Source organism: Athene cunicularia, assembly GCF_003259725.1.
Source record: "Athene cunicularia isolate RWA chromosome 2 unlocalized genomic scaffold, athCun1 chr2_part1, whole genome shotgun sequence".
NCBI lineage: Eukaryota > Metazoa > Chordata > Aves > Strigiformes > Strigidae > Athene > Athene cunicularia.
In genome coordinates this window covers 129460577-129748934 of record NW_020799095.1, presented here as the reverse complement: position 1 = coordinate 129748934, position 288358 = coordinate 129460577, and the positions used below count along the sequence as shown (strand labels likewise).

The window sequence follows — 288358 nt, the reverse complement described above, 5'->3', positions numbered from 1 at the left end:
TCCATGTTGCCAACAAAGATGTTAAACAGCGCTGGTCCCAGTACCGACCCCTGAGGAACGCCACTCATCACTGCTCTCCACTTGGACATTGAGCCCTTGTCTTAACTCTTTGAGTGTGACCATCCAGCCAATTCCTTATCCACTGAGTGGTCTGTCTGTCAAATCCATGTATCTCCCAATTTAGAGACAAGGCTGTGTGGGATGGTGTCAGATGCTTTGAACAAGTGCAGGTAGATTACGTCACTTGCTCTTCCCTTGTCCACCAAAGCTGTAACCCTGTCATAGAAGGCCACCAAATTAGTCAGGCACAATTTTCCCTTAGTTGAAGCCATGTTGGCTGTCACCAATCACCTCCTCATTTTCTTTCTCAAATACTGCATTTCTTGCTGTAGCATTCAAACAGTAGTGAAAAGAGGAGATTTCTAAAATAGCCAACAGATGGTTCATATATTCACAGGGCATAAATGACATACTGTGTGCTCCAGAGTAGACATTAGGTGTTTTTCCCTTCCTGTTGGCCCTGATTCTTTTACTGCCATTTCTGCAATCTCATCTACTTGTCCTCTGACTTATCTTCCTACTAGTCCTTCCTGTTCTCCTGGATCCTGCCACCTTTTTCATTCCAGATGAATCCTTGCCCTTTCCTAATTGCATAGTCCCTGTAACTCATTTTCTGATTTTGTTTTAATCATTAAGCATATGCAACTGTAATATATAACATAACTGAACAAGAAACAATATATAGTTAAAAAGTTTGCTAGCCTTTACTTCAGTTACTCCATGTGTATGTTACATCATGCTTTTATCCTGTCTGTGTTATGGTGCAAAGTGTTCAGGGCAAGACAATACCTTTTTTTGAGGCTCGGGTACACTGGCATCCCCTTCATGATGTGCCTTGGGGCACCTCTGCAACATTGCTTTTTGAGACAGGGAGTCTAAACAATCTTAGATTGTTGGTGCAAGGCCTGCGCAAAAACAAGGGGAGGCGTATGGGACTGTTCGAAAAGACATACCAAGTACTGATAATGTTGCTAGGCGATTAACTCCTAGCCCAAAGAGAAGTCCCCCCCCAGTCTTTGAAGAACAAACTACCCCAAAACATTGGCTTGGAAGAAAGCCAGAGAACAACTGAGGCTGCGCAGAACGACAGGATGAAAAGTTCATCAGCGAAGAAGAAGAGGAGACCTGATTACCATGAGAAGCGAGGGGAGGCGGGGGTAGACTATGTATATGTATAGGCGTTTTATGAATATGCACTATTTTGTAACATATAAGCCGGACGGGAGCTGCAAACGATGCGCATGCTTGTGGTGGAGCGATCCCCCATGCGCCCAGCGCTGAATAAACATACCCACTTTATAACCCCAAAAGTTATAGAGTGATTTCTCCGCAAAACACTTTTAGTTACTGCTGTAAGGACCCAAATGAATGGATCAGTCTGCCTGGGAAAAGTATGAAAGAGGCTCCATCTGCTATATGTGTTAGAGAATAACATATCCTGAAATAAAGAGAATTTGACTTAGTGTACTCCATTTTTGGCTCTCACTTAGAGATCTTGTATCTGTCTTGGCTGCTAGGGTGCAGCTGGCACATTTCCAGCCTGGTTAAATTGTCTGTCAAGGCTGATAGCTATCCAAGCCTCCAAAAAATTACAGCAGAAATCAAATCAGCTTTTGGAACTGTCTTTTCCTAAAGAAGAGGGGAACTAGAGTAATTTAATTCTCAGGAGAGAGGAGAAGATGCTATGGTGCTGGAGAAGGGCAGATCAGGAGAATGAAGGGTAGTCAGAAACTTACAGTGTCAGGAAATGGTCTGGGATGACTTAAAAAGAAATCTTTCATCTGGTCCCCTGTGCTCCCTACATCAACCATGGTATCAACTGCTTGCAATATACTAGGGTACAAGGGAAAAGTGAGAGCTGCATTAATAGTAATAATGACACTAAAAATGCCTTATTTTCTTCTATTATCAGGATTCCTAATCAGTTATGTGACATTTTAACAAGAAGTCTCTGACTAGGAACACTGGATGTAGTTGTTAAGATGCTGCAATAAAGCATTAGAAAACAGAATTTCCAAACTTCCACTCATTGAATTAATTTTCTCTGCTCTAAGACTGTCAGCAGCTTTATCCAGCACTGAAAAAAATGATGCAGATCACCCAGAAAAATGCCTAGACCAAAATGTTGGACAAGCCTAGTTCTCCATGCCTACCTTGCACTAATCTACTCAGCCAGAAGCCACCAAAAAGAATACCAGGACTTCACAATACTTCCTGCTTTCTGAGGAGCGTGCTGATCATGTTTGTGCTTTTACTCAGTCTTAACAATTCTGATAGTGTTGAAAACATGTAGTCTTTTTGGTTCAGCTTGTCTTTAGATAAAATTCATGTTAGACTTGCACATTTTGAACATTAGGTGTTCAAACATTAGGCTGAACACTCCTTGCAGGTGCAGAAGTTAAAAAGGAACAAAGAGTGGGCTATGATTTAACTGCTTAAATGATACTTGGATAGTCCAATATTTTCACCTACTTATTATTTGTATTGTGCAGTGAGTTCCCTTGAGGAAGCCACTGCAATGTGTAGTGTACATACAGAACAAAAAGACAATTCCTGTCCCTGAGAACTTACTTTATGACGAATCTTGGTAGGTATCTCCTATCCCTTCTACTCGGTTCAAAAGTATTTATTGAATGTACAATCCTTAGTCATGTTATCCTTGCACAGCATGCAGAAAGCTTGAATCCTATGCACATGCAGTCAGTCCTCCACACAGGTGCTCAGTGCCTTCTTCCAGAAGTGTTTGCCATGCCCTTATCCCTTTTGTGCCTCTGTCCCAACTTTAGCAGTTCTGTAGCTTTAGGAATTTGTCCTTATGATAACAAGTGGGAGGAGTTTAAAACAAAGATGAACTACCCAGAGACCAGGGAATTGAAACGCTTCTTAATGGTGAGGTGTAAAGACTTGCCAAGACCATGAAATCACGTCAAGAAGAAAAGTGTCACAAACGATCCCCCTGAGCTCAATATGGGGCTTTGTGTTGACATGTGCTTGTGAATTGAAGCTCAAACATCCAGAAACTGGGCTACAGAGAGGCAGCAGCAAGTTCCAAGTGAGTCTCAAAAGACTTTTTTTTAGCTCTGTCTCAGTGTTGCCAGCTAAGAGGGGGAGGGAGAAATTTTGTGCATGGGGAATAAAAATACATCACCCCACATTTGAACTGTGTTTACATGATTTAGATTCTGTCTTCCTGACACCAGCCCAGGAGAGTGAAATAGGTTTTTGATACTAAAAAAAATATATATATATTTTCAAGATGTATTTTTTTTTTCTTTCTGATTTTTTTCCTCCTAACACTAATTAGCTGCAGCACGTAAGACAGAGCTGCTGTTGCAGAGCACAGCTTTTTCTGGGCACTAGGCAGCAATACCACAGCAATACCACACTCTCTTTGCACTCACATGAACTCAAGACAGGAACAGGCAGGAGTGGACTGAGAAAGATGAAAGAAAATAGCTTAGAATTTAGAGGAGGTTGAAAAAACTGGTTTTGACCACTCAGGAAAGGTTTGGTGCCTGGGAACCTTTGCCACCAGAGAGCAATGGAAGCCTTTAAGTACACACATCACCCACTTAGTTTAAAAGACTTCCTTGTCTGTCACTGAATAACATGGGTTGTTCTTTCATATTTGTTCTAAATCCAGACTAAAGAGACTAAAGATCTCTTGTGGAAGTTTTAGTAAGATGGTCTTAAAATTTTACTCCAGATACACATGAAGTATTTTAAATATTTCAATCCTTTTCCTCTATTTTTTTTTGCTAGTTAGCAAAACACACATTTTTACGGGATGTTAGAGATTTTATATGCAGTTTTTCAGGGAGCAGTGAGTCAGTACCCATTCTAAACCTACTACTCATCAATAATGTTATACACATAGCTAAGTTTCTTCTCGTCTCATATGTATTTTACATTTCCTCTTGTTCTCATGGAAATGGGCATTTTCATTACAGTTTTCAGTGGATAGGGACAAGGCTTCTGCTTGTCTCTGCATTACTTCCTCCCCGTGCAGTTGCACGAGAAAATGGCATCCTGTTTATTGCTGAAGTCACAAAATGACTTTTATTCTAACCATGATTATGAAAATCCAAAAATAATGGATTACTAATTGTAGAGTGCCCCTGAAACCAATGTGGTCTTCAAAAATTATGAACAAAATGGTAGGGAATTCTTGAGATTAGGTTTCTTAGTAAAATAATTGTATGGCTAGGGCCACAATGGGATCTTCATGTGACCTGGTGCAAGAAATGTAGCAACTTCCAGGCAACTGTTGGTACTACTGCCAGCTGCCCACAGCTCTGCCCACGCATCTTGGCCTCTCCAGGCTGTGGTTCTTGATGTGCTGACTCTCTAAACATGAGCTTATGCTTTTCATCTCTCTTCATACCAGAATAAACATGTAAATACCTGAGGTTTATTTTTAAAGCAGAATGCAAGAATGAGGGAGGCACCTCTACAGTAGGTTGAGGTGGTAGATCACTGTGTCTCCTCCTTTATACCTCCCTCCCACTCTGAAGAAAAGGTAACCTAAGACAAACGCATGCATACACACACATGCACAACCTTTCTGAGGAAAATGATAAAACTAAGTAAAAACATACTGTCTTTGACAGGTGGTGTGTTTATTGAAATGAAAGACTTCAGCCACCTCTGTTCACAGCACATCTTGGCCAGCTAATAACAAGGTTTCCTTCACTACTCTAAGTAGTAAATGCAGCGTCAGAGCAGATCATTGAATGAACCATGAGGAAAAGACAGTTTTTTATTACATCATTTGGGGATGTTTGCCTACAGTCCATGCCTCAGACATAGTCCACTGAGACAGATGTCCCATATTGTTCAAAGAGTCTTAAAATAAATGATGACTGAGAATACTCAGTCTGACAGAGTTCTTAAGCCAGTACTAATCTCTGATCCAAATAAATCTCAGCTCTAGTCTCACCCTGTCTCCTTGACTGACACTTTACATTCCTCAGCTCGCTTCTCCATGCTTTCCTTAGCCATACTGTTTCTTCTCTCCTAGCTCCTCATCTAGTCTTTCTTCCTCAGCTTTCCCATTCACAATGATTTCCAATCTCTTCCTTTAAATTTGTCATCTGATCTCAGCTTCTTGTTTTAGTGTCTTTTCCTAGACATTTCTGACCATTTCCACCATACCTAATTACTAATTAAGCCCATCTCCCTTTCATACCTCCTTCCTACCAACCTATTTTGTCACTCTTAGACTCCTCTAGGTCTTAATCTCAATACCATCTCAAACTGGATCCTAAGCTACCCACCCCAGTCTTTTCTCTCCTCCTGTTTATTCCATCCCACTATTCTCAGCACCTTGGCAGCCTATTCCAGCTTTCCTCTCTCGTGCTGCAGCTTCCACCCCATGCCACCCCACCCCACTTCACCCCACTCTATCCCACCCTCCCACACACACTTAATACAGAATTCCTGTCCTGACCAGCTCCCCTTTTCTCTGTTCCATACCACCAAGACCCAGTGTTGCGACTGCTGAAAGTGCATCCTTGCTCTCAGATCACATGTCTGGACTCCATCAAGCAGCGACAACAGCTCGAAGCCAGAAATGTGGGGAAAGTCATGTGCAACCTGAGGCTGAAGCCTGCTTGGGTGAATGGACTCTGGGAGACTTTAATTCAAAACTGGGGTCTCTACTGAAAACATCTGTTATGCACAGGCTCCAGGGTCTATAACGTGGCCAAACTGGTGAAATTTCATGAGGACACCAAGAAGTTCATCTTTGATAAATAGGCCACCCAGCTTGCAAACAGCAAGTCCCCGTACCAAAGGATGAATGTACTAAAGCTATTTAAAGAAAACCCTGCCAGCATTTTTTAACATGGTCAAAACAATGTATTTTCTTTCTTAGCTGTGTTTTCAGAAACAGCTGAAAAATTTTGACTGAATTTTTCTAGAAAATTATCTGGAGGCAATTATCCAGCATGGAAAATTCCAGACTGAGCAGTTCATGTGTGGCAAAATTCCATGCAGTGGATAACAGGGCTGTGGGTTCATAAGTGATGGATAATTGTTATAATAACGCTAGCAGTCCAACTACAACACACTAATGTATTATCCAAATCAGGTGACATACTGTTGCTCACCAAAGAGTAGCAAAAACAGTGTGCAATTTCTTTTAGTTCAGAGGTGATTATAACATTTCACTCCATTCATTCACATCACGGAAAGATGAATTTGGACCCTAATGGAATACTTTCAAAAGCATTATGAAGCACAGCCAAATAAGTGTTCTGTCAAAACCCCAAAGATATTTAATGTGAAAATCTATCTGTATGCAGCATATATGTGTGTAACAGTAGCCATCTATATCAATAATACTAATACAGAAACACTAGGTTTGATTCCCCTTTTAAAATGTTTTAACATCAAGATTAACTTAAATGCTTTACTTCTCACGTAAAATAAGAAGAGAAGACTGAGAACCTTTTCTGTTTGAAAGTGCAGTATAGCTGTATTCTATGTTTGTTTCTGGCAAATAGTTGCAGAGTGGATAAAAGAAGATTGTTCTGTTGAAATGCTATGACTACAAAAAAGTTTTTAGTGGGGTTTACAAGCTAAAATGGGAGCAGTGTGGGATACTGTACAGAAAAGTGAATTAGGACTCAGATCAAGTCTCTAGTCCTTTTCCATTAGGTTGCTCTGTAAATAATTTCTCTTTTGTGACTTATTTCTCCACTGGTAAACAGCATGTGAAGGTCTTTATTACACTGAAGAATAAGTTTCAATTTCCCAGCTTCTTCTAGAATGCTATTAGTTCAGTTTTCCTGTATTTGGCCACTTAACCAAATAGTGTCAGCTTCATCAGTGCTCAAAAATATCCTTCCAGCAGATGGCAGATATTGCTTATCCAATGTAATCCTGTCATCCAGATCAGTAGGGCCACTGTAAGACCCGGAGCATCAATAAAATCAGGAACTAAAACCTGAATAACTAATCCTCAAGATACACATTTCAAAAAGATGTTGGGTAGTATGATTACAGTTTGCCTTATTTCTTATGTATTTAGTTAGTACAGAATTCCTAGATGTATGCTTCTCTTCTGTTATGCTTTCTTTACTAAAGTATTTTTGGAAAAATATTGAAGTGAAGTAATGATCTAGCTGTTTAAATAAGGGAAACTGTTCTTATTTGGACATGTGTTTATGGTGTTTGAGTACTAATATTTCCTGCTAATGCATTACATGAATTGCCACTGATCATGTGAATTAATTAGTCAGAATTCTTTCAGACTTGAAGTTAATTCAGCATTTTGTAACAGGATCAACTCATACAAGTCTGCCCAATATATAGCAGATTTAAAGCCTCAATATACTTCAAGGTAAATCTTGATATCGGCTCTATTTTTACTGCCATTCATCCCACTGTACTCATTAGTTCCCTGTATCCTTTATATAAGTTCAGAGAGTTAGAGAAGTTACAGTAAAGTGCACCTCATGGTGTAAGAAGCATAAAATACACTAGCTGATGAAGAGCTCTAATTTCACTACTATGTGCTTCATTCGATTATTATTTGTCTACTGCTTAAGAAAAACGTTCCCACCGGGGAAAGACAAGGCAAAGGAAATAGCTTGATATTTGCAAACAGTCACAATTCAGTGACCTCTCTTGCAGACCCTGAATTATTTTCCAGATCTGAGCTGCGATATGAAAGACCATCTTCTATATGAATTATATCGTTTGCTTTCCATACTGATTTTTCTTCAGCACTTTCTGAATCAAAGCTCCCAATTCCCAAATGGGAGATGTTGTAGCATCTAGGCTTTTATTAATTAGCTGTTCAGCTGAGAAGACCAAAACTATTCTTCCTTGCTACCCTAAAAATGCTATGCAAAGGAAACTAATGAGTTTTGTAACTTTTTTTGCTTGGGAGTTGGGTCTCTTTTTTTCCAGCTGGCTGGGTTATTTTGATTGTATGGTGCTCCAGGAGGCCATTTCTTTTCAATGTTTTACTTTAGATTTTCTTCAATCCTTTTTCTGATCTTTTCTTCAGCGAAACACTTTTTAGAGAATGATCAGCTTGTGCCGGGACAGGGATCATTCCCTGGCAGCATCTTCACTCAATGGGAAATGCTACATAGCTGCTTAGTATGGTTTTGTGAATATAAATTTAAATGGTCCATGAACCTCTAGAAATAAACAGGTCTTTAATATCTTTATTATGATAGCAAGTCTCTTGGAAAAACTAGATAATGCCAGATGACTCTTTATTGATACTATTACTATGTGGGTAGGAGTTTACCCACACTTAATGTTGAAGCCATTACATACAACAGAAGAGACTGTGAGACCATTTTTCCATTGGGTATCCAGCATAAACTTGAGTGACACACCAACAATTTATGTTGAAGCCGGTTTAATCTGTATAAGTTTCAGATTTTTTTTCTGAATTAAGGGAATTTCCTGTGAGGTGTATGGCAAAGGTTAAGTGTTGAATTTGTCCAGTAGCAAATCTCGTTGTCTCCTGCTTCATAACTAACAGGGGTAAGTATGTCCATGAGAAAATGTAACACGTCGCAAAGTCTAGCTTTCATGTCAGTGTGAAATACAGCATGAAGTGTTTAGTAGCACCTACATCAGTATCTAACGTTGGACTGTTAGACTTCAAACATGAATAAGAAGAATTTAGTATTTATAATTCAGACTTCAGTTTCTAAAATATCTGTGCAGTCAGATGGGGGACCTAAGTGACAGTGATTGCATTGTAGGTCTTCTTGCATGACACAATTTCTATCAAGAATAGGAAGCAAATGACACTTGGTCAATAAATAGCTGTCTCAGGAGCATGTAGATTTATTTGCAAAATATTATCATTCATTCTTCTAAACCTACTGTGCTGCTGTGTCATTACCCTGATAAGGATCAGGAGACTTGCCTGGGTTTTCGTCTGGTTTGTTAAGAGCTAATCATTGCTTGCTCTTTCCCTTTCATGCATCTGGAAGGAAAAAGACAAAAATGGGGAAAAAGATAAAGCTGACTGACCAAACGTGCCACAACAACCCCCAGAAGCGCCACAGGCTTGGGGAGGAGTGGCTGGAGAGCTGCCAGTCAGAGAGGGACCTGGGGGTGCTGATTGACAGCCGGCTGAACAGGAGCCAGCAGTGTGCCCAGGGGGCCAAGAAGGCCAATGGCATCCTGGCTTGTGTCAGCAATAGCGTGGCCAGCAGGGACAGGGAAGGGATCTGACCCCTGTACTCGGCACTGGTGAGGCCGCCCCTCGATTCCTGTGTTCAGTTTTGGGCCCCTCACTACAAAAAGGACATTGAATGACTCGAGCGTGTCCAGAGAAGGGCAACAAAGCTGGTGCAGGGTCTGGAGCACAGGTCGTACGGGGAGTGGCTGAGGGAACTGGGGGTGTTTAGTCTGGAGAAGAGGAGGCTGAGGGGAGACCTCATCGCCCTCTACAGCTCCCTGAAAGGAGGGTGCAGAGAGCTGGGGATGAGTCTCTTTAACCAAGTAACAAGTGATAGGACAAGAGGGAATGGCCTCAAGTTGCACCAGGGAAGGTTTAGACTAGACATTCATTAGGAAGCATTTCTTTCCAGAACGGGTTGTTAGGTGTTAGAATGGGCTGCCCAGGGAGGTGGTGGAGTCCCCATCCCTGGAGGTGTTTAAGAGTTGGGTCAACATAGCGCTGAGAAAAATGGTGTAATGGAAACTGTCAGTGTTAGGTTAGTGGTTGGACTTGGATGATCTACAAGGTCTTTTCCAACCTAGATGATTCTGTGTTTCTGTGAAAAAGACAAAAATGGGGAAAAAGATAAAGCTGACTGTCTAAATTTTTCTGTTTATCTTTCCTTCTGCCCTGTTCATAGCTATAGGTGCTGGGAGGCTGAAACATAAATGTTTTTTATGCATCAAGTGAAACAACAATTCTCTCCTTAGAAGATGTAATTTTTCTTTTTTCTTGAAGCAAAACATATAAGCCAGATGTGACATAAATAGTGCTGTATCTAGCACATGTATCATTTCACCTCCATTACACCTATACAGATCAAAACATGATGGAATATAGCAGTAAAATAGCAGTAAGTAAGAAGAACTATTGAAGTGTAATCTGGTTTATCAGTGATGTCAGTTTCACTGTGGGATCATAATCAACATTATTTTATACTATTTAAATTTTATATCTAATTTAATAAACTTTATACCCTCTATTTTATATCTAAATTTTATACTAACTAAATTATACTATTTTATTATTTATACTATCTGATATATAAAATTAAGTTGGAATTTGGTCATGTCCTGGACAGTTTATTTAGGCATGAGATCTCCAAAGCATGAAGTTTCTATAACCCCACACTGCTGGAACTTAAAATACAATATTTACCAGGTTGGCTGTACATGGAAGCAAGGAAGGATGGAGAAAGGACAGTCTGAGCCCTCTTATGACTCAACACATAGTATGAACAAGGCAATTTGAATCCAGTTGAGTGCTCACAGGAATAATGCCACTCTTGTTAGAATGCCTGAGGGTGCAAAGAGGCAGACTCAACTTTCTCAGCCGTGCTGCAAAGCACTTTGATGTCAGAAACCCACATTCCCTTTCATTGGAAGCTCCCGTGGGAGATAGGTACCTCAAAACTTTAAAGGTCTATCTACCAGCAACTTGGTTTCTCACGGTACTGAGGATAACAGCATTTTCTTAATTAATGGGGCTGTGAGTATAACTGTGAAACACTGAATTCACAGTACAGAAGGTTATTTAAAGACTATGGATACTTCTCATTCATCATGGCTTTTTTTTTTTTTTTTTTATAAATCAAAACAGAACAGTTGGAACCAAACTATGCAAATGAATTTGTACTACAACTGCTATAACTGAAATAAATGCTTAAATCAGTCCTAAATATAAATGCAGAACATGAAAACAGATTTGTAAAACTTGTTCTTGTTGAGTTTCACTGCATGTAAATTTTCTGTGAAAGCACTTCATAACTGAGTTTCTTTTAACACTGCTCTTCCTTCAGCCATCCCCTCTGCCATGGCTGCCTGTTTGCTGTGTGCTCCTTAGACATACCCCTTTATCTTTTCTGAATTGATTTGCAAGAAACTACTCTTCTCTTTTACATGTTCTTTGAAGGAGGATCTCAGATATGAAACCTGTGGGACAGCTGGGGATGAATCAAATCTGCAGAGTCATGGAACTGCATGAAACACTATTTGTCTCCAATCAATCTTTCCCAGACCTTGTACAAACCTTTATAAAGTATTTCTTCTTAATGTTTAATCTTATTTGAATCTTGGAGACTTTAGATACTTGTAGTTGATATATAAATATTTGCTCTTATTATTTGTTTTTTCCATCTTCCTTTCCATTTGGTCTTCTCCCCTATTGGGTTATGAGACCTTAGGGCAGGGGCAGCATCTAGCTGTGTTTCTGCAGGGTCTGCTACAAACAGCTTCATAAGTTTCTATAGCAGCAATATACATGACTCAAGACTTCAGTGTCTGGGCCTAAAACATTCACCTCTGGTGAGCTGTTGCTGTCATCACACTTTCACTCTGCAAAACCTCATAACAAAGAGTCATCACAGCACCCTATGCAGTGAAGAGAGAGATCCTTCAGAAGGATCCTGGATCACAAGCACAACAGCAGCATTACTCGGGATGGTTCAACTCAGCCTATCATAGTGTGAAAAGCTTGTGCAGTGAGCCAAAATGTCCATTTTTTGTCCTGAGCCTTTGTAAAGGTGGCTTTCATCTTTACTTGACTCATCAAAGCTCCACATTTCTGTAAAAGCAGAGAAACCTGACACTGCTGCTGGACAGTCCTTCCTGACCCTGCCAGATTTTCTGCGAGAGAACTAAGGCCTCTTCCTTTTTCCACATCCTTTTGTATCTTGGAAACTGAGATATTTTCTTTTACTGCCTGAAAAACACAAACAGAGGAGGGAGAAGGACTGGAAACAAGAACTAAGAAAACCTGCAGAAGGGCTACGCAACTGCACAGCACTCAAAAATCTGTAACTCTATAGCATCCTGATAAGGGTTTCTGGTGTGGACTGAGGACACTCCAGGGCATCCAGTGTAGGAGGAGTTGGTGGATATGAGCTACCCTGAGTCACCTTACAGTTCTGTTCAGTTTTCTCTAGATTGGAGCTAGTTCTCCTGCCCTTGAGATGTGCTGGTGGATGCACTGGTCTGTATGCAGAGGGAGAGGCTGGAGAAGCAGGGTCCCAGAGTGCTGCAGATTTCTGTATAGCCTGGTGGCCTGGGGTCATCCCAAGGGATGCAGAGGCTCAGCACCACTGAAGTGGGATGTCCCTTACCATCTCAGAGGGAATGGGAACAGGAGGCAAATTTAGCAGAAAACCAGCACTGGAAAATGCAAATAGCTGGGTGTTGCTTTAGCTACCCAACCTGGTTTGTTATGGTGTTGCAGAGAGTGTCAATGCAGTGCCAGTGCTAGGCAATAGAAGGTATGAAAAACACAGCTCCAGATATCTGGGAGGTATGAGTGGAGGGTGTTCTTGCCCTGTTTGACATCAGCTGGCCACATGTGCTGCACGGATACTGAGCCTGTGGAGAAGCTACAACATGGTCTGCCACCCTCCAGGGGAGCCCATTTGTCCTGTACACAGGGATCTTAACTCCCCAGCCTTCTTCTCAAACTGCACAGCACAAATGCTTCCTTCCAGTGCATACCATATAGACAACACACAGCTTTAATCTCAGATGCAACACATCTTGACAAAAATAGATACCAACTGCATTCTCTTGCATCTTCTGTACATAGATCGAAGAATCCCTTGCTGTTAGTGTTTGTCTTTGTCACAGGATCGGAGTCAGCTAAAACTGGCATTTGAACTCCTCTTCTAGGTGGGAAAGACATGCAAGTAGCTGTAGCTGATGGGGTGGTGGTGACTAATACTTGAAGTTATGGCTATGTTTTGTGGCTGAAACACTAGTAGTTATGGCCAGATCTTCAACCTTCAAACAATAAACATTACAGAAATGGGCATCTCCAGAAATCCATGTGGGAAGTGCAGGCTGCCTAAAGTAAGCTGAGGAAAGACGAAACAATTTGTGCATGAAGAATCACAGCATGAAGAAACCTGAATAAACCCCAAATCCACTGAAACCATTCCCCAACTTGGACTTTTTATGATGAATACGGAGTCACTTGGAGCCCCAGGGTCCTCTCCATTTCTGAACAACCAGCATCTGGAGGACTTTCTAAAGTCCCAGGTCTCTGGAGCTGGTGCCCTCTCATGGTCTCTGACAGCAGCCTGCCTGCACCTTTGGTACCAGATGCTGCACTCTTGATGCCTGCAGTTCTGTTTGGATTACTGAGGAATACACAGAACTGTATGTGATATTCAGCATTTCTGTATTAAGTTGCCCAGATGGCCACAAAACCATACATCTATTCTATTATTGCTTCACTTTCTTCACCTACTGATTATACTCATTCCCTCATTTGTTTCCAAGATCTTCCCACTACAACTCCTGTGTCATCATCTTGTCCCTCTCTTTCACTTTCTTGATCTCAATACTCCAGCTTTTTCTTATATAATTGAGGACAAAGTAATAAAATTAAGATATTTGTTTTTATGTAAACTCTAATCTAAAGATAATATTAACTGCATTAGTGCAAGAAAAACTTTAATACTGTAAACTGTTAAACCTTTTTAAATACTTCAATGCTTAACGTTGAGTCCCCCTTCATTTAAACTTAGGATATATGTAGGGCAGAGGAAGTGGGAAGTGTGTTCTGGTACACAGCATTCATAATGTAAACAAAGAGAAGCCAACACCAGCAGGACTAGCACAAACCACATTACAGTCCAAAACAACTCCACTTTATACTCCATTTTGTAATCTCTAACATTTTATCTTTCATCTTGCTTCTGTGTTCACTTGTTTGATCTGCAAGCACTTACACTTTTCATAGCTTTCCACATGGAAGACATTCCACAGGATTCCGTGATCTTAAATACAGTAGGATTGCTCTATGTTTAAGAGGCCCTGGGCCTTTGAGATGTTATACACACGTAGTAAGCACTGGGTATTGCAAGAGGTCCCCATGATCTACGAGAAGTGCAAACTTTTACAGGATCGTGGTTGTAAAATATAAGAGCTTCAGAACAGGGCACATGTGTTCCATTTGTTTTGAAAATGCTATGGTGTTGTGCAGCTAAATAGATGTGATCTATGATAGTGGTCATAGCATTGCTATTCATGAAGTAATCACAATCATGTTTTCCTTATAAAGCTATATTTGACAAATATCACTCATTAAATTATGCTATAATTTCTGATTATGTTTTGAAAATCTTACTCCACGTAAGAAGCATTCAGTGCTCATTCCTTACAAAGTGGCAGTGAATTTGGGAAACAGACTAAAGGGTGGAACTGATATCTAGAAAGTGTCAGAAAGCCCAGTGCTACCTACATAAACAAGCTGCTACATGAAGGCCTGGGTTGTCTTTGTTCTGCAAGTCATGAGCTCATACGTCAACATGGGAAAACAGATGTTTAGATGAAAAAAGTAACAAAAAGGCAGAATGAAGAACATGTCCAAGTTCCTTTGGCTCTTGTTCAGGTGTTCCATGGACTGAGCTAATGGGGATCATGTGGAGTGGCTGATTATCATTGGAATCAGATGGTCTTTTTGTAACTGTAAAAAGGAAAGAAGCAATTTTACTCTGTATACACACGTCTTTGATTTACTGCTGGGCTTAGTTAAAATAGTCTTTCACTGCTTACTATGTGAAGGGTAGAAGTTAATTGACAGAATGCACTTAATCTTCTTCTGTGGAAGAAAAAATTTGTATCATGACAGTAGTAGAGCATCATCAGATCTCTTCTGTTCCTGTCTGTAACTATTGAGATGAAAGACCTGACTGTCTCAGCCTTTGCTCCTCAGGTAGTCATCTGCAAAAAGACAGCACTTTTTGCACATTTTAATATGGACATAAGATTCTGCTCAATGTGCAAAACTCTGGAAAATAATTTCCTATATTGTCCATTCATTAATTCCTTCAGGCCCAGTTCTTACTTAGCCTTAACTGAAGTGCTGCCATGCTCTTTTGCTTCAAGAAATGTCCCCCCTGTCTTTTTTTGCCTTCATTTCTTCCGTTATGATGCTGTGGGCTGGCTAGTTACTTCATGACCTGTGATGTGATTTGCCATGTCTCTGGATAGGAAACCCGTGTACTCCTGAAGAGTAATTTATTAATAGGGATGCTATTTTCTTCTTCCTGTGAACTATTTTTCTTTGCTTTTCTATTAGTTGCCTCATGCTGCTCTCTTGCAGGATGATTCACATACTTGCTTTCTTTGACCAGAGTGTAAAAAGACCCACCTGTTCCAATTGGTGAGATACCAAATACTATTTTTCTTCTCTTGCTCTCAGCTTCAAAGAGTAAACAGAACTTCCTATCGCAGGGAATCATTTTTATAATGACTTTGGGACCCCATTTTTTTCAGTTGCCATAGATTCTTGAATCCTGATCCTTCTACACCTCTCCCAAACAACCACTTTCAGATGCTATCTCAGGGCGCAGTGTTCCATGGAACATTCTGCTACAAAATGATATTAAAGCAATCAGTTTTGTCACAGCCTTTAGACTGGAGAGTTTAATGCAACAAACCTTGCTGAGTTTTTTTGAAAGATATGAATCCACAGCCTACAAGGGATTGCCGAGTGCCTGCACTATCAGAAAGTTTATGCTGAGGAATGGCTTAGGCATATTTATAAAAAGTAATTATAGAATAATCTGATCTAAGGTCTCTCTTGCCGGACCAGTTGCCAAAAGATGTGTTTATACTATTACTTTAACATTCTTTTATTAATTTCATTATTAAGTCATTTTTGCCCAAGAGAATTCATATTGACCTTAAAATGAAATGGAAACAAGTGGTGCCAGAAGTAAAAGTCAGCAAGGGAAGGATGATATCTGGCTGTCAACCATTTATCCAGAGGAAGAAGATTAAGGACTAGGTTGTCAGCTGCGCTAAGGCAGTACTCGGCCCAGCTGGGAGGGTGAGGGAGGATGGCTGTGAGCTGCCTCGATTGTTCTTGTTTCTGGGAAAAAGTGGTTCCCAGATTAGCTGAGGTTTATCACCTATTAGACCAGCCCTGCACCTCCCCACACCACCATGCTGCTTTCTTGGCCTCTGGGGATCATATTCTTCTGCTCAAATCGGTTTCAGCAGAAGGGGAGAACAGTCTCTCCATTTCTTACCTGAAGTTTGCAGATTTTCCATCTCTTGCGCCTCTCTCTGCTGGACTAACTTGGTTGACTTGCTACTCTTCTGAAATTTCTTCTTTCTAGTTCCTGTTTTTTATCCCCAGTTCAAAAGCATCCCTTTCACTTTTGCCACCACCTCCAGGCCCCAGCTGGTCCCAGCTCCTGGCAGTTGTCAGTGTCAGGACAATATGTCTCCATGGGGGGTAGAAGGCCAGAAGCCAGCAAAGATGTACTTGGTCTTAAATGAGTATAATAATATCTGATTTGTCACCAACTACACCCAAAATGTCTTCAGGCCCATCTCCACATGTTCTCTTTATTTCTCTGACTGCCCGAAGTCTCCTAGCATGGTTGGCTCCAGACAGTATATAACTGTTTTAAAACTCAGTACTTGTTTCCTTGAGTATTTAATGCTTGCCAGTCAGCATTCATGATAAATAGCCCAATGCCACCACCCAGAAAGCAGCTGAAGCCACATTTGGAGAGGTGGCAGCATTAGAAACCCAGCCAGTGATTGACAGTCTGGCTAGTCTTGGGATGTGCACTGGGGGGAAGTTTACCTTTCAGTTCAAAACCAGAGCGTAGTTGCCTAAGGGGATAGGGAATGGCAGACCTATCAGAGGCCAAAGCTGCAAGAAACCTTTGCTTTACCTTCCTACCAGGGATTAAGACCAGCCGACAGGGTACTCCAGCCTGCCAGGAGAGTTCTTCTCCCACTGCTAGGGATAATCCAGCACACAAAACTGTGTATTGAGGATGGGATTAGATTTTAAATGCTCAAATATGTAAAGCACTGAAAAGCTACTCAAATGCCAGTGTTAAAGGATTTATATTCCCAGATGGTAGAGAATGAGTACATAAAGTGCTAGTCATTGTCTAAGGATGAAATCCATTTTATATCAAGAAGAAAAAGTAAAGATCTTTGGTGGCGGAAACTTCTAAGATTAAACCTTTCCCTTCCTACCTGAAGGGTAGTTGTGTACTGATTTACAGCATAGTCAGAGAACATGCTTATAGAAGATGCCTTCACGTGTCATGGCTATAGGATTCAGAAGGAAGCGGTGGATTTCTCTATGCTACCTTGCTGTTCTTCAACTCTTCCCTCTCCAAAGTGAAATCGTACCATTTCTGCTACTCCTGGAGACTCTCTGGCCACAGGATAACTGTGGGTTGTGTTTCAATCTAAATGATCTCATATAATAAACTACTAAAAGCTGGTTTTAATAAAGGAATTAGAGAGAATGAGACTGCTGACAGACAACTTGATGAGCCTTCTGAAATTCCTTCTACAGTATTGATTTGATTCCTGTTTCTCATTTGTAGCATTTGCTTGTTGTATACATAAACTATTTCTACAACAGTTGAAGTTGTCCAGTGAGCTATGCACAATCCAAATGTAAATTCCAGAGCTCTGCTTTCAGCAAGACCATTGTCTTGGATAGAAACCCCAGTGATGTCAGAGATTTAATATGTCAAAGCAGGAACAGCACACAGACATAAAACTAGAAGAACTTTGGAGAGACTTTGTTTAGTAATACCACCAAAGCAGTCAGCCCTGCACAGTCAATGATTACTGCTATTGGCACTAAATTATTTGCACTAGGATTATACATCACCTGTGAGTATAAATATAAAGAACTGGTTAGTCCAAAAATAGGCATCCTGTCCCTCATAGATGGAGAAGTTCTTTAAAGGACATACAGAAAGTAAAAGCACAAGATATGTTTTTTTCTTGGTAGGGAGGTTATTTTCCTTCCAAGCTTTGGCAGTCAAGATTTAAATGAACTGAAATGTAAATGGCAAAGGCACCTGAGGGAATCTCTCTAACAGGTGTGGATACCACTAAAGGAGCATGTGGCTGTTCTTTCTAGGGAACATTGAATACTGAGATTTGGGGGTGAAAAATAGAGAAAATACAAATTAATTTCATCTTTCAAGGGCAATATTTATTTTAAATTAACAAATAGTCTTTCTTAAATATCTGGTAATGGAATTCTGATTGATAAAAAAATTGGAATAATATTCCATTTTTATATTGACTGGAAAATGTGAAAGGCATCTGTGCACAGACCAGTTTGTAGCTAGAACTTAATTATGATGGGACTTTTTGTGATAATCTTCTTGTGTTATACCTTAGTGCTAAAAGAAACTATTATTTCACAAACATGGGAGTTAAAGATGTATCTTAACGAACATTTCAAATAGGGTAATAGAGAGCTGAAAATGAAATTAGCAATGTTCCTACGTAACTACATTCAGTGATAAAGACTTAAAGGAAGACTCATGGAGACTGTTTCATTATTTATGTGTTAATTAACCTTTTATTTTCTTTAAAAAACTAAATGAAAAACATTTTCTTAAGGCAAAAGATCAAATTAACTACTCCTCTGAGAAAGAATTTTTTCCTTAAGAAACTTTATTAAGCCTAGAGATAAAGGCATTTTTGACAAATTAATGACAAAAAAGACACTCACAGACAGTTCCTAAGGCACAGGAGCTTGGAGACCTGACATGCTTGAGGACACTGTGGTATTGTATTGGTATCAACAGTATTTTAATCTGACAGATTCACTAATATTAAAAATTAATAACAGGACTTTTTTTTTTTTTTTTTTTTTTTTTTTCATCGTGCAAAGATATTATCTCTCTCTTCTAGAAAATACTTCAGGATCTTAATCAAATTATAGAGAAAATTTAAAGGTATTAAGATCTGGAAACCAAGTACTGAGCTACTAACTGCTGTGCATTAAGTAGATTGATCAAAATAAGTCTTTTCAAAAGAAGTTTCTTCAAAAGAAGTTAAGAGCTCCCCATGCTGTACAGTCTAAAGATATTGCAGCATGTATGTTTCTTTAGATGGCAGTAGCAGCAGTTAACTAACAAACTATCATCATTGCTGAAGTATTTCTGCAGAAACAACAGCCATTCATTTCAAGGATTTTACAACATGCTATCAGCCAACTTCATTTTACATAAATCTACTGGGGTTCCACCAGGAATGGAACTTGGCCTTGTGTTTTTCACTTCTTCTGTTGGCTGCAGAGCAGCAGGTAGCGGCCAGACCCTGCAGAATAGACCCTTTTGTAATGCATGAGTCCTGGGGCCCATCCAACAGTCAGTGCACATGCAGCTCTCCCACAGTTACTAGACACCTGATCCGAGTAAGGAATGGAGGACTGTGTTATTGCACAACTAAACCTCTCCCATCTACATAAGAGGAATTTAACTTTAAATCATCTTGGAAAGAAGAAAAAAAATCCAACCTAAGAAGAGTAGAAAATGAAAATGAGGAACAGTTGCTGGAAAAGAGGCATCACATGTCCGTAAGACACCAAGTAACATGTTGTATCTCTGTAGCATAGCACAAAGCCATGTAAAGATAGTTTTTGGCTGCTGAAAGCAGGGAAGACATGTCAGTGTGCCATTACACTTGTTGATACAACTACCGTGCTTCTGGCTCCAAGCTAGGTCACTGCCATTGGCCCATGGCATCACACTCCATGGACCAGAGTGGACATAAACCTGACAGCACCAGAAATCTAACCAGCAGAACCATGGTCAGATTTTCAAGAGGTGTCTCAAAGACTCATAAAGCCTCTGCTGCTCCATGTAGAAAAAAAGCAAATGAAGAGGGCATCAGTATAGTGAACTGATAAAAACAAAATGCAGCTTCACATTTTGGGTTTCTTTTGAGCCCTATATTTTTTCCTTGGTTTAATACATCAATTAGATGAGGGTTAGGAGGTTCTTACTGGAACTGCTGTTACAGCTCTGGAAAAGTTCCTTGGCTGTTTGCCACTCTTTCCAGTACAATGTTATGGTGTGACAGATGGATTCAATAACAGTGGCTAGCAATCAAGAGATGTGAACCACAGGATGTGGGGGGAGTTAACTGTCACCATGACTTGTGAAAGACTCTGTTGTCCAACATATCAATACCTGTTATCATGGGGAAGGAAGTGGTCACCTGGTTAAAGAGGTGCACCACTGTGTTTTCTCTGGCCTCACTTCTCTTCGGAGTAACTTGTTTTTTTAATGCCCTTAATTGCTGGAGTATGGTAATAGGTTCACAGCTACTCTAGGGTATCATCTCCTTGTCACTGCTAATCTCAGCATGTGGAGAGGACAGAAAGGTGGGATGCAGCTTTCTGCTGCTGGAGGGGCCCCATCCACTCTGCAAGTTGAATTTGCCTAATGTTCTCCCTAACTATCGTTGTTGTCTGTCATTCTGGTCTGACCTCCTACCTGTGCTTCTGGCTGCATTTAAGCTCTTGTCTTCTCTGACTGGAAGCATGTATCTGTGTGGTGGTCTGTCAGCCCATGCATGCTCTCCTGTTGTTCTGGGTGCCAGTGCAATATACTCAGGATCTTCTGCTCCAGCCTGAACTGCAAGGGAAGTCAGCATTTTCATAGCACTGTGGGACAGATTGCTCTGTGTGGCTGCAGTGGTAAAACACCAGTGAGGCAAGAGAAAAGCAAAGGGTCTCCAGCTGGCCTTCATTCCGTGCTTCTGAGTCACTGCAGACCCAAATTGAGAGGCTGTTTTTAAGCCGTTTGCCCCTAAAAATCAAGTTATGGTTTTAATAAACCAGGATCAATTTACTGAACTATTATGTACTTTCTGTGCAGGACATGATCAAGAAATGTATTTTCATCTGTTATCTATCTTTTCTTACCGGAGAGGGCATTTTAATTCTTCAGCTTCATTCAGTGTCACCTAAACAAGCTGTTACCACCTCCACAGTGTACAGCCCCCAGGAGAAGAACTAAAATAACATTTATTTTCTTTAGAAAGAAAGTAGCTGCTGAGGCTACTTTAAAGAAAATAGTCTCTGAAGTTGTGGAAGCAAAAGGTCAACATCTAATTTATAAGGGCTTGTGATGTATATAGAAGCCTGTCTCTGTTCCATGGTCTTTTATATTAGGCCAAATTTGATGCAGTTACATGGACTCTGGAAAAACACTCTTGTGATTTGTTGTTGTTGAGACGTTCCTTGTGAGTTTGAGGTGAACAAGCAAATATTTCAGCTAGCACAGCAAACCCTCTGTGTAGGGCTGATCTGCCCTGTGTTGTGCTGCTGCATGTTATGGGATGTGATTACTATAAAACTGCAGGACCACTGAGAACCAATTCAGTGTAATCTTGGAGTAATAAAAGTGTTCTTAGAGCCTTATAGCAAAGGCACAAAGACATTCTAGGATTTGCTAATCAATTCCTCCTACTCCACTATAGAGGCAGACTAAGCTAGAGGATAGCATACCTTTAGCAATCAGTTCTCTCTTTTAAGTGAACTGTCTATATAGTTATCTATATCTATAGATGCCAAGGGTACAGGTACCTTGGCTGGCTCCTTGCCACGTGACACCATAGGGGTAGTTAGGGTGACAGCAGGTATCTCACATGTTTGCTCTTGTGAACACTGGTGAGTGTGCTACAGACACTGAAGCCAGCTCAGGCTGAGCAGCCTGGACTCAGAATGAGCTGTGCTGGAGCCAGCAATGCCCAGAGCCACCCAGGTGACTCTGCACCAGGCTTCTGCTCACGGCAGGTTCCAGGAAGACTTACCATCTCAGAGGCAGTGCTGGACCCTGGCTGGCTTCTTGCATTCATGTGACATTGCATCCTGCATCCTGGCATGTTCAGGGAAGGAGTTAGGATCGACAGCAACATTTCTCACATTTTCTGAGGTTTTCTGTTGTAAAAAGCATACCAGTCCCTCATCATGCAACATCAATGGGAAGTGAAGCTGTAAGTTTCTGAGATGTCTCTTTGACTAGCCCTTTGGTTTCAGGCCATTTTCATAATCTGTAGCCAACCTTCAGCTTCTCAAATGCCAAAGAAGTCTGCTCCTGCAAACTGCTCATCAGCCTTGCAAGCTAAACCTTGGACTACAGTGAGAATAGAGTATGTCGGCATATGTCATAGTTTAACCCCAGCCAGCAACTAAGAAACACACAGCTGCTTGCTCACCCCCCACACTGGTGGGATGCATGTACCTCGCTAGCGGAGCAGTGTGAGAAGCAGAAGAGGCCTTGACTCTGTGCAAGCACTGCTCAGCAATAACAAAAACATCTCTGTGTTATCAATGCTGTTTTCAGCACAAATTCAAAGCATAGCCCTATACCAGCTACTATGAGGAAAATTAACTATGTCCCAGCCAAAACCAGCACATCATGAAAAAGAGACCCTGCTGGCTTTGATGGACGTACAGATCAAAAGCAGAGTGTGTCTGTAGATGTGACATTTATGGCCTAGGAGGTAGTCTTGTAGGTTCCTGCTATAAAACAATAGTATTTACTTTTTTCCTCATCTTTTGGTGTTTGATCTTCACAACAGAAATTAATATTTCTCTTTCACAGGAATGCGAGAAAAAAATGATGATGTTAGTATCAACTCTTACATACCCATATTCTTTAGAGGAGATGAAAGATTTGTACTATTTGGAAGGAGGCTAAACTGAATATCAGCTCAGTGTAGCTGCCCAACACATGTTGAATATCAAGCACTGAAAGAATCCAAAGACTCAAAGTACACGTGTCCATAGAAAATATATGTGTCTCCAGAAGCAAGCAAATAGCTTCTGAAAAAAACAAAAGAGGTCGAGTCATATAAGGAGGACTCAGGCCTACTTTCCCAATTTAACCTGGTCACTTGTGCTTGGAGAAGACATGAAAGGTGAATGAGCTATGCTGCTACACTAAATGGGACTTTCCAAAGCTAGGACTGTATTTTTAAGTGAGAAACTTTGGGGCTCCATTTACTAGAGGAACACATTAAAGTCACCATTTCCTCAACTTTCCTGCCCATGGCTCTTTCCTGAAAGCAGCGCCACCTTTACTCATTAGTTGGCTCAGCAAGGATGGTGTAGCTGTAGCTGTCTGGTTGCTTCTTTCCATTGCCACAACCTCTTTTCCTGTGCCAGTGAAGCCTGAATTTACCCTAGAAGAAACTGGCAAAAAGCTAGCATCAATTTAAATTTGTATTCCTTGAATTGCAGTGAAAACAACCCACAACAAATTAAAAGCACTTTCAAATAAGCTGTAACAATATCAGCTGCTAGCATTCCAGAGCCCTTCACTTCTGGAGTCAAAGGTGTCTGCTTAAATTGCTAATTAGCTTTCTCTTGTTATAATTTTTCTGACTTAAATACTGTGCTTGAAAGCATTTTTCATACCTGCTCTAGTTGCCATAGCATCCATAACTACACAGTTTGGTTGCTCTTCTGCCCCTGTTTCATTAACAACTATAACGATAATTTCTTGAGAAAAAAAAATGTATTTTAAACAAAATGTAGAATACAAAGTAAGAAGGCCCTAATAAAGGCTCAGATAAATTCCTTATCTGTCAACATACTGAAAATATCTTGATTCCTGGCACAGCAAATATACTGTGGAGTTCACTCTTCATTAAAAAGCACAGGCAACCACAGTACCAGGATGTGGGTAGTCTTAAAGACTAACGCGTACATTTATGCAGATACAGTCTTCTGGGAACCAGCTTGTTTTAATCATAAAAGAACCCTTCAAGTAAATTTAATGAGGAGTTAGTTGAGGAATTTATTCTGAAACTTTAAACTATGTGTAAATTCCTGAGGATCAAATTAAGTTGAAGGTAAATAATGTTCAGAATGGTGTTTCAGTCAAGGCTGCTTAAAAGCTGGAGACACAAAGATCCTGCTTAGAGAACATTTATTTTCCAGCTAGAGACTTCTTTAAGGAGCCCAGACAGATGCCATATGTTGATGATAAAACAACATCTTTCACAATATGACATTTGGATCCTGCTCAAAATATCAGTCATTTTTGTCTTTTCTAAGATTGCCACCTTTAAAATAAATGCCAAACAGTTGTGAACTGGAAAAAGAGTAATTGTCAATGGTTATAGGCATCATCAGTGATGAAGCATCCATAAGCAGATGTTTTGCTTTATATACAGGGAAGTTCTGGGTAAAAGAAACACTGTGACAAGGACAGCTGTGTCAAGGGTGCTTTAAAAAAACCCCACAGATTGTCATAATTTGTCCTCTTAAAGACAGGAAAACATTGCTTTGAGTTCTTCCTCTCTCAGTGACAAGATTGGTCTATGTTCTTCATACGCTCAAAAAGAAAAAAAGGTGTACTTGAAGATATTTTATTTAATGATTTACCTTTTGATGTTCTGAAATCAGTCAGAGGTACAGTGATGGACAAACACAGACACATACATGCACATGAACACAACGCCCTCTGTTTCCCCTCTCATTTTTATAGAATAGAAACATAAAATGGTTTGGGTTGGAAGGGACCTTTAAAGGTCATCTAGTCCAATCCCACTGCAATGAGCAGGGACATCTTCAACTAGGTCAGGTTGCTCAGAGACCCACCTAACCTTTCCAGGGATGGGACCTCTACCACCTCTCTGGGCAACCTGTTCCAGTGTTTCACCACCTCCATCATAAGAAATTTTTTCTATGTGTCTAGTCTGAACTAGCCTATGTGTCTGTGTCTACCCTCCTTTAGTTTAAAATCATTACTCCTCATCCTATCACTACAGGCCCTATTAAAAAGTCTGTCTCCATCTTTTCTATAAGCCCCCTTTAAGTATTGAAAGGGGGCCATAAGGTCTCCTCAGAGACTTCTCCAGGCTGAACAAGCCCAACCCTCTCAGCCTGTCCTCACAGGAAATTTTTCCTGAATGTGGTTGATCATCCACTGGATGGTGTTAGCAATATACATTTTCTGTTTTTACCCAGCTGGACATTGTCATTTAATGGACAATTCTTAAACAAAGAAGTCTTTTCTATTAGTGTCAGATATGCAGATGAAGCAAAGAAAGCACCTAAAGGCTAAGCAAGTTGGCTTCATAAGGTGCAGCTTGATCATATAAGGACTCACCACAGATCTGCCATTTCATTTTAAATTTCTCCAGTATTAATGTGGAATAAATAAGATCTTATTTTGCCTTCCTGGGCAGCACTGTAGGGTGGAAATTCTCAGTGAGACCAAGAGAATGAAGAAACAGATGCATTCAAAAATTATTGCTTATGCATATCCTTAATATGTTTTCCTCTAGAACATAGAGAGTTTATGCACATGTAGTTAGAAAATACGTGGAGCTTCTATGGTCTGTGTCCTGGACTTGTCTATTTGTCAATATTTTTACAGTGTTCAGAAACTTCTCAAGCATATTAGAGGACGAAAAAGGAAAGGTCTCTCCAAGCTGATGAAAGTGTATCCCTTGCCCTGCAGATGCAGTGGAATAACTCACATGAGAAGTCCCACAGGACTCATAAGCCAACCTGCATGGGGAGAAAGCCTACATCAAGCCTTCAAAGTAGGTGTAATGAGGTGGTGGCAGATGGAGAGGGAAGAAACATGGAAGGAGAAAGAGTCAGCTGAAGCAGATGGTCATATTGTGGCTCTGCTGCAAATAATTTGAATATTTACTTCCTTTATTTAGGCCAGAATCTTGCAAAATCTTATACAGGTGAGCATCTTTATACATGAGTGGTCCCATTCAATTCAAGATACAAACTCAGTGTTACCAAATGAGAAATACAGACATGTCTACGAGATTACAGACTTAAACTGAGAGTGAGCTTGTTTCTGGTTTGTACACCACTTTACATACTGGTGAATGTTAATAAATATCCATGAAGAAAAAACATGAGGAAAATGCACCATTTGATTTAGGAGAGCAAAGTAATCCAGGAGGCACCGTTCTAATAGGAGGGAAAGCCTTGCAGACGTGTACAGCTGAAAGGGATGATGAGGCAGTACTGGCTTGCAAAAAGCAAAAAAGTGGGATTCAGAGGGTAACAAATGTTTGAGCTACATAAAAGGTTCTTGTTATGGAAGTTTCTGATATGGATCTCAGCACTGGAATGAGAACAACAGCATCACAGTGCTGAGAACTCCTATAGTAAAAAAGCAGTCAAAGGGAAGATAATTTAAAGTGCAACAGAAATACTTATGGGACAAAAGGATTTAAAGAATATACTACATTTTCAGAGAAGGCAGGCATCAGATAGTCAAATCTGGTTATAAAATGCAGAGAACTTGCCCCACAGAGAGCTTTTTGTAAAAAAATCAAATAGCCTGGATAAAAAGGCTTACAGCTGAATGTTACTGCTTCTCCAGCAGAAATAATGGGTTTTTTTAAAAAAGAAAAGGTTCCATCTTCCAAATGTTTTAACTTGGTTGAAACACCACTTTCTTGTAGGAAGAATATTTAATCAGCCTCAGGAATAGCTGAAACCCACGGGAAGTGCAGGTGACAACCATGTCAGAAAAATCAGATCCTAAATGACTACAGTATGTTACATGATTACCAAAAGCTTTAATTCACAAACGAGTAGTGCAGAGCTTGGTGTGGAGATGATGAGGTTCCTGTTTCCAATTGGCATCCTACTGCAAGCGCAGGGAAGACTGAGGCTCTGATGGTTAGCTAACAAGAATAACTTCCCAAGCAAAGACACCCCTCAACAAGGAGCACTAAGATGGCAGACAATAATTTTCCCTAGTATTTATTCCCACCCAGTGAATGATAATGCCAGCTATGAAAGCCTGGCTTACAGAGTTTGCTTTGCAACAAGGGTGACTGCCTTTGAGGCGGGTATCTATGGTGGTGCTGTCCCCAGCTACCTGTCCCACCTCATTCCCTGAATGAATCTTCCAGCTCTTGTAATAGTTTCTGGATTGCTACTACTGCTAACCTGAGACATTAAGTAAAATAAAAATTTAATGTCAGTTTATATTGGCACATTATATTTTAAACAACTGGAGTTCATCTGTTGCTTCACCAAGAGCTAGCCTTTCCCTACATCAGAGATGAGAGTCCCTAAGAACTGGGCTGAGCCACCACAGCATCTCTAGGCAAAGCATCCCCACTCAGTAATCTGAGCTCATAGTCCTGATTCCCATAGTGGATAGCTTTTAAAACTTACAGGGACTCTTTCCATGATAATTTCTCTTTCACAAGGTACCTTCAGAATTAGTTATTAATAGAAGTGCAATGTTCAGGATGTGTTATTGTTTAAGTTTTTGTGGTAATTCAGACCTTGTCTATACTGGAATTTTTTCAGTGGAATTGTATTTGTGATAGTGGTTTTGTGGCATGGAAGCCTGTTTACTACAGCTTGGATTGGGACCAATAGAAACAATGAATACTTGAGCAAAAATGCAGTTGGGGAAAGTCTCACTCTTTTTTTTTTTTTTTTTTTTAATGTAGGTATTTCTAGAACAGCTTGTTTGCTTGCCTGTTTCCTGGCAGACAGAAATCCGTCTCTCCATACCACCATTAGTCATGCTTGGAGTGGTAAGAAGCAGCTGCAGTCCTGTGAGATCCTTAGAACTGGAATATCCTCTTTTCCTTTGCCACAGCCTCTGGAGAGAGCCCTAACAGCCCAACACAGGACCATCACTGAAGGACCTTGTAGACCCACAGGCTATGAAGATCACACTGGTTTGTGGACTGCATCCCCGGCATGGGGGTAGAATGCCTCCATGGACCCACATCTTGAGGGTGAATTTCATCTCTGTGTAGGGAGCCTCCACAAAGCTTATAAACTACCTAACTGCTACAGTGAGGTCTTCTTAATATTCAGATCTTTTCATAATAAATAACTACTGAATATGAATGAAGGCAATTAACTCTATAGTTGCAATGCAGGGGACTTTCTAATGTTGACTTAAGCTATGTTGGAGGCAGTATGAATATTCTGCAGTAACCCTACAAGCTAGGAGATAGACAATTGACTTGCAACGTTTTCTAAATGCTCTGTTTCCTCCTAAATGAGCTCCATTAACACTGAGACACAGAGATCAGTTAATTGTGGTTGTTGAGATGTTTCAAATGATCTTTCCTATGGTTGCTTTAATTAAAACACCTGCTTTCTAGTTTGTCATGTCAATATTGCACCTGTTTAGTCCATGCAAATACAAAGTAATTGTTATGAAAGAAAACTCTTTCTTTGAATGATTCCAAGTCAGCAAGATTAAACTGCAAAACCATATCTGGAGTTTCTGTGTCTGCATATCTGTTCATTAACATGTGTGTGCCTAGAATATCCAAATTCTGTTGTAAGATGTGCCTTTTTGCAGCTAGATAAGAAAAGATTTCCTACAGCTAAGCAATTCTTTGATACCATCAGATTTTACCAAATCTATCTGATTTTAAAAGCAAACAAAGGGGACGGGGGTTGTTGCTTCTTTAGATTCAAACTTTTCAAACATCAGCTTTACTATTTAGTCTATAATAATGCGTTCTACTACATAGCTTAAGTTTTACATGCCTTCTAGACAGAATTTCTTTCACAGTATGCTTTGGATTATGCTTCTATGATGTAAAGAAATTATTTTTCTTGGCTCAGCACCAGTTTCTTTCAGTTTTTCTCAATATTGCTTTCCAGAAGTACCTCTAAGAGACTTCTTATGACTGCCTTGCAAGCTCTGTAATCAATGACACCAGAGGGATTTCCAATTTTTGTTGATTTGGGGTAACTTACAGGTTTTGTGCTAGTCCGTGATTAGAGATATCCTTGAGTCATAGAGTATCCATCAGCATTTCTGACTTGTATAATGATCACTGGTTTCTTCCTCCCCACAGCTTGGCACTTGGCAGTGCAGTCTGGCAAAAAGCACTCAGTTCCACCTCTCTCCTTAGAATTTCTCAGGATATGGGTTAGTGAGACTGCATATGCACAGTTCTTTGGGTCTGCTGCCTCTGGGGAGATGGTGTGGGTTTTTTTCATTCATCTCACTGTCAGCACGAGACAAGCTCAATAGTAAGCTTATAAAATATACAATTTTATACTATATATTTGATACTTTATACTATAAAATAGTAAGCTTATCAAAGATAAGCTGTGTTAGCTAGACCTAAAATCAGATTTTACATTGGAAACAAAGGTTGCAGATGCAGAAAACATCACTTAATTATATCCAATACTATTTACTCATCATCTCTTACCTAGAATCCCAAGATTTTGGCCCACTCTCATGTGTAGGTAGACCTTCAGCCTTGAGAGCAACATCTGCATACCCTTAGAGTTACCCTTGATTTTAAATGTAAACCTTGGTATCCTGTCCACCAGGATCAGGCCATGCCTTCCTAGGAAGCACCACCACCTTCTGAATCCTGTTTTCTTTGCTGTCCTTGTTCTTGATACATTTAGAGTCAGGTTTTGGTATTCAAGTATAAATGTTTCTGCTGATTTAATCCAGAGCCACTGTGAAAACTTAAGGAAACTCTTTTACTCTTGCTTACCCTGGTTGTAGGAGACTTTTTGGAGGTACTGTTGGCTCCTTCTTAAGGCAGACACAAAAATTACTTCATAATACTACTTCCTAGAAGCTCACAACCCTTTGGCAGTAGTAATGCACTCACATTAAATATATAAATAATTGATTGTATACACATTCTACAAAACATCTGGCATGTTACATGTTTAGACAGCATACAAAGACATTATTAATGTAGACATCAAGCTTGGGAAGTATTTACTTGTATGGATATATCCATGAGTACAGGTCTCTGTATACACTTTGCTATGAGTTGAATTTCTTTAGATTTGGGCTATGGAGATTTTGAGCAATAAATACTTACTTTATTCTCAGCTTCACACTGACCACATAAGACAACAATGATTCAGAAATGCTTGAAGTAGCTGGTGTGTATTAGTTGCTAACAGAGAGTGGGCTGCTCTTTAGTCAGTCTGTGAGGACACCAGGCTTGGGTGGGATAGCCACTAGACTACAGATTTATAATGAGCCATGAAAGTATGGATTTATTTTCCTATGTTAGGTTGCAGATCCTTAGCCTTTAACTTGCAGTGTGAGATGCAGTTCTCTGTGAAAGATGTCACAGCTCCTTATCCGAGTGAGAAGTGAAGGTGGAGGTCCCAAATAGCCACAACTCCAATAGCTTTGATTGACCAGCTGGAGGATCTGAGGAAAACCTCAGCCAGAATTAACTACTACATCCCATTCAGAAAAGAAAGGAAGGATGATTATACTTAGATACTCATGAAAATCTGGACACATAATCACTATAGGCTTGACTGTATAGACACTATCTGTCAGTTAGTGGAGAACATTTTACCTCTGCAAAAGTGTCTAACTCACCATCCCACAAGTTTTGCATACACCTCTCTTTCCACCTATAATCTTTGAACACTTTTTAGATTTTTTAAAAAATTTATTTTGTCACACTGTTCTAAAGCTATTTTAATTGAATTTGCTGTATTCACTCACAGTTGTTATATTTGGACTTTCTCAAACTCATTCAGGTTTGTTTCCATAGTAGTGACTAGAAGTCAAGAAGAGCTTTTCTACAATCCTAGACCAAAAAAAAATCCATTAATTTCAGCAATCCAGTATTCTACTTCTGGTCTGCTGTTTTTTCCTACTATGCCTTTAACAACTTTAATTGCTGCTTGAATTTCAGGCTCTATGGACTATGATTTAGAAACACTGTCCTTGATGTCACTTTCTGGGAAGCTGACAAGTGTGTCTTTTCCCATTTCATTGTTTATTAGCTGCTCACTCTGAGTCAGTGTCAGTCTTGGAAATGAATGTCTCATGTCTCTTGGAAGAAGAGATTTTAATATTGGAAGAACCTCTTGAGAACTACTTGTTTCTTTAATATATATATATATTTCTGGTTTACTTGCTTATTTTCCTTTTTTTTTTTTTTTTTCCAAGTAAGGGTTGATGAAGACAGTTTTCAAAGAAAAGAAAGTATCTCCTGTTGTACTCAAATCCTCTCCACATCCTCAAAGCAGTAACATTTTATTCCCAATTGAACTGGATTGGATACAAGCAGTTTAGACAAAGGAAGGTATTTTTTGTGTTATGTGTTCAAGCAGTCAAGTGGAAGAAGACAAACAACAATTTTCAAAGCCGCTCTAAACAGCTTTCTTCTTTCTTGGCCCTTGTTTCTTGTCATAGAATCACAGAATGGTTTGGATCAGAAGGAACCTCTTAAAGGTCATCTAGTCTAACCCCCTTGCAATGAGCAGGGACATTTTCCACTAGGTCAGGTTGCTCAGAGACCAGTCCAACCTGACCTTGAATGTTTCCAGGGACGGGACATCTACCACCCCTCCAGGCAACCTGTTCCAGTGTTTCACCACCATCATCATAAGAAATTTCTTCTATATATCTAGTCTGAAACTATCCTCCTTTAGTTTAAAATCATTACCCCTTGTCTTACTGATGCATGCCCTCTTAAAATGTCTGTCCCCATCTTATTTATAAGCCCCCTTTAAGTACTGAAAGGTGGCAGTAAGGTCTCCCCAGAGCCTTCTCTTCTCCAGGCTAAACAACCCCAACTCTCTCAGCCTGTCCTCACAGGAGAGGTGTTACATCCCTCCGAACATTTTTGTGGTCCTCTCTGGACCTGCTCCAACAGGTCCATGTCTTTCTTGTACTGAGGACTCCAGAGCTGGACACAGCACTCCAGGTAGGGGCTCACGAGAGCAGAGTAGAGGGGCAGAATCACCTCCCTCGACCTGCTGGTCATACTTCTTTTGATGTAGTCTAGGGTATGGTTGGTTTGCCGGGCTGTGGGCACACATTGATGGCTCTTCATGTATTTTTCCTCAAGAGTTGAGTTACTTAACCCCACTCGTCCTTTTCTCTACTTTGTGGTGATTGCATAAATGGAAAGGTCATGGAATGGATACATAATTTGCTAAAACACAGGAGATGGAAGGAAGCAATAAATGGCCAACTCTTGTGACAGAGGGAAGTCACCAGTGGAGAGGTCTATAATGGAATCTGTGCTGTTCAGCTTGTTCATACATGATTTGGAAAAGGGTATTAACAGCAAAATGACAACGTTACTGATGATTTACAGTTATTTAAGATATTAAGGACAAGCACAGCCTGGTGAGCTTCAGAAAGACTAGAGAACTGGTCAATAAAATGCCAGATGAAACTCAACATGCATATGTGTATTGTGATTTCTGTGGAGAAGAAAAGGGAATTTTGCACTATTTCCCATTCTCCCAGGACAAATTGTCTGAAGCCACAGTGCTGCCAATTCAGGTACAGGATCATGAGCTAATTCGTCCTTTTACATCATCTTAAAGAAAGAATCAAGCTAAAGTCATTGTACTTGTGTCAAGAAAAAGTGACTGCTTTTCATTTCATGAGGTATTTATTTTGGTGTTTCATCCAACTTTTCAGCTCTGAGGTTTCCTTTGTTAATATTCTGTTATGTATAGCCAGGTATGTTAAAGTGGGATGAAACTGCCTGAATCAGCAGCCATTCCCTCCATTGATTTCTGATTCATTAAATGGAAAACTAGATAGTTACACATTTTTTATTTATTGTCAATTAAATACTCTGACATCAGTGGTAAGAGAAAACATTCAAAACCTTTTTTGGATCACCTTGTGTTGTGTATATTCTGCTAAGAATATTGCCTCAGTGATACTGCTGGCTTCCACAAGCTTTACTCTTGCTTTCTCAGTTAGCTCTTATTGTCAGTGGTCTTTTGCTTTTCCTCTTATTTCTATTAAACATGAAACACCATCCGTTATAATCATAGAATCATAGAAAGGTTTGGGTTGGAAGGGACCTTTAAAGCTCATCTCCTTCCCACCCCCCTGCCATGGGCAGGGACACCTTCCACTAGCCCAGGTTGCTCAAAGCCCCGTCCAACCTGGCCTGGAACACTGCCAGGGAGGGGGCAGCCACAGCTTCTCTGGGCAACCTCTGCCAGTGCCTCACCACCCTCACTGTAAAAAGTTTCTTCCTTATGTCCAGTCTAAATCTACCCTCTTTCACTTTAAAAGTGATGCCTCTAACTTTAGAGATGTTACTAGATATTTCCATTAAAAAGATTAGGATTTTGAAGCACAGATATGCAAGGAAAATAGAGCAAGTACATAGCATTTTATACCTAAACACACAGTGTGTAGTTATGCTATTACTATTACCCATCACAATCGTGAAAATCCTCCACCTTAAGATATATAATTAATATATAATCTAATAGCCATTTAATCTAACAACCATTTAATTTCTGCAGTACTCTACTGAATGAATCAGTGCAGTACTGAGCTAACATCAGTGTGGCATTTACAGTAGATTTTCTGATTACCAGCTGAAAATATTCCCTGAGGAAGAATTGTGATTTGGGTTATCGATGAGTGTTAACAGCTCTAATGCCCATTTCTTCTTTTGTTCTGGCAGCAGGCAAGCTGCTTAAAGACCTGGGTTTATCTATATAAATTACCAGGTTCCAACCAAACTTCATACTAATAATTTTCTTCTCCTGTAAGTCTGTAAAACACTGTTGTTTATAAATGTCAGTTGGAGGCTTCTTATGTGAGATCTTAATTCACCAAGCTGCAGCACCACTGTTCAAAATATGAGAAGGTAGCCACATCATGGCTGTAGCGTGAAATCTCTCCACAAGGTTTTATCACTGAGAATGCAAGGAAATTTCATGCCCAGAGGACACACTGGGGAAATACCTCTTACAATCCCTCTTTAATCAACACACCAAATATTTCCCAAAGACTTCAATAACCATCAATTCGTAAAATTACTTTTAATCTATAAATCAATATGAGTGGTACCAGGCACCAGAAACAAAAAAAAAGCTAATGCAGCCTCAAGTCTCTGAATGTTGTTATAATACTTGTTCCCAATCTACCTCATAAACACGAATAAACTGGGGCATCGCTGTTTCTGACATAACCTTGGATACCCACCATTGGCTGGTTGCTGCTGCACTGCACATCTGGCCCCTCTGAGCTGATGGAGGCAGAGGAGAGGGTGCCTGGCACCCTCTGCCCCAGCAACACAGTCACCAGCCCTCGAGGGCAAAGGAAAACTTGCCAGCTATTAACAGGGCAGAGAGCATTAACAGGGCAGACACGTAATCGAGTGTGCCTGCTTCTAACAAAAAGGAACTTGGTATCTCTAGCTAGCCTAGCAACCGTGTTCATTAAACTGTTATTTTCCTCATTTTAAGGATAAAAGCCAAGAACTGCCATTGATTTCAATGGCAACTAAATAACCTGGTGCTCTTGAAAGTCTTTAGGTGCCAGAAAGCCTTTAAATGTCTGTCTCTAAAGCTCAGACCTTTAAGTGTATTTAAACACCAAGTTCTCAGACAATAGTTACCTAAATGCATTTTAAAATGTATTCCTAGAAGACTTGCTTGTAGAAAGTCTGGGGAAGGGGAGAGATGAGAGCCATGGGTTGTGACATGCCCAGAAGACTTTCCCACCTCCATGTGTGTTACTGCGGTGGCTGGCACGTCACAGCATTTGCTGATTATTAGGATAGTCCTTACTGGTTATGAGCAATCTTCTCCTACTGCTTCTGTAAATATATATTTCCCATAGGATTTTTTGACTATACAGTTATTTTTCTCTTGGTCTTTTTATTTCCTCTAGTTTTTTCTCCTCTCCTTTTCCTATTGTCCTGCGAGTGCTTTGTAGAAGCCCTGCAGTTCCTCCTGCTGTGCTCCCATTGCACCATGGTGGAGACTTATCCCAGGATTTCCACTACTGCTTCTTTTTTTTTTGTACAGCAATTACTAAGATAGCAGAAAAGCTGCTTGTGTTCCTAAGAGGCCACATTGTAAAGTCCATAGGATGCACTCTGGCCAGCTTTCCTGCCATAACAGACATAGATCAGACACAAAACAGCCACAAGCTTTTCCCCTACAAGGCAATCCACTGTCTCACACAATGTTGAACTCAGCACCAAGAATGAGATGAAGGCGTTGTTACAGGAAGAATGTACACTATCCCATAGGTCTCCATACCACAGCAATAAACCACCAAATGTCCACAGTTGATGCAACATCAGTCTTGGATCCCTATGGGCTTTTCAGTGAGGTAATTGGAGTTTATTCTTTGTTTGGTGTTAAAGTGAAAAACAGAAACGACCATGAAAGGCCATTGTGGTCATGGCTTATTTTAACATCTGCATCACTGTCATACTTGAACTGTATAAAAGTGATTATTCTGTTGTCCTGTGACCACTTTACATCAGACAATTTGGCCTAAAATCATAGAGTAAGGCTGAAAATTGGGTTCCTGAACTCTGTTTCTGCCTATGCCAACTGTGGCTCTTGGCCAATTTAAAGACTTAGCATGTATCAAGAGCTTTGGGATTTGGAGCTGAAAAATCCTCCAGAATAATGAGTAGACTGAGTAAAAATAGGTCAATAAATAAATAGAAAAGAAAACACTATAGAATAAAGAAAAATCTGCTCAATACTTTTTTTTTAAGTGCCAGTGAATGAGGGAGTCGGTCATTGAACAGGAGGGCATGAGCTAGATCGAGCCATGGGACAAACAGATCTGGTGCTGAGCAAACAGGCAAAACCAACCCACTTTGAAAGATTTCCAGTTACAGACTAAGCTAATAGCATTAGTCCCCTGTTCAATTGTTCGTATATATGAAGGCATCTTCTGAAGTTACAAATCTCGTGTGAGATTAGAAGAATATTTTTCCATAAAAATTTTAAATTTATCTTATAGCAGGGGTAGAAAATGAAGGCTTGCACTTGAAATGTTGAATTAAAGAAATGGAAATAGTTACCTTTTTTTTCTACATTGCCAGTTCAAGGAAGTCAGATCAGTCCAAATTTAAAATAGTCAAAGTTTGTTGAGGTTTTTTAATGTGAACAAAGAAGTTAAAAATGTCCGTTCAGATGGAATGAAATATTTTATTCACTATGATTGAGAATGTTTTCTTTCAATTACATATTTTATAAGCAAAAATAAAATGGTTTGGTGTTTCAAAACAAAAGTTAATTTCCAAATGAGAGGCTGAAATAACTATTCTGCCAGGACTTTTTCCATTCTTGGCCATCCCATAGATTGAAAAATTTGATAAAACCAGAATGAATTTGCAAAGCATTTTAAGGTTACAAGTAGCTCTTCTTTTTTTCTTTTTTTTTTTTTTTTCATAAAAAAATGTGGGCAAAGCTTCATCTAGCCTTAGTACTGAGAAGCCCAAACTAATCTATGAATTTATAGCAGTGTGGCACTTAACAGAAACATAATTTTTTTCTTTCAGGTCTTAACTTTAGTTACAAAAATAGAAAGGTCCTCAGTGTTGTTGCAATCCCAGTGACTGACAACATGTCAGAGAGGAAATATGACCTCTGGAATGAGTTCCTTTTGAATTAGGACAAGGAAATCTCTTGTAATATTAGTGTCTGGAAAATGAGACCTGATGATTCAGCTACTAGAGGAAATGTGCCTTAGAACAGTGTGAATTTTATTTCTGCCTTTCATGTCAATCTTCCTTTGCTATAACACTGTCAATCAGTCAGATCACTCTCATACTTCATTATGTTGCCATAGTGATCCTTTCCTCCAAAGTTAAAAATAATCCTGTTCTGATCTTGAAACTTATCAAGAAGAAGACCATATGTGATTGCCTGTCTGCATTTATTTGCCTCTTCTATGTGGATGTAAGTACCCCAAAAGGATGTCCACTCACTTTTTTCTGATTTTTGCAGTTGAGATAGTACAATAGCAACTGGACTAATCCCCTTTCTCCAGTTATTTTCAGTAAATCAAGTCATGCTGTATCAGTGAGGTTTTAAGCTGTTCCAAAATTTACTACATGTTCAAAATTATCCTAATAAGCAATCCCAAAGCAACATAGAATCACAGAATCATCTAAGTTGGAAAAGACCTTGAAGATCATCCAGTCCAACAATTAACCTAACACTGACCATTCCCAACTACACCAGATCCCTCAGTGCTATGTCAACTCTACCACTAAACACCTCCAGGGATGGGGACTCCACCACCTCCCTGGGCAGCCCATTCCAACGCCTAACAACCCGTTCTGGAAAGAAATGCTTCCTAATATCTAGTCTAAACCTTCCCTGGTGCAACCCGAGGCCATTACCTCATGTCCTATCGCTTATTACTTGGTTAAAGAGACTCATCCCCAGCTCTCTGCACCCTCCTTTCAGGGAGCTGTAGAGGGCGATGAGGTCTCCCCTCAGCCTCCTCTTCTCCAGACTAAACACCCCCAGTTCCCTCAGCCGCTCCCCGTACGACCTCTGCTCCAGACCCTGCACCAGCTCCGTTGCCCTTCTCTGGACACGCTCGAGTCATTCAATGTCCTTTTTGTAGTGAGGGGCCCAAAACTGAACACAGGAATCGAGGGGCGGCCTCACCAGTGCCGAGTACAGGGGTCAGATCCCTTCCCTGTCCCTGCTGGCCACGCTATTGCTGACACAAGCCAGGATGCCATTGGCCTTCTTGGCCCCCTGGGCACACTGCTGGCTCCTGTTCAGCCGGCTGTCAATCAACCCCCCCAGGTCCCTCTCTGACTGGCAGCTCTCCAGCCACTCCTCCCCAAGCCTGTAGCGCTGCTGGGGGTTGTTGTGGCCCAAGGGCAGCCCCCGGCATTTGCCCTTAGTGAAACTCCTCCAGTTGGGCTCAGCCCATGGCTCCAGCCTGTCCAGGTCTCTCTGCAGAGCCTCCCTACCCTCGAGCAGATCAACACTCCCACCCAACTGGGTGTCATCTGCAAACTGACTGAGGGTGCACTGGATCCCCTCGTCTAGATCACCAATAAAGATGTTAAACAGGAGTGGCCCCAACACCGAGCCCTGGGCGACACCACTCGTGACTGGCCACCAACTGGATTTAACTCCATTCCCCACAACTCTCTGGGCCCAGCCATCCAGACAGTGTTTTACCCAACAAAACGTGTGCCCATCCAAGCCTTGAGCAGCCAGTTTCGCCAGGAGAATGCTGTGGGAAACAGTCTTACTAAAGTCAAGGTATACATGCTAACACTTATACATATGTACTCAATAGCAATTTCTATTCTTAATGTTTTCTTGCTTTTATGCTTGCAACTTTTCAGAGAAAAAGAGCAATATTAACTGATGGATTGACTTCACTGATGCAGGGTGGTATTTGTAACAATTAGATGTTTACCTTGGCAAGCATGTAGAGAAAGAGAATGTTTTGTACCGATGACCTTTTGGGAAATCAAGGCAACAGGCATGACAAATCTGTAAAAATACTCACTTATCTGCACTCCTTGGTTTTCTTCTTAACTTGCTACTGCAGCCTCTAGTTCCAAGGTGCATAGTTCTCACTTTGATTTCACATAACAGAGACTTGTAACCATGCTCATTTATCAAGTGCCAAATCATGAGAAGCTTTAGTAAAATGCAGTCTAATATTCCTTAGGATTCTAATGCATATTTCTTAAAATGCAGAATAATTTTACGCTGGTTTTATCATTACAGCTCCTGGTATTTTATACTGGATATCCAAAAATGAGTACCACACAATCCTTAAACCCATAAATAGAGAGCTGCAGCAGGGAGAGGTACAGAACCCAGTTCTCCAAGGCAGTATTCAACTTTAGGCACCCTACAGCAGCCACTTCTCCTGGAGCTCCCTTGGGTCAGTCACTGCCTGATGACTTCTGCAAAGAGTGGGGATTCTACAAATAAGAGTCTGCTTCTCTGCACAGCTCTGCTCAGCCCACTGCACCCTGTCCTCCCTGTGCACTGAATCATGCAAAAGTTGCATTAAAAAAAAAAAAAAAAGCAGTCTTCCACTTGCTACTATTTCCTTTCTTCCTGTTTTTCATTCACCTTCCATTCTTCCCCCTGGGAAGCTGGTCTGGATGGCAATCTTTCCTCTTCGATAGTACCTTGATTACTTCTGAGCTCTGAGGATACAGGAGAGAGTCTCCTTGATCAGTGACCTCAAGTGCTACTGACAAATAGCATGGTGAAAATAGCTGTCAAAGTTTAGCATGGCTACCATGCCCATGCTAATGGACTTTGTTCCAGAAGTTCATAATTTGGCTTTATTTAGCCATCTTTTTCTAACAGAACAGCAAAATGGTTTCTTGGCAGTAGGGCTGCTTTCAGTAAACTTCAAATACCTGTGCTGGAGTACAACTTTACACCAAGAGGATTGCTGATTTTTATTTACTTTTTTTTTTTTTTTTTTTTTTTTTTTTTTTAAAAATATAATGCAAAAAGATGGACTGGATGGTTTAAATTTGTTCATGTTAAAGGAATTAAAGTCAGGATCTTAAAACAGGATTCATCAAGTGAGCTAAATTATATATGGCACTTTCAACTTTTCCTGGCATGAAATAGCATGCCTGACTAAGAATTAAAGGGTCTGGCCCTTTGGAAGCCAGTGAGGCTGTTCCTGCTCCCACCTTACTCAGAGGAAAAATAAAATTCTTTCTGGCTATAGCAGGATTAGTTTCTTATATAGTGCGTAGGTTTAATTCTCTGTATTCACAGAAAGAAAGCATAGCAATCGTTCACTTATCCAGAAGAACATGTAGCAGGCTCTGACATTTATTCATAAAGGATTAAAAATATTTCTGAAAGCACAGCTGTGATTCTAATAACTCACAATTAAAAATTGCTGTTAAAGTTTTTATTATTTTTTTTTTACCTCCAAACTCTCAGTAGAAACTTTAGCATTACTGTCAAAAAAAATGTGGGAAGAGTCAAGGTTGTGCTTTCCTGACAGGGAACAGAAGACTCTAAAAAAGAGTCCATGTCCCTGTTGTTGTGTTTACTTCTTTCTGATCCAAGACAATAGCTCTGTGCTCACATAATTTGCAGGCAAGAAGACATCTTATTAGGTCCACTTGACAGAGATTCACAGACACAAAAAAATGTGTCTATAGAGGAAACAGTTTAGCTACTGTATGAAGTAACTGACATGTTGATAGTTCTCACCTCTTCAGGTTGACACCAGCTAATGGTATTTTATTTTCAAGTGATTTCATTACAGTGAAAGAGAAACACTTTTCTTTTTCCTGATGACATACAAGTGGAAGAGACAGCAAAATGATTCTAAACAAAATGAACGAAATGAGAAGCCTCAGCTGAACATAAAAAGGGGCAGAAACACAGCACGTAAGCTCCTACCCACCCTGTACACCTTCAGGGGGAAGAACTAGGCAGTAGCGGTTGATCTTGCTGTATGTTTGCTCTGAGTCAAGGACTGCTTTGTTCCAGGCTATGGAAACACATAATAAGTGCAAGCCACTTTCCTGAAGAATTTACAATCCAAAAGAACAAGGCAAACATAGAATAATAACAATCTGAGTTGTCATCGCCAGTCCCTAAAGGGTGCAAGGTTGTACCACTGTCTGTTGTATAATAAGAGACTGCTGGGTCCTGCCACAGCCACGATCAGGAGTGGGATCTGAACTGGTGCTGAGCACGTCAGCTCTCAGCGATGCAGACTTAACAGGCTGTATACCACTGCCAGCATAAGGCAGGACATCCACAGTTGTCTATTCTATACAGTGAGAAAAAGTGACTTTCAATAGTAGGCTGAGATTCTCACCTTCATCCTTTTCACTCAGAAGAATAGAGAAAGGTATATTAATAACTCCACAAAATCATTTTGTCTAACTTTTCACTTCTCAACTTCCCAGCTGGCTACCCCAGCAGAGCTCTTTGTAGGGCTTTTTATTTTTCAGAAACTGGCTTCATAGATGCTTCTCCTTCCCTTTTACTTCTTGTGACCTTCAGCCTCAGTGCAATAATATATCTTTATTGGAAGACATAACATCAGTCACAGTTTCACCATGTTCATTCCTCATTCTTTTCCAGCATCCAAAAGGTAAATGCATCCAAAATGGAATTGAGATTTCTTTCCCAGTTGGATCTTACAACAGTAATAAATGAGTTACCATCTGCATTTCTAATTAAAAATCCAATTGGTATAATGTAATGAGGTTTCTGGATGCAATTAGCAACTGCTGGGGGTCTCTTTATAGAACCAGCACTACAATTATGAGGCAAATAGACTCTATCATATGTAATGAAGAGCTTTTTCAAAGTTTTTCTGTCCTTAGCTGGATGGATTCACAACAGGGAGCTAGGCACTTTTAGATACTGTAATCTACTGAAATGCACAATTCAGGTTAGCACTTGGGTTTTCTGTACAGTTCAGGGCAGAATTAAATGCCTACTATGATCCATTGAGCCTTCAAAATCATGCCTAACTTCTGGAGTTTTATATTTACTGCAGAATCTAAGTCCATGTGTTTTTGTTTGGATCACAAGTACTGCATTAAGAATAAATAGTGGAGCCATTTACTTTTTCTTAGAAGTAGAGCTAATAAAAATGGTGAAACTTTCTGGTGATTTTTCAAGGAATGAAAAAGGTTTTACTTGGTTTTTAATGGGCAGTAAAAATTTCAAAGCCACAATTTAGTCCTGAAGATATTCATGGATCACTTTCTCTAGATCAAAATTTCATAACTTTTTTATAGCAATGCCTTAGAGTTCAACAATCCCTTACAAATTAGGCTTTATAAAGAGTGAGAAAAACAGAGAATATATTTAAAAGCCTCTTTCTCTGCCTCCCCTATCTCCATGTGTATATACACATATAGCAATATTCAAAGGCTTGTATAGAAGTCTTGCAGAGTATTGCCATGTGTCTGAGCATTTCTGTTTTTCAGACTTGTATAGTGATATTTATAAAAGAAAGACACTCAGCAGGCAATGCCACTCTTAGCTTAGCTAAATCATCAGCAGCACTGTCTTATTCACCAGCTTTGGTATAGTTAAAGAAAACAAAGATCATCAGTATGACGCAAAGTCCCAGGTTGCCTGGATTTCAGGTTTCCTGGGGGCAGGCTTGAGAGATGTTCTCAGGTTCTTTCAGCCCGTGTAATGACCTGTCTGAGCATGTGGCAGCATCTCCTGCCCTCTTTTCAGGGCCACCACATCATCAGGATCTTGCAAAGCAGGAGAGTGCCTGCGTGGGATGGGCCTGCACCCAGACCTGTAGGCCCATATCAGCACTTCCTAATTCCCATTTGATCCTTAGAGAAAAGAGAAGCTAAAGGATACAAATGCCTTAAAGAACATGTAAGATGCTGTTGCTTCCTCACAATGAAATCAGAATGATGCTAGCTCTAATGGTACACTAACAGAAGCAACAGAGCCAACTTTACAAAATGCATTTTTTAATGCAAATTTCTGTGTATTCTTTGTCAGAAAACATAGAACATTTGATAAAACTGTTTCTGGCTCATTAAAGCATGAAAATAGGCATACCAGTTGATTCACGGAAAAAAAGACTCTACAACTCGAATAGAGTTATACATCAGGTATGTTTACTCCGGCGCCAGGGTGCAAGGTTTTCTCCACAAAGCTTGCACACCCACCACACATTTTACCAATATAGAGTGTGGATATCCATATTCATTGGGTTACATAACATGAACATACATCTGCATGAGTAAGGCTGGGTTAGGTAGAAAGGCTGATGTCAACAGTTTATGTCATCTTTGCACCTGCGCATTGCCTCCTGGTGGGTGTCTTCGGGGGGCTTTAGAAAGAAGGCTCGTAGTTTTTCTCACTTTTTTTTCCCCAGAGCATGCACAGATTCTCTTGGCCAATTTCTTGAATAACAAGAGTGTTTTTCGGACAGTTTACTTTCTATCTTATCTAAGAGAACCAGTAGAACTTCTACCATTCGTAATATGGCTATCTTTACTCATTAGCAAAATTCCAACTAGTTAGAGCCACCTGTTACTCAAGGACGAAAGTATAATATTTTGCTGAACATTGTGATCCTTGGTAGATTTTCACGGTGAACTGCTTTGTTTTGATGAACACAGTAGTCCTTGGTAAAATTCCACAGAACAATCTGGGCAAGCAGGATTCTTAGCAATATTTTTAAAATTAGTATAACTTGCTATAAGTAAGTAAATAAGTTGCTAAGCAGTTTTCTATAAGTAAATAAATCTCAAAACAAGAAATAATTTCTCTGTATCACAGTAAAAAAAGAGCATTCTATTTGGTTTGTACTCAACTTTTTCCTAGTCAAGAAACCCTGCTAGCTGGTGCAAAGAGATTCGTTCCAAAATCAGATTAGACCACAGATACATTGCCTTTACGAGAGATCTTAGCAGTAGCAAAGGGATGAGGCTGCAAACTGAGACAGTCTGAACATACACATATTTTGCCTCCAGCTCATGACTGCTGTTAATAAAATGCTATTGCCAAAGCTAATGTTTGTCCTGTGATGAAGCTCTTGACTTAATATTAATTACTTAAATAATTTTATATGATTTGTAATACACAGCTGCCATTGAGACTGTCTGAATCATGCAGCTGGTGAATTTAGAAAGCAAAGAATGAGTGAGAAAGAGCAGTAGTACAATGGGCAGAGCAACATCGTTTGACCTGCTTCGCCACAATTTCATAAGAAGGGTATTGTGTCTTCCTTGTAGGTCAATTACAATCAATTAAGCTTACACTTGTAGTTCAAGGAATTTCTCTGGAGTTCAGCAGTGAAATGAAAAGAAAGGGTTCCTGGAAGCATCATTTTGTATCTCCTCTGCACCAAAAGAATTGCAATGCATACAGTGGTTTAACAAGATAAGAGCTAGGCTTCCTTTTGAGAACAGGGGTTGTGAGCTGCCCAGCCTGCATAATCACACAGTGAGCCCACACCTGGACCAACAAGCTGGTGGGGCCACAGGCTACACGATGCCTCTTCACTGAGGCTGGAGCCACTTCTTGCTTCAGCAGTCCAGCTCTTGAAGGGGACACTGGGAGGAGGAAGGTGGTATGAATCTCCAGGTAGTGGTTTTTTGCTTTATTTTTGCTACTCTGTTTCTAAACATATTTACCTTGACTTTGATAGACTATGTGAAGCTTTCTACTCATCTACTATCTTTCTCTGCTAACCAGAACAACCTCTGCAGTCGCTGACACATCTAAATCACTCCTGATGCCACAAATCATACTGCTGCAATACCTCCCAGTCAGCACTACTTGCAGAAGTATCTTAAGACATGGGCAAACTACTGTGAGGGAGGGTTTGGAGAGTGGGGATAAGTTTCCTATGGCAGGAGGGGCCATCGGAGCTACCACCCATGAAACCAGATGTTAGCTGGCCCAGCTGTCTGCACAGTGATGAATAATAGTCCTACAAAACCAAATCGCACATTGGCAGGTAATGACCAAGGTGACAAGAGCAGTTACAGCGAACACGCCTGAAGAAGTTCCTTCACTTGTTTTCTTCAAGTCTCAGCAGAAAAAAATAAGCAAGATAATAATCAGGAGATTAATATCTCCACTATCTTGATAGGCTGCTTTGCTTTATAGGGCCAGAGGTGTCCTAGTGCAATAGTATGGTAATTTTTTGGTTTTGGTTTTGGAAAGAAGCCTAGATATACATGTCAAAGACTGCCAAGAAAAAAAGAAGTAAAAAACAGAGGGAAAAGAAAATTAAGTTTTTCTAACCTTTAGGGAATATGCACCAGTACAGTTAAGTCATCATGCAGAGTTTGCTGTTAATTTTTAAAAGATTGCACTAAGTTACCATTATTGAAATTCAGATGACTCGATGCTTTTCTGCCTAATCTTGCACTCTTGATTCTACTTTGATTCAATTCACTGAGGGGAAGTTTGGTCTCTTGGTCACTAACACGAAGTCAGATACAATATATCGGTTCAATTTTTTTTTCTTTTGCCCATTCTTCTTGAGTTAAGAACTCTGATAATGTAAAGCTGACATTTGGGGAAAATCTAGAAAATGAATTCCTTTTTATCTCCAGGCTAAGCTGCACCAGTGAATAGAGTACTATAATAAAACCTATTTATATGCCTGTCATACAAAGACAAACCTTTTCCAAAGGAAATGGATTTGAGTATTTGCAAGAAATGATAAACAGTCAGACAAAAAGGTACTGAATTTCACTTTGAGATGCATGGGAGAAGTAGGTTTTAGCTTCCCTTGTCAGGGAGGAGGAACGTGTATGAAAGCCATGTCAGCTGAGAGTCTCAGAAATGAGATCTTATCCAGATCTTTGTGGAAAGAAGTGACTTGGAAATATCTTGAAGAGAGGGGTTTAGAGTTATGAACAAAATGTTAGCCTGCGTTTTTATCAGAATAAATCAAAAGAGGCTTATGCAGTTCTCATAAAAAGAATCACTCTCATTTCATTTGTGCAAAATCCTTGTGCAAACCTGTGTTAAAATCTAGTCCTCTCCCTGATGCGTTTGACTGAATTATAGTGAATAGGCACTTATACAAGACAGGGTGCTGAAATCAAGCCTAATTCCAAACTGCTACCACTCTCCTGAGTCTCCCATGAAGCCAAAGGATATATTTTACTGACAAAACAGCTAAACAGCCAGAGCTGGGGGGCTCCTGGCCACCTCCAGCTGCCTGGGTGACACACAGCCCTGCATCCCTGCTGTCCAGGTGACACACAGCTCTGCATCCCTGCTGTCCAGATGATACACAGCCCTGCAGCCCCACTGTCCAAGTGACACACAGCCCTGCATCCCTGCTGTCCAGGTGACACACAGCCCTGCATCCCCACTGTCCGGGTGACACACAGCCCTGCAACCCCGCTGTCCAAGTGACACACAGCCCTGCAGCCCTGCTGTCCAGGTGACACACAGCCCTGCATCCCCACTGTCCGGGTGACACACAGCCCTGCATCCCCACTGTCCGGGTGACACACAGCCCTGCAGCCCCACTGCCTGGGTGACACACAGCCCTGCATCCCCTGCAACCTGTGTGATGCACAGCCCTGCATCCCCGCTGTCCGGGTGACACACAGTCCTGCGGCCCCACATCTGGAGTGAATCACAGCCCTGCAGCATTCACTGCCTGGGTGACACACAGCCCTGGAGCCTTGCTGCCATGCCCTCTCTAACAAGCGTGGCAAGCTGCTTTCTGTTGTCTTGCTTCTGGGATAAAACCACCACAAATAATGTGGCTGGTGGCACCAGTCTGCCATGGAAGCTGAAGCATCTCACCATAATTTTAAGGTATTTTTGAAGTGTCTCAGAGCAGCCTTTTCCACAGGGAGTTGCTGAATTTATTGTTGTAAGCAATCAGGTAACATCTGAGCCCCTTGAAAAGGCATGTCCTGCTCTAAGGAAAGGCAGGTAGAGGCATGTGAAGGCAGATGTGTGCAGTTAGCTGGGGACTTTGGGCCTGTGTTATGCAGAGGAGATGAGGGAGTTCAGCAGTTGCATATTTGTTCAGTGATTTTGCTATATTCAGGTCTTTTAGGGATTTCAACCGATCACTGTAATTCCAGATGTAATTAATATTTTTTCCAAAATGATTTAATTATTGGCTAAATATAATTGAAGGATACTGTCATGTTTAAGTCTAGAATAGAGTAGTTATGGCAAGTACTGTCTGAAAAATGTCACGGGGGTTAATGCATGATGATGATAATTATACTAAATGGAGAATGTCCGAGTACTTACCAAGCTTAATTAAACTTTGCAAGCACTCCTAAGACAGAAATATTGTTATGGTAATTTTAACAGGTAGGTAAATTGCTCATCCTGGCACATGAATGTTGGGTAATTTACTCAAGGTCACACATCAAGCCTGCAATGTAGCCAAAGTAGAGCCTATTGCCTTGACTCCCAAGATGACTTCCACCTGCAGTCTTCAAATAATTCCCTTTCTCCTAACGTTTTAGCTTTTTTTCTGAAATAGAAACTGGCTTTCATTCATAGACCTGATTGTTGATAAATTCCTCTATCCTCAAAGGACGTATATCTCCAGTCTTTCCCCAGTAATTCATGCCAATGTGGCAATTTGCTAGAAAGTGAAAGATGTGAGGGCAAAGAAGAGGACAACATAAAGAAAGAAATAGAGGCAAAAGCTAATAAAAGCAGAATGAAAGGAACTAGAGTTAGAAGAAAATCATGGCATACAAGTGAAAGACAAAAGAGTCAAAGGGGAATGAAGTGTCAAAGAAAAGTGAAAGAAATAGGAGAAAATAGTGAAATGGGAAAGGACATCATCAAGAATTAGCAAACAGGAAATTGTGAGTGAAATCAAAATACTCTAAGAATTGAGATGCATTTAGTGGAAATGTACTAAAAGTAAAAATCTAGAGTCTCCACTACAGTATTCTGTTTACATGCCAGGAAATTCCTTACATCCTCAATCTATTAAGTGGTACTGTACGTAGAGACAGAAAAAACTGCTGCCTCTGAGTAAAGATGAAAAACAAAGCAAAACTCCTGCAGAGTAACCCTAAAATGGTAACACAAGCAGACTGTGGAAGGAATCCCTACTGAGATCTTTCGATTAACCTTGCTATGATGTAAGTGGGGATCCTAGATTAAACCAGCTATTTCTTCCTTTTTTGATTCTCCTTTTATGTTACAGTAATGCAAATAACTAGTAGAAATACATATATGAAGGTGGTTGGTTTTTCTTTTAATTCTCAGTTTGCTTCCTTAACTTGGCAAGTATTTTTTTTTGTTTTTCTATTGAAAGCAAGAGTAGTTCAAGATGCTGTTAAAAAAGAGTAGATGGGAAATTCAAAGACAAAACCCCCACATCTTAGCTGACAGATGTGGCCTTCCTAACCCAATTAGGAAATCAAAGCACTGAATGTGTAGAAGGAGCAGGAGCAGAGCAACAGCTTTTGATCCCAAACTGTTTCTCTTAACATATACAGTGTGTTGGTGACTAGACCCAGGATAGAATGCTCTCTCCATCCCAGTGCTCTCGGTCATTCTTATGCATTGCTCAGCTAGTGTGCAAACAATACCAAGGTGGTCTGAACGTAAGCCCCCATTTAGGTTAATGTTTTAATGTATAAGAACAATCATGTACTAATCTCTGTGCTTCGTTCCATGCAGACTACTTCTTCCCAGAGATGCTGAGAAGCATCTTCCCCTCTCTGTATTCAAATCTTTTAAGAAGCTTGGTCCCACTAGGATTTCTATCAGAAATAACTGACTACCAGCAAAACATAAGGTTGTTTCTATTCTGTCATCAGCAGCATCTCCTGCTGCTTCATTGGTCGTCTTGCTCAGACTTCCCAGCATGGTTTGCCCATGGAGGTCATGTGCATGGCACAGTAGTGATACAGTATAGTTAGGACTGGTTTGCTGAGCACTGTTTCCAGACAGACAAACTCTCTGTAACTTGTCATACACAAAATTTACTAAAGTTTCCACATATCATATCTGTTGATTATTTTTCACCAAATCTTTGATCAGATAGAATGATACCTTTACAAAGATGATTGCTTGTTGTCTATGTGACCACATTTATTTTCAAGTTTACTATTTGTGTTAAGTGTCCCTAAAATGCAGTGACTAGAGTACACATGTGAGTGGGAGGAATTGGCAGAATTGCAGCCACAGTGAATTTACTTCTTATCTGAATTCTGCTTTTATCTGAGCTTTCTGAATTAATATTTCCCAAACACAACCAGCCTTCATGATTTAGCTCATCAGCTGTTAATGGCTTGTGGTTAAGAACAGGTTTCTTTTCTTAACCTCCTGACTGCATGTCCTGGCCACTAAAGAATGTATAGACGCAATCACATGGCACAGGGTTTGATTTAAAAGTTCTCCAAAGAAATTTAATAATGTACTACTCATTGACCCATTTTGTATTTGCTACAGTTTTCACTTGGGAATGTGAAATCTCTGGGTGCTAACGCTGTTTTGTGAACTGCCTAATTCTGACACAGTTAGGTAATCAGAAATGTCATTGCCAGTGGCTATTCACCACATTTTCTAACTTTTGATTAAATATATCTCATTATTTTTACTCAATATTAGTTATTATTTCCATGACTTTGAAATGAGAACTGCAAATGTTTTGATAATGGGATTAAAAGTCTGTAACTCGAGGAAAGGGATTCTTGCAGAATCCGGTTTTGTAGTTTTATTTTGCTGTGGCTACTGAATCTCATTAGTTATTGTCTTTTCAACAGCAATGTCAATGACTGGTGCAGGAAATACATGTAGATAATTTAGGTCCAACTCAAGCCAGGCTGTTCTAGTGGCCAATTGGAAAACAAAGTGCGCTGAATTTATCCAGCTTCTGGAACCCAGGATCAGAGTATCCATTCCTTCACAGCATCTCCCTCTATGGTCCACACACCTGAAACAGAGAAGACAAGCCCTGGATTTGACACCTTCATGGCCAGACAATACAGCTGACTAGCAACAGCCTAGGCACATGCTATAGCCCTCGAAAGATGACTGATTTGATCAACCCCTGTGCCAGTGTTTGGACAAGAAAATCCTTCCAAATTTCCTGGCACAGCTCATTTTTGCTACTCAGAAAAGAGGTCTGGGTTAAGTGTTACACCTCAGTCTGTAGACAAACATCCTGGCCTATAAAATCAAGCAAATTTAATACTTGTGGAAATTCTTTACTCTTCGTGGCCAAATGCTCTCAGTTCTCATGGAGGAAGCTGGAATCTGTATGTGTTGCCTGAAGAAAACCTGCTCACTGCAGTCAGGCTCGTATGATACTTTCCTCAAGGTGCTGTAAAGCCAGTTGAACGTCTCTCATGCCAAAATCTCTGAATCTGTCACATAATCCCTCTCTGCACCATGATACACCATGATCACAAAGAGACAGAGCCAAATTAGTTGTGGACCAGAGGCATAACATTAACCATTTTATGTACTGTCATAGACAAGAGTAAGGACATTTGGGGGAAAGAAGAGAGGGTGGGTATTGTCTTTTAGAATTGTTTGTTAAGGGAATATTTTGATTCAAATGGAGATACCCACATTTAATAGGAAACTTGGCCAGAATGAAAAAACTTTATTCCAAATCAGGAAAAAATGTCTTGAGAAATTTCTAAATTCCCAGTGGAACAAGTGTTTCAGATGCTCATTGTTCTGTAAACATTTGGTCTATGTTTCTTTAAGAAAACTGAGATGTCTTCCTCCTAAGGATTTCTGGTCTGCATCCCCATTTCCAAGGGCTCTCCTGTTGTTCCGCAGGAGTTGGGGTCAGTTGAGGGAGCCCCATCCAATCCAGGTCAGTGACTGACAGCTTGAGCTTGTTCTCCCAGAGCTTTTTGGACTGCTGATTGCTTGCCACAAGGATCACTAAATACCACACAAAGAGTGCAATGGTTTCTGTGGCTCCCTGCTGTCTTGGGTAGATCATTAGATCTTTTTGCCATTGCAAGTACTATGGCTTCCAGAGATTTTGCCATCGTGGCTTCACGCTTTAGAGGCTAGAAAATATGTCTCTACTTTTTGAGAAAGTCAGTGATGCTGAGATATCCTGCAGTTATAGCTCCTGGATGATGTAAGGTTTCCAGACAGTTTACCTGGTCTGGAAAGGATCACAGTAAGGTGGAAGTAGGGGGACCCAGAGGCCAGTGGGTGTGGGTGTCCCAAGGTCTCATAGAAGAAATGCAGGGACAACCTGAGGCAACAGATAACGAAAGACCACACACCACAACAGTCTATACCTGCCATTCTTCTGACAAACTTCACTGAAAATGGGACATTTTCAGAGATGAAGTAGCATTTTCCTGACCTCAAAATATAGCATAATTTTTTCTGGTGTGATTTTAGTAAGTCTTGTAAGTAAGTCTCATCATTACATTATCTTCAGCCCCACCATGATGCATGAATTAAATCAGTCTTAACAGTTTTATAAAGCACAGAACAAACAAACATGACAGAACTTGATTCAAAGTATTTCCTCTGAAAAACATTTTAGATTAAAAAATAAAGACCTGTAAAAGTAAAAGCTTGAATCTGGTTTCAGCATATATCTGTAAATCCAGAATAAGCACACCAAAGACAATGGAGTTATTCAGGTTTTTTTACCACTAATGATTAGCATTATACAGTATTTCTATTATCTCACCAGATCCCTCTCAAATCTAGGGAGACTTTTTAAGGCAGCTACTTTAATATTCTGACGGCAAAAGTTTTTGTATAAATCCACACTCACTTGAATGTTTACAACATTTTTTCTTTTTATGAGCATTCTGGTAAATACAAGTGTTTGTGGAATGCAGCTGAGTGGCTTAATGAATAGCAATAAAGCCAGTCTTCAGGTTTTATTCAAAGGAATAGTCTTCTTATATTCTCGTTAAAATATTCTTGAACATTGGTTACTGCGTTCAACAACTTTTGGTGATGACTGAATTAGAAATAGAACTTGTTTATTTTTCAAGCATATAAAAAATGCTTTTCAAACATCTATGTGAAAGATCAAAAATTTCAGCATTTCAGCTGCTTATTAGCAAAATAGCAGCAAAAACTCTGGGTACCTTTGGTGAAAATCTGAAGCTGCAGATTGGTGTATATCCAACTGCTACAGTTACACCTCCCCTTGTATAAGCAAAAGAGAAAATCATGCCCTACCCCACGTAACTGCTTTAAAGTGCCAAACTCCATACTGCAGTGCTGTCATGAGTGATCCCTGTAGGACAAGGGAGCAGGCACATCACTGGGTAATGGGTGACACTGTGTAAGGACCTGGCACTCCTTGCTGGGGTAGCTGTGATGTTAAACATTCTGTGTGTGTAAATGAAACAGGTCAGCAAAGGCACCCACAGGAGGACTTGCATTTGCAGTGTCTCCTAATTAGCAGGCTCTTCTTGTACTGTAATGCCCGCCTGATGTTTGTGGAGGAGGAAGAGCTGTATGGCAAAAGGGGTCCTATACCACAGGTGATATATTTTAAAGGGACCATTTGTGGTCTTCATATTGGGCCATAGGTCTGCCTGAAGGAGCGCCATCCAGTATCTTCTGTGGGAGTGGAGCATCCACAGGCACCTGGGAACAACTGAAGCTGTTGCTTTGTCTGCTTAGAAAGGTAAGGAAAGCAAGTTCTGCAGGAGAGAGCTGAGGATATACCCTTACAGACCTATCTATAAACACCTTGGACAGGAGAGGCTCTGCCATGAGCTTACGTGGGTCAGGTATTGCAAGCTGTGGCTGCTTTGCATGACCATCTCCAAATAGCACAGCAGAGGTTCTTCATGGACGGGTGTAGTTTGTGAATGGGAAAGGTCTGCTTTAGCCATGTCCATGGGAATCACCCCCTCCCTGCCCTCTTTCCACACACAGAGATGTGTGACTCATGTCGCAGCCGTCGGCCTGTTCCAATGTGGTGTCATTCATGATTTGGACTGAGGCTCCTGGGAACTTCACTGAGCACTGAAGTGGCCCCAAAGATGCCATGAAAATCAAAGTACAGATTTGGTAGTAAACAGACATTCCTGAATCCCCGAGGAAGTTGCATCTCCTGCTTACTGGAGCTTGCACAGCCTTTAAGCTTGGGTCACTGAGCTCCCTGAGACAGAATTATTTTCTGGAATAAATACTTCAAAATGAAAACTATGAAATAGTCACACACAAATGCAATGTGGACTTCTAAGAATGAGTGTTCACACCAGAAACCAGGCTCTATGAGACTTTCATCCCGAAAATAGAAATAGCTTTTGTATAAAATTAAAATGAATGAAACCAACTTGACTCTTAAATACTGAGCAGTCACAGTAAGTCACTTGTCCATAGCCTGATGTATTTACTAAAAGCACATTGAAGAGAAACAGGAGCTACTCAGAAGCAATTTACAAACAGGAAAACAGAGGAAATTGGCTGGGTAATTTATTCTCCAGGAAGTGTTTGCATGGTTGTATAAGCAAGGCACCCAGCAGAAAGGCACTATCGTGTTGTACCTGTTCATGACTTAAACATCAATGTTTTTCAGCATGTTTCTTGTGCTAGTGTCAGGTGCTAGCTAATGCAACTTAAAAAGTGAAGTTTTAAGTGCCAAGTGAAGATTTAATTTTAAGATATTTTTTTTCCTCATGAAAGAAGACTGAAAACCCCTTAAAGCCCAAACAACTACTATTTTGCTTCCTGGCAACTGAAACTTCATACACAAGCACAAACACATATGTAGGGCTGAGTAACTTAGTGTAGCATGTGGAACGTTGGGACACCAAGACCAGATACAAAGTTTTCATCTTCATGTAAGTGTCCAAACCTTATCTCTCTTTACACTCCTGTTTCTCTCTACCATTCAGTGCTTGCTCTCTGAAAAGCTGCTAAGCCCAAGGCTGTTTTGTTCTTTGCTCTCTTCTTTTGCCAAACTCTTCTTCTTAACACTATCCCTGTTCATTTAAATGGCAATTAGTCAGAAGGAAGCATCTCTCTTTCCCATCCAGTAGCAACCCACACTAACCTGTTCCTGCAGCACTTAAAAACGTGAAGTAGGAGATAAAGCAGAACTGAAAGGTTTTGGGGCAAAGATTATCCTCTGGATTTCCCACCTTTCAGGTGTACTCTTTTCTGCATCTTTATCACTCACAACAGGAAGAGAGATTGACTGAAACTGTGATCTGGGGTGGTCATGTCCCTGTTTAGAGCCAGGTCTCTGGGTTTTCCTCTCTCCAGGACAAACACAGGCACAAAGTATATAGTGAGCAGAAACTCATCTAGTGAGCAGAAACCCCAGCTGGATTTGATCCTTTGACTTTATGCTTTTAATAACAATCTATTTACCAGTAACCAATGACTCTGTCCTGGTTGCCCAAGAAGTGGAGACTTGCTCCAGCTGAAGGAGAAGGGTCAAGGAAGGGAATAGAAATCATTTCATCCAGTGAGATGCTTTCTGCTCCAGCTACTCAACAAGACTCTTGTTACATGTTAGCCTTAAAACATAACTAGAAGTAATTGTTCAGCACTGCAGAAGAATGTCTGTGTACTCCACCATTAATGATTAGCTTAATTTTGCATGAATTAGTTGACTTCCTGCAATTACTTCTGCTCTTCCCCACCAGGCAACTGTGGTGTTCTGCTTTCCAAAGGCAGTGAGTCGACAGCTTGCTGACCCTGAATGCCTGTGAGCTACAAGGTGCTCATTCCATTTTCTGCACCAGTCACTAGGTTGAGACATCCAAATTCCAGCAGACACAGGATGGTTTATGGTTTGCTGTCTGCACAAGATGCTTAGCAGGAGGGAAAAAGCAAAGGGAGAGTGTGGAAGAGAGGAATGTGTTCACCTTGCCAAACTGACAGTCACCCCTTTATGATGAGTCTGTGTGGTTGTAGTCAGAAAATTGACCCTGTTAAGAAAAACAACTTGGTGCTTTGTATTTATTCCCCTTCCATATTCTCTACCTCCAGAGTAGACCAAAGTGCTTTGCTAAAAGCCAATTCATACCTGTATCTCGAAAATTAAATAAAGCACTCTTTGCTTTGCATTTCATTGATAAAATTGAAGCATCTACAGCTGAAGCTTGCCTGATGTTTTTGTTGATACACGAGGCAGAGCTGAACACAGTGTGCTGTGCTGCAGCCATTCTGCCTCTGCTGGCTTGACCCCTGTGAGTGCTTTCTGTTTCCATTTAAGCAGAGTGCTGTGACTCAGACGGCGGGCAGGAAAAATGTGAAAGCAGCAAGGTACCGTGTCCATAGCCGTGGCTGTGTTTTGTGTTTCTGTCCAGCATGCTGCAACTTTGCAGTTTAATCTGCAGCCGTCAGGACTGACTATTGTAGAGCAAGCATTTTGCACTCGAGCACAGCTGAAACTTCAGTCTGACATTGCAAAATAAGGAACATGAGCACTCTGGAATAAAGGTTTGGACTTATCAAGGCCCACCTGTTCCAGCTCTGGCATGGTCAGCAGTGCCAGTTCACACCTCAGAGCTGCGAGGCGAGGGACAGAAATACCCCAAAAGCACACACAGGCTTGCTACTTTCACAGAAAATGCCATGTCAGGAGAATACACCCAAAGCTGATACATGGAAAGTGAGTGCTAGACCAGGAAAGGAAAGGTGCCTGCAGGAATACTGGGAACCTGCCGAAGGGAGACTACCAGGGATTGACGTGTTCATGGAAGAAAATCAAAAAGGTGAATAACTGCACAGGGAGGAGCCATTACAGAAAACTGTGATCCTCTCTAAGGTGCAGAACTGCACTTTTGACTCTGGACCTGGTCCCAAGGAGAGGGGAAAGGAGGATCATTCATGTGTCCATTTCTTCAAGGGAGGGGTTTTCTGTGACATTTTCCTACAGCATATTAACACACTGAACATGGGGTTCCAGATGCTCATGATTATGCACCTCATCAGACTCAGCAGCTCTTTGGTAACATAGCTTTCTGTCTCCGGCTTCCACTTTATGGATTAAAGTGATGGCATGCCATACTCCATGTGCTGAAGAGCACAGCCATCATAGACACACCTGGCAAGGGACTTTGGAAACAGAGCAGTGCTACTCCTTATGGTCTTTGCACTCCTAAGGTGAGCTCCTGAAGAGCCATGGCAGCTGTCTGACAGAGCAGGAGCCTCCAGAGAGAGTATATATTTGCAGTTAAGTTGCTTGTGCTGGCACAGGTTGCTTGATTCTCCACACTGCTGTTCATATTATCAGTTCTGCATCCTTTTCTGCACTGTTTGTACTGAAGTGAGCTTTCTGTCGTAGGAAGAATCAGGAGAGTGCACAGGGGCTGCAAATCCCAGAGAACAAAAAAAAAAGCCACCCTGAAACACATCCTGCCCTCTCCAGGCTCTTCAGACCACCTTCAGAAAGGCCTCAGTAGGTGCTTGCCTGCCTCTGTCATCTGAGACACCTGGGGCTGATCCACATGCATCAGCTTTTAGTGGCCCTCGCTGACTGCTGCTGTGAACACACAGATAGCTTTGCAAGCTGAATACAATAAAATAACATGGTAAAGCCGGATTTTTGATGGCTCTGACTGAGAAGCTGAAAGGAGGAAGGCTCAAAAAGATAGGTGGAAAGAGAAGAGGAATGCACTTCTACTTATTCAGGCCTATCTACAAGCATAACCTCACAGAACCCTAATGCTGCACCAACCAAACCTTGAATGGACATGATGCACACTGAAGCATGAGACTATGAAGAAAATGCAATTTTGGCTCTCCAGAACAGTATAGCTGTATATTAAGCACTGAACCTGAAATAATAGACTCTGTCCCTCAGATCTGGTATAGTGCTGGGGTCCCAGCAATTTGGAGTATCATGGTCTGTCACCAGGCAAAGGCAAGCACTGAAATCCATAGGCCCAGATTCAAGAGCTTCACTTGATGACTTAACTGATTTTAGAGTCGAGGTCTGGAGGCTGCTTCTGCAGCTAGACAATGACATTGAACCCTGAGGTGTGCAGGACCTCCCGCTGCTCTGCTCTTGGCAGCGACAGCCCAAGGATCTCAGATCCTAAGTGAGATCCACCAGCAGAACAGGTAGTAGTGAAAGTGCAGGGGAGTTTTAGGAGTCATTAGAGCAGTTTCTGTGAAGTGAGTGTGCTCAAAAACTTTGTTAATGCGGGTCCTTTTGTAGTATTTCTACAAGTAAGTCATCTTCTGCTGTCACTGGGGAAAAATCCTTCTGCTGTTAAAATAAATGTCTACACAAACAAAAGGACTATTAATGAAAACTCCATGATAATAGTGAAAACTCCCAGGTTAAGTTATCAAGAAAACTTGCTGAGTTAGCAAAAAATGCACTCTGTTGGAGGCTGTGCTGTTGTTGACGCTGGAGACTCATCCCTTGTGCTTACCCCCACTGATACCTCCTGTTCTGGCCCCTTTGGCAGAGACGCAGATCAGAGAGGCTGAGGAGAACCTTTCACCTGCCCCAGCCTTGTGTTAGCATTGCCAGGCCCTGACCCCAGAATTTGCCAATGTCCAGCCAGCCAGTGACACCTCAAAGCCCTCTAAAGAGAAAAGTATGCTGCTCCTCTGCTTCTTGCCTTCTCTCCATCAGCAAATGCTCTCAAGATTTATGAGCTGACAACTGAAAAAAAATGTTGCTGTAAATAACTCTGAAGCTCAACATACCTTTGAGTGTGCAGTATTTCCTACATATGTTGCCCAATTTTATATGCACGTATAACTGTACTATTACATTTGCATTTTGGTATGTACATGGAAGAAATGGATTTCAAAGGCCCATCTAAGAATATACACCAAATACGAAATCTCTCAAAAAAATCTTCATGCAGAAATATTTACATACTTACATTAGCAGGAAAGAGGATCAGTACAATATGATTTATCTGACTTTGTTCGAAAATTCAAAATATTGAGCATACAGAGAACGTAGCAGTCCATTTATAGAATTAAAACTTGAGAAAGGAACACACTGAATGCTTCAAGACATTGAACAAATTTTGGAAAATGAAATCCTATTAACAGAAATATTGTGTTCATTAGAGATAATTATGCAATTACTGAGCTCTCACAATTAACAATTATTTTAAAGATATATAATACACATAACAAATAGAAATCCATCTTTAATTCAGTTATACTGGATGTATGGTTCAGAAAAGATATCAGATCCTTACATACGTTACTATAGCTAGTCTTAAAAATATAGAACTATAGGAATATTGAACTTAGCTCATCCTCAACACTGCAGAGCTTTACAACACTGTTTTTCATTTGAGGCCATTCATCTGGTTGTAATGCAGTTCACAATCTGACTCTTTTCATTATGAACCACTGCCTATTTCTGACAATCCCATAAACATCAAATCCTACTTAAAGCAGCTCTTCAATTTATTGGTTCCCCTGTGCATCTTCACAGTCACACTTATGAAAAATTTCACAGAGAAAATATCTACTTCCATCTTTCCTTCTTAATTTTTCTTTGCTGTGGCATCAGAACAAGGGAATGTGATAGGTATAAAGGAGCTTTGGGTTAAAAAACTCAGTTACTGTCTATTTAACACAACCCATTTGTAGTGCAGTTAGCCTCCTTTAAGACACTAAGCTCTGTAAATTGAAAGAAATATACAAATACCTTGTAGTCACATGCATATATAAAATAATATCCATGCCTATCTTAATTCCTTGGGTTTTGTGACTTCATACATGCCAACAGCAGTTGATGCTGCATTACATTATTGAGGAAACGATGTGGGTCTCTGCTCCAAGTTGCATCTCTGTGAGCAGAACTGCCAAGACCCTGTTGTACTGGGACAGTGTCTGGCGGCACTGTGATGCCTAATCCCACCCTGCAAGATTGCCACGATTGCTCACAGGCAGCAGGGCTGTGTACCAGCACTCCACAGCCAGGACCTCCCCACAAGCCAGGCAGCTCCGTCCCTCACAGCACTGTCACCAAAGTGCTTGCAGAGAAAGGGTCTCTCTTGATGAGGCTGTTGAGTGCAGGTAACAGAGGCATGTGACGGATTAGCCCCGGCTGTAGAAATCAGACCCTGTTCTCTGCGTGTGCATCCCTCTGTGCCATATACATTGCCTCAGCCCTGATGTCAGCAGAAGTAACATGAGCACAGTAATGTACTCTGGAGTCTGGAGGAACAGAGAGATGCAGGACACAGATATTAAACCCCTACTTTCCTCTTTGTAGAAGAGTAAAGAACAGAGTGGAGTGACAGCTCTTAGATAAGTGGGTCTCCTTGCTGAATTCATCACCAGGAGAGGTGTCAGATACCACAGTGCAAAGGACCCTCGGAGGGAAATAGCTGGCAGAGAGCAGCATGAAGGACCAGCCATTTGCTTCAGGACTTAATGGGCAAAATTTAGTATGAAAAAGAGAAGCATGAGGGGAGCTTGCTAATAGTATGTAGATACAAAAAGTTGATTTGAAGAGTGAGAGAATTAGTGGGAGTGGAAAGGGACAGTGTGACTGAGTTACCACAGAGGTGACTTAGGAAAATCAGCATTGCAGTAAGCCAGTTACGAAATCTCCATCCCTGGCCTTCCTTACAAAGGGTTTAAAAAATAATATAGATAAAAGTGATTCTGCTTTGGGAAGAAATCAACTTCATTACCTCCAAGGGTCCTTCCCAGGCCTATGCTTTTCTGCCCATTTTTAATTACTTGGGAGTTTTGCTCTAACTCTTACTTGCTAAGTAAGGCTGAACATTGTGCAGCTGAACTCTGGTGGAAGGGGGCTGTTTTAAATACCTGGGTCTGCAAAAGTCCTTGGAGCTTCATGGCTAGTTGTGGAAGTGAGTCTTAATGGCTGTTCATTGAAACAATTAGTGACAAAATGCTGTTAGTTATCTTTTTCATAACTAATAAGATTGCTTTTATTTGATCCTCCAGAGCCTGATGTTTTATCTAAAAAATATATATCCAAAGCATGGAGCTACCACTATTTCTTATCTTCATTGAGAAAACAATGTTCTCCATTCATCCTCTTCTGCAACTGTTAACAAGCATCAGAAATAATTAACCTATTTTACCCAGCAGCAAAACATTAAATATTCTTTGAAAAATATGCTTAATTGAAAAGAACATTTTCATTTCCCTCCTTTTATGCCAAAGCCTTGTTTTCTCTGCTTCATGATGTAACATTCTTGCACTTCTGTAGTATGTTTTCTGTATGTTTTGCTGGCTGTCTCAGTTTTGGAAGGCTTCGGTCTTCCAAGTAGAATCATAAGGAAAAAAAATGGGTTCAGTAGAAAATATATATAAAATATGCTTTTAATTCTCGTATGCCTGGAAAACTGAGAGCATAACATAAGTGGATTAGGTGACTCAAGCTGCTTGCAGGGGTGTTCTACCCCGAGGGTTATAGATGAATTCCTGAAAAAAAATCTGCAATATATTAGGCTCTTTCTTGACAGCAGCATGGCTGAGGATCAGGAAGAGTCTCTCATCTTCACTCCCTGACAGCTCATTTCTCCCCCCTATTCTCTGAAAATGCTCTGTTATTCTGCTTTTTCTAATAGCGGTCAGAAATGAAGTGAGCCTTATAAAATATATATTGCAGTTGACACTCAAAATAGACATCAGGAAAATTAAGTAAACAGCATGATAATAATCATTTTCATCTAGTCAACAGAGAAGCTCAATATACCTTAATGGCAATCACTAACCAGGAATGGTCATGGGGGCGAGTTAGGCTTACAAGTCACTCTCTTTTCCATGTTATTTATTAGGATGGAGAGAGCAACAGGCATGAATGACACAGAACGATGAGCACAAAGCCAGCCTTATGATCGAAAAGCCTCAAGCAAAAATAAAATCTTATCTCCTACTGCAGGAGGAAGAAATCCTACTGTAGCAACAAATCCAAAGGAACAGGACCAGGCTCTTAGTTACATCCTTTGATTCAGCTGTAAGATGAGAGCAAGCAGCCTGTGCAGAGGGAGAAGACCAAAAGTTGAATCAGACGGGCTTTTTGGTTTTATCTAATATAGGCACAGCCTCTTCTTCTACAAATACCCTCCTGCCCAGGTGATTCCAATTCTGTACTGAGGGTCTTTGAAGCCTTGTCTGCTTTGCAGTGCATGACCTGAAACCATTGCTCCCACCATTATTATGATTTACTATTTGTACTCCTGCATGGACCCTGCAATTACAGTTGGCTGTCCTAAGTTTTCCCAAAACAGTGATGTTTTGTGTTGTTTTTTCTAAAATAATAGTTTCCAGAGGCCATTCCCCACCACACAATAAGCATTTGAAAGCAGCATTGTGTTTGGAGGCAACCTAATTCCCCTGTGGCTCTTTCCAAGCCCCAGCACTGCTGTGTTACTGAAGATGCTTTCTCCCTCCTCCCATCCTTGAAATGCCAAATATATCCTGACTACAGATGTTGCAGATGATATAATGACATTGGATTGTAATTCAGATGATGATTTTACTGCCAAGTAAAATCTTAGCAGTGACTACAAACCTAGCAATGTTCTCCAGTGAGAAAACAATATTTACAGTAGGATTTCAGCCACAGCAGCACTATGGTGCATTCAAGCATCTGCTTACAAAAAGTTCAAAGAGGCTGAATTGGCTACTGCAGAAAGTGACCAATATAACACTTTATTATGACTTACCTCCGTACATAGTACTCCCAAATATTTTCTCCACTCAAATATTAGAATAAATTTTACAGATATAAACACAGAAATAGCTTTTTTACCTTTGAAGTTGTGACACAAACTTTCATGGTAGAAAGAAACACAGAGGGGAAACCCACTGTTGCATGACCATCTTTGACGTAGCCAGGGGTGTGCTCTGCATTGTGCTGAGCAACCAAGACCTAAACTGAGATGGAGGCTTTATCACTGGCCTAACTTTTAACTTCCTGACACATGCTGATATGTATCACAGCCTTCATGTTTTTTAAACAGAGCTATTCTTGTATGTTTAATATGGAAGCTGCTATTTGCTGTGGAGTTTCCAAAATTTATGTGCCTGCAGGATATTTAAAAATATTTCCAAGTCAGCCTATCAAGGCAGGTTTTTCTTCTGTCAAGAGTGTTTATGTAATAAAAACAAAGATCTCAACAAATGCCTCCCTTGTAACCTTGCCTGTATACAGAGCATGAGGTCTGTATAAAGCAGGTGTCAGTTATATTGCGTGTTTCCCTGCACTACTAAACCTCTACTCTGCTCTCTAAATTACTAGCTCCATAGGCAAACATAGCAGGTTTGCAGAAATATACACCGCAACTGACCACGTTCAGATTTAATCTACCAAAAAACAAGGTTGCAAAACTACAGGGTAATATATCTCTTTAATATTATCCACTTCAGGACTACTACAACAGTAGGATAGGTGGACCCTACTAAGAGAAAGGGATGCCTTTTGGCAGCATGGGTTTTATGGTGATTTTGTTTTTTCATGAAGCACCTGAGGCGCAGAAGCCACAAGGAAGAAAATATTTAATGCTCCCAACAGCGCTGTGCAACACTGTGTACAGCCGTGGTTTGATGGACAGGAGGTTTGGCAGCAGAAGAGGATGGAGCAGCTGCTGAGCCCTGTCCCCATTGCTCCCAGGCAGAACTAGTCCTACAGTACCTAACTCTATCACTGCCTGACACCAGCCAGGAGACAAAGTACACATTTTAGTGCAGGTGCACTCCCTGCTTTGAGGTCACCCAGTAGCAATCCCTCAATCAGAAGTTGTGAGTGGATGGCACGCAGCAGCACCCCTCAGAAATGCATCGCAAGCCATGTGAGGGTGCTGGTGGCATGACCAGCCCCATCACTTGGCTTGACCCAGCAATGCCCAGTGACACCCCTTCCCTGCATGGATGGTGAAGTCAATGTTGGGTCTCTTTCCCAGTCACAAAAGGAGGCAGTGGGTGCCCCTGTTCCCCACCCTGCTCTGTGAGAGATGAAAAACCAGGCCTGCGAGAAGCACAGACTGAGAAAAACAGCCTGAGGAAGAGATAAATTTGAGACCGTCCAAACTAAGGAATGCCTCAAACACTTGCAAGACAAAACTATAGTCACAGGGTGGATGGAGTGGAGGTCAAAGCTTATAAGGCTGCCCAAATAACACAGGGTGCAGCTGGAGCAGGGGGACTTGTGGAGACAGGACAGCTCTGCTCTGGTGCATCTGGCCAAATTTCAAGGGCTGTCTGTCCAATGATAGACCTTTGCTTCATTATCCATGAAATGCATATTAAAGTTAACATGCCTCGGTATGTTGATGAAGACTAACATGATCATGCTAATTACATCATCCCATGAAACACCTTACCCCTCCTCATACATGGGATATGTAGATATGTGGGTTGACCTAGGGAATGGACCCAAGGAAAGTGTGCATAAATCGAGATGGAGGGAAAGAGGTGGGGGAGCCCAGAGAGTGCCGTGAACTGAAGAAGATGAATGTCTCCTGGAACACTCGCTGGCGGGATCAACGCAGGAACCCAGACCTTATTCCCTCTGTCTTCCTCCTCTCCTTTTTCCCCTTTTTCCTTCACTACAGTTAAGAAATGCAAGGCATACTGTATTGCTTGCCACAACTCATTATATACTTAGCTAATTATTGTGTGTTCAATTATTACATTGTGGGTAGTTAATAAATATTTGGACTTAGAGACTTGTCTCACCATTGTCTGCTTCGTTGGGGATTTGCAAATCTGAGTGACCTGTCTCCCTCATCTGAGCAGGATGTGAATGCTCCCAAGCTCCAGGCCCTCTCCTCCCACACCTCAGGGGTCCTTCAGCCACTTCTGGGGTGTTTCTAGATATCTGACATTTTGCTGCCATTCTGTGCTCCCCTTAGCGCTTCTTAATGCAATATTCAGTGAAGTTACTCATTCCTTCCTGCTGGCATTTTAGCCTTTTTTGGTCTTCTACGGCTGCTTTCCATAGCAGATGTTCTCCAGCTGCAGCCTGAGATAATCCCATCCTGTTGTGGGGGGTTTATAAAGCCCGCGGCCACCACTGTGCTGCCCCTGCTCTGGAGGTCTCTTCTCCTGCAATTGCTTAGGTTGCCCTGCTTTCCTCCAGTGACACAGCCAAGAGCCCATTGCCCCACCACAATGGTGCAAAGGGTCTTGACATGAAAGAGAAGCATACTCACATTTTCCTAACTAAACCCAGCTTGTCTGCATGCACAGAGGAACAAAAAAATCATACCGATATTATCCAGTAACTCAATAACTTTTTGGGATGGACAAAAACACAAGGCAAGACAAAGAAAATAAATAATTACGAGTATGGGCAGCTTTAGAAAAATATGCTCACATTAAATTTTCTTCCTTACTGGGGAAAGTTAGAAAAAAAACATGCTCTCTGAAGAAACTGTGGTAGTTCCCTTCAGGAAGCTCTATTTCAGGATAACATAAACTATATACTGGTTGGATTAATATTTAACATGGCTGAAAATCAATATTGCCCTATTATAAGTTCCTCCCAAAAATGGGCACAAGCCAAATTCTGTTCTAAAGTAATACCTATAGAAACATAAGCACCTCATAGGAGGCAGATACTATCATAAGTCAAATAAACGTTTAGATGTTATGTTTATATGAAGAAAATATAACTAATAAGTTAATGACAAGAAAAAATACAGATATGTGCATCTTGATATTTTGTTGAATCACTTTTATTTATGTGGTTAATAAATCATCTGTTGATTCAGAATTGTAAAAAATGGGGATTTTTTTTCCCAGATCTGGAATTTGCTTGGGAAAAGATGTACAGTAATTCATGCCAAACTACACAGACACACACGTGTATTTTAAAAGCACTTTATTAGGATAGAATCAAGATCTTTTTTCACTAGTGTTTAGAATTTTTCTAGGAAGAATGAAGTATTTTTCAACTGTCTTTATTAACATATCTGTTTTTTCTAGATAGCACAAGTTCTCTCTTACTACCTGTGACAGTGAAATACCAGCCCTTTGGAGTCTGGTTCAAAGAGGTCCTACATCTTCCTTTTCTATTAGTTCTGAATGTTTTCTGTGGCTAAGATTCATGACTGTACAGATGGTCTATTCATCATGTTAGGCTCAATTACCTCTCAAAATATATGGGGGAAAACATGTTTCCACTGAAGTCCACGTTAAAATTCCTATTAATGCAATGAGGCTATGGTTTCATTCACAGGGTTTAAGTGGCACCCTGACCTTTGGTGGGAGGTCCTCTGGGTGGGAGTAAAATTCATACAGTACGTGTATTGCTATGTGTGATAGCAATGTTTCTAGAATATACTGTTTCTGTAGCATATCTTATTGCAAAAAGTAGTCATTGCCATTTGCCAAAGCGATTTTTCAAAGCTGAATTTGTTCAATGTTTTTTTATAATTAATGGCATTATGGAGACTCTTAATTTAATTATTCAACAGTGTATTCTCTCTTTTGATGAATGTAATTGGTTATTAATCTTCTTGCTTCTTTTTCAGTTAGCCTAGATAGATTTTTACCCTTACTGGTTAACCCTTAACATGCACCCAACAGAGAGGGTGTAGCCCTAAACTGACACATGGCATGAGGCAAGGATATACATGTTGCACTCTGTCAGCAGTGCTAGTGCTCACACACACAGTTTATGGTGACTTAATGACCTAGAAATTTCTTTGTTAGCTTCTTATTTTTCCTCCTCTAAAAATGGGTTAGAATCAGATCTAAAATTCTAATATTTTGTGTTTGTGTCATTCTATCCTGAATTCAAACCATGTAACAAAATGCCTTATCTCTTATTTATTAAATATACTTATTGCAGAACTTCAAAACAGCTTAGTAAACTCCAGTCCTGCCTTAGTATGTATCCAGGATTTCAAAACAAACCCTTTTCAAAGCAGAATTACTGAAAGAGTACTCTATATGTTTTGTCAAAGAAAATTACTCTTTTAAACACTCCAGCTTTCTCCTGTGTAAAGACTCGAGGACTAGGAGCCTTTGTGGTGAGTAAGTGCATGAAGAATGTCCTGATTTTTAAATTACACTTATAAAACAAAACTATTAATAACAGGTCAAGGCCTTAAAAGGATAGAGCAATTTACTGCTTATATAATAAAAATACATGTGGCAAAAAGGTGTAGAAAGTTTTGAATAGTAAAATTAGTTGCAGATAGAAAAGCCGTAAGTGAGTATACAAATCATGACAATGAGAACTGTATCAGGACAATTAATTCAAAGGCAAAGTGCAGGCAAGAAGTATAAAAGACTATGTAAAAAGACTACTAAAACGGTTGCCTACTTTTTTGTTCAGGAAGAGTGAAAGTTCCCTGAACACCATCTTACCTGACAGATGTTTCCTCACGCTTACTGCCAAGAAAACACCTGTGAGAGCCGCAGAAGAAATCATATTAATGCACTTTTCGCTGTCTCCTTCCTCCCTGAATCTGCATTTTTGGTGTCTAGTATCCTAACCGTGTGTCTCGGGGGAACACATTTTGTGTCCCGTGATGAGGGCTCAGCTGACGTGTGCGGGTGCAGTGATGGCTGGGTGGGTGCTGCACACTGGCATGTAGGGGCTGCCTCTCTGCGAGCAGCCTCAGGGCAACCATGCAGATCATAGATAAGGAAAGGAGAACATGTGGTTCCCACTGTGACCAGAGCAACTCAGATCTTTTCACAAAGGACATCTTCGCTTTCCCAGCAGTCATGTTTTGCTGTCCCATCACCTTGTCCTGAGATCTAGATGGGTCAGTGGTTGATACTTTTTAATGTACTTGATCATGGCTAAAAACTGAAAGATATTCTCCAAGTCTTCATTTCTGTTGGAGAAAACCTTCCCCTGGTTCACATTTCCTTTGAGGACCTTCTCCCTGAGGAGCCCAACATGGCACTCTTGGCACTCCCGAGGAGATAAACCATGCAGCACAGCCCAAGAAAAGATTGACACAAACTACTGAAAGCAAATTCAGCCTCCCCTTTTCAATCAGGTAAGTTACCTATTTGTAGCGTCAGCAGGGCCAGACCTCAAACATCACATAACAGAGAAAATAACACTAATCTTGGAGGACAAATGTCAGGAATCTGGCTGCCCTTTGTCTGTTCTTGTGCTGTCTTTCATCGAGAAGAGGTGACATGAGACCTGCATGTTGAAAGGAAAGCCATGGCAGAGTGATTTCCAGCTGGTGTATAAAGCTTGGGAGATTTGAACTGTGCCCTTCTAAATTCCCACACAGGAGAGAAGAAACATGACCTGAATGTCCCAAAGCCTCAGAGAGCCTCCACCTGGCATGACCTCTGGGAGCATGCAAATCTGACTGTCATTTCGAGAAACCCAGAGATTTCTCTAAAATGTGCCAAACCTCAGCATTAGCTCAAGGAATATGCAGATATTAAGATGATTTAAAGAAAGATGTTTTGTCCATCCCATCAGGTATTCTGAACTTGCAGTTGAGGCTCTTGCCTGCAGAATTCCAAATCAGGGCAGTCAACCCCTGTTCAGTGATTTATACCACTAAGGCAGCATACGTGCGATTAATGAAAACACCTTATTTACCTTTCATCTGAGCTACTGAGCTGCTGTAAAGCACCTCTTTTACTAGATGCAGCAATCGTCTTAGACTTCTTATCTCTCTTCTCCAGTTTATGGGAAAATGTGGATTATGGGTGACTTTCTTTTTTACAGAGAGCTAAATGCTGGAGAAAAATCTGTATGGTTGCTGTAAGTGTGGAGAGAAAAGAAACACTTTTCTTTCTTTCAAACTTTAACCCAGATCTCCCCTTTGGAGACCTCACTTCTTGTTCCATCTGGAAGCAATGTGAGGGCTACGTACTTAGGAGGTCATAAGGAATTTATTTCTCACAGGGTACAGCTTCTGGTACCATCCGGAAAGGAAATGTAATCACTATTTTTAGGAAGTCTAGTTAAAGATACTTCATAAGAACTATGGCATGAGAAGAAGCATCACAAGAACATGTGATATAGAATAAAACCCCACCAGTCTCATTTAAGAGATCTTGATGCTAGAGTATCAAACTACTTGTTTAACAGTCTTGCTAGTATTTACTCCTTCCTTTTCTGTCTTAAAAACATTTACCATTTATTTTCCAAGCTCCCTGTCCTTTAACAGTCCAATTTTTTCCTGTTTGCTTTTCTTCTGTTTACAAGCAGTTCTAATAAGAGTGAATGTATTTATATAGTATGTCATATGATGCATGAGAAAAAAATATTGTTCCTTTGGTTCACTTCTAACTCTGTGAAAAAACTTGCCTTCCCTCCTACCAGGAACTGGCCAGGCTATAACAGAAACTCACCAGAACCATTATTTATTTTATGCATTCGTTCTTGGTGAAGCTAAGTAAATGTTATATCCCCACTGGCAAATGTTATATCCCCATTGATGAACAAAGCTTGAAAGGGTGGAATGTCTAGTTGGGTAAACACTAGAGCATTTATCATTTGTCCAATATTAAACTACCAGAAAGCAAAAAAAATTAAGCATCTAAAGGCATCACGCCTGTCCTTCCCCTGCTAGTCACAGGCTTCACCACTAAGACTGCCATAGAGCACATGCCCCTTTTCCTCTGGCCTTTGGAGCTCTGCTAGGGGGAGGGCTTTGCAGCGTCGGGGGATCTGTTTAGGACTCAGGGCTGGACTTAGACATGCTTGTCAGCAGCTCCGAAACCACACAGCCTTGAGTACCCTCTGCTGCCTTGCCTTGCCAAGGTTTGCAAGGAAGGGGCAGGGAGCTTGGCAGAGAACAGGTCTAGGGACCTCTTGTGCTGCTAATGAGTAGACTGCAGAGGAGAAACTCCTGGAAGCTCCTATTTGTCCCGATTTCACATTTTTTTCTCTTAAATCATTCTCTCTGTGTTACAGCTCTCCAGGTAAAATTCTATATACTCCTCTCATTCTGCACCATGGGACCCTGACAGGTGTGCTGAAGCTCAGCTTCACCAAAAACCGGTATGTATGATGCCTTTTCTCTTGCCTCCATGCAGGGAGTCAGCTGTGGGAATGGGTCCCGCTCAGGAAATACCTGAGAGAGAAGATCTGCTTTGAGCTAGATCAGCTCTGGATGTGCAGACCCTAGCTAGGGCAGGCAGAGGTGAGGAGGTGGAAACAAGTGGCTTGCTGTAGAGGACCAGGCAATATTACTCACTTCTTTGGATAGCAGCTCACATTAAAGTAATCGAGAAACTGCAGCCACATTTCGACCAGACTCTGTGTGTAGTGTAGGGGATGTGTCTACATCTGAAATCATGCATATGACCCCTTCTATGCTGCATATTCAAAGAAAAAAAAAGTTCAATCATTTGATACTTCTCTTCACAACGGCTGTTTTTATAGAAGCTATTTCTTTTTATAGCTGAACTATTCTTTTTCAAACTTGGCTTCTTTGCACACATGAAATGTTTTTGATCAGCCTATATTTATGGTGACAGCAAATGCTAATTTAATAACTGTCACAAGATCTTGCAAGATTTCCCATGAGGTCTCATGATGGTGTATCAGCATGTAATTAAATAAGAGGGCCAAGTCAGTCTCTGGTGTAAGTCCTGGGAAGGCAGTGATATTACATTGAGGAGGTGTTTTATCTGACTGCAGTCAATTCTAGCTTGCTTGACATCTTGTTGTTTTTTTAAATTTCTTTGGCTTTCTTTTCTTTTTTTGCCCCCTCTTTTTCCCACCAGTTCTCATTCATTTGCACTTCAATTCTACCTTACGATTTCTTCTTCCCATTTTCAGTCATCCACGTGAAAGTGTGTCACTTGTCACAGGTTCCTTTGATATGCATGTTGGTTTCACTTTGTTTTATTCATGTACTGGTTATCTGCTTATTCATAATTTCTTCCCCAAACAGCTTGATGCCTACTGCTCTCTGATTTGAACAGCAAGAGGCTTGCAGTAGTATAACACATGTGTCATGTCATGTGTCATGGTAATGCCTAGATTTTTAGTTAGGATTCATTAGTTTTCATACATTTCCTGGAACTTTTCCACACGTGTGCTTATTCATTCACAAAGAGAGGTTTCTGTTTTCAGCCATTCTCTGTTACAGCTGTCTACCCTATTAAGCTACACCTGGGCCCTGCTGAGCCCATCACATGTGCTCTGGTGCTGCATGTCACCCCTGGCATCTTCTCCATCAATGTCCCTGGCAGTTGTGACCACCCCCGCTGGCAGCTGGACACAGACACCTAGAGTAATGCTGGACTCTGCAGCAACTCTGCAACTCTGCACACTTTTATCTTCAGGCAGGGGACATCTGCGGGGCCCAGTGCGGCACTGTGCAGAGATATGTGCACTGCAAGCCAGCTACAGGCACTACAAGTACATTATAGATGAGCCTCTGCCCAGGCTGATCAGCTCTGCAGAGAGGTGGGATGCTGGAGCCAAGGCAAAGGTGCTGTTTAAAATGGCAGAATTCTTTCAAGGGCCTCTGCAAGATGGCTTAAGGCTTGTTCAGGTTTCTCTGCATGCTGATACATGATGCTGTGTGGACAGGCATAAAGTGCTGGAGTGATTCCTTCTTCTGCTGGAGTACATTGGTATGTCATGAGCAGGTTTCTGCCCATGCTGGAGCCCTAGAGACAGCCACAGGAAGAAGGCATTCAGCTGGCATGTGGTGTGGCCACAGATTTCTAGAGTGACTATAGCTACAATACAAGAGCTGTAGGAAGAAGGGGTTACTATGTTTTATTCCATTGAAAATTTTGGGCCAGAAGTGATTGGAAGAGTGAGTATGATCTTGAAAAGCAAGATTCCAGATCTGCTGAAAAAAAGACACCTGTGGTCAAACCAGAGTTTTCTCTGTAAAAATATGCCAGTGGATGCTGGATCCTCTCACCAAGTCATTTAGCCTGTCCTGTGCTTCAGTTACTTCTCAGGAAAATGGACAGACTTCTCTACCTCCCAGGAAAGACCTGTAGCCATAGCCTCCAAACACGTTTCACACCCCAGGCTCCTGGGACTCCTCTTGGGTCTTCTTTGCTTCTGCACCCATCTCTATGCTGGCAGTCCCCAGAGCTCTTCCTGCCCCATCCCTCCCTCTACGTGCTGGGTTTGTGTGGCAGGATTTCTGGTAACAGGAGAGGGGGCTACAGCAGTGGCCTCCTGTGAGAAGCTTCTCAAAAGCTCTCCCAGCTCCAAGTTGGACCCACCTCTGAACCAAGGCTGAACCAATTAGTGATGGTGGCTGTGCCTCTGGGGTAACGTGTTTAAGAAGGGGAACCTGAGAGGGGGTTGGGAACTTGTGAGCAGAAGTTATGAGGAGGACATCTCTGCGAACAATGAACGCTAAGGTCAGGGGAGGCAAGGAGGAGGAAGGGGGGGGACGTGTGCCGGAGCAGAGAAGCCCCCCTGTATCCCATGGTGAGAGGGCAGGGCCGTCCCCCTGCCACCCATGGAGGTCACCCGTGGAGCTGAGATTCATCTGTGCCTGTGGAGGGCCCCGCGCTGGAACGGACGGCTGTGCTAGACCAGGACTCTGTGGGAAGAAGCAACCCCCACAGTTGTAGTTCGGCACTGGGAGGACCGCAACTTGTAGAGGGTGACCCAGGCCTGGGCAGCCGGGAACTGCTGCAGCCATAGGAAGGATTCATGCCAGAGAAAGTCCATGGAAGACTGTCTCCTGTGAGAGGGACACCATGTGGGGCAGGGGAAGAATGCAGAAAAGTGCTTTCCCTCTCTTGGAGGAAGAAGCAGTGAACTCCCCCCACGCCCCTGGGGGGAGGAGGTAGTTTTTTTAACATGTGTTAATATTTCGTATTGTCCCATTCTGTCTGTTAAGTGTTGTTTTATTTAGTGCTTGAATTAAAGCGATGTTCTTTTTTTTTCCCCTAACAAGTATGTCTTTTTGCCTGTGACCATAATGGGTGAGCAACCCCCACCCTGTCTTTATCTAGATTCCAGAGCCTTTTGCTTCATGTCTCCTTCCCAGAGCTTGGGGGGAAGGGGTGAGTGAATGGCTGCATGGTGCTCAGTTGCCCCCTGGGCTCAAGCCATGAGACTCTGCCCCCAAAGCCAGACGTCCTCCAGCTGTCTACCTTACCCACCTCTCCTTACCCAGTTCTTATCTCTCCTTACCCAGTTCTTAACTCTCCTTTCCCAATTCACTTCCCTGTCTCTGCAAAGCCAAATTTTGCTCATCCCACCCTTAGTAATGTTGGTTGCTTCATACAATCCCACCTTTGTCCGGTGTGAGTGCTTTCCTTTTATACTAGACTTGCTTTAATACAAATTTCACTATAACACGTCCAGTTGCTGACTGCCAAAGTCAGTTCCTATAGCGCAGACCTTTCCAACCAGCAGTCTGGCTGTCCTCCAGGCTGTCTGCAGGGCAGATATTTGAGGGAGAAGCTGAGGGAAGGAAGGTCTGGCACAGGATCTAGGTTCTTCTCCTTTAAATAAAGCTGCAGAAAGCAGCAGTAATAAGTCTGATGTTCGGGATCCCCACAGACATTGTTAATGGGAAGAGAACTGGAAGCATCTGTTGAAAAGTTTGAGAGGACTGTTACAGAAATTAAGAGCAAGTCAGTGATTTGCATGGTATATTTATTTTCTAAAATGGAAATTAAGGTTCTAATTGAGCATTTTATGTAATTAAAATCTTTTACGTGGAAAAATGAAGTCTCTGCTACAGAGGTAATAGGAAGTACAAAAATACTTTGGACGTGCTAAAGATAGTGCAGGTAATTAAATGTTCTCCATGCTTCGGTTCTCTCTCCAACCAGATCAGGTAATTAATGTTTGCTTGTGCCAGATGCTGGATTACTCCCGGATCCTGCTGTGCACAATATGATTCTCCCACAAATTCCCATTTCTGATGAGGTGAGCCGAGATAACCTCACTGCTGTTCTGAGTCTCTGTACTTTTTATTCAGCAAGATGTGTCCCTTGAAGAGATTGGGAGTCCGACTGTGCTGGGTGCTGCACAGATGAAGAGCAGGTACCTGCTTGAGAGCTTTCCTCAGCAAAACACTTTATAACCTGTTGAATATTTGGGGAGTGGGGATGAGAAAAGAGAGGGACAGAGCCCGCTTATTCTAGTGCTGATAATTGTGCCTAGTGTGAAAGAACCAAGTCTTCCAGACAAAATGGAGAGCAGAAAAAGATGCCTTTCCAGCAGGATGTTTTTCCTGGTGCTAGTCAGTGAGAAAACACTGTGAGGTGAGAGATAACAGGAGAACCTCAGAAAGAGTTTCCAGGTATTGTTTCCATTTTGTTCAGCAATTCAGGCCTGCTCTAGATTCAAACATGAACATGCCTATTAACTGCAGCTTTGTATTTCCAGCATGCTCCTGGTTTCCCAGCTCTGTGTGGGTTCTCTGGAAGCAGGAGGGACTTGCACCTGTGTGAGAAACAAAAACCTTACCTGCTCATAGGAGTATTTTATTCTGGGATGTAAAATTTCTCTCTTCCCCCTATGTTTCTTGAGCACATAGCAAACCAGCTACTATCAGCCAAGTAAAAGTGAAAAAAATTTCTTTGAGAAGCAACGTTCAGTGCCCTCACTTTTAGCATATACAGTTTCAGTTATATTTATTCTTTGTGTGTTTAAACATCCCTGTGTAATTTCCATTTCTTTACACTATAATCTTCTTTATTTCGCATGTGCAAATGCCCATGACCATCGCAGAGGCAATGGACGAACAAGGCGATCCTTACTCAGTTGGAATCTCCATTGATTTCAATAAACAGTTTGATTAAGTGGAGACTGTAGGATTTGAGTCAGCCAATTTCCCTCAGATTAAGGGGAAAACATGCCTGAAATTGATTGATACAGAAACTGCAAGCCTATGTCCATTGGGCGCTCACAGCCTGTAGGCATCATGCACGTTATATCTACACTAATACCAATTCAATAAGAGTACATAGTCAGGAAGGAGATTTGTCTCTGATAGATGTGCAAGGCAAGTTCTGCCTCAGAGAGCATCGCAATCTTTCTTGTCAGAGGGATGCAGGCTCAACCAGGTAATCGATACCATGCTTCACCCAGCTCACTGCTGGGTTAGGATACCCCTAAATAAACAGCCCTTCAATGACGTCTTCCCTTTCATCAGCTCACAAACTTCATGCTGCTTCTGTCAATAGCACTATCACAAATTTGAATGTTATAGAGAAAAGCAGGACCTATGAAGGTAAGACACCTCCTAAATTAGAGTTCAATCCCATTTTGTTGAAGGCATTGTGCCAGCTAATCCTGTTCATAAATGTATCAAAATCTGTTTTATAATATACAGCATAGAACAGCTCTATGCAGCTGCCTTCCTCTTTGAAAGCTGATTCAAAGGAGAAGTCCTAATATGATGCTAACACATAATCTTCCTTTGAAGCCTATGGAGCCAACCACCTCCTTACAGTCGTGCTTCTGTGCTCTTGCTTACTTTAATATCTGCTGTCAACAGGGCACTGAAGCCTTGGTGATTGCTGATTTGTATTCCTCTTGCATAGGGTCTCTGTGGAATACACCTCACACATCATGTCTAACCTCCTGGCTGGAGTTGTAGCATGGGCTGCTACACTATGTAGCTCAGGAGCATCTTCCCCATAAATCGTCTCCCTCACCCTCGCACTTGGAACAATGAGTGAGCACTGCAACTGCTCCCTTTAAAACAAGCCCACAGACAAGCAGCTGAATGAAATGGTTGTCCCTGGCTTATGTTGTAAAGGCTTTATGGAGAGGGAGAGAAAGATTTCAATGAAAAATCCTCTCAGTTGGAAAAGGCAGTTCTTATCTACACTCCAGCGATTTCCAGCAAAATTTATGGTTTCTTTTATGTAGTAAATCCTCTGTAAAAATGATTATATATACAAACATTGAAAATTTCCAGGTCCCAGAAAACATAATATTATTTGCCACTTATAAAGCCCTTTTCATCTTCAAAGCACTCCACAAGGACTAGCTAATGACTCCTCAAGTTATTCCTCTGAGGTTAAGCGATGTGCTCAAGGTCAAAGCTTGAATCAGTCTCAGAGTTATGTGTAGATATAAGCAGATTTTTTCCTCTGCATTCCCTACTTAACACATGACCTTCATACAGCAATCACTTGCTATACTTTACCGAAGTTCAGATACAGAAGCATAACAAATTCTTTAAGGGAAAAAAAAATTGATGTTTCAGAAGTAATTTCTCACATTTCCTCCGAATTATAACTACCCTCTGTGCCTTAAAAAAAAGCAGCCTGCTGTGTTCTGCAGTTTGGCAAGAATACTTGACCACCTGATTTGCAAGATGAGTTGCTTTGTTTCTTAACAGCCTCTGCCTTTTTTTTCAGTCAAGTCATCCCCAGGCCTACTTTCAGATGACAACCCAGTCACCTTCCTAGCCAGATGCCAGCCTTATTCCAGCATTATCCCCTGCACTGCTCTGATTTCCCCAGCATTAAGCGGGTTCACTTGCCCCCCCAGCTAGATGTAAAGAAGAAAGTCTTATCAGAGACATCCAAGCACAATATAATTATATCACCGAGCACGTTTTGTTTGGGTCACGCAGAGAGTTAATTCAGAAATCAGTGCAATGTACTTATCAGTACAAAATTAACAGGCTACTTTCTTATCTGTACAAATCTTGTTAAGATGGACTTGTTTTTTTAGCATTAAATAAAGGGAGGTGTAAATCAGTGTAAACCTTAGAGAGGTTTAACTCTCTCAATACCTGGGACTCATGGCAAAATAGATTCAGTTGCACACTGATCTTTAAGGATGTGGGTTTGCAGAGATTACGCCGTGCAATTTGAATTACAGAAAGACCTTAGGAAATCCAGAGCTGGCACGACTGAGGTGTTGCCTCCCTGAGGCTGCCCATCGGTAGGGTGTCTCTGGGACCTCTGGTCCTGCCTGGACAGCCCTGCAGACCTGCACACAGCCCCTCCTGCCTTCCTCCAGCTGCCTCCAGCTCTGCTTCAGATGCACAGTGCATGCAAACCCAGCACCCGTAGGAAAATCTATCCCAACAGCTCAGCAGTGCATGACTCAGCCTAAATGAAAAACAAGATGGTTTTTCATCATAGCCAGTTTGGAGTCACTCTGATAACACGTGATTGTAATTTAGGTGGGTGGGGAGTGGGAGGGGTAGAAGGGGACATCTTGCAGACAGCTTGAAATGTCCTAAAAGTTTCTGAAATCAAGCCTGCAGTCTCTCTTTGGCTCTTGTATATGTTAGTCAGAGCCCAGCATGTATTTATGACCTGAGGCTTACATTGCCCAGTTAACTCATGTCTTCCAAATAGTCAGTGACAGTTACCTCACAGTCTTCCCGTGGTGCCCTCCACTGGCAGCTTCAAGCTGCTCAATAGATAATGAAATCAGCATTTTTCGAAAACTTCTAAATCTGATAAAAGTCTTTTATCAGCCATGGTAGAAGTGTCCCAGAATAAAAGTAAAATTTTTGTAATCATCACTGCTCGTCAGTAACACTAAAAAGACTGTGACACAGAAGACAACAACAATACTGGAAAGAGCAACCAGGTATTGGGGTTTTCCCTGTCTGCCCACCTAGTAGGAGGTATTCATGGAACTTCTCACTTTTTCTCTGATTTAGTGAGTCTAAAGGGCCCTTCTGCATGATCAACCTCCTTCAAGAAAAGGGATTCACCCTTTCCTGGCACATGGGACATTCAGATTTCTCTCCCACCCAGCAGAAAAACATCACAGTCCTTCACATCCCATGATATTATTATAAAAGAACTATATCGAAGATGGTACAGACCAGGACTAGCACTACCTCTCGCATAATTTTAAAGTTAAGTGGCAGCTGCTACTGTATTTTGTGTGGAACCTGGTGCTTGCATTAGGCATACTTCAAAATGGTTTTTGCATCAGGTCCCTGGGGGACACCGGCTCAAATCTGGACTGGGGTGGGAGGCGGCACCATGCTGCTGGGACCAACATAGCTCCAGAGGACACGGAGATCCTGTTCTAGGTCTCAGCATGCTTGGCACTATGTAACCCAGGTGCTTCCAGCATCCGCAGTAGTCAGTTGGGACTTTTTGGATGTATTTCTGGATTTAAGCAGTTAAAAGTCCTCCTAAGTCCTTTTTTAGATACTAAGTCTTTTACTGGATCTAACCCAAAGCATATAAGTAGGAAAAATGTGAAGTTTCTGCTCTCTCCATAAAGATGTCTAGCTGTCTTTTAAATTCATTCCTGTTATTTGCTTCAATAGCTTCACCTAGCAATAATTTATTCCACATGCTTATTACTTTTTGATTGAAATAGCTGTGCCTGAATTCCCCTTTCACTCTTAATTTCCTAGTTTTTAGACTGAGTCTCTTGTTTTTCAAGATTTCTCATCAGACTGAAGAGTTTATCTCATTCCAGTTGATCAAACCTTTTTACAACTTTAATATTTCTTCAGGTCTTCTTTTCTCTGATTTTTCTGACAAGAATAAATGCTTTCCTTTTGAACAAATGTAGATTAAGTCTGCTTATGCTTCCAACTCCAGAAAGGCAGGAAGCTATGTGAGAAAGTAACCATGTCAAAAGCCTGTATTTCAATTTTATGAGTACCCTATTCAGTAATAGCAACAGTTTTTTAGGGGTGAGAAATCAAATGTCCTATATGCCAATTCCCATCTTCCATCACTTTGACAGCTTTGGACTTTTCAAGCTGCCAGAGCAAGGTGTAGCTTCTTCCATGGCTGAAAATGTACAAATAATCTCATGAATGACAGGGAATGACTTGGGAATAGTTTTTTACTCATTATATTTTTTTTTTCATATTTATCTCACAATGATGCAAAAAAACTCTGCATACAGCAAAAAAAACGCAAAGTTGTACGTGGGCATGCGTGCAGGAGTGTGTGTTTCAGTGATTGCAGAAAAGCCAGCTGTAGTAGCCATAGCTTTTAATTACTTAGTTATGAAGACGTGTGATCAGCTCAGAACAACAACTCATTGAATTTCTTTTGTTATATTAGGTTTTGCCTTTCACTGTGTTTTCATTTTTCAGCAAGATATTATTGCAATCTCAATGAAGGTTTTGGGCTAATGTTCCCTGACACTTACAGAGAAGTTCCTAAGTCTTGAAGTCATTGTTTTAGCATCCTTGTAGAGTGTGGCACAGTGCATTTTCCGAAGGTCTTTTCTTGCAAGTCAGAATGGTCCAAGGCATTGTTTGGGATGGGTAGCTTGGTTTGGGGAACACACACCTTGAAAAGGAGAAGATTCCCCAGTGAACTGCAAAGCTGTGGATGGAAATGTGACTCCTGCCTGGCAATCATTGAACAGCTGAGCTCTACCTAGCCCTTGGGCTGAGGAACAAGAAAAGCAGTAGGGAAACAAAACTGCATTTCAAACTGGTTTTGAGTGTGATAGTTTTTCCCTTTGGTGACTCAAATCTCTGCTTGTAAGCCTGAACTGAACCTGCTCTGGAGAGAGTGAAATCTGTTACCATCAAATTTGTGCTAGATAAGTATTGTAGGCCTCCTGTCCTCCCCCCATAGTCTGACCATGGTGTCCAGCACAGCCAGCAGGACTCTGGGCAGTGCCTGGCCCCACAATGGTGTCAAACACCACCACTGATACCCAGGAGACAAACAAGAGGAGAGGAAAGATAGGGCAATTGTGCATATGTAAAGATTGCCCTGCTGCAGGCCAAAGGATAGTAAATTGGTAATTTTGTTCAGTTGGACTGTCTCAGGGAGGTATTGCACACACACTGCCTTCTTCAGATGTTCACAGGCAACCTAATAAATTACATAATGATACATCTTCACATGTCTACTTGTCCTTACAAAAAGTGGCAGAGCTGTTGGAATGAGAAGCAAGCTGTCGAAGAAAGAGGTAGCCAAAATGGGTAACAAGGAAAGGAGGGTGGAAACACGTGCAACCGCCCTCCACCATAGTGTCAGTCTTTGCAAATGGAGAAGAAGAAGGTGGTCAGAGGGAAACACACAGAAAGTTTGACCTTGTGGCTCCAAAAGTTTGTCTGTTTTAGAGGGCCAGGCTGAAACTGTCCTTGAATAGTTTTCAGATATATTCCTGCTTCTAGCAGTGCCCCTACAACATATTATATTGTATTTATTTCTATGGTGTCCAAAGGTAAATATATTAATAGTAGCAAAAGAGAGAAAAATGAGCATGATTTTCAATAAATATTTTATTCATTGTTTTCCATTAGTAATACTGAACATGATAAGACAGAGCAGTGTTTCTTTAAACATCCAACATCCTCTTCAGTGATACAGGAAGACCAGCGAAAGGTTCAGAGTATTGAGCTATTTTAATTAAATTTTCAGGGCTTGAGGATACAGATAAATTAAAAGGGGAGAAAAGATTTAAGTAAGGAGTGGTTTGGGATCCAAAACAGTGTAGTTTTTGTCAGGGAATGACTCTCCAGAATATAATTCTGTTTATCTTGACTATTTATCAGTGTATCAGGGAAAGGAAAATAAGGTATTGTCACTGCCAGATATGGAAATGAGAGCCTGGTGACTGAGTTTGCATCTCAACACATTGCTAGTTTGTCCTTCAAAAGGGGAGCTACAACACAGAGAATTAAGTACATCCTGAAAGGACAATAACTTTGGAAACTCTTTTTGTAAGATGCTTTTCCAGGAGCACAGAAATCCTTGAAAAATGTCAGACATATTAGAATATATATATATATATATATATATATATATATATATATGGGCTTAGCAAGAGAGAAAATCTTCTCCTTTTTTCTTGGCTTTTTCTAGTTCCTTCTTTATTTTTATAAAAAATTACTCTTCTTCTGTTGGAAGGAATCCTGTAGCCTCCAGAAATATTTTCTTAACTGCTCTGACATCAGTGGATTGCAAAATAAGTGAAACACCAACATATGACTGCATAGGAAAGTCCATTCCAGTTCAGATATGAATATCTGACTACAAATACCCAGAAGATCAAAAGGATTTTTTTTTTTTTTAAGAAGAAAGTAAGGCAAGCATGGACGAATAAGCATTAAAAAGAAGACAGTTAAGACACAGTAAATAAAATAAAATGCCCAGAGAGAAGTATTCCCTTTGAAAAGGAACATCAGAAGAAATGGAATTAGTGTTCAAAACATGCCTGACATTACACCGGTGACAGCAGTGAGGTGATGATGGAGAGTTGCTTGGTGCACCAGCAGCCAGTTACCACTTAAAACAGAGTTTCATTCCTGTGCAGAACAGGCGAGATGTAGGAGCAGATTTTTCTGTTCCTTAGTGGCAGTGGTTTTGTCTAGTATTTCCATTTGTTTTGATTAGTACTCTGGGAAATGTTCACAAAAAGCAGTGCTAATCACAAAAAGCAGTACACTGAATACTTTGTGGGAAAACATCATGGGCTCAGTGCAAGATTTCAGCACTGGAAGAAAGGTGTCTAACACCTACCAAGGAATTAATACTAGCAGATGCAGAAAAAAAAACTGAAAGGAAAAGACTCTCTATACCAAGATGCTTGCTACAGGGATGCTAGATGTATATCAGAGATGCTACATATATATCAGAGATAATATATAAAAAAAATTAATAGTGAATATATCAAAATTTTGGGTCAAGTTAGTTTGGTGAAAGTTTTTTAAGACAAAAAGTCTTGAGGAGGGAATAAAGCTGTCAATGCAGAACTACTCTGACATTAAGTGTTTACTTTTGGAATTGCTATAATGTTTCATACAGCTGTTTTCTTAATTAAACTTTTAATTTTGTATTATGAAATATGAAAAGAAACTAACCTAAGTTAAAAGATTAAGCAAAATTAGAAAATTTGGTAACATCAACAAGTATTGCAATTAGTTTTATCAGTCCACCCCCAAAATATTGTTTTGATTCAACTCAAGTACAATATTTGTCATATTTTCTTTTTCTTATTTCAAGCACGACACTAAAAAAAAAAAAATTATATAGCTTCATCTGAACATTCCTACTAGGTTTTAAAATATGTAACCTGAAGAAAAAGAACCAGTGAATATAATCTCTAAGAACAGCATGCCTGTGAAATTGCTAGTTCACGGAGAAGCTGGATCATTATCATAAAACCATTCAGTACCAGGGTCAGGCTGTCAACAGGGGGGAAAATGTACATCAAAAATGACAAAAGAGAAGGTGAAAATTAAATATAATAGACTAATAGAACATGCAGGTGCAGATACATCACTGTGAATTTACATGCAATGATAGTAAAAGGCTTTGTGTTGATCCAAGACACTCCCAAATGTCTAATACTAGAAAAAAGAACATGAGAGCAGCAAGAGAAAAGATTAATCCTAAAACCAGAAATTAATTACCCAACTGAGGAAACTCATGTACTACTATCCTGACCTACACAACCTTGCAAGACTTTACAAGAAGCTAACAGATCCTGTCTGGGAAATGTACAAACTCAAAAAAGGCCCTGGTAGAGCTGAAGACCATCACACAGCCAGCGATGAGCTTTCCTACCACACAGGCATGGGATGAGAAAGCAACTAACACTGGCACTCAGCATATGCCAATGAATAGGGGACTGTAGATGAGAATAATACAGTCACATAATGTACTCAAAACCTGGCAAGGACAACCATTTCATCTGGCCAAGAGACTGTCGAGTCAACCTCTGGGGACAGACATGGTCCCAGTTGTTCAAATGTGCCAGAGATGGATTGACATGACCTGTCAAAATGCGAAAATTGCCCCAAAGCCGTCAGCCTAAAATGCTTGATGCTTCTGACAGGCACTCTGATTTTGCAAGTCTGCATTTTTGCAGGATGCTTTCAGGCTGGAAGTACCAGCCATGTCTTGCACTGGCCAGGGGTTGCTCTCAGCGACAATCCCAGCCCTCTGCTGACCCCTCTTTCAAGCTCTTCAGCCACCTGCCTGTTCAGAGGCTATGTGCTCCCTCCAAAGCCAAGTTCAGGGATGGAGAGGGCTTTGTGCTGACAATCTTGAGACTATTGGAGGGAAACAAGTCTCAGGAAAACTTGAGGTTTGTTATACAGAATTAGGTTGTCCATGTTTCACATAGCCCAAGTCCTAACCTATCTATCCTATTAAAAACACCCACTCAAAACACTACACTTAAAAAGAAAAGTGGCACTTTAAAAGACTGTTCAGCCAGCATTATTATACTGGACTTTGTAAATAAACAAAGCAGAATTCTAGAGAAATTTAGAAATAGGGACCTCTCCCTTTTTAATGAAAACAATCAGTGTATCAGTAAGTCATCTTTAACAGATTAAACTGAAAGCGCAATGAAATGCTTGACATAACATTTTCCATCATGTACTAATTCTAAAGCCACATCATCCTTAAAAAGCAACAAATGGGCTGCAACAACAACAAGAAAAGCCCAAACAAACAAACAAGCATACAAAGCCAGATGTGCTAAAGGCATATTTTCAAATAAGCACAAGTAAATTCAGACTGAGAGGCATTGGCCCATTGCTTGGTGACTTCAGCTTTTTGTTCTTCTTCAATAGTTTAACTGCAAACTCTGCTCCAAAACCCAAGTGTTCATTAGAAAGCCATAGTTCAGCTTATGAAATGAATGCAGACCCGTGCAATGTGGACCACCTCTGTAAAGTCAGGATCTGGAAGAAGCATTACCAATGTAAAACCAGCCCTGAAATTTCTAGATGGTTCTGAGCTGAACTCAAGCACTATCAAAGTAATGGATTTTTTGTGTTTGGGCTTTTATTCATTTGTTTACACATAGCTGTACTAAGTAAAACTATTTTTACTGCCTTTGTGTGAGGATTCACAGAGGAAAAACAATCATGTCTGTTAATGTCTAAGAGTAGTTTATACAAAAAATATTTAGGATTTGACTGAAGAATTAGTTCTACTCCCTAAAATAAACTGCTTGGAAAATAAAAACCATTCTTGGCTTTTGTCATGATAGACTGAATCGCACTGAGATCTTTGCCAAGTTGCCTGCATAGATAATGGTCAGGGTTAGGACCCTTCTGCACAGAGCAGGTACCCCAGTGCTGCAAGGAGCACATCGTGTACAACATCTCTGCAGGCTTTTGCAACCATGGGCATTCCTAGCACTTGTCAGCCTCATGCATTCTCCATTCAGCTCTGAAGGACACCTGGCACTCACTGCAACAACATGCTCCCTTCCACCATGACTTTGCTCCTGCTGCTGCCTGTCCCCTGGCTCCCACAGTGTCCCCTGGCTCCACAGTGCCCATCACCGAGCCAGTCTCCTCCTCTGGGCTGTGATGAGGACATCTGGTAGGCTGATGTTCCCAGTCTAGAGGCTGCAGGACCTGTAGGACAAGAAATGCCTGATGTCTTTGGCACTGAACCAGGACACAGCATGGACAGGCTTCTCTTCTCTGAGAGCAAAGCTTGGGCCCAGCAGACCAGCAGCTGAGCAACTGGCAAGTGACTGCACGTGTTCACATTCACTCACACTGGTTCAAGGTGCAACCTGCCATTCAGGGCCAGCATGCTGCCTTCTGGGCACCTCTACCCACCAAGACGGAGGTTTTTCATGACCCTTTCAATTCATCAGCCCGTAATCATTTTCGACAAATGATTTGCTATGGAGCAGTAGACAGTGATGCCATCTTGCAGGTCACCTGCACAGCTGTCACACTAAACCTTGAGGGGATCAGAGAGGCAATTCCCTTGCTCGACAGTGGTGTCACTGAGAGGATTCACATCCCCACATTGTGTCTACATGGCCTTTTTGACTGTATCTCCTTCATCATCTTACAGACCCTTCTTGACCTTGGTAAAGCATTCATGGATAGGATGACCAGCCTAGTGGTCACATACACTGCTCAGATTTTCTGTAATGTCTGACTTTTCTTCCAGAGCTTCCACGAAGTACTAGTCCCAGCATGATACTACACATGCCCTGTTACTCTGGGTCATATGGCTAGACTCCTAACATGTGCTTCAGCTTTGCCATGTCTATCTACAGGAACAGGGCAGTGTGAGCATGCAGACAGCTGACTACATAAGTGGGAACTTTAAAAGGCAGACTAAAAGCCATCAGCTCCGCCATGGCCCATCGTGGTTTGCAGTGCCATGCTCAATCTGCAATGCCTAGCACAACTGCAGAGAACCATGCCTTCCATGTCAGGCATGCCCAGTGTTGCACTGCTCCTACCAGCCATAGGAGGGAAGGGCCCAGTGGTAGGCTCCCTTCACTTTCGTTTTATTGTTTATGAAGTCTGTCCTGTACACATTACTGTGCATCCTCTGCTTGCCAGCCTGGTCCACCTCCTCCTCACTTGGCTGTGGGTCATCAACTCCCTCCCCATTTCTCCTAGTTTAAACCACTCCTCACTGGGTTGGCCAGCCTGTTGATGGAGCCTCCAAGTCCCTGATTCTCAAAGACCCTGTAGGAGACAAATCCATGTTGTCAACACCAGGTGTGCAACCAGCTGTTGACCCACAGGATCTGTCTGCTCCTCCTCAACACAGCTCCCAGATCCTCTCTTACCAGGGACTGAGCTACTCTGTAGCTGCAGACCTATACACGAGCATCCTCCTGGTGCTGGGAGTCAGAGTAGCTCTCTTTCAGTGAATCTTGAGTAATGAAAAGCTTACACCATTTGTGATGGGGAATTTAGGTTTGGGAGAATAATGTGGGACTCTATGAGAGTTATCAAGCAAAACCGTTTATTTTTCCAGTAGTACATACTTATGCTCTCACCAAAGCTCTTACTTCATAATTAACAAATCAGCAATTAGACAGCTATCAACCTTTTCTCCTGTCAGCATAAGACCACTCTAACACGCGATGTGCAGACCAGTCAACTTCTTGTTCATGTGCTGTTCACGCAGAGGTAACTTCTCACAGTTCAGGACTTTTCCACAGTTCAGTGTTGCAGCTGTCCGTTGTTTTCCCTTCCACCTTGGCACAACTCAGCAGTTTCTTATATTTCTTCCAAGGCCTATTTCTCATCAAAGCCTAGCTGCTTCTCAGGGTCTGCGCAGAGCTGACAGGCTGATGTGAACTTGCCTCTCTCCCACACGTAGGAAGGGCCTAGTCCCTCTGAAGAGAATCCATAAAAACCATGGTGCTGAGTCAATAGAAACCATGATGCTGCAGTAAGATCAAATGTACATAGATAGCCCTGCAAGAGACATCTTCTCCACTCTGGACTTTCCCTCCGCATGTTCTCCTGAGGATGGGTACCCCAGACCTTTCTTTGAGAAAGTGAGCTTTGAGAAAGGCTCACGTTTAAAACAGTTCTAGGGAAGGGGGACCTGAGTGGTTGGGAAGCCAGGACTTGCCTCCAGCCTTCTGTGGGATATTTTGTTTTGTCTGGATTAACACAGCTTCAGAAATTCCTGCAGATTTATTTTATGGTATGTATTTCCTGCATTGCCCAGGCCATACCATTTCTTTCAGTTAATTCTTAATAACACAACTGCACTCAATAACCTGATGTATAACCCAGTGTGTCTGTAGAGCAGCTGATGTCCTATTCTTCAACAAATTACTATAGTAAAAGATGTAACTGCTGCAGGCACCGTTAGTAATACACAGATGAAGCACAGAACACCCTGCAGCAGGGCAAGCAAACGCTCTTCATTTGCTGACATGGGCTGCTCAACACCGTTTGCTTGATCAAACTCTGACTGTCCCAGAATATCATGCTCTTAGCCTCAGGCTTTAGGTTTCTTCTCTATGCGCACAACCGAACACTTGCCTTCAGCCTAACCTGAATTAAGGTAATAAGGGCAAATGGCTAAATAAGGGATAAATGAGGGCACAGCAGAAATGCACATAGGGGTGTATACAAACGGGCTGCCTCAGTGGCTGGCACGACAGTCTGAGTGGGAAGGGAAACTCCTTGGAGACAGAAGAATTGGTTTGGTCATCCTCAGGTAGAAGGTAAGACCACACTTGGCTTTTCCTGGCTCTGGAGCAGTCTGTCACTCCTATGCTCCATGTAAGGGACAGAGACACCAAACATGGGTCTCTTCACAACCCTATGTCTGTGGTGTAGGAAGCTTTCAGAGACAGACAGGTTCTTCTGCCCAAAAAATTTTAAGGATTTTGCCAACATATCCTATTTCTTAACCGTAAAATGGAAACAGACTGTTGTTAGGGTAAATAAAATAATTGCTAGGAAATACTCAGGCATCCCTATGAGGCATGCAGAAAATGAAATGGCATCTGTCCTGGTACAATAAAAGGCTTCTTAAACATACATGACTACAGTATAGCATCTGTAGCATCACCTACCTCCACCACAGATCAGCCCTATTTTATTATACATAGGTGACAGACCCATAGCTGCCCAAGGGGGTATATGTTGATCTAGAAATCTGGGTTTGCTCCATTACTACATTTTCCATTTATGCAACGACAAATCCAAATTAATGTGTACCAGGGAAAGGAAGTCTGGCAAACAAGAAGGGAAAAAAGTAAGTAAAAAATGTTTTCTCCTCTGATGTGCAATGAACCTATCGCAGAAGCACAGCTGCTGCATTGTCTTTGCACAGAGGATACCTGGTGCTTCAGCTTGCCTGGCTCTGAGCTGCAATCAATGGTTAACTCATCTAGGAAAAACAGGATCATTCAGAACTATTAAAGAGTTACTGCAGTCTGGAAGGAGAGATGCTGTCTGAGCATGGGGACTGTGGCAATGTCTGGCACTCCATCGGTAGCTCTACACTAGGACTGGTGCCCATATGAAAAGTAGGAGCTTTTCTGCATGATATGTGCCTCCCTTGGAGCAATGTTTAAAATCATTGCTCACAGTCATTTCACTGTCTGAGGGTTTTGTTGCTTTCGCTTGTTTTATTTTTTTAAATGTGGGGATCCTACAGAAAAAAAAAAAAAAAACCAAAAAAAACCCCCAACAATTCCAAAGATACAATTTCATTCTATTTTGGGTTCCTTCTTGCCTCCCCTGTCCTGATTTTACCTTGCTGAAACTCTTGCCTGCCCTCGGTGGAAGCAGCACATAGTTTTGGCTCAGAGCGTGGGTGGGAGCAGCCCCCTCCATAGCTGCTGCTGATTCACCCTCCTGAATCATCTACCGGGGGTGCTGCTCCTCCGGCTGCAGGAGTGATGCAATGAGCATGGCTGCCTCTGCTTCGGTCTCCTTCCACTGTGAGCTTCTGGGGCCGGCACACCCTGAGTGACACAGGCTGCTCTAGGGCCTGGGAAACTGCGGCGGTTCTCATCAGCGTGGCTCCAGAAGGGCAGTCGCATCACTCTACCACCAGCATCCTCCCACCAGCTCGCCTGTGAATTCAAATAGCTGGGATGTTACCAAACACATCCAAGAAAGCCAGACAGTGAGGAGTCAAGCCTCCCACCCTGTGCTGCCTTTATGTTGCTTGAGGTCAATTATTATAAACTATCAATTTTTTAGGAATGCCATTAATTTAACTGCTGTGTAAACTGAGTTTCTGTTTCTCAGCAATTATAGTGCACAAGATCTCAAGCAGTAGTAATTCCTGAATTTTTGCCTCCTTTTTCTTTCTTTCTTTTTTTTTTTTTTTTTTTCCCTTCCAGAGTTAACAGTTTCCAGCTGTGTATTCTTTGGATGTGTTTCCACACCAGCTTTTTCCATAATATAGAGCCGGCCCATTTCCAAATCCCAGATGTGCTATTTATTTACTCTGAAGCATCTGGGCCCCGACATGGTCTTGTCACTGCAACGTGGCAAACTTGTGAAAAATCAGAGTGGCAACCAGTTAACAAGCTGTACTACACTAGCAAGCGGTGAGAACAGTTCAAAGGAGAGAGGAAGAGGGGAGTGGTGGAGTGGAAATGAAAAAAGAGAAAATTTCATGTTTGGCTACACTGTGCTTTCTAAGGTTACAAATGACTAGTGGCATTCAAACTGGAAACTGTTGGTTGTTTTGTTGTTTTTTTTCTCTTTTGTAAACAGCCATAAAGACACTGAAGCCCAACAAAAGCCGTCCTGGGTGGATGTGAGATGTTAAACACCCTCTCCCCAGGTGGATTCTCTGAAGAGCTTTAAGCTCAGGCAGGATGCTTGAAGTCTTATGCAAGCTCATGCATCCTCCTAAAGACCCTCAAAATGACCAAAGACCGAAGAATAAGATGAGAAAGGTATTTTAAATTTGCCTCTGGATTTCCCTGGTCAGGAAGGGGCCAGCAGGAGTTTTTTTTATGCCTGAGAAAAATATCCCTATCACTATCATGTTGGAAGAGCAAACCTCTGTTTTTGTTTTAAAATGTGGAGTTTAAGGGGAAAAGCAAGCATGTTCTGAAATGGAAGATGCAGGACTGCAGTGCAATAGAAATATGGCAAGCTGAACTGCAGAACCTCAGTTATGTCTGGGGTCTTTGGCTTATGTTTAACACTTCCTTTGAGCCAAGCATCTGAAATTGCTTTAGAGTTACTGAGTTTTCAGTCTTTACGTGGCCCAAGAGATACCGTTGTAGAAGCAGGTGTCAGTATTTGTTTTAAGAAATAGAGTCAGAGTCACATGTGAAAAGCTGAAGAGTCCAAAGGCTGTTAAAGGCAGCAAGGGAGAAACAAAGTACTCTGTGAAAGCAGTATGTTACCTAGTTTGAGTTTAATCATACAAATGTTTGATAATCCAGAAAGAGAAGGGTTTCTCTACCACTGTAGCTTGGCTGCTCTGTTTTATACCAATTATTTACAGTTTAGAGTAGTAGGATATATATGCTCTCCCTTTAAAACTGAGGTAGGACACCAGGTAGGGAAGATGAAAAAAAAAAATAATTTAAGACTCTTGGATGGAAACAGAAGGGATGAATGCAGGAAAAGGGGTTGGCAGCACTGTTTTCTCTAAGATAATGATGTTCCTTGCTGTGTTAGAAGAAAGCAATATATGACCCATGTCACATGGCAAGAAGAAATACATCACAGATCTGTCCCACTCTCCATGTCCATCACACTCTCAAGAGCATGTGAGCAAAGGAAGGGTCTATATATGTTCTTCCTGCAACACAGAAATCGGTCTTCCTCAGGTCATTCTCTTTCCTGTGTCCTGTTGCCATTCATTTAGGCAATAAGATTTGCAACAGAATAAAAAATTCCTAGGAACTGAATAGTTCTGTTAAGATGTGCTGGAAAATGATTAAAAACTTCATAGGAAATGTTTTTAGAATTTTATTCAGTGACATTTTTCATCTTCAGATCTACTTTTCACAAAACCTGTGGGTAGAAATTTTAGTACTAAAACATCAAAAAGTTACTGTCACTGAAAAGGTATGTAGGCAGAGAAAGGTATATAAGGCAGAGAAAGAAGACAAAGGGCTGAGCCACTACCGGTCGTACATGACCAAATGCAACACTGAGACATGGGCAATTTTATCTGATTCCCCATGTGGTTTTGTAACTTTAAAAAACCCATCTAGCAGCATCAAGAACCTTTTAAAAAGTGCCTAGCTCATCAGACACAGAGAGGCAAATCCAGAAGCTTCTGCTCAGCAGACAGGGAGGCTGGGCAGAGCAGTTCCCATTGCTCCTGGAGCTTGCTCTGTGTCAGATAAGGTTGTCCTCTCTAGTGAGCTGGGAGCTAGGGCGCTGTGATTGTCCTGTGTCAAGGTGCAAAGAGTGGGAATGGGCGAGGTGACAGGGGTAGCCATCCCTCTTATATCTTTTTAAAGGTAAAAAAGGCATTTTCCTAGCCATGAGAAGCAGAGGGCATGGAGGAGAGTGTAATTCCAGGCTCAGGTTCAGGCTGATCTTTTCCAAGTGTTGCAGTTTTCCACCATTATAAATACAAAGTAGGAAGCTTGCAACCAATGTAACTGAAGCACTCAAACATGAATATCCGTCTTTTCATCATTTCCTATGAGAACATGACATTTTCAGGTAGCCAATACCTCATACAGTACTTGGGCACCAACTAGGAGAGGCTCATGTACCACCTCCCGGAGGTCTCCACTGCACCTATAATTCAAACATGGTGTCATTACTTCCAAGCTGGTGTATTGTGGTGCCACCCCAGGCTGTGGCAGTGACCACCAGTGCTTCTAACGACACCTCCCTGAACTGTTTAAACAGCAGTGAGATTAAAGCTCCCCATCACCTCAGTTCGCTACGACTACCATTTCCTGAGATCACAAAATTACTGAAAAAAATAAACATGATCTTTCCCTGTTGTCAGAAAGCTTTAGGGTGTTTTGCAGAACAGCTTATCAAACTGTCTGTTCAATTCCCATGGGAAATACAAGTATCACTTATGGGATTGCTCTACATGGTCTTTTACTGTTAATGGCCATTAGCTATTTGCGTGTCCTTTCTCTCTGACATATTGCTGCATACAGTGGTATAGCACATCACATTATAAGTAGCAAAATACAATTATTGGTCTTTTAAGTCTTGAGAACTGAGAAATGCTCAGCAAAACTAGCAGGTCAGGCATCGTCTTGTTTTGGCCATTGGAAAGGCAATCCTACAACTATGGCCAGAGAATCACCGAGTAGATTTTACTTAAAAGAAAAAAAAAAAACAAACCCTCAAGAGACAAGAGTCAAGCTGAAGGTTTTGTAACCCAAGCAATTAAGCACAGCCACTGCTGTTCACAGCCAAGATGACAGTTATTACTGATGGCAGATTGACCAAGTATTTTACACTGTGAGTGGTATCTATTGTGGACTGAGTCCACTGTCTTTGTGATACATCTCATACATGAAAAATTTTGAAGCCCGCTTTCAAAAACCCAGGAGACAAGGGATTTGACACGAAAGAGAAGTACAGTGTTTCTGGGGCAGCAAGTTCTCTGCAGGCATTCTGCACCGTCTCTGGGTTTATCACTTTGCATGCTCTTTAGAAAATCACCCTGGCCATTGCTGATCCCTTTTGGAAAGTGAAATGATAGATCGTTACCAAACAACCGAATACATGGCAAATTTTAATCTGATTTAGAATTGCACATAAATGCTCTGCAGATTAGTACTCCTGCCATCATTCAAGGTCATCGTTCTGCTCTAACCAAAAAGGTAACGTTTCATTACATTAAACCATGAGTGCTTTGGCCCTGGGCCGGATTCAGCTCAGTGCATAAAGTACCACAAGATCCCCAACAGCAAAAAGTCTGCCTGCACATGGGTTGGGTTTGAGCTGTTGCTGTGATGGGTTGAAGGTTGCCATAATTCTTGCTCTTCCAGGAACATATGTATCCCTGAATGCCCCTTGCTCACTAGGGAGCCTGTGTAATCACTGTTCTTGGAGAGCAACCCCTTCCAACACCAGCAGAGAAAGGGGCACAGCTTTAAAAACTCCGCCAGAGATCCTGACAAGCCAAGGCTTCAAGGCAAAGCCACTGCCTTTTCACAGACTCTCTGGGATGTCAGGACTGCCTGCTCTGTGGGGAGAAATGCCCTGGAGGAGCTACCAGCAGAGATGCGCATTTCCAGCAGGGTGGGATGACCCAGTGGACCAGAGACGGCTCACAGGGTCCCTTTCAGCTTATTTGGTGTCTACCTACAAACCTATCTTGGTAAACCTGCCGTTTCCTCTTGGGCAAGCAGAAAAGCAGTGCCTCTGCTCTGACAGACTCTTAACTTCCCTTTTATTGACTATCACACAAATGTCCCATGCTCAGAAGAACCCCTTCTTTTTCCTGAAGGTATGTTTTCCTGTGCTGTTGGATTTTTTTCTTCTTTAATTACACATTGGCCTTAAATCTACATCCTCTCTCCTCCTTCCAGAAAGGAACTGTAGTCTTACAGGCCATGTGAACTTTTCCATAAATCAGTGGCCTTGTTATTTTAAAAATGATTAGGTAATTCTCATTCTAGAACTTTAGGATACAGTAATCTTAAATAAACTCATTAATTTTGATAAATTAGGGCATTTTTCCTGAGCCAGAGTGGCTGCCACAATATACATCATCTTCCTCCAAGGTATTTTTATTATTTTTTCCAGAGTCTGTACACATTAGAACCCAGCCGGCTTGTTTTGCACATAGCATCAGGAGCCACATTTACCCCTGGAGTAATTCCACTTAAGCAGAGGGAATTACAGGAGGCTGAAACTGGTTCCAGCATCTTAGATGATTAAAACATTCCTGCTGTTGATAGATTGGCATTTCTAGATCCCAGCGTATCTACATGGAAATGATAGTGCTGGCAGCATGGCTGGTCTTCATGCCTTTGGGGTTTTTTTCCTGCTGCTCTGAGCTCATTGGTGAAAAAGTGAATTGAGGAAAAGTTTGTCAATTTCTTGACCAAAAAAAAAAAAAAAAAAAGCAGACCAATACACCAGTCAAATTTACACTAATAAAAGTCTTGGTCTTCACAACCACTGATTACAGCTTCAGCTGGAGTAGAAAGAGAACTAAGTACTAAGAATCTCCACTGTAAATGAAGTCATAGTATTTGGCTATATTCATCAAAGGCACAGGGTGACCTGAAGGTCTGTTGGTTTTACTACAACTAGGACATTCAGGGAAATAAGTCTTAGAGATGAAACATAGTCATATAGTTTTTGCATGAAAAACAATAAAAATTCTGAATTCATGATTTGTTAGAAGCACTTTCAATATTTATAGGCTCCAGACACTGATTACTTAAAATTGATCCTAAATAATGATGTTACTATGCCAGCCCTGCCTCTGTTATGTGAGCAGGATATTTTTTTCCTGAATAAGAAATAAAGAACTGGATTCACAAGAACAAGAGAAGTGGTTTTAATATATTTGTAATTCAGGCAAAACCAATTCCTCTTTTACAGCTAAAGGAGCTTATATCACGTCTGTTGAAGATGAGAGTTTAATGTAAGTTGTAACTTACATCTGACAATTTCTCAGAAGGAAAACCAAAGCTATTTGGAAAACCGAGATTCTCTCAGTGGAAATGTAAAGTGAAAAATGTCAAATGAAGCATCTCTTTTTTCTTCAGGAAATTAAGAATGAATTCAAATGGGGGAAAAAATATTTCAACTATAGGGGCTTCTTTTCTTTTTTTCTCCTGAGCTGGAAATGCTCAATGCTGTAAATGTTTAAAATTAAGCTGCTGTTTTCAAAATTTTCCATAGAAAATATAAATGTTTTCACATGAACTAGCATCTCTCAGTGGGAAAAAAACCAAAAGGATGTGGGATATTTTAATTAGGACATCTTTCTCTACAAGAAATTTCAGCCAGCAATAGATGGAAGCCATAGTACCTGCAAAGAAGAACGACCTAGACAAACTCATAAAACTGGACAACTTGGGCTGGGCTTACATAAGGCACTCTCTCACAGCTGTCCATACTCTTGCTGCATGTTCCCCAGCACCAGTTTTGGCCATGCCAAGCAACGGGCACTTTCCTGGCTCCTGCCCCATCATGACTCAGGGGACAGTGCATGCCAGGACCACTGCCAAAATGTCCCTGTCATGGGGTGGAGGGGGTAGAGCTCACCCCTGCTAATGAGCAGTGCCCTACCCCCTGGCCACAGGGCTGCCGAATGAATCCAGAGAGCTCTCCTCAGGACACACATAGCCTGTGAGCCTGAGGACTGCAGGGAGAAAAGATGCTCTCAGACACAATGGGATGTTCAAATTATACAAAACTGACCTGCAGATTCCCTGGAGTAACACCATTTAAATGAGCTGACTTTCATTACAACACCCCCTTAAGCCTCTAACAAGGGAAATTCCTGCTGTTCCTCTGGAGTATGGACAAGTGAATGTGACCCAGGGTGCGCATCTGCCTTTCTGGATGTGGGATGTGGGCTGGTTTATGGCAGTGTGTGCGCCACCTTGTCCCAGCATGCAGTTCTGGAGCATTTCTAGGACCAGTGCAGTTGGGAGTAGGAACGAAAGATATATGGTGAAGTCTGGATACACTGATGACTGTCCTGTCCACATGGTAATGAGAGCAAAAATGAAAGTTTCCTAAAAACCACTGGGCTGTAACACTTGATTATTAGCAAATCCACTCTAAACAGAGCATACATGTATCTTCACTCCATCCTTCCTATGCGGGAGCCACGTCCCTTATTTGGGTGGGATTTTGCTTTATTGCAGTGATGGAATCATTAAAGCAGCTGCTGGCCTGTGGAGAGAGCTGGGACAAGCCTGGGAGAAGGGCAAGATAGAGGCCAAACAAGTATGCAGCTGCTGGGGAAGCAGAAGGTGGTGAATGTGATGGAGGAGACACATGAAGATAAAGTTAGTCCTATGTACATTTGCAAAGCTATTTTTGCTCCTGCTGCCAAGGAAGGGGTTAGAACAAAGGGCACAGCACAAGGAGTGGGCCCCTCTCAGGGGTCTCCCTGTGCCACCTTCTTACATAGAACTTTAACCCACCCCATTACCCCTACTAGAGCAGGTAAAAACCACATGCTCCACAGCCATCTGATCTTTTGACTCAAACTCCAGAGCAACCACCAACCATTTTGGGGTGGGTCAACAGACCATGCTGCATGGATATTTGCATATGATTGGCAACCATGCACATCATCAAGGCAGTTTGATACAGCTGCTGTATGAGAAGCGGCACAATGCTTTTCAGCTCTGATGGATAGTGCCCTACCATATTAGCAGGTTGTTTTCAGTAATGTCGTGAACCTTAGCGTGAGACAGAAGGAGGCTATTTGCGGGGCTGAGCTCCAGAACAAAAAGCCAGAAGTGGGTTCAATATCATAGCAATATCAAGTCACGCTTGTACTTTCAGAGAACATAAAAGGAATTTTAAGCCATATTCTATCCTAAGGAGAGGTCTCAGCATACTGCTGCTCTTTGTCATGCTACATTTTCCACATTAAACTATGAGCATGCACAGGAAAAAATGCCTTTTTGTAAGAAGAGATAATACCAATTTGGGAGTTTCGAAAGTCAAATACTGCTTTTGGATTAAATCTCAAGAAGGTGCCAGGGAAGCTCTGCTGAAAGCATAGTTGCCTGACCTGGGAGGCAAATCACATGAATTTCTGGAAACAAGCATGTCACAGCCATCTTCTGAACTTTTGCTGTGAGCTACCCTTTTAAAAAAGGTTCAGTATCTCATTCCTTAAGGAATTAAAACCAAGAAAACCAAAGGAAATATAAATTTAGAAATAACAATGCCAGGGAAAACAGTCACTGTTGATACGAACCAAGGCATTTGAAGAGCACATCATTCAACATGAGCAAAGGTAGGAAGGTGTCATGTGGTGTTACAGAGTCTATAGGTGGCTGTGCTGTACCTGTGAGCACCCAGCTTGCCCAAAGTGCTGCTGCTCTGCTGTTCACAGAGGCAGGCAGCACAGCACTCCTAACAAATTTGATGGCTGAATTTTAAGTTATCTTTGTGGGGCTTATATGACCTAACCAGACATGGCTAGTGAAGCTTAGATTATAATAAGCACCACCCAACCTAGGAAGCCTGAAATGACAGATAACCATCCAGGAGAGGAAGACAACTCCTTTTCAGGAACTGTCCAGACTAGTTCCACTTCTGGGTTAATTCCCATGCAAATTCAGGAGACATCTGGAGTTTTCTGCCCAAACAGCCCTTATAGACATTATCTCCCAAAGCACACCCTTGGGAAGAGACAGATACAATGCACTTTGTCCCATGACCACACGGAGAAAGCCAAGCATGCTGATAAGAAACTGAAGCATATGCCTTGTTTTTGTTCCTATTCCTTTCTCCCTATCAGAAGTTTTGAATTATTGCAACTACACTAATCAAGTCAATGTAGAACAGCCTCACAGTGAAGACATTACTTATTAAATGAACAAATGAATAGATTTGGGATGCTGTTAACAGTTAAATGGCCACTCAGTGAAATAATATGGGGTTTAACCTATCATTGGTAACGTCTCAAAGAACTCAGAACTGATGTTCAGTCCTACCTGCAAGGCAAGTAGGAGCACATATATGAACTGTAAATATATATATGTTGTGCTGAAGATTGGCTGTGGTTTCAACAACAGTTATAATGCCAGTTAAGCTCCAGCTGTAATCAAATTACCAGCATTGAGCATTCCTGCATCCTGAAAGAGAATAGCAGAGACGCCAGTTTCTGCTTCTTCGGAGCATGGCTCAGTGGGAAGAATATGGCTTATTTGGGATCTAGTTTCCATAGCTCACACGAAACTTCTTCTTCAGCTGCTACAAAACTCACTTAGACTTCATTAACTGTAGAAAATAGTGCAAAAAGAGAAGCGTGGATTATAAAGAAGAAAATAAATCAGTCCATCGCACGAGAAGCAAAAGAAGTGTGTACATGCACGTTTTTGATTTGCTAGATGTAATCATATTTGCTAAAACAAAAGAAAACCACACACATTATTTCAGAAGAGTGGTCTGCTAGACACATATCACCTAGCAACTGGACACTGATTTCTCCTCACCCGTCACTAGCCTCCCACTGGCTTTTCAGCTTTATCAACATTCTTGTGTGTCACTAGGCAGAATTCATCCATGGCTGCTGAACCATGGAGTTACACTGAGAATTGATTCGTCCTCCAATCTAGGTCCTGCAAATTACTTATTAACCCTCCTTTTCCCTTCCTCAAATTAAATAGCAAAGAAAGTGCCTTTCTGTTTAAATTTTCATATTGTTATGTATTGACTTAATACAGATAAGGCTCTCAGGCAAGTTTGGGGAAATCAGCTGAGAAAGATGTGCAAATTGTTTTGCTGGGAGAAGATAAGTGGGGAAAGATTAAAGCTCCAAAGCAACTGTACTGCTGATTATTGCCCATATAACTACAGAATAAAAACCTAACCAAATAACACAGGGCAACGTGTCATCCAGTACCTAACCACCTAGAAGGCATCATCCTTTTAAGGCTCAATGAGTAGGGTGAAGGTTGTCATGCAGCTGTGGAGTAATCTCACTAGCCCTAGTGACACTGTAACAAAAAGCTAGGGAAAAAAGAGCCAATGCATCGTCCCATTGTTGTTCTGCAAGCACATTGTAAGGCTGTCACATCCCACGTAGGAGACAAGCGTCTACTCCTACCACTGCTAGAAAACAACCACCTTTCTGCCCACAGTGCCAGGCTGCCAGACCTTCCAGCTAGTCCTCACAGCCAGCTTCGGTGAGGCAGGCAGGACTGGAGTGAGCTGCTCTGCATGGCAGGTGGAATCCGCATTTAACAATCCATCCACATTGCTATATAGGACTGACAAAACGCCTTATGTGGTCAGACCCAACAACGGAATGCCCTCTCCTGTAGGGTGACTCCAAGATAACATCTCAAAGACAGCACTGCCCTTGGACGTACCCCAGGATCCCTCCCCGGTGCAGGAGGAAAGGACCTCTCTGGGGGCTTCATCTCACCTTGCAAGCTTCCCACTGCTTGTGGGAAGGAGAAGAGAATGAGAGCAATGAGCAGGCTGCACATCAACCTGAGGAAGTGCAAGCTTGCTCCTGGGGTCCACCACTGTCTCTCCAAGTACTCTCTGACCTGTTAGAGGCAGGGGTGGGCTCCACCTTTACAGATGACAACTGGAAGCCACTGATGGGTCTCCCCAGGGGAATTCAGCTTGGCTGACAGAATCCAGAATGAATAGCTGTCAGAGGACAACCAAGAGACTGCAAGTAATGGACTCCTTAATCACTGTGAATACATTTGTCTGAGCCCTGTCTATATTGCTGTTCCTACTTCAATCTTAACATTATCTGGCAGAGTCAGAAGGCTACCTGGTTTGACCAGCTCAGAGATGGAGTAGGTTTTATAACCACGGGAGTCCTGGATCCCTGTCAGCTTTATCCATGACATTAGATTAAGTTGTTTCTCATAATTAGAACAGACAAAAATAATGTCTAGTCAGTCCCTCTCCAGTCTCAGAACCCTCAGATTTAGCTCTTAATTGAAAGAAACATTGCTTTTCTAAAATCTTGTTACAGCTTTTTGTACGGGTTACTGTGGTGCTTGCATCCCTTCGGGGGAGCACATTATTCCTCCTCCTGCTCAGCCACTGCATCCAGCCGCTTTGTAAGCTACTTTTCAACCTGGGCAGAACTCGCCAATTCCTTTTAACAGACACGAAAACAACTTCTTCAGCAGAGACGGATAATAGAAGATTTCCATTTCCTGGCACACGCAGCTAGCTTTTAATCACTGATCTGGGACACGAACACTCAGGCTGACACATGCAGTTCGCAGTTCCTGGAAATGCCACATAGTTTTTGTAGCAAAGGGGTGGAATTGAGCAGAAGGATGATTCCAGCATGGGCACCTCTCCTTTGCAGGGGATCTCTTGAGTTCCTGTTGTCACCAAACATCACTCATCTCTCTAGATGTGCCTTTTCAAACAGTTCTCTCTCTCAGGAAAGAATCAATAAAGCAAATACATGTAATTGTTTTTAATAAGGAAAGCCCATAAACAAAGGTTTTTCTGTGCTGTGAACAAGACACTTTGATTTTCACTATTTAGAGAAATATGTCACCATCTATCTACTATTGCTGCTGGTGTTCTGCTGTCTCATCACCAGAAATAAACAAGTAGCTAGCTCAAGAGAAAGGCTGAGGTTTTGATTATGCAGTATACTACATCTAAGGAATACTAGAAATAGCTCACAAAAATACAGAGTTTGTTAATACACATCAGAAAAATTAACAAAAGATTAGGTCTTTCATAAGTATGATCATTTGGTACGCCTAGATGTATTGGGATATATTTCTGCCACATAATCCTACTAAATTAAATTGATTTACATCACTAGATAAAACTGAACGCTATAAAGTAGCTATTTTTAACTTCTGAAATAAATTTTATTCCCATTTAGAATTTGGTTAGTTCTCTACGTTTTATTACAGATACTTGCTTTGCTGCAAATAGCATTTGGTGGTAAGGCTTATTACTAGGCTTCTGTTTTCAAATAAATCCCAGTTTTACTGAAGCCCTGGAGGAAAGAAGGTATTTGGAACATTTGAGAAATAGGATATTTGGATCATTGAGAGATGAGGACTTCTATCAGCTCTTTTCTTCAGTTAAGTGTATGATCAGGTGGTATGATGTTGAGGGATAGAGTACTGAGTCTGCTTTATAAATAGAAAGACCACAGTATGTTTGCTTGGTCATTCACTAGCTGTGTACCATTAGACTATTTACAGACACCAGCCTGCTCACTTTAAATTAGATGTGGGTCCATCCTAAAAATCCTTTTACTAGAAATTTCAGTTTGAATTTTGGAATGATTAGCGGCCCCACAATTTCCAGGATTCATGTCTATCAATCAAGATATTTGTCTAGCAAGTTGTCCAAGAGTGATATCATCAGACTGAGAAGTCACAAGAGCATCCCTTCATGTGCCTCACAAATTTCTTCTGAACTCCTTTCTCTTCAACCATGCCCAGAAGCCAAGAATCACTCAAGGGCCTCATAGTGAAGTGCAAGTGATAAAGCATGAAGTTGTTTTTCTTGCTTGTGGCATTTCAGTCTATAGAAGATGTATAGATCTAATACAGACAGATGCTAGCTGTCCTAACAAGACCTATGATGAGGATTTACAAGAAACTTAAGCCTGGAGTTAAGATGTCAAAGATGCTCAGATCATGTTTGGGGTCAGGGCCTGCTTCATTCTAAAGAGGTCACTTAAATCCCATTTGATACAGACAGAAACTCAGAAGCTTTTGCTAGCCACCCAGTAAACTCAGCTGCAATAAGGTATATTTGACATCACCAGAAAGTCTCTGTATTTATTGCATGGGAGAACCCAGAAGTAATCTGGTTTTTATATCAAAATCCTTTTATAAAGTGGTTCTGATTAGACAGTCATTTACACATTGAGATGATAGAAATCTTGACCAAGTACAGCTGAATAAATTTTGGTGCAGAAACAAGGCATGGGATTTTAAATCACATCAGATTATCTTTTAGGACAGTTAAAGACTCCAGCTTCCGAGCAGTGAGTATATTAAATGTGGTTTTGCTGCTCCAAGTGGAATTAAAAAAAGAGCAATGTTTGAAAAACAAGTGCCATGCTTTAAATTATTTTTGGTATTTTCTTTATACCATTCTACCTTGGCTCTATTACAAGTCTAGCACCATCTGGTACCAGGACACTACACGTACTCCTTGGACAGACACTTTCAGACTTTACAAAATACTTTACAGTAGAATTCAAATAAGAGTAAAGAAATCTTTTATAATATAGGATCTTTCCTTTAAAAAGTAAAAATATGCTTCATCTATACACACTTTGCCTTCAGAGTAACAGCTCCTTTGGACCATATCATTCACTTAAATCCCAGACTAGGACTAAGTGCAAATCTGAAATGTTTTAATAGCTGCTGATTTAGCTCTTCTTTAAAACATATTTTATTTGCTTTAGTTCATTTGAATTAGAGAACAAGTACTCTCTTCTAAACACAAGGAAACACATTTTCAATTTTAGTATCTATTTGTAAAAGCAGTAACATCTATCACTGCACAGAAATGTCGGGAAGTTTACAGTGGAGTGGCTGCTCTGCATTTCTCCTGGTTTTCCACTCTGAAGGCTCAAGCCTAGAGAGAATTTCTTCCTTCTTGTTTGTGAAATACTATGCTCTTCACCCAGAGTGCTCCTGGTACTACTTGAATTACTTCAGAACCTCCAATGCAATTAGCTCACAGGACCCAAAATAAAAAAAGTCAACCAAAATGTGCTTTATTTCCTCTGCCTTCTTGGAATCAAAACCAGGATTACCAATTACCAATAAATTTATTGTATTTATAGAATTAACAATTTAAAATTAAATTTAAAATTAAAGGGAATGAATTACCTGGTTTTGCAAAATGTGGTTTGCATACAGAAGTAGACATCAGTCTTCACTGACTATCTCCCTTCTGAAAAATGACAGAGCAGAAGTTGCTTCTCAGCCACCGTGGAAAAGGGAGTCCTTATTCAAGCGTATTCAAGCTTTTATTCCATCAGGAGTTCTCATGTTGTAAAATTCAGTTTTGTCCCAAAATTTACTATCCTTTTATTCTTCATTCAAGTACTAAGATGGAGACCTTAATACTAAATAGCACTGGATTGACTTCTGCAAGTGTTTGTAAAAAAACCCTTGAACAGCAGAGCTGAAACTTTCTAGAGCTCAGATGATTTTTCCCCATCACCAGTGACTTGAACAAAATGTAGAACTTGGACAAGACATGTACTGCAAGCTCTGCTGTTTACATTAGCCACAGCACAAGGTCTCTGCATAAAGGATTCTGCTCTGGTTTGTTTGACTTCCTGACTCTAGGCCCCCTGAATAATCAGATATCATACCTTAAAACCTGTTAAAATATATCTTGGTTTCAGAGCTTAAAAGCTGATAATCCATAACTTGGGATCTGAAAACACACTTATTACCAGAAATGAGGATTCTGTAAAGATGAGAGGTGAATGATGAAGGCATTTTATTTATATTGGTCAGATTTGTTCAGTCTCAAACCGCAATGTTCTCACCTCCATGGGTAGGTGGGGACTCTGCTTCTTTACCCCTCAGACAACTCTAGTGCTTTCTTAAGACAGAGCATTAAAAAGATGACTTTTCACAGCAGCCTATTATACCGACGCACAGCAAAACAGTCACAACACATGCTGACACACAAATATATATGGTCCTACACAATGGTCTTGATAAGCAAAATCCTTCCAACTTGACATATTTCAGTAACAGGATTTGAAGTTCAGGCAGATAGGCACACATTTTTGACTTTAGCAGTAAGTTTGTGTAAAGCATGTCTCCTGGAAAGAGAGACTACTTTAAGCGTAGGACCAAAACAAGAGAAAAAAACCATGAAGACCAGACAGTAGGGAGAGTTTTTCCCTCTGAGGCTGGAAGGTTTGTTGCATGTGTAGAAAGCAGTCCTGGGAGTTATTGTTCGGCAGATCATTTGGTAAACCCTTCCACTTCTATTGCAATGCTCAAGAGTCTGAATATAAAGTGGTTCTGGGCTTTCTTAGTGGTTGTGTACTTGGGCTAACTAGGAAATCATTCTTCATGATGCCATGCTAAAAAGGTGACCTTACCTCTTCCATCACAGGTCCACACTGCAAAAATGGATGTTGGCAGAGGAGAAGTCCTGGGGATCGTGAAATGTCCCCTCCAGAACAGATGCACCGCAGGAACCTACAGCCTCCATGCAGGGGGATCACTTCCCGGGGTGGGGTACTCACCTACATCTGGGGTGGGAGGGGTGAGGGACAGGGCAGGATTACACAGAGGTGGGACACGCAGGCCTCCCGCAGCAGGGGTGTGTGGGCAGAGGATTCTGCATGCCCAGACAAAGAAGGGGGTGTGTGACCCCCCACAGCCTGGGAAGGGGTTGCACGTGTCACAGAAATCTCTGTGAGTGGGGCACAGGTTGGGATCAGTTACAGAAGGTGACTTAGAAATTTGTAGTTGCATGTTGCCACTTGTGGCTGGTGTTGTGGCTATCTGTTGTACAGCTGATATCAATCCTGAGTGTATTGCCAGTTTATTACCTATCATTAATAAATCAATATACCACTTCAATGCTGATTTGGCTTGAACCAATTGGGATTTGATATAGTGTTTAGTCAGTGAGAAGAACAATGAGATGAATTTTTTCAAATCCTCCTCAGTTTGTCTAGATAACCTGGAGGATGAATACTGCGAAATCAGATTTTCTAATGCATCCATGGGACCATGAAGAAGAGCACCACCTTTTTCCTACAGTCTTAATCCTCCCTACATGCGCTGTTGCAGCACACCCCTTAAGGCAGCATTGCAAGGGTTTCACTGCATGAATATGATTGATCCTCTGCATGGCCAGAGGTACTTCAGTCTGGGAGCAGTTGGCCAATTATCATGGCAGCAACTAACCCAAACATTGTTCTGCCAAAGTCACCAGCAATGACTTCTGGGCTACCTTCCCTAGTCTTCCTTGATTTCTCCATTCTGTGTCATTTTCCACTTTTTTTCCCCTCCAGTGAAGCAGGGTAGAGTGCAATAGTCGGTGTGCTGCCACAGAACTGTGGGTACACCACGCAGCACTCTGTGTGCACCACCAGCACTGCTGCTCACTGAGCTACAGCCATTTATTTGCAACAGTGGTTTTGAATACTGTCTCTATAGAGCTGTGCCAGCAGGGGGGATGTAGAGGAAGTTCTCACTGCACTATCAGCATCCAACACTGATTGTAAGTTACCTGCAGTCATTCTGCCCAGAAAAAGGGACATTTTTATCGTATGCATATATATGCTCAGCAGTAACCATCTTACAGAGAAATGGGAAGCAGTTTAACTTTGATGGTTCATTTTAAGTTTTCCCACTCTACCCCATGAAAATACAGTTGGCAGTGTACGTTCTCAGAGAGCACATTAGCGCTGAATTCATTCAAACCCCCCTGCGTAGGCAGGAAAAGGACTGGAGCTATTCTTGCATTATTCATGACAAGCTTTGGCAACTCGCTTGGTGTCAGCATTCACAGCTTCTGCTCTGTAGTACCTCCATTGTCCCACATGTCTCCCATATTCAGGCTCAGCATTTTCAACAGTAATAAATGCGTTACAGGCTTCCGGTGCCATTATGCAAAGGCAGGGAGGAAAGCACTAAGGCAGACTGGATGCCAAAATGATGAGTAGGGCATCTCCTCTGTCTCTTTCTTTGCCTGGTGATCCTGCACCTCTTTTTCCAGAACACAGCTCGTCCTTTTGGCAGGATCAGACATATTCAAACTCTTCTCCACTTCTTTCGCTTTCTTGTGCACCACTAACCAGTTGTGCTTGAAATTCCCTTGGCTGGGGAGGATCATGAAAGGGAAAGACTTGGGGTAGGGTAAGGAGTGACAACCAATCTGGCATCAGTAAATGAAGGTGTGTGAATGCCCATTTCAAAACTCTTCCATAGTATCCTCATTTAGTCAACTCATTGTTATCCCAGATCATCCTCCATTCACCTCCCATCGCACATTATTCATAGTTGTTACTCTTTCTGTTGACAGATGTATGATAACTGAAAAATTCCTAGCTATGGAGGCATATATCAATCTACCACCAGTAATCAGCTGAAGCTGGAAGTTATTAAAAAATATATTTATTTAGGAATGTCTTTCCTGGTCTGACATGTGGCATTTCTGGTACCAGCTGGATTCCTTTAAGAATAAGGTGCAGGCTGACTTTTTTAAAAAGGGCATTTTTGTAGGCAGTCTGGAGGCTGTGGTTTCAGGTGAGACATTGCCCTTCTCTAGGTGAAAAGGTGTTTCCTTTGCTGCCTCCCACTTCCCCCCTGCTGGCTCTGATGCTCTGTCTGTCTTCAGAGGAGCTTTGTGAGGTCAGCCTTCTCACTTTTACTTTAATATCTCCTAGTCTTGAGTGATGGAGAAATATCTACACAAAATTATATGGTTAACATTTCTAAAATGTAAAGGACAGGTCCCCAGCATGGTGTTGGACTCCAATGTCATATTTTAGATGATTTTGAAAATGTTTTCTTTTGTATCACACAGCTTTCCTCCAAAGCACATGATTGAACTGAACTTCAATGGCTTTGTCTGGGTCCCTGTTCACAAGTTTTCCTTGTACCACGCTTGAGATGAAATAAAACTGCTGAGGCTCCTTTAAAGTTGCAAAATGTGCTGTCTGAGATTATTGCCTTGGGGTGTGGTGTGGAAGAAAGACAAATGGAAAATACAATTTTCCTTAAATCCCTGTTGTCCTTTGTTTGAGCATTTGACTCTAATCCTCCTTTGTCGTAAGAAGTTTATTTGTTTAATGTTCCTTTTGCACCTCTGAAAGTAACAGAATTAAGAGAAACAGGAGGATTAATAGTTGCTCATGGAAACAATAAAGTAAACCTCCAGCCTCACAGGGATGCCATGGGGACAGGGATGCTGTAAAGCTGTGATGCAGGGAGCCCATGCCCAGCCTCACGCCAAGGCCCGTAGCTGCTGCACTGGGGACAACTGCAGCTGTCTGAGACCTGCACTCCAGCTCAGGCCCAGTTCAGGCTCAAACCACATTGCCACAGTCAGGAGACCACCAGGAGACTACCTGCTTATTCTAGGGGAGGACCAAGAGCACAAGGCCAGTGGTTCCCAAACGGAGGTCTCCAGGACCATCAATCGTGGAGATCATTTTATTTCACTTACTGTTGACTCTCCTCCAGCTTGTTCAATGGGTATCTGAGGTCTTAATTGCAAAGAAGCTAGTGGCCTGTGAAGGCAACAGAAAACACACATTGCTGTCTTCTCTGTGGCCACCAATTTACCAGCAAGTGGAATCCAATTTTATATGTAGTGAGTGTCCCAGAGGAAAAAGCAAAATCTAATAGACTTCTTTCATTTCTAATTGCTCTAATGCTGTTCTCCTTCTCCATATCCACTTGGAGAGCAAATTCAATTAAAACATCCTTGCCAATTTACAAAATGATTAACATGTTAATGATTTTGCAGTTTTACAGAAGGGGAACAAGGAGAGAGGAAATAGCTTAGCAAATCCATCCGTACTATGGTGATGAGGATTTACGGAGGGCTGTGGACACTGGGTTGCTCTGAGAAATCCCAACCCCAGGCCAGAGCTGCCTCCAGTTCTCCCCTCGCCTGGGACAGAACAGTTACTTTCACCACCAAAATCAAGCGCTGCTGGGATAACAGGGAAGTCATGAGACAGATGTAGATGAGGACAGGCAAACGCGGGGTAATTCCTATCAGCAGATGGGTAAGAAGGGAAAATACAGTTATGCTCTCACAACAGCTCAGTGAACATCTTTCCCTCACATGGAGACGGACAAAGATTTATTGCACTGAATCCAGTTGTGCTGCACCTGTTTGAAACCCATGTAAGGGAGAACTGGGCTGGGCTGCAATTTCTGCAAGTGACACCTTACAGGCACAGCAGGACTCCAGCCCATTGCTGGTGGTGATAGTCCAGTGCAGGCAAAGAGTGGGAGACTCTTGCTTCAGGTTACACCGACTTCAGCAAACTATTAAAAACAAGCAGAGAGAAAGCTCAGAACCAAATTCCGGTTAATGCACAGCTCCAAGAAGTGGTCAGGGACTGCCTGGCAGCTCCTTAGAGGTGACACACCGTGAACATGCAGTGTAAACAGGCTGCAGGTTTCATATCCCCCTGCACGATGGCCTTGCTTCCTGGCACCTAGGGCAGAAAAGGGCCAAAAGTGATCTTGAGCACACCTCCATGAGCTGCTGTCATGGTGGTTCCTCCAAAACATCAGGGGTTTCTAAGATGCTCAAAGTACCCAATGGCCCAGTGAGTAAAGCACCATCTATCCTGTGATTTGGAAGAGAAATAAATTTTTTCTTTTGGTATTAAATCCTTGTTAAGTTTCCATTTGAACACCAGTGGTAGTAGTTGTCTTTCAAGGAGTGAGCTGTCATTTCAAAACCTTCCCCCTCACTAACTGCCCTCGTTATTGCCCAGAAAAACATTACAGATTTGGGAATGGTGGGAGCATGATGCTTCCTTTTTTTCTTTAAAGGAAATATTGTCAATATTGCCAAAATCTATCAGTTCTAACGTGCCATTTATGCCTAATTCAAGGGAAATTTAGGAGAGTAGAGCTGGGAACAACAGCAACTGATGATCCCCCCATACTTTGGCAATGAAACAAGTTGAGTGAGGATCTGTCTGGTATGTTTAGGTTGGGGTTCAAGAAAAAAAAATTAAAAAAAAAAAAAGGAAAATAGAAAGGAGGAAAGAAAAGAAAATAGAAAAGAAGAAACATAATTAAAAAAAAAAAAAAGAGAGAAGCTCCTATAAAAAATGACAACATGAAAAGTAAAGGCATTAAGATGCCTGCAGTGGCTAAGCACTAAGGATGTGCCTGTGCAATGTTGCTGATGACTGTCCACCATCAGGACACATGTTCTCAAGCCTCTTGTTTGGAAGAGCTGTGCTGCTTGGGATTTCATTGTGTCTTGGCTCTCCTTAGATTTGTAGAAAAGGACATTTTTACAGGCCTTGGCACTTCACACCGGGGGCTACTTGTGAAAAGAGTGGTCAGTTTGGGGAGCACCAAATGTATATTAAACTGATAATTTTCCCTTGCTTAGGACTTTCTATGAAAATGTGGCATCTATTTCAGATTGCATGGTTTGCATAAATTACTGGCAACTGATGGATTAACCCAAAGGCCAGACTCAGCAAACTAAGTTAAGACTGTAACACTAAACTGTAACTACCCTGTTAGGAGACATTATAATCTAGCAGTTTTTTTTTTTTTTTAAAAAGCAAGCATCTCCCTCTTGATACCATTTGTAAGCTTTGTAAAATTGTCTAATTAGAGTATATTTTACAAGGACTTTTGGCAGCAGTGTTGACTTGCTAGCCAGATTAATGTGACAGAGCGTGACAATGGCTTCTCTCTGAGTTTCACTGAACCCCACAGCTAGAGCAGGGCTGCACAGTTTACCTTGGGCAGATGTAGCTCCAGCACCAGCAAAACAGTTCAAAGAAGTAGGAGATAACTCCAAAGCCGTGGATGTCATATTAATGGCAATGCTTGGCTGCTCCAGCTCGCAAGACTTGCTTCTGTGTCTCCAAAAGCTCTGCTTGGCATGGCTATGTTTTTGTGAAAGGCCTGACAAGCTTCAAATGAAGCTCTTTCTTTTGGTGGGAGAAATTACTCAGGACATACAGATGACTTTTTTTAACCTTCCTGACCACTGGGATGTTGTTGGAGACCACAGCTGAGACTGCCACTGATTACACTGATTGCACATGGAGAGACCCAGCCCTTATCCCACTGGGTGCATTCATTCTCCTGGTCCACAGGTTTGGATTTTTTAGAGAGAAACTGCATTTTGAGCACAAGAGACTCGAAGCTTGGAGAATTTGGGGCAGGAGACCTGGCTGTCTCAGATAAGATCGATCTGTCCTTCAGAAAACTCCTGTGACTATGGGTTTCTCCTCAAAAGGTCACAGGTAGGAAGGGACAGCTGAAGAGACTGATTCAGTATCATTAAAAGGACAATAGCAGAGGTGGGGCTTCTCCCCACCAGCAGAACATCCTTCTTCCCCTTTCTGTACTGAAGGTGCTGTTTAGTTACATAGTTCTTTAGCTATCAATAGTTATGAACAAGAAATAGAAATGCATGCCTGCCTTTGGGATTAATTCTGAACCATGTATCTGCAGAGAGTAAAGTAGGAGAATAACTTTTGAATGAGTTGGCATTTCCACTGCACCCTTCCTTCAAGCAGAAAGAGCTATGCTGTGGGATTTTGAGCAAGTCCCAGTCACCACAGAGAAGTGATGGCAGCCTGACCATGTTCTTCAGGTGTTTGCTGAAATGGCCAGAAAGCAACTGTCCTCTCCTGGTGTGCTCTGAGGGGACCCTGTCACTCTGGTATTGTTTGAATGAGCTATGGTACATCGGTACGAGACTTGCTGGGCCAAGGCTCAGGGGTGGCTTAAACATGGAACAGTAAAAAAACACACAGAGCTGCAGTTCGAGATTTTTTTTTTTTTTTCTGGCTTAAATTCTAAATGAAAATGTAGATGTTACGTTGCTTGGGAAGATGCTCATTTTTCAAATGCCAGTGAGCTGACTGTACTTCTAGGAAGATTTTCTGAGCTTTCTGAATGAGTAATGAGAACTGAAAGAAAAAGTGCACTTTAAAAGAAAGACTTTTCTGCCAGTAAAATGCATGTGATGAATGCAAGTAAAACACAACTGAAGGGGAAAACTTTCCCTATGAAAAATTTTATATCAAAACCAAATATAGGTCATTCCACTGGAAGAGGAGAACAAATGTGTTAGTCATAGAAGTCTTTTGTGAAATAATAGGCTTTATTGCTTTCAGTTTTATTTCAGGTAAAACATTGAATCTGGAGTGAAAATTGACCTGGGCTCAGGCAGCCACATTAACCAATGCTCCTTCAGCTTAAAAAAATCAGTTGTCACAGTAGATTTGCCCTCTTGCCCCAGCATAACCTCTTCTTTCCCTGGCAGTCCATGCTGGCTGACAGACTTCAGTATTACCGGCGTAACTCACTTGGCCGCAGTTTCTTGCCTGCAGCCCATTCAGTGGCCCACAAGGTTCTGGCATTTGTGTCAAGAGAGATAAAAGCTAGTTTGAACGATGTGAAAGTACAGGTGCTCCTTGGTCCTCAAATTCATAAAGCTGAGTTGAATATTTTTGCTGCCTTTTTCTGACAACAGAGAGAAAAAGGGAACAAGAGGTAATCATGCTACCATCTACTGCAGTAATGTTATATAGGCGTCTACCCTAATTTAAATCATGCTGATGTGAAGGACAGTGCTATCTTGGATTTACTGAAGTGGGTGGATGTGGAAAGCATCTCAGAGCTTCCTATAATGCTCTGCTTCACATGGATGCTCTCCTTGCAACAGCATGGAAGAACGTTCCCTTTCTCATGACACACCATTCAGTACAAAAACCACTCCAGACAAAACCAGCAAAGCTCCCCTCCCAAAACAGACACCTCTCTCCTCATTGAATGGTATTTCAGAAGGGCAAGGTGTTTAAATAACGAGGACAGACATCCTTCCCTTCTACCTCCTTCAGCACACAGCATGGGCCAAGGCAAAACAAACATGCAAAGGGAGCTGCTGTCCCCCTGCTGTGTTTACTGCAGGAGATGGGGAGGGGGGGCAGGGGTGTGGACTTTGTGGAGTTTCAGTGCTGTGCAGTGCAGCCAGTCAAGGTCACACATTGAACTCTGCAGATAAAAATAAATACTGAACAGCTGCTCTTTCAGGCAGCATTATTCACCCTGTGCAGCAAAGGAGGCGAGGACCCAGAGGAGAGGTGGTCTGTGGTTGTGGCTGTAATGCATGGAGGATGCAGGTGTGGAAGGGGAGAAGCTGCAGGTCCTGCTTCCATCTTCTGGCTTTTCCACGCTTCAGGTGCCTGTCTTGTACCCTTAAAGTGCTCCAAATGTGAAATATGGTTGGTTCTGAGAAAAAAAAGTTATCTCTGGCATGTCTTTGTCACTGCCAAAATAGAGCATTGCGCGGCTATAAGCCCCGATTTCATCACTCTGCTGTTTCACATCGGCGTGCTACATTTTTCTTTCCAAGCTGTGTGACTCCACTCTGTCTTCCCAGAGCTTGTGCTAATATTCTATTGCACAGACCTCTGACTTAATCCTGTCCTTACCTGCTCGATACTAGCCCAAGAAGATTGGCCAGGGCTTTGAAGTGCCTCATTTCTTCATGCGCAAGTGTTGCACTGAACTATTCAAGCCATCCCTTTTACAAACTGCCCCCATGGACCAGGGTATGCCGGTACCTCTCAGGCAAGCTCACGCAAAGAGCAAAACAACCCAGAGTTGGGGAAACTGTCAATCTACCTTTCCCCCTCCTGCTTGCCCTTCTGCCAATGTTAGAAGGGAAGTGGGCCAAAGCTTGATGCTTTTTAATGTGAATGAGGCACTTTGATATTGCCAGAGAGGGAGCTGATCAGACAAGCTCCGCTATTCTCAATTCTGGCAAACAACGGAGCAGTATGTTATCGACCCCTGCCTCAGGCAAGGCCAGCTTAGATCAAGCAGGAAACCAAATGTTGATGTTTCAGAGATTTCTTAGCTCCGAGGTACTCTAACACACTGAAATATTTGTGCCATAGAAATGAGATTCAATGCACACGCTATTTTCTCACACTGTTTGAACACCCACGAGGGGTTCCCATGAATGCCTGCCTGAAAGCAGGCAGGGGGTTGCTGATGCCATAATTATCTTGAAATGGTTGCATTGCTTTTTTATTGGATTAGCATTAAAAGCCCAAATACGAGCTTTCTGTGGGATGCTTCAGTGTAATTAGATGTTAGAAGACATCTGAATGTATATATACCAGGGCAGAAGCTAACTCAATCCACTGCTTATGAGCAGGCAACAGTGCCACTTGTCATCTCTGGATTGCATAGAGTCACCGTGCGAGTCCTAAGCTGGAATTTAGGGTTGCCAGTGAGCATGGGTCTATTTAAGGTCACTTAGGACAGGAGCTGAACAAAGGATTAATATGAGTCTGACAAAAATCATGTTTGAAAATATATTTATTCTGTCAGATTTCATGAGTGGTAGCTATTGCTCCATTCAAGCTGAATGATAGTGTTCAGCGTGCACACTTACTCATCCTGACAGCTAACAAGATAAACATGTCAGTATGTGATTTGCCAAATATTTTCCTGTGGAATTCAGGCAGGAGTTGCCAACAGAGCTGGCTTTCGAGCAGAGGGACTGAAGCATTCAAGAATGCACACATGCCATGCACAGCAAACAAATCTACACCCAACCTGCAAGGGACCATTTCCACCACAGCAGCCCAAACTTAGGTTTGATGGTGCTCTTCAGTTCTGCCCACTGTGATACTCTCTTGGCCCTTTAGTAAATACACAAAGATACCGGTTTTGTGGCAAGATAATTGCAAGGGGAAGATCTGATATTCATGCAAGCTCAACAGATGCAAGGAGCTGGGCATTCTTCATCAGGCTTTGGCAGCAGTGGATGCAAAGGGCAATACTATCAGGCCCCAAATTGGCTTTACCTTTCATTGTGGGATAATTCTTCCTGGAGATTGAGCTCATGACCTTTATCATAGCAAGTTTTATTTACAGATTGGGAAATGGCAGGGTGTCCTTTAAGATGAAAGGAATCAAACCACAAGGGGAAAAAAAGGAAAGATTTTGCAGAAGCAAAAGATCTGACTGAAGAACTGTTTAGAGAAGTCTGTATAAACAGACCTGTTAGGCTGATATCTCACATTTTAGCCACAGCTTTTTGGAGTCTTTAACTAGATAATGGAGGGATTTTTAGGCTTTGGACTCCCCGGTGCATCTGTCTTTTATTAACACTGCATCTATTTCTTCATGTGTTTGCAGCTGACTCCAGTGTAATTTCTCCCTGCCTTCCCTGTTTTATGTTGTCTCTCTCTCCTCTTACTGGTAACCAGCAGGTAACAGCCACTGCTTTAACACTTTTTGTCCTAAAGATGCTCAAAAGCATTTTGCAGCCTCCTGGCTTCATCCCAGTGTCTATTACCATCTATGAAGGAGGATTAATTGCTGTTGCTAATAACGGCCCCGTGTGATAGGTAGGGATGATGTTGCACCACAGAAATTAATCCAGGCCCAGCAAGAGGCAGGTGACCATCACAAGCACAGAGGAGAGATGTCCCCTGCTAGCCCCAGCCCCACTGCATGGTGCACAGCATGGAGTGGAGATCAGCCCATGCCAGGCATCTGGCCAGGGCCTCGATAGCCTGGCCCATTACCAGAAGTCCCCCTGGTAGCGCGAAGTGGGATCCTGGAGTCCAGGTTGGGCACCACCATGCTGCAGTTCCTGGTGAAACCCAGAGGGAAGGGTCCGCTGCCCTCCCATGACAGTTTAGAGGGTGCTCGGGAGGGCAGGGTCCCCTTCCCTCCATTCCACTGGAGATGTCAGCATGAAGTCTGTGGGAAAGGCCAAAATGTCTCCAGAAAAGCACAAGTAAAGGTCTGATATGAGGAGAACTCCTACTGCATCAGGCTGTGCCAGAGAAAGGGATCTCCTCTCTCAAGCTGACTCCTAAGGACAGTGCCGGGATGACGGGCAAAACACTGGGTTTCCCCTTCACGGCTTGCCCTCACAGCAACTGCCTATGTTTTAAGCTGAATGCACTGCACCAATGATTTTACGGAAAGAAATCTTTAAATAACAACGAAAACTTACATATTATATCAAAGACTTAGGAGGATAATTGTGATTTCCTTAATGCTCAAATGTTCTCAAGGGTGCAAATCTCTCATAAACACTGCTGGTGGTTAATAAACAATGCACCTTTCAGGCAGCTTGACGTGGCCACCATTGGTATTGTTCATAGAGGAGTGAAGGTTCCTGGAATCCTACAGACATGAAATAAAAATAGTTTGCATTCTGGTACCCAGAAGAGGCACTGTGAACACTCCATGCCCTCACTTCGGTATGGTCTATCTGTCCTCTAGGCACAATCCTGCTCATAAATTTCTTGCTCAGGTTGCTCTAGTAGTTGGATACAAGGCATCCGCTTGCCAGAAGAACCGTGGCTGAAGGCTCTGCCTCTGCTGGTGGTGTCTTATAAGACCACCCCTTCAGGGTCAAAGACGTGCCCAGAGCCTCTGCAGAGGATGGAAAGCAGCTTGTGACCCTTTCCTGTTTCTCCAATAGGATAAACCAACACTCTGGCTTTTTCATTTGATCCACTGGTATTTCTGAAGGAATTTACACAGCCTTTAATGTGGGTTGTTTCCCTGAGTTAAACTGTAAAGGGCTATAAACTGAGGCTCTGCTTATAACAGAAATAAAGCTTCAATAGAGATCTATAGAAATACACTCTGCTGTGTGCAAAGGGCACAGACTCTTGTAAAAAAAATATCCTTGAATTGGTTCATGCTAGCATGGTTTTGGTCCGATCTGAGGGTGCAGGTGTTTAGTCCCAGGACAGTGCAAGAGGGTGCAGGGCTCCCCCTCAATGCTTGCACAGAGTCCCAGAGATAGAGAGGAGGAGGCGCTGTGCGGAGGGCTTTGGCAGCATTTCTGGGTGTTTTTCATCCGGTCATAATAGATGATGAATTGCATCCCAAGCAAAGTTAACAGGAATAGCTCAAAGTCTGTGGCTGTTCAGGCGCTGGAGAACCAGCCATCAGCTCCCAGCGCACTGCACTTAGATCTACCCCACGGCTCAGCGAGGCAGACAGCAACATACCTTGTAATTACAGGCTGCAAACAAGCAGTACAAGATGACAAACCGGGAAAAGTACAGACTATCAGAAGTAACTCAAATCACAGCTGTAAATATGATTGAAATGTAGTTTAAAATTCAGAGATTTGTTGTAGCTCTAAATGCAGTGGTAATGTGCTATATTATATTTGTAATTTTACCATAATGTAATTTAATGCTAGGCTATTTTTCAATACAGCAAGACACTGTCAAAAGGGTGAGCTAAATGAAGGGAAAAACCAATATAGTGGAAAATTTCAAAGAAATGTAACATCTAAAAAGAAAATTCTACACACCAAAATTAAAAAAAGAAGTTTGAAAATGAATGTATGAGTTATCTCCTGAATGCATTAGAATAGATAATGTCAGAGGAGTTTTACCTTTCAAATCCCTCTTCTACTTCCTCATTGTTTGAAAAGTTAGTGAGAGGGGAATAAAAGAGAGCAGAATCTCATAGCCCAAAGATTTACTCTGTCACATTCAATGACAGAAGAAAGATGGGGAAAAAAAAGAAATAAAAAAAACATTTAAGTCTCAAATTTTGAAATACATAAATGTTTGTTTAGGGGAATTCCCATTCCCTTCCAAACTTTAGAAGGAAATTAATTCTTTTGATAAATGTCATTCCTTCTTCGGGGAAAAAAATAAAATGATTCATGCATAAAATTTCTACTGGGTCCAGTTGTAACATCTTTGCTATTTGAAGTGGTATGTAATCAAACGGCATTCTTACACCCATTTATGGATATTTATGTCATACAGGGTATGCAACCTTGAACTCAGCTATTCACATACAAGAATATGGGCTGATATCAGGTTAATTTATTTTATATCATCTTGTAGTGATATTTCATTAACAGATCATTTAAAAAAAAAAGAAAAAAAAGTAATATCTTGTCAAATAAAATGAGAACCGGTTATAGAGATCCCGCTGAAATTACAAACTGAAAAGGATTCATGTGCGTGGAAAGTAACACAGCCCAGGAAGAGGAGATGATGAACCTCTACAATGCATGAAAATGGAGCTATTTTGCAGGAAAGTCATTCCACAGCAATTTCTCTTTATAGGCATGTACTGTGCAAGTCAGGAAGTACACAGCGTGAAGCTTGCACTGCAATTTTTTTTCCACTCATCATTCCCGAAACAGTGTTCAAATCGATGGTGTTTTAGATTTCTAATCAGTATTCCTTGTGTGTTCGTTCAAAAAACCCACCAAACAACCCACAAAACCACAACAGTTAGTGGATGTTTAACTATATGTTTAATTACAGAGTTTCAGTTCCAAAACCCAAGGCCTGATGTGAAGGTTGAGCTAAGGTCCCATTGAAGTTAATGAAATGTTTGTCTAAGTAAAAAATCCAGGGCTAACTCTGAAGGCCAGGTGCAAACTGGGAGCTTAGTTTGTATCACATCTGCTTACTTACAGGTATGGCCAATTGTCTATGCGATTCCTGTTTGGACAGGGGGTAGCCTGATATAGCAAGCACACAAAGCACAGGTCCAGGATGATCATTTGAGTTTAAAGGGTATTTTCTTGCTTTCATAATAAATTTTAATAATAATAATAATAATAATAATAATAATAATAATAATAATAATAATAATAATAAAAAAAAATTTTAATACTGCTAGTGGTGGATTTTCTGCATGGCATTTACACACACATACATACACAGACTTACTGTTCCAGAGAACTTAAAGTTTTACTGGTGACTCAGAGGTTTCTACATGAATTACAGTTTATTATAATAATTAGGACCTCCAGATCTACTCTGGTTTTGAGTGCAGGTGTGGGAACGAGATGAAAGTTTATTGTTTTAAATTACATTAACTTTCAATGCATTTTGGTAGGAGCAGTATGAAAAGACAAGACTGGGTTAATTCTGCCAAGATTTTTAATACTTTCCCTAATGCAATTAATATGTTAGAGCTGTGAAAAATAAACAAACAAACAAAAAATGTTGTCAGAAGTTGGACAGAGTGAGTGGGGAGAGAAATCTTTCCCAGGTCAGTCTCTTGGCATTCCTGCTGTGAAATAAGCCATAGCCGGTCAACTGAATATATTCACTCTCTACACCAGATTCCAGCTCATTTTTACTGTTCGGCATTATTAACAGACTCTGGGTCCATTTACTTAATCATAATTAATGCCACTTGTTCCTTCTTTAAAGAATTTATCATTCATGTGGCAGTTACTGCTTAGATTTTGGTGCACACGTAAAACATCATGTGTTTTAGAGATCTCCAGTAAGATCTGCCTGTATTTCCAACTGCTACACAGACCAAGCAAAGTTTTGCTGTGCGTTGTTACTTCTCAAATAAATTAAAACCTCAAAATTGATTTAAAATGTGTAGGCAATACAAAAAAAGGGGATGAACTTTGGATTTTGAGACAACCTGAATTCTAGGAGATTGCATTAAGGAAAGCTTTGCTTGGGAATCATTATTGGTTGCTGACAATGCAATAATTCTTAGATGTAGCAGTGAGATTTAGGCCTCCCTCAGTGAAGGGCAACAAAGCTGCATGGAGGGTCTGCTCTGTCCCTTCTCTGAAGTGCTGCAAAAGAAACAAGTCAAAATCCTGCAATTTTCACAGCATCTTTTAGGAGCAAGTACAGTAAGAATGAAAAATTGAGGAGTTAGTTACTTCTATTAAATGCAGCGATCAGCGTTTATTGCAGCCCGGTGTTTTTTGCTGGCAGTGACCAATTGTCCTTCAAGCTGATGCTTATATGTCCCTTAATGACTCTGATATGAGAAAAAGCCAAATACAGGAGATGGAAGGGAAATTCTCTCCTTCTCATTTGTATGTGAAAAACCACACAACCATGGTGCTGGTCCAGCTGAACACAGGGATGCTGCTGGAGGCTCTGCCATGCTCTGTGGCTCCTTCCTGCTCACACAGGGAGCAACAAGGACAGAAGGGTTCCTAAAGCACATCTCTGTTTACCCGAAACCAGGAGTCTGTAGATTAGGGGAACTAAATGAACTAGACAAATAAACTCAGTTCTGTCTTCCCATTTAGACTCCTTTTCACAATGTTTGTCCCCCACTAGTTTGCTTCTTCCAAGAACTTCTCTGACTGTTTTTACACTGCCTTTTACACACAGAAAAATGTTTAGTAGGCCAATCAAAACAGCTACTACATACCTTCAACTACTTCCTTCCTATACATTAAGAAAAGGGTAATCCTATTTTGCTTTGCTAACAAAAAAAATGTTTTCTGAATGTATTTAAAGCAAGTTGTGCTATTAGTAATTTCTAGAATTGTGTAATCCGATTTTTGATAGACTTCACATTCCCTCTATATATGTAACAGTAAGTCAGGAATGTGCCTCCATATATCTCCTTACTACATCTAATGACTTTTATTATAGGATCAAAACCATGATAATATTTGTAATATTCATTTTCAAGCAAAATTCGTGTTTCCCATTTAACATGTCTGATATAACAAACCCACATCTTACAACATTATCTTACAAATACGGAGTATTTTATACTTTGCTACATATGTCATTAACATTGATGTAACAGAGCTAAACAGGCTTCCCTGTATGTGGCTCTCAGTAACTGCCCCTTCTCCCAGCCCCGTGAAATGCTTTTACATCCACATCTTTTTATTCTGATAACAGAGAAGCTTTAATTGCTTAAATGTCATGAGAGTCGTTCCTGAAGACCACATGCAACTGTTTTTCTATTAAAAAATTAAAACAGTAAACAAAGATTAACCTGGAGTAACCATTTTTACTTGCTTCCATTACTCTGTGTACAAAACTTATGTTTTGTAGACTCCATGTACAGAGTCCCCCTACCAGTGCTGGAGAAGAAACAATGCAAAGGAGTGTATTTCAGATTAAAACAGGTAGATCAGGCCAATCTCTCACATGAGTGCACTTTACACTAACACTTTACCAGCTGATCTGTCACAGTGATGACACAGGTTATCTTAGGGGTAGGGCAAAAACTGACTACTATCACTACATGCAGAGCCAAAGCAGCAGCAGCAGTAGCTGCTTGCCTGCTGGAAAATAAGTCCCTTGGCCAGAACCCTGTAAACTCATATTCACCAAATTACAGAATCACAGAATCGTCTAGGTTGGAAAAGACCTTGTAGATCATCCAGTCCAACCATTAAACTAACACTGACAGTTCCCAACTACACCAGATCCCTCAGCGCTATGTCAACTCTACCCTTAAACACCTCCAGGGATGGGGACTCCACCACTGCCCTGGTCAGCCCATTCCAATGCCTAACAACTCGTTCTGGAAAGAAATGCTTCCTAATATCCAGTCTAAACCTTCCCTGGTGCAACTTGAGGCCATTCCCTCTTGTCCTATCGCTTATTACTTGGTTAAAGAGACTCATCCCCAGCTCTCTGCACCCTCCTTTCAGGCAGCTGTAGAGGGCGATGAGGTCTCCCCTCAGCCTCCTCTTCTCCAGACTAAACACCCCCAGTTCCCTCAGCCGCTCCCCGTACGACCTCTGCTCCAGACCCTGCACCAGCTCCGTTGCCCTTCTCTGGACACGCTTGAGTCATTCAATGTCCTTTTTGTAGTGAGGGGCCCAAAACTGAACACAGGAATCGAGGGGCGGCCTCACCAGTGCCGAGTACAGGGGTCAGATCCCTTCCCTGTCCCTGCTGGCCATGCTATTGCTGACACAAGCCAGGATGCCATTGGCCTTCTTGGCCCCCTGGGCACACTGCTGGCTCCTGTTCAGCCGGCTGTCAATCAGCACCCCCAGGTCCCTCTGACTGGCAGCTCTCCAGCCACTCCTCCCCAAGCCTGTAGCTCTGCTGGGGGTTGTTGTGGCCCAAGGGCAGCCCCCGGCATTTGGCCTGATGGAAACTCCCCCAGTTGGGCTCAGCCCATGGCTCCAGCCTGTCCAGGTCTCTGCAGAGCCTCCCTGCCCTCGAGCAGATCAACACTCCCACCCAGCTGGGTGTCATCTGCAAACTGACTGAGGGTGCACTCGATCCCCTCATCCAGGTCATCAATAAAGATGTTAAACAGGAGTGGCCCCAACACCGAGCCCTGGGGGACACCACTCATGACCGGCTGCCAACTGGATTTAACTCCATTCACCACAACTCTCTGGACCCGGCCATCCAGACCGTTTTTGACCCAGCAAAGCGTGTGCCCATCCAAGCCTCGAGCAGCCAGTTTCTCCAGGAGAATGCTGTGGGAAATGGTGTCAAAGGTCTTACTAAAGTCAAGGTAAATTACATCCACAGCCTTTCCCTCATCCAATAAGCAGGTCACTCTGTCATAGGAGATCAGGTTTGTCAAGCAGGACCTGCCTTTCATAAACCCATGCTGACTGGGCCTGAGCATCTGGTTGTCCTGCATGTGTTTGTGATGGTACTCTAAGTCAAGCTGACAGGCCTGTAATTTCCTGGATCATCCTTCCAACCCATCCTTTCAACTTCTTATATGTGGGCATCATGCTGGCTAATTTCCAATCTGTCAGGACCTCCCCGGTCAGGCAGGACTGCTGGTAAATGATGAAAAGTGGCTTGGCGAGTACCCCAGCCAGCTCCTTCAGCACCCTCGGGTGGATCCCATCCGTTCCCATAGACTTGTGTGTGTCTGTGTGATGCAGCAGGTCACTGACTGTCTCCTCCTGGATTGTGGGGGGGTTGTTCTCTCAGTCTCTGTGTTCTGGCCGAGGAGGCTGGATTCCCTCAGTACAACTTGTTGTCTTGTTATTAAAGACTGAGACAAAGAAGGCATTGAGCACCTCAGCCTTTGCTCATCACTTGTTACCATGTTTCCTCCTGCATCTAGCAGGGGATGGAGACTCTCCCTGGTCTTTCTTTCGCTGCTCACATACTTACAGAAACATTTCTCGTCCTTGATTGCTAAGCCAGATTAATTTCCAGCTGGGCTTTAGACCTCTGTATTTCCACCCTGCATAGCCTCACAGCATCTTTGTAATTACTGTGAGTGGCTAGCACCTTCTTCCAAAAGCTGTAAACTCTCCTTTTCTCCCTGAGCCACAGCCAAAGCTCCCTGTTCAGTCAGCGTGGTCTTCTCTGTCACTGGCTTCTCTTACAGCACCTGGGCAGCCCTTGTGCGTTACAGCACTCGCCCTCAGTGGCAAACAGCATTTGCACACTCTCTGTGGGCTCTTCACAGAGTCTCCACTTCTAGCCCTGCCCAAGCACTGCAAGTAGGAGAGTGCAAATGATGAGCTCCTGCTTCACCGCAGCTGCATGATCAAACAAGTCACTTGGGTGCTGTTGGTGTCCAGGATGCCCAGACAACACACTTGGAAATGATCCCCTCTTGACAACCATTACTTTGTTTGCTGGGACAGATGTTAGATGAATTGGGTGGAGAAATATTGTTGGAATCAAATGTTCTCGTTTCAGAAACAACCCAGGCCACAGGCACCCACACCAGCAGTCTTTTCTGCCCGGCACAGTTTCAGATTGCTTTTTGCCCATAGCATAGTGTTTTCAACCTTATCAAACAGTGTTTGCACATCAAACAGAAGCACACCCACCCACAAGTGCCGCAGACCCCAAGCACACCAGCAGTGGTCAGCCTTAGGGCTTATCAGTAACAGAAAGTTGCACCACAAACCTAAAATTTGCTTTGCAAATAAGTGCAAAATCTTGAGTAAAAACTGATTTCAGTGATGAGTGGATGTTTTCAGTGGTGTAAGCAGATAAAACTGACTTTGGTTTTGATTTCAAAGATGTTAGTATGACTTGGCATCACTTCTACAAGTCAATGTAACTTTGCATGTCACGCTGCACTGATGCAAGATCTTGTGTGGAGAAGATCTAATAGGGTCTGTATCTGAATTTAAGAATGAGTGGAGCTAGCTTACCTGTGTGCCTTCAAGATCTACGTCTGGTTTTATTACATTGCCAGCTTTATGCACTCTGTAAAATACATTATAGGGTCTTCTCAATAAAACCTGAAATCATATTGAATGTAACCAGCTTTGTGCCTTAACATATACTTCATTATCAGCTTTCCTAAGCTTCCTATGCCTTTACATGAAACTAGGTTTATATATAACAACAACCTACATTCACTGAGGAACTTAGTTTTTCCACTATATCTTCTCCATGAAGCCAAGATAAATAGGACACTAGTCTACGGGAAAGTTTTAAGGGACTGTCTCTTCTCTGGATTTTTATTTTTCATGGTTAGTTTATTTTTTCCTAAGATACGATCAGGATTAAAGGGATATTTGCTGGCTGTCACCATTCAAACTCAAAGGAATCAACAAGGAGGAGACAAATTTGCAAAAAACTCGGTAAATGCAACCTTCAAGAGCTTTGCCAGTTGCTAGTGAAACCATGCTACGTTGCACCAGAAGAAAACACCACAAAGCTGCATAAATACATTACAGTTAATATCAAGTGTTTTGATGGTTTTACTGAAAGATGCGGATGGAGAGGGGTCTCTTGATATAAAGAGCTTGAACCACAGAGGCTGCCTGTGTTTGAAGGTAAATAGATAGCTGTTTGAACATGGAAAGAAAAATATTTTAAAGTCTTAAAATACAGTTGGGCTTTTGTTGTTGTTGTGTTAAATGCTTGTTGGGCTTTGGTAGCCAGGTCTAGGAAATGGGGAGAGGTTGGAAATTAAATACTTTTAACAATACAATGAAAAACAATCTGTAGCATTCACAGGAGGCCTTGTCTTTGTGCCAGGCATGGTCCTTTCATTTCACTTATTACAAAGGAAAGACAGTAGTGGGTTTTTCTCAAGACCAAATGAAACGGTCTTGTCCCTCTGCAGACAGGGAGAGAACGCAACTTTTTTTGAAACAGTGCCAAGATGATATAGTTACTTTGAGGGAAAAATTTTCATTTTCTTGTGAAAGCTCTTGTTTTGCAGAAATCAGAGTGTTGTAACACATTGCTTTGCTTCACAGAAGTTTTGATCATTTTTTTCCCCAGACACAAAGTGCCCAGGACGTGAATGCTTGAATTCTTGCAGGCATATGAGCTTACACTATATTACTCCTGATTTAATGACTTTACATTGGCTTCCAGGAAAGTCCTGTATTGATTTTGAAGTTCTCTTTATTAACCGCCATTAAGAGACTTTCAGAGGACTTGCTACATCGTAGCTGTCTGATATTTTTTTCTATTTAATAACCACATCATTATTTAAAATGCAGATTGGCTGGCTATTTAATTGGACCTGAATTTATGGATCCTCACAACATTAAGGGGAGATTTGTTATAAGATGTATCTTCAAATTCAGTAGTGAGAAAACATACACCTTCCTTTTGTCTCACGTAACTACACCTTCCTTCTGCTGGCAAATGTCTCATTCATCTGAGCAGCATCTTTTTCTTCAATCACGTACAAAAATATGCAACCATTTTTTTCTAAAGATTGAAGTGTAAAAACAATCTTTGATAGACTTTTAGTCCTAATACATTAATGTATAGATAGCAACCTTACATAAAAACCTTTGTGGAGATGGGAGGCAACTCTGGACATTTCAGAATATCCTTCATAAAGAAAGGTGAAGCATAAATGCCATTTGGATTTTGTAAGCCTTCTGTGGATGTGATGTTGAGATATTGAATTTGTAGTGACATACTGAAGGCAAATAGCACAGCGATCAGATGACCGACAAATCCGGCCTACGCTCTCCATACAGCAGTTTTCTTTTCACTTGTTATTCCCAGGCTGCTGCTGAAGTTCCACAAAGGCACCAACCTCAAAAGGCTGGAGAAGCAGTGAAACAGTTGGGTTTTCTTGCCTTCTTTCTTCAGTTAAGAATCGCTGCATGTAATGAAAATAAATCATCAACATCTCCATTTGCATGAACATTGTTTTCTCCTCGAAGATAAATTAAAGGGCAGGTTTTTTGCGCCTGAAAATCGTGCAAGCACATTGAACGCCAGCGTTATCCCACTGATAAGTTACAAGCTCCAATGAAGTTTGCAGAGAAGGTTCATTGCAAAAAAAAACATGCTCAGGGGAAATCGTGGGAAGCCCATCAATTTCAAACTTTAAAGTAAACCTTGACAAAAGCAGCATTGACTGCATGAAACAATCCTCAGCAAAAGGAAAAAGAAAGATGAAAAGCCCTGCTACAGCAGTGTTACACACTGCAGTTTCCAACCACAGCTTCACACAACTCTTCTGGCATCAGGGACTGTTATTCTAAATTTCTCTCAAACCAGAACTCTAATATAAGTGTACTGAGATCAGCCAATTTTCACCTACCTGGGTGATGAAGGGTAATGAACCCCTAAGTTATACATTTCTTCCATCCAGCTGGCTCAGGTTTGCTTAAAGCTGCTTTAGACTTCCAAGCCTGCCATCAGCCTGGCCCAGCTCTTGGTCCTGTAACAACATCTGAGGCAACTGCAGTATTTCCTGGATTACAAATTCCTTACTTTTTATATAATTGTACTGAATATAGGTGGTCTTTCAGGTTCTTCAGTGTCTTCTTCCTTTTTTCCAGCTGCCAGAATAGTTGAGTGCTTCAGGTATCTTGGAGCTACATTCCCTTACTTGGGCAAAGTAAGAATTTTTCATCTTTCCATCTGTACTTAATATTTTGCTGTACATATCCCATTTTCCTAAAGATGTTTAGTTTTCTTCCACCCTAAATACAAGGCAAGAATATGTTTTTCATCCCTTGAATGTCAGCATCTCAGACTTATTCTATGTAATTGCTGGTTCTACGTTTTTAACCATTACTTTTTGATTACGTTAGTGCCTACAAGAAGAGTAAGTCTTCACTGCACTGCATTCTTTTCGCTGTGTGAATTGCGAATATGTACATTATTAGTGACAGAAATTGAAATCAACTTTTATAAAAGTATTTGGAAAAAATATCTGAAGTTGAGTATTTTAAATACAGTTTTAGTCTCACCTTAAAGTACAAAGAAGAGAAGTTTTATACAATTAAATTCTGTTGTAATTTCCTTTAGCAAAGAGATGCAGTTAATACCCTGTATCAAATCTAGAGCTGGGGTTGGCAGGTGAAAAAGAGAGTAATTGATGTACTGGGGAGTTTGAAGACTGAGTTATCAGTAAACTGTCTTCTCAAGCCACTAGCATTAATTCAAATTTTAACTTTAATTTATATCCTTAGAAGTCTTCCGTGTCATTATTTGTATCCACTAAGAAAACTGAGAGGATAGTAGGTGAATTTGTAATAAAACTGAACACAGAGAGAAATCCTCTGACATTTCACTAATTTGTAAGTGCTTTATGAGGAATGACTCCTAATTATTTGTACTAAAGGCTCAGTAAGCACCAGGAATAGAAGAAGAATATGTGAGATTCATGTAGATTTCTTTTCAGGATAATGAAGAAGGGTGGGACCTATTTCTGGTTGCTGAATTTTCTCTGAGTTGACTCCAGTAGGGCTTATTTCCTGCAGCTATAAGAAAATGACTTTGGATTAAGAATAAATTAGACACTTTATTAAACTTACTCTGCAGTTTTATTATCCTAACTCTTATTCTTGAAAAAAAAAAACCCAACACTTCAAATTTGGAATATATTCCCTGTTTCCAGGCTCATGGTATTACTATGCATGTTGGTTTCTGTATTAACCATTTTTACTTTTTCCCCTCAATGTTATTTTCTAGAAGTCTCTGTGCAGAAATTCAGAGGGAAACTTCTACAGTTTCACATGCAGAGGGTTCAGTTTTTTAAACAACAGAAAATACTCCACAACTCCAAGATTTCATCTGTTTTGAAGTCAAAAACCCCATCGAATTCTGGTGTCTTTTCCATTCCACACTGTGAATCAGCCACAGTGAAGACGGACCGCAATGGTATTCAGATTCAGGCAATCTGGAGTATTATTCAGCTGCAAGGTTAATTCACATACAGAGCATGAATTAAAAGATGCCCAAACCTCAGATGTTTTCAGGTTATGACAAAAGGCACCTCATTAGAACAGTGTTCCACACCTCTGGTCACATCCAGGCTAAGAAACAGACTTTTTTTTTTTTTCATTTTTGACAAATTAAATCTGCACAGAAGGCATACCTTTAGGGTGTGCCAAGACCACCCAGCAAGGCAGTTACCGAAGCAGAATTAGAACTTGGGAGTTCCTGGTTTATTGTCTTAAGTTAAACCCACTAGACTGAGCTTATTCTAAGGGGAAAAAAAGAGATGACCAAAAAGTAAACTTTTACAGCATGGTAGTAAATTTAGAGCTTGTTAGAATGGTGGAGATTAATGGCAACTGGAGGATTTTTGTAAGAATCAGGATAACTTTGGGAAAAAGAAAGAGTCTAATGTAACTGCTTGCTCTGCTACAGTGCAGAACACCCAATGCCATCTGCTCACACTTGCAAATGTTTTTAAATAAATTCCTACTGGCTTGACCACTGCTTATCTGAAGCTGAGATCTTGGTTTCTTAATATTTTAAGCCAGCGTAAATCAAAGGAACTCCTGGAGCTCTTCCTACAGTTACTTTAAACTGGGCTGATGAGGTTTTTTCCATAGATGAATCTAAAAGTGATGTTAAAAAACCAAGTATTATTTTCACTTTGTTAGTTTACAACAATGAAGTAACAGAGATCTTTCAAAGTTTTAGCTGGTCAGCAAAATGGTTCTGCAAGTAGTGCAAAACTTATACTTCTGTTTTAAAGGATCATCTACTACTGTGTGAATAAACACTGTGTAATAAACAACGTTGCTACATTTGTGACTTCTCTGAAGTTTACCCAGATCCTGATGTCTCACATAATCTTACACCTCAAACTGATTTAGAAGTACTGTAGCAGCAACTCTAAGACTAACCGCTGCAGAAACACAAAGCAGTAATGTTTTCCGCATCCATCACTTCACAGATGAGGGAGAGAGGGATAAAATTTTCATTGACACCTAATAGAGCACACACTGCAAATGTTTACTCAGTTCTTATGCTTTGAAGATATTGTCAAGCTCTCTGCTGACAGCCATTACTGTTCCTGCTTGTTTAGACACAGCTCTGAAATACAGAGATAGGGAACATGAAAAGTCTTAGACTTCGGTGATTTCGGAGTGTGATGACAATGTTATATATTACAAATCCATTGCAAATCCAAGTCTAAAAGACATACAATTGCTGCAGTTTGAACTATAATTCAGGTTATTGGGGAGGAAAAAAGAGCCTGTGACCCTGAGTTCTTCCTGAACATCTAGCATTTGGAGTGCAAAAAAAAAGTATACACCTCCACTCAGTCACCAAGCATGAAAACTCTCCTCTCATTCTAGTTCTACGGGACCATGGATGAATGTGTTGGTTTAGGCCCTGCCAAGACTGGAGACCACATTGCCATTGTCCCTCCCCCACAAGCAGGGCACAAACTCTGGGTTAAAGTAAGAAGAAATTTAATACAACAGCGTAATAAGCAGTCTGAACAACAACAGTAGCAGTGATAACAACAATAAACAGTAATAGCAGTAAACAAGACAAAAGATATACAGAGAAATACCGCAGTGGTTACAGACAGCTCGCTCGCAGTGCTCCCCACCACCAAAGCCACAAAGGAAAAACTTCCGGCACTGCTGCTGGACCTGATGTTAGCATGGTATGAATAACCCGGCTGGAGATCCCTTCCCCCTCTCTGCTGGAGAAACTTAACCCTATCCTAGCTGAACCAGGATAATGAAAAAGACCTCTGCACCCAGATGAGCAGAAAGATCCTCCATGGCAATCCTACATGAATTGTATAGAAAGAGGTCAACCAAACACATGGACTCTCATCAGTGATCTTCAGTTCTCTTTTCTCTAGATGAAGCCTGGAGTGATCACTCTTTTTCACAGGACCACAGGGCAACCATCCAGGCTGAGGTGAGCTGCTGAACTACCAAAGGCTGGTTTATTATTTGTTTCTCATACAAAGACGTGGTGTCAACAATAGCTGTTCTTGCAGAACATTCCCAACAAATGTTGCTGGTCCTCACTTCCTCACTCCATAAATTCAAACTTACATAGTTCTGGGAATATAGCACACTCAGTGTGTTATCAAGCACGTAGAGGATGGAGAACCCCCTACCTGGAGAGCCTCCTGTGGAGCAGTCTCTGCTGATACCAGCAAGCACTGTTGGGATTTTGCTCAACAGAAAAGGATATGCACATTTTATCTAAATTCTTATTTGAGTTCAAGCAAAAGCACGATGTGGAACATCTGAAACAAGATTTTGCTCAGTCGGAAGTAAAAGTCTACCCTTTCTTCTATCATGTCTGCTTCCTTCTAAGAACTTGGAAATTAATCCTCTCTTCATACTTAAAATTTTTTTCCTGTTGACAAATGGATTAATACATTGTAGTTTAGATAAGTTGTTGTTTAATGCATGTGGTACTTACGCAGAGTTTAGTGAATAATTTCATTTATTATCTTCTCATATGTATGGAGACACTACTGTTTATGAGATGAATGAAAAGAGGTTTCAACAACTGCACATGCCAAAACCTAATTTCAGCTATTTAACAAGGTAAAGGTCTTCGTGCACTAAAAAAAACCCAAAACAAACCACCTTAATCGTTTTATGAAGATCTAACAAGACCAAATTTTTAAGTAATTTCTTCTGCTGCTCATACTTATCTTTCCAATAAGCTTGCCATAGAGCCAGAAGGGACTCCTGCTTGGAGGGACAGCGATACTAAAGCTAGGCTGAATTCCCAGTAGTGCTGTATCCTGTTTACCATTGCAAAAAAGGCATATAGGGACTCACAACAACTAGCATGCATTTGCTTCCTGACATTTCATGTTACAGGTTCAAGCTACCTTATAAAAGCTTAAAATACCTACTACACAGAACTCAACATTGGGAATCACTGCGGAAGAGAAGCATGCATTTTCTTGTACATATCTGTTCTGCTGATTAAGGATACCAATTAAACTCAGACACCAGAGTGAAAAGAGCAGATGTATTTTACTAGTGATAACCAATGTAACAGTGTAATACAGAAAACATGCAGTAAGAAAAAGCAGAATAGTGCACTTAAAGCAGCAAAGAGGAAAAAACAGGGTAATGCATTAAATCATTACTACAGGAGAGAGAGAATGGTGATGAAGAAAAATACATCACCACTTGCGTGTGTTACCATCACCCAGACCCGCAGTGGCTGGGCAGCCCCGGTCACAGCGAGGGTTTGCAGAGCCTGTCCCGGCAAGGGGGAAATCCTACACGGTGCGTCCACCCATGGGTGAGGCTGCGAAAGTCACTGTGAGCGGGTCCAGCCTTATATACCAGAGATGGACAAGCCAGAACAGCTGGCACCTTTGTTTTGAGAGGAAAATTTCCAGATTCATTCTCTTGTTGGATTCCACCCAAAGCCTGGCCAGGGCTCAGGGGGGAGACCAAGGGAGTTTCTAACAAGGCCAGATCCTTGGGTTCTCAGCCCTGAACAAGGCCAGACACGGGAAGTTGGATACATTCTCTCCTCACTCCTGATTATATTTTGTCTAAGCTGCATCTTTCACTAGCGAGTTTACAGACGTTGTTAATGATTACACACTAAGCAGCTTCGGCTTGGGGCCTGTTGTTCAGGCTTCAGTACTTCAATGCTTTAGCACTTTTACATCAGCATAAGTGCGTTGTTATAACTTAGTACAGTATCTACTAGCACAATGGCTTTCAGTTATAAAATGTACAGGATTCATCTATAGGTCAGTTGTGGCTTGGGCTGGTTGTCCAAGCCTTAGCACTTCAATATTATAGCTTTCTCACTTCTGCGATGAGCAATTTGGAGGGGTAAAGTTGTCAACATTTTATTTTCATTCAGAAACTATGCAGTGATTTATGCCTGTTAAACTTTCCATGGTTAAATCTCTCATGACTCACTTTCTAGGAATTCCATTCACTAAACTCATCTTACTGATGAGCTAAGCTTGATAATAGCCACAGAAAGAACAGCACAGCAGTTTTATTTAAAAGTGTGGATATTTTTCTATCTGCTTTTGAACAATCATTAGCTTCTACATTCTGTATAATATTATTATCTGTGATACCTTTCTGCCCTAGTGGTAGAAATTTAAAGTGAAATGATGACTTGAAGTGTGAAAGAACTGGGAAAGTTGCTTTTAAGTATTGGCAATGATATGAATTCTCTGCATTTGTATCACTGACATAATATCCCTAGAAAAAGGAAAATATATAGACAGTTTAGGTTAAATAACGAATAATCACATTCACGAAGGTGAAGCCAAAGTATTCCAGAGATTATAACACAAGTCACAAAAAACCTCAGTGAAATCACAGTTTTGAAGACTTTCCCAAAGATTCAGTCCACGCACAGGATGTCAATTTTATCAAGATGCATGCAGCACCATTATCTCAATTCCCACTAAGACTAAAGAATATAGATGCCACTCTGTAAATCCAGATTATTTTTTTTGGCAAATTCTGCTTATAGGGTACATGCTTTGATAAAAAACAGCAATGAAGTAATCTTCAGGATAAGAAAGCTTTTCTGTAGTATGCATAGAGAGGGAATGTGTTTAGGTATGTATTAATATGTTTTAAGATTCATATGAATGGTGTAAGCCTACTTGTTTTCCTTCCAGAAATCACTAACTTGGTTAAGTGAGGGAAAACACAACCATTATTTTCTCATTTCTCTCTCTTGAATTTGCAGTCCAGAGTGTTACATATATTCAGTGAAAAACTTTTGCACAAAATTTTACATTTCAGCTTTAAAATTACCTCAGTAGTATAAAAAGAAAGTAGCATTTATGGGCAGAACAGCTTGGCTGATGTAAGAACTGCTGTATCCCAAACTTAACGTTAGGGCTGACCGGCTGCATGGCTTTTGGAAAACCATTTGACCAATTCTCTTTTCCCATACTGCCTCACAGTACGGCCACTGATTTTGTGAAAAAGACTTACCAAGTTTGTGACAGTCCAAAGCTGTGAAATGATATATATAGACGGCATTGCGTGTGACCATTTCACATACATAATTGTCCCACATCATTCCTGGATGCAGAGTACCATTAGTTTAAAATGGACATGCCTAATGTCCAAATTCTATTTTGAAATAGCAGTATCTGGAGAAGGAATATTTTTTTTTGTTTGTCATGACAAATAGTAAATGCAAATAGTATGCAAATGCAAGTAATGCAAGTAATGCAAATGCACACAGTAATTACTAAAAGACACATTTTACAGAATAATTCTCACGCAGCTAAAAGGCTGCTTCTTACTGTTCTCCTCCAACTGAACCTCACCTTTACTGTGAACTGACATTTTACATGCATCATGTATTTTAATGCAGTGTTGTTATATCAGGCTACACCAAACATAAGCACCAAACACCACTACCAACATTTAACAGTGAAACTGAAGTAGGTTTAGGTAGTGTTCCCCAAATCATCCAGCAAAGCAGAGTAAAACATTGGTACTTGAAGCCACAGTCACTGCCTCAGTGTTACCTTGTTCCAATTTTTGTGGTCCCTCCCCCAGAGCTTCCCTCTTTGGTTTCCATACACCTGATTTTCACATAGTTACACAAACTGGTGATGAAAACTCACTGTATTGATCACAAAGCTGTCTGCCAGTAACATAGCCCAGCGATAATGGCAAGTGGTGTCCCTGATGAAGCTCTCACCCTTGTGCTTATGTGTTGCTCCTCAGAGTCATCTCAATTGCATCTTGCAATTCCTGAGCCCCAAGGCACAAGATACACAGATTTTTTCAGTTGCTTAGTAATTCCTAATATTCATATCACAGCACAGATGCTGAGAAAGACAGAGTGAAAGACTGAAAAACCCCCAGAAAATAGAAACTTAACATAAACTTCACTGTCCTGAAGTGAAATCAAACTGCAAGCTAAACACAGAGCTGGATATAAAGTTGTCATCAAGGTCCTTCCTCCAACGGCAAAGAGAATTACTAAGAAGAGAGGCACTTTTAGGCCTTAATTAGGTGCTAGCACAATGTATTTATCAACCAGTTGTATCTACAAATCACAGCTCCGTGGCTGGCCAAACCTCTGTGCAAAAGGGCTGGAGTTTCCAGAAGTAATGACCATGAAAGAATAAGGTGTGCATATGTACAGTGCTTCCATGCATTTGCTACAGACAGAAGATTACCAAAGGTGTAAATTAAAACATTTCTGTAAGTGTGGTGCAGAGATAAAAGGGACCAGAGCACAAAATACTATCCCATTCTATTATATTATATGTGATCAAGCTCTCCTATCATGTTGCAGAAATGAATAAAAAAAAAGAAGATGCTTCTCTTCCAGAAAGTCTTAAATTTTCCCATTCAAGAGCTGCAATGCATGTATCATTAATTTCTATGCAGAAAACATTGTTCACTTCAACCAGCAATTAGTGGTAACATTTCTATCCTGTGCAGTGATGAGAATTTTATGCTAATCATTACATAGCAGTAAATTAATCATTTGGGCACATTTAGATGGTATGTATATTTCATGAGACAGATATAGATATCAAGATCAGTTTGATATTTACTCATGGTAAATGAAAGTGTCTCAAATCATTATGGGGGAAGCATGCTAACTAAATACACAGCCATCAGTGTTTGCAGTGTAGCAGCAGCAGAAGCACCACTTCATCTCTTGTTCCAGGGAATAGCTCTCTTTCTTTGTTTTCAATTATTTTAAGGGAGGTAAAAAATCTTGTGAGATCACATAGAACTGAATCATTCAAAGAGACAGTGAAACTCCAATAATGCCTTGACACATGAAGGACAAAAGCACCAACTCAGTTTCCTATCCTGCAATTCTTCCTCTATTACTGGCAAAATTACCTACATTACATTATGCAGTATTGAAAAGAGACTTTTCATCAGCATTTGTGCTATAGTCTAGTCGGGTAAATGAATAATGTATTCAACTCATCCCTCTGTAACTATGTCTGAAAGCTTTGAGTTGTAGCAGAAAGGAAGGCTACCCAGGGGCCTTCCTTCTCAGCAGATGCAAGAGATTTGTAATACCTTGAGGAAAATGTTTATTTGAAATTTAAATTTTTGACATATATTTAAATACTACCCGTGGGTTTTTTTAACTCTCAGCTCACAGATCTTTGCAGGTGAAAAGCAATCTGGTCCAAAGCTGACAGTGTTTTATTTTATTGGAGGGAAATGTACACATGGTCCCTTTATCTTAGAGTGTTGTCAAAATACTTACGAAAAGCACAAATTTATGGCAGCTGATCCTGACAATAATAGTAATATAAATAATATCCTCATCTACAACTTTCTCAACTAAAGTTGAGAAAGATTCTCAAAGATCAAAGGTGGCATGCCAATGGGAAGCAAAGTTATGTTGGCTTACCTGGATCGCTTCAGAAGAGTCCTTGAATTGAAAATTGACCAACTGATATATGTTTAATTGCCACCAACTGAAACATCATAATTGCTACATTGGCAGCAATAAAGATAAGCTATTGCACAGAAGGTACAACATCCCACTGGGAAAGGAAATAAATTTATTAAAATCTCTTTGTTGATGGAAATTTCTGAGAGCAGTAATCTGAATAGACAGGTTATCAGGACAGCACTGTGAACAGCTGAACTTTTAGGTTTGAGAACTACTATAGATCAGACAAATAAGAATGGGTGAATCAAAAAGACAATGTCTTATTTTAATGAGATATGTTTTTACATGTAAAAAATCTTTGTTTTTCAATTTGAGAACTAAAATATTTTAATTTCACTATTTCTATAAAAATAAGATGGCAATTCTGATTTTTTAACATATTTTTCGAAATCCACTCTGCAATGCTTCTCTCTAGAGTTAAAGTTGACATTATAAAGGTTAACTTTTCAGCAGGGGTCTTACGGTCTTAATTTTGACAGCCTATTTTATGTAGCCTAGGAGCCAACAAACACATCTTGGGATGTGCTGTGGTGCCATGTGCATACTGCAGCATTCTTCTCTGCAGAGAGTATTCTTGTCTCCAGAGATTCTCCATTTGACTTAAGGCAATGGAGAAAAACACAAATAAACCCCCTGTCCAAGTGAACACAGGTTAAGATTTGTAACAATAAATGTAACTTCATGAAAAAACCTTTCTGAGTCTCTGATGTACAAAGTGGCATACCTTGCAGAGAAGAAGATGTGGAATGCAGTTCAGGAAAGTCAGTAATATTCTGTGAAGGCTGGGTTTAGAGACAGCTGAGGATCTGTCAGTGGTGAGTACCACCAGCTATGCTCTTGTCAAGCAAATCAGAAAAAAGAAGCATAGGCATCATGCCTTGAAAGCAGAGTAAAGTTTTGCTAATTTTATTTCAATATGTTTCTTTAAAAAGAAAGAGCAGAGTATCTCCAGGTGACTCTTATGTTCCTGAAATGATTTGGATGGAAAAATGAAATATTTAATAAATTTGATGTAAAACCTATTATCATGGTAAACATAACATGGTTATTAATTCTATAAAAATGAATGGCTCATCACTCAGCTATTGCTCCACTATGGACCTGATTAACAGCACCAGGGACTGCCTGCCATTTGGTTTAATACTCTGTGTTGTTCCTTATGTTAGTTGCTTGGTGTTGATTATATTGCAGCAGTTATTCAAATCAGTAAGATTGTTTGTTGTAAAACTTAAAATCACAAACGAGGATCATGTCACAAAAAAATGAGCAGAAATCATCTACCTTAAAGTATTTCCCAACATCAGTTATCTACAGATACCTCTGAAACTCATCTGAATATTCATAACATTCAAGCAGGAAGAAAAAACAACACCAAAGCTCAACAAACTATACAAGAATCAAATTCCTAGATTAATCCCTCCATCAAAATGCATATGTACCAGCACCCTCTCACCCATCTTCTATCAGGGGAGAGAATTCCCACAAGAGAGGGGCAGCCGGGAATGGCTTCAGCAGCCTGAATCAAAATCAGCTCTTACACTTTGTTTGGATATCAGCTGGCAGGTAGTGAAGGTCACAAATCACAGCTGTGATGTTGTTTCTGAAACATCATGGCATTTCAGAGAAAAACTGCCATATGAAATTCTCTGTATGTCACTTTGGCGAGTCTTTCATCAGAAATAAAAGGACACGCACAGCTTTACACAGAGAGGTGCCCAAAGAAACACAGGAGATCTGGGAGTCCTGTGGTTGACTTTTGGTCCTCTACGTCCTGGTTTATGTGAGTCTCACATGAAGCAACCCTTAATAAAATTTAACAGTAGGAGCTGAATGAACTGTTAAAAACTCTATTACTTTAGCGTTTTGACTATTATTTGACCATTTTACCATATATTACCATTAAAACAGCCAAGACTAATTTGTCCTATAACCTGAAAACTGTATAGAAACTACAGTATTACCTTAAGAGGGTAAAAAGAAAGGGCTGTTTTATTAATAGTACATCATTCTAACGCGCAGAGTGAAAGACAGAAAGCAAGCCCATAAAAGTGTACACTAACTCAATATATTAGTTATTCTGATGCAGCAAATTTATTTAGTATAGTCTTCCTGCTGCACAGGATCACTTTGCATACAAATGGTTATTATATCATAGTCAAAGAGGTATCATACCTTCGTCAGAAATTTTAAAGGCACTTAAAGAAAGAAATTTTAAGTGAGAATCACAAATGGAAGGTATCAAAACAACAAAAAGGAACAGGAACATGTAGAAGAGCATGTGCTTTGAGGAAAACAGACACAATAATGCACAAAATCGGGGTGAAAAACAGAATTTCCCACAGCTGTAGACCACATGCATTAGTGGACTCACAATCTTTACTGAAGAACAGAAATCTTCTTTCTTGCTGTTTTATTACCTTGGCAACATCTCCTCCATGTCAGCAATTACATAGGAGACAACAGTCCAAACAGCAGCACAGAGATTCATCTGGTTTGGATCCTGAACTGTCATCGTGTCCCCTTGAGAATGATGAAACCAGAAGTATTTACTGATGTCATCATGCAAGCTGGCACCTACAGAGAAAAATGGGCAATATTCCATTTTAAGAATACAAATATTTAGAGAGCCATATAAACTTGAATCCTTTCCTGGCCTGTTTATGATTAAATCCACATGCAACTGTGTGAAGTTCCACATAATAACTGCACAGAGCTGTGGCATGTGCAGTTTGTAGGTTTTAAGTTAATTGATTTAAGTGAGCATGAGGCAGCAAAAATTCACACCGGGGAAAATCTGGCCTTCCCCTGGGAGACTCATTTCCTCAGCAACAGTATAAATCCATTTTCCTCTAAGACTACCAAAGACCAAGCGGGAAAACCCCTACAGTAACCCCACATGCAGCCGTGCTTCTTCCATTCTTCATCCCACGGCTCCAATGCTGAGTTACGACTGAGTTATGGAATCTCTCCTTGCTGTTATTTGTCTCGGGGAACGCTTCAGAATTTGCTTCTGGTTTTGAGCCTCTGTTCATCACAAGGATGTGCTGTTTCAGAGCTGTTTTCCAGATAACCTGGGGTAACCCAGCTAGCCCTGGACTACATTACCCTTGCAGTCAGGAGTCCTCATCAGCTGGGGCAGAAGCAAGTTAGGTGAAACCACAGTTCTTCCCATTCAGGATCAACTGGACTCCCTCTGGGGGCACACGGGCAGGGAAAGGACAACTCTTCCCTCAGTCAGGTGGGCTCAGGGAGCACAAATAATGCCACTGAGGCATCAGTCAAGGCCCCAAGGCAGACCAAAACCAAGAAGAGCAGGAGAAGCTGCCACCCCACTGGGCTCTGCAACAGAGACACCAGCAGGGATTTTCACCCTGGCCATTCTCTGCCTGATCCAGTCTCACTGAACCACTCTGACTCCCTGTCCACTTGCAATATCTTCTCTCCTAACTCATTACCTCTGCCTCTTCTCTGGTTTTATCAGCCTCCATCTGCTTTGTTTTAATTTCAAAACCCCTTCCATCATTAGCAGAATTCCACTCCAAATTTTGAAAATAAGTAAATGGGATATTTTCCCCCACCACACTGACTCACTGCTTGCAATTCCTTTGTGTTGATTCCCATGGCCTGCCCACTGATCAAGTCTAGGAGGTGCACAGCCCCCAGGGTAGGATCCACCTAACACAACAGGACCCCTTCTCGCTTGGTCATCAGACCTAGAGAACAAGTACTGATGTGAATTCACAAGTAAGAGCTAAGGGCCCCAGGTGGAAACACAGACTAAGGCTACTCCTACCATACCAACTAAGACAGAAAAAAACAGGATGGTTTGATTATAAAGATGATGTAAATAAATTATTCATATATTTATTTACACGCAGTGGAAATCAGTCTCAAGTCTCAGATGATGAGGGCTTTGATAAACTCCTGTGTGCTCGTAAGACTTACTGTTACGATTTTTCTTGGTTTCCCTGAGATGCCTGTAGCCTTTGAAGAGAATGAAAGCAAAATTTCTCACAGCATAACTGTACATTTGTATAATACATATCTTTTGATCACTCATATAGTCATTCAGGACAGAGTCCAGCTCTCACTGTGGTTAAGAGGCATGTTTCTATTGCTGTAATGGGGAGTGACTTGAACTGCTTGTTTCACTGCTATTTTAAAGCGAAGGAATAGAAAGGTAATGCATTTTATAATTACATCCAAGATCCCTTCATAAGAGAGATGATATGCAGAAAGACCAAATGCTGTAGCATATGGTTATATGGTATTGTGATTGATTTTATTTTAAGAGGCTCTTCTTGCTCTTAAGAGACCTGTTTGCTTCTGACTGGAAGCAATGCAATCCCACAGAAGTCACTGTGCTGTTACAGGTTGGTGAATTATGTTCCAATAATTTCAGCGTTGAATTTATGTCAACTCATATTCACTTTCAAAATTTGATTCTAAATTCTTTTAAATATATACAACCACAAAAGGGTTGAACAATGATAAATTCTTTAACTGATGGACTTCTGCACTACAGACACATTAAAAGTTAATCCACTGAGGTAAAACCATTACAATTTTTGAGCGCTTTTGTAAGACAAAAACCAATTTTGGTTGACTGGAATTTGTCATAGACATTTAACTATTCATTGTAAGTATGGATTTACAGATTAGCATATTATCTCCATTAATGCAATTATAAAAACACCCTTTGCTTTGTAATGTTTAACTCCCTGAAATGCTGAAACAGAATTTTCTCTCTAAGTTGATTTTAAAAATCAGAAAAATCACAGAATCATCTAGGTTGGAAAAGACCTTGAAGACCACCTAGTCCAACCATTAACCTAACACTGACAGTTCCCAACTACACCAGATCCCTCAACACTATGTCGACCCTACTCTTAAATACCTCCAGGGATGGGGACTCCACCACCGCCCTGGGCAGCCCATTCCAACGCCTAACAACCCGTTCTGGAAAGAAATGCTTCCTAATATCCAGTCGAAACCTTCCCTGGTGCAATTTGAGGCCATTCCCTTTTGTCCTATCGCTTGTTACTTGGTTAAAGAGACTCATCCCCAGCTCTCTGCAACCTCCTTTCAGGCAGCTGTAGAGGGCGATGAGGTCTCCCCTCAGCCTCCTCTTCTCCAGACTAAACCCCCCCAGTTCCCTCAGCCGCTCCCCGTATGACATGTCCTCCAGACTCTTCAAATGATCCGATTTTGGCATCAAGCAAGAATGTCTGTGAGTAGAGAATATTGAGGGGTTCCTAAACTGGCTGTACTGTCACTTTCATGTCTTGGCTAGCTTTGAAGTCAGTGACCTGTAAGCATCTTGTGAGACTAACTAAAAGACCCTAAGAAAGAAATTTTATCCTATGTAATTAGAAACAAAAGTGAAAATCCATGTTCTCGGCTTTGAGCACAAGAACAGTTTACAGCTGAGGGCCTCACGCAAGCCTCTAAACATGAAACATCCTGGGGCACAGATACGACTGCAAACAATTTTCATGTTTCCTGCTCCAAACCTGAGACTCCTCCATGTTGATGTTAGTTGCCTGGAGATACTTATGGCTTCCAGAGGTTGTCAGGCTGCAGCAAGACGCTGAATAGTGTCCTTTCACCAGTAAATGCCCCCAGAACTGAGTTCAACCCCTGCAGATGACCACAAAGAGGGAAGCTCTGTGGGGCTCTGTGGACTGTAGTCACGTTGGGTTACCTAAATAAAGTCCATGGGATACTACGGAGCCTTTTCTAAAAAACTAACAGAATCAGCAATGCTGTGAGCACAAGCAGACATCCTACAGAAGACAGGGGCAGGGAGAGAAGAATTCTGCATAATGCTTCAAACAGTGAGGTTTCAAAGCATATCATCTGGCTGACTGTACTGTATCCTCGACAGCCACTGAATTATTAACACTTATCAAACAAAATCGGCCTGAAAGCCCAACATGCCACTTCCAGAAGCTTGAAAGAAACTGGAAAAATTCACCTAGATTCACGGTTTAAAACTCCAGTTGCTAACCATTTTGTTCTTTCACCTAAAATTGATCTAAGGATTTTTTTGTTGTTATGATGTAACATTTCCCTCAGAAACAAAAGCCAGTGACAAATGGAGGCTTATTTTTGCCAGCTACATAAGCTAGCAGCGAAATAAAACACATGAGTAGCCATGTCTCATAGACCTATAAATTACTGACCCACCTCCTTGTTAGCCATCTAGAAAGGGCATAGTACACAGCCTTACAAGAGTCTGAAAGGTCTAATTGATTACTTAAAAATCCACAGATGGTGTTAGGTAGATATGTATCACATTTATTTTTGATTTCCAGGTGGAACCAATACTCAAACAGAAAAACAAGTGATGGGCTGGGTGCTTCACTGTCATGTTTTATGCACTTTACTGCTTTCCTGTGTTTGCAGAGCAAGAACACCCATAAAGAAAAAAAGGATGTTTGCCAAACAACCCTCTTTAACTGTACTTTTTCAGTCTGTTCATGTTTACAGTGATGCAAATCACATGAAGAACACTGCTGGCCAATAAGGAAATCAGTGAGAAACTGCTTCTAGCTGGATGCAGTAGGTGTTGTGGCATGAAAATGTGGAATGTTAAAAACCGCTGCCAAAAGTGCTGTAGTTATTATTTGAATGTATCAAAAATACTGGAAATTAAAAACTGAAAATAATTAATCATTTACAGCTGCAGTAAGATAATATACAGATTATTCATAGTTCCATTACAAAGTGGCAGGAAACCCTCTTCAGTACAGTGGTGCAGTTCAAATACCTAACGGCAGCTATGTGATCCCCCAGGTGCCTGCTGGGACACATTGACATAGGTCTGATGGAGGGACCAGAGAAGATATATCCCACGTTTGGAGCAGCTGCTGGGGCCAAGCAGTCCACTATTCAGTAGCACGATGTGTGTGTTTTGGGAACTTAAAGCAGGGTTCTCCTTGTCACAGTGAGGCACCACCTTACTTGCCCTTTGTGGGAAATAGTTGCATAAGTAGGGTCAGAGGCAAACACTCAGTAATGTCTCTAACTTCTAAGGCTGGGCTTTCTGGTTTCTTTGTTGTGGAGGTTGTGGGTTTTTATTTTGTTTTATTTTTCTGCTTTCGACTCCTTCTGAGCTTGTTTCCTTATACTTGACCTATTAGTGAGTCTGCACGCTGAGCCGGCTGCAGATGAAACCGATTTTGTCCTCAGGTTATAGAGAAGGGCAGCACTTGCCAAACAGATCAACTTACTCCATAAATGTAGTAATTTTTAAAACATGCACAAACAGCATATGCTCTTGTGTGACCAAGTGCCCATTAAAAACCCAAATTGCACTGGGGGCTTTGGGGTGATACTGGTGTCATCTGAGCTGACAAAATCATTAATCACAGGGGTGTCCTTAGCACAGCAGGCAGGTGTCCTGTGATCAAATCCAGCTCCTAGGAAACATATTGATCCTGGGTACTGCAGGTCTGCTACACACAGTTCAACCAGTCTCTCAGACATAAATATCCCTTCTCCCTTCCCCAGGTGCTGCATGTTCTTTTAAGACTTGCCATCATACAAGCCCTGCCACCAAGAGCAATCATGAATCGATTCACAGTTGTGAAGTTGTGAGAAAAACAAGGCAACAGTATAAAACTGCACAAAAGCAGTCCATTGCTTTTTGTTTTACTAATGGGAATTACCAGAAGCAACAACCAAACATAACAACTGTTATCTGTCAACCTTTTGCTGCTACTGTTCCTGCCACTCTCTCCATTTGCCCTGTTTGTGATTTGCCCGAGGTACTGTCATGAACATGCCAACAGGACCTTGTTTCCTAGCCCCAAATGGTGGCTACCTCATGGAGCAGGAGTAAGATACGCCACCTCCTGTGCCACCGCACTGGGGGCACCATCTCCAGAAATAGCATCCTTTGCTACCCATCTGGAGCTCCTTACTGGAGTCCAGCACAGGGCCAGTTAGATAATTAAGGGACTGGACCATCCTTCATATGAAGAAAGGCTGGGAGAGTTGGGGCTGTTCAGCCTGGAGAGAAGATCTTTATAAATACTAGATTGAAGGGAATGAAGAAGATGGAGTTGGGCTCTTCTTTGTAGTGCCCACTGACAGGACGAGAAACGATCACCACAAATCAAAACATAGGAAATCACAACTGAACACCAAAACACACTGTTTTACTGAGAGGGTTGTCAACTGCGACCGGTTGCCCAGAGAGGCTGTGAAGTCTCCATTCTTGGACATAATTCAAAACCTGACTGGACATGGTCCTGGGCAACCTGCTGCAGCTGACCCTGCTTGAGCAGGGGGATTGGACTGGATGAGCTCAAGAGATGCCTGCCAACCTCAACTACTCTGTGGGACTCTCTAACCCATGGTGCCATTTCCTTGGCTCATTCAGACAACTATTATAACTGACACACTATAAACAAATGCAATTCAAGCTCATTCATGTACTGAACTAATTTCATGAGTCTCCAGCTATTTCATACACAGTTTGATGCACTGCATAAGGCAGGTAAAAGCAGCTGCTCTGGTAATTGATAGTGACAACGTCTTTTCAGTAATCAGCTGTGTCAGAGTTTCTTGATAAAAATACATGTACACATTGAGGAATTCTGAACACCCCATCCCTTCCAGCTTCTGATCTCAGCATGGAATGCACAATGTGAATACTAATTAGGTGATGACCAGAATATTTACCTGCCTTACAACATGTCCATATTAAACACCAATTCTTCGTACATTAATAAACTGTCTGCCACAGTTTTTTTCTTGCCAACTTAAGAAGATGCAATGCTGCTATTGAGGTAAAAGGATAAATGTACCACAAAATAAATGATGAGCGTGTCAATGATGACCACTGCTTCTTGTCGATCAGCATCAGGCACTACTGTCTTCATATGCACTGCTGTGATCAGTCATCATTAGAATTAAACTCTATTGCTAGATATTTAAGTCTTAAAATCATTGTCATTAGTGCATACAATGACTGAAAAATAGTTATTGATTATCAGAATGCTTACAGAGGCAGTTTCCATAAAACACACATATGTTCACAGATATGGAGAAGACATATAGCAACCCCAGAACATTTTTTCAGTGTATAATAATTTGCATTACTTTCTCCCCTACATTTTCTTTCTTTTATATCTCATATAGCATTTAATTACCAAAGGAAGCCAAATGTGAGTCTTGAAATCAGTACACGTTTGCTGTACAGCCCGATCAATGTCTTGGCAGCTGTTTTTCCCTTCAGCTAGACTTCACAACTATTGTATGAAACTTTCAAATATGATGGGAAATTCCTCACTGTTTGTATAACCTCTCTTGGGTGTGCTGGGTCTTCAGTATTACAGTTAGATCTTTGGGCTACTGACCTCTACATGTACATTGCCATATATAGTGAAGTTAATATGCTAATGAATTACAACAATGTGTAACATTTTCAGGCTTTATTTTACAATAGTCCCTAGAGGAGCCAACAGAATTGCCACTCCACTATTTTACACAGTATATATACCTCTCCAGATAGAAAAGACTCCAGCTCCAAAGAACAAACACTCTAAACAGACAAGAGGGACTGCAGGATAAGAGAGGCATGCAGAGATGAAATGGTACGTTTATTTTCTCGCAGCAGCTCAGAAAGGAATAGATGCCAGACAACTGAGCCTAGGCCGGTGTCCTGTTGAGCAAGCTGTACTACCTCTTAACAGCGAAGTTGAAAATGCCTTAACAAAGGATATATTGCGCAATGCTTCCAAAAGTTTACAAAGCTAAAAGAAAGGCTTTGCAAACTAACATGTTGCATCTTCCAAGTACCTATGTGTTCGAGCTTCATCTCCCTGTCAAGACAAATCTCCATACTATCAAAGGTACTGCGTCTAGTAAAATATCAAAATAAACATGATCTGATCTGAAATCTCATTTTTATTTCTGCAGTGATTTTCCTGGCTACAAAAGACAGATTCCTTTTTTTTTTTTTTTCCCCCCCATGTATTATAGATTTCTTTTGTTTCCTGCTTTTTCCTTAAGAAACAAGAAAAACTCATTAACTTCATCATCAAGTTTATTCCAATCTCAGACCTTTTTAATGCCAATGACACTATTCAGGAATGTACTAAAAAACTACAATGCCTTGGAAATAAAGCAAGTCCTGATGAAATATATATGACCTTTTCCTTTACATCGAGGACTTAAAAATAGTAAAAAAAGAGTCAAAGGAACACATCATAATATTCTATGCAGCTAAAAAATGCTAAGTACCAGGAAATCATAAATACTGAAGATAAGAGCATTCTCCTCCTCACACCAGAGTGCTAACTCAGCTTTGAGCTCCTACAAACCCTATGAAATGGGGATGTGGAGGTACACAAATGTCCACACAGTAACAGAATCAACAGCCTCTCACTTCTCATAGCTGGAGCATTTGCGGCCCAGACATTTTGAAAGGTCGAAAATGCAGGGAAGAGGTGGGGAGACACATGATTTTTCCTTCAAATTATATCTTAAGTGTTCAGGAAGTAAAACTCCTGCAACACTAGTTCTGTTTGGGATGGGTTGGCTGGAAGGCTCCCCTGTGCCACAGCATCCCTGTTGCTGCAAACACAGTGGAGTGCTTGGCTACTTCTGCTAGGTGTTGCATAGATGTTTTGTGAGCTGCCCTCACTTAATCACAATCTTCAGTACTATTACTGTAATGAAAACTCAATTATTGCAGACATGTATTGCACGTATTTTGGTGCACGTATTAACCTCTTCTTTCATGGGATAACCTGTAGTTGATAGCTGGCTTTAATGCCAATTATTTCATTATCCATTTTTCAAGTAAGCAGAGGCAATGGAGAATGCTAATGCTGTTTAGTGGGGCGCTGACAGCATTAGTTCTTCTGTCATTTAGTCTCAAATGATGAAATTACAGGCTAAATTGCTTGAATTTCATGGCTACAGACACTGGAATAGTTTCCAGTATACAGCTTATAAATAACATCAGGAGCCCTGCTGTTTCACCTCCTGAGTCATTCTCTCAAAAGTCTTTAAAATTCATGATTCAAACAAGAAGGCAGAGGGAAAGCTTTTAGCTGGTTGTTTCAGTGGCTAATTAAATGAGACTACAGTGTAAGGGAGACAATATGAAGTGTGCATTATTTCTTGTTTTACTTAATGCATCTCAGAATTAATCCTCTGGATACACTAAACAAACTAAATAACAGCTCGGGCTTATCACAGTTACTTTTTCAACGCATTAACCTCTTATCATTGTGGCAGAGGACCAGTGACAGCTGGGGTATCAGTCCAAACTCACTTGAAATCCTGTGAAATGAGGTCTCAGGGAAGGAAGCAGTTCTATTCCATAGAGCACAGGTTGACTAGACTCTAAAATAATATCCTAAACAGCCCTTGACTGAAAAAAAAAAACCAAAACCAAAACAAAACAAACAGATGAAGCTTCAACAGTAAAAGGCTCTGGAAGCTTTTCCTCCACTCATCCACTCTATGTCTTGTATCAGCATGGCTCTTTTTTTAAACAAGGAAAATAAAAGGGTGAGTCTTCCTAGCTGGCGTTGCACAAACATGACCCCATGCTTGCAGGTTGGCTACCTGGGATGTAGGCCCACTAATCCCTTTTTTGAACCTATTTACACCTCTGTTCTCCACAGCTTCCTGCGGCAATGCACCGTGTGCCTGAGAATTTTATGTGGGCTCACTATGGTTCTCACTTTGTGAGCTGTAGTAGAAGCACCCCGACTTCCTTTGTTTACCGTCTTCATACCATCAATGGCTTAATACACTTTTATCACATCCCAACTCAGCAGTTTTTTCCCAAGCTGAAGAGTCCTCCTTGTACAGAAACTATGAAATACCTCTGAGGATGCAGGCTGCTGATGACTTTTCTCCCTTTTCTAATGGTGTTTCAGCATTCCTGAGATGAGAAGCCCAATACTGTCTGCAAACACCAGCATGTGAGTGGACTCGTGATGTGACTGTGGCATACTACAACACATTACCTATGTATGTTTTCTGTTACTTCTCTCTTCCTGCCTCAATTGCACAAAACACTCTATTTTTTTATCATCCCTGGGCAATTTCAGTTGTCAAAAAAGTTGACAATTTCAGACAATTATCCAGAAAATAATTCCCAGATCATTCTTCTTGAAAATAACTCACATCTATCCTGTTGCCATGTATACATAGCACATATAGTGCATTACTCTGCATTTATTGACACAAAAATGTTGCCGGCTGTTGTATTGCTTAGGTATTTTCTACTATAAGATTACTGTGACATTTTCACAGTCAGCATCAGTTTTGATATGAAATATTTGAAGTAGTCATCAGCAAACTTTGCCATTTTGCTATTTTTGCTATTCACTCCCTTTGCAGCTAACCTGGAGTTTTGTGAACATCCAAAGTGCCAAAAAAAGGTGGCTGGGAAGCCTAATAAAGCCTTTCTCCATTATGAAGGCTGACAATTTATTTCTACCTTCTTTTAATCAGGTATTACTCTGCAAGAGGAAAATACCTCTTATCTCACAGTAGCTTATTTCTCTAAAGGTCTTTGATCCAGGAGCTTTTGAAGACTCAACTGTACATTGCTGACCAGATCCAGCTACACAAATGGTTATAAACTCCCCTGAAAAGCCCTGCTAGATTGGTGAGGCATGACTTCCTCCTTCAAAAGCTACACGTACTCTTCCATTACTTTTGTATTTTCTCCCTTTGCTGCCTTTCTTTTGGCTCCATGAGCACCCTGGTTCAGTGATTCACAGATCCCTATTTAGGGGATTTCCTACTTAAGGCATTTCAATTTAGAAGGGTTATATACCTGTATTAGATATCTGTATATGTATCTCTATATTCTGTATATTTTAATGTAGTTTATTTCATTTGTGCCTTCTTTAAAATGAGGTATATCACTACATGTATTATGTAGAGACTGCTTAACAAAGTTGATAGTTTTAAAATTAGTTGTTGGATTTATAAATCCTTTACATTTTGCATTCTCTTTTAAACACCGTGTAAGAGGGATGAAAGTCATTGCAAAATCGGCAATTTCTCTAATTTAGAATTCTTTTTCATGTGTTTGTTTATGCCTCAGCTCAGCAAAGCAGTTAAAGTCTGAGTATGTGATTTATTTTAATGCCCTTAAGCTTTAAATGTCACACATCAAGTGAAGACTGGGACCCATGTAAACCATCTTTCCCAACCAAATGCATTTCTGTATTCTCTATACTCTCTGTATAACTGCACCATGTAGCTGATGTTATAAACTTGCTTAGAAACCAAAAATATTGAAGTCCTTTCTTCACTGTCCTCTGCTTGCCAAAGAGCTTTCTGATAATGCCCAGGGTTAGACCCTTGCTCCACTCTATGCCAACAGCTTCCAAAACACCCCAGAAATCTGGTGGACACAGGCACCCTCTGGATCATTTTAAGGTCAGATGTGGAGAGCAGGAACCGTGAAAATGACCCATGTATCAGGGTTCTGAGTAGCATTTCTGTCTGCAGTAACTGTTTGCATTCATTTACATTTTCAGTCCGTTCAAGAAGCTTCATTGTATTTTACAATTAACACAGCTATTTCCTAAGTCAAACTTGCAATCCAATTTAATGCGAGCCTTTAGGACTGTTTTCCCAGAGGATGCTGGAGACTGAGAGGAAACATGGAAGCTTTCATTCAAGTTCCCTTCAGGCTCTAACCTCCCCACCTCGATACGATCACAACTGGATGTTCAATCACAAAGTTCCTGTAGGGCCCTCCCCAACAAGTAGAAATCTCCTAGAAATGCCAATATTCATAGGACCCAACTAAGCAGAGTTCTCTTCTGCCCAGATGGTGAACAAAACCTGTTAATGACCATTCTGGTGCTTAATTTGTTACGAAAAAACCAAATGGTCACTCTAAGTAAAACACATCCTAACAAACTACAAGTCTATTCTATTTTATATCACATAAACAGCAACTGCATTTATACAGCCACACCAACAGGATGAACAATGGTTTTTATTGTCTCTTTACTGTCATACCCTATTGAGACTATAAAACTCTTCAAGGTCATGGTGGATTTTAGATGTAGGACCATTAGACAAGGCTGGAAGAATACTATGGCTACAACAATTAAATATCTTTCAAAATATCTGTGATTACTTTGATTAATGCATACTTGAATTTTAAACCAATGTAAGTTATTTCCTAAAAAATGGTAGATGCTCCAGATACTGGTGGTGAAATACCTCTTTCATTTGATCTACAAACCAGTGTATATTTAGCTAGTTCATTATTAATAGAAAAACAGAGGTACTTGAAAAAAAGTTCAGATCTGATCTTATTGGAAGGTTCAGGGCTGTTCAGATCTAGGAGCTTTGAGTAATTTCTGAAACAAGGCTGAAGTAATTCTCCCCATTCTGATCTACAGATCATGTTGTCCCACAGGCTGTGAACACAAAGTAGCAGTAAGGAAAATAAGCAATCATAATGATGCAATCTTCTTAAGCAATAAATTGCATATTTTTGTCACAAAGCTGCAAAGAAACAACATAATCTTTTAACAAACAATAATTAAGGTACAGTGAGGACAGCTGCTGCAACACTGTTGTCTGCAATCTCAGAATTTTACTATGTTTTAATGTTTCATGAAATTACATGGGGCCCCATGTAGGAAAAAAAAAAAAAAAGGGAGAAATGAAAAGATTTCTGCCCTTTATGGGAGGGGAAAGACAGAAATTCCTCACGCCTGCTATGACTCTGCAGTGTATCACTAACTGTATGTGGGGTCTGGCTAATCCACACAGCAGAACTAATCCTAGAAGACAGAGTAAATAAAGTAATGTCCCTAACTAGCATGATTCTTCCAACTTGTAAATTTGAGTTGTTGTGATAGCCATTTTGCCACAGTGCAAACACAGTGACTTACAAAAATGCAAATATATTAAAAGTGAAACAGAAGTCATGCAAGCTTAGAAAGAACACTAAGAGAAGCTGACAATTTTCTTGAAAGGTTAACCTGATTGCTTTCAGTGACAGAGCCTCAGTCCTAACAGTAAGTGCAAATAGCATTTGTCTTAAAGATAGGCTTACTGCTTCTCTGTATTACCATGCACAGAACATGCTCATATCTTAGAAATTTGAGGGGGGGTTGTTTTAATTCAAATTAAACCTATATGGGTGAAGGTCCCATTTAAAACATGGAAGGCAAAGACTGTTGGATGAAACTTTACAGAAGCAGAAGGCAGCAGTGTGTCCAGCTATCCTGAATGCCAAGGGGTGAGCATAGCTTTCAGAATCCTCCTTCAGATGCCACATGACGATCTCCACTGCAATCGTATCATTACACAAATCAAGCATCAATACATACTTTTCACCATTTGGGAATAAAATGTCCAAGGCCGCATTTTAAATTACACGCTCATGTTGCTCAGCGCAGCTTTTACAGATAATTTCATGAGCAGCTCCAAATGGCACAAAGTTTTATGTATGATTCAACAAATGCAGGTAACGTGATAACAGTGACCAGACTCTATGCAATACAAAGTGAACAAACCTATGTTAATTTAAAACACTCCCTATCATCCTTCTGATATATTGTGCCCATGCTAAAACTTAGAGCAGTGTTTACAGATGTATAAATTGAAGCCATTTTGATTTGGATTTAGTCAAAAAAATCAAGCACAAGCACCCTCTTATAAAGCTGTTTATGATGCTACATTCAAACACAATCTAATGTAAAGGGGAAAAAGAGCCAGTGATGATGATTGTTAGTGGACTAGAGCAAGACTATTACCATATTATTATAATTATTTTAGTAGAAGCTAGAATTTAATACATTAGTTCAAAAAAATCTTAATCTCTGCATTGCTATGATTGCCTTTTGTGGGACAAAGACATGCTCCCCAAATGCAAGTCTTCATAACCAGAATCCCATCTGACAGTCACTCAAAGCATTAAACCCAGATTAGATGGATTTAGATCTCTATCCTCATCAACCTGCCTTCCTTTTGATTACCATACTACTATAGACTTCTCAAATCAAGTAAAATGTTTCCTATACTGTGTTCATCATCAAGAGAATTCTGAGAATACAGAGAAACCCTACAGTCTATCAAAAAGTTCAAAATACTCAGGTTTCATTGGAAAAGAGTAGATATGACCATTGGTTCCTTTCAAACGCATAAATTGAAGAGTTTTTTTATACAACAAACATATACATACATATACCCATGCATATACATATACATACACATATATCAATCCACACACAATTAAAAATCTTTCAGGAGCCAAATGGGCACTTGCTAAATAGAACAGCATGCTATAAACTCAAAGAACTGCAATGACTACTCAACCAACCTGGAATTAAAGGTCTTACCTAAAAATAACATCTGAATGAAAAATTTTTACACTCTGGCCAATATTTATTTTACTTTTACAACATCACATTACTTTTACATCCTCCCTTTAAAACTGACAGGCATTTGATAGTAAAAAAAGAAAAAGAGAATGATTTTTCTCTCTTTAAGATACAAAATCATCTTACATGATTATTGGTTGAATAGTTTCCATTTCCCACTCATACAAGGGCTGACACAGAAGAAGAAAAACTGGCAGGTCTCATTAGTCCTGGGGAGCCCAATCTTAGCCTTAGCTAGTATCAGATTCCTCAGAAGAGGTGAAAAAAAAGCACCACCTTTTCAGAAATGCAGCCATTGAAATCAGAATGCACTGAGTGAAGGAGAGAAAACTTTCACGTCACATATTCTTTTCAGGGTCAAAAAATAGACAAGTGAGATTTTAAATAAGTAACTCATTCCAAGTAAGTACAGTCAAATTGTTCCCAGGCTGACAGACTGCCATCATGTCCTGCCACTGCCAGCAGGGTCCACAGCTGTGACTCCAAAGGTGGCTCTGGCTTTGGAAAAACACAGTGTAGCAGAGAAAGCAATAATAATTACTTCAGTAATTAGATTCTGTCTTGTGCTGTGTATCGAGAGCCCAAGGCTTATCAGGAATTAGACAAGGCACCCAGAGTGCCTTTACAGCTATCTATTTTAGTGAACGGAGCAGTCAAATACCCTCTTCTTGAAACAGTAGAAGAGCAATCACACTTTTTCCTGTCTCAATGAATTTAAAATGCACTGCAAATCAAAAAGAAAAAGAGAATGACTGGAGAAAAAGCAACAAAAGGCATGGAATAACACTACCCATGACAAGGACATATATTCAATATTGCCTGATTTTTTTGCTCCAGAAAGGATGCTCTATGCCTAAAACAGGGAGGCAGATGTTTCTGCCCAGGTAAGCCACAAGGAGGGCTGAGAGAGGGGCCCAAGCCACGACTCCCACAGCTTGAAGAGGTGAAGCCGAGATATGGCTGGCTGGGGATGACTGACACAAAACATGGGCAAAGCAGCGATCCTGCCCATTTCCAAGGCAGGTGAATTGGCTCGGCAGGCAGGAACTCTTGTGCTTCTTAAATTATTACAGGAATGTTTCTTAGCACTCTGAGCTCAGGCCCCAGGGACCACGTGCAGTCCCTTCCCTGTTGCTAATTAGAAACTTGAAGTCATTACTTGGGCCAAGGCATAGTGAAATGAAATTGTCACTAGGTTGAGTATCCTGAATGAAAAAGTTTTTAAAGATACAAAGACAATTTTCTCAGAAACACTGCACCATGTCTCAAAATTATTTTACCATTAATAGATTTCCTGGCAGCTACTTGTCTGACTGAAAGAGAGGAGCTGCATGGAAAAGAAGAAAGCAAATGACATTTTTAACTGAGTAATGATCCCTTCTTTTCCCCAAGCATCCTGAAATAAAAGACATACATGCAGAGCACTTGGAGACTTCAATAGCATCCAATGCATGTGCTTTTAATCATGACTGCACATGAACACCTGCCCTAAAATCTAGCCAGCAGGTTTTGGTGGACAAGAAAATACCCATAGTAATTAGGAACCAAAGAAAGAAAGAGTCAGGCAGACTAATTAACTTTCCTCAATGCTTCCCATTTAGCACATCTTAGGGATTTAAAATTAAAGACATATATAATTTGGGATATTTTCAAGATTAAGATATCTAAAACTTGTTGATTAGTTTTAGCTGCACAATGAAATCTGTTTCTTGCTAGAAGTTTTAAGGGCTAAAATTATTCAGGCCAAGAAAACAAGCTGCTGCAGTGGAGTGTCAAAGCCCTGACATGTTCAGCCTGTGGTTCTCACACTCCAGCGTGGCAAGAGAGCAAAATCTGCCCTGTCAGACCAAATCTCCTTTGTGCTGCTCATGGTTATGAGCTCAAGAGTAATGGTGGTTGGAGAGCAAATAACAATTTTCAAGTCTGGTAGTGGCACTTCTGTGCCAACAGCTTAGGAACCTCCCTAGTCCTTTTTCATGCGGAAAAAAAGCGCCCCAAGAATTAATCTAGACTTTGCCAAAACCAGCGATTTTAGGTATTAGTGGCCACCTATTTCTGCAGCTTTCTGTGTTACAGGCTGTGAACAGACACAACAAAACAAGAATGCACTATGGCTTGTGTGAACCTGGTATAGACTGTGTGAATGCATACTGCAGTCTACAAGACTACAGCTGCCCGTTTCTCCAGGGGCTGCTATTAATGCAAGGGCCTGGGTCAGTCTGTGAGATGCACCAGTTAAAGCCTAAGTGCAAGAAAAACAACGCCTTCAGCAGTATTTTTCTAAAGACTTCTTTTGGTGACATCTGTAGCATGTACATGGGGCCTTAATTCTTCTCCGAAATATAAATGGAAGGACACTTAACAACTTTTTTTAAATTTCAAACCCATTCAGTTTATTTCAGTGTCTCTGTAATTTGGAAGTGAAGGGCTGCTGCTGCAACATCTCACCTGCTTGCAGATTCAGTTAGCATTTTTAAAGCACAGAACAGAATTAATACGAAAGGAGTCAGTAACCATCATTGGTATCATTAATATTTTCTGCTTATCTCTGGCCTAAATCTGGAAACCAACTGAAAGAAACTTTCATTTGAGAGTAGCTAGCCTGGAAAGCTGAAAGCCTAAGACTCCACACAACTCTACCCCAGCCACTTCACCTACCCTCTCTTTCTCTTCCCATCTGTGTTACACTGCCTTTCAGCTTGGGCCAAATGCTGCAGTGGGAAGCTGCAGGCACCTGGCTGCAGGACGAGGTCCTTGGGTTTATATTATACAGAGACAAAGGCTCAAAGGAAAGACTGCATCATAATTTACATCTAACACTTTAAATAACACACAGAACATTCCTGCATCTAAAAGCCCACTGACTGTAAAGAGTACTATGAGTCTGCTTACCCAGATAATTTTTCACTATTTAGACTATATGCAGATTAGTGCTACCTAGAACATAAGAACAGCTGAACTGATAAAAAACCAAAGGTTCAGCAAGCCTGCTATCCCTTCTCTGGTAGCAGCCAATGTTGTGAGAAAGAATGGGAGAAACAGGGTCTTTTCCTTCAGTATACCTATCCAGCCATCAACAGATTAAGGACTTTCTGAATAGGAACTTGCATTCATATCACAGTGTTGGCCCTTTGTCCCATGCAGTAGTCCCTCCTTTTTAAATTTTAAATTTATGTTTGATCCTGGTCTCCAAAACATGTTGAGGTGATGATTTCCTCCATGCAATTATCCATCATCCAGAGAAGAGTGTCTTTTTGTCTTAAGTCTGTTCTCTGGTCAGTGTAGATGCTCTGATCCTCTGGTTATATTATAAAAGGGGAATTGTTATTCTCCATAATAAAATACAGCACTATCTATAATGTAATATTATAGAGAATAACTATTCATCATTTCTGTGCAGTTCATAAGTCCCTCATATACTTTTAATTTTTATTTTCAGAGATGATGATAGCTTTGCTGGTGGCTTCTACCTTAAGTCATGACAGGACAATCTGATAAAACCTAGCCTGGTTTGTGTCTGCATCAAATTCCAGAGAGGTTGTACAGTATAAAGATTGGTTTGCTTTGATTAAACTAATAATTTGTAACCCATATTATCTTGCTGCAGTAATACATAATACGAAGAACTGAAATTTCATGGAATGCTTAAGACAGGCAGACAATGAAAGGCAGAGCTGGGAAAAGTTGGACTTTTCATCTTGTAGCAAATGACACAATTCTGCTTTTCTCTTTTCCCAATTCAAATGAAAATAAAAGGCAACCCAAACTTTTTTTCACAAAGTGAAATAAAACAGCAAACCCAAATACTCCAATCAGGCACATTTTCTTGACAATACATATGTAAAACAAAAACAATAAAAAATTAGTTTCTATCATTGCTCTAAATTTTAACTAAATGCTTATTCTTAATGGAACCCACTATTCTGTTATTTTTTTATTGTAATTTTACCAAAATAGATATTTTTTATAGAAATCAACATTTCTCATTATCTTTCTTTCCTTAAAGGCTTAAAGAGCGAATTAACCTAAAGAAACCACTTCTGCAATGCAATGAAGAAATCCTAGAATGTACACCTATGATCAATGCTTTTAATGACAGGTACAAAAGCACTGTGATCTCCAGATGCTACCAGAATATAATATGGTCTAGCATCTCAGTCTTTGTCCTCAGTATACATAATGGCTCCCTTTGAAATAACTTTCTGATCCTGTAAAACAAGTTCAAAGTTATGTTAATCGCTATGGACACCAGAAGAGACAAATAAAAATATTTATATTATAAAGTTGATCCAAACTGGATGGACAGTGTACTCAGGGAGTGAAAACTGGAAGGATGAACAGAGTGGGGCACCACAGGCATCTGAGGCTGTTTGGTATTTTAATTATAGACCAAAACGATGAAGTAGAGTCTTCCTACACTAAGACATGACACTAACCCCGGGCTGAAAGCAGGATGAGATTTTGTTATCTTCACTACATGATACTTGAAAAAAAACCCAGGATAATGATCAATAGAGGCAAGTATAAACTACTACACCAAGAAAGGAAAAAATGAACTTCACATAAAAACCTGCTGCAGGCAGGCAGAAATAACCATGTCTCTATGTTCATAATGGGAAGAAAAGAGAGCACACTTAAATTGCAGCAGGAAAGACTTAAGAGACTAGAAAAATCTCCTTAAGCACTAAAAATAGCACTAGGACAGACTGGGCTGGTCTATAATGTTTCCATTATGGTAAATCTTCAAGAACAGCATAAGAAATGACACAAGAACTGGTGAGACCACGTTGGTATGGAGGATGTTTAGAGGCTCTCTAGAGACCTTCTTGCCAGCTCTGTGGTTCTTTGAAATTTCATCTGTTTGTACGCATTTCTTAAATAGCTTCTTAACAGACTACAGATATTCTTTCTCTGGTGCTTGACTCGATCCATGGCTGCAGCCAAGTTTGGCCTTTGAGGTAGAGAGAAATTCAGGATCATTATTCCAAGTGAACCTTGCAAGCAGCATTAAACTAGACATTAAACTTCTGGAGTAGCCTTTCTGAATTTTATGAACAGTCTAGAAACAAGAGCTTTACATCAGAAAAAAGTCCAGCTTCTAAATATTTCACATGAACTGCAATGTATGTATGTGTGTAAAATAGAGCTAAAAGTCATTCCTCTAGAAGTTTCCCATTTAGGGAGTACAAGGCATAAAAATTTTTGAAAATCACTTCAGTGGCTTCACCTGTGCTAAGTTTAGTTTTCATTTCTTTGCATCTGTCTCCTCAGAGATGAGCAACCAAGTACTGATGTTTCTCAGCCTGCTCCCAGCACCTTCCACTGTGCTTTGGTTGTTGCTGTGGTTTGGATCTGGGGAGGGGGGGAAGAAGGCAGCCAATCGAGACAACCCTTGTTTAGGTAAAACCACTTTACTTTAGGATTCTTCACAATAACCTCTGTCCTCATATGATTTTAGTTTTTCTGTCTCATAGCTCTAATTTACTTTTGTAAGTTGCTTCCAGTAGCTTCCAGCTGGTGAGGTGTTTGTACATTACACATCCCCGAGGGAATTCAGGATAGCTGGCTGTAAAGTGCCAGTACTCTAAACCTTCATGTCTCTGCTTGTAGGGATGAAGAATCTACCCTTTGAGAAACCAAGCTGCTCAACTTCTTTCCCCTCCACAATGCCATATTAATGGTTTTGAACTGCTTCCAATTTTAAAATCCATAAACATTTTCTAACACGTGGATGATCCCAACTGACAAGCCCACTGACAAGAAACTTGCTCTCTTAGTAACAGATAAGTTGTACATTTTTAGGAGTAAACAGGAGTCTGAAGAAAAGAGTCTGAAAATCCCTTCTTTCAGCTATTTCTTTACATTAGCTTTCTTTAAAAACAGCAGCAACACCTACAAACATTCTGCTGTCCCAGAAGGTCATTGCTTGGGTTTAATATAGTTAATAGAACTAAACTGTTTTAAAATCCAGTTTAGCCAGCTAAGCAACAGGAAAAGTGCCCATTTTCTTTGGTGGATTTCCAAGCCCTATATAGTGATTGAGATAGTGCTCTGTCATGCTCACTGCAAACAGTCGAGAGCCATGGACAGACTGTCCCTGATGGATAATAATTCTCAATTAAGTTTTCTGGCTCTTTGGATGGAGAATTTGAATAAATTGCTGCTCATGTTGAGTATGCTTTATTCTTGTAGATAGATTTGTTTACATGTCCCTAAAATACATTTGTAGGAAGCTCTTTCCACATACAATGCTATTTTCTTTATATGTATCCACAATACTTGATTAGGTAAAGCTCTTGTGCTAAATTAATGCAAGGTCTGATGATTCCAGCAAAATACAGACCAGCTTAATAAGGAAGGTATTGAAGAATCCTTCCTCTTTATTGCACCTTACAGACAAAAAGTAGCTCCTCAGCACCCCTCGGGTAACTGCTATCATTAGGGAAACTGGGGAAGCATAAATTGTTCAGTCATGATGGCAGCTTATGTCAGAGCTGGAACAGTAACCCCATACCTTCTCTCTTGCATTCCTACACAGCCCATGATCCTTTCTTGAGGATTTTTCACTACAAAATACAAATGCATATTCAGTTTCTTTCACATTTAGGTGTTCTTCTGTGGTCTATTTCATGGCTGAATTGACTGGAATTATTGCTTGAAAACAAATATAATGCCACTGGAAAGAGAGATATCTGGGAAAAAAAATGATGCTCAATAAATTCTGCTTTTCAGAAATTCAGTAACACCGTAGACCAAATCTGTAGAATAAGTTTTGAAGACGAACGGATGGGTTCCCGTTCTGAAGTTTATAAATGTTAACAATGTCCTGGAGAAACTGCCACTGAAATAAATCTGAACTTGCTCCTTTGAGGAAGATGTCTCTATAAATTATTTCAGAGCTTTGTATTTGCTCAGATAGGTCTACTATCAAAAGCATTCTTCAGAGGCCTCAGACATTTACACCTAAAATGTCACCTGCAAATGAAAGCATGATGTGTTTGCTGCTTAAGGAAGGGACAAGTTTCCTGTGTAATACATGTCACTAAAAAGCTTTCTGATCCTTGCTTCAAACCTCCAATGTGCCCTGCACAGTGAATCAAGGTGTTTCTACAGCCTCCTTTCCATGTAAAACTTTTAGACTGCTTGGGAAAAAATGCTGTGCAAGTGCTATATTATTTGCTATATTAGCTATAATGAGTAATGAAAGAATAGAAAGAAAGCAATCACTGTGGTTTAAAGTAACTTCTAGGTCTCTGCCTGGCCGCAGAGTTGGGGAGAAGAGGCAACAAGTACTACTCATGGTATAGGAAGATGAAATTAGGGATTGTTTAAGTAAATGAGGAGAAAACAAATTAATGGTTTAATGAATAGGCTGCTGCATGAGGTAGCTGGCCAATGCCACTGAGAGGTTGCTTTCTATCATCTCAGAAAAGTTGTGGCCATCAGGGGAAGAATCCAATGACTGAAAAAAGGCAAATGTTATGCCCATTGTAAAATGAAAAGCAGAAGGATCCAGATACTGTAAGACAGACAAACTAACCTCAGTCCCCAGGAAAATTGTGGACTGGAGCGGGTGGAATAAAAGTGGGTGGAAAAATGACTGGACCACTGGGCTCAAAGGGTAGCTGTCAACAGTTTGAGGTCTAACTGGCGGCTTGTTATGCATGGTGTAACCCTCAGGGTCAGTGACAGGTCAGTACCCTTTGCATCTTCAGCAATGACCCAGATGACAGGGATGGCTTGTGTCTTCATAAGATTTGTGGAAGAAGCAGTCGTGTATGCTGCAAGGCAGAGCTGCTGTTCAGAGAGCTCAAAATGCAGACGTGGCTTGACAAGGACTTCAGAAAATTCAGCAAAGACAAAACCAAAGTGCTGTACTGTAACGGGACAATCCACTGCAACAGTATGGGCTGGAGGTTCACTAGCAGGGTAGCAGCTCTGCAGAACAGGACCTGCATGCCCTGCTGGACAAGAGGCATCAGTGAGACCTTGTGTCAGTGAAGGTCATGTATGGGCTACATTAGCAACAGGGTAGCCAGCATGTCCAAGGAAATAATTTTTTCTAAAGATTGCATCTTCTTTGGGGCCTTCAGTACAAGAAAGATGTGAACAAAGTGGACAGAGTGGACTCACACTTGTTATCACCCTTGCTGGATTATCATCTTGTTCTCATCACTCTTTATCATTTCAATAGCAATTACATCAGCTGTGTTTTGTTGTAATTTTAAACTTGATTCCAAACCACCAATGGAAATTCTGACTAGTTGAGGATGTAACAAGCCCTGAAGAATCCTATTAAAAACACTCACCATATGACTTCATATAGGAAACTACTTGGAGAGCTGCAAGCCAGATCTTAATCCATTTAACCTGTGTCCCTCCCATCAAGAGCAGCTTACACATGGTCTTCCTGGAATGCTACCGAACGGTTTATTTTTTATTCAGTTTTCAGTACTGATGCCATTACAGTTTGTTTTCCAGGAACAAAATCCACGGATCCACAGATATTTCTGCTGTTGCTCCTAACAGCCAAATATTCTGGATCATTACACATTTTATAAGAAATCTCCCAACATTTCCACACTACAAATGTGTCTTATTCTTCATACAGTCAATTTCCAAAAAGGTTTTTAAAAAAAAAAGCGGAGAAAATCACATTTAGCTTTCACAATTCTCCCTTGGCAAGCACTTTCCACCTCCAACTTCCTTATAGAACAGAAATTAAAACCTTTTTTTTTTTTTTTTCCCCCCATTTACTTCATTATTTGCATGAGCTTCGTGAAGTTGAGGACAGTTCTAGGAATAACGTTTAACTAACTTGTAATTCCAACTGCATATTTAAGATGTTAACACTGTGTGTTAATGTAGGACACTTGTTTTTTTAGGATCAACAAATGGCAAATGCTTCCATATGAAAAGAATATTCCCACCCACAGAAATAGAATTCAGCTTTCCTACGCAGCAAACAACAGAGAATTAATACAACTCAGAGGCACAGTCGGAATAAAAGCAACCACACCCCAAATTCAAATAAGATTCTGAGTCAGGTATTTTCAGTGCTTCTTTTCTGAGACAAAGCATTGTCTCCTACTAACAAGGTGAGTGGCAGGAGGAAATTTATTGATGATTTTGGAAACATTTAGGAATTTTGTGTGCATACAGAAGGAACCTATTTAATAACAGAGTCTTTTACATCTATCCACCTCATGTACTGTTTTGAAGAGTAAGCATCTAAAAGTAAGGAAAAAATTCAACCTTACTGATATTCGCAGAAGGAACAGTGATAGAATACCTTTAAGAGAAAGAAGTCCACTAGACAAAAAGTGCAAGAACCATCAGAAATTATATGATTTTATTTGAAACACCTTAAATTATGTTTTAATTACTAGGTTAATGAGCTTATTTAGTATTTAGTGTTGAATGCACTGGAAGAATTTTACTTCTAGGATTCTAAAAGACTGTGTTTCAAACTAATTTATTGTAATATTCATATAAGATTAAAGCTGCTTTGCCTCAATTTTTTTGAGGATAAATTTAAGTACTATGTAATATCACTTTCTTAACCCATGCTGTAATTCTTAGCTTGTGATGACCAAGAAAATTTTGCCAAATAAACTGCATCACAGACACTGAAAAGACAGTAACTAGAAACAATGTTCAGTAATGTAAGATAGAGTTCTGCAAATATTTTTGGTTTCTCAGTTCAAATTTCCTCTGGGATTGTCAAGTTATTTTTTTAATTGTTTAGGATTATCTAAACATTGTACAAATCAAAAGACGAGAGTTTTTGATATTCTAAAAGCTATTCTGTTTGAAATAGGTGAGGGTTAAATGGGGAAGGAGGAATTTAATTATGGAAAACGTAAGATTTACTGGCAGATTCACAGATTTTTTAAGGCCAGCAAGACCCATTACCATCTAATCATATCTTCTGAATAACACATAGCAAGGAACCTCAGCTTGTATTTGTATCTACTGCATCAAGCTCATTCCTCCTGCCTGAATTACCCTTTACTTTTTAAAAGACACCCAAGTCTTGTTTTACACATTCAAAATGATGGTGAATTCACCAAATCTGCAAGGTGCTTCTGTAGCTCACTAACCTTATTGGAAGGAGGTGTTTCGCCTAAGGGAGAAGGGTGCTGTAATTAGACAAATCGCTTCCCAGCCTAATATGTACGCGGTAGTTGAGTCATCACTTAACATAGTTTTGCATAAATGGAGAGAGATTTGAATGTCTCCCGTTTCTCACTGTAAAGGATGATTTCTAGACTGTCAAGTCTTCCTGAAGGTCTTTTGTGATCTTGCTCTCACTAAAATGTCATTAGTAGAGTGAAGTAAAACCACTTAGTACTGCCTGCTAGTAATCGCAGCATTTGCTGTTGATTGTGTCAACCTTTTTCCTGCTCAGTATTTCTATCAGTGTCTAACAAATTACTATTAAAACACATTACTGAACAGTAAGAGTTCATAGTTAAGGTAGACTTCAGCAAGTTCATTCAGAAGTAGTCTTCATTTTTGTCAAAGTAAGTGTGAATGAACAGTTTTCAAGTATTTGCTACAACCACGAATTGGTTTTCCCCAAAGATGACACATTATTTTTGACTTGACATGACTGCCTGTGCCCTCACATCAGAAATGTACATGCTCTAATGAGAAATATATTACAGATGCCCTCTTAAAACTACCAGTAAAATTTGCATTCAGGCACTGTGCCTAATCACCCAACAACTCCATCCCTCTCTCCAACAGTACTATCCCAGCTAAATAGCTTCATGGTCTGTGTCTAGTCTATGTGAAACAAAAAAGCCTGCAATTCTGATGCTTCTTTGTTAATTATCAGAAGTAGCCCAACACTCTAATATGCCAAAACAAGACTCTAGCCCAAGCAGAACCAAGGTGGAAAGAATTGTATGTTCAAGCTTGTCTGGTAGTCAAATAGCATAACTAATAAGAAAATGTAACATAATTTCCAGACTAGTCCTTTCATTAAATGATTAGTCTCAAAGACTATTAAAAGCAGAAAAGGTCATATGAAAGGCTAATATAACTGAGATATTAGGTTAAACTGTAAGCCTTTTAAGGTGTCCACCTTCATAAAAAGTTGCAGCATATTAAATTTATTTAATTACTCTAGAGTAATTTCAAAATTCTATTTTCAAAAGCCTATTTTTATGGAACAATGATAAATTAGAACATAGATGAATTATTTTAAAGATTAATACACACAGTTCTTTCTGCAATCAAGATTTTAAATGGTTCTAATAGCTATAGCACTTGTAGGTTCTTTAAGTGCCAAGCAATTATAACTGTTCACTTAGCATACTGGTTTAATTTAATACCTCCCAAGTTGCAGAAATTTGACTTCTGCAGTGGAATGCACTCATTCATCATATTTCTTTTCAGAATGATATTTTAAAGGAAAGGAATGACCTGGGAAAAGCAATACAATATTGCTAACTATCATACAACCATGCCAGGATATGTCAGACTTATTGAGGTCAAGACTCAGGCAAGACATAGGTGTACACCATAAGCCCCCACCACAAAAGAAATCAGGCCCATAGTGGCTCGAACTGGTGGTGTGCTTCAACACATGTCCAGAGCAGTGGGAACTCAACAAGTATAAAAATGTGGCACCTGTGGAGTAACTAGAATTGTCTAAGTACTTAGAATACTATACATGAAGCTAGTTCTGCAAGTAGCATTCAGGAGTTCTGTCCAACCTTTTGCCCCATGAGTGAGCAGGAGACATTTCACTTGTATTCATCATTTGGTCAAATAACTGGAGCTTTCCATGTGATACCTTATACAAAACATCTCAGATCATGAATCACACAAATGCTATGTATTAATGTGAGGAAGTTAAGTTTAATGTCTATTTTTAAGGAAACCTTTTCCTCTTTCCCTCATCTTGTAGGAAGGTCTTTGTCAAGTGCAACATTCCTTACCTGTGCACAATCTAGCCAAAGGCTTTTCAGCATTGGTCCATAAAGTCCTAGATTATGTGAATCTGATTTTTCCTCTTTTTCTTTACAGTTTTTATTCTTTTGGCAATAAAAAGAAACTGGATCCAAAGAGTATGCCCAAGTCTGTGGACAGTATAAAATAGTTAGGCTGAAGGCAATGCATCATGCATGACAGTGGATTATCACTTCCAAACAGTGATACAGCCAAGAGTGAACAGAGGTTACTCATTCATACTTTGGGAAATAGGGAGTTTACCAAATTCTTCATGCCCAGCTGGCAACATCAAGTCAGGGAGTTATCCCACAGCACCACTTTCTCAAACGTGCCCCTGGCTGCCACTGGGCAGAGAAACAGGCTTGGCACAAGCATGTTAGCAGGCTCGCACTGGAGTTTGGTGCTACAAGGGATGATGGGCACAGGGGGATAAGGAGAGAGTATGCTCTGGAAAAGGGGTGGAACTGAAGGATTTGAACTCTTATGTAAAAAGAAAGGTAACTCTGTATGTCAAAGTCTGGAGTCTAAGGCCAAAATACATCTTATTGTAGATGAAGGTAATAAAGAAGCATTATGAAAATATAAAAATGAGAGAAATGATATATGATAGTATTTGTTTGCCACCTCCAAGAAAATGACTAATAGATTGGGTTAACAATGAATTTTTGATTTCTGAAGAAACATTAAAGTTAGATGAACTACTGGTTTATTAGTTTCTAGAAGAATAATTCCTCCTCTTGTGTAATGTAACAAAAAAGCAAGACACTATCACTGTTGAGACAGAAAGACACAGCCAAGCATCAAGGTTCAGAGTGACATTGTAAAAAGGAGTTTTACCTTTAGGTTATTGGTTGAATTTTAAATAGAGAAGTTGCCACATGCATTTGGGAAGTTGTCTGATGTCCTGGGTCAGCTCGACCTCAAAACCAGCTCAGTTTCTAACAGACAAATGTTCCCATCATAAGCACTGCAGCAACAGATAACCTCCCTGACAAGCCTGGCAGAAAGGGGCAGCCTTGAACCAGCTCTCCTGGAAATACTGTGTCACAACAGCCTTTCCTCTGCAAAAATAAGAGAGCACCTGTTTTCCTCTCCCCTAACACCTAAACCTGAACTAATGTTCACTGGATATTGTAATATAAACATAATCACTTCATTCCCTCTTCTCGGTTTCTGAAGGTTTGTAGGGAAGGCTGACTCAGCTTCCTGGTGCTATTACCTTAGGAACTGGTATAAATCTTGTTCAAAGAATCTTTGTGATCATCAGATACCTTGCTTTGTCAGGAAAAATACCTGAGCACTGGTTTAGCAGGGCTTGCTTAATGTTTTTTAACCCTTGCAGACACTGAAGAAGACTGTTGTGAAAAAGCATTCAAAGAAACCAAACAAACAAACCCAAACAACCATCTCATCTATATTTTCAAATTCTGGTCAAACTTGAATAGGACTTAGTGTTGGAATGGAACAGCTTTATGTGCCACAGTTTAGATGTATCTCTAACTAAAAACAAATATGTAATTGAACCCTTAAAAAGAAGGCTGACAAAGATAATTGCATAATTAAAAAAGGAGCAGTCTTAGGACCAACGGTCACCTCAAACTGTAAAATCACAGCATAAAAAACGACACCACAAAAAACCCATTTCATTTGATTTATGTTTCATGAAAAAGCAAAACAAATGTTATCCAAATATTTTCAGTAGCTGAAAACTATCACTAGAAAAACATAGCTACAGACATTCCTCATTGCTGGTCTGAACTGTTTTCAAAATAATCCAATGTAAAGGCCACTGGTGGAAATATTTCTAATACTCTGCAGTCACAAAGCATTAAATTGCTGTGTTTGGTGCAGATCACCTTGCTTGTGCTTTAGAGGTATTAGTTAAGCTTCAGTCTATGGTTTGCAAAGCACTCTGAACTCTCCTGACCTATCTCATCCTAAAATCTCAGAATAGTCACTGCTGATTTCTTGCAAATATGTTTACATAACATTACAAATAACTTTTCATTGCATGCCCATTAAAAATAAACCTGCTGGAAATAGAAGAGAGTAAGGAGCCAGAGTCACTTTGCCTGTCTCAGGAGCAGCTATGAACAGCTCTGAAAAATATACATACCGTTGCCCTCTGGATCTTTCAGACCTTTTGGAGCAGGAGGAGCAGAATTTTAATAGCATCTATAAAGGTGAATCCCAGAATCTATTTAGCATTGAAAAATATAAAAATTCTAGAGAAATTATGTCAGAAACAATTCTTATTGTTCAAGAAGCACACCACATTTTCTCTCGCTGTTGCAGAAACAAAGCCACCAAGTGTATTTTCAAGAAAATATTTAAATAAAATTGATGAAGTGTCAACACTTGACTGCTTGTTTAAATTGGAGGGAATTATAAAAGCTGTTACAGTGTGTTCAATTTGTTCCAATGTTATTATATACCATAAGGGCTCATTCGAGCAGTGAGAATACTGCAGACAAGGCGTGAAGATTACAAGATGTCTTAGACTTCTCCCTAGTACAGTATGAAATACAATCTAAAGCAACCAAAATTCTTTTAGTGGAGCTAATTCCATCCCACTAGGGCTCAATGGAGAAAAAAAGAATCACTGTTCTGTTATGCTGCAAGAACACTTTGTTATTTGCTTAATGGGAAGTTAAATGAATCAAAGCTTCAGACAGCAAAAAAATCCACCATCAATTAATGTGTCAAATTGTTAATAAGAAAACAAATCAGATTTAAAAACTGAGGTCTTGGTTCTGATGTATATATATTTTCCAAAGGTTGAGCTTATCATTTATGATATAGTTTATGCTTTCCGAGGACTACGGATGACTATAGGAGAGGGCTCCTGTTTCTGCCCTGCTCCTGTTGAGTGTAATTTACACATGTAGCCCAGGTGACTAATCAAGAGGATCATGACAAGCTGTAGCTGTTTATGCTCCAGGTGCACCTCAGCTGATGAAAAGTGGTGTACAAGAGCTCAATACGTACTGCCATCACAAGCACCACACACATTATCAACTGAAAACAAGGCATTCTAATGTTAAATTTTAATCTCTTCATCCATTATCTGTCACACTCAGATGGGATGCACAATGGAAGTCCCCAAGGACCATATGTAATGCTCCCAACATCTTACCTAGGAAATAATTCTGATACACTTGCATTTTCTAAACACAGCCTGAGTGGTGAGTTCTCATATTCCAGCCACAACACAAAGTTGGTCTGAAATTCTGAACCAGACATCTTTGCATGGGCACTTTCAGACTGTGGAGGACGATGCATGGCTACAGCTTCTCAGCAGCACTTACGATCTTTCAACTCAACTCAGCACATGCTCCTAACACATCATGTAAGATGCACCTGCAAAGCCTGGGAACCTGCATGCACACCAATGTCACAGCTGTATGACATTGCATTCAACAGCTTGCACCTCACCAGGAAAGCAGCACACCAGATGAAGATGAATCCCTACCTGTTCACAATATCCATTCATCCATACTTCTTGCGCAGCATAGATATTTTGCTTTGAGAATTAGACATCCATACATTTTTTGAGGCAGTTATCTTTATGGTATCTGTATGCCCCAGGTGAGTGAGAAGGGTTCTGACCAGAAACAAGAAGCATATATTCTATGACACACTGTGACTTCCACAAGACTGGGTAGAAACCAAGGCAGTTAGTCAATAAAATATTAATAGATTCTAAGCATATAGTAGCTACTAGTAAAACTAGCATGAGAAATGCACCAGCCTACTTCAGTCATAAAACACCAGAGAAAAAGAATCTTAAAATTTTAAAACTGATCATAATTTTTTAAATATCAGTGTTATGAAACTTCTCTTTCTACTATTATTCAAGGATGAAAACTACCATGTAAATTCACTAAGGCTTTACCCAGGCTGGCCTCTAACTGGGAGTGTTGTGCTCTGCAAGTGCCCTTGTTAGTGTGGAGTCTCCTGCATGGGGGGGCTGCCAGTGGTCAATCTCTCTCACAGTCTGCAAACCTCTTTGCCAATGAGTTGCTCCTCACTGGGAGCCAGATACAATACTCCAAACAAACTCCTAAACCACTTCAAACTTTGCAGAATTTTACCCCTTAGCACACCTTAGCGCCTCATAACCTTTTAAATGTCACGTCTCAAAAACATTGTTTCTTCAGCATATAAAAACAGAGAGAAAAAGCCCTATACTTCAAAGTCAAAATAATAATAATAAAAAAATTATTTGTTCTGCATTGGAAAATTCCCCTCTGCCTTAGTTTACTATTTATAAACTACCACTGTGGGATTAATTATTATAAATCCTTAAAGCTGAAAAGAAGATTTTAGGCATGTTGTGCTATGTATAATCTAGACTATTATTAAACTGCAGCTCAAATGCACTTTATGTCCTATTTCTATTGGTCACCTTTTAAGATTTCTGCATTTTATCTATGCTAAATTTTACTCCTTGAGAGAAAGTATTTCTTACTATTTTCAAAACAATAGACTACCCATCCAACATGCCACTGCATGGGAAGAGTGGTGTCACCTGTAAAGCACACTCACCAGGGACCCCGTCTCTCATCCAGTAATTGATGTCTGTTCCATCTGCGTCATTGTAAACAGCCGTAACGTTGATGGGCTGCAGCAGAGTCATGATCTCTTTCATGATGTCCCGAGCTTTAGCACTGCCAGTAAAACCCAGTCCAGATGGCTTGAAGGTGCCCTCATCAGACTCCATGACAATATCGAAGTTGTTGATATTTTCCTAAACATGTAAGGAATGAAGATATTGTTTTGATTGCTATTTTAACTGGCACCATATACTAGACTCTAGATGTCAGTGAACATACCATAACAAAATTGTTTAAGAAGCAGAGCAATGCTTTCTGTGACTGTATATATAAAAGCGTAAATGAAGGGATCTAGTCTTTCTGTATGAAAATGCTGAAAAGGTTTAAGTTCAGTTCTGAGGCATCAGTATTCTGTAGGAGCCACAGCATGACTAGTGGCTGTCCCCAAATAATTACTGTAAGACTTCTGAAGGGCCACCTAGAAAGATAAGCCATTACCACCAGTTTTCACTTGCAGATCTCACTTTCCTCTCAGACCTGAAATTCAGAAATTCTCTTGCAGATGGGAGGGTATACAGTCTGGTTAGCTTTAAAATTAGATGCATTCAAAGCATCCTGCTTAGACTGTGAAGGACATCTCATTTAAAAAAAACAGCTGCTGCCTCTTTAGAAATACATTATTTTCAATATACCATGTAGTCAACTCTGACTTTGGTCCGAGGACTGAAATGCCAAGGTTTTTCCTGACCTGAAGGAATAATGTCTATTTTAAGGCAAGTTCGTGCTTCCATGGTAAGTCCTTACAGGAAACACGAAATGTTAAGATTTTGTGTACAAATGGCATTATAACATTTGTTTTTAGTGTGCACTTGGAAGATTCTTTTCAGCTAATTAAAAAAAAAAAACAACAAACAAACCACCAAACCAAAACATCCAGAGCCATTTATTTGCTTTCCATATACTCAGAATGCTCAGTCACAAAAGTTTAATTGGAATACTTACTAACTTTTCATAAAGGAAGGTCTCACTCTTTTTGAGAGGCATGTAACATTTTTTTTCAAAATAAAACAGTTTATGGCCAGGTCAGGCAAGAAAAAGATGTACTTCAGATTATCTTGAATGTGACTAAGAGAACTAACTGCAGGTTTTTCTCCTATGCCCAGATCTCATTCCAGACATTTAGGGCTGTCATGGGTTATTACAAGAAAATCTTTACAAGAGATACGTGATAGTGGTAACAGATCCATGTCATTCACGGCTCACATAAGCCTACAATTCAGTAAAGACTTCTTTCACATTTTTCTGGATATAAAACTACAGGTGGCTGTGAATGTGATATTCACATAAGTTTTCAGAAGTTCTTTATAGAATTTGCCAAGAACTGTGTTTTACACTCTACCAAAACTTTTCTTTTTTGAGTGAAACAAGTTCTAACACAGCAGAGGTGCGCACTTCTAACTATAGAAATATATCCAGCAGTATAAAAATTTAATACAAAATCTCTGCATATGATGAAGTGACTGTAAATATTATAACGCTTTAAAATAACCAATCTACCTATCCATCCAATCCAACTACTGGAAATCAAGGTGGAAATAACAAATGTTGTCACCAATTGGCAGTTGTTATTTTTATACAATGAAAAAAACTTCAGGTTATAAAAAATTAAATGTATAAACCATTAAATGTGGCAGCTAGGCCTGCTATCAAATGCAGTATTACAGGTCATGAGCTTCAACATGAAACTGTGATTCGTGGACCCTCTAAACATAGTGAGAGAGAAGCAGGCCAGTAAAAGCACACTGCACAGTAAAAGGGACCAATGATCCTCCAAAGTCATTACAGGTACAACAGAAAGAATGTCTGAAAACGTAAATCTTCTTTATATCACAAGCCCAAGGAGCAAGACTTACGGAAGACAATACATATTTTGGTGTGCTAGTGAAACACCAGTGAAAGCTAATTTAATTATAGTGAGCCCTGAATAAATACCATGACAGAAATCATTCAGAAATGGCCTCTTTGGCTGAATCTTTGAAGCAGGACTTCTGCTCATTTTTAGAGAAGCTGCCATGAGTAGAAGCAAGTGGAATGGTATGAGTAAGGCAAGTGGAAAGGACTATTCAGAACAGCAAGGTGAGAAGAGCAAGTGCAGGAACAGCTCAGATGCTGAGAGGAAATCTCACCTACCGCTCCAATAAACAGAATTACTAAGTTCCAAAACTTCATAAACTGCTAGTATCGCAGCATTATTGCAGTCTTCAGTTGTATTTTCTCTTATAAATGTTTGCATGTGTTTTTAATATGAAACTGAGAAAACAAGCCACCCACAATACATTACACCATATTCTTGCTCTGTAAGAAAGCTGTTCAGTCTTGAGAACGTGCTGGAGTGGCACGAAAACAAGATGCCCTGGGGAGAGAAACTAGACTCATTGGGGGACAAAAAAAGAAACAGGTCACAACTACTTGAAGTACCATGTGTCCTTGAGAAAGCTTTTCCTCTATTTTGTCCACTAGAAGATAGGATTAATTATAGAATTATTCACTGTTGAGTTTGAAAGTTGCAATTAAGAAAAAAGGGGTTAAGTTGGTTTCACTATACCCATTTTTGTACACGTATACTGGCATTTCTATTTACACAGAAATAAATACATGCTGGAAAATATGCTATAGGGAAGATACTCCCTTGTCCTTTGCCCTCTATGGTGCAGAAGTAACTGCCACTTAGCAAAGTGGAGTGAGACTGTACATTTCTCCCTGGACTAATTCAAGGGAACAGAAGAACAAATCAGTAAGATTTTATAAAATAACTGCTCAGCTGTTTCCTTCATTTTTCCTCACAGTGAAGGTATCATTTAAATAAGCATTTTAATCTTTGGGAAAGTAATCCCATTTGCTGAATCTTGATACTGTGCCACTTCTCTTAGCTCATACCAGAAAATTAAATCTTGGTGCAACCTGCTGCCTAATTCTCTGAGCATCAAAATAGAATTTTATTCTTGACTTTCCTATGATTTGGTCATAGAAGAGGTTACCTCTCTATCTTACCATGTTTAGCTCTTTGACTGAATTTTTAAAGAAAACATTACAATAAATACTGCATGGGAAAATTAGCTTTCTATAGCTTACTATTTTCACTGAATATGCAAATAGGCACAAACCTTGCCAATACTTCTCCTATTTTTAATTCCTTTAATTCCTTTTGTTTGCTCTATAAACGATCTATTTTAACACTGTTAAGCAAAACTAAAAATATAAGGTGATTCTCATCTCTAAGGTAAACACTTGAGAACATGAAATTACAGTCAGATCTTTTCAATTGAGAAAACAAACTCTTGTCATATGCATGACTGATACTTCCATTGGTGGGAACCTCCCATCTAGCATAAACACTGGCAATCCCAAGCAGGTATACCCTACAAGTAGTTACTCATTCAGTCAAAATCCCAGTTGTTAATTCTTACCAAATGTTAAACTAGACTCCAACATCTCATGACTAATCTACCGAGTCAATGACTGCAACTGCACTGACTCCTCTTATCCAACTAAAGCAGTGAGATGCCTGAAAAGATAAGGGAGGGAACAGTTGTCCTAAAAGCCTTCAATAATTTGGAGCTATTTAAAATAGAATGTTATTAGTTGTCCATTTACTGGTTTGCTTTTTCATTCAATTGAGAAAAATCACCACTTTACAGGGAAAATACTAAAGTCAGTAATGGCAAAGCACTGTCCTTGACTAATGGTTGCTTTGTTCCAGTAATAAGGGACATCAGTTAACCAGACAGTGCATTTTCAGCTTTCTGTTATTGATTTACACTTAACTTTATGAAACAGCAACACTTGTATTCCTCTTTCCCAATATTTGACTCAGAGTAGTTGGGCTTCCAGTATAGCACGGCAACAAATGTGTTGCAGAACTTACAGTGAAATGATGGTCATCCCACTTGCAGTACTAAAAGTGTGTTTAACTCAACATCCAGGTTTGTTAGGCTGGCAACTAAGATTACAACAAAGACAAAAGAAAACACTGGAAACACCTAAGTGTATGCGACAGCTGGAAAACAAAAAAAGATTAAAATAAATAATATGCTATAAGTATTTAATAATATGTAAGCATGGTGTAATATAATTTTGAGTTACTGTTTAGAATCAAGATTATTTAATGAAGCTAAACAGCATAAATGGAAACTAGAGAAAAAATACCAGAACAGCTGTTAGGAAGCAGAGATGTGCCAGCATCAAGGCATAATAGCCACCAGCCACAAGCGTGATCATACCACTTACACTCTTTTTGAAGGAAGACAGGGAAAATCAGGTATACTGTGAGTTAACTTTTTAAAAAAATTATTCTATCATTATATGGGGAAAAGATGCTGTAAAGCTGAAAATTAGGAACAATTTTTGACAGATGACAAAGTATAAATAAGGTTCATACTTTTGTTAAAAGATGAAATATTTTTCTGCCACATTTTGTGGTAAGCAGCCTGTAAAAAAGTCCACAGATTTTATGGCTTGTTCTCTATCAGAGTTACAGAGTTCTGACCTCCGAGAAGCCAATGATAAAAGTCCCAGTAACTTCAACAGCCCTTGGAGCAGAATTTGGACATGTAGTTAGTAGCATTTCACTGAGTAAAAACATACTACTAGCATGTCTTGCCTTGTATAACAACACTACTGTTCTCTCTGCAACCACTTGCCAGCACTCACAGACAAGACCATTCAATATTGTAAATTTTCTGCAATGATAGACAAGAAAAACCAGACAGCTCTGAAGACAGCAGCATGCTAAATATGTATCAGATTACCTGAAGTCTTGTCTTGGTAGGCTTCTTCTTTGACAAGGAACATATCTGAGAAACGCTCTTCCTGGAAAATGTTCCATAACTTAAGCCCTTCTACTGCTCAAATACAAGGGTATCAAAATACTGTCTATGACTCTGAACGACTGCCCCACCACCATCCTTTTTTGAAAGGTTTTAGGTTTTCATTTGAAAATGGGCAACACTGTCAAAATTAAAAACCACGGTTTACATCTTTCAACAAAAGATGATTTGTAGTATTTCAGTAAGCAAATGAGTACTGTTATAACCTTCAATAAAAGACAGATGTAAATAAATTGGCAAAACCTTAAAAATTGTCACAGCTAGTATTTCCCAGTTTTATGCAGAGCACTTTTAAGTTCTCATCTGGATAAGAGACAAAATGTTAAATGAAGTCAGTAAGGAGAAAGTTCATATTGGTGAGTCAACAAGAGGCGACAGGTTTTTGTGTCCTGCACAGCTGTGGGGAGTTTGGATAAAATGAGCCCAGCTTTCTTAGAGCAGAACATCCCATAGCACCAAGGATCAGGTACATCTGCTTGGGATATGAAAGCAGAGCAGCTACCCTCAGAAGATGTCTCCATCAGTTCATATGTTTCAGATGGCAGCTCTGTAACTTGTATGATGGAAAGGGAGGAAAGATGCAAAGACAAATGTTCTCCTAACACTAGATGTGTATGAAATTTGCCTGCATGGAACAAAGGCTAGGCAGCCAGGACACATGCTGTCATGACTGATTCTGGGTCTTCCCTGCTTCAGGCAAGGTAAGAAATCAACCCATTTTCATGTTTTAGCAAAGTCTGCCTTTTTTTGCAGCTTTCATTAGAAATAGGATACTTTAATAATAAGAATTAATTCCTACTGACCTAGAACCAGTGTAAAATAGAATTGTGTAATTATGCTAGCTTTACTGTGCTTAATATAATCCAGGGTGCTACTGGTTGTTAAATGATTCTGGAGAATAGAGTGCAATTATTTTCTTTTTGTAGTTTTGTAACTGAACATTTCATTCTTCATGCATTTGTCTCATTTATCAATGAAAGGGATCAACAAGACAGCAGCGGTCAAAACAACCAGCAGTAATTTCACAGAACATTTGATTATAGAGAATATTTCCTGACAACACTCAATATGTAAATGGTCCATGTATTTTTATGGGATAAAAGAATCCACATTGAAGTCCTTGAATGTGTTTGGTTCAAATCAGACATCAATCCATGTCTCATGTTTCACCTGAGTACTTGGTACCTTGGGGAATAAACAGGTTGTTGAAATACACGAGTTTTCTGAAAACTCTGGTTTTGAGAAGCCAGTATTTTCTGGGAAAGGATCATTTCACCTGAAAGCCAGAAAAAATTTTTGGAGTATTTGCTTCTTGGAGAAAGTAGCTCATTAGCAAATCACAGTAGAAACCTCATGTGAACATCAACAGAGTACTTAAATTAGCAACAATGGGATACCTGCATTTCATAAAGTCCTGTCTTCATGCAGACCCAGTTTGGGCAAAATACCAAATCTTCTTGGTAATAAACACAAAAAAGAAACTATAGTAAACACTGGTGATTTATATTTTTCATGAAGTTAAACCTTTACTATAAAGTTAAAATAGTATACAGCATTTGCACCAGAAATTTAGGTAAGTACTGAAAATGTCATTAAGATAGGAATAAAATAATGCAAAAATATTTTAAGAATGCTTTCTCCAATGCGGTTTGAATTAAAATCATAACATATTAATGCCTCCAATGACCACAACAGAATTACTAAAGTAAATTTGAATGTGATCTAGGATCCCTTAGTCTTCTAATTACAGAATATATTTGCTTTCCCAGGAGATTGTATGCAATGCTTCTATTCCAAAGTAAATATTATCAGCCATTCATAGTCCCTTAATTCAGCTCAGTAAATAACTGTAACCTTATCTTCATGGTACACAGATCTTTCATAGAAACTAGTCCAAAGCAACAAAAAGGAGGCCAGACACTTTATTACATATACTTCTTTCTCCCCTCATGAAGACAGCATGAGTAAACATACAAAAAAAAATGTAAAAAAAAACCCCAAACCCTGCAGAAGAGCACTCGGGTACTGTTGTTAAAGGCTGTATAAGAATCTGTACTGAACAGCTGCAACTCGAGTTCCTCTAGAATTACTAAACCATATCCCTTCTGCTTCTTCGTTCAATGTGGAAAGTTAAGCAGTAGATGCAACATTTCACATTTTTTAAATTATTAACTGTACTGTCTGTACATAAGAGCCTTACTCAGCAACTGGGTCACACAACACTAAGCACTGAGCAAAGACTTCAGATGTAGTGTCGAACCCCAAGATCTAGAGCCTAATCTACCCTTAGATCCTTTAATTTCATTACCCTTCATCAAGATAAGGAGTCTTTACTGTAAAGAAAAATCAAGCCTTTTTCCAGTCTGGGATTAAATCTAATTATTGGCTAGCAGTTGAAAGCAGTGAGCACCTCAGCAGGTATCTCCCTTGGGAGCAAAGGGGCTGTTGATCCCCTTGAGAGGTTTCTACCCCATGGTCAAAACTAAGCTCTGCGATGTACTAGGTACACCTGCACTAATGGAGGCACTGAAACTGCTGGACAATACTTGGCTTTCCACTCTTGGAAATGTCTTAGAAAAATTATACAAAGGAAACAACAGATGAGGACCATGAGATGCTCTCCAGAAAAATATTTGATAAGATGAAAGCACAGTTGCAGGAGTAATCTATGTGTCTGAGCTTATTCTGACTGAGCTGGGCAAATACCCTTTTCCTAAGCATCTGTTTACTGAATGCTATCAGAAACAGAAGACAGTGTTAGACTGAGCTTTTGGTCAACCCAGTATAGCAGCTCTTACATTCTTATAAAGCTCTGAACAGCCAATACATCCTATTGCTAGAGTTAGTAATCAGAAACTATAATACTGGGCTCTATAGAAATACTTGAGTGATATAAATAATGCTATCATACAGGGATATGAGTTAATTATTGCCACCATAGTAAAACCACTATGCTGCTTCTATCTCAATTGTATCTGCAGTAACTTATCCACTTTCTAGCAGTGGCAACCTACAGTGACAGATGAGGAAGAAAGACCTGAAATTAAACTGAAAGAAATAATAAAAAAGCTACAAAAGTAAGAGTATTTGTACTTGTCCAGTACTATACTGGTCCTCTTTTCTTCTCCCTTGCCACACTTCCACTGACATGAGGAGGTAATTTACAATGTGAAGGAAATCCACGTCTGTCTGTGCTGAATTACTGCATTCATATTTCTACTTGTTTGTAGCGAACTAAAGTCATAATAAGCTCAACTATGTAGATGAGTCATACAGGCCATCTTTCATTTAACAAGGCATCTTTAAATACCACTCTTAGTTAACTTGTACTCATTACCATCAGCAAGCAGTGTTTGTGCCATACTATCCTAATTGCAAGAAATTTGTGCAAGTAAATCATTAAAAGGTTAAGTTATTTTTCATGCTAAATATAATGTACAGTGTTCATCTGCTTTATTTTGTTATTGTGAGTAATGCAATGTCCTATAGTCATATCAATTTATAATTATGCCAGATCACATGGCAGGGGGGAAACAAGAACAACAAACAACAGACGGATGTAATTTCTGCTTAAATTCTCCATGTACATTACAAACTCTTGTTAAGTTTGATTGTGCTTTCTTCACAGAGCACAACACCCAGATGGAATCACATCAGCAGAGCAAAAACTGTGACACATCTTTGTCTCAATCTTTTTAAAAGCAAAGTAACCAAATACCTTTCAAACAACACCCAGCCTGCTTTTTATTTCCCTATTTAATCCTTAAGCCTGATTCATTATATTACTTCTGAACGTAAATCCTAGAGACAACAGTGAAATACACACATTTTGGCAAAAGATGAGAAAATGTCATACGTTGCTGACACCACCACCATAGGATGGAGTTTACTGACCAACTTTGAAATCTACAGAGGTGATGATACATTTCTCATGTGCACCAAGCACAGAGCATCCTTCCAGCTCCTCTAAAATGCACTTCTGTACAATGAGAAGCCTCTCTTTCCTGTGCTACGTATTTCAGAACATTTCATTCTAGTTTAATCCTGCCAGACACCACAGTACCAATGGTAAATCCAGAGACCTTAATACATACTAAACTGCAGCCTGCCACCTCCCTGAATCTGAGAAAGCAAGCTCTTAGGCACCTCTTCCAAATGAGAAAGCTCAGCTATTCCTATAATTTGGAGGTATAAGGAGGAACCACATTATACATGGGTAGTTAAATACACTTTTTACGTAATGTTAAACGAGTTAGTGGGAAATAACTGATAGTTCATCAATTAGCCAGAAATCCATAACCACTGTAATGTTATCTCTGGCAACTATATTGCATATGCAAATTGATTTAATTTTGTTCATCACAATGAATTTGATTCAAAGTGAAATTTCCATTTATTTGTTCTGATAGGTTGCTTACCATTAAAAACATACTCTTAGGAATGGCTTGCAAGTCTGCTTTCATACTATTGTACAGCAGGTTAATACATCCTGTCTCTGCCTTGGATATATTAACCGTTGCTGAAAGTAATACTACTAAATTAGGGAAAAGAATAAAAGATAATTACATTAGCTTAGTTACAGAGGTACAGCAAAACTTTCCATGAAAAAAAAACACCCACACATATTCCAAAGACTTATCTCCAAAATAGTTTTATGCAACTGCCCTTTATATCATGATGTACTTTGAAAAGACAGTTGTTGGCAGGAGAGACAGATGTGACAATACACAATATTTATCCTGATAACCAGTCATACAGTTTGTATGTTGCTTGCATCATCTTCAATAAACCATTTAAAATGTTCTAGATCACATAAAAACTATTTTAGGTTACACGCTATTAAGATAAGATGGCAAAGAGTTTTCTTTGTATTATTTTATGTTTTACATTGTAAGATATTGTGGGAAAATGCAACAAAGCGGAAATATATAAGGCAAACAAATTTGTTTATATTGCCAAGATATGTGGACCATTTGTCATTCCTTCTCAGGAAGTTAGCTATGTTTGAAAGCTATGGTAGATATCATCATGAAATGTGTTTCAGAACAGTTTTGTGACAGATCTTAGGTCAAGCACATATACATGTGGTTGCATCACTTTCTCTTAAATGTAAAATTATATTTGCATTTATGATCAAACCAGAAAATATACTTTCAGGCAGAACTGGAATCACTATTTTCAGTTAAATATTAAGCTGAACATTTTGACAAAAATAATATGCAAGTCACAAGACCAGGGAGAAATGTGCTCTTGAGCAAATAATCTGAAGACATTGTTCACCTTGTGCAACTGGTAGTATTGCTCAGCACCTATTCCTCCTTGCTCTTCTGCTGTCCATAGCACCAAGCGCAGAGTCCTTTTTGGGCGAAGTCCTAAAACATAATTTTAAAACATTATTTTTAGTACTAATTATACATATATTTGAGTATTTTTTGTATTGGTCTCCACCCTCCAATGGATGAAAAGCCCGAGTTTCCGTTCAGTAATCTCCATCTTCACCAAACACAACCTATTTCAAGTGTGGGTTTTGTTGTTGAGACTACTTTTTGCTTGTCTGGGGGGAAGGAATGGTATTTAGGGAGAGAGCCAAAGTGAGGAAGGAGTGAACTGTTGTGGTGCTGCTACCAGTTGCAGTAGCACAGAGAAGCACATTTTGGGGGCATACTGTAGGTGTGTGAAAACCATAACATAACTACTTTGATAGATTTCTGAGACATATGCTGCTGTCATTGTGGTGGTCTGCAGTAACTAATGTGCATCCACTTTCAGCAGATCCAAATCAAATTTTCATGAGAATTACCACTGCTTTGTCATGGTTAATTTATTACAATTAATTGAAAATGAGCTGCTGGATTTTTATGAGAAATGTTTACCCATTTCAGGAACTGAGGGGCTCTGCAATATTATTTTGCTTCTTATCAGAGAAATGAAAAGCAACAATCTGTACTTTGGAATCTGAAATCGGCTCCTGAATGTATGCACAGCTTTTTAAAACAAGGCAAACACAAGGCCATTTTCTGTTTTGCTATGGTAGCTCAGTAAAAAAGATAAGTGTTCAGATAAATTTTGAAACAATTTCTGCCATGGCAGAATTGAACAGATAGAAGTTGTTGCCCTTTATTTAATTGATTGATTCTTTTCATAAATTAATACATTTGAGACATCTAATCTGAGAGCATGGAAGAGCAAACATCAAGAATATAGTGTGCAGTGTAATGCTAATTATGTTCAAGCAAAAGTAAAGTCCCCAAAACAAACAAAAACCCCTCCAAAAACAGTGAGGAAACTATTACAAGTGATAAAGCTTAAATTACCACACATACTTCTGTGCTGAGGAGAAATAATATCAGTATCACTGTCAAATTTTATTTCATTTCCTAGCTGAAATGGATCAAGTTTAAAAACAGACCTGACCATAATTATTTTTTTTCTTTTGACACAATAAAAATCAACTGAAGATTTCTTTCTTGAAATAATGTGCTAGCAGTCCTCATAGCTGAAGGCAGAGTATACAAGGAATACTCAAAATCTGAAGAAAACACCATGGATTATCCAATATTTCATAATGAAGTGCAAACAAGTAGTTTAAAGGTATATTTTTTAAATGTTGATCTGCTGACTGTAAACAGACAGGTTATCAAACCCCATTATTTTAAAGACAGCCTACCCCGTACACATCCCAGTAAATTCCCTGCTCTTCTCCAAAATCATAACAGTACAGGATTAGCCTCCTTTGCTTTTCAGATCAGCCAGATGGCCAATGAGTTAAAATTAAGATAATAAAACAGCTGAAGCTAGAAAGATTTTAGACCCTAAATAACCACAAATGTGTCAGTGGCTTGGTTAGAAGAGGTGGCTCTAAAGAGGAAAAGGCACTGGATATAAAGCATAGAGCAGCTGGTCCTGTAGCAAGGTTCCAATTGGCACTACAAAAGTAGAAGAGGTGTGTTTGCTGTATCATAAAATACGAAGTCCTGAAGCCCAGTCTACAGCCCACTGCACCAAGGCTGTGAAAGCAGCTTTGGTACGAAATGCTTGAGACGAGGGAGCAGCATCTTTAGCCTCCTAACAGGCAAAAATCAAGATGCTTTAGTCTGCTACTGTTGCCCTAATGGGGACTCGGGTCCAGTGATCAGGGACATCATGTTCAGATCAGATGGGCTGTAACCCCAGTGGATCTCTCCTGCTATGCAGAACCTTGAGAGGGTCTCAGCTCACTTGTGGGAAAGAAGTTTGAGATTCTTATGGCCCCCTCCTAGCCTGTCATTGCATCTGTCCATTAAAGCTGAGGAAATAAAAAGCCCTGTTGAGATTCAGTCTTTCCAGTCCCGGAGGTGGCATACCAACTTTTCTAATCTCACAGATTCCTGTCAGCAGACTCATTTGCGTGTTGTACTGAAATTAAATGGGTTACTTAAAAAAACCTAAAAAAAAAAAACCATATATAAACTATGGATAAGTTTTAAACACAAAATAAAGTCTACTGCGGAAAATTTAATTTCCTCATTATCTTAATCTGAAAATGATAAGTATTTATCTACCTCTTATTAAAACCACAGCTATTCTGATCAAAGAACATAAAACAAATCTAATACAAACAAAATTGCTAAGAATATTCTCAATGCACATTTTTATTAAAAAGTATGAAGTACTGTATTTAAGTTAATTTTTTTTTTTTTTTTAAATGAAGTTTAACTATTTTGGCTTGCTTCTTAAAAACTACTGGTTCCTAAGCATGGCATCATCTCAACAAAATCAGAAGGCTTCCAGATCACAGCACAAATATGTATTGAAAAGGCATGATAAAATAGTACTTGGACTAGAAAACTAAGTTCTGTGATGGATTTACGGTGTGGAGGGTAGGTAGCAAATTTTAAAATTAAGGTAAACTGTTTCACAAATAAAATAGTGCCCCTTCCCATTTTAACTATATAAGTGATGTATTACATAGTCAAAAAAAAAAAGAGGATGTCAGAAGAAAAACAAATTGTAAAGTTACCCAGACCATTTAAATAGATCATTTTGGCAAATTGCAGCAGGTTGCAATGGCATTCATTGATGCATCAGTGGAGGGATTCCCTACCATGGCCTCCCAGGGTCACTGGGATCTAAGATTATACAACTCAAATTAAAGTTGCAGAGCTCAGCACCTACACAAACCACTGAAATCCCGGTTCCCATCCTACTGCTGCATCTCAATAAATAGAATAGCAGGGGTTAACAGGAGGATAAAATTGAAAAGGTGATAGCTGGTACTCAAATAAATTGTTCTTTCTAAGCTCACATAACTAAAACCAAAATCAAAACAACTATAGATCCTACTCCAGTTACAGATTAATTCGCAAATCTCCAGTGTTTTAGAAAAATGAAGTAGCTTTTTTTCCCCCCCACCTTTACCCTTAACTGGGAAACATAGTCATAGTTTACCACAAAGGTGCATTTTACTGACCAACCTCTACATTCTTATAATTTATCCCAAGCATAAAAAATATTATAGGGCACCTGGGCTCCTAAATTAAAGGATGAAATAAAAACATCGATATGGTCAATCTGTGACTAAGGAAACACAGGCAGTAAGTACACCAGGACACCTGCTGTATTATACTCCCTCTGTTGGAGTGGCTGCTAGCCCTTTCATTGTCCTTGGGTATCACAAACACACTTCAGTCATACTAAGATGCAGCAGCTCTTACTGCTTCTATTTTCTGTTTCTTTTAAATCATCATAGAGTGCTCACACTAGCAGATGTCAGCAGCAAACCTAGATTAGCCAAAACACCAAATGCTTGAAAAAAACCCCATTTGTAACTAAGCTTTATTAACCTACCAGTTTGACTTCAACCTCAACTACAATGATGTATTCAGCCAAAAGCTTTTGTTTCATAACAAATGTAAAGGATAACTGTCAACAAATAACACTTGAGGTGTTACACACATGCACATATATGTACATATACACATTTTGGATTTTACATTATTTTACAATCTAAAATAGTATTTTCTACTCTTAAGTTTCTTAGAGCTTTCCCAGCTTCACCCTCCCAAGAGTCTGCATAAATGGCCCAGCAAAGCCTTGAACCAAGCACCAAAGTAGAATAAATTGCACTATTAGATCACTCTCTTAATACTGCCTAAGCCACTAATGTATTTGCTTCAGGAGCTACTAGGGAGAGGTATATACAGATGTATCATCCTCAAGTCTTGTCCACTGCTGCATTTAACATCATGAGCGATGCATTTCTCTGCATTATTACCTTGTGGCCTAGAATTTCTTTAAAAGGATATTCATACAAGAAGTAGTAAGATACACGACGATGCTGCTGACAAGCATTACATTTCTAATACACTCCCTACCTTTTTTCAGGTTTGCAGTTGATTAGACATAGGGAATTTACTGTGTGACATTAGCTGGCATATTTCTATCCTGCAAGCACTTCTCATAAAATGCCTGAAATTTCTAAAACCTCTGCCACAGCATAAAATAAAAATAAAACCAATACTCCACATTTTGTTAAAGAAGACAACTCATCATCAAACACAGTGGTACAATCTGCTTCCATTTCAAGTATCAGCATAGATTTCTGTAAAGAAGAATGAAATGGTATATTTAATAAGATCTCTGTTCAGCTCCTGATGTAATATCAGTAATGTGGAACACATCTCTTCCTTCAGCTACAATAGTGGAATTCCACTTGTGGTTCATACCAGCTGAAATTACTCAAGCAAGACAGTGACCTCACCAAGCTCAAACTCTGTGCTTTTAACAACAGTAGATTATTGTCCATGTACCATCCACTGCTTTTTGGAGGTGAACATTTTAGATGGACACCATTAATCTTCTCCCAGGCATACTACAAGCATTGATGCTCTTACTTGATACTCCATGCCACAAATTTGTCTTGGAAATTATTCCATGAATAATTTGTGGAGGGCTCTGATTCACACCTAATACATCCATGGTTCGTTCTGTGATTCTGTTCATGTGATGGCGTTCTGGTTTTAAAGGATTTCTTTGATGACAGGCTGAAGATTTTCAGTTTCAAGTTGGAACACACACAGCATCAACAAACTTAAACATGACTACTATTCTTTTTAATGAGGCACTTACACTTTTCTTTATGACTAGCTTGTCCTCATCCTTTTTAATTTATTGCAGTATCAACTGGGTTTGCCTAAAAACGGTGTCTTAGGAAACTATCTCAGTCTTGTGAGTTTCCTCCATGCTATGCCTTCATCTTTCCCCATCCTCCCCTGACAAGTCGTCTTTGTTGCACAGTTTTCATGGCAATTTCCCGTCTCTTGTGACATTACTAGCAGTCTTCCACAAAAAAACCCAGGCAATTTCTGGTGCATATTTTAGGGTCAAATTAGCTGTATCAGTAGTCATTCTTAATTGCTCTGTTTTGCATACAAAACACTAGCAGTCCCTTTATACATCATTAAAATCCTCTCCAAACTAGCAATGCTCTGTTAATTTTTTTCAATCTGGCCAAATATTCAGAGGGGGTTTTTTTCACTTTGTTTTAGATTTGATCTGCTAAAGTGGAAACTATTTCGCTTATTAACAGATTGAGAAACAGGAGATTTTCTGAAATTTCCATAATCTCAGCAAATGTTTTAGTTGCTGGTTTAATTAAAATGCTGGGCTTCACGGCAAGTTACATATTTTAGGTCTCATTGCGTTCTCATTAAACTGCCCATTTTTTATATCACTGATATTTTTAGTTATAGTATTTCCTATTCCAGTCTAGACCTCAAATGAACTATCAACTAACGTCACTTTCAACAAGCCACAATAACTTTTTAAGCCCTTTTTGCTTTTTGTATAATAGACTGTACAGTTTTGGTGTTGTAGTCTTCTTTTCCATAGTATTTCCAGAGTCGATCCACATTTACTCTGCAGTTTTGGGCTCTGCTAAGAGTCCCAATAAGCTAAGGTCACCGTAAAGTGAAGATGCATAAATTTATAACATTTGCTACCCAATTATATTGCTTTTCTGACAGGATTTTGATAGCTTTTGAAATAGAAGACAAGAAGATCTCAATATTCTCAATATTTTAGAGACTGTTATGTAATTTATGTATTCTGTGGCATGGGCAAGCACTGTTTTAGAGAAAAAGCTCTTACCCTAGCAACCTGTTTCTCTGTCTCATTTTGAAGAATATACACATAGCAATAAATTGCAATTTATAGGAGGACAGTAATAATGCCGTTAATCAAGGATGTCTAGACTTTTTCCTCTAAAGACCAAGAAAAAGTCTCCATTCTAAACCAGCAGGATTTTGGCTTTCATTCTGTTATTAGAAATACAGTTCTCTATGATTCAGACAGCTAACCTCACTATTTGTGCAAAAAAGTATCCATGTAGTTAGATGTTTATTTAAGAAGAAATGTTTTTGAGTGGAAAATAATGATTTAGCAGAGAAAATCTAGGGCAATTAAAGGTATGAAACTTCAGATATTAAGGCAAAACAAACCTCAGAAAAAACTTTTACTATTACTTAAACCCTGACTATGATGTATTTCTAATTCTCTAGTGAAGTTCAAATTAGACATGGGAAACAGTTTTTTGCTTGGGAAACTATCTTTGTTTTCTTCTTAAAAGAGTCTAATGCAATGCATCTGCTTGATTTTTATGTTGACAGGGCTTCTGTTTGCAGCACTGAGGACAAAGTGCTTACACAGGACAGCACTTGGAAGTGAGTAAACCTCTGAGTCTTGATGGTCTGGAGTAAAAAGAAATGAGATCTCCCAGAGAATAGACATGGCATCACAGGGAGAAGACGGAAAACAGGCAAGTCAGGGGCTGGAGAGTGGGAAATGGAAAGTGGAGGCAGGAGCCAAGATGGGCACTGCAGCTTAATCTTGCCTGAGGCTGACAGCATGCTCAGAGCCATGTTTTGGGGTTAAGAGGTCACCACTCCGCCACAACCACAAAGCAGGAACAGCTCTTTGAACAGGCCCCTGCAAAGAGGGCGCAGGGAAATGGCAAGGTCTGAGGTGAGTGGGGCTAGGGAGGGACTGAGGCTTGCAGAGTTCCAGCAGCAGGTCAGCAGCATCAATGGCAGTGCAGCAAGACAATGAGACTAATCCAAGCAATTTTTTTCCTGTTTTTAGGGAGGCTGATGAGTTTACACCAGAATAGGAAGGCAGATTTATAGAACAGTGGAGGTGGGAAACGTAAGAGGTTTTAGGAAGATTTATTTTAAGAAAGTGATGGAATATCCAAGAAGAAATGTCAAGGGTATACAACACTGGAGGGGAAATCAGTGAATGATTTGCAAATCTAGTTACTAAAAATAACACAACTAAGCCTTTTGACTGGGGAAACGGGGAGACGAGGGAAGCCAAGCCCAGAGCCCAGTGTGATGGGTTGCAATTGAGCCAGGAAGCAATGCTGTCAGAGCAAGAGTTTCTCTGGGGGCCATCTCCTCGCCACCCATCAGCACATCTCAGGGAGAGCTCTTGACAAGAAGTGCTGACAAACGTGCTCTTCTGCACCTAGGGTTTTAAACAAAGAGCTGGTTACTGTAGTGTCATGAAGTCAATACAGTCATGTCTTCAGAAAAAGGAAAAGGAAGCCCACTACTTGACTGTGTAACAGCAAAGCACAGAGTCAGCAGAAGATTCCTTCACCCCCTGCCTTGCTCTGATCCTGTTGCCAGTTCTCCAAGTCCCGCAAAACAAAGAGGACACAGTCCGCCATTAGAATGCACCTTATTCCTCTTTGTGAACACCTCCTTCCTTAAAGGTATTCAGAGATCTCATCGATCTGTGGAGGAGAAAAGGTAATGCAGGGCCCTGCATCAACAACCATGGTTTGATCTTACTGAGTGGTGACTCTGCCTTCTGTCTCTGCTGCTCCACTCTGGATCAGAAAAACCCCAGACCTGTTAGACTGTTCTCAGAAATGATGAGTCAGAAAAAGCACCAGCCACACCTGTCTCCCCATAATTGAATATATCTATCTATCTATCTTAAACTCACAGTACGGACAAAGATGCCCCTGACCTCATCTGGGAATGATTTCAGCATTTCACCATGTCAGTCGTGTTACAAATTTGAAAAAAAAAAATCACAATGGCCTCTGTTGCCAGGTTTTTAAGACTTTTATAGATAAACAACATTTTATCTTTAATTTCCTGGGTAAATTAAAGCTTGCAGAGAAGTAGCAGTCCACAGGACAAAGGGCAACTTTTTATGGAGGGCTGTATGCCTAAATTTACCACCAGATTAACAACTTCGTATCTCTGCAGTCACCCTCCTGCTATTCCAACCCAGTATGGAAATTGAAGATTTAAGTATTTGCCAAATATGCATTCAACCAAATATTGAAATGAAGGAATAAATGCACTTATAGTGTAACAGCATACACAGATATTTCATATCAAGAAGAGTTACTAGATTTAAAAAAATTGAAGGTCAGAATAAAATATGCAACTTTGGGGAAGTAGAAAGAATGTAAGAACAAGGAGTTTATATCAGTTATATTTAGTTTTTTTTTAAAAGCCACCTACAGTAAAAGCAGTCATTTAGACATGTTTCACTACATATCTCCTAGACAGCAAACAACTGCACCACCACAGCTATAGGAAATTCAGAAAAATGTTTAACAAAATTTTTAGCAAGTAGGTTAAAATTGCAGCTATATGACTTCAATCTAGTAGAAAAGGAATGATTCCCGTGACCCTTTTTTTTTTAATAAAACATATCTTTAGTCCTCATATATTAGCTAGTGAATTTGGACTTGAGAAATGTAACTTCATACAAAGACTACAGTGAACTGCATAAAAATCTGTCTTACAGTTTTCCAGTCACATTAGTCATGGGTATAATTCAGATGAGAGTTACAACTTCAATTTTAAATAAGTTTTAAAGGGGAAAAAATGTCTAATCAACTCCTTATGAGTTATACAAAATGTAATTCAGGTAGTACCTTAAAATTTTTATGCACATTGTTTTTAAAACATTTCTGTAGTTTTCTGGTCCTTTCTCCTATGAAACAGAACTTTGGTTGTGCCAGATCCATGTCTACATCTATAGGAAAGTTGACTAATGAAATTCCATTTCCCCATAACGCTGGCAAAGAGAGTAAAGAGGGGAAACTACACACAGCACCTATCACCATACATTTCTCCCTTTCTTGTGTGCATATAGATCATCGTCTAGGAATGTAGGAAAGCCATGTAAAAGGTGTGATGGTGAGATTAGACTTTATCAAAAATCACCCTTCCTTCATCAGGCTGCTCTAGCAGTAATGGTATCAGGCATCCTGCCCTGGGTGCGAAAGAGGAAAATATGCCCTGTCCATCTATATTTGACTCCTGGTATTGGCTGGCTCTGGCAGCTCCCCATAGCAAATATTTTTTTACATGAAAGAACCAGGATTCCTAGAAGCACTTGGAGGCACAGTCTGAGCAGGAGACCTCCTGGTCTAATGTGGTACACAAACATGACTGAACATGAGTGCAGTTCACAAGACAACAGCAAATGCAGGAAAACATTTACTCTGTAGCACGATCCATCACTATAGTGGTCTTTGGAGTACAGCCTTTCCTGAAGTCTATACCGACTACATCAACACAGGCAGGAGTTCAGATAGCAATAACAGGCAATGCCTTCCACTGCTGCAGTTCAAGCAATTGAAGGAAAAGAGGATAGGTTTGTGATTTGGCAAATTCATAGCTCAGCCACTGGACTTCCTCCAAAGATGGACCCTGTAAATACACAGGCTTGGCAGTAACTGGTGGACACATAGGCTTGGCAGGACACCAAGAGTTGACTAGCAGTGGAGCAAGCGAGACCCAAAACAGCCAAGGAAAGGTAGAAAGCACATTTCTGAACAAGGAGAGAGAGCTGAAAGAAACCTGGGATGTGAACAAAGGACCTCTTGACGATTTGATTCCTCCTGTGCTAACAGAGATGAGTCTCTGAAAATAAACTAGACTGTAGTGACAAGTACCAGACCCCATCAGCTTCTCTCCTCAACAGGAAAAAAATTGGCTCCAGCTGTTTTAATTAACAAGAGACACAACCATTATCATGTCCGAATTTTTCAGAAGAAAGCAGTGAAATTCGTACATCAAAATTGACTGCATCTCTAAGTCCAGTGGGCTCTCTACTGCAGTTAGGATGCTTAGTATATTATGCTTGGAAAGCTGACACTGCCACATGACCACCTTCTAAAGACCTTTATTCTTGCTGTTACTCAGTTCCCTCAAGCTCCCTTTAAGGATAAACGCCCCACATTTCTCACACTGGAATGTGATGTGGCTTTGGCAGGGTGGTCCCCAGAGTGGGAGCAGGGCAGAGTGCCTGTGGCCTCCCTTGGCTGGGAAATGACCCTCAGCCAAGTGATGCATGAACACAGCTGGATTAGGAGCAAAGAGACAGCACTGGCTAAAGCTCTGAAATCATCAGATACATACTACCTGCTTCTTGCTCAAATACATCATACACAAGTATTAGTCCCGAGCAAGACCAGCATGGCAGCAGCCACAGGCTTGAAATGGTGAGAGATGAACACAAGTACCTCCTTCACAGAAACTGGCAACCAACATCCAGAGCAGGACTGAGTCTCACAAGCTGTCTGTAGAGACCACTAAAGGCAAAATATGGCACCAAAATAAATTTGGGATAACTTCATGGTGATTTTTTATGACTAGCTGCTTTCACCTCACCTGGAAAAGCAGTTTCTTTTGTAAACCTCATGTGACACAGGGACAAGATAAACTGTGTTTCAAATGCACCAGAGGATTAACCAGACTAATGTGAAAATATTGAGGCAAAAGGCCTTGGCCATCTCCAGAGATGCCCTTTTTTGCACACAAAGAAGCATAAAATTTGAGAATTATAAATGCAACCTGGAAACAAGTTGGGTTTGAGGTTTCTAGACTGTAATTAGCAACACAGCTGTTGTTCTGCAAAACTAGAAAACCCCAATTTGCTCAAGTGCTGTCTCTCCTACAGCTTCCAAATGCCCTCACACCGCATCACAGCTCATGCTCAGCTTAAAGACGAGAACCCTTTAGCCCTTCCTACCTAAAACACCCCCAGTGCATTCTCATCATCTCTAAATTACCCTGGACAACACTCTCACTACTGCCCTAGCAATATTTGCTACCTATCACACAGAGTTTGCAGACAGATTAAAAAGAAAGAGTCTCTGGTGCTTACACCAGAACTACACATGTTGATTAACCAGGTGTTTGTCATCATAGGGAAAGGATAAAAGCGGAATTTCTTCCTGCCTCTCCCTCACCTGGCACACAAATGCACTTGCCCATCAATCACACATTTGCAAAAAATATATAGGAACTTCATATTCTAAATATTTCTATGCCTCTATCAAATTTAGTTAAAATTGATCAAAAGGTTAAAAACTACAGAGAGCTGGGGAAGGCGGCAGCTGCCAGACACAGCTGCAGGCAAACTGCACACTGCACAGGCTTACTGCCTCAGACACTCTGCCTGCAGTTATGAAGGGTAATTTCTTAAGCATCACAAATCCTCAGCTAATCCAACAGCCCCAGCTCCACTGAAGGAAAGGGAGTTTACCAGTCCAGACACTCTTACAAACTGCCTCCCATCTTTATTCCTAGAAAAAGGAAGAAAGACCAATAACTAGCTGCAAGTTTTGTGGAAACACTTCTAGTTCTTTGGTTTTTAAGCACATAAGACATGAAGAAGCTCGCCACAGATCTTAACTATCAGTGGTGTGTATAAGCTTCAAGAGTTCCACGAAGAAAAATTCTGTCAGTGGTGTATATAAGCTTCAAGAGTTCCACAAGCTTCCAAGAGTTCCAGGAAGAAAAATACTGCTTTTCTTTCATTTGTGCTCCATTAAACTTCAGTGTTAACTGGGAGAAAAGACCCTTTTGGAAAACATTAGTCAATATGACCACTAGAGTTGGTGAATTTTTCTGAGATTAGCTCCCAACAAAGCAAGCAGCCATGAGAGTATAGTTGATATGAAGAACTTGATATGGGTGCACAAAGGAAAACACTTCTGCTTACTCTGGTCAGGAGATGTTTACAACCAGGGCTGGTACCAACAGATGCACAGCCAGTGCTGACATTTAACTGTATGTTGCTGAAAGGGACATTTCAAGAGTGAAGCTGCAGACACACAGAAGAGAAGAGATATAGTTCAGTTTTTTGCACAGGGTGGCTGTGGAAAAGCCACCTGGAGTAAGATTCACCTTGCTGAAATGTAACCATCTAGAAACTGGCATTTGCTCTGAATTTGCTGTCTGTGCTTCCTCCCTGGAGAAGAGGGAACGGCACCTCCAGCAGGTACCCCCATCCTGTCACTCCGTCATGGAAGATGGAGAGAGAGACATTACAGCTGTTAGAAGAAAAGTATTCAGATAAACTTGAAACTTTCCACTTTTTAGCTCTTCTACTTTCCATGTATAACTGAATAGTTATAGCTCTAAACAGTATATAAAAACTACAGTAGTTCACAATCTGGCCCTGTGTTTTTAAGGTACTACTCTTTTGAAATGTAGACATGGGATTTTACATGAATTATATCGTTTTATTCCACTCTCTGGTAATATATTACAAAATTATTTCAGTTATGACTGTCTTTCATGTAGTTTACTTTCTCTCAAAACAAACAACATTCTTGTGAAGTCAAAAAGTGAAATGGAAAAAAAAAAATCCTACCAACAGTTTGAAGTATTGAAGACTGTGTAAAACTACTTCAGAATGTGCTACTGTTACATGTGTCCTATTACAGTGTCTGAAGATCTACAAAAACACTAGAAAGAAAAAAATATGTCAATATGGTACAGAAACTGCAAGCTCAGTTAAAAAATAAAACCTAACACTGAAGATTTAGGAAATATAAAGTCTAACAGATTAAGTAACTGATTTAGTTAGAAATAAAAGCAAAAAATGTTAAAATATTTTTACTTGAGGCAAGAAAACAAAGTGCACTGCTTAAAATATAACCATCTTAAACTATAGTTTTAATGATTTTTCAATGAATTTCATGTATTTGGTCCTAAGCCAACAGCTATTAAATGGTTTGGGGAGGTTATGTTGAAAGTATAGAATGGTATTTAAACTATAATCATGTCTTCAAGTACTATGTGGAATTATCAAAATCCTAATCAACAGGCATAATTTGTGTCCACCAGCCACAGCTACAGTGATATCATGACGAAGTGCTATTAGATCATCACCGAAAAAACCTCCTTAAACAGAGTAGTAATACCTTGCTTATGGAACCAATGGACCGTGGCAGTATTTCTCACTACACGATACAAACTTTATATTCTAGAATTCATATTTCAGAATGCTTGCTTCAGCTTTAAGATCATATTACCACAGCTGTGAGATCAGTTACACTGTGATAAATGCAGACACAGTTGTTATGGCTTTAAGGCTTTTTATGCATCATGGCTTTAAGACTCCCAGTATACAGTAAAAACATTCTACATGTGCATAGGGACAAGTTGGTTGAGTTGGCTTAACCCCATGTGAAATGTACTTGGTGGACTAGTCTGAGACTAAATTTATCAGGGTCCAAAAGGACATTAAATCAAGTCTCCACAGTTCAAAATATAATGCTCACTCAAAACACAATCTGTGGAACTGATTTTAAATAAAACTTATTAATTCATTTCCCCCACAATCTGCACATCTGCTGTTTTGTTGTCCTTTTTTGTCAAATTTTATGTGCATCATAAGATATAAAATCTGCATTAGCCAATCTGCTATTGAAGACAGTTTAAGAAAGGCCCTATGTCCCATAGTCATTTACAGGTTAGGTGTGATGACCCAGAAGTCCTCTCCTAGCTTTACACTCCTGCAAAACACTGGCATAACTAGAAGAGCTAAACACAACAGCTGGCCAGAACAGAGGGCATCAGCAAAGGCTCCGGCATTTCCCAGCTGAGAAAACAGCATTTCACCACAGATCGTACAGCAAACACACAGGCTACTACTAGAGGAAATCAAATATTTGAACAAGCAGAGTGATGTATTTCAGTCATGCATGAAGGGAAACCCAGTGAGTAAGAATTATACAATGCCACCATGAACCTGCCCTTAAGAGACACAAAACAGTTTATTCTGAATGGAATAGAGTCAGCAAACACAGAAGTACAAATTATGTTTTTTTCCTGAAGGTGGAGGGAGCATAGACAATTTTCCAAGCATCATAAAGATTAAAAAACACTAAAAGAAGGAGTAGGCCTGGATTCTTCTGTGGAAGAATCCTCTTTAGTTTACTTTTAAAAGACCAAAAATTAAAACAGATGCACTCTGGTTTTGGTCATAGACTGATATTCCAATCATTCTGAGGCTGGCAAAACAAGACATAAGAGGTTCAAATAATGCAAAATAAAGGTAGGAATTCACAGGGATGTCTGATGTTCACCACTGCAGTATGAGAGTGGCTAATCACATAACAGAGCTTGTCTACAAAGAGATCTTCCACTGAGGCTGTTCAAGTACACAAATCTTTCTGATCGGAAGCAGGGAAAGTTGGTTTATTATTTAAATTCTGACAGAGCTAAGAGCAGGAGCAGCAGCTGATTTTAGTTTTCAATGAATATGTGGTGCATTTCTCTTGACCACAGTTTACAGTTCTGGATAAAGGGAATAATGAGAAAAAAAATAGATTCCATCTGATGAAGGGTTGGAAAAGCATCCCTGAATGTCAACTTGACAATCTCAGAAGTCTGTTTTGAACTAGTTTTGAGTGGTATAGTGATAAAAACCCATATGGAAGTAAAACCAGCAAAAAACCTACAGATCAAGCAGTAAGACTGGAATTTGAAGTTTGGAGGGCGGAAATCAAACTAGGCCACGGCAGACTAGGAACAGGACACCAGACAAAACTTTGAAAGGCTGGGTTTCTGGAGAACACAGGCAGATGACTGTGCAACCACAGCTCCCTCTTGCACATACACCAGCCTTACCTCAGCTTAACTTGTGGACCATCTCTCCCACAAAACATACCCTATGTAGGCATATGCAGACCATGACATTCTACAATAACACATCGTCTACAGCTCAGTTCTACCCACGTCAGATGAAGCCCTTGAGTTGAAGAAATTGGCCTTTCAGATCCCACACAGGAGGGCTATACAAACCAGGAGGCAGTAGGCTGAGCAAGTCCACACTAGTATTTTATCCACAGCACTACTGAAACAGACATATCCAGGCTAGAAGCTGCCTCTTTCTCTGCTTCTTTATCTATAGTTAGCATTGATGTCATGGGGATTTAGTTCAATTCATAGTTCTGCTGGGCCAAAAGACTGGAAGAGGGAGACCAGCAAGTCCAGGGTTAACAGCCTGTGTGCTAGAATATCAACTTCAGAAGAGTCCAGCTGATCTACAGACCGAATTCCTGAAGCCATTCATCCTGCGGATTACTAAGAATGATTCAAAGAAGTGATCCCTGGAAACAGACATTGCCCTGCATCCCATAAACCTATTGTAGCAGGTTACTACAGTGTGCAAAGCCTCAGTGTCAAATGTGGCTTGATGAGACATATGAGCCCACAACATTCAACAGGTCACCATGGTTAAGCCAAATTTCACAGAAGTGTATCCTTGTAGTGGTAAAACTCAGGTGTGTTCTTCCTCTGACCTGGATTATCTTTGCAAAGGAAATGAGCTGTCACAGTCCAAAGCAGAGCCCAAGCACACAGCAACATAAAAGCAGATTAATCTGGAAATCAGCCCTGAAGTGCAAAGCTGAGAACGCACCAGTCTGATGGTATAGATGTATTTATCAATATTTGGTGGAACAAGTCCAGGCAGGATGTAAATATATTTAGGAAGAACATTCAAGGAAAAAACAAAACCACTGAAATATATACATTTGAAATACGAACTTCTATACATGTAGAAGAAGGGGAAAGACCAGAGGCAGGATCATTGCCCGGATCTGGTCCTAGGTACATGTTCTTGAGAGAGACTTAGATAAAATTGTCTTGGGAAGTTATCAAGAGCAAGGTAAGGGGTTGGGAATTAAATTAACTGAGTAGCCGCTGTAAAAGCAACATGTAAACCAATGAAAAGTTTAGGAATGTGTTGAATGACAATAAGGCAGAGAACAGTATCAGATGGTTATCTGTGACTTCACAAAGCTTCATCTTCATTAATAGGGAGAGACATATTAAGACAAAATGAAAAGGAGCTTCTAAGGTACCTAGATCTTACACTGAACTTTCATTCTATGACAACAGTAACAACGCAGGCTCAAAGCACTTTCTAGATCAATGACTGTTGTGTTGCTTTGGGATAACCCCTGTGATGAAAGAGGGAGTTTAACAGACAAATTTTCAAAATATTTATACTAAGTATGAATAGTTACCCTCAGAGGAATGGATAAAATAGAAAATCCAGTTTAGACAGCATAGACAACATGTCTTAGAAAGGTAATGCATTCAAAATATTTTAAAATTGAACATTTACCCAGATCCTTAATGAGTGATAATGCTTCCCATGATATAAATGCTCCACCACCATCATCCATAGCTCCTTGACCAACATCCCAGCTGTCCAGATGTCCACTGACCAATACAATCTGGAAAAGCAATTATGAGAAAACATATCTTCATCAAAACACTGAATCAGAAAAGTTAGTTTAGCTTTTAAGCATTTTAATGATTCTGTCATAAATCTGAAGTTTTAGTTTAGAAGGGGAGGAAGGAAACATTTCAAATAAAACTAAAACATTGTTCTTTAGTCACTGAATATAAATCTGGGGTGACCAAATAATCCTAGTGCTTTAAACCACTGCCTAAATCAAACTAGATATGCTGTGAGAAATGTTTAAATGTAAAGTTTTGTCTTATACATTAACAAAGCATATACTTTACAGAGATAGAAGACTACTATATTGCAGAATGGCGAAAATTCTTTCATATTCCAGCTCTCTAAGCCCTTAGGCATGAAATTCGACTCACCCTATTTTTGAGTGCATAAGGAAGAAATACGAATTTACACTGAGGTGTTCCCAGACAGATGTTGTTGATTTATTATGTATCTATGGTACTTTTCACAGAGGACTTCTAATTTATTACTGGATCCCCTATATGCTACAACAATGACAAGGTATTTTATAGTTCCATTAGTCATAAAGATATTTTAAATTAAAAATGACATGGTAGCAAGTCCCAGATGGGTTGTCTGCAAAGAAAGTTTTGTGGCTGCAGTATAGTAGTATATGTATCTCCAGAAACACACACTTTCAGATCTGAACTCTTCAAATGTCAACAAGCAGCATCAGACCAATACCAGGAGTGAGACAGTTTCCTAACTGGACCTGAAGCTTGAAAGGCTGATGGATCTGTGATTGTAATGGAGAGGTCAAGGAGGGACATGAACTCTGGGACAAGCAGGCAGTGTGGCAAAATGATGCAACAGAATAAAAACAAGAGCAGTGAGCCACTGCAGTGCCCCAGGAATCTCTGAAGAACTGGTATCAGTAAAGAGTGCCCTTGGGATAGGGTGTAAGTGGAAGAAGACAACATATGACAGCTCAGCACTGAGGGAAAAACAAAGAAACACTGCGAGCATGTGCCTGTGTCCTGCCCAGAACTGGCCATACATGAAGGGATGCTTCTTACTCTCTGGTCAGCTAATGTCAAACAAGTCTCAGAGTTGGAGGATCTAGAAAAAGGTGAAAAATACTCAGCCCTCCGGACACCTGCTTCTCCCTAACGGTTAAGATTCTCCTGGAATATCATCTCAGCTTTCATTTATCACAGGACAACTACTCTAGCACTGAAAATGAGAACATAATGAGCTTTTCCTATTATCACCCCTGGAGGATGAAAGCCTATGCTGTCAAGTGTGCAGCTAAGATTGGGAGGAACTAACTTGGAGCCCAGGCACGAAGACCTCTATTTTCCCCTTCACATAAGAGAAATTTTAGTACATTTTCACTGGTTATTAAAAATAATGGATAAACAGATCACGGCAAGCCAAAAAATCATCAAGTGCTTATCAAACAACCATGCTTTTTCATTCAACCAAATACAAACTCAGGCAACACAACTAAAAGGTCCCTTTGTATTAAACAAGGCCCTGATAAATTATTAGTCATATCCATTGAATTGCCATATGTCCAACCAGAATGCACCAGAACCCTTTAAAATTAGAAAATATGCTATGAAATGTTTATAAATATTTGTATTATAAAACACAGAAGTGGCATGCCTTAGAAGCTGGAAAAGCTTGGGGTTAAAATCTGAATTGCAGCTTTCCTTCTCAGATGTTTCTATTCTCTTTTCTGCTTATCCAGTTTTAACATGTGCTTGCTTTCCAGCACAGACTGATTTTCTTGGTAGTAGACAGATATGGTGCAGGCTTAATTTCAAAATTAAATTTTTGAATTTAATCTCCTCTCCTTCAAAAGCATGTAAATTTGGATGGCAGGCCCTTCTGTAGAAGCCTCAGATTTACTCAGGAGGTATTCCTGCAATTTAATGTCATGATCCTCCCAGGCTTGGTGTGAAAGACTGCAAACAGCACATTTTCCAGGGACACTGCCTTGCAGTAGAGGTAATCTGTGGCAGCCCTCTGCTACAATAGCAACATAGCTTGAAACCAGATAATCTAAGAAAAGGCATGCCAGCTTTAGAGGTAGAAACCTTTCTTCAATGAAAGCACAGCGAAGTGCTCACTGTGGTAGTCCTTCCTCTTTTTGTTTTCTTATAAGGGAGGACTGAGCACATAGACATGCTTGCAGGTGGTGAAGGTAATGCATGAATGATCTCTGCTTTGAGAGCTTGGGATGTACGTGTAGCCCCACTGCAACCTGCCTATGGAGGACAGAGCTCAAACAACATTACACCCTGCATCAGACTGATGCAGACTCGTTACCGTTCACTCAATAAGGAATTTGAAATAATAATAATTTTTTTAAAAGAACAGAAAAGGCTCTCAGTGTACACACAACTATCTGTGATCTAAAGGATGTCTATTCCACAATGGCAAAATTGCCATGTGGTTTGTTTGTTCTTGAAGCCAAAATTGGTTTCAGGAAGATAACTATTCACTCTCCTGGGAAACAGTTAAATTTAGAACAAGTTTGTAAACTCACTGCGAGAGAACCAAGTTTACAATTGAAGTGATGCCTTGTCTTTAGCAGTGAAAGAATACCTCACTAATACTGTTCCCTGGCAGCAATCTCAACATGAGCTTCTGAGAGGAAATTACTCCTCATTTCTGTGAAACAACACATTGCAATAGCAGGAAATTCTGAATCAGAAGAAGGTGGTGTAATCCCATTTGGGGTTACAGACTCCAATCGTAAAGCCAACTCCAGAACATTACACCAAAACAGATCAAGGTTCAAGTGGATTGAGAAAGTGAGATAATTTTATGGATGAACTTTTACTTAAATTTACTTAAGCTGATGCCAAGAGTAATTACATAAATACAACCAATGTACTTCTATGTGAAAGTTTTTTTCAGTTGTTTTTTTAAACTATCATGCTTTTGTAGCAGCTGCTAAAATGAGTTTCAGTGATTCTGCTGATAGCTATCCATAAACATTCTTAAAATAAGACACAGTCATAAAATAACAAAACTACTATGTTTATCATTGTCTTTAAGTAGATCTAATGTGTCCAGGCTACGAATGGAAATACTTCTGAAATTCACTCTAAACCACTATATTATTTAAAATAGTATAAAATTATAGTAGCATAAGTCTCTGTACAGGTGGGCTAATAATAAAGGCAGTTAAAGCTTTCAAGGATGTAAGATTATTGCATTTTCCAAATCTGTTGTGTGGTTCTCAGCTCCAAATCTACACACAGACTAATCACTTACATTTGCACAAAACATTCGTACAGAAATGTCAGCACATGCCAAAAGAATGTAAGCACTGCAAAGCAATGTAAGCAAGTATATGTAAGTATAAGTGCTTGTTTTAAATATACAGAGAAACCACAAGCAACTGTATAGGACAGCACAAAGACAGCAATACACATTTGCCAAATTGACCAAAAATAAATTTAGGATAAGGCAGCTTGAATGCAACATGACAACTTAAGATTTGGCTTTCCTGCAGTGACACAGCTAAGAAACGCAACCCTAGGCACAGTGCCAAGCCGATGCAACAGAAGTGAATCTGCAGGAAACATTTCAAATAGAAGATGAGTTATTCTATTTCCTTCTGCACCAGCATTAGACCTCTATTGGATGCCTTTAAGTCATGCCCAGCATTTCAAACAAGCATATTGAAATATTTTAAAATTATATTTTACATATTTATATAAACATATATTTATATATTTTACATTTTAAACGCAAGAAGATTAGGAAGAGGAACCACCCATTCACATACATTTGCATATGTCATGAAGTTATCCTTTTCTAACCAGGATGGCTTTTGCCATTAAAAAATAATCTCCTATTCCATAGTCACACATGCCTATTGTATTTGCCACACAATACCTTCATAAAATGTAAGTGAACTATTTTCTGCTTAGTTTGGGGGAACTTTAAAGAAAGTCTACTCCACTTTTTATTAAAGTCTCTGCAATCTCACTTGGTCCTGTAGAGGTATAATGCAAGGACTTATTTCTATGCAAAATTTGAAATCATAAATAGTAAACATTAGAAAAGAACTGTAAGTAACATTTACAATAACAGAATTTAATCTAGAATACCATTTGTATTAAGTTGTAGAATACCATTTGTATTAAACCACCATGCAAAGTTATTTCATGTCACTGAGGTAGATGGTAATGGGAGAGTAATGAAGTAATCATTCATCTTTGCCCTGCATGGATGAGTAAGGCTTCATGGATGGACGTTAGCATCCACAAAGTAGGGCCTCTGTTGATGGAATCTGGCTATCAACACATTCTCTTAGAAAAGCTTAGTAATAACTTTCATTATCCAAACCACTCAAAAGCGTTTTTCCGTACATCTTCCTGCAGCAGACAGGGAAGATAAGGATCACCTTAACTTTATGGAGAGGGCAGAAAACTTAAACAAGGATCACATACACAGAGAATGGGATAACCAAGAACTAAACAGGATATTATAACCAGATCAAGCATCTTTAGCCAAGACACATTCAAACTCCAAGTGTCTGTATGCCAAAACTTCAAGCTAAAGCAGTGAAGTGCTCTAGACTGTAACTTATTTTCAACTGCTAATCCACATTTTCAGCCAGATGTTGCCAAGAGTGAGTCGTTTGCTCAGGCAGCACAGGTCTATGGTGTTCCAGCCCAGTTCCCAATTAGCTGAAAACTCATGAAAAGCAATTCTATTCAAATTTTTGTAGTTTGTTTTTCTCCAGCTTGCTTCTAAATAGGTCCATCTTAAGCTCTAGGTACCACAATAAGGTCTTATATTATTTGACCTGGTATTTTTTCTGTGTGAATCCTTTCCCAGTGCATGAGATATTTATACAATACATAGGTTACACATATGAATACCAGAGACAGCTAATTTGTGTTTGGACCAAAATTAGAGGAAAACAGAAGAATTAGGATCCCCTGTTCAATCCAGTCCAAAAGTTGCTTATAAATTCTCTCCTTCCCGAGATATTCATTACTCTTTTTACTCACACAAACATTCTCTCACTTCACAATTTCCTATCTTCCCCAGTGCCAGACAAAATTTCTGATGCTAACTAAACCATGACTGAAAAGCTCTTAATCACAGCTTAAACCCAGCACCAAATTCAGGCCTGTGCTGCTAAGCATAGGGAGTACATTTTGTGTAATCTAACCATTTGGATAGCATGACAACTATGAACTGCCAGATGGCTTCAGTTTATAAGGATCTAAAGATTTTCTTCATTTCACTGTGTTAACAGCATGAGAACAACGGAAGAGAGAAAGGCAGCATATCATGTACCTAACTAGTAGGCAAATAAAACAGCTGGCAGGACTATATTTAAGCCCATCATGTTTAACTTGCCTTCAAAACTATGATTAAATAAAGTCTTCATATATACAGATTTGCAAATTAAGAGTACTAAATCTGGTATGGCAGTTTTAGGATGTATTAGCATCATCCACGGTAGTGCTTGCAAATATCTTCTGGAAAATTACAACACCAAGAAATAGGCTCTTCTACTGCTTACCCACGTAGCAAAACTGGCACTGGTGTCCTCATCAACCTTCTTCTTTTAAAGTAATTCTTAATCTACAGACTGTATTCTTTTTCCCTTTTTTTAGGAAAAAGTCCTGGTGTCTTAATGGAATAAAATGTTGGTGTGTAATTAGGGGTTTTTGTCCTGACCGATTCTCTTCCCTATTCCACCTCAAACCTTTCTCTCTTCAACTCACACAGCAAAACAAATGACAAATGACAAATTAAGAGTTGTCAGACCCTCCTACTTGATACTTAGTGTCCAGGCAGAACCACATTCCTGTATACAAACCAACATTCCTCAAGTTTTAAAATATTTACAAGAGTTATTTATGTGCATCATGCAAATAAGATTCTGTAAATCAATCCCTTGGCTTTTCCATCAAAGGCCTTCTGAAATCTAAACAATCAGAACTTGTAATCCTGTGCTGTAGCAGCACACAGACTGGAGCAAATGCATCACACATCATCTTCCTTTCTGGAATCCAACCCAGTTCTTCCAACAGCAGGATAGAGATTTGAAGAAAACTTCTCAAGCATTGCATAATAAAGATAATAATTTAAATAGTTCTTGCCTGGACACTGCATTTTGTATCTATATTACCATAATTTCAAGATCAGCATCTCAACATTTAGGAAAGACAAAACTGACAAAGTTGAGTGCCCATCAGCAACATAGCACTATATGGCATGGGATTAGAATTAAGACTTACATGTGAGGTTAGATATATATATAAGAATATATATATATATATATAATTGAATATAAACTCTCCTGTATTTAAAAACGTGTGGTTCATTAATACCAGAAAAAAAAAAAACAAACACAACACCTTTGTCCCATTATATTTAAACACAGGTCTACTCTATTGTGTGTAATTCCATCAACTTCAGCAGCTAAATTCAAGCACAGAGCTGTATCAGAGCTATTCAGTTGTAAAAAAAACTTTTTTGGTAAAAACTCTTTGTGAAAGTCTGCTCTGACCATTTCACAAATATTTGTCTTGGGTTACAAATATGTGAAAAAAGATTTGTGAGTTTCTGCAGTTGCCTTTAAGAAAACACTAACTGCCTCCAGTTAAAACTGCAATTGGATTAAATCATGTCCTAAATGTAAATCAGGAACATTACTACATTTAGTGGATTTTATTTTGTATATATAAGAATATTTCTTCAAATTAGTTTTTAGCTTATTAGTATCCAAATAATATGACTTCATTGTGCAGCTCCTTTTATTAGATTTCATGCACATTAGGAATGGTTCTTAAATAATCAGTCTAGCTGTCTCAACTAATTTACAGTCCTAAAGATACAGTGAAGTTCAGAAAGAAAAAATGATTAAAACAAAAACTGTCTTTTCTACTTAATACCCAGTGTAGTAAGTCTTAAATTCCAAGCTTCTGATTAAATGATAGATCTGCACATGAAACAGAAGTGACTCAGTCACACAAGAATCCAACCCTATTATTTCTAAAAAGCTGATTAACCTTCAAAGAGCCTCTGTGTCACAATATACAGTAAACTCTTTAAAGCTGAATCTCTACTTTAAAAGTGATTGAAAATAAAGTGTTCTCAGAAAGTATTGCAACCAAACCTTCCTGTTTGAAGTGAATCTCAAAACCACTGAGTAGTTAAATAGCATGGGTTGGTATCATTTATGGCATATAGACAGTGAAGGAGAAAATTATTCTGAAAATGAAATATTACTGATAAGAGAATTGTAGTAAAGGTAATGAGACATAGATACTATATGAGCATTCAAAAGATAACCAAGTATTGAAATGACTACCATTTTCATACTAAATGTTGAATTTTAAGACTTACCATTTCCATATTTAAGTTTGCTAGAATCATTTATTTCCTATTTCCTGACTTGTAATATTTCAGAAATAATACCAATTTCACAATACTGTATTTTGAAAATAAGGATTTTAATTTATGTATTTCAGTCTGCCTCTACCTGTTTTAAGAGGAAAAATTGTAACAATAACTACCTCTAAACAAAACGTGGTATCACTGAAATATCACTTACCCTTGATACAGATGATGTTGTAGCTGCTATTTTTCTAGTTCAAAGCATAGCAAAGAATCTCTGCAATACCCCTGGATGAAAGCTGAAACAGCATCTGACCTGATGTGCAGACAGAAACAATCCTTCTTCTACACTTAGCAAAGCAAGACTTCCCTTACACACGTAGTAGATGATTTGTGTATGAAGAAAGGGGTTAATTTATAATTTAGAATCTTTGTATTATATGTTTTTCACTTGAAGGATATAATTCCTAAAGCAATAGGGATATGATTCCACATTAATACAAATCTAGTAACATTCTCTAATGTTTTATCTTTGAAATTTCTTTTATCAGATATCAAAATTAATTTCAGCTAAAATAAACACTAATGCCTAGTGCTACTTCTTTCATTGAAGCATTTACAAAAATTGTCCTACTTGTACACTGTGAAAGTATGTACTGCTGGCAAGCACCCCTTTTCAAAACTGTAAAAATTGTAGATTTTTCTCAAAAAATTACAAACCTATTGTTTCCTTTTGAGAACACTAGAGAACCCCTCAAGTCAGACCCATGCCCTGCTAGTATTGCCTTAGAGCATTCTGATGACCTAAAATGTCCTGAAAGCTATCCTGGATAGCCATGCCTGAATTGTCCCTCAAGAAAATAGACTTAATTTTACAAATCCCCCAAGTAGATTGCAGATGGAAGCAAGTCAAAAAAACCTTAGATTGTTGTAATAAGAGCAGAGGGCTACAAGAGAAGAGACTTCAAAACATAACATAATACTTATGACCCAGTGTCAGACACCAAGCATCAGAGAATACTTGAGGTTGGAAGGGAGCTCTGGGTGATCATCGACTTCCACACCCTGCTTACAGCAGGGTCAACTTAGATCTGATCACTCACTTGTTCAGTCAAGTTCTGAAAATTTCCAAAGAAGGAGATGCCACAACCTTTCTGGGCAAACTGTTTCAATGTTTTCTCTTAGTAAAATATTCTTCTTAATATCTATTACAACACAAGCTTTTTTAAAATGTGCCCTACTGGGCCCTCACTACAGCATTCAAAAGCCAAACTGAATTTTGAATCCTGTAAGCTCCCAAGCCTGCCTCGTAGTTTTACATCTCCAGAAGCTTTTACTTAATTCATCATCACCAGCTGAACACAATGGCAATGAAATTCTTGCCTCTTACCACACCATTGTCCCTCACCATTACACATACTAAAAGGAGTGCTGATCACATAATCAGTTCTCCTGAAACTGTCTCATCATCCCACTTCTATACTCACAATGATCTATCAGAACTGGTGATGTCTCTTCTCCTCATTGCTCTCTAACGGGAGATGGCTTCACGCCTCTCTGATTTGATGGCAAAAATTTCCTCCTCTCATGGTCACAGATTCACAGCTACAACTCCAGCCTATGACAAAGGCTCTTCTGATGTTGCCCTTTTAGACCACAAATCCATGCATAGGCCAAGTTCTTGCCATTATTTCCTCTGCTACTTAAAGGATTTCATTGTATAGTATGCTAAAATAGTCAATTTTTCATTTTATTACTATCCTACATTCCTGGCACATGCACAGTTTTTCTCAGAATTTTGCTAGGATTATTCTTTTATTTGTCACAGTTTTTTTTTAAGATTCTTAATATTCCTTAACGATTTTTTTTAATGTGTACATAATTTTTTTTTCTTTCCCATACACATGTTACTTCTCTCTTAAACTGCACAATAAACTTCTCAAAGCAGCGCTAATTTCACGCATTTCCAGAAGTGCAGCAATCCACTGTGGGAGTAGGAAGTTACAACAAAGTGGTGACTGAAACACCAACACATGCAACACAGGCAGGAGGAAGGGAGCTGTGTGCAGCTGCAGGGCTGCCATCTCACTGGGGTCCCAGAGCCATGGTGGAATAGCTTGTGTGACTGGAGGACTGCAAATGATGGGTGAAGGCTCTTTAGGAAGGACAGGATGGAAGGATGAGGAGGAGGAGTTGCCCTTCGTGTGAGAGCAGTGGGATCTTCTGGAGCTCTGCCTGGGGCTGGATGACAAGTCAGCTGGGAGCTTGTGGGTCAGGATTAGTTGGTAGACCACCATGTGACACTGCAGTTCGTCTGCTACAGATAGCATGAGGAGGAAGAAGTAGATGAGGCTTTCTTCGGAGAAATGCAAGAGGCTCCACATTTGCAGGCCCTGGTCCTCATGGTGGACTTTAACCACCCAAATATGTGCTGGAGGGACAACACAGCAGGGCACAAGCCATCCAGGAGTTCTCTGGAGTACACTGATGACAACATCCTCACAGAGGTGACTGAGGAACCCTTGAGGGAGATGCTCTGATGGACCTCATACTTACAAACAAGGAAGAACTGATTTTGGGTGTGAAGGTCTGCAGTGAACGTAAGATGGTGGACTTAGGATCGTAGAGTTTAGCCTGTACGAGGACCTGCTTGTAAGAATCCTATGGGAACGAGCACTGGAGAGAAAAAGGGTTCAGGAGAACTGTCCAATTTTCAAGGATCATGCTGGCACTGACCAGCTGGAAAGCAGCTTGGTGGAGGATCTGGGGGTCCTGGTTGACAACTAGTTGACCATGAGCCAGCAATGTGCTCATGCCCAACAGCACCCAGGCTGCATAAAGCAGAGTATTGCCAGCAGGTCAAGGGAGGTGATCCTTCCCCTCCTCCACTCAGCACTGAAGAGACACATCTGGGTGTGGTGTCCAGTTCTGAGCTCCCCCAGAAAAAGAAATGAATATACTGGAATAAGTCTAATCAAGGGCCACAGAATGATGAAGGGACTGAAATATCTGACATAGCTGAGACTGGAGAAGAGAATGCTTGGGAAGTCCCACTGATGTGTATAAATACTTGATAAGGGGTGTAAAGAAGATGGAGCCAGACTCTTCTCAGTAGAGAACAAGAGGTAACAGGCATAAACTGAAATAGAAGAAATTCTATTTAAAAATAACAAAAAACCTTTTTTACTACAAGGGTTGTAGAACATTGGAACTGCTATCCAGAGATATTCAAGCCTTATGCAACCTGCTGTAGTTGACCTGGTTTTTGAGCACAGGGTCAGACTACATGATCTCCAGAAGTCTCTTTTTGTAACTATGACACCGATTCCAGAATTAATAATTCGCATTTTCTTCTGGCTCTATAACTAATCCACTTTTTTTTTTTCTCTGAAAACTTCATTAAAGAGACACAAAAAGCAGAACAACTTGCAAATCAATTCTACCAAACCCAAGTATGTCCTTCAAGATCTAGACAGCTAAAGTCCAATTGTAATCTTAAATATAGTATTTTACTGGCAGAAGTTTTATGAACCATTAAATGCAAGAACCCATAGAAACATCAGAACGTTACTCTGCTTGCAACATGAAAAAAGTCTTTATCTTACACTGACCCTAAAAGAATTGCTTTACATATTGTATGAGATGTCTTCAAAGTTTCAACATCATTTTCAGATTACAAGTCTTCTTTCACCAATTGCAGTCCCTTCAGTTTCTTCTAGTTTCTGATCATTAAAACAGCACTTCCACTGAGGCTTAAATGTGGACTTAGAAAATCATTAATTTCTCATTTCTAAATTCAAATGAATTAATTATATTGTATTGAGCTCTTTATCAGTAAAATGGGACTAAACAACTGTTTATTATTTAAGGATACATGAAGATTAACATTTATTCCTGTATTTATGACAGCATTCATGGAAACTAATAAGAAGTGAAGACTCAAAGACCCTGTTTTATGTTGAAATTACTGTAGATTTATCTCCTTACACAAACAAAACTTTAGTCCACAATTTCTAGTACTTGTTCACAGCCCCACAGAAACTGAAGAGCTGTATTCTCAGAGACACAGCTAAATACTTGCAAAAAACATTGACAGATTTCCCTACTCAGTTCCCATTAGTGTATCTCAAAAACCTGGAGTTTTGATACAAAGTGATATCTCACACTTCATGTTTGTGTCCTTAATTTCTTTGTTTATATACTACTGTGAAATTTAAAGTGTGTGTGACACAAGTTTTCACCAAGATGGAGAAGAGGCTGATTTTTCAAACTCAAAACAATTTTGATAAAAGACCAGATGAGACAAGTGTTGTCAGGATGATTCCCAGGGTGGAATTTCTGCTCAAAGTTAAAGAGATTTCATTTATTAGGACCAGTAATGAAGGAGCTCTGGAATGCATTTGGAGTGCAGGAGACTTTGGAAAACCTGCTGCAAAGTACAGCTGAGGCAAAGCAGGAAAAAACAGTGGCAACACACACTTCAAGGCATTCGGCATACCACAAGGATGGAAAACAGTTCAAGTGTTTGAGTCATCTGGGCACTGTATGGCTACTGCCTGTTGCCATCTTTTAATACATGCAAATGCATATCCAAAGACAGGCAACAAAGCTGGTGAAAGGTCTAGAGCACAAGTCTTATGAAGAACAGCTGAGGGAACTGGGGTTGTTTAGCCTGGAGAAAAGGAGGCTGAGAGGAGACCTTAACACTCTCTACCACTACCTCAAAGGACGCTGTAGTAAGGTGGGTGGTGGTCTTTTCTCCCAAGCAACAAGCAATAGGACAAGAAGAAATAGCATCAAGTGTACCAGAGGAGGTTTAGATTGGGTAGCAGGAAAAATTTCTTCACCAAAAGGGTTGTCAAGCATTGGAAGAGGCTGGCCAGGGAAGTGGTGGAGTCACCATCCCTGGAAGTATTTAAAAGATGTGTAGATTTGGCACTTAGGGACACAGTTTAGTGGTGGACTTGGCAGTGTTAGGTTAATGGTTGGACTCGACCTTAATGGTCCTTTCCAATTTAAACTATTCTATGTTTCTATGGCAGGCACACACCAGTGCTTCCCTTGCACAGAACAGACAACAGCTGGATAACTGACAGCTCTTGGACAAACCCTGGAGAAAAATGAAAAATAAGTCAACTGCAGTAAAGAGAAGGGGAGAAGATCAACAAGTCCCTTGTCATGCCTCTTTCCAAAATCATGGTGTGATTACCACAGGCAGGGTACCAGAAAAAGTAAGTTATCTTCATTTGAAATGGTCCAGCTTGTGTGAAACATTTTAGTATTCATTGGAAGGCATATGCAGAATGATTACAGCACTCATCCTGAAAGTGGGAGAGGTGTCCTCACAGCCACTCTCTGGAATCAAGCCAAGCTGTGTTTTGCACATTGGTCTCCATCTCCCCTCTATCAACCAGATAAGGAACGGATGCAGGTTGGTATCATCTCTGACATTTTCACAGGCACAAATTTCTCCATAGCATGGGAAGCTTTTTGAGCTTGTAAAAATGTTCACAGCAGGTTTTTTTTTCCCCATGTCCAACAACAGAGAGGGAATCAGAAAGAAAAACACCAGAAATGCCAGCTAGGTCCAGGTTATACAGATGGGTTTGTGTGATGTGGGTTTCTGTCTACTTGACTTAACATCACATTTATGTCCCTAGGCCACTCAAAATCTGTCAGTGCTAATACTCCCTATCACCTCACCTTAGATTTGAGTCCCTGGCTTTCATCTGAAAGGTTTTGTGTCTCATTTCCAATGCCATGTCCCTCTATTTCTCCTCCTACAGCTGCAAGTTGAAATAACTTATTTACATAACTACTCCTGCACTCCCGAATTCCACACATGACAGAGGAATGTATGTTCACAGAGATTCTGACATCTATATAGCAGTGGCTAACCAGCTGGCAAGCACCACTGACTGTTATTAGACATCAGTCTTCAATCACCTCCAAAAATACTCTATATTCATTTAGCCTCCACAACCCTGACACTAAATGCAATAAAGGTTGTTAGATTTTTTTAATGAAACCTTGTGTCATAGTAAAATTATTACTCCTGTTCTATTTGTACTTCATTTCATATCTGTTTGTGTTGAAATTAATTTAATTTCTCCTTCAGGCACTGTTCTCAGAGGCTTCTATTCTAATTTTATTAGTTTTTGTGCCTCTAACTTTCAAAATGAAACACAACTGTTATCACAGTTGTACACAAAACTGATTGTATGTCCCGGATTAATAAACTTGAAAGGCATGTTTGGTTAAGATTTTATCAGGGCTGTACTTGCTTAAATATTTTAATGGCTGAATATTAAAGGAAACTTATTCTAGCCTTTAAATATACTTCTGACAGGATTGCAAACAGAGAATTAGGGGCATGAGAAACAAGATTCTCCTAATGCAGCCACTCCAGTCCTTGTTATCAGACGTAACTGTATGAAAAATCTGGTTCATATGTTTATCATTGGCATGCATTCAGCAATTTTTATTCTCACATTAGTGGATTTAATAACACAACAATTTCAGAATAACAGATAGGAATTTGTAGTTCTCTCTAAACCCTTCTCCTTCCACTGATGTTTTATAAAATTTATTAATGACTTTCCAAGGCATTGCTGGATGCTTCATTCCTGTTGAAAGAAGAAAAAGATGCTTGAATGTTGGCCAGAATTTCTTATGTCCACCATGTTTTTCTCAAGAGACTGAAGCTTTTATAAAGACAATTCCGTTTTTGTCCACATATGGCAGAGACAGACCAAGGGAATGTCAGCCACTGGTTCATTGAAAGATGGTAACATTGAGAAAATTTTAGTAATGTCCTTGGAAAACGCTGATTGCAAAATAAGGTTAGGACAAGTAGGAAACTAGAGCATTTATTAGGCTCATCTTCCTGAACAACAGTAAGCAAAAGTGTTCACCTGGACTTTGCATGTTACAAATGAAACTAAATGCAAATTAAGTCGTTCAATTATCTAGAACAAAGCAAAACTGCTCTGCTAGTGGACTGCTACTCCTGTCATACTGAAACCCCTCAGCTGGGCAGGATAACTCACGTGAGTAACAGGTGTCAGACACCCTCTTGGAAAAAGCTGCTCCAAAGAGTATGTCCTCTGCTGTGCATATATCCCCCAAACAACTAAGCTGCATGCTCATTTTCTGAAACCACCTACATTCACATAACCCAGTGTGTAGTTGCAGATCTCACTCTAGTAACTAATGTTTACTCCTCCCAGCTGCAGGACATTCAATACTAGCACTGCTACCATAAATACACCATTATAATTGTAATTGAGCCACATATAAGGCAAAAAGACACAGAACTGAAATATTTCTAGAACTCTACCTACAAAATTTGCAATCTAACAATCAGCCTTAGAGTTAATTTATATTCCACAACTGATTCAGAGTTATTCTACATTCTCCAGTAAACAAGTCTTTCCAAAAAAAAAGCTACCTAATGTTTTATTTCTTTAACAAGACCCAAGGAAACAACTTACTAGAAACAGTAAGAAAGTCAAATGAAGTAAAGAAAAATCTGCAGATAAAAAGTTTCCACAATTCTGTAGAAAGGGTTTACTCCAATTCAAGCATGCCACCAAATTGCCCAGGACTTGTTGCCAGTATCACCAAATCAGCATAGGTTTGAGGGGAAGAAATTCATATAAACTGCTGCTGGGAACAGATATTAGCTGGTGGTGTTATAACATGGCCATTGCTCTGAGCATGTCACCAGTGAAAGCACAATTGAGTACCGAAAGTTCAGAAAACACACTTAGACACACACAAAAAGTATGCTAGATTGCCTCAACAATGACATCTGTCTATTGAGCTTTGGCAGATTCTTGTACTAAGGACACAATCTCTCCAAATTACCCTAAGGAAACACTGAGAAACAAAACCAAGACCAAAAACTAGGCTGTAAATGTACTGCAGAAAAGCTTTTAAGTGGTTATGAGAGACCTGAGTTTCCCCTGGGAAGAAGGACAAAACACAACAAAAGCTCAAGGTACATTGATCAGGAACTGCACTGGCAAGGGATGGGTGTTAAAAAGGTGTTTTAAGTAATAAAAAAAGTTGTGCTAGAGATGCTAATGATTTCCCATCACAGGGTTGTCTTGGTGTCACCACACAACACCTTCACCATGGCTGCTGTAACAGTATGTGGAGACCTTCCTCTGCTTGCTCTCACTTGACAGGGTTTCTCTCACAGGTGTGAGGAGTCAGACATCTTCAGTGGGCCATTGTGGCTACCAGACAAATCAAAAGAGAGAGCATTTCTCTCCTAAAGATGTTCCTCTCCTCTTCTTCTGCCCAACACAGGCTGAATCAGAGTAACTTTACCTGAAAGACAGGAAAATGAATACTCACAGTAAGGATGGAGGGGAGAGAGCAACCTCTGGCAACTGGAGACAGTGAAAATGAGACATGCAAGCATTTTATCATATCCCTGGAAAGCTACTTTATCATCCAATTTCAGTCTTTTCTCCTGCCTTTCCAATATTCAACTCCAATTTCCTCTCAGTTAATTCAGCCCTGAGAGCCTATTTATTGACATCTTGACCACCATGGAGGACACAGAGAAGAAAACCAGAAAACACTTCATAAAGCACCATTCATCTTCAGAACTTCATAATGGGCCATATATCTTCAGATATGACATGGGTACACATTTTAATCAGAACATGTAACATTTCAAGTACTCTTAAACGTCCCACAAGTCCTTAAATCTAATCTCAGATCATCAAAGACTTAAATCAACAACAGTTTATATATAAAATGAGATGCACATGTTTTTCAATATAAGAAAGTGCATGCACATACAAAATACAATAGAGTGTTACAAGATTAAAGTTCATTTAGCATGACATTTGGAGCAAATTCCTCTTCTGAAGTAACATTGCGGAATCCAGAAATATACCAAAACCAGAGAAGTACATTTTCTTATACTTGAGGGTAAATACTGATGGTGAGATTATATAGGCCAGTAATAATAATGTGTTAATGTAAAACAAAGAATCTACCCTCAGTGCTCCTGCATTCAGTTTTTGAAAAGTGTTTGCTTACCCCCTAAATCCAGAACCTTATACACAATTTTTCATAAACCTATAATTTACTAGAGATTAAATCATATTTCTGACTTCAGACTAGTATTATATATATATATATTTTTAAAGTCATTTTCTTCATGCCAATCAGTCATAGAAAGAAAACTGCTTTTCCAAGGCTCTCAGTAGAAGGAACATTACTAATTGTACTACTATCATATTAGGAATATTTAACAGTGACCAGTGGTTGAAATTCCAGTGAATATATACCTGGGTTTGTTTAGATACAGGACACAAACAACCTTTTGAACACAATTTATTTTAATCCAGACAACATACGATGTCAGAGATATCCAAAGAAATTAATATATGAGCTAAAAATATGTTAGTCCCACTTCTCTCGTCCACAAGATCTGCACTGCAGGGTCTGGACTGTATTGTAAGTTTGTTTGGGGTGGGGAGGGTTAATATTTTTTTTTCTCTAATTGAATCTACAACCAAGGACTATCTTATTTCATGGAGTTTCCCAAAATCCATCACAACATCTGAATAATTTCCATGGTGTTTAGTGATGTGTCCAGCATTCCTGTATATTCCCTCTCTCTCCCTATCACAGTGGGAGATCACTTGTTGATTAAAAAGCACTGTTTGCATAGGTTACACTGATTTTAGGCAATGCAAAAGATGTGTACTTTACATCTGCAGGGGACAATGATTGGATTTGGTGTAGTATGCAGTCTGACTGATTCTCAAGAAAGCTGTTCCCTGTGTATACAGATGATATGCTCATTTCTCTCAAAACAAAGATGCCTACCACAACAGACTGCGAGTTTTGCCAGAGAAGCATGAGTCTCTACAGAGAATGACTCCAAGCAATATTCTGGGGGCAGCAGGTTAGTAAACAAAGAACATGGTCTGATTTCTTATGTCTGCAAGGGTCACATTTTACTAATTAGGTTGCAATTTTTTTTCATCGTTCATACATATTTACTGAAAAATATTACATTTTCAGTGTCAAGGGCTTTGGCAAGGGCTTTGATTTATTAGTTGGAACATGTTAACCACAGGCACAAAGAAGCTATTGTGTATGCCTCATGGTCTGGTCTGAAGCTTCTCCCCCCCTAGTACTTGTTGGAAGGATGCTTCTCATGCAGTATTTGGAGCAACTGAGCATCAGCTACATACCTAAATTGTGTAATAGATGGCACGCTAAATAACACCTCCTACAGCAAAACAAGAAAATGTAAATTTTGACAGATTTAAAAAAAATAAATAAAAGCACAAGGGAAGCAGGGGACAGTGCTAACAGATTACAAAATTAAAATTTGAGTAAAAGATGTACAATAACCTAAAACATTTTTATCTGGACTAGCGTAGCTGAGGGTGGGAGCCCCTTAATTTTTATGAAAGGGGATGCATAATAGAACTAGTGAACAATGCATTCAGGACTTCAGAGCAAGTAATAACATTTATATCAGCAGAGTGGGAAAGCAGAGGAGGACACAGCTTTTTTCTCATGGCTTTTATAGAAGGGAAGCATAAGAAGACCCTGACCCCATGTAAATACCTTTGAAGCTGGATATAAGCCTTCTCTACAGCAGCCAAGAAACAATTTTTTTGGATCTTGTCTAAACACAGCTAACACAGTTTAAATATAGTTTTGATTAGTCTGAGTGCATCCATCTGAACCAAGCAATGTTTACAGTATTTATTACTTCTTTTTGTTTATATAACATGCTCCATGCATTAACTTTCCATGTAAATAGCTAGCAATTAGGACCAATATCCTCAAATTTCCAGTATCATCATGATGTATAGACAGCAGATAGTCAATTCATCTGTCTTTTCCATGAGACACTTAGCTGTAAATACAGCTAGATCCCATTTTATCCCAAAGCTGGACAAACTGTCTTTAAAAGAATTTTGTTGTAACTTTCACATAACTCAACAAAATGCACCACCCTGAGAGAAGACACATTTAAATGAAAATGTAATTACAGACAAAGAAGATTCTTTCAAACCACTAAAACTGTATTTACAGCAATTTAAACAGTTTCAGTGCTGCTAGATTTAAACAGCTGAAATTACTTCAAGCTAGCTGATCACTCCTAAACTTAGCTGCTTTCAAAAGTCATCTTAACCAAATGCATTAAGTGATTCTCAGTTAAGCAGGGAAAGGTTTGGTTGGAATTTTTTGGGTTTTTTTTTCCTTTAAACATACACAGCCTTTCCCAATTAGGGAAAAGTTTCCTATTAGAAAACAAAAATGAAATTTCTTTATGATTTTGACACAAACTTGGATTCCTTTATCCTTTAACAAAATTGAATTTAGCAGCAAGTGATTTAATTTGACAGACATGCAAATTATGTATGCATCCAGTTTGGACAAGTCACTGTTAACATCACCCTAAAATGCATAATAACTTGCCTTGAGAGTTGGATTTTACTACACCATGAAGCAACTGAAGGAGCCCTAAAAACAGGTCATCAAAATGTACATTGGAAGAACATGGATTATTTCAGAAAGTGGAAAACATCACCTGCTGAAAAAAGTCCAGGCTAGTTTAAATTTCCATCAAAACAGAAGAGATCAAAGGATTGGATGAGCAAGAGGAAAACATACTAACTACACATTGTGAATACCAAAGCAGCATCAAAGATGTACAAGGCTGCAAGTGCAAGGCCAGTAGAAGTTTGGTCAGTTCCAGAAGTGTCTTGTAAAGACAACTGCAATGGAGTCTTCTCCCAACAGCTGTGTAATTTCAGTCACTGCTACCTTCAGCTCATTCACTATCTGCTACATGCATGGGCAATTAGCAAATGAAAATCACCGCTCTTCTGCAGGCTGCACATGTAGATATTTTAAAAACTTCTTTGTTTCTCCTTTGTGCTTCTCTCCGAAACTTTCCAGGTCATGGAAACAATCCCACATTAAATAAATGAAAACCACCCTCACTAGTTCTGATGTGCTTCTGTCATGTTCACTGACTGGAGATAAAACCAAAACCATCGGGGGGTAAGGGAAAAAAAAAAAAAAAAGAAAATTCAGCTTTGAGCACAAGAAACAATTCCCAACTGCAAGCCTGAAGACTTGGATATCAGAGCCCACAATCCTGTAGCCCTTTCTGCTCTTTGTATTGGGCACATCCCAAGGCCTCTCCAGTAGGAAGACAGCTGAGCAAAGGTTATTTATTCATACATTGGAATTTGTTTTGCTTTTTAAAGTCAAAGTTTATTTAATAAGATAGTGGAACTAAGACAAACAGACTAAAAACTAGAAGTAGAAGAGATGCAATATGACAGCAAACTTTTCTCATTGTATTTTGCAATATTTGAAACGTTTAAACCACAAACTGAGAAAACTTATGGAGCTAAGTGATCGGCCATTCTGTCGACAGCTAAACTTCTCTCTCAGGAAGCTTTTCACAATACTCCATCTAAATATTCCCCGCTTAGTTTATCTCTAACAATTATTCATGCTATCTGCAGACATTTTGTCCTCCTCCCCCACCAACCCACTCACTTCAGAAATACATAATTATTCCACAATCATTATCCCCTGTCATTCCCCACTCTGTGCCTACATTTTGTGTTCTTTCCACTGAATTGCTTTAATCAACACTATTTCTTTGCAGGACTGAAAATTGAAAGCTAAAGATGGACTTCCAGATGAAGTCCCATCTAAGACATCTAAATTGCAGCAAGTTCTTGCAACTGCATTATGTGGTGGTTTGGTAGCTCCAGGAAAACCTCTGCAATAACCTGGGAAAAAGTGATTAAAAGGAATTACCTGTTCTTGAAAATATTAGTTATAGAAAGTGCTGAAAAAATACTTCACGTAGGGAATTTAAATCTAGATGCAACCATCAGGAACAAAATATCTGAAGAGGAGAGTTTGTGAGAGCATGAGAAGGCCAGCTGTCAGACATCTCTAAGACCTATATGGGCCTGCAAGAAATGCTGGCTATGAGAACTGACTTTGGTTTCAGAAGAGTTGAATAATTAAAGTGACTCTCAAATTTTTTATCTGTTATTTCTCACCTCTCTCTTATCAGGATTTAAAAAACTTGGGTCTCCTCTCTCTCACTATCCTCTGAAGTCGTTCTGGGTTTAACTCCCTGTGCACATACCATGATTCATACCTCTATCCATCCTTTTTCATTACCTCTGCTTTGTAACCTCCTTTTCTCTGACATTCCCAATTCCTCAGTTAAATATGACAGAGTAAAAGGATTTCTCTTTCTACTGCCCAACCACATCACTCCCCATGTCTTGAAATCCTCTTAGTGAGTTTAATCCCACAACTTCCCCCACTTCTGTCAAACAGCTTTCTGTACTTGCTCTGAACTTCTGGAACTTTTATTTCAAAATCTGTACTTCCAAACTCTTTACAATGCAGTATTTACTTGCTCCCTATGTGTCATCCACTTCACTCTTCTCTCATCCCTAGTTTCAACTGTAAAATCTTTGGGAGAGTAACCACCCTGCTACTTTGTTTAAGTGTCCTGAAAACCTGGGATACTAGGATACCACTACAGCTATCTGAATATAGCAAAATTAAGACAGCAATCATCTAACTCGTTGTATTGATAGACGAGAACACCGATCAGTCTCCTTTTCTTCTATGGGACTGTAAGTTTAGCAGGTATGAAATACTCCCACAGAAAGTAACTGCGTGTGAATAACTGTATCTGGGTTGCAAGCTTTAGATACCTGACCCCAGAGTTCAGTGCCTGTGGAATTCCAGCCTTCTACCAGTGCAGATGGTACCCTTTCAGCAACATGGACTAAAGCCAAAGCAATAAACTCATTTCATTCATTCCTCTAGAACACCTACTCATCTTCAGATTATCAGTCCTTATTGAAGATGAGCAGTGACCTGAACCTAAGAACCGGCAAGGATGACACAAAGCTGGCGGGCAGTGCTGTGACACAGCTGCAGCTGGTGTAGCATAGGAAACAACACAACAGACAAGGTCACAGGTCCTGTTACCACCAACATTCAGTGTGACAGAACATCCACACATTGCTGGTTAAAATATAGCTAACTTCTGTCCCCTTTAAAAAGACGTGAAGCTGCCCAAGTTAACAGGACTGCTTTCAGAAAAAATATTTTCACTCAAAAAAAAAGTCTAAGTGCCTGGTCCAGCGAATGCAAAACATTTGATTTTAAAGTAGCAATGGGTACAAAGCATTTTATTATTAACTACTGTAACTAACACCCTATAAACATTTATCATAACAAACAGGCAAATAATGCAGCTCTAAACATCATCTACCAGCATTGTTCAAAACTTTTTCTGTTCCAATAAAAATTAGCATAAGCTAAAAAATATTCATTGCCAACCGAATTTCCAAGAGACACAATTCTGAATGAATGAACATGGTAATTCCACACAGATACAGTTACATCTTTTGGTCTCGATTCAGATAAGCAGGTCGCCTTGTCATAGCAGGAGACCAGGTTTGTCAGGCAGGACCTGCCTTTCATAAACCCATGCTGACTAGGCCTGATCCCCTGGTTGTCCATTATATGACTTTTAATGGCACTCAAGATGACCTGCTCCATTACCTACCTTGGCACCGAGGTCAGACTGACAGTCTATAGTTTCCTGGATCATGCTTTCTGCCTTTCTTGTAGATGGGTGTCACATTTGCCATCCTCCTGATGGATGATTTCAGGTAAATTGATTAGATATGTTTCTTTACAAGTTCACTGCACGTGCAACTGATCTGTTTTAACGATAAAATGATAAAGACACCTACTTGTTTTATCTCCTGAAATCTCTTTACCAAAGGTTATACAGAGTTTATGGTTCCTCATAAATTTCACTTGCCATTATACAGCCTATTCAACTAGTTTGATCAAACCTAAGTTCCTCATCAAATAATTAATTACATTTTAGCTCAGCAGTGAGAATTCTGAGCTAGTAACTGACTATTTCAGCACAATTTTTAACACACTTAACAATGTTGAAAGCAACAGTTCATTCCTATTCTCTTTCCTTACTTGCCCTATGTAGTTTTACAAGCACAGCTTGCTGGAATTAGTTTTGGGATGAGAAAAAGTTTTCTCAGTGGCTATTTGTAAGGATATTTGTTAATAATTCTGCAGCCTAAATTTATATTCCATCACAGTTCCTTTCAAATGTTTGTAAAACTGAAAAACAAAAGAAGGGCTTTTCCCCATAAAAGCATTCTGCTTTGCCCACTTCATACCATGGCATCTGCACTTCTGTCACTTTGGTTTTTATTCTTTATAAACAATTTATAGAAGCAGAGAAGTTCCCATGATCAGATTTTTAGATATAGGTACAATCTTTTGCCCCCTGCCTAAGTCCTGTATTATACAAACCACAATCCTCTCACCCAATTTTTAAAGCATGATTGTTGGCCATTGTAAGACATAATAGAAAGAAGCCAGTACAGTTCAGATGATAAAGTTCCTTCACAGAGGACATGGTGAAAGCTAAGCCAGATTCTTCTGCCTATTTTTTGCTTATAAAAATATCACACTTAATTAAGGGGCTTTTTAAAATTTTCTGACTGAGCATGATATTGCCAAAAACAAATCAGGCACCAGTCAAAACAAATAATCCCTTTGATTTACTCCTCTGATGGCTCTAACTGGTTGAGTGTAATTCATTCTTGAAAGAATTTCACTTCCCAAATCCCACACTGTGAGCGGCTTTCAGCCTCGTGAACAAAGTGAAGTGGTCTCTGGTTTTCAAGGGGAGGCTCAGTGATGTGGAGAACTTTGGCAGGGCTACAAAGGCTCGGCAGAATGGAGGCAGTCTAAACAGATACGGCTGTTTGGTTTCTCTGCCGGAACTGCTGAACATAGAAGTAAACTGTATGAACTCTGTTTGCTCACTCGAAGTATCACAAAAAGCACAGTTCATGATTATGCCCGCTTTCGACTGACAAAAACGTGCTCAAAAAACCCTTAAACAACAAGCATGTACAAATGTTAAGTATTCTGTACATACAAAAGAACTTAGCTGAGACTGCTAAAAGCTTAGAGGAAACATGATCAGCACAAAGGACACAAACAAAGTCAGGAAATTAAAACCCAGAATGCCTTTGGTTGCTCTGCCTGGAAAACACAGGCAGAAGGGCCATTCTAGATAAGGCACTTTGTAGAAATCTTGGAACACTTTATCTATATCCTTGCTGGAGAAACTTCACACTTTATTTCAGGGAAGAAAAATAAACAAGGATCAAAAGACTTAAAAACCAGTCTGATGCTCCAGGTATAAAGCTGTCTGTCATGGAGTAACCTGACTGCTGCTTCCCTGAGCATCTACTTGGTTCTCCCAACTTCATGGAGAAACTGCCAGTGTCACAGATTTCTATGAACTAAAACTGGAGCAGACTGCGTATCAGTATACTGGTGCAACTGGGTCTTCATGCATCTCCACTTGGCCTCACTCCCCAAACTGGTCAGCTTCACAGAGTGCAGGTTCAACTTCACTGAGCTGATACAGCAGACTTGCTGTTACAGCATGGCAGGGCAGGCAAGAGCATACTAAGGCAATTCCAGTACTTAAACCGCATTGAAAAGAAAATAAGGGGATGCGTTTCTCCAGCACAATCACTCGCGGCATCTAAATAAATCCAGTGCTCCACAATGTTCGAATTCTGTATGATATACCAAGTCTTCCCCTCCTAAGCCAGAGTAAAATGACTTATTCCATAAAAAAGGGCACATTAGCTTGTCAAGTACAGAAAGCACTGTTCAAAATATTTAATTTCACTGTAAAAGCGTTTTATTGTTGTTGCATGATTTTTGTAGTAATTCAGTTACGACAAACGTGATTAACTTCACGTTACTAAACCAGTAATTTATTAATCATTTTGTCTAGCCTAGTAACAGCTGCACAAAATGCACTAAATAAAAGTCACAAACTCTTTCTCCCTTGAGAAATTTTCCCTGGATATACAGCAATCCATTTACAACATGCAAAATTTAGCTAGTGAAAGGATTATAACAATTTCTTTTATCTTTAAAAGAGTTATAGTTCCTGAGTGTAGCATCACTGGGAACCTCTTTCACACATGCTTTCAAACAAGACAGTAAATCAAAAGTACCAAATCTACTTTCAGTTGCAGTATTTTTCATTCGTATAAGACACAGCAAAAAGATGAAAACAGTGTCACAGGTTTCAAAAGACATCTCTATACTGTTAAACATTGAGACTACATTCCGTTAATATAGAATAATGCAGAAAATAAACTGCATGGGTCACCAGTGGTAGAGGTAAGGCAGAAAAACTATGCCCTGGGAAACAGTAAGTGAATCTGCTGGATTTAGTCACTGCACCTTGTCCTCCACACAGCTTCTTGAATAAATAGCTGTATAAGCCTTAATCGAAATGGAATTCACAGATACAATTTTGGTTATTGGATATAATTTAAATAAAAATCTCTACTAAGAAACTCAGCTGGATTAGAATTTCAAGGAAAATTAAGTTTCTCCTAACTTATTGTTTTATAAATACATGATTTGGTCCATTCCCAGCTCTGACTACATTCACTGAATATCTTCCTGATAAGATTGCCAAGAACAACGTAACTCCATAACCAAGTATGTCAGAATATATATTATTTGTGCACTGTCACACCCAGAAACAAAGCATCTTACACAGCAAAACTTAATCCTAAAGTTTTCCAGCTCTTCTTGGAATGAGCAGATTTAAATGAAAAAAAAAAATATTCCTATTTCAGTGCAGAACATGCATTTCCAGCCAAAGATTTTTCTCAAAAGTAGGCAAGCTATGCTGTGCAACACAAAACTTTCAGCAACCAAAATGATTCAGCACATACCACATCAAGTTTTTTAATAAAAAATATAATACATTTTCCTTGGTACTTAAGATCCCACTCACCATTGTACCAACACATTCCCATGAATGTAAAAATAGAAATCTCTTCCTTCTAGCTCTTTTCCTTGGACTGTAAGTAAAGAAATAACCTGATTCACTCAGACACATGCTTGGCTGAGACAAGGAGGATGAGACATATGGGAAAGTTAAAATTCTAATAAATGGATATGAAGTCTGATTTTTTCCTTAGGAGAATCCACTTCATCATCTATATTCATGTCCCCTGGCAGTTGTCTCCTACCTCTCCACTGGGAGACAAACTAACTGTAGAGATTTTGAAGAGTACATTTAAAAATGGACAGTGGAGTCATGTAGAGCATGAAAATCAAGGTACTAACATCAGATCTTGATTCTGCATTCAGCAGAAAACTACTGCAGTCAGCAGAACACTGGGATGAGAGCTTAGCACACAGGCTGCTGCTATTTGGTATTTGCTGAGTCTTTGAAAAGCTGCTTAATTTCCAGCAAAAGAAAGAAAGAAAGAAAAAAAAAAAAACAACCCAAAAACAACAGCTCATCATGAGTCATGGATCTGGCCTATTTTGCATCTTTTGGCAAATTAAGCTTAAGCCAGTGTTTACTAGCATCACAAATATCTGGGCATCCGCAAGGGCTATGAAATCCAAGAGAATCCCCAAGAAAAATAATTACTTCATCTGACAGCAGAACTTAAATGCTTGGACTGGGGACTTGGGTTTCTTTTACTTGATGGGTTCAGAGTGTGAATCCTCACAAGGGATGGCTGCTCGGGGCTGTATACCACCATGGACATACATTTCTCTACATGAAGAAATATAAACGCCAGACTACTCTCCAGTGATTTTTACTTCCAAGTGCTTGATCATCCAGATGCTACCAGCAGAAGAAGACAATGTCTCCTCAAATGCCTCTGCAGCCCAGATACAAACTGAGAAAACTTCAGCCAGATGCCATTTTCCTGCTTCTTATCCTGAGTTCACCTACTGGCCTATTTACTGGGGGAGGCCCTAAATTTTTGGTACAGATTTTCATGGGATTGGTGCCCCTTCATCAGGTAGAACCCCCTACTCCCAAAGCCTGATCTTTCCCTGCCATTTAAGACATAAAGTAAGGAACTAAAATCTAATATTAATCCATTCTTAGCTGTTTTTTTCAAATCCAGATAGATAAAAAATTATTTATTCATAGCAGTAGTATGAGAGTAGCCCTGGCTATCTATTAATCTCTGTAACGAGTGATCTTAAACACCCACTGGCAGTGTATCGTTCTGCAGGATGAGCATCTGTCATATATTGTTTGTCCTTTAACCTATTCCAAGGGGAAAAAAAAACATGTATTGGAATGTCTTCTAAAAAGTTGTGTTTATTTTTGCTGAAGGAACAGTGTTTGCAGATGTCCATGGTGCTGTATTTCTATGACAGAGAAAATGAGGTAAAAGGAAGCTGCCTTTCTCTGGAACAGAAGGTCAGTGAAAGCCCTTATTTCCTGAGGAATTTAATTCTACAGGCTTGGATCAACCTTGAGAAGTAAATGCAACCCATCATACAGGAGAAGCACACCCACTGAGTTCACAGTTTTCATCTTGTTTTTAGACAGCACAGGCCCATAAAACTGAGGAGCACTAGAGACTGATCAATACCTTGAATAAGACAAAATAAAATTTATCAGTCTAGGGTATGTATCTTCAGTAGAAGACGGAAGTATTAGGGTTGCAGATTCTTCAGAATGTCTGTTTGTCCCACCAGAACTCTCCCCTGTCAGTTTCATCTTCATCTAGTGTTCTTCATGAACTGATCTCATCTAAGCACAAGATCAATGCAATCTTGGTCCTATTACTGCAGAAATATATGGTGAGGAAGGAAGAGTATGCAGACTTGTCTCAACCACATGTTATTGCTGCTTGAGTCCATGTTGCCTTAAGAGTTCACCCCACAATTCTCTAAGTTTGTTGAAAAGCATGAAGAGAACTAAATGATAGGAGTTTCATCACCACTCATGGGGACCGCTTCAGGAAAGACTCAAAGCATTTTAGCAGAGAACTCGCGAAGCCATGAATGTTGTCTCTCTTTTAACCACTAACATTGCAACACAGGTGGCTCATCTTCTGGTCTGGACACCCTCCATGCCAATTCTAGAAGGTTAAATTCTGTCAGACAAGTTTATAGTAGCCTTTGAGTAGTCACTCTGTGGTTTTGCTTGGGAATAAAAGGTTCAGGACAGAATAGGAGCTGGCACATTCAGTTTCTTTGGAGTTGCTTTAATGCATAAATACTTGAAGGAGAAACTACCCTCTGAATACTTCTCTACCCTATTTCTTTTCAATGCATAAATCATAAACAAGGTAACAATACTGGGTAGGAGGGGTCACCTTGAACACAAAAAGCAGTTACTTCAAATTTGTAATCGAAATAAATGTGTCTCATATGGGTAGCATTGCATGGATTACATCCAAGTGGTCAACTGAAGAGGAAAAATCTCTTTAGAAACAATCAGTGGCAAACCCCAACCTCTGACTGTCTTCAGTTTTCTCCAGGACTTGCCCTTGCAGAGTCAGCACTACCCAGACCAAACCAACAATGCTAGGGAAGGCTCGTTCACTACGTGTGACAGCACTCAGCAGGGCACACAGTTAAAGAATCACAAAAATAAATAAGGTTGACAGCAAGAAACAGAATGGGTATTTCAATTATGCTCTGCATTTAAAGACATGTTCCTGGCCCACAAAATGACAGCCTGTTCATGACTGAGACAAAGAGCTACAAAAGTCACAGTCTTGAGACCTGCAAAGCACTTCCTTCCTCTTCCCAAAACTCCAGCCTGCCCACCAGCTGATTCATTTTGTCGACCACCAAAAAGGTTTCTGTCATTTGGGACTCTGCAGGCCACAGGGCAAGAATCTGGCTGTAGCACACAGCTAAACAATTCTTCCTGCACTTAATTTCAAACAAATGGGAGAAGGAGGAAAGACTATCCACATCACTGCAAAAAGCGACTGCAGTAAGCCAGATGGTGTGTTACGTCTGGGGGAAGGCTGCTGGTTTACGATGATATGACATGAGGGGAAGGGAGCTAGAAATCTGGCATCCCCACCAATGCAAACTCAGCACTGCAGTGCATTCATTACCAGTTGTGTGGGCAGTGTTCCAGTGGTGAAGGTTGTACCTCCAGGTCCAAGACTGAAACAGAAGGTCACATCATGGTATCTTGAATTCACATTTGCTTTGTTTTTGTAATTTGTGATAGGTAGGTTTACCTACAGTGTTCTTATTCATCACAATTAAATATTTTTGTGCCATTTATTATGCATGTGTAAAAATGACATATAATTATTTCATTCCTTTGCTCACAGTTTGTCAATTTTGCTATCCATGCTACCGTTTTTCCTTCATTTTTAGTATTTTCAAAAAGCATTAAAACAAAGTGTAAAACACTCGGAAAAAAAAGCTAGTTACTTTCAGCTCCCTTTTCCAAGGTTCAGAGAAGACTGAGATAAACATTTTAGATTTATCACATTTAAAATATTGATCTTATGTACTGATACATACATCCAACCAATTCCAATTTCACCCGCAGAACAAAATCATTAAAGATGCACATTTGTTAATCCTGTACCAGAAAATGATTTTATTTTCTTCTAGAAGCAAAGGTTTGATTAAACCTGAGACACCACAGAGAAAATTAAGAGAGCTCTGAAAAAATGGAAGTTCTTCACAGGACTGTCTAAAGAACCTTTTATAAACTACGGTTTCTTAATTACTAAATCAGTAGGTCAGATTTAGAGCAATTGCACAGCATTACACTAACTGTTTCAGATAAATCATTTCTGTGGATTATCATCTGATAGAGTTTATAACTGTAGCCGGTTCACCAAGGAAGAGAAAGACAAAGGTGTCTCTTATTCTACACCACAAGAGATGGATGCTTTGAGTTACATGATGGGAAAGACCACATTACCTACTGTCACTACATTCATATCCCAGGTCAGTGTTGCATCCATACAGCAACATGAAGTATTTATTCAACACAGTGCAGATAATCCCTTGATCTCTGGTTCTGCTTTGTTCAACATCCCAGTTTTAAATTGGTATTAGCAATTATGATCCACATTGCAACTAAATATATGGTTTCAGATCAGGGAAAAGAAAAACATATATCAGTTCTCTGCTTCAAAGATTCAACAAGATATTTTAAGGCACCCAAAGAAGCAGAATTAAGTTACTGAAAATACACTAGTACCTTTTTGCACCACCCTGAGAGAAGACACCCTTATCTATTCCTAAAAGATAGCCATTTAAATGAAAATGTAATTACAGAGAAGATTCTTTCAAACCACTAAAACTGTATTTACAGCAATTTAAACAGTTTCAGTGATGCTAGATTTAAACAACTGAAATTACTGCAAGCTAGCTGATCACTCCTAAACTTCTTAGTGGCTTTCAAAGGTCATCTTAACCAAACGCATTAAGTGATTCTCAGCTAAGCAGGGAAAGGTTTGGTTGGAATTTTGGTTTTTTTTTTCCGTTAAACATACACAGCCTTTCCCAATTAGGGAAAAATTTCCTATTAGAAAACAAAAATGAAATTTCTTTGTGATTTTGACATAAAACTTGGATTCCTTTATCCTTTAACAAAACTGAATTTAGCAGCAAGTGATTTAATTTGACAAACATGCAAATTATGTATTTTCCCATCTATATATTATTGGCTGAATAATTGCTATTGCAGAATCCTATGCTGAAAGGTCACTAAAAAGGCTTTATATGTGCTACATAGATAATTAGAAAAGCAAAGCCATCACTTCAGTGCAGAGGCTTTTGAAATAAACTGCAGCACTTAACAGCATGCCAGACAATCAGATGCTCTCTCAGAAGCCTGTGAATTCTGCACTCATGAAAGATTGTCTCGATGCCTCTACTCATCTCTGTTCAAACACGTTCTTCAAGTGTGACCCTTCAACCCCCAAACTTGTGGATCCGTCTAAAACATACTTCCTCACAGGGCAGGACAGCTCTTCCAAGGAAAAGCTGGATGTCATATCATTACTTTTATGACACAATTTGTACCATGCCTGCTAAAGTCCTAAGTACCTTACAACTGTTCTCAGTGTACACAGCAATGAACCTGTATGGGCCACCCTGTCAGACGCACACTGTACATTCAATTTCTGCTGCCTAAAGAAAAGCAGATCACATTTCATCCTGATGAATATTGATGATTCCTATGAATTTGCCAAGATTATTCTGAATTGTTGTTCTCTCCTCCAGAGTATTTACCACTTTATCTTTGTGACCCTGGCAGCACTTGCAATCACATTCTTCATTCTTTCACTCTGGTCCAGTCACCACCACATTCAGAAGGTCACACTGAAGTGCGACTGTGAACATCCCCCAAATTCTTCTTAATTCACAGAAAAACCTGTTATAGATAAATGAAAATGGAAGTAATTTGAGTGTTAGCCTTTGCTGACTTTGTGCAATGAATAATCTCAAGCACTCTGAACGGCTTGCTAGGTATTTTGCAGGGGCAGGAAGGGCTGTTGTTACATTGATTTCTAGCAGGAAATTGTGTGTGTAACAAAGTCCACAGATAAAAGAAAATAAATCTTATATATTTTCCTATAATCTAGAATATTATCCTTACCAATTTTTAAAAAATTTAACCAACCTATCAAAGCCATCTTATTTATATTTCTTTATACTTAGCTGTATCTCTTTCCTAAAACTCAGCATTTAAATTTGTCTAGGCAATTTTAAATGAAACTACCAAATTAATCAATGAAAAAGTAAATGCACCATACTTAGTGGGTAAGGGTGCAATCCAATTATTTTGTCAAACTTATTTGAAGGTTAGAAACTCATATGAATGAGAAAAAAATTGTCAGACTTAGGCTTGCTATAAATAGGCTTATTAAATATAGTCTATTTATATGCACAGCTGCAGTCTTCCAGAAAGACTTGCAGAACAACTTACAGAATGTGTTAAGAGACGGTTAAATAAAGTATCATCTTAACATTAATTCCAGCTAAATGAACAGATCCCTGGAGCACTTTAGCATATACACTGAGGTCAGTGGACTTCAGGCAGAAGTGGAGAATATAAATACAAGACTTAGGTTTACAATGTCAAAAAACAAAATCATAAAATCAGAACAGATCACAGTAGTATCTGTGTGTAAGATAAGACAGAGAGGAACATACTTGTCAACAGTTCAAGATATTGTTTTTCCTTTCCTTCCCTTCACAAAGAATAATGTGACCTCAGGTCCTCTTCCTGATTATTTGAAAGGGGAAAGAAGACGACAGAGGACATCACGTTTTAGAGCTCAGTAATAGCTCTCCTGGCAAGAAGCTGGATGAGACATTTCCCATTTGGAAAGGTAGAATATGCTCTACTCTGTTGAGCAGCATGCCACAAAAGGTGATGTCCTAAAACTATCATATAAATATATATATATATATACACACATAGTTTACAACAACAAATTCCATTAGGGTGAAGGAATATTATTTAATGAGATATGTTCGCAGCACGTTAAACTTGGCACACAGAGAGGATGAGAAAAATCTTTGTCCAGCTGACATAATTGAAAGCAGAAACTAAGCACAATAACGATTAGACAAGACACACAATTAAAAAATAAAGCCCAGAATGTTAAGTGATACAGAAATACTGAGACAGCATTAATATTCTTCCCTGCTGAGTTGCAATATTTAAAATAGAAGGAAAATCCTACTTTTATTGGCTTATATTCACTCTAGGAAAAAAACACTGATTTGGTGCAATTTCTAAAGCAGCATGGTTTACTGACTGTTTCATCTTACATCATGATATTATTCCATTCTCCACCCTCTATATGATAATGCATGTATGATTAGATGAAATGGGACAGAGGGGCTTTTTTCTGAGTAATTTATACCGGGACATTGTACACTGTTCTTCAGACTAATATTTCACAATGATGGTTGTAAATTCAAACACTGTGATAGAATCAGATGTCAAGGGACTATATAACTACCAGAAGAATATGCATTTTAGTTCAGTTTTGTTCAAATTTGTAAACCAGTCTATGGAATAAATGACAAAATAGAAACTAGTGAGAAAAGCAAATGCAGACTGTGAAGAACAGACTTTTCAGCATGTATAAAGAAGCAAACCTACAGAACCTGTAGTACAAAACACATTTTCTGTTAATGACCCTCTAATGTGTCCTTTTATTTTTTTTCTTTGCAACTTCAATAAAGAAGAAATGGTATCTCAGTCCTAAACACATAAACCAGTTCATTTTTCTGAAAAGAACTATTGAAAAGTCAACCATGTAAACCAGGAATTTGTCCAAAATTTCCATTTACCTATTACAATGAATTAGAATTAGATTTGTGCACAGTGGAATTCTAGATAACTTGCATATTGCATCATGATATATTGTTGGTGCAAGTACTGATAATACTTGAGAAACTCTATGAACAAAGCTCATTCTTTGATTTAATTAAGATTCATGCCTGCCAGCCTCACAAGATCTTTAATATTTTATTAACAATCACTTTGGACAAATTTTACTGGTATAATGTGCTTTACACTGTATTTTGCTTTGACAAACCATAATAAATATTTTTGCATCATTGTAACTACATTTACAATAAAGCTACAGTGGCAAAGTGCAAGACCTTTAAGGTCTCAAAAGCCTCGGGGACTCCTTCCTAGGCTGACGAAACTGAACAAAAAACTATATAACAATGGTATTAAAATAAGAATGATATCAATATTTTGAAGTACGTACTAATGAAGTAAACCAAGGCCTTGACTCTAGTTCTCTTAAACACCATGCCAACTGTGGTCAGCTTATCATTCTCCCCATCTCTCCCCACTCCATGTTCTCACAAAGCAGCAATACAATGTGTGAAACCCCAACAAGTCTACCCACAATTCTGCAGCTGGTTTAGTGTTTCTCAACAATACTGTCTCTGCCCACCAAAACTACAAACTCTGCCTGATACTCTGCCACATTCTGGAGGAACCATCTCTCTCAGCTGCTGCAACCACATGTTTCTTTCAATCACACCTCTACTGTCAGCATCTCAGCCTGACTGAGCAGACCAAGTTCTTTTCCCCTTTCACCTCAGCCTCAACCTGACCGGTTTAGATTTCACTGCGTTTAGCATTCCCCCTCCATGCCATTAACAATGTTAGCTCCATCCACCATCTAAAATCTCATTGTCAGATCTTCCTCCACATTGGTCCTGTGTGTGGGAACCTCTGAATCTGTGTTGAACAGCCCTCTACATCCAACCCACACACTCTTAGACGTGTAGGTTTCCATTAGACTTTCATGGAAAAGATGTATTTTTTTTAGCATTATACTCATCTCCTGGACTGCAGACTCACTAGGACAAGAACTATCTTGGTAGTTCTCCTTCTGTTGTACAAGGTCAAGCACCTAACAAATACAAACATACTACTATAGCGATTGGACTACTTCTGTAGTGAATAGTTGTTCTTAAACTAATCTTTGACAATTGGCACTAGTGTTTCTGGCATCTACTTACTCATAACTAGATGTATGATAGAGTTTTTTTGCTCCTTAATATTGTGGTTTCTTACTTTATGCCTCAGGCAACTTCACATCTGCCAAACCCTTTAGATACTCCCGCGTATCAGAATGCAAGAATGATGCAGTGTAATTTTAGAAGATAACTTTTTCAATACAGAGGAAAAAAAAAGCTCTCACAACCATTCTGTAAACCCTATGTGTATTTGTAAATTATTACTGAAATAAAATCATACAGTAATTCTTTAAACTGCTGTGTGGGAGTAGAGACAAAAGAATGGGTGGGAAGAAAAAAATATTACAGTGTATCTGCTTATGCTCACATCATCAAAAGGACTACAAAACTACATGCTCAGATAAATTTGCTGGCCAGCAGAACAAGCACCCTAACTGTTACTTTTTAATTTCTAGTCTCACAATTTAGTTGGTTGCAGTTTAGGAAACTGAGGATTTAAAACCTAACACTCTGAAGAGCAGCACACAGAGCAAAGATCTAGCAAGTACCTTTAGGCAGATACCAGCCTGGATTTATAAAATGAAAGGGGCTGGGGTAGGAAGCCTACTGTCATATATATGGTGATATCTATGCCCAAGCTCAGGTGGAAGACAGAAAGATGACTGTCTGAGCTTACATCAAGAATCCAAATGGAATATGTATAGCAGGGTGACAGCAGCGCTCAATTCCTTGAAACTCCATTTGACCCTAGTGAGGAAGGTCTTCTAGATGTCCTCATCACTTGTCACAGTCACTCTGGTGCTGCAGTAACCCAGGATGTCACTAGTTGTGTGCCAGTGAGTTGGGTTAGCACACTCCAAGAAGGTTCTGCTCCCTCTGGAGATCAGGCATCCACGGCAACTAAAGCCAATACATTTTTCCTTCATATTGCAATAGCTTGTATGCAGTGATGGCCACTGTGGCTCAGTTGGTAAGAGAAGGACCCTTTCAAAGAGCTGCTGGCTTGTCCACACCCAGTGGAGCATATCCCTTGGTTCTGCTCTGGCATCACCAAGCTGAGACACACAGCAGCTTCAAGTGTCTCCACGATCAGGAGAGACTGCAAACCACCCCAGCCCCCTCCTCCACTCTCAGCTGCTCATTTACAGATAGGGTCTAGTCATTCTGAAAATATCTGAACATTACAAAGGTCACATTACACTGGTGAACCTGACCTGATGCCTTCCAGCAAAATCATATCAGGAAAATAATTTTTAAAAAGATCTAAGTTGTTTTCAATCTTTCTTCCATGTATACACATTCCCTTGTTCCACCAGTATTTCAGACACACGCTCTAAATATTACAATGCTTTTTAATTGTTGCCTCAACAACATCAACAACATATGTACAAATGACTTTTAAGATGTATTTGTTGCATATCCAGATACTAAGGTTTCCAAAAAACATGCCTACTTTAGGGCACATTGGTCATTCAGAGTCAGAAGGCAAATTATTGCCAAGTTCTCCATAGCAGAATTAAATGCTTTCAGTTAGCTCCTGGGTTTTAAATGGGCAATTCAAGGTTTAGAAGATTTGCCAAGCTCTACACCACAAAATTCAGCATGCACTTTAGTCTTAAAATTTGGTAGGCCTTCTGGCAGAAAAAAAACCCCAACATTTTAAAAATAATCAAGTTACAAAGAAAAATTTTCCTCCATATCAGTTTCATATTAATTTGACTGTTCTGATCATGACAAGATCCCTGTTTTAGAAGAAACGACAGCAATACTGCCACTCCCACAAGGCACACTATAAAAAGCAAACCCTTCCCCCAATTAATAGTACAAGTCCTGTTACTAATAAAGCAAACATACACACAGAGGGTACTATTTCTTTCAGCAAATACTGATAGAAAAACTTCAAAGAAAATACAATTCCTAACAATGCCAATACCCCTTCTCTACACTTTCTCTTGTTTCTTTTTCACCATTTCTTTTTCATCATCTTCTTTCCCATCAGTTCACTATCATGAAGTAATGGGCTGGTGATCTCAAAACCTGATCTCCATAATCATCTCTTAAATTCTTTTAAATTCTCTTAAATTCTAGAAGTGACAAGTATCAGCTTACAGTCACAGAAGAGGGGCTCACAGAAGTGTACTTACAAACCCTTCAACATTTTTGGAATGAATAGCAAGACAATCCACATGGAGAAAATGTGATAATGGAGCCATAATGTGATGGCACCAGGCTCTTAAAACATTTCTTCTCAAAGCTCTATTGTATGCATGATTTAGTTTGAGCATAGGGATATCTGCAAGCCACATCAAAGGGCTAATGGATAGACATTTTGTTAACATATGTGAACTGATGCCAGGCCATAAAACAACATTGTACTGAGTATTAGACATCTTCAGAGAAGTCTTCTTTTCTTCCTGAGGTTGGAGGTTTTTTTGGTCTACAGATTATTTCTTCCCTTATGTGAATGAATGCCTAACAGGCTCAGAAGCCTGGACAATTTTCATGTTCTTTTGTTCCCTGGAGCTTTGCCCAGTATCACAAATTCCAGGAGAGGGCTGATTTTTCAAATAGGGAAAGGAAAAAGAATGAACAAGTAAATAAGCCATTTCCTTTGTAAAACAGGTTCTGTTACATCAATCACAGATCGGTAAAGAACTTCACAATCTGCTACCTTAGCATCTCTGTTTCTCAGGTCATTCCTAGAACTAGTACTTTCAGAGTGCTGTCCAAACTTGGCTCAGAGCTACAGTACATTCTTCAATGGTCTTTTATGCCTGTGGTGTTCAAAACAGTCATTTTTCAAATGGTACATTTTGTAGATATGGCACTTCATAAAAACAGGAGGAAAAAAACCTGTGTAGAGTGAATTCGTGGAACAGCTCTTCAGGATTCCAAAAACGCCACTTATGAGCTCCTCTGTTTCTGCTCTACAGTATTTATGCTAGATCACAGAATAATGAGCAACCATTAAATTTATGCACTTTGTAGGGCACTTAGGAAACAGTTTTCCCATCACTTAGTAACTGTCAGATAAGTAAAACATCACTGCACACCAAGAAATACACAGTATGAGAAGACGCTGAAAGTCAGGATTATAGAAGAGTTATATCTTTATCCACTTTGATACCTTTTCAGTTAATCAAGTATTTTGTGGTTCTGTGTTTGGCACATTAGATACATTGAAGCCAGACTAACAAGAAACAGCTGCTATTTATAGCACTTCCCCAGAGATGGGAAGGTTGCTTCTGCACTTTAAGACCATATTACATCTGTATTAAAATAAGAAGACTGCCAGCTCTGCCTGAATTTCAAATGAAAACCACATTAGTTAACTTGTGAATTTCTCAGTCAGTTAGTCTCCAGTGTCAATTTACATAGTTTAAATAAAACATCTCACCAGTACACAATACAGTACAAAAGGATACTAACATCATGGTCCCAGACTCAACAGTGTGCTTCAAAAACTCCTTCTCTAAAACAGAGATCTGGAATGGACTGTAAATGTCTCTAACCTGCAATAGCCTGGACTTCAGCAGGTTCTGCTACCATGCCTTTCCCATTTCACCAACTCTTTGGCTCAACAGTCAGCAATCATACAGGCTTAAATATGTTAAGTCCCACAACCCACAGGTTTTCCACTCTTGCTGCTGTCCAAAGCACCATCAGAATAGGATCCCAAGCTTAGAAAGGCTGCCAGGGAGTCAAGTCATAGCATGTTTGGTCCCACTGCTTCCAATCCGATTATATGAAGAAAAGCTTCATCCTGAACTCATCATCTTATAGGCACAAGCTCACCTTCTTTGGGCACCTATGGGTATTCGGACCTCAGCAGGTGCTACACAATGACCTCAGGACTGACAGCGAGGATGGCGGATGTCTCTGCTCAGAACATGCACAGTCATGCCCTCTCTGACATTAGCAAGGGTCCTGTCTGGGGAGGGCAGCCCTTCCCTAACTTAGAAGGAATAATACAAAGAAAAACAGAACAGAGACACTGGTGAGACACTGAACTTAACTGACAGCATGACAAAATCCATTTCCTTTTTCTGTTTAGATACTCTGCACCACCTGAAAACTTGGTAGTGCAAAGCTGCAACTTATAGTAGGTTTCAAAGTACATTTTTCTTAGTTCGAGCAATTCATGATAAAGCATTTGCTTACTGTTGCTGTCTGGTCAGACAGAATGGATAAATGAGAACAGAAACCAGAAATATCAGTGGGTTAACTTTTCAAAAGTACCGGTGCACCCTGGGTGCAGAGCTGCCTCAAAAAAGCAACGAAACATCTGCACCCATGTCACAACATTGCATCTGAAGATGAATGCATACCCGAGAGCTTGATGCTTCACAAAGCAGTAATTACATTTATTTAACTGCTTTAAGTTATTCAGAAACATAAACGTGTCGAAGTTAAGCACAGGTGCTTGATAGTTCGAGTATCAATTTTGATGATATCAAACATTTCTTGCAACAGCAAAATAAAACAAAACCCAAGAGTTTAAGAACACTAAGTCTAAAATACAGCTAACTTCTAGGAAAATACATCAGAAGTATTATTTCAACTACTTTTTTTTCTGTTTTCCTTAACATTTTTCTAGTTTTATTTTCTTCCCCTCCATTGTTACATCCACACAAAACACTGGGAAAAATTACTTTAAAAGGAGGATCTTAACTGAACATGCTACAAGAGTGGTCAAAGAAAGAAAAAAAAAGGTAAGAAAAAACAGTAAATTGTCTGCTCTTCTAAAGGATTTTAACAATAATATTCAACATTGCTTGTAACATAAAATTTTCAGACCAGTATTATTTCAGTTCTTGGTGGTTATTTTTAATAAACATGCTAAAATCTCACTGGAAGAATTAATGAATCATTTATAAATCAAGCAGTATATTAAACTCTGGTCAAGATATAGATGAACACAAAGATCCTGATGTGCAGTTACATCTAGAACTCTATCACATCTCAACAGATTTCTTCAGTATCCTACAGCAACCTCATTTTCAGTTGTTCCAGTTTTTTAAATTATAATTTTCTGCAATACCTGTGAGCAGTTATGTTTCACAGGCTTCAGCCTAATTTCAAACTGTTTTCCTTTAGACCTTTGTAAGAGTGATACCACCCGCTGCTGATTTCTCACCCAGAGTTCAGAGATCCAGATTTGCTTTTGTTTCAATTCAAAACTTAAGTTGAAATTCTGGCCTGTAGAAATGGCACCTTTCTATTCCACTCGATTTGTACTGCATTTTGAAACACTTTGGCATAAAAGGCATTGTAAGAGTCTGGGTCTGCAATGTACTTTATTGCCTAAATAGCTAGATGGTTCCCATTTTTACCAGAGTAACGCAGTGGAATGAGTGTGGTGAAGCATCCATTAAGGCTCTACGAGGAACTGAGTACTAAAAAACCTAAACATTCACTTGTTTTATTTTTCTGTTTCTTGGTTACATTTTCAAAGTGTGTCCACTACCACTCCCATTAACATCAGCAGGGGGCTTGTAAATAAGTCTTTACCCAGTGTTTCAAAAAACTGAGCTTCTCAGTGGAAGAAGTGAAGAGATCCCAACCTATTTCATTGCTTAAAGAAACAGAGTAGAACAGCAAAGAGAAAATCAAGTACAGGCAAGCACCTTAATACATCTTTGAAGGTTACATCTGGACACTTCATAACCTGAATTGAAACATCGAATTTTAAAATACAACAAACATAATTCAGCAAAGATAGCCTATTAGCTTGTTAGAAGCATGGCAAAAAAATTCAGATGACATAAAATTAAATTAACTGTACCCTAACTTAGAAGTTGGGGCATTGTCTTTAACTTGATAAATACATGTTTCATGAAGCTAGACTCACAGGTGATGGTATGTAAACCAGGCAGGTAGTTACTTTTTCCCTGTCCAGCAATCAAGATTCTGAAACTGTACATTCATGCTAACACTGAGGATCTCTAGACATCACAAACCAGAGCTACAGAACTACCATCCCAGAAAAGAGAAAATCTGTAAGAGCTATACCTGGTTTAACGGACAGAGATAGTCATTCTTATTTTCCACTGAAGTTTTAAAATGACAATGTTTAAAAAATAATCATGGCTCAGTAGATGTACTTTAGCAGTAATTTCTAGTGCTGCTGTAATTGAGGTTGCATCAGCATTTTCACAATAAACCATAATGCCAGAAAAATCATTCCATGTTGTAAGCTGACATAGAAGATTTCATACCAGGCACAAATCCTTCAGCACCATAATTTAGTTTGTATGATTTTTGGCAACAAGTTGGAAGAAAAGAGAAAGCAAAAAGCAAAGTCTTAAAACGAAACCCAACAATTTAAGATTAACTAGTGTTTAATAAGAATTTGCAGATACTTTTTTGTGCAGCTGGTTTATTCCTCCAAACTAACCACATACAACTCCTGCTAAACACAGCAATGATTTGCACATGAAAAAACATCTCCAAGAAAGTTAAACTGACATCCTGCATTCACTTTTACATTTGACAAAAAACTCAGGCAAACAATTTTATTCCTGGACAGCAGAACCTGGTTTATTTGCCTGATCAAGAAATCACTTGAAGTTCATTAACAGAACTCCAAGCACAAATCATTATGGCAACTTTAATTTACCACTTGTAAAATATTAACTGTATTAGTTACATTGTTAGGATTTCACTTCTGCTTACATACACAATTCTATGTAAGCCAATGCAGGTGGTATTATATAAAGTGAGCTTTAAACCAGGGAAACAAAAAGAAGGAGGTTAAACTGTGTATAGTTTAGTTGAATTTCCTCTTCTTAGAACACAGTAATTCTTACAGTTATTTAAAATAGTATGTTAAAACCAAGCCTGGTGGATTCAAACCTGCTACATGAAAAAGACTGAAAAGCTGAGATGTCTGAAATGTACAAGAGAAGATGAACTAGAGTTATTCGTTTGAGGGATTTCTTAGCTGTTCTTTGGATTTGTTTTTTTACATTTTTCAAGAATAAAATAAGTTTCGTTTTGTATATTCTCACTCACCTGCTCTGGGTACTTGCTTCCAACTATCTCTGCCACAGTGTTAAAGGAAGGAGAGTCTGGATAGGTCTTAGCCCCCATCTTCAGGTGCACAACGATCTTAGTGCCCCGGAAAGACATTCGTGACATCATTTCAGCATCTTCCACAGAGATGCAAGCAGTGGGAATCCAGGGTACATCAGACTGGTAATTCTGCCACCCAGTATGTGGGCTATGAAAAGAAAAACAGTGTTAACAACTTAGCTCTGTAAGTTGTTATCATTATTACAGACTTATTAAAAAGAATACTTCCACTACCATCCCCAACAGACTCTCAAAAAGGATATATTTACTATTTTTCACAGAATCACAGAATCATCTAGGTTGGAAAAGACCTTGTAGATCATCCAGTCCAACCATTAAACTAACACTGACAGTTCCCAACTACACCAGATCCCTCAGCGCTATGTCAACTCTACCCTTAAACACCTCCAGGGATGGGGACTCCACCACCTCCCTGGGCAGCCCATTCCAACGCCTAACAACCCGTTCTGGAAAGAAATGCTTCCTAATATCCAGTCGAAACCTTCCCTGGTGCAACTTGAGGCCATTCCCTTTTGTCCTATCGCTTGTTACTTGGTTAAAGAGACTCATCCCCAGCTCTCTGCAACCTCCTTTCAGGGAGCTGTAGAGGGCGATGAGGTCTCCCCTCAGCCTCCTCTTCTCCAGACTAAACACCCCCAGTTCCCTCAGCCGCTCCCCGTATGACCTGTGCTCCAGACCCTGCACCAGCTCCGTTGCCCTTCTCTGGACACGCTCGAGTCATTCAATGTCCTTTTTGTAGTGAGGGGCCCAAAACTGAACACAGGAATCGAGGGGCGGCCTCACCAGTGCCGAGTACAGGGGTCAGATCCCTTCCCTGTCCCTGCTGGCCACGCTATTGCTGACACAAGCCAGGATGCCATTGGCCTCTTGGCCACCTGGGCACACTGCTGGCTCCTGTTCAGCCGGCTGTCAATCAGCACCCCCAGGTCCCTCTCTGACTGGCAGCTCTCCAGCCACTCCTCCCCAAGCCTGCAGCGCTGCTGGGGGTTGTTGTGGCCCAAGGGCAGCCCCCGGCATTTGGCCTTATGGAAACTCCTCCAGTTGGCCTCAGCCCATGGCTCCAGCCTGTCCAGGTCTCTCTGCAGAGCCTCCCTACCCTCGAGCAGATCAACACTCCCACCCAACTGGGTGTCATCTGCAAACTGACTGAGGGTGCACTCGATCCCCTCATCCAGATCATCAATAAAGATGTTAAACAGGAGTGGCCCCAAAACCCAGCCCTGGGGGACACCACTCGTGACCAGCCACCAACTGGATTTAACTCCATTCACCACAACTCTCTGGGCCCGGCCATCCAGACAATGTTTTACCCAGTGAAGCGTGTGACCATCCAAGCCTCGAGCAGCCAGTTTTACCAGGAGGATACTGTGGGAAACAGTGTCAAAGGTCTTACTTAAGTCACGGTAAACAACATCCACAGCCTTTCCCTCATCCAATAAGCAGGTCACCTTGTCATGGGAGGAGATCAGGTTTGTCAGGCAGGACCTGCCTTTCATAAACCCTTGCTGACTAGCCCTGATCCCCTGGTTGTCCATTATGTGACTTCTAATGGCACCTGAGATGACCTGGTCCATGACCTTCCCTGGCACCGAGGTCAGACTGACAGGTCTATAGTTTCCTGGATCATCCTTTCTGCCCTTCTTGTAGCTGGGTGTCATATTTGCCACCCTCCAGTACAATGGGACCTCCCCAGTTAGCCATGATTTAAGGTAAATCATGGACAGTGGCTTGGCGAGCACATCTGCCAACTACCTCAGCACCCCTGGATGTAACTCATCCAGTCCTTTTTGATAAAAGACATCAAGTGTTTTTATACTAATCAGAATATCTGACTTACCATTCTGTATGTCTGGAAAGCTATTCTATGTAAACTTTATTTAGGCCATGCTTTGACATTACAGCAGTAAATGCTCTGATACTACACTCCCTTCATTGCTTTATCAGGAAGAAAAGCAATGAAATGCCAGTAAGTGAACAGTTCATAAGAAGTGCATTTTTTGTCCTGTGACAAGTAATGAAACTGAAATTCACTACTTCAACTCTTTCAACATCAGACAGGAGATTTATTTCAAAGAGCACTAATATGAGAAACTTCAGGAAAAAATAAGACAAGACCATTAAAAATATGTACATTTATTTGTTCTCAGTAAAACTGAGATTTCAAGTAGACAAAAGAGAACTAAAAAGAAAAAAATACAACTAACTTTACACAAATTATGCGAAGAAGAAAAATATGCACCACTAGATGTAAGGGTTCACTGTCTTCCACTTAGGAATAGCTATGTCTTGTGGAAATGAAAAAAAAAAAGGAAAAAAATTAAAATAATCACAAAGTTCCTCTGACATTCACCAGCGATATGGAGTGACTTCTTTCCTCACAGAAAGCTGCAAACAGTTTCTATTTAATTACTATTTTGTTTGACTATTTAATGCTATTATTTTCCTTCCAGAGACTCCATCCACTATCACTGCTTGCAGAACTAACTGGAAAGAGTGATTAAACATCTGACATCACAAGATCGCTAAAAAGGAATGGACAAGTTCCTCAGCAAGTTCCTTCAATGTTTTTTTATATTTGGCCATTATTTACATATTTCTAATTTTCTGATGCTTCTGTTGAGATCTTTGGACTTTGAGAAGTACTGAGCATTACAGCTGCAGCTGAAGTCAATACTTTTAAAGTGAAGTTGTATATAAAGCCAGATATAGCAGAAAAAAACACGTGGGGGAAAAAAAGGAGAAATCAGAATCTACATGTGTCCCCAAATTTGCAAATAGTCCCAATATTAAATCATTCATTGCCTTCATTTCCCACTTGTAAAATGGCAATAAAAATACTTGTTTCACAGACAGGAAAAAACTGAATAAAAATACTCTTTGTTTCAAGAGGACAGACACGATGAACGCTTTGAGAACCATTCTGATACCGCAGTAATGACCATAAACTGACTGGTATCCATGTCCTAAATCCTAAAATAAGCTTAGTACTGCGCATGGAAATATTAGGGTAAAACTCTGAATAAGCAGCTCTAGTACTGGCCATCCTCTGCAGAAAATCTGTAAAATGAAATAATATACATCTGCAACCCTTTATTCCAGGTCTACTTTGTAATTCTCACATTTCAGTCACTACTCCAGAGATGTTTTCAAAATACATAAAATATTCAGCCATCTAGAGGCTTCTTCAATATTATTATGAATATACTATTTGTGTATTTGTCTCAGATACTAAATTCTGACTTTATCAGCAAAATGCCAGTGAATTAAGTTTCTGAAAGAAATATCTAAAGCTAAATCACCTTTATCTACAATGTTACCCTATGAAGAAAAGCTAGAGTTGAAGCTTTCAAACCAGATTAGACATTCATCACATCAGCTGTTACAAATTTTAGTACTATTTATCCATACATTAATAACAATCTCAGAACAGTTGAGGTTGGCAGGGACCTCTGGAGGTCATCTGATCCAACCCTCCTGCTCAAGCAGGGCCACCCAGAGCCAGCTACCCAGAACCATGTCCAATATGTGAAAATCTTCACCTGTGAGCCTACTTACAGTAGCAGGCACATATTTTTATACATTTAAACAGAGAAACAAAAAATTGGGGGGATTTTTAATTCCTGGAGGAGATGTAGTGAGGAAGAAGGGATAAATACACTTTGTAAGGATACAGATTAGGTAAAATGGGAGAGATTATTCAGTTCTATTTCTTTAGAAGAATAAATCCTTCTCAACAAGTCATATTATAATCAGTAATGTAACCCACTGAGCAGATATGTATAAACATTTATTTGAAAAGAGAATACTAAAAATCAGCTACAGAGGTCTTATGGGAGCTGCTTCAGAGTGCAGACAGATCTGTTTATTAGGTGGCAACAGTTTAGAAAATTATTGCTCCCAGTTGTTTATGGCTGAACCTCTTGCAAAGGCTGGTGCCCGTTCTCCTCATCAGCTTTGCAGGTTGGGTGACCCATAACCCACCTTTGAAATAACGGTTACCCTGGTACTCAGAATCTCTTGTGCCACATAATCCCCCCCAAATGGATAAACTCATGTAGACTTATAAATTCAGATCTTATATATTTTTTTCTTTCCCTCTGTCCCTGTAAAAAAAAAAGATGGCCCCCTCACCCCCACTTTTAAAGTGTGACAATTTGCTGCATGTTTAATAATTCTTTGAATGTTTGGGGATATACCCAGCATGTTAACCAGGAGACTTTCCAAAAACCATAAAATAACACACTGACAAAAATGAGATATTACAATTGCATGTATTAATGTTCAAAAAAACCCCTACATTCAACAGAGCAGAAGCAGTTTCTGCTCATTTTAAATTAATCTATTCACCTGTGTCTTCTGGCAAGATTACGTCTTAGTACTAACATGCCGTGTACACTGAACTGCAGTAATTCAAGTTTTATTACTACCTGTATTGATTTTACTTTCCTTGTTATTTCCCAGATGCCCAACAAAAGAAACCCCTAAAATTGTATTTGTTTCCCCAATGTAAGTACCAATTACATTTCTTTTGGATGCTCAATCCCAACACTCCACCACAACTGTGAATAAAGCTTCTGACAACACACTGAGATGCATGCATGCTTACTCACCCCAAATGAATGAACACTTGCAGGTACAAAATTTACCCCAGCTACCCCAAAAAATAAACCCTTAAATCACCTGGTAGTCTTGCCATTTTTATGCTCAAACTACTGTTTTGCCAAAATTATTAAGGTAAACCCAGCTACTCATATTAAGACATTTGGGCACAGGCAGGAAGAGCCAGCAACTGTTCAGACGATTGGGACCTGAAGGGAATGGATGACTGTCCAAATTATTGCTACAAAAAGGGAAATGGACCCTAAGCATTACCAGTACTGAAGGCACAAGGCAATATCACAGTACTGAATATTCCTAACGCTGCAAGATGAACTCGCATAGAAAACATTTGTGGCAGACACTAAGCACCCTGGGATATACCTGATTAAAGTTTACATGTGTGCAAAACACACCATGTGTTAAGTATAGCTATGTAATAAATTGCTTAATAAAGTGTCAAAGACTACAACAAAAAATTTCTCTGTAAATTAAGCCCCCTTTATGCAGAGATAACCAAAATCAGGAAAGCCTCCTGACCATATGGCAGGACCTAGGCAAGAATCAACTAAACAAAATAAAAAACAAATTACAAGCAGACTCTGCACAACAGATGAAGATGGAAAGAAGCAGTCCTGAGTCCGGCTGGAAACACAGAGAAGAGGATGTAGTTCAGGAGAAAGAATTTTGGTACTTGTGGGCAAGGAAGACTTTCTTTTTTCCACTGAGTCTGAACAAACACAACTTTGCAACTTTGTGGCTATTCTTGCTAAAGAAAAAGGATTATACAAAACAAACAAACAAACAAAAAACCAACCCACAAACGACTTGCATTTACCATTCCCTGCTCTTTGAAAAGAAAAGAAAGAAAAGCATCACATAGGACTAGCTTGGGAGATCACAAAGCAATTCAGAATCAGCATTCATCTTTGCAACATTGGCACCTACAGGCAAGTGAGGTGCACCCTTGGTGTTTCCCACTAACACCTGGCACTGATGTCAGCTTCTGCTGCTTCAAATCCACACTCTCTCTGAAAATGTTGTCATCCAGCAAAGCCTAAATTAATTTTGCAAAACTTTAAGGGTAATTAGGCTATTTAATATCTAATATACCCATACTCCAATACCATAGTTTGGTGTTAGTAAAGGAGAGGGGGTAGGAGGTTCTTTTTTTTATTATTTATTTAACAAAAGTACCTGTTCTTCTGATTTTAGATCTACTGGATCAGCTCTCTTCTCCATATTTAAACTACTTTAAAAATTGAACATGTCTCACTAGATTAATCCTTTATAAACCTACTAATATTAATAAAAACTCATTATCATTTGGTCTTGACATTACTGTTCAACAGCTGACAAGATTCAGATAAATAAAGTGGTTGTGCTTTGCTAGATTTCCCCTAGATTTCACATCTTGGAAAGTATTTAAGAGAAGTATCACAGTACAAATAACAAAGCAGAGGAAAGGCTCCTAAAAATAGAGCATTTTCTCTGTTAGAAGTGCATGTCAAATGACTCGTAAGAAACAGATGTGGTTTATACCTTACAGAAAAGGGTGAAAGATAAAAAAATCGAGAGGGAGCTAGTTAGGTTCTCTTATGAATAAAATGATCAAATGTGGAGAAATTAAAAGGCATGAATTAAAAGATGTACTGCTGGTGTCAGGTCAGTTCTAACTCTTCTTACAGTGGTAGCTGATTTTGCATGCTTCATTACTTCATGCCTGGACTACCAACTCTTATCTCTAAGATAAGCTAAAATGCCCAAGGACAAATAAACTCTGTAATAACTAGTGCTTCAAGCTAAACTGGATGCTCTGATGGAAAACACATCTCCAGTTGAAGCCTCAGGGAAAGATAGCAATCTCCTAAAAGGAGAAGTAGCATGACATTACAAGAACTCTAACATGACAAAAATTTAAAAAAAACAAAACTTGATTATATGAAAGCTTACAAAGATTTACTCCAGCCATAATGCGTATACACACACACACCCAATTTCACACCAACCTCATAAAGCAATCTAGGGTTGGGAAATACAAAATGAATGTTCAAGTATCTTTTAGTTTACTCACACAAACACATTGTGAGACACTAATTACATACATGACCTCCTATTTTCTACAGGTCGCATGCCATAGTCACTGTATCAACCACATATAAACTAAACATTCATATCAGGTCAGCTAGTTTGTTATTGACTGAAATCATAAAATACATTCCTGAATGGAACCATGACTATATTCATCTCTAGCTACACCCATAGCAAGATCACAGCCTTAACTCTTGGTTACAGGCTCACATCCTTCTCAAAGTTTGGTTCTGTTTTTTCATTTGTATATTCTACATATCACAGAAACCCCTCTCATATACAAAGTTACGCACTTTAAAGGGGTGATGGAACATCCTGTAGCAAAACAGAAGGGAAACTACATCTCACGCTTAGCTCTGGAGAGTATCTACTCACGAGTGCCTCACTCCTGTATCTTTCTCTTCATCACGAGCAGCATGGCAAGGGCTGAACTCCACTCAAGGAAATCCCCTTTTCCAGCACCATAAAGCCCTTACAAAACAAAACTTGTCCTTGTGTGCACTCAGACTGTGTACATGCTTTCAAAATTCTCACCATTATCTGGATAGAGAGGCCAAATTGTAACAAAATTAGTCAAAATGCCAAACGTATTATTAATCTTCTCAGAAGAATAAGGTCTTTAAAAATAAAATCAAGACTGTTCCCCATTTACAGCCACTTGGCAAAATATAAAAGAAATAAATTCAGCCTAATTCTGTGTTTCTCACATCATTTGTCCCAAGATTCTCTTGCTTTGTTTGTTCCTTATATTGACTGTAGAATTTGATTTGTTGGTTTATAGTAAATTGAAATAATAGCAAGACTGCTAAATTTGAAACAAAATATGAATATGCACAGAAAATTTTAAGAAACTAAGGAGCAAAAATACGATGTGATACAAATATAGAATTAAATAATATAGTAGTCTGCTACCAAGGATATAATATTTGGAGTCTAGTTATAGTGTCTTTCAGATTACTTTGTACCAACCTGTACTTGATGTGGAATCTGCACAAATGTAAAGAAGTGTGAGAGACTCCTGAAACTATTGGCTTTATCAAGCAAAACTCCTTTTGGAAAACAGTACACCATTACTCTGCTACCACATGGACTCCATTTAAATTACCATTTAGAAAACTACATCTAATCAGTGCTAGGCAGTCATTAAACTTAGGTTTTACCAAACAAGCATAGTAGCTTTGGTGTAATTACATACATGCTAGGCTACAGAATACAACCAACACATATATGTTTGTATTTCATTATAATATTCAGTACCACATGCACCAAGAAAATTCTATGATAACCACAGAAGTTTTTGAAAAACAGAGCAGATTAGATATGGTTTGTCAAACAAGAAGCAGAAGAGAACTGTGAATGGTAAAATGATCAAATGAAGCAAGTCCAATGAATTCCACCTGGGGACTATCCAACTGTTGGGAAAGTAGAAAAGTCTGCACAATCCTTTCCAAATGTCTGTAGGAAACAAGAGACTTGCATCAGCTGCTCTTCAACTGAAAAAGAAACTTTCTGCATCTTTTAGACATAAGGATGACTCTCCAGCAGCTGACAATACCTTGAGGGAACCATTTAAGTCATACACCTGTTTGGCCTCCTTTTGCTCACTATGAACGACCAAGCTCCCTCCTCCTGTGTTTACATCCCCGCCTTGTGAGAACGCAGCTGCCTGCTGCACACTACCATAGGTATGTTAGCAGAGGGCTCCTGGAGGGAACGCCACTGACAGTCCTAATTGCCAGCAGCTGCAAGGCTTCTGGCTTTATGGGGTTTCTTTTTATTTTTTGTTGAACTCCTGGCTTCTCAGCCTTGAGCAGAAGCCATGTTTGTATCTTCAGTTATCCCTCTATCACCAGAGACTAGTGAACACACAGGACAAATTAAAAAAAAACCTCACTGGAAGCAGATGTTATATTTTATACCTACAGAAATGATATAAATAAATCCAAACAAAAAGCCCCAAACCAAATAACAATAACCCCACATTTTCTTTACTTGGAAGGCAGAGAATTGGACAAAGAGGCATCACAGGGCTACCAACACATAAGGAAACTATTAAACAGCTAGCTGTCTAGAATATTGATCGGGTCTTTGTACCTCGTCCATTCAATAATGTTTGTTATTATTGATAATGAATTTTTACACTAAAATTATCAGGCACAAACAGGTGTGAAGAGGCAGCAGAAGTTTTAGGGTAGGATCAATCACTCTATCAGTGCTTACAAGACTGCTTCACTGTAGGCAGTAAGTAGCAGGGAAGGTCAAGCTCTCCCATACACAGGCCTCTGCATTAAGTCACTCCAGAAACTTGAGCCTCCTCTGGCATTGAATACAGTATATTATGGGACAGTACAGAGAGGTTCCTCCTCCTTTTGAAGGATGGCCATGGTAGAGGGTAACACAGAGCCAACACTTTCAGTGAGCTAAAGAAAAGGTTAGGGATGGAGGATACTGGTCTTACCCACCACAAAACTTCTTTTTATCAGCTGACCATAGAGTTAAATAGAGGGGAGAGAAGTCTTAAAGAAGGCAGGGGAAAGTTTCAAACTTACAGAAGAGGGTGTAGATGGAGCTTTTCTTCTTCCCTTCCTTCTACATGCCACACACCATTCAGAGCAGTACACTCTTTGGACACTGTCCTCCATAAAAAAACTGAAATACAAACCTATCTTAAACTCATACATATTTAGGAATGTATTTTCCCTACAATAGGTTGGGGCAATGCAAACAAAGCCTCATGGAGATACATTTTTTTAAGTGCATAGAGTAAGATAAGGAAAATCCACAAGGTAGGAATGGGAATGATAGAGGGGAAAAGTATATAGCAAGTTGTGGTGAGCAATATAATATGCCTTGCATTTCTTAATAGAAAAAGGAAAAGAGGGAGATAGAGGGAACGGGGAAATACGGATCACTGGTCTGGGTTCCTGCGCTGATCCCACCGGCGATGGTTCCAGGAGGTGGCTGTCTTTTTCGCTGGCATCCGTCTTCTTCACTTCACTGCTTTCTCCAGATGGACGGGGGGGCAGGGAGAGAGGCAGAGAGAGAGAGAGAGAGCCCTTTCTTCCCCCCTTTGATTTATACCCCCTTTCCTTGGGTCCGTCCCCTAGGTCGACCCACAGACCTACGTATTCCATGTACAGAGAGGGGTAAGGTGTTTCATGGGATGATGTAATTAGCATGATCATGACAGCCCTCGTTAGCATACTGAGGGGTGTCAACTTTAATATGCATTTTGTGGATAATGAAGGAAAGGTCATTCACTGGACACATGGCCCTTGAAATTTGCCCAGGTACCCCAGAGGAGAGCCGTCCTGTCTTCACAGGGCTCTCTCCCCCAGCTACATGGGGCAGCGTTACCAGCTTCGGCCTCCAGAGAAAGCACCCTGTGACTCAGGGTTTTGTCTTGCAAGTGTTTGAGGCATTTCTTCAATTAGTCTCAACTTTTGCTTTCCCAGGTTGTTTGTCTTACGTTTGTCTTTCTCACAGGCCTGGTTTCTCGTCTCTCACACATATTATACAATGACACTCACACAATGTCAAATACAACGTAAGCAATAAGGATACTTTATCTAACAGTGTATTACAGTGATTTGGTAAAATTCTTCAATAAAGTGGTATGTTTTTATTTTCAAAACTCAGTCAAGTCTTGCCTGTTGCTCCAAAGTTACATATACAACCTGATTTTTTCAATCTCAAATATGAGATTCACTGTAAACAGAAAAATTCCTTTTAGCAACAGAATATATTTTTAAAGCTTATTATAACATTATAATAACTCCTGTGGACTAGGACTAAATATTGAGCAGCACAGCAACATGTCATGCCAAGCGTGAGCATTCTTTCCCCAGCTGTATTTGTTGACTGTGGCAGATTCTCCCAAAAGCTTCATAATCCACATCAGATGAAATACAAAATGTCCCAATAGGTACATATTTCCTCTGAACAGCTCCTTTCTTGGCAATTAGTGTTGTGCCTGGGAAATGAAGAGTGTGAGGCTGAAAAAAAAAATCTTTCCAGTCCAAACCATAGTTGGGAGAATGATTGAAATCAGTTCTGGGGATCTTCCTGTGCTCCTGGTTTCTTTGGGAGCATCCGGGAAGAACACCCAGTACACAGCAGCTGCTGTGAGGAAATGAATGTAGGGGTTTCCCAAGAAAATAGTTAAGTCTTGAGAACTGAAGTAATTTTCCTTCCTCAAAAGGAAAAAAGAAATAACTGTCAAATGGCAACAGTTTGTCACTGCTTTGTTTTAGATACTAAGTTTGCTGTGCTCTTCAAAACATACTTATGCTGGGTTTGTATGGCAGGGGTTTTGGTGGTGTGGGAGGGGGCTACAGAGGTGGTTCCTGTGAGAAGCTTCTTGAAGCTCCCCCAAGCTCCAAATCAGACCCACTTCTGGCCAAGGCCGAGACAGTTAGCAACAGTGGCTGCACCTCTGGGATCATGACTCAACTCTCATAAGGTAAGAAAGGAAACCTGAGGGGAGGGATTGCAAGGGAGATAGATACCTATGCAAACACTGAGGTCAGTTGAAGAAAGGAGGAGAGGGCGGGGAGGTGTGCCAGGACAGAAACTCCCCTGCAGCCCATGGTGAGAGGACAGGCTGCCCCCCTGCAGCCCATGGAGGTCACCAGTGGAGCAGATGCCCCCCTGCAGCCCATGGAGAACCCCACAAAGAAGGCCAGGACTCTGAGGGAAGCCCACACCGGAGCGGTCAGTTGCTGGGAGGACTGCAGCTCACGGAAGGGACCCATGCTGGGGCAGTCTGTGAAGAGCTGCAGATAGCGAGGACTCATGTCGGAGGAAGTTTGTGGAGGACTATCTCCCGTGAAAGGGACCCCACGCTGGAGTAGGGGAAGAGTGTGAGGAGTCCTCCCCCGAAGGAAGAAGGAGCAGCAGAAACAATGGGTGATGACCTGACCACAAACCCCATCCTCTGCCCCTGTGCCACTGCAGGGGAGGAGGGAGAAAATCAGGAGCAAAGCTGAGCCCAGGAAAAAGGGAGGAGGGGGGAAAGGTGTTTTTAAGATGTGGTTGTATTTCTCACTGTCCTACTCTGATCGGTAAATTAAGTAGTAGTGGAAGTGGTGTTCAAATTATATTGATGATCTTTCTATCTTTTGCCCATGACCATAACTGGTGAGTAATCCTCCCTCTCCCTGTCTCCATGCCCGAGCCTTTTATTTTCTCCTCCCCACCCCTGAGGGGGAAGGAGTGAGCAAGTGGTGCCTGGTGCTCAGGTGCACTCTGGGCTTAAACCATGACAATACTATATACTCATAATATTTTGGTTATTGTTTGAAGGTTTGTGCTCTTCCTATTTAATTCTGGAGATAACGCTGATTCCTTTATCATCTGCTGAAGGGGAGAGAAAAGATTACTCTCAATCCCACTCTTACATTTTATGGATTTCTTTAATATCTAATAAAGAGTGCCTAGGAGAGTCTCTGCTCAAAGAGAGACTGTGAAACAACACAATTTTCTTTCCTTTTCATTAGTTGATCCATGTTGCTGAAGAAAATGTTGTTGGAAAAAAGGTAGCAGGCTGGAGGCTTTTGTTGGAATGTACAATAGTGATCATGACTTTTATAGTCTGTACATAAATTTAAATACATAAATGCTTTTGGACCTTAACCAAGAGATACGGGCACACAGCCAGTCAGATCAGATGAAGTGTGGTGGTGGAGCAAGTGAACTGCATTTAGGTACATGATGAGATTCCAGACCACCTGAAAAGTGACAGCCATGGGAATGGCACAGCTCTCTGAGTTCACCTCTGGTAGCTCCAGAAGAGGGCTGTTGTGGGGGGGACAACAAGCTTCCCCACTTATTTCTCACCCGTCTGTCCTGGGTGTTACCCTTCTGCTCAGACAACCTTCACAAGGAAGGGCATACAGCGAGTCACCTGCACTTACAGACTTGTGCACGCACCACAGCCTTAGAGTTCAAGGTACGAAAACACTGAAGCTACCTAGTGCAACACTGCAAGACAATAACAGAATAAAACGTGGGAATTTTGTTCCCAGTGTTCAAATGCTAACTAGGAATGATTTTTCCCCACTGAAGAACACTGTGCAGGAAAGTTATCTTACTGATGGTTAATGAATAATGTTAACACTGAGACCACATCTATAACTTCATGAAAAATATACATAGAACATCTGTTTTAAAACTGTATCTACTTAGAAAGAAGTGTATCATATAATTTTAGAAGCAGAACTGTGTTTTACAAGCTAATATGCACAGGCTGAATTAACTTGCAGCTGTGGAGAAAATCTGTTTCTGTAAAATACTATACTTCTGTGTGAGCGTAGTAGTTATTCACTGGAAATGGTACTTGTTTCAAATCTAAATTGTCTATAAACAGATACTAAATTCTACAGAACAACTCTGAATGTGTTCAGTTCATAACTATTTATCACATAGTTTAAAGCAGTTGTTCTGTATGTGCCCAAAGATCATTTGCAGCTTGCAAAGCCTTTGTACACCCAGCCCCCAAAGAGGGCTTTTAATAGTTTCATCTACATGAAGATAAAGGTTCACTGACCTGCAGGTGAATCTTGTGATGTAGCCCATAAACTGATTAATACTAGTATTAACAAAACTCCTGATTTAACAGGACAGTGCTTGATCCACAACTCAACCACTGAACTGTTCACCTGCAATGAACAGTTGATGGTTGACATGACCCATGGTACACTGCAAATCACTAAGTATCACTTCTTTCTGCCAGAGCTATGAAAGTACTGAGTGGCCTGGCTGCAAAAATACTGATAAACATCTTCTTCCTTGGAAATTTGTGATTTGTCAAACCTATGATGAAGACAGACCCCTCTAGGAGCTTACTTCTGAAACCCTGACAGCCAGGCTGTCCAGCTCACAGGTCTGCTCCCTGCTACCCTATAACATCCTTCTGAAAAACTTGAGTGGAGGTGGAAAAAACAGTGTATTTGTGTTTAGAATTTCCCAGCCACAAAAATACATGGACTAAAAATCACTTCAAGCCTCACAGATACTTTCTCTAATACCCAACAGTTATCCCAGTATACCAAACTGACCTGAGTGCTTTGAAATCCCATCACATTTTCCTTAATCAGCTAGACTGACTTAAGAGTAACAACACCCTTTTTCTATACATCTTTTGTTTATACAGATATATAGCCAAGCACATCACATCATGAGCTGACACTGATCTAAGTATTTTAAATTGTTAATTTTAAACATTTTGTATTAAAAGCATGACCAATTACATTAGTTGTTTCAATTTAGACACGTTATGGGGGAGATCCTCATAGGAATGAGGGGCATTCTCCTTTTTTGTGCTGGGTTTGTGTGGCAGGGCTTTTGGTAGCAGGGGAGGGGGCTACAGCAGTGGCCTCCTGTGAGAAGCTTCTCAAAGCTCTCCCAGCTCCAAGTTGGACCCACCTCTGAACCAAGGCTGAACCAATTAGTGATAGTGGCTGTGCCTCTGGGGTAACGTGTTTAAGAAGGGGAACCTGAGAGGAGGAGCTGTGGGAGCTGGGAGGAGGAGTTGCAAGGAGTACACCTATGAGAACATTGAGGTCAGTGGAAGAAAGGAGGAGGAAGGAGGGGGGGTGCAGAGACCCCACACAGCCCATGGTGGGATGGCAGGGCCGCCCCCCTTGCCACCCATGGAGGTCACCAGTGGAGCAGATGTCAATATGCAGCCCATGGAGGACCCCACACCGGAGCAGGCAGCTGCGCCCACTCTTGGCGCAGAAGCCCTCAGTGTTGTAGCTGGGCGCTGGGAGGATTGCAGGGGTGACTCACAATGGAGCAACATGAGAACGGCTGCAGCCCACAGGAAGTACTCGCATCAGAGAAAGTTCATGGAGGACTGTCTCCTGTGAGAGGGACACCATGCTGGAGCAGGAGGGAATGTGAAGAGCCTTCCTGCTGAAGAGGAAGGAGTAGCAGACTGACTCATTCCCTGCCCCTTGTGCCGTTGGGGGAGGGAGAAGGCAGAGACATCACGAGCAAAACTCGGTGGAGGAAGAAGGGAGGGGTGCAGGAAGGTGTTTTTAAGATGTGGTAATGTTTCGCACTGTCCCACTCTGTCTGTTAAGTAGTGTTGCCGTTAGTGTTTGAATTAAAGTGATATGTTTTTTTTCTTCCCCTAATGAGTCTGTCTTTTGCCTGTGACCATAATGGGTGAATCACCTATCCTTATCTCCATTCCTGAGCCTTTTCCTTCATTTTCTTCTGAGAGGGAAGGGGTGTGTGAATGGCTGTGTGGTGCTCAGTTGCCCCCTGGGGTCAAACCACATTTCCTTTCTCAGGAAACTTCTACGGACATGCATTATCTGGAAGTCTGATGCTTTACAATGGTGTTGTCCAATTCCTTGTGATCTTTTTGCATTCATCTAGATTCTGCCATCTTTTCACTAATTCTTAAGTCATTTCACTAAGTAATATTGAAATATCTGAGGAATAAAAGGTACTGCTCTATATGGGAAAGGGTTAAAGGAATCCATCACTGATTGTCATTGAGAAGTACCATACAAAGATTTACATGACTAAAACCTATTTTAGGCACCAAAAACCAGTTGCACTTCTAAAATCATAAATTGCAGTTGCACTTATTATTCCAAGTAGCTCTGCTAAAGTTTTCTCATGGATATGCCTATTCCCATCACATTTATGGCAAGAATGAAATGTTAGAATTCTCTTAGACACTGCAGAACACCATTTCTGTTTTCCTAGATTGTCAGCATTATAAACTAAGTAAAGGAAGAGGGAAAAGAACACAGAGTTTTGTGGAGTTACTGATTTGGATGGTCTCTTAGATTAACCCTGCAGCCCAGGATTCTGGACTCCAGCTTCTGGCTGCATCTGGACAATGTTGAACCCCTGCTCAAGCTCTTTGGGCCTGAGCACAAATGTAGATCCCTCTAATTCTGGAGATAGAGTGTGAACTCAAGATGGCTGGTCCCTTTACAATCTCTTTGATTCTCACATGGCTACCAGCAGCAACTGCATCCTTCTCAGAGCTTGAAACTGGGAGCACTGAAAGTTGTTTCTGTCTTTGGAGAGTGTGGGGAAAGATACTTGGAGACACAGACCCTCCTCAAAGAAGGATCACAGCCTACTCCCTGAAAAGGTGCAAGCAATATACAGATTATAAAACAGCTAAAATCTCCCTTACGTCCCACTTGTGAGCTCACTCTTTCCAAACCTCAGACTTTGGGCAAAATCACATTTGAATTCCAGGACCTGATTTCTAAATTTCATGTTGTCCTTGATGACAGAGAGCTGTTACTAAGAAAAAGACTTGTACTTTTATGAAATTCCAGCTCCCTCATGCTCTCTCCAGCAGCTTCAGCTCTCTCATAGTGAGTTGTTACTGAATTGAACTCAAAATCTAATTCCTTTGAGCTACAGTCAACCAATCAGTTTTAACTATTTACATTTGAAAATATGATATTCCAAGGTAATGACCTGTATTCTTTGTCATTCACCCATGAGCCTTCCCACAGATCACTGTTAGGTCAATGGGAAATCTCAATCTAGAAGTTAACAATCAAACCCACTACATTTTATTTCATAATAACAATCCATGGTTATCATGATGTATTATTACATAACCCACTGTTATGGGTTTGGCACAGGCAAATTACTGCAGAATCTACTATTGACTACCTATTCACAGTTTAGAAGAGTAAACTTGTAATGTTGTCTTCTTTACAATAAATAATGTACAAATGTTACAGTAAATTAACATTCACAAAAATATTACCACTGCTTGCAAACAGGGAAAGAGAAATTACTGTGAGCTACTCAAGATCCCATGGGGACAAAAGGCAGAGTGATGAATGGAACTTCAGAATCCATGGCTTTAATTAATTCACATGATTATTCTCCCCTGTCTGACAAACATATCTTTTGTTGTCCTGTGCAGAAATGTCTAGAATCAATCTGGATTTTACAGAGCTAAACGGTACAATAGTTTCAATATCTCTTCTTGAGGTATACTTTGTGTGCTTCACAATCATCAGCAAACAAAGTGATGAAATCCAAATAGAAATAAGTAAATCAGAAACTATGTGGTTCCCTCCTTCTTTTGTGATCACAGTAGATTAAAATTCTAGGAATTGCAGTCAAAGCTCAACCCTGCTTTATAACAATGAACAGAAACATATCTCTGTTTCACAAAGTATTTGCAATATTCATATCAGACAGCCAATGCAGAAGTACTGCAGAAAGTGACCAAGAAAGCAAGGTAACGGTGAAAGTTTAGCAAAAGTCAGAGCCCCTAGTCACCTACCCAGCTAATGACATGTGGGAATGATCTATAAATACTGAACCAAAGGTCAGATTTAAAAAGGAAAGTTGGAAGAGAACGAAGTTATGGCTTTAGGTTTGCACCATCTTCCTAAATATAGAAACAAAATGAGAGGAAGTGTAAAGGTGCCTGAAGGAGAGGACAACAGGCAAGTAATCAAAGCTGGTGTCACTGGCAGAGCAGAGACAGGAGTTGGCATCTCTCATTTAACAAACCAGATGGAGAAGGATTTTCACCATTTAGCCCTCCCCTGCAGGCAAGACCAAAGGATTAATATTTGATGCAACGAGATGGACATGATAAGAAAGAGGCTCAAGTGAGTGATTGGATTTGAAGGGGAAAACAATGCTGGAGAAAAGGAAAGTAATTGAAATGGTTACACTTACAAGGCACAAGACATTATTTCTACCATTGGACATCAACATCAGGCTACATTTAGGAAACAATTCTAAACAACAGCTGTGGAATAACTGGCTCTGACTTCCTAAAAACACAAGTCAAATTTTTTGTGCAAGGGGTTTCATCATACAAACAGGTCTAGCTCATCATACTTAAATGCCTGACATACATCACAGTAGAGCTAACACAGCAGGGTGAGGCCATCCTATGTGAAGACATGTCATGAAATAACACAGAAATACCCTACCATATGGACAAGCCACAAGCAAGACTGTGGGAAGTGGAAGAACTAGCAAAAATGAGAGGCCCCCTACCCCCTGAAAAACAATGCAAGCATTCTTGTAAAGAGAAAACATAATATGTTGGAGCAAACCATACACATTTGCTCAGATGTTTAAGAAAACAATTAGCCTTTCCAAATCCTATGCATGCCTGGGGCATAAACCAGAGATATTAACAGTTGGCTAGCATATTAAGTATATTTTTTAAATGGCACCTAGATTTGTCTGCCTCTTTGTTTTACATGACATAAAAGGTTACATATCAAAATAAAACATTTTGTGGTATGCATGAGATTCTGAAGCACATAAATCCAGCCAGAGTCCCTACATAAACCTGCATTCACTTTTGGAAATCACCAGTAAACCTTGAAAAAAAATACTTCACATGTTTTAAAGCAGATAAAACATATTTAATAAATAAAACTTTAATATATACATGATAAAACTGTTCTGTAGTATGTTGATAATTTTAGTAACAACATCAGATTAAGAACAATACCAAATAGATTCTGAAAATGCATCTTGAGTAATACAGGAAATAGAAACAATACTCCGTGGGAAGTACAAACTGGAAAACCAATTATAAGACATGAAAATAATAAAATTGGATGTGCAAGATGAAGTTATACAGTAGACTTCTGTATAAGCTGTTTCATCATTGCTTGGACCAAAATTTAAAAGTGAGTTGCTGCGTAACTTGAAATTAATGGAGTTAATCCTAGAATACATCAAGAAACAGAACTTTTACTCTCTCTTTCTTTTTTTTTAAATGAAAAAAGGAGAGTATTAGGCTAGGATACCCCAAACACCAATTCTGTACCATTCTGGCACAACCATTCTGGTACTATTTAATCTCTTCTGGTTGTCCAGAGCCATGTGCTCATGTGCTCCTGAGATGAACACTCCAGATAAAGTCCTCAGTGCTGCACTTACACAGAAAAAACACAGAGAATTACAGAGAAATGAAATGAAATGACAGTCCACATATTTCTCAGATCTTATCAGCAGCTGAAAATAAATACATCACTTGTGAAAATAATCCACTGGCACGGTATTACTCAATTACTCTGTAATCTTTATCTGCATTTTCATTGTCAGGTTTTCCTTCAATCCTCTACATTTATGGTTGCCACATACTAATGAGACATGTTACCAGTGTAATGAAGAAAACTGAATATTGTGAGAACATTAAAATAGAACCTGCAATTGATGGATCAAGACATTACAATCAAATGGTTCTGAACTTGTTAACACAGCTTTCATATGCACAGCACCTCATACAGACTCAGAAGGGGTTGGTAGCACCAAAGAAAGCCAGAGCTGATTACAGTGAAACAGGAAATAATGAAAAAATGCTGAAGTTCCTAGTGCTCAACCCACAGCAAGCACAGCTGTAACTCCTTAAAGATCAGTACAAGAAACCCAAGACTTGGCAGTTTTATACGTCCAGCATCTTTATACACATGAATCAGTAATGCAAAGGTAGAAAAAAAATGTTCCTTTAAACCTTACCAATGCCAGACAGAATATTACCAAATCTAATCATGGTACCCGAATAAGACCAGAGTTAAAATATGTTATTCCTGATATGGGTAGCCATCTAGCCACAAACAAAATGTGTAAGTCAGTAGTGTTAGGAGAGCGGGTGGGCTTGAAGAGAAGGAAAAAAATATTGAATACTACACATTGATAAAAGTTTGCCTTGGGAAGCTATTGGTGAGGAAGAGAGGATTTCAAAAGGACCATTACCCTCACAGCATCTTTCTGGACAACAGAGTCTGTTGACAGAAGATATTATACTACTAACCCTTTACCTGCTTCTACCAAAATTACAGGATACTGCTTATATTACTAGACACTAAATGGGTTAAACTCTTCCCAATTACATTAATGTATTCCTGAACAGGAATAGTCAAAACTAGGAGGAGGCAGAGAAAGCCCTTGTTAGTCTCATCAGCATTTTACTGACTTTGTAAGAAAACAAATATACAAGATGTATGAAATTACGCAGAGGTTTCAGATGTCACAAGAAGCCCTGTCTACTGATAAAAAAAAACAGAGCAATGCAGTTCAAAGTAAAAAGAGGCAAAAAGTTTGGCAAAAGCCAAAGAGAGATTGGAACTTAAGAAACATCATCTACAGATTTCTCACTGTTATGAAGTTACCTGAAATTTGACTCCTTAATCACTGTTCAAATAGCAAGAACCCACTGTATAATATGATCATCTCCAAAAGCACAGGCTCCATTTCTTCTAGTGACATCTAAGTTCTCTTGCTGACAGCTAGGATTTGCCCAAAGGTAAGTGCTGCAGAATGCAGTCTGGCATGTTGGCCTTCCGGGAACACAGGAAGCAAAGTAAAAATGAATTGTCAGTCAATAACATATACAGACATCCTGGAGAGAAAGCCCCTAAGTGCAGGGCAGGAAAATAAATCCCACACCACCAATTCATATCTCTAAGGGCAGCAAGACAACATGCATAGCACTATGAAACATAACTAGAATCTTCCGCGAGCTCACCAGAGACTTATAAAACATCGTCTGCTCTTATTTCCTCTTGTTACACCTCAAACATGGGTTTTATCCTTGGTTCCTGGTCCCTTAGTAGAAAAGAAGACAATATTGCTGTATCCTATTGCCACAGGATATTGCCTTACGACAGTTTCTCATTGAGATGTTTCCTATAAACAATTCCTGCTGCTATACTAATCCCGTAAGTGAAAAGTGTTCACAAATAATCAGTGGTGCTTCCTGATTTCTTCAGTCATGCTACAGCACTACTGTAACATCTCTAGAGTTATCATCCAGCTTCCTGAAGCCTTTATGTCTCACGTGTTCCCCAAGCCTGCACAAAGCAGACAGAAGATCCTGCCTACTCAGAACGAGACTATTTTTATAACAATTCTACAGTGTCAAAAGCAAACACACACGATATCAGAGGGGAGAATCAGGTTCATCAGTTTTCCAGTTCCCTCAGAGATCAGTTCTAAAATTGACCACAATTGCAATCTCTTCTCCACTGAAAGAAAATTACTCTTCAATACACACATTCACCACTTCACCCTGCATGCATAAAACTACCATGCTAGGGACACAACAAGGAAATAATAAGAACAGGTGCTCTGTCCCTGGAGATGGTAATGAGCAAACAAAGTCTCTTGAGTAAATAAATGAAGGCATCAGACCCACATATAATATAGACAAACTCTTTATTTTCAGTACTTCCAACAAGAGTTAGCTCTCTGGAAGTAAGAGTGGTGACACTGCCCATAATATTATGCACCAGGACCAAAGAATATAGTATTACAAGCAGTTAAGGAAAATTCCAGATACCAGCTTAGCACTGTCACATGAAATGGGAAAAAAAGAAGGTAAATGAAGTAGATTTTTTTATTCAGTAAATATAGAAATAGTTTACTTTTACACTAAAGAGAAATGTCTTGTGCCCCAGACATCCTTTGAAAAACATTATTTCTGGAAACTTAACTCAGTAACTTTTTCCCCTTCAAAACAGATCTTCCCCAGTGATTTCTCTTGACAAAAAGACAATCTGGATTAGACATTTCTATCAAGAAGTTTTCAATAATACTATTTGATTTTACGTACATGTCATCATTAAGGAGACCTACTTCGCTCACATGCAGTAAGTATCCTTAAGTTTGTCTTCCTTGAATTACAGAAAGCCTTGTGTCTGTCCCTGTGCTCCCCCTTGGAATTGATAATCAAGAGCCACAGCCTGCTCTGCTGAACTGAATCACTAACAACAGAAATTACATCATAAAGAGTTTAAATTATTCTACATATGATGTGACTTTCTTAAAGGTCTCACGTGGTATGTCCATATTAGCCTTTTAGTTTGAATAAAGAATGAGCTTTTGAAGTGAACCTCCCCAAATCCTTGCTGCTCAATCACCAAGCAGTCTCTGAGCACCAGTGAACTAAACTAGAAGACGTGCTCAACAAGGGCACCTAGCATCAACTGCTAATACATGCCCAGTCTCAGCTGTTGCACCTCAATCTATAGTTGCAGCTTTTTTTTTTTTTTTTTAAAGTGATTTTTACTTTAGTTATATCATCAGATGGGAAAACTCCATTGCAGCACAAGTATTTTTGTTTTGAAAGATGCAAAAATTATTTGAAATTAGACAAGGAAAAAGTTTGGAAAACTAGTAAAATATTTTCCCTAATCCCAAGAGAACAAGACACAAGATTATCTCATTAACTAAAAAACAAGGAAGCAGGTTTACAGATGGACTAAAATACATCCCACCTCTGCAGACCTGAGAGCCCAAAGCTTACTTAATTACAAGCAAACAAAAAATTGAGCGGACTCAACAGAACTGCAGGAAATTAACTCACATATCACATGCGCTAACAGGCCAAAAGCCAAACTGCAAATTCCTGAACTGACAGACAACTTGTAGAGGAGGACCAAAATTCAAATGCACCCACAGCACTGGCAGCTCATGGACACTAAGCTTGTACATGTGGCCAAAGTTCTTATGTGTTGGCTTCTCTCCAGCTATGCATCCTGTGAGCATCAGCCAGGATGGCCCCTGAACATGGACAGATATGCCACTGAGGCTGCACAGCTTCAGGAGCCTAGAAAATTACACAGTCACCAGGGTGGTATAGGCAGGTCAGAAAAAGGTGCATATGAGTGCTGGGAGAAAGGAGGGAAGTGAAGCAAAAACTTACAAAAACTAATTATACAAAAACTCCTACTCCATTTTGTACATATAAACCAATTTCATTCATTTCCTTTCAATGGGTGCCAGAGGCAGTGAACAATCTTAGTTAGATGCCTGAGGAATGCTAATTTTTTTTAGTTGAGCAGCAATCTGGATGACCAGTCCCATGCTACAACAGATGGTATTACTGAAGAAAAAACGATGACAAACCCAACTCCTCCTTTGTCCTAACATAGGCTCGCTTGTTCACAGCAATTGTTTTGTTTATTAAATAACCAAAATAAAAGAAGACAGTAAAAATAAAGCAGTTAGATGAAGAGCTCCTGAAATTATTTTAGGATGTAGGTTAAGTTTTAGAAATTTAGACACAGGTCAAGATTTTTTTACTGCAAATAATAGTCGGTGATCCAGGACATTTAATGCGCAAGAAGGGCAGCTTTCTAGGGCAAAGTGACCTGTCTTAGCCACTTGACTCCCAGCTTATGATACATGGAAGGGAATATAGGTCTGCTTAACTAGACAACAAGCACACAGAGCAATAGAGACTATCAGGGATCTGACCTACAGCTCATGAGCAGGCTGGGTTCAGGTCATGTCAAGTCCTGTATTAACAGACAAATGCCCTCACACTCACAAAGTCTTAGCCAGCGCTTACCAGTTGAAATACAATCCCACATGGACACAACACTGCTCCCCCACTATGGACAGCAGAACGGGTCATAAGAAAAAAATACTTCTACGATGGTAGCAAAATATTAGGTATACTGGCATTCATTGTGGAAGGAGGGGCAGAACAGGAGGGAAAGGAGACTTTAGGGATCATGACACAACCAGAGGATACAGTATTTCAAGGATAAAACATCAGTTTTAAAAGCCAGATGCACTACTTTACTAGAAAAAAACAAATAAAAGCAAAACAAATCCTACCAAAACTATTGTACCATCCCAGATTTCAGAAAACTTGGCAGAATGAGCAGATGAGTATCTCTGCCACTACCGATGTGATTAAGCCCTTACTTTACTAAGACATGGAGTTTTAGGGAAAGGAGGAAGCTCTCCTTAGCAGGCAAGTCTCACATCTAGAACCGAAGGCAGCAGACCAAGCATTAGAAAGAGGTGATGTAAGAAATCAGGTGTGCTAGCACCTGAGAACTGAAAAATGACATTAACTCACATACATTGTCAGTGAGATTGAGAAGGGAATGAATTGTTTACAAAGCAGTGAAGAATAAAAGAGAAAACAGGAGAGGAAAAGAAAATGCATTTGAGAGTACAATGTATATACAAAAAGGTATACATGACTACAAATAGTAGAAGAAAATAAATCAAGTGAGGACATAAAAAGGGGAAATTAAGATAAAGGAAAAGCACAGTTTTCAAATTCACATATGTTACATGAAATTATATTTAAGCCCTGGCATGCCTGCACTTAATTGTGTCGTACGCATCTGCTCAGGCTATCCACGCAACCTCTGCCATAAATCTTGAGCTGCACCCTGACACTCATGAATTCAGCTCTCATCCAGACACAGCTTTTGCTTAGAGTTACTAGAGCTTCACAAGTAGACATTGTGTCTTGGCCACCTGTAGCCTGAAGAAAGGGAGAGAAACTGAAGGAAATTATTTACTTCAGACAAGTATAAGATGATGAATTCAGTCCAAAAAGAGAATCATTTGACCAAGTATGTGTCCTTGTTAACAGCCTCCAGACTGGGTCAAAGTACTCCTTGGCCTATTCTGGCCTTGCAATATGTTCCCTGTTACATTTCTTATATACTGTTCTGCAGCATTTAGAAAAATAATAATTGGGCTCTTGGCATTTATCTCTGAGAATTCTGGGGAACATTTTGAGTTCTTGAAAAACACTTGATTTTGCTCCTTTCTAGAGTCCTTAAAGGGGTTATTATTACAAGACAGAGTGTTATGACTTTATCTTATCTGTGGTTCTTGAACAAGACTTACAGTTTTAGACTGATAAGGATACCTTCACCACAGGATAAATACTGGACCATTTCAACAGCTAAAGGATACCTTTTATCTATAAAATGTTCATAAAATTACAGCTAGGAAGCAAAAAAACCAGACTTATGGCTAGCTTATTACAACCACATTTTTAACCATGCCTTGTAAATTGAGTATTTTTCCTGTAAAAACATCCACTACACACTGGGAAATACTCATCAGTTTATTGTACTCAACAATAAGTGTATGTATTACTTTAAATTGTACAAGACCATCAATCACAGCACAGTCAAGCTATTAAAGCTAAAAAAAGTCAACATCTGGATTTCTCCAAAAAGCAAAATACTATGGATACTGTTGACTGACTACAGTAATATGTGTTATTTGAGAAGGTTCATTAAAAATAGTTCTGTTATTCTTAACTCCTAATACCTATGTTTAAATGTTTTCACCATCAAATTGCCAGTGCTTCAGGAAATTGTTACTGGGAAGAAGGCTGTCATAAACACACCATTTGTGGGGGGAGGGCAGGGAAAATTACCTACCTGTTATAGTGACTTTCTTCTAAGTAACAAAACCCGCTCTTACATGATATCTGTAAAGTAGCAAGAGAATTATTTGACTCTAACACAATATGGGGACAAGGCCACAACTGTCACCAACATGGTAATATCCACCATATAACTACTGTCATCTCTTCACAGGCCAAGGGAGATACTCTTGCTAATTTTATTTCCTTTTCACTTACCATTTCTGTCCTAAATAAATTAATCCTTCATTGACACCGATGAATTGGCATGAGCCCTAACATAAACACAGCAATGAGTTTTCCTGAGTATATCCAAGTCCATCCCTTCTTGCCCTCATTCAGAGTTGGGACGCCTGAGTCCTGAAGCAGTTTCATTCACTCCATAGCTATGCTACCAAACTTTCAAGAAAAAGAAACTGCCCATATAATCCCTACTCAAAGTTTCCCTTCACTCTTTTTGCCCTTGACAATGTGGCAGCCACTTGCCATCCCTGGAACAAGAAATGGCCACCAAGCTGTCAGCAAGAGAATACTGATTTAATTAATGCTGTGACTTTATCAATTCTGTCTTGTCAGTAAGAATTAATAATCAGCCCTAATAATCCTAAAATGTTAATCTACTAGAAAGTACCTTGTTTTAACCTATTAATATTATTCACATTGCAAGATCACCTAGAAATCACACCACAAAGTGGCTTCCATTGTTCCAGCCAGCTTAATTCATTGCAAATAGTGTAAGTAAATAACAATAAGCGACCTCCTGTCCAAAAAAGGGTTGAATAAAAACCCAACCAACACCAAAGCTGATACAATTTAGGGAAAATTGTGATGTTCTACCCTTCATTCACCTGAGGAAAGAGGGATAGTGCAGTTATCAGAAGGAAGATACCTTCTGTGACGTTTCCAGAATGTTTTGGAGAACTGCCACAATACCATTAGCAGTTATTCATATTATAGGTGCACATGTAAATACACAGGCCCAAGAAGCAAAGGTTCTGGTCAACAAAGCAGCGGTATACAAATTACAAGAATGCAAGACTTTCACAACACTTAGAAGTCTTTTATCGACTTTCTACCTTTCATTTCTCACCCTTCTAACATGCTACTCCCTGCAACAATGCAGTATTTCCCATCAGTCAATCAAAAAGGCAAACAACTTGAACAAACAGTGCCCCAGACACTGATTGAAAAGAAGCACCATGGAGTCCATCCAGCACAGGACATGTGTAGAACAGACAAGGAGACACACACAGCTGGTGATTAAGAGAAAACTAGAAGTCATGGAGATAAGAAAATCCCCCCTGCCTACAGCAATACCTATTTTCTGATAGGTAATTTCTAATACAAGACAAACAGATCTAGGCATCACAGAGTGGCAAAAGGGACAGACTGGACCTGAATACCTGTATTCTTGAAAAGATTAACCAATCCCTCTCACACCCAAAAAAACCCTAAGTGAAGGTAAACAAAGACAGGACAGAAGGTACATTTAATGAAAAAATGCTTCCTGGCAGCATCTAAATTTGAAATTGCTTTTGGGAATGACACCTCAGCTCTCAACCTCAATTAAGGATTCAGTACTTCTAAACAAACATACATTTGGCATCTGTTTCTCCACCCTTTTCATTCAATTCTGAAATAGCTGTAATGCCAGTACCCAGACCTAATAAACAGGCTTTACTACCTTCAGTCTCCACCTCTATTCCTCATCTCTAAATTTTCCATTACATGTTGAAATGCACTTCCATAAATAGTCTGGCAAACAGAAGACACAGAGTTACTTTCAAATGAACACCTCTGCAGGGCACCAGAACTAAGGACGGAATAGATCGTCTTCTGGTTTCCAGATAATCACCAGATTACAAATTGCAATATTCTTTGATGATGCCAAGACTATTTTGAAACCATATAATTTTTTATAAATCTGTTTTTGAAACATATTCTACTATTGCTTCATTATTATGAACTTCATTAGAAAATTCTACGTATTGGAAAATATATCATAAACATCACATTTGTTGGGCATCAAGAAATATACTAGTATAGTTTGGATATTATCTGAATTCAGAGTACTTTATTTTTGAGAAAGCGTTTTAAACAGGTAATGGCTTCCTAAGGGGAATACTATCATATAAAAATGCAATCAAGCAACTACACTGGCAACAGAGCTGTCTTCTGCACATGATCCAATACAGTTACTTGGCATTACTGCATGTCTCAGACTTTTTGAAGCATCACTAATGGTGATGTTTGCGCACTTCCCATACTGCTTAGATGTGAGCACTTACGTTCTGTCAGAAATGGTGGAATCAAGCATGCTTCCAAGTGCCTGTCCCACCCACTTCCCAATTCCAGTTTCAAGTAAGACCCAAAGCCATATTGTCCCTTCCCACCTACCAGCCTGTATTTATGTAGAAAGAAAACCTAGGAACAGAGATCAAAAAGAAACCATGGTGTTATCTAAACAGAGCACAATTCCAGCTTATGATGTGGCACACATTCAAGGTCCAGTTAGCTACTGCAGATAACTCTGTGGCTAAAGAGTTACTGGGCAACTAGGGGGAGGAATAAATGACCTGTACATGTATTTTCCAAAAAAAAAAAAAAAAACCAACCCCACAATGTTACAACATACAGAACCTCTTGTATAAACTGCATGTTTTATTAACACAGCTGTACAGTTTAAGCAGTCAAGCTTTGTGTCTGGCATCACTTAAAATCCCTGCCATTCCTGCTCGGGCTGCAGCTCAGGTTCAGGAGGGTGGGCAGGGAGATGGATCTGTCCTGTCTGCAGTCTTCAGCCCAGCTCTGCTGTCTGGGCCTGAATGACCACAACTCTCACTGCAGCCATCAGGCTACTATCCAAAGTTCACTGCAGGCATTAAGCTCACCAATAACTGTGCCACCCTTTTACCTTATGGCTGGACTCGACTTCATTTCCTCTCTATGCCTCAACTAGTCTTTTTCACGATAGATGAGGATTTCAAGTGTAAACTTTCAGAATTGAAAAACTGACCAGATAAAATAACTAATTCTATTACCAACCAGAAAACTAAAAAAAGTTCATTTTAGCAATGGAACACTATATATGATAAAATAACATATTAAGACATCTAAAAATACTTACATTAAAAAAAAATATTTCAACTGACCTTACTTTAAAAGCAGCATGAGAATTAAAAACCTTACTGCTAAAGTGTTCTAAATTATTATGTTCAAAGCAGACTATTCCTTCATCTAGTACAAGTCAGCTTCATGCTAGGAAAATAACCAATACAATAAAAACTGTAAATTATATTCTAGACAAATATATAGAATAGCCAGTTCATATCATCGCTGACAGTCTGGTACATGTCAAAGACATTTGATTTTGTTGATCTCAGAATATGTATGGCAGCCTTGAGAATGCAAGAAGTTCTTCAAAACAAGTATCATACAGAATTTGGATCAGTAACAAAATATGAAAACATTATGAAAAAACGACAAAGCACAAGGGAAAAAAACTATTATGCAGCCAATACTTTCAAAACTACCCACCCACTTGTAACTGGCAATGTTTAAGTCATAGAGATAAAAATGTCTGCCCAGAAATGACATGTGAACTGAAGGCTAAAATGTAAGAAAAAGAGAAAAATGCTTACCTATGAATAGAAAAAGAAGCAATGGATCTAATGAGGGATGCCACTGCTCCAACTTTAGCAGCTTCCACTGCTCCCTGTGATCTGTATTGCACAGTTTCACCATAACTGATGAAAGGTTCATTGTAGACAACAATCTTCCCCTTGGCCTCCTGAGCTCTTTTGTGCAGTTCATCAAAAGAGGCTACCACTATAACTTCCGCCGTAATTCCTGAAAGAAAGTATTACAAGTGTCTTTAACATCACTTTCCTATAACTCTCTTACAGCCAGTTTTAACAGACAGACAAGCATGGACTGTGAATACAGGAAATCAGATTTAACTTCCTAATGGCAAAAGAAAACTATGTGAAATGCTTCATCAGGAACTGGTACTAAATAGCTACAATAGCACCCTGAACCAAGCACACACAGTTCTGCAAACCATGCTGTCAGGTTGGTATTCAAACATAACTTGAAGGGCAAGGATACACAGGGGGAATTCTGTTCTCTGCATGTGCTTTAATGCCTCACTGCAATCATTTATAGTACAAAAACATTTGCAAAAGCTGCCTATGGGATTAGTAAAAAAGATAGTAGTCTTTTCATGGAACTGTTTTGATGTGTTGCTTAACAACATAAGACAAGTGGAAGCACGTATTCTTAGACTGAAACACAAAATTATTTAATCCATAAATTAAATTAAATTAAAGCTCTGCAGTTTTGAACAAATTTTGCAGTACGCTTACAAATTTTTTAAAAATCTTCATGTTTACTTCAGGAGAATACCACAGTTCTACTATATTTCATAGCATTTAAAAAGTAATTAATTAAAATAACCACTATCCTTAAAATGCAATTTTGTTGATTGGTTACAGAGATAAATAGAAACTGCTTAACAACATGGGCTGGTACTTCTAAATATTGAAGAAGTAATGGATGCCTAAAATTTTAGTGTTGTATGTTTCACCTAAAAGCCACAAAATATGTCAGTGAAATCTAAAACTAGTAACAAATGTCTAGCAAGAATTTGTCAAACTATCATGTTTTTAAGAAGAAACTGTTACTCCTTTGAAGTCATCTTTCTCTTTTTTTTTTTTTTTTGTGGTGTAAGAATTATTTGGAGATTTCAAAGGCTTATATCTGAGACTGTAATACATGAGAAGGACTGATAGAAAAATAGAAAGATCACCTCTTCCAGCACCTGTGTATCCAGGCTCATGGCTCCTTTAAGATCAAACTATAATACACTTCAAAACCTTAAAGAAACTATTTCACACACAAAAAAAGTTTCATTCTTTAACAGTGCACCACTAAGAGGGCAAGAGACATCTACTGCTACAGCAAAAGCCTGTAAGTTTTAGATACAGAACTAACCTAGCATGAGAGGTGTAAAAATTTTAACTGAATAACTGTTCAGACTCTCAGCTTTACAGAAAGAGGCACAAAGAGACAAACCAGAGAATCACCTTCAAATTTTACTAGTTGCTGTTGGCAGGTAGGAGAGTGTGCTAACAGACTCCAGATGAACTGCAGGTTCAGTTGCCTACCTAAGGAGCATCCCCGCAACAGGATCATTCTGGGTATGGAACTGTGCCACTGGAAATAAAGCCAGGTATCTGAAAAATTTTGTTTTCCGCAAGAAAAGTCATAGTCTCAGTAGGTTGATGCTGCAATCCGTATTTCATATTAGCTCTCCCCAATGCTGCACTTGGATTTTGCAGCAGGCACTGGAAGGGCACACGTTGTATTAGTGATTGTTTGTCAAGGGAAGCAAGGAGTGTAACTCTTCTTGACTTTATTGCATTAATGAATAAACACCAACTCTGGATGGTTTTTAAAGAATGCTACAGACAGCTAGTAACTATCTATAATCCCTAAGAAATATCACAGAGAAGTACTTTTATGGCCCTCTGTAGACAACAGGCATCAGGAATTTGTACAGTGAGCTTCGTGGAAATTAAAGCTAAGGGAAAGAACACAGAGCTGCAAACTCCAGCTCAGTATCTCTACTTTTGAATGTTCCCAAAGCTAAATGAAGTCATCCTTTGACAAAACAAAACAGAGGTTCTCCCTGCAAGTTTAATGAAATGACAGCACAGTATACATAAAAGCATTGATTACAGTGCTTTCCATAACAAAGTAAAGCTTCTCTCTTGAGTAACTTCTGACTAATTCAATGACTCATTTGAATTTTAGTCCCATTTTACACCATTTCAGTCTCACCTATTTAAGAGACAAGAGCAATATTTATCTTAAACAAAAATGTGGACACCCATACACAAACTACCCTAAGATCTCCTGTGCAAAAGGGAGAAATGAAACAAAATCCCCAAGTTTATCAGTTTAAGGGGAATGAGTTATTCCTTTTAAAAATGGGAAATGCCTCACCTTACTGAGCCTTTAACAAATTAACAAAACTGCACCCCTAGCATCTCCTACCAATTCAGTGCCTCCTGGCTCTGCTTCCCATGTCAAAAGCAATTCTGTATCTTTCTTACTTCTATCGTTATCTGATCCAGAGCTTGTCTGTGTGTGTTATTGAACAGAGTCTTCAGAAAACCCATGTAAGGAGGGAGCTGGATTGCCCGCTTACTTAAGCAAGATGTAAAGATTAAAACCCACACAGTCCAAAAGATGAATACAGAGCATTCGGGGAATTAGCTAAGTAAAGGGCTTGAAGCGTAGAAGATAGAATTATGAACATGATAAACTGGGCTGAAGCTGAAGACTATCTGTTCTCACCATGTGAAATATTATAGATATTGTTGGATTGAGCCAGTGAGCAGAAGAATCTATGTAGTACTATGGGTTTCCTCTCGTTTCTCAAATTAAACAGTAAATTGTACCCTGTCATTTCTGAGAATTAAGGTACACGAAGGGCGTCAATGGTGGGAACAAGCAGGCAACTTTCAGTTACCAAAAAAAAATATGTATTACAAAGTCCTCTGTACCTAGAAATGTACATTTCTATCTAAACACTTGGATATGCCACGGCTGTGATGATCACACTGCCAGCTGAAATAAATCATGTGGTAGACATTAGCAAAGTCTACAATCCATCACAGGCGGAAGGCAAGACTGATTAGTGACTTTTTAATAGCTACAGAAAGTCCTGGGGTTTTTATATATATAAATTTTTTATATATATATATATATATATAAATATAAATATAAAAGCACCTGTAAATCAGCTGTCTGCAACATTGCCATACATCAGAAGTCTGATTTTTGGCATGAACAATTCTGTCTGGAAAGTTACCTCATAGCACCTGCTTACCTGCCAGCAATCATGCCAGAAGATTAGTTCAAAGGGAATTCCTCACAAGATAACTTATTCTCCCCAAGTTTAAAAGCAGTGAATATTTAAGCCATTTTAGTATCTGGACCTATGCATCTGTTCATATTAGGAACAGGTTTCAGAGAAGAGTAAGAAAAAAAATGAAAATCCACCTTATTATCAGATTTTAAAAAATTATGAATCTCTATTAAAACATCAAGAAAACTTCATACAGAATACTGTTGCTGTTCTTGACCACAACAGGGCAAGGCTATACCACCTCAAGTAACAGGAATTCCCGAAATTTAGGAACCCAGTCTCTATTGTTTTTTATTTATTACTACACTAGAAACACTCAACTCACAAACACACAGAAATTCAACCTTGTTAGTTGCTTCATTAAAAGAAGAATTTAGCAAAGCCAGAAGAAAATATAATTTGCATACTGTTTAATCTTACTGGACACTAATATCCTTATCACCCAATTATGGTCTTACTCTTTTTTTTTTCCCCCCCAGTGTCATTTTTGTCATTCAGTTAACAGCATCAGTCCCTTGGAGATCTAGTTACAAAGCCAACTGCCATCATTAATTTGACAATTTTTTTCAATAACAGGAAGTGAACAACTCACCTCTATGTACCTTCCAAACTTCATTTATTTCACGCTGTGTTAACATAAGAATTATGATTTCTCTTACAAATCACACTACAGAACAGTGATGTTGCTGATCCACACGCACTGAAGCTGCCACTGTCAAATAAATAATCTGACAGGCAAGGCAATTTTTGCTTAAAACCATTGAAATTCAGTATTTTTAGGCCTAGACGAAACAAAGCTGGAAACTACATCAACTAAGTCTCCGCTAGACTTCCCTGTGTGTTATATGTTTAAAATTTCTGCATCCTAAGCATAAAATAGTGCCTGAACTACCAACACAAAAATTAAACAACGCATCTAATTGTTCTGATACTGGTGAAGATTTTGAAACTGAGGAAGAACATATCTGAAACACGTCCTGGCCTCTACAGTCATGAGACCCAGAGGGAGACAGAGTGCTACCTCCTCATTCATCAGAACCGGGCATCAGGACACCAGGACCAGGAAATCAATACACTTTTTCACGGTAGGAAGAAGACAAAGAAAGAGCATGAGCAGCAACACACTACAAGAGCAGCACATGAAGCCTTGAAGCTCACCTGATGATTCCAGCTCTGCCTCACAGAGCAGTGACATAAGACCACCCTCATTTCTTGTCTACTGGATGGCTGCCACTTCTCAGATTTCTCCATTTCCATCTCAGCTCTCCCACCAAGCTATTTTAGCCTGGAAGCTGCTGCAACAAGGTATACTGTATTCCATGCTGACCATAAGCACATGCAGGTGTTAGCCCCACACTTTTCTGACCTTAGCCTGGCTAATACAGTTGTCCTCCAGACTTGACCATCTCCCCAGGATTGAAGTACCATGCCCGTGCTTCTTTCAGAAAAGGCCCACACGCACACTGTCTTGTGCCTATCTGCAATGTAGCTTCTTTCACAGAGTTACAGAGAACCTAGAAATTATTTTACATGCATCACAGGAAAGAGCTGCACATACAAAGTTACAGTGTAGCAGCTAGGATGTGCAGTTCTGTAAAAATGGCAATCTTGGATCCCGGATGCCACATCACCCTGCACAGAACTGAAGCTTGTGCCAGGATCAATACTCCTGGATGAGGATGTAAGAAAATAACGCACACAACAGTGAAAAAAATAGATAAATATGGCTGGAGATAGGAAAGAATGGTAGTTGTTGGGGCAGGTCAAAGAAAATAAGGTTTTGGGGAGTAGAGGGAAAAGGCAAATATATTCTTAAACGCTAAGTAAGATTAGGGACCTGGCATTATATCCTATTTAGATTCAGCATCCTCTAAAATCAGCCCAGAAAATATTTTTCCCCAAAACTTCTTACTTCTTTTAAAAACATGTCACTTTTTAGCTCTCTCCAGGAATTAATTCAGCTTTCCCCCAATGCCCAATCTAATTTAACAAGATCTTCAGAGAAACAAACCCAAATTCTGGGTCCATAATGAAGTCATCAAATTAAGACTTAGTGTCAGGCTGAAGCAAATGAAAGAATCATATCATCACTTTTTTTTTTCCTCCCTCAAAAATTATGAGCACATACAGAAAATTTAAAATCTTTTAACACCTAGAAACACATTTGCTTTATAAACACATATCGATATGTATTTATGTAAGAATTATAATATGAAGAAAAGGTTAAATATTTTAGAAGAAGAGGACTTTTATCAGGAAGAAAGATTCTGTAAACTCTGAATATACTTCTGGAAAATGTGACCTCACCTACTCTGTGAAACAGCAAAGAGAATTACTTCATGAAACTAAAATTACATAGGAGAGTTATCCAAAAGGATATGAAGCTATTCAGCTTTGATGCACAGCACAGAGACTAAACATATTACTCTGTTCTTTAAGAACACAGAGAAAAATAAACACTATATAATAGTTACATTTTTGACAAATATGACTTAAAATTTCCAGCAAGTACTGGATCTCATTAGAACAGTTTGGTTTCAAAAACATGTAGCTTACTGTGCAACAGTAAATCTTTGCAGCAATGGGGCTGGACCAAACACCCTTCACTTCATGAAGAAGTCTTGGATGCCAAAAGAGCAGGGCAACAGGTCTGGTTCTCCCAGAAGCAGACTCGCACTGGGCACAGTCTTGCAATGCAATGTCTGGGAAGAATCAGACACCCAAGAACAGGATCCAGAAAAAAACAGTTTTAGAGCACACAGGTGCCCAAGGTAGGAAGTACCAAGGGCAACCATTCCCTCCTTATCAAGATGCCAGTCACTGCAGGCTGTACCCCAGGAGGGAAGGTGACAGTGCCACCCTGCTGTGCATGCATTCCCCATGCATGCAGAAAACTATGTTCAAATCCTGCCTCTGTTAGTGTGAGGCAGGAGCATCTGCTGGGTTCACCATCCCTGAGGTAACCGCCTTCAACTCAGCAACACTGAAAAGGGTCAGGACTTGAAAATTCAATGTTTACCCATTGCCAATATGTACAGTTCACTCAAATGTTCATTAAAGCAGCAACTGGAACCCATGTCCTTCCCAGACTGCATGTCCACCTCAAAGCCACACAGCTACTCCTAATCTCCAAATCTTTGAAATGCCACTGCATTAACTTTTGGCCCAGATGCTGGGCCACTGAACACCACAGCATTTGAAGTCCTTCATGTACGTCATCTTTTACATTCCAAGAAAAACAGTAGCATAATTATCTTACCGCAAGCAGTGTTGCTCTAAGTAATAATAAACAATCCAAGCATCCAATCCTGAGGCTCATGGTCTCAAGATGTGGATCAATAGTTCCTCACACATAGAAAAAGAGGGATCCAGTGAAGACAGAAGGAGGGCTTTGCTGTGCACTCTGATCTCATGCCTATAACTCTCTCCATCCCCTGTTCTCAGCACTGAACCTCTCATCAAAGGGGGTACCCAAGTCCCTCCAGAAGGATCTCCTTCTCTCCCAGTAGGTCAGCATCCAAGATGCTGGTAACTCAAGGGACACATTAACTTTTTTGTTGGCCTTTCGTTAATTTAGCTGAATTCCCTAACCCACTTCACCACTGAGAAATAAAAAAGAAGGGTCAACAATGGGGAGAAATACGTTAGTTAGGATTGGGGACAGATCACTTATTTCAGCAGCATCCCTGGCTTAAACAGCCTGTGAGCCTATAGCAACAGTACACACCTTCAACAGCCTCAAGACGCACATTATCCCCATTTTATAAATAACAGGCTGGAACTATTTTCATATTATCTAAGTGACAAAACTCCCACCACCTTCTATAAGAGCAGGACTGGACCAAATGTTGTTGATAGTTAAACAAAAAAATCCACAACTTCAACACAAAAACTGGTAAAAAGTCTGCCAACAGATCTTCATATTTATATTATTTCAGTTTTGCTGCAACAAAAAGTACATAGAAACCAGAGACTGTTGCTTTTTTGAGGAGGCATTTCAGACAGGCTGCATTCTGGGTTGGTTCTACTTGTCAGTATTTTTATAAAATGAAAGGGCAGGGTCACCCATCAGGAAAAAAAAAAGCATTTAAAAACACATGCAAAAAATATGAATTCTTTGATACTTTATGGTCAAACATCTGCTAAACTACTACTTTCCTTCAATTATGGGATTCTCAAAGCAACAATTATATCTATTTTCCTCAGAATTTGGGGGATATAATCAGTACTACCAGAAATCAACACAGCCTCTCTACATATATATCTGTATGTTTTGCCAATGTTGAAACACTGGAAATGAGACAAGGACATTCACTAAATACAATTAACCTCCAGTTAGTCAGCTCCCTAAACCAAGCAGTTTCTAACATTCAATCTTGTTTGTTACCTAGCAATACATTTCTTCGAGGTGGTGACCATTTTCAATCTCTGCTGACTTCTGGAAATCCAGGCCACTTTGTGTTTCAAGTTTCTTCTCTCCCTGTCACTAAGACAGGCATGAAAGTAACTCCCTCCTGGTAAGGAGATCAAAGGAAAACTTTCTCTTTGACACACCACCTTCAAATCTTGGGATACACTGAAAGGGAAAACTTTTTTTTCCTCTTCAATAAAAAAATCTAATCTTTTCTGTGCTGTCCCTTTTTGCTGTGTAGATCAGACTGAATCTGGAAACTTGACATCCTGGCATGTTGCCCCGTCCTAAAGAAGAATAGGGAAATATGGATTTATCCATGAGATCACAAGGTACTGAAAAGCCTCCTGCACATAATCAGAACTGTTTCAACCCCAAGTGAGCCAACCAGCTCTATGCCAAATTCCTATCTGAGTCAACATGTGTAAATTACATCAAATCCACTAAACGGTTAAAGCTCTGTCCACGTCCCCTAATGTTTTCAACCCTAGGCATGGATTAGGTAGAAGACCTGCAGGAAGAGACCTTGTATCCTGGAGTAAATGCTGGCTTGGGCTCCATGGCTAAAATATTGCTACTATTTAAGGCTTTCTGTTGCTGCCCCAAGAATCACAAATATTTTTCCATACTCACATGCCAAAATGGAAAGTGAGCAGCCTCAGCATGTGCTCTGGCCATTGGGTCACTCTTAGGAAACACTGGTGTGAATTTCCGTGGACAGAAAGGAAAATAAACCCTGAATTTCCAACATCCAAAGCCAGGTTTCTAACCATTGATAGGCTACTGCTGTGTTAATAAAGAGCCCTTCAGAGCACTAGCTCAGGGCATTGAGCTCCAGGTGGAGCTCTGAGGGCACCAAAGCCACCAAGTCAAACATGAAGCACATCCAGAAAGAACCAATATTTTAAGTTTCTGCCAATGCTTCCTATTTTCTTAGCTCATCAGGTCTCAAGCCTGGGGGCCCATAGTGGGAAGAGAGAATATAGGAGATAACTGAGAGGATGAGAAAGGAAGAAAAGGTCTCCTGTACCTCCTGCTGGGATGGGGGAGTCACCCCCTCTTGTATTAACCCTATCCTCAGACTTAAAAGACAAAAAGTTTAGCCAGTGCTGTCCTCTGGTTCTAAGCAGGCATCAGTAGTGTCAAAGAAGCTATCTGTCAGGGCTCTACAGAGAGAGTGGTTTGTAAACTGAGAGGTCTGAAACATATCCTTGATGGGAAAACTGATTTAAAGTGCACAGTATCTGTCAAGCTAATACCAAACACCTTCAGGGATCTCCTGTACAGTTCACTTTAGAGGCAGCTCTGAAGGATGTCTTTGCCCCTGGGCAGAATCCAGGCACCAATGGCCAGCTCATGAAGCCAACATCTGAAAACCAGTCCCTGGCCTTTAACACGTCCTTCTGGCAAAGCTCAGCGTAGCAGCGGTAGATCTCCTTAGTTTGATCCCATGCAGCAACAGCAGCACAATGCCAGGAGAATCAGCATCAAGAATCTCATACTGAATTGTATTTCTTTGATTGCAGGATGACTCACACTCCCACAAGTTCTCTGCAAAAATGAGACAAATCAGAACTGCTGATATTCCCTCACTGTGGGAAATTGTTCAAATATTTCTGATGTGATTTAGGGCAGCCGCCTATCCCTTTTTCCCATGAATAGGGCACAGTGACAATTGCTGGTTAGAGCAGAGAGAGCGGATCTGGGAATGAATTCCTCAGAAGTGATGAGATGGTGGTTTTAATAGTCTAACCACATATTTTTTATTCTGTGCTTGGGATGAGCGCGAGTTTTAGGACAGGCGCTTTTCTGAGCAGCACACCTTGCAATTCTCTTGCCCAGAGATGCTGGTGACAAGCAGCTCTCAACAGGCATTTCCGCCAGTCAGGCGGCCGGTCCAGCGATCGGAAGAACAGGAGCCAAGAGCTCACCAGGGATCAGCTACCCCACATAACTTCTTCAAGCACAAAAACCTGTCACACCTTGCACAGAGCAAGATGAGACCAGCAGAAATTATAACAGCCATGAACAGTACGATATATTTTAAGTCAGAAGGTAGGTAATTTAATCAAAATTATTCCACCAAGTGTGAGAAACTGCTTACTCTTCTGTGAGAGATCTCACTGACATGCAGTCTTCTAGCACCAACACATACACCCTTCAGAAACACAGCAGATCTCAGATGAAAGTAAAAAGGTGAGGAAGAATAATGTGAGGTTTTTTTGAATGTTACTCAGTATAAACCAGCGCTAGATAATACAATCTTATCTTCCAAGACATCATCAGCCACAGGTACTAGCCCAATCATTCAGTCATCAGTATAATAAGATCTTTACAGATGAAAAAGAAGGACATGATTAGCCTCTGTGAGTATTTTTAAACATGAAAATTCAGTATGTCTCTAAACGAAAAAAGTCAAACCTAGGAGTAAGACAAAGTAAGTACAAATAACTACACAGGTAAGAAAGGGAAGCAAAAACCAGACTTCTCAGAATGTGAAGATGTTCACCAAGATTACATTGCTCTTTGCAGGTTCAATAACACTTGCTCAACACCAAAAAAGCCATTTTAATTTTAGCTTCCTAAAAAGGAAGCTTGGAATAGGGCTGGAAAGGATACAAAATAACTTGTAGGTTTAACCTTTGCTGTAAATATTCTCCTACCAAAGCATTAAGCCTTAGACATACCATGCGATAAACAGATATTATTAATGGGTTTAGTTGTTTTGCATTTTAGGCATGCAGTTACCTCAATATGACAAATACCTCAGACAAAATTTACAGTAGCAGTTTCCCAGACCAAGAAAGATTTATTCCAAACATATCTTAAATTACCCAGTTTTACTGCGTTGTCTTTTGAAGGGCTATTTTTTTTTCTAAAGAAAACCAGCTTTTATTCATTATTTATTTCATTTCAAACAAAGTTCACTATCACAAAAATTTACATAATTCATAAAAATAATTATGAGTATCATGTTACCTTTTATTTCCTAAACTAAATTTATTTTCTCATAAAGGAATAAGAATGCTTTTGAAGCACTCAAGAAATAAGTCTCCGGTTATTTATGAAGTAGGTTGTCATCTGGCCATTAAATAGCAATCCTGAGAAAGACTCACATCAGTATGTTCAAAAAGGGAATCTTGTAAATCATTTCATTTGCAAACGAGCTAATAATTTGGGGCTCAAAACACCTGAATTTTGCTAAGTCCAGCTAACAATCATTCTTGTTTCCAAAGTATAACAACATATCACATACAATCCACCGAAAGGCAACACACAGTTCGGTTACAGGTAAGTGCCAAAGACTTGTCTGGGTGAGCATGAGACAGGGGGAAGGAAAGGACACACATATACCAACTGCCATACTTAGCAAGGGGCTGGCACTTTCCAAGCTCAGCATGAAATTCTCTTCCTCTTTCTGCTGTCTTGTTTTATGCCAGAGTGAAGTGCTGAGCTTGGCAGGATAGGGCATGGCAAGAAGAGCAGAAATTACATGTCAATTCAACACTCCATGGATAACTGCTCTGGACAAAATGAAAAACAAAGGGCTGGAAAACCCCAGATTACAAGAACAAGTTTCCAACCAATCTCAAAGGAGGAGCAGCATCTTTTCAAACAAGGTTCTGCAGTGTTATGCAAAAGGATATAGATTTAATGGAGAGTTCAGGAATCAACTCTATCTTTAGAAGCCAGTTCAACTAAACTGAATTAAACCAAACAGCATCATTCACAACCATGTCATACAGAAAAGTCCCAGAAAAACATCACCTTGTGTGGCAGAACTATTATAGCAGGAAATAAACTTCAGTTTGACCATTAAGAAAAGGGGTATAATACAGTTTGGCATTAAAAAGCAAGAGATACTTAATTCCAAATGGAAGAGTTACCTTCTGGAGGAGTTGCAACACTGCTCCCAAGTCCCAAAATAGCAATGCTGTGATTCCTTGGTTCCAGCATCATTGCAAACTCTTCTCCTCTTTCCCAGTGTGGTACCTTCACAGGCTCCAGATGTACATTTTCCAGCCTGTCTTCCTGCAGGGCACTGAACATATACTTGATGGCTGCATCTAGATTTTTTGAACCACTGAGTCTGGGTCCTATTGTATCAGCAAAAACTGCTAATCTTTCATAGGATCGGTTCTGAGCTTTTCCATGTACAGCAAGATCAATAATTGCTTTAGCAATATCAGTATAGCCAGCTATCTCATTTTTAATGTCTTCAAATGTTTTCAGGTAACTGTCATCTCTTCTCAAAGATTTCCCAGCATATTGTGGTAATAAATTCATGAAAAATATTAAGAATATGTACTTCATTTTTTTCTCCTTTTTCTTTTCCACAGATGCTCTGTTAGAGAGACAAAAAGAAAAAAATATTTTAAAAAAAAATCAGACAGCTATCAGCAATACTTTTTGTTATTTGGATTGGCAGACAGACCAAAATGAAAAGAAATCAGTTTATTATGAAAATGCTTTGATCAGAACTGGCAGGAAAGTAAACTCAACTTAGAGACACAATTATTGAAAGCAAATGAAAAAGACACAGCCCACAGGACACAATCTTTGTTGTGGTGTTCAGAAGCATCCTTGGAATGCTGCATCTCTTTAAATAATCACATCCTTCACTGAATCAAAACTCAGGGCTGTTCCCATTCAGGAAGAACTTTGCATCTCCTTCCTGTTAGGAGCAGGATTTGCCAGAAGTACCAAATCAAATGTCTTCACACAAAACATCTGGACAAAAACATTTCTTAAAACCATTAATGAATAAAAGTGCTTCTTAATCTCTGTCTTCATAATCAGGAAAGCATTTTCTACTGCACTAGAAAGATGTCAGAACAATTCAGAATCACTGCCCCCCGGAAGAAAATATGAAATTCTTCATTGCATAAATCCATGACTACCAGAGAAACACAATTTCTTATCAACTGGTATATCTCCTAAGGACTGACTTCTCAGCACTGCAGAGAGGTACACCACCAGGGATGCTGATCCTGTGTTGAATATCAAGAGTTATCTTTCTTAATGCTTAATAGTTTATCCATCTTATTGTTAAAAGTTCTCATTTTTGAGATCTTAAAAATTTTCAATCCCATAAAAACAATAGTTTGTCTATACTATTAACTGAACTGCAAAAAAGCCTCTGGAATCATTCAGAGTAGTTGCAAAGCTCTTTTATAACATAGGAAGTACAATTATCCAAACTCAAAATATAAAGGTCTTTACTGATATACAAAAAAGGAAATGTAATTTTTTCATTTTCCTCAGAATATAAATCAGGCTGCAATATGAATGATAAAAATTAGCAATAAGGAATAAGGCCTTTAAATTGGCATTATGAGATTTAAAAAAAATAGTAATTACTTACAGCAAAGTGAAGTGACAATTACTACCAGGCCAAAAAGATTTTCATTCAGCACTTTTGCTGTTTTCATGGACTTTCATGGAAATACTAATACTTTTGAAAAATAATGTAATTTGCCTCAAAAACTAGTAACAATAAAGGCAAATGTTAGCCTCTACTCCACAAAGTGTTTTTCTTGGAAACAACTATTCTACAAATAGCATGGGGCTAATTACTTGGCTAATATGGATAAAATATGAGTAAATCAGACTTGCATGGCAGAAGTATTATAAAAGCTTTTGCTGGTAAAATTTCCACATTATCCTTCTTCCCTGTTTGTATTTATTTAGTATTTCTGAAGAGTAATACTCTTCATTATATAATCTCTGACCTGAGGAATCATGGAAATATATTTAGCTTTATTTTTCATTCATGATGTTATATACATATACAGAGCCAGTACACAGGTAGCGGGGAGGGTATGAGTCTGTATGTGTATGTACATACACCAGTATCTGCATACATTATATCCACATATCATACTCACCTGTAAAATATTAAAAAATCCTCCTTATTTTCACACAATTGCACACTACAGGAGCTTTAACTGAGCATTAATTCTCAGTCATTTTATGGAATAGGCAAATTTCACAATAACCAAATAGCTCTGTAAATCATAATACCAGAAGAGACCACAGTATCTACCTCATCTGACCACCACAGAACACTGATTGCAGGATATTCCTGAATTAACTCCCACCACCAGAAGCCACACAGCAAACCAGCAGTTAAGCCAATTCATGAGAGTAAAGGTGAGGTTACACCAGTTCTGTGCCTCAGGGAGCACATGCCACAGTTGTATTAGAAGATTCTGCAAGCTCCTTTTTTGAATGATCTAAGCTAAGAAACCACCTTTCCACTTACGTTTATTACAATGAACCACTAGATGAACTCTTTTCTGAAGATGTTAATTTTGGATCATTTTCGAGCATTTTCTGAAAATAAATAAATAAGCCTTTGACATAATGAAATTACCTTAATATACAAGGAACTCTGGTCACATCTAATATGTAGCTTGTCCCATTTCCTCTCCTGTCCCCTCTTAGTTTCACTGTATTTATATTTCCACCTAGAAATCTTTGTTTCAGTGTAGCTTGCAGGAACTACGCATTTGACTTCCTCTTGTTCAAGAAACATGCTGAGATAAACAAGAAAAGGAAATTCATATGTAACTTTGGCAGTTACATTTGCCACTTTACTACACATTTTTCTCAGATTTTTATTTACCTTATTCTTCCAAGGAAGCTTAACCTTAACAGTGGCAGAGCATGGAAAGAAAAGCTGAATTACCACCCTCAGTGAAGAGTGCAGTAGGTACCAAGAATGTGAATGCTTACCCTTCCCATATGTTACCATAAGAAAGCACTTGTAACTTTAAAGTATAACTTCTGGAAGGTCAGTAAAGTGCATATCACACAATCACAGAATGGTTAAGGCTGGAAGGGATTTCTGGAGCTCATCTTGTCCAACCCCCCAGCTCAAACAGGACCATGTAGAGCAGGCTGTCCAGGATCATGTCCACATGGCTTTTGAATGTCTCCAAGGAGGGAGACTCCAAAACCTCTCTGGCCAACCTGTTCCACCTCTCACCATCACTGTAAAAAACGTTTCCTGATGTTTAGCCAGAACCTCCTGCATTTCAGTTTGTGCCCATTGCCTCTGGTCCTGTCACTGTGCATCACAGAAAAGAACATGAGTCCATTCTCTTTGCACCCTCCCATCAGGTATTTATACCCACTGATGAGATGCCCCTGAGCCTTATCTTCTCCAGGCTCAACAGTCCAATATCACTCAGCCACTCCTCAAATGGAAGATGCTCAAAACCTTAATCATCTCTCTCATGTACTGGACACAATACTCCATGTGTGGCCTCTCTAGAGCTGAACAGAAGGGAAGGTTCATCTACCTCAAACTGCTGGCAACATTCCTCCTAATGCAGCCCACCAGGCTGTCGGCCTTTGCCACAAAGGTACATTGCTGGCTTATTTAACTTTGCATCCACTAGGACACCCAGATACTTTTCTGCAAAGCTGCTTTCAAGCTGGGCAGCCCTTACTATGTCTTGGTGCATGGGGTTGCTCCTTGTCTGGTGCAGGACTTTTCATTTCCCCTTGCTGAACTGCATGAGGTTCCTGCCAGCCCATTTCTTCAGCCTGTCGAGGTCTCTGTGAATGTCAGCATAACCATCTGCTGTACCAGCCACTCCTCCTAACTTTGTATCATCTGCAAACTTGCTGAGGGTGCCCTCTGTCCAAGCATTCAGATCACTAAAAAAAGACATTAGAGAGTACTGGAGCAAATACCAACTTCTGGGGTACATCTCTCGTTATTGGCCACCAACTGGACTTCGTGTCAATGACCACAACCGTCTCAGCAAAGCTGTGAACAGGTTTGCAATTCACCTCACTGTCTGCTCATCCAGTCCATACTGCATCAGCCTCCCCAAGATCTTATGGAAGACTGTGTCAAAAGCCTTTCTAATATCAAGGTAGACAATATCCATTGCTCTCATTTATTAAGCCAGGCATTTCATATATAGACCTTCATAGAAGGTTATCAGGTTGGTCAAGCATGACCTCCCACTTGGTAAATCCATGCTGGCTACTCCCAGTCACCTTCTTGTCCTTCATGTGCCTGGAAATTATTTCCAGGATGAGTTGTTCTGTATCTTCATGACTGAGGTGAGGCTGACCAGCCTGTAGTTCCCTGGGTCCTCCTTCCTGTGCTTTTTTAAAATAGGCATGACGTTTGCTCTCTGCCAGTCCTCATGTACCTCTGTTGATTGCCATGATCTTTCAAAGATGATCAAAAATGGCCTTGCAATGACATCAGCCAGCTCCCTCAGCACTCGTGGGTTTATTCCACCAGGGCCCATGGACCTATGAATGTCCATTTTTTTTTTAAGTATTCTCTGACCTGACCCTCTTCACCAAAGGTAACACTTCCCTGTTCCAAACTTTCTCTCTGGTCTCCAGGACCTGGGATTTCTGAATACTGGTCATACTAATAAAACTTGAGGTGAAGAAGGCATTCACTTCCCCAAACTTTTCCATGTCTCGTGTGTCATCAGGTCCCCTTCTCCATTCAGCACCAGGCCCACCTTTTCCCTAGTCTTTCATTTGCTGTTTACATCCTTATAGAAGGTCTTCTTGTTGGTCTTCACATTCCTTGTCAGGTTCAGCTTTAGGTGGGCTTTGGCTTTCCTAAACCCATCCCCACATGCTCACAGGATTTCTATATTCCTCCTAGGTCACCTGTCCCCGTTTCCACCTTCTGCACGCTTCCTTTTTATGTCTGAGTTTTGCCAGCAGCTCCTTGTTCATCCATGAAGGCCTCCTGGCATCTTTGATTGCCCTCCTGATTGTTGAGATGGTCTGTTCCTGAGCTTGAAGTAGGTGAAGTTTGAATATTAACAAGCTCTCTTGGGATCCTTTTCCCTCTTTCAGGGACTTATCCCACAGAAATTTTATCAAGAAGATCTCTGAAAGGGTCAAAGTCTTCTCTGCTTAAGTCCAGCACTGTGATCGTGCTTTTTGCCCTGCTCTTAGGATCCTGAACTACATTATCTCATGGTCAGTGCAGCCAAGCCTGCCTTTGACCTTCATACCTGTGAGACAACCAGCGCTCCCTTGTTTGTATGAGGTCCAGCAGAGCACCTCTCCCTGCTGGTTTATCTATTACTTGTGTCAGGAACCTCCTGGATTGCTTAGAACCTGCTCTGCTGACCCTCCAGAAGATATTGGGACAGTTAAAGACCACGATGAGCAATAGAGCCTGTGAATGAGAAGCTACTTCTCACTGTCAAGGTCTCATCTACTTGTTTTTCCTGACCAAGTGGCCTGTAGCAGACAGCTAAAACAAAACAATGTCACCCATATTAGTCTGCTCTTTAATCCTTATCCATAAGCTTTCAGATGCCTCATCATCCATCCCCAGGCAGAGCTCCAGGCACTCCAGCTGTCCTCTCACATAAAAGGCAACTCCTCCTCCTTTTCTTCCCAGCCTGTCCTTCCTAAAGAGCCACCCATTCCAGCATTCCTGTCATGTGAGCTATCCTTCCACATCTCCATGATACTAGCAAGATCATAGCCCTACAGCTACACACAGATCTCTAACTAACCCATGTTGTGTGTATTAGTGTACAGGCACTTAGAAGCATGGATTCATCAATGGAAACAGAGGAGGCAACCCACAACATTTTTGTGAGAGCTCTCTGATTAGCTCCCAAGAAGGGGGGATGACCTGCATTCATAAGATGCCATCTGAAACACTGGCTGTGCAATGCAGAATTAAAACACAGAAAGAGTGAAAGGATTAAACCACATTTCAAGGATCCATAAACCAACAGAAAAAAACAAAACCAAAAAACAGCGCACACACACACACACACAAGCTTTATGGAGTCACCAAACCTAGCTCATATGATAACCTGAATGAATTGTCAGCCTTTCATAGGTCTTCATGGGTCTTTTCATAAACAGCAAGTTAAACAATAGCTTTAGCCATATAAGAATATTAAGCTATTCTCCTTAACTATTCAAATGTCCCTTAAACTTGAGATCAAGGCAGTAACAAATTCTTCACAGTGAAGTGTCATTTTCCCAAAAGAACAACAAAAATCATCTGTCCTTTCATCTATGAATGATAAATCTATCACACAGATTTCCTCTCTCTCTGCAAGACAGACAGGGCAAAGGTCTTACACAACCAGGAGCAGAAGACTCGGGTTATCTCAGGACACTGACAGAGAACTCTAAAATGCCTTTTATAGTCTGAGTTACTGTTTATTTGTGGTTATACTATACAGAGGGTATTGGTGTATTTTTATTGCTATGCTCTGTACTTTCCCCATGTTCCTTCCCTTTGGACCAGTTAATTACATGCTCATAGACATTTTCTGCTAGAGACATCAGTAATTTTCTCAGGATGACCATACTCATTCCCTGTTTTTTTTGCCAAGCTCATCATCCAGAAAGAAGCAAGGAAGATAATCTGATTTCTGATATAAGACAAATTCTTGCTGAGTGGAATAAGACAACAACTTTGTAGTTTCAAAAATTTAAGATTTGGGGGTTTGTTTAAGGGTTTGCAAAATCTAGCAGACAAAGCTGATACATTTAGCTATGAAGCAGAAAACACAGGGGGGATCGTTTACTTAGCATTGGCCACCTCAAAGAGCTCCTAGCTACAAACTTCATGCATTTTTTCAATGGAGAAATTAAACCACATCACATTTCCCTTAACTAAGAAATGCTTCCTTTGCTCTTCCCTGCCTCAATCAAAACCAGCAGCATCCTCACTCCAAAGGCTTCCCCAGAGGAGCTGCATTTAAGAGCCGCATTTTGTCCAAGAATTCCCCACTGCACACTGAGAAGAGACATATTTCCACAGCTATTGTGGATTAACATACTTCTGCTACGCACAGAGTTTCACTACCTGCCACTGCATTGTATGAGAAGCATAACTGAAGTACACAAGAATGGGAATGTAATTCATTGTGTATTCCTTGAATAGTCTAGCATAATATGTGCAGAAGCTAGCAGTGTTCAGAAGAAATTCACTGCTAGGTAAAATAACTTAATACTTGGACTGCAATATAGGAATCACTCCAGTGCTAATTCATGGGAGGAACAGCACAATTGTTGTCCCACTCTGTGCAACATTAAATTTATCACTCAAGACTCATCTGTGAAGAGACTACCGATTTTTGCACATCTGACTAGTTAAGACTCAGTAAATGAACATCACAGTGCCAATCAAATTTTAAAAAATTGGACAGTCACAACTGTTCAATGCATTTAACTATTCACTGAATTTCTTCAGTAGAAGTTTAGAGCAAAATGAGATAGGAAGAAAGTAAGTTTTCAAGAAGTACAGTCCTTTCTCCCAGCCCTGTTAATGCACCTCATTCCATGATTCTTTAGTATAAAATAACCATTTTCTAAACTAGGGGTAAGAATCTGGGATTTGCCTTGCCCTTCCAAGAAGTAAGGATGCTCATTAAGAGTGTTACAGTCCCTCTACTTCTTTGCTTTGACCCTGTAAATCACACATTCATGGAAATGAAACAGAATGGTCCCATTCCAGCCTTATCTGCAGCCTCATGTTTAGGGTATTCTTCTAAAAAGTGAAGCTCTCAAAACCAAATAAAACCTACAACTCCCACCTTTCATGTCTTCAAAGGGACTTCTGATCACTGACATAAGAAGCAAAAAGTGGGAGCCACCATTGCTCCTGTCCTCATTTTGAGCAGCACTGAAAGCCATGAACGTATTAGACACTGCATGCTTATGTCAAATGAATCTGATCTCTTCAGAAACTTCAGCAGGGCTCAGGGCTTAATCTTCTTCAGCCTAAAGGGTTACATAAGCTCTCAGCTTTCCAGGAAGAAAGATTACACTTAGGAAACATGGAAACTGTGGTCCAAAATGAGGACAAAGCTAAGAGGCAGTAATGTAAAATGGTTCCAGTTTTGCTGGATGGGGATAGAGGGCATCCAGCCATGGCAGTACCTGGATCCATATACAAAAGGAAGAATGTGGACTGAATATAGTCCACAGTAGTGAGAGACTTCTTCCTGAAAAATCCTAGCAGAACATTTCAAATGGAAAGTCTGGAGCAAAGAAGACATACCCTTGCTGGAGGAAGACCAGGTTAGGGAGTACTTAAACAAACTGGACATATGTAAATCCACAAGGCCTGATGGGTTGCACTCACAAATGCTGAGAGAGATGGCTAATCTCATTGTGAGACCACTCTCAATTATATTTGAAAGGTCTTGTCACTCCTATCTCCAAGAAGTGCACTAAGTAAGATGTAGGGAACTACAGGCCAGTCAGCCTCACCTTGTATCTCTGGCAATATGACAGGAGAAAATCATCCTGGAAATTATTTCCAAACATATGAAGGACAAGAAGGAGACTCAGAATAGTTAGTACGGATTTAACAAGAGGAAATCATGCTTAATTGACCTGATAGCCTTCTAGGACAAAATTCGTAGATGAGGGGAGAGCAGTGGACGTTGTTTGCCTTGACATTAGTAAGGCTTTAGACAGTGTCTCATAATGCCTTAGGGAAGCTGATGAAGTATGGGCTGGATGAGCAGTCAGATGAATTGAAAACAGGCTGGACAGCCAACATCAGGAGGGCTTTGATTATTCATATGAGATCCAGTCAACAGCCAGTAACTAGTAGTATCCCCTAGAAGTCAATACTTGGTCTAGTAGTCTTTAACATACCCACTGATGATCTGGATGCTTGGACAGAGGTGCAGCCAGAGGAGTGGCCGTATACATGACAGCTGTGCTGCTACTCAGAGTGAATGTAAAAACAGGCAGGCAGGAACCTTATGAAGTTCGACAAGAGGAAACGAAAAGTTCTGCATCTGGGGTGGACTAACCCCCATGCACCAAAACAGACCGGAGCCACCCATCTGGAAAGCAGCTTGGCAAAGACTGTAGAGTCCTGGTGGACAAGCAAGCATGAGTGAGCAATGCAATCTTATGGCAAAGACCAACAGCCTGGTGGACTGCACATTAGGATGAACATTGCCAGCAGGTGGAAGGAGATGATAATTCCCCTCTCTTCAGCACGGGTGAGGCTACACCTGGCATATTTGTCCATTTATGGGTCCCCAGTACAAGATGGACTGGACATATACTTGAGAGAGTTCAATAAAGGGCCATGAAGACAATTAAGTGACACGAGTATCTATCCTGTGAGGAGAGGCTGAGAGAGCTGGGACTGTTCAGCCTGCAGAAGAAAGAACTCAGGAGGGGTTTCATCAATGGGTATAAATACCTGATGTGAAGGAATGAAGAAGACAGAGACAAGTTCTTTTCAGTGTGCCCACCAACAACAGAAAAAGAGGCAATGAGCATAAATTGAAACATGAAATTCCATCTAAACACAAGAATGAACTTTTTTACTGTGAGGGTGGTCAAACACTGGAACAGGTTGCCCGGAAAGGTTGTGAAGTGTCCATATGTAGAGATATTCCAAAGCTGTCCAGGCACAGGCCTGTGCAACCTGCTGCAGCTGACCCTGCTTAAACAGGGTCTTTGGACTAGATGAGCTCAAAAGGTATCTTTCAGCCTAAATCTATGATTCAGAATATGAAAGGAAGCCATAAACATGAGCTGAAAGGAATTTAAAAATCAAGGGAGAAAAGTTCTTGGTATGCAGAAGAAAGAGAAACTAAAGGCAGGAAACAGATCTTTTCCAGCTCCAAAAGTATGAAGAAGAATGTAATGTACAGCACAATGCTATCTTGGCAGTACAGAGGTGTCAGAGTATGTTTAATAGTAGCTAAACAGCTACTTTAAGGATGCTTCCACCAACTGTCTGATCCATTTGCCTGTAGCTAACTACTGTCTTTGATGCTAAAGGGCAAGACCATTGGGACCTTCATCTTTTATGGTGCCCTTATACAAAAGAGCTTTAGTACACCCAATCTGTAACCAGGCTAACTGGTGTTACCGCCATTAAAATCATTACAATACAAATTACTTAAATGTAACAGATGAAAAAGAATGAAAAAAGAGGATTAAAAAACCCTCCCTGATGAGAACACTGTCTACAGCAATCAGATAACTGAAAGAGGAGCAGAGGGAACAGAAACAGGACAAACAAAGCTAGAGCAATACTGCTTCTCCAGTGTGGCAAAGTTTTCCCAAAATCCCAGTTGAAAATACAGACAAAAGGACACAGAGAGTTCACAAGAGTCACAGTTATGGGAAATGAGAAAAGAAAACAATACACTGAGGATATTAACCACTTAACTGCTCAAGATCTGCTAAATCTGCAGAGTATCTATCAGTTTCCTAGCCATGTACCATTTGATTTTCCTCCAAGGAATGTAGGAAACCTTGAAATCACACAATGGTTTTGATAACATGAGAAAAGACTGAAGAGCCCCAGGGTAACAAACTCACATGCTGCAGAGTGATGTCTGATACATTTAACAGCATCTGAAAGAAACTTTGTTGTGACAGCTGTGGAGTAGGATGGCTGGAAGGCTAGGTGGACTTGCAAAACGAGGAGGAGATTTCTGGCTAAAAATAGTGTCACAGAGTTCTTCCATCACTAAGAAAGATAAGGGGGACATGGGGGAAAGCTTTATGATCTTGAAGAGTGAAGCAGAAAAGCAGACATTCCTCAGACTGCTTTTCCAGAATTGTCAAGATTCCTCATCTGGGAGAATGTTTAATCAGTTGGAAAATCTTGGCTTTGGGAACACTCACAGTCAAAGTTATCATTTACATTACAAAGTCCTTAAAATGAGCCTTTTTTACATCTAAAACTAAGGAAAGGAAGAGTACAACACAATAAGGATACGAAACTTTGAATACAATACAAAGTATTACTTGCACCAAAAAGTCTAAAACTCCAAAGGAAACACATGAGCTGTTTTACCTTTACCAACTTCATAAGAACTAACTTGATTTGCTACATCTGAAGATATGTCCTGAAATCCTTGAAAAGGTGTGACCTAATAGTGTATGACCATACATGCCCAGGTAGTGATATTGACTTACATGGACAGAATAGGAAGTGAGATGTTTAAAGAAAGCTAAGGATTAAAATAAAGTCCAAATGTGCCCAGACACGCTGCAGCCATAGCTCCTCATTTGGCAAAAGTTCATACCCTATTTAAACTCTGTATGGTGGAAGTAGTATTAGCTTAACATAGTAAGGAAGCAGTAAAGGGAACCATGCTTAACTCATTCTTTACCTGCAAGCCTCAGAACAGTAACAGGCTACCTTGATAAAATTTTAGCAGCAGCTTCTGAATAAAATGGATGGCAGTAATCTGGAAGAATCACATTGTAATCTATTTGCAGAGCACAGTATCAGCTACAGAAACAGTCAGTCTTCTACTTCTCTAAGAAGCAGTGACAGCCAAGTTAAAAATTAAGTTTTAAAAAAAAAAAAAGACTTTACCACCAAACAATGCCTAGGCCATGTATCAACTGTTATTATTCTTAATGAGCATTCAAAATACAAACAGTTCTCAAAAGAGAGTACATTATCTTTTCAGAGGCAAAAGACAGGAATTCAGTGGGATTTTTAGATGAGAATAACTGAATAGAACAGAAATATTTAATGAAAGGAAAGCAGTTAGGAAACAATGACAGTGAAATACACACTGATGTTCATATCACAAAGAATGCCAAAGTACATTGCTAAATGCCAGCTGATGGAGTTGAGACAGCTGGGGGGAGGGTAGGAAAGATTATTTTGGACAACTAAATCAAAACAGAATAGGGATGCAACTGTATTATCTGGTATTTTGATGCTCAACTTCGGTGACCCTTCAAGTCCGTAACTATTGCTCTAGTGTAAAAAACAAGACAGGTTGCCATCAGATATAGAAAGACTGACTTATGAAAAAAATAATATATTCACACACACCCATGCCGAGACAAAACATTACTAGCCTCTTACTAATTTAAGGAACCTTTCTTGATTATAAAGGTCCTTGGAATAGACACAGGTCTTGTATCTTTTTATGGAATTCATATATAATTGAGTCACAAACTCTTCAGAAATGCATTTTTTTCTTTCAGCCCTTCCTACAGGAGACAAGCACTACCTTTTTATTAAGGCAATACAACCACAGAAATTTCTTACAACCTCTTCTGTATTTTCTTATCAGAGGAGATGAATTAGGCTACCAAAAAGAATGAAGTACCCAAGAGACAGAAACTAGAGGAGACCACAAATTAAGGGGCACCAAAGAAAAGAATTGCCAGCAAGGCCCCATATTTAAACACCTATCACCCAAAATTCTAAATTAAGTTTCTTTTTGGAAACATGTTCAACAAGACATCTTATAATCTGTATTTAGGTAAATTATTCCCGCAATTCTGATGCTAAATACTTTCATTCTGCGTTATTATTGAAAGACTAACAGACTACATCCAGCCAAAGGACGAAACATCTTCCTATCAGGAAAAGCCTAAAACAGAAGGTATGAGCTATCAGCAGATGATCAATCTTTATCTCTGGATAGCAAAAGCTGCTAAAGTTGATGGATGGACACTGTAACAAGAGCAAACCAAGTTTCACTAACAGGTTAGTGCAAGGCTGTTACTGTCACAAGCTGGTCTGTCACCCCTATGAAAGCCGAAAGGGATCAAATTGTTCTGGCACTCACAGGCACTTCTTGGTGCTCCTCCAAGGAGTGTTCCAGCAGAAGGCTGTTCAGTCTTACAGAACACATGTATGCTTTATGTTGCCCCAGATTTTGGCTAGAAAATACAAATACTTTGTGTGTCTCCTTCCAACAATTAAATCTCAGTTTTAAAGGTGACTATACACTACTAAGGGTCTCAATATTCACCAAAATGAACCATCAAAATAAGTAACCTGAGTTACTAATTATGTAATGGAGTGCAACAAGTTTTCTGATGGAGTGACCTGTCTGGCCTTAACAAAAATTACACCAGATGATAAGATCACCTACATATATTATATACCACTCTAGAATTATAAACTCTTAAATTAAATTCTTAGCATTGCCCCACAAGACAAGGATAATACTCCTCTATGACCACACATATACAAAGCATTTTTTGCTTTGTATACAGAACATAATTTTCCATTTTACATAAACAAGTTCAGAAAAGTTATGCACATTATTAAAAACTTTTAAAAAAGACCAAAATAGACCAACATTTTCAAAAGTATCCAACCATTTTAGCTATTTTACTCCATACACCTAAAACCTCATTTTACAGACTATAGGTAGCACCAAAATTCCAAATTAAGTCAATAATTATGCAGCATTGCTGAATTTGATATTTGAGAATATTAATAAATAAAATTTCCAGATTGAAATAACTGTAACTTTTCTAAACATCTTTATTTGTTAGCTTTTTTCATGCAGTCTTTCTCTACGGTCACAAGAAAAGGAATGTTCTCCACACTGCTATAGTAACAACATTCAGCTGGTTTTATGAAGTTGGGAACTCTGTTGAACATATTGCTAGACTTGTTAAGAAAACCGATATTTTAGTCTTTTGTCTCCTTACTGTAAGATATGCCCACTGAGACTTCCCTTTCCAGAGCAACAAAGGATGAGTTTGTAAATACAAGTATATGAAAAAGGCACAGCATCAAGAATTTCTCATTACAATTAACAGAAGAATAATCTTTATGATGCACACATTTCTTATATTAAGGGTGGGAAAGGATATTAATTTCAATGAGATATGTTATGAAGTATGTAATTTATGATTGCATCATGTTCACTAGGGCATAATACTGGTACTCAAATATCATACTGTATTCCAACACATCAACATCAGAAACAAATTGCTACAGTGCAGTGGCAATGTACAATTGGGGCCACCACCCCATTGCAGACTGCACTGCACCATATAAACAAAAGCAAGCTGAAAAAGTTTAAATGTAAAGAACCAAGGCAAAGAACAGACTGTAAACAAGATACAAACATTTTACTTAAAGAGCTTGATAGAAAACTGGTTTTCAGCCAATTTTGAGAAATAAATTAGCATAACCAGACATCTTTCTGATGTTGAGGAAAGCTTCAACACTATTTCTTCACCGAAGCCACTCCCCAGTGCTGTACACATTTCATCATGGAGCACTACAGCTATCACATATAAGGTGGTTTTGATTCCATATTTAACTTCTAAGTACTGTTTACTGCCATTTAAGAGGAAAAAAAAAAAAAATCAAACAATTTTGCTATTGCAGAACAAAAAAAGTCAGTTATGACCGCAGACATCTATCAGTATTAATTTTTTCTTTATTTCAAGTGGCATTCAACAATCCCAGTTAAGATCAGGGTCCAATGCACAGACACACTGAGACAAACATGCCTTTAGGGCCTTACAACTACAGACAGACAAAATGGACAAACAACTGGAAAAGGAGGGACCCAGAAGTGACATCTCCAAGTGTTTCAGCTGCCACATGAAAGACATTCCAATTAACATGACCACTCAGCTCCTTTCTCCTGACACTACCAAGAGGAGCCGTTCAAAAGCTTGCTGCAGTGAAGCAAATGGTCATATTACAAAAACTCATCTGGAAATCAAAGTGGAAAAAAAACCAAAAACGACAACCAAAAAAAATCTCCAAATAATATACCAAAGAGTAAACACATCAATTATATAGAGAGGGCAGTGACAAATGCTGACACCAGTGAGTCTGGGTAAGACAATTCCTATATTTCCGAGCCATGTGATTCTACTTCCAAAAGTGATTTTTTAAAGATGTATCTATGTTGTGTTCGTATTTTTTTAAATACAGGATAGCAAAACAGTTATAAATGTTAAACAATTACTGTATCTGGTATGCTAGTAATAAATATCTGAAAATGTCTGTTCTCAATTTGTTTTTGTTCACACTCTAACATGGCTGGTACGTTCCTCTCCAGAATTCTCATGCAGTGACTCAGAAAATCCATCATGCAGGTAACCTGTAAAATAGGTTAGCAAATCTTAGATAAGTATTGACAACTTTTGTGTAAATAAAATTTGAGCATGGGAAAATATGTACAAGGAAATCCAGATGTATAAAATTTTCCTGCGAAAGCACCTCAATGCAAAATTTAGTGTTGATTTTGAATATTTAGTTCACATACACCTTGCTACTACCAGATACACATTCTTTGTTTCTTAATGTGAAAGAGAGGAACACACTGCTCAGAACCAAAGAATAACTGACACCTGAATGAACACCAACTTCTTAATACCTTTCAATGAATTATCATTCTAAGAAGACAGCTGAAACAGGGGAAAATTCTCTGAAGCAGCCAAAAACTGCCAGCATAAACATGAGCGGATGTTCAAAGTGGAATCAAGAGTCTAAAACACCTTTTAGAGGACTGTGTTGATTTCTCAGTACATGAAATTATCACCAGGAAAATTAGCAATTTATATGTTCAAATCCCATTCATGTGCTCAAATTAAAATATCTGAGTGCAGTAGCATTGGACTAATGCCATTATAAGCTACATTTTCTATTTAGTAAGATGCTTACATAGTGAACGTAGCTAAACGTAGAATATGCCTACAGTATAGTTTTCAGGTTTAAATGTATTAGCCTTTTGTCTTGATCAGCATTTTTCAAGAGAACTGAAGCCAACAGTTTCCATAAAGTTGGGGGGGGGTTAAGTTTTTCATCAAGCAAAGTATTTAGAAAAAGATCAAAAGAGAACAGAATAGAGCAGTTTAGATTTTAGATAATGTTGTTAATACAGATAACTGTCCAAACAAAAATAAATGCCTTACTCCTGCACAGCTGTACCTGCAGAGATACCACAGAACAAACATGCACAAATACCAACAGCAGCTTCAGAATAAATGAAAAAAGTACCACTGCCAAAATATATTCAGGATCTACACTGGATATAGCTTTCCAAAATGGCAAAAAAATATCTGTGAGAAGGGAGTTTCATGAACTATGAAACTCCCTTTTATCAACACAATTATTGTTTGAATCTCACAGTATTAGAAAAACAAATAGAGATCTATCCTTTAAAATCCTCACAGGTTCTTTGTTATAGCTGCCAAATTATCCATGGTACCACTTCATTGATCCAGATGCTTAGTAGGGTCTTGAATGTGACACTACAAAAGCTGACACTGTACTTGAGTGTAATGTTAAGGTAAGAAAATGACTTTGGCAAACGTAAACTGTAAAATACATATAAATACATAACATAAAATACGTATATATTATTTTCCTGCATGCATTTTACTGCATCTGACACACATTTTATAGCATCTGCAACACTACTGAAGACAGAACGTGATCAACCCTCTCTCTACAGATAGTAAGACATCTCCCTGAGTTTGCACCAACATGATTCTGACATTGCACCTGACCAAGAATACTCAAGAGTTTAAATTATGCCAATAAAGTACAAGAGGAAACAAAACGGCCAGAAGTTTCCTCCTACGTCTTAAATACTTCTGCACAGTTCAGACTGCGTAAGTCAAAGGTGTCAGCTCCCAAACTCCAGAGAAGCTTTTACACTGGCCACCTTTAAGAAAACCAGCTTACCACCACTGTCAAGAACACACCAGGCCCAGGTGAGTGCCTAAACGTGAGCTCAGGAAGCACACAGGGACTTCAGCTAAGCAGACCCCAGAAAGCCCACAACTCCATTTCCAGACCTCAGTTGCTCATCCTATCCTTCTTACAGGCGAGAGCCATAAGCTCCTTCTGGATCTGATGGAGGAGTTATGCCTAGAACACAATAAAATGTGAAGCTATTTAAGACATCCTTTAAATTTTTATTTAGGTACAGTGTTATCAAACTGCGTAGGGACCCTGGGTTTTAGGACACCTCTGGTTTTTATCCTACCTAATAAGTAGCCCTCTACAAGCACAGCTTTGGGAACACCACTTTTAAGTGTCTCTAGTCACAAGATCAATAATTAAGGAGACAAAAGCTTGCAGAAAAAACTCAATTAGAACACTTTACTTTGATTTAGCTATATATGGTGATTTTCAAAACCACATATTTGCACTATCATAATTGCATAAAATTCAGAGGGCTTTATCCACAGGATGAGTAGAAACTATTTAACATTTGGGGCTCTGGTGTTCTTGTATGAGGAAAAAATGTAGCCTCTGCCTACTTCAGTGAATCCAGATGTTGCAAATGTCAGTCTCTTCACAAGTTAAATGCA

At 39.9% G+C, this 288358-nt stretch overlaps 2 protein-coding genes across 2 annotated transcripts in view; both read right to left on the bottom strand.

Moving 5' to 3' along the window:
* MTDH (metadherin) overlaps positions 1-5061 on the bottom strand; it is a 53134-nt gene extending 48073 nt beyond the window's left edge. The window contains exon 1 of the mRNA XM_026841498.1: positions 5000-5061. Within this exon, the coding sequence (XP_026697299.1) occupies positions 5000-5061 (62 nt within the window). The remainder of the gene's footprint in view (positions 1-4999) is intronic.
* Positions 5062-132844: 127783 nt separating this feature from the next.
* On the bottom strand, positions 132845-271627 carry CPQ (carboxypeptidase Q). The gene is made up of 7 exons (XM_026843569.1): positions 271174-271627; positions 259583-259790; positions 231008-231215; positions 190124-190235; positions 173966-174057; positions 163792-163993; positions 132845-133456 (listed from the first exon to the last, which is right to left on the bottom strand). Exons 1-7 carry the CDS (start codon positions 271598-271600, stop codon positions 133296-133298), a joined length of 1410 nt encoding a protein of 469 aa, XP_026699370.1. The 5' UTR covers positions 271601-271627; the 3' UTR covers positions 132845-133295.
* Between the last annotated feature and the right edge of the window lie 16731 nt (positions 271628-288358).

Coding starts and splice junctions, on each gene's coding strand:
- CPQ (XM_026843569.1), bottom strand. CDS start 271,600: ATGAAGTACATATTCTTAATATTTTTCATGAATTTATTACCACAATAT. Junction 231,216..259,582: donor GCTTCTTTTTCTATTCATAG/GTAAGCATTTTT, acceptor TTCTTTTCATAG/CCCACATACTGGGTGGCAGA. Junction 163,994..173,965: donor AATACTACCAGTTGCACAAG/GTGAACAATGTC, acceptor TTACATGTTTAG/GAAAATATCAACAACTTCGA.